This window comes from Plecotus auritus, assembly GCF_963455305.1.
Source record: "Plecotus auritus genome assembly, chromosome: 8".
Classification (NCBI taxonomy): domain Eukaryota; kingdom Metazoa; phylum Chordata; class Mammalia; order Chiroptera; family Vespertilionidae; genus Plecotus; species Plecotus auritus.
Genome location: NC_137782.1, coordinates 110409382 through 110697739, shown reverse-complemented (window position 1 = coordinate 110697739; position 288358 = coordinate 110409382). Strand labels below are relative to the sequence as shown.

The window sequence follows — 288358 nt, the reverse complement described above, 5'->3', positions numbered from 1 at the left end:
GTTCTCTCTGCCAAGCCTGGCATGAGTTCCCTAAATGAGGAATCAGGAATTGGCCCTTTTGTGCGGACCCTGTAACAGCAGACAGGCTAAAAGTAGACATCCCAGCACACACACACACACACACACACACACACACATACACACACACATACACACACACATACACACACACACACCTGGGCAGTGTTTTCCAGAAAGTGAACTCTATTTTCTCTAAATGTCATCACTTCAATTTCTGTTATTTTAAACACAAGTTAAATTTGGTATTTTAAGTCTGGCATTTTATAACCACTTAACATGGCTGGTAAAAATGTCTTCATGACCACGAATTAACAAATCTTTGACTTGTTCTTGAGATTATCATCTTAAGCGAAGTACATTAGGCAGAAAAGTCAAGAACCATATGATTTTACTCATGTGGGATATAAAACTGAAATCAACAAATGAATAAGCAAGATAAACAAACAAAAACACATACACACAGACAACAGTCTGCTGGTCACCAGAGGGAAGGAGGGTAAAGGGGGTAAAGAGGGTAAAAAATATAGCGGCAGAAGATTTGACTTTGGATGGTGGGCACACAATGCAATATACAAATGCTATATTACAGAATTGTACATTTGAAACCTACATAATTTTATTAACCAATGTCACCCCAATAAATTCATTTAAATAGAACTTTAAAAAATGAAAAGAAAGTCATTGAAGAAATAGTCTATGCAAGTTTTCAAGGGTAACATTCATGCTTCAGAGTTAACCTACATCATGGTTAGCATCTGTGTTCCATCCCAAAGATTTGGTGCTTTGAACCCCTTTGCTAATACACAGGCCAGGAATAGTTATAGCAGAGTCCTTGATATTTATAAAATATGTCTGCACATGATGGAAAATATAATTACAAATAAAGGAACTATTCTTTTTGTAGGAGAAAAGATTTTTTTGACAATGTGATTTTACTCGTAACTTCAAACCAAATATTCACAGGATTTTAGAACAAGGAGTTGACCTTAAATATAGCATCCCCGCTACTTCCAGCACTGTGGGCAAATTTCTCAGCATCTCCACAGTTTCATGTTTTAAAAAATGGCAGAAATGACTACTGAAAGCTCATTGTAAGGACTGAATAAATTAAGTTTCATGGAACTACCTGGCACATGGCAGAGGCTTAGTAATGCCACTGTTGCAATAATGATTATCATTACAGAAAAGGAAACTGAGGCCCATTAATGAAGGGACCTGTGCAAGATCTCGGCAGGGCAGAGGCATGACTCCCCAGGCCAGAGTTTCAGTTTTTGTTTCATCGTTAGGTCCATTTAACTTAATATCTTTATATGTCTACAGTGTTTTATTTGACAGAGTGCTCTTATAATTATTGTATTAATCTTATGATAATGTCAAGGCTAAAGAATGAAAACACCACCACTCCACCTAAATGACAGTACAGATCAATTCAATGACATTGTAAGAGGTGAATCAAGTGATTGTTTAAAAGGGTTTCACTAAAATGATATTAGCCATAGCCTGAACTTTCCTGGTCATGTGCTCAAGCATAAGCACTTTACATGAGTCAAGGTAAACCAGGTTACCTCTAGTATTTTTCTTGTTCTAATAACATTTTTCTTTGTGATAACAAACAACTTCAAAATATAATGACTTAATGATTTGGGTCTGTCTTCCAATACATGTTCATCTGAGCCCCTGGCTGATGGGGTAACCTGGGTCACTGTAGCAAAGTTAAAAGAGGGTTCTGGGTGTGTGGGGTCTATAAAGGCCATTGAATTATCTGATGGGAACTGACATTTCATCATTTCCACTCACAACTCATTGGTCAGAACCAGTCATATGACCACACCCAACTTACAGGGACTGGGGCAGTATAACTCTCCTGCGTCTGGAAGAAGAGAGGCAGGTGGGACTATTTAATGACCACCGCAGGCTTTAACTTACTTTCTTTTCTTCTTGGGAAATAAGAAACAGCAACTTGGGAAAAGATGATGGAAACTGGTTTTAGTTTCTCATGAATATTAGTTGTAAAGAACAAATTTAAATTTTTAATCATGCATATTTTCTTTCTTTTTTAAATTTTTTAAAATATATTTTATTGATGTTTTACAAAGAGGAAGGGAGAGGGATAGAGAGCTAGAAACACTGATCAGCTGCCTCCTGCACACCTCCCACTGGGGACGTGCCCGCAACCAAGGCACATGCCCTTGACCGGAATCGAACCCGGGACCCTTGAGTCCACAGGCCGACGCTCTATCCACTGAGCCAAACCGGTTTCGGCTATCATGCATATTTTCTTATTTATTTAATACAGGGGTCCTCAAACTTTTTAAACAGGGGGCCAGTTCACTGTCCCTCAGACCGTTGGAGGGCCGGACTATAGTTTTAAAAAAAAACTATGAACAAATTCCTATGCACACTGCACATATCTTATTTTGAAGTAAAAAAAAACCAAAACGGGAACAAATACAATATTTAAAATGAAGAACAAGTAAAGTTAAATCAACAAAGTTACCAGTATTTCAATGGGAACTATGGGCCTGCTTTTGGCTAATGAGATGGTCAATGTCCGGTTCCATATTTGTCACTGCTAGTCGTAACAAGTGATGCAAGTGTGCATCAGTTAGTCTAGATCTGGTTGGAGATTTCAGATATTTCATTCTGGAAAAAGTCTGTTCACAGACATAAGTGCTGCCAAAGATGGTTGCCATTTTGAGTGCATGGTTCCTGAGATTAGGATATGTCTCAGAGGGGAGAGATACATAGAAATTAGAAAGGCTGCTTGACTTGAATGCGTCTTTCAGAGAGTCACAATTCTGCAGTTCAGCCAGTTCCATTTGGTAAATTGTATCCACATTTTCATTGTCAATAGAAAATGGGTTACGGAAAAGCTGTATGTCCTATTCATGGAGATGAAGCTCTTTAAATCTAAATTGGAACTCCTTTTGCAACTTTTCCGGTGAATCCACGCATGTTTTGTTTGGGAATGCAACCAATGGTTTTTCCGCTAACAGATTTTGAGTTGTGGGGAGATGGCAGAAATTTTCCTCCTTCACTTGTTTGATGAGGAGGCCTAATTTTACTTCAAATGCTTTCACATGTGATTGCATATCACAGATGAGCTTCCCCTTTCCTTGAAGTTGCACATTGAAACTGTTGAGTAGCTCTGTTAATCTGTCAGAAAGGCAAGGTGCCATTTCCATTCTGCATCATTGAGCTCTGGTACTTCTTTGTTTTTTGAAAGCAGAAAAGCTATAATCTGTGGAAGTAAGTCATAGAAATGTTTCAAAACTCTCCCTCGACTCAGCCAACCGACTTCTGTGTGGTACAGAACATCTTCATAGGCAACATTTAGCTCAGACAGAAATTCCTGAAATTGTCTGTGGTTTAGTGCATTAGCTCTAATGAAGTTAACACAAGATACCACAATTTTCATAACAGAGTCCCACTTCAGTGATTTACTACACAGCGCTTGGTGGTGGATGGGGCAGTGTATGGCTATTGGATGAGAATGGTTATGTTTGTCCATCTCTTGGTTAATGTGAGCAGTTACTCCTTTCTTAGACCCCACCATGCTAGGAGCACCATCAGTTGTCACACTCGCTAGTTTAGCCCAGTCCAGCTCCAAACCATTCACAGTTTGGCAAACTTTTTCATAGATATCCTCTCCTGTAGTTGTTCCTTTGATGCTTTGCAGTTCAGCAAGCTCTTCCGTGACTTCGAAATAGTCATTCGTCCCACGAATAAAAATTAGAAGTTGTGCAGAATCACGAACATCATTGCTTTCATCGAGTGCCAAGGAAAAATAGGAAAGTTTTTTTTGCGGAGTTTTGCAAATGCTGATGCAAATTGTCTCCCATTTCTTCAATCCTTCGTGTAATTGTAGGTCAAGGAAAAATAGGAAAGTTTTTTTTGCGGAGTTTTGCAAATGCTGATGCAAATTGTCTCCCATTTCTTCAATCCTTCGTGTAATTGTAGGTCCTGAAAGACTCACTGTACTAAATAAATCGGCCTTCTCTGGACACATCTCTTTGGCAACAGAAAGAAGGCATTCTTTAACAAATTCTCCCTCCAGAATGGTCTGCCAGTGCACGCTATTAGCTTGGCAACTTGAAAACTTGCTCGCAGTGATGAAATATTTAGCTGCTTCTGCTTCACAAAAGTATTTTGCTGAGTTGTCAATGTATTTTTCAATTTTAATATTTTATCTTTTCTCACTTCTCCGACCAAACAATCACATTTATCTTTATGTTGAGTTTGATAGTGTCGACGCAAATTGCATTCTTTGAACACAGACACTATATTCTGGCATATCAAACACACAGCTCTTTCCTTGTACTGCATGAAAAAGTAATCATAAGTCCACTGTTCTTTGAATATCCTACACTCCGAGTCAGTTTTTCTCTTTCTTGATATCATTGTTTCCTAGGGATTCCAAATTGCTATTAGTAAAATACCAATATATTTATACAGCGCTACAAAAACAATATACCAGCAATAACTTTGCCCACACAGAGACATATAGACTGCACTGCCCATCAATGCAGTCTGATCAGTGTCCATCAATGCAGCCTTGCCAGTCCACATCATTTCAGTCTCACCAGTGCCCATATTGGTAGAACTCCACTTTTACCTCAGGCTCACACTGGTGGGGTGCGGGAACGGCACGATTACAGAGCCGGTTCCTCCACCACCTTTCCAGTTCACACTACCCTGTGCAAACTGCACTGCGGTCTGTGAACTTGCATAGGAATCTGATCACATGGGTGAGAAGACCCATACAATCAGATTCCACTGCCGGAAAAAAGAATCTAATGCGAGTTCAGCCATACAAGCATATGGCTGAACTCGCACTGCTCAGAGATCGCAACAGTGTGAACCGGGGCTTACACAGCACACAACATACAACATCATACACAACTGAATAGCAATCAAAATATAAATGCACTTACTGTCAATTAAATTGGGTTTCCTACTCCTCAGCTGTCTGCAGAGCAGGATTAAGTTCCCATGGGGCCCTAGGCAGATTACCAGTTTGGGGCCCCCATGCGATAACACTGAGCACTGACCATTTGCATTAACACTGACCGCTGACCATTTGCGATAACACTGACCGCTGACAATTTGCATTAATACTGAGCGCTGACCATTTGCATTAACACTGAGCACTTACAAATAGTCAGTGCTCATTACCACTGAGCACTGACTATTTGTATTACCTCTGAGCGCTGACCATTTGCATTACCTCTGAGCACTGACAATTTGCATTAGCACTGAGCGCTGACTATTTGCGTTATCACTGTGATGCAACCCCCCTAGAAACCACCCCCAACCAACTAACCAACTTTAAAAAAAAAGGCTCTCCTAACTTAAAAAAAAGGCTCTCCTAACTTCAAAAAAAGGCGCCCCCTATCTGCAAAAAAAAAAAGACCTCCCAACTTCAGGAAAAAAAGCCCCCCTTAACCGCAAAAAAAAAAAAAGGCCCTACTAACTGCTAAATAAAAAAAAATAGTCATCCTAACTTCAAAAAAAAAAAAAAATCCTAACTTGTTCTTACCTCAGTCCTCAGGCAGCAGCAGGCTCTGGACAGGCAAGCTCGTGACTCGTCCAATCACACCCGAGACTGAGAGGAGGAGTCAAGAGACAGAGAGAAGGAGGTGAGTCAGAGAGTGCGGTGCACATTCCACACAAGCGCACTGCGGGCCTGGGGCTAGTCGGCTGCTAAGCAGGACAGGCAGCGGCGGCAAAAACACCCGGCGGGCTGGATAAATGTCCTCGGCGGGCCACATGTGGCCCGCGGGCCGTAGTTTGAGGACCCCTGATTTAATATATTTTTATGGTGAATATAGTCATCAATGAAATATGAATGCTCTTAAAAGCAGTTGGGGGGCTCAAATTTTAACGTTTAGAGTTTGTACATTGAAAGAGCAGTAACAGGGAATATTTAAATACTAGCTTGATTTTTTATGAGAAATTGTTAATTATCATATGTGTAATAATGATTACTATAGATTTTTAAAATGAAACTTTATCTTTTAGAAATACATACTGAAATATCTAAATATATAAAAGCCTAAGTGACCGGAACGACAGGTTGCTATGATGCACACTGACCACCAGGGTGCAGATGCTCAATGCAGGAGCTGCCCCCTGGTGGTCAGTGTGCTCCCACAGCCAACCTCCCCCAGCTGGCCAACCTCCCGCACTCCCTTCCCCTGGTCCCCAGGCTGGGACGGGGAACCAGGGGTGGGTGGTGGTGGATGCAGTCCTTTTCCCAGGGGGGCAAAGGGCCGGCTCCCTCTTGGGGCCAGCGGCCAATCTCCCATGCCCCGTCCCTCCCTGCAGCCAGCAGGCCCCTATCAGCCCACTGTGGTGACGATGGCAGTGTCAGCATCCGTTTCTTCCACGCCCGGCCCAGCGGCTGTTGCCTCCTCTCTGGCCCGGCCCTGATCAGCCTGGCCCTGATCGGCCCTGACCACCAGCCAGGCCTAGGGACCCCATCCGTGCATGAATTTCATGTACCAGGCCTCTAGTTTATGAATAAAATGTGATGGGATTTGCTTCAAAATAATGTACAGGGTAAGTGGGGGCAGTGGGTAAGGTTATAGATGAAAGATTAGCCATCAATTGATCATTGTTGAAGCTGGATGATTGGTGCATAGAGGTTTATTATTCCAGTCTCTCTATTTTTAGGTATGCTTGGAATTTTCCATAATAAAATTTTAAATGCAATAATAGGCCTCTAGCTGCTTCAGCCCCAGATCTAGTTTCTCTAGACAAAGCTAACAAAGGGTCCTAGGCCATCACTTTGACCAGGGACGCCTGGCAAATCATTGAGTCCCAGGAAATTTTTGCGCTTGGCAAATACTGGAAACAACCAAACTAGCCCAAGGTGGCAGCGGATAATGCCTATACCTCAGAACCACCCATTCTTGCTTCCTATAGAGGCTGAGTGCTCAGAGCCTCCAGTGGCCACAGCTGCTTGTAAGTCCAACATGTGAGACTTGTGTCCAACGCTGAGCTAAACTCCTCTTCCCGGGCTACTCAGTGACCCTGCAGGGCACTAAAGTTCTCTTGGTAGTTAACACGGTTCACAGTGTCTTTTGAAATATGCAAAAATGTGTGGGACATGAGCCTGGGCCACAACCAGACCTGGGATGTGACACAAGAGTGACTGCAGATGCTTCTCCCTGCCTTTTAAGGCCCTGGTCCTCATTGCATGCTTCACCCCTGAGCCAGCCCACTCTCTGTTCCAATCACTCCAGTCTGTTCATAGCAGGGGTGCTGGTTGTGAGTATCACCGGGTGACACCTGGGGCAGAACCTATCCTCCTCTGTGAGCACTGTTCCCTTGCCCATGGGGTGGACCTCTGGCACCTGGGTTTATTCTTCATGATCTGCTTTCCCGGCCATAGTTGATTGGCAATGGATGCCTGTTGGTTGTTTGAATGACCATTCTTCTGGCTTCCTGCTTCACTCACTTTTTCTTTCATTCTGGAGATCATCTTGACTATTAGACGTGATGCTCAGCTCTGTCCTCGTGACTAAGAGCTCAGCTTTAAATATCTTGTATCTGCTCTAGTTTATACTGGAGGAAGTTTATTAGAAAGATCACAATGTCCTTAAAAGGGCTGAAGGGATATATTAGGCTCAACCCCTTTTCAGAATCAGGCTGGTAAGAAGCATTGACCCCGAACCATGCTGCCTCTCCCGCACCGCACCAGCACCATGGCTCCCTGGGCTCTTGCAGGGAGTGTCCACACCATGTCTCACACTGATTTCATCTGACAGGTGGAACCCAAGTCAAATGTTTGGATTGTGGCAAGAAGGAAGGTTGGGAAAGGTGGGATCTGGCTTATATAGTTGAAGGTGAATTCACAATCCAGGAAATCATCAAATAGACTTTAGAATAAGCATGTCCAACTTGCAGCCCACCACTAATATTTTTGCAACCCAGACAATATAACGGTATGTAAGAAACATTTGAATAAAAATTTTGTAACTTAATATTTACAATATCCTGTTATAATAATTATTAATAATGAACTTCAATGTTCGCTAATGACTGATCACTACAATCACGTTGCATTCATTTCCCTCACACACCTTACATGCAGACGCACGGTTTCTCTCCACTAATACTAACAGTGAATATTTTAGCAGCCGATGGCCATGTCATTAGTCTTGGACTGACTTGTTTGGTGTGCGCAACAGGAAATATTTGGCTTTCAGAGATAATGAAAAATAGGTTTATTTGCATTATGATTATTAATTTGTGCAGTTATTCAGTGTCTGGTAAGTAAATATTCAAGAAAAAATATTAATTTTTACTAAAATGTTCTATTATTTTATGTTAACGATGACTCATTTATTTCAGCCCTTTGTATTCAGCGTGTCTCTCGAAATAAACCTACGTTTCTAAGAAAATTGAAGCTTTTGTTTATTTGCAGCCCACATAAACTTCAACCTTGTTTATTTGGCCCATGTTAGCCTTTGAGTTTGACATGCTTGGTTTAGAAGATTTTGGATAGGCACAAATGACAGATGAATGCCTTAACTCTCAATTTCTAACACATTAGGCTTCTGCTCTACGATGCTTTTTTAGCTTTTAATTTTGAAGTGTATTTTACACATGCAGTTGTAAAAAATAAAAACAGGAAGCAATCTTGGGTGCCCTTCACTCAGTTTCCTCCAATGGCAACATCTCACAGAAATATAGTCTACAGTACTGTCAAAACTAGGAAATTAAACATTAAAACAATGCATAAAGCTTTTTCAGATTCCACCAGTTTTAATGCATTCGTGTGTGTGTGTGTGTGTGTGTGTGTGTTTAGTTCCATTCCATTTTATCACATGCAAATTTGTGTAAATGCCGTCAGAATCAAGATACAGAGCTGGTCCATTACCACCAGGCTCTCTCATGCTACTCTCACAGCTATCACCTCCCTCCCTAACCTTTGGTAGGCACTAATCTGCTCTCCATCTCTGTAATTTTGTTACTTGAAGACTAGAATCAGGCCATATATAACTGGTTTGAGATTGGCTTTTTGCTCCCCTGAGCACAATTCCCTTGAGATCTGGCTTTGCGTCTTACTGGCTGTGTGATCTTAGGCAAGTTACATAACTTCTCTGTCTCTGTTTCCATTCAAACCAAGGGCCACCTGATTTCCAAGCTTCGTTGTCTCCACTTCACTGTCTTGTCTCTCACTTGCAGTTGAGAGAGGCTTCTGTTGGCTTTATTCTTGGTTTCTCTGTGGAACCTTGGAGCATAGCTGGGACCAAACTCCCAACCTCTCATCATTTTCAGATCAGTACAGTGTAAGGAAAAACACTAATTGGAAATGCTAATTGATCAGTTCGGATATTTAAATTTTGTCATACTCTTAGTCTTTTGCTAAGTGCTTTTATATATGGTTAAAGGAACGTTGTTTTAAGTGGAAGCCCGTTTCTGTTGCTACCAGATTTTACTTTTGGTCTGTTTCTCTCTTCGGTAAAGATGTGCATGCAGGTGGCATTTAACTATCTTTTAGAAGTCATTTGATTTAGTCTTAGATTGTGGCATGGCTCTGGGTACACTGCCAAGGGAACTGTCGCCCTACTGTGCCAGTTGGCTGGTTATCTGTAGTTATCATTTGTCTAAAGCTTTTGTATAACTTCACAGAGCTCTCTGCACAACAGTCAGCTCAACAGAGAGGCCCCCTGACTATCTCTAAAATAACATCTATGCCTTCTGTCTCTCTTCATTTCTTTACCCTACTCTATTTATCTGCAGAGGAGTGTCACTATATTATATGTCTGCGATATATATTTATTTCTTTACTGTCTGTCTCTCATCTTCGGGATACAATCTTCAGGTGAGGAGGAACTTATCTATTCCCTGCTGTATTTCCCTTGCCTCAAGTGGTCTCTGACACATGACATTTTTAGAATGAACGAATGAAACGAAGGAATGAATGAATGCATTTTCCCACTTTTAATGGTGGGGTGAAAGGGACACTCTGGACCTGGGTGAATGGAAGGAGAGATTGTGTCTTGTAGCAGGAAAGACTCAGTATGTCTGTGACCTCCATTTGAGCCCCAGAGTAGAGGTGCAAGGGCTCCCAGAATGAAGGGATAGTGATGACAAAAGTCTTGACAACAGCAATCCTGTGGCAGGGATGGAGCCCAGTCCGCAAACTTGGGTGTGACAGAAAAACTACTTCATTTTTATGTAACTTAACCCAATTCCTATTCTGAGGCTAGCTTTTGACTTGACGGAGCACTAGCAGCGGTAGAGGTGCTGTCCTGCCCCACTTTGCTCAGCAGTGTGGGTTCTGTATCTGTTCCCTGGGTGGGCGGAGCATTGGCTTCACTCACGGCTGGCTGAGACCATGCTCCTGCCTCCTGTCTTGCCCAGCAAGAATCCGAGTCCATCCACCAGGATTTCTTCTTCATCAGCTCTTTCTGACTCACCCACTGGGCTCTGTTACAGAAGGCGATTTCCCTATAATGTTCTTCTGCTTTTTAGCCTTGCAAGTCACTTCTGTTCTCAATTCCATGGTAAGTTTCAGTTCTCTATTCTCATCCCTGATATAAGAACTTTGCTCTGATTCTCAGGACTAAAGGTTCAGTGATGAAATGAGGTTTTTCCTGGAAACGCCTACACTGCCCTTTTTTATCATGAATATTATAGAATGTTTCCTAATAAAGATACCTCCTTTAGTGTGGTAGCATTCTTCCTAAATCAAGTACTTAAGTTTCATTCAAATGATGGGTATATAGCCCTAGCCAGTTTGGCTCAGTGAATAGAGCATCGGCCCACAGACTGAAGGGTCAGGTTCCATTCAGGTCAAGGGCACATACCTCAGTTGCAGGCTCGATCCAGGGCATGCGTGGGAGGCAACCAATTGATGTGTGATGTTTCTCTCTCTCTGTCTCTCCCCCTTTTTTCCACTTTCTGAGTTTTAATCCTGAGTTTTAATCTAAAAATAAGTGGAAAAATATCCTTGGGTGAGGATTAACAATAAATAAATAAATAAATAAACAAACAAATAAATAAATAGTATATTTATTCGAGCCATAGAGATTAATAAGACATTAGTACTTGGGTTTCTTTTATTATAAATAAATTATTCATTGAATAAAGTGTATTTTGGAAAAAAAACCAACAGCCCTAACTGGTTTGGCTTAGTGGATAGAGCGTCAGCCTGGGGACTGAAAGGTCCCAGGTTCAGTTCCGGTCAAGGGCATGTACCTTGGTTGTGGGCACATTCCCCGTGGGGGGTGTGCAGGAGGCGGCTGATTGATGTTTCTCTCTCATCGATGTTTCTAACTCTCTATCCCTCTCCCTTCCTCTCTGTAAAAAAAAAAAAAAAAAAAAAAAAATCAATAAAAATGCATATTTAAAAAAAAAAAAGAAAATCCCTTAAAGAGATTTCATTAAAAAACAAACAAACAAACAAACAAACAAACAGAAAACAAAAACAAAAAAGAAAGAAAAAACAGTTTAAATGCAATTAGAGCACCAAAATGTCATGAGAGAAATTTTAGTATTATTGTTGGGCAGGTTTTACTTTAAGTGAACTGGGAATGTTAATATAAATTTAGGAATTAAAAAATTCTAAGCTCATAACCAGCAGTGCATGTCAGAATCATCTGTAGAGGCTTCTTAGAATACATTGATCTGGGTCCAACCCCCTGAGTCAGAGGGTCATCTGTGAGGTCTGAACATGTGTGAATCCTTGTTGCAACCCAAAGTCCAATCCAGCCCCTTCATTCATTTCATTGAGAAAGAAACTGAGCTCTAAAATACTAAGTGATTTGTGCAAACTCCCACGCATGAAAGATGCCTTTTCATCAATCATATTCCAAAGGGCTGTGACTCTACAGCCAGGAGTGAAGCTTTTCTGGGTGACGATAGTTAAAACTCATAAAACTCCACTTTTGTCATCACCTTGTAATTATGAAAGTCAAAATTATGCAGAAATTCTTAGTTCTTATTGGAATCAACCTTCAAGTGTTCAGGTTAGGTTAGCAGTTGTCAGAAGTCATATTTACATTTTGCCAGAAAATTGTCTGAAAAGAGGTCTTATAATCTTATGCAAGTTGGGGCTGAGATTACTATAGAGAGAGGGATGTGCAGTGGACGCACCATAGTTAGAGGAAAACTGAGAGAGTGGGGAACCAGCCACTTTGTCGTAGATGGTTGAACCTAATAGAACCTGACACTTGGCGCATCCTCATGGTACCCTGGCTGCGTTCCTGCAGGTCATGGAAGAGAAGAAAAGAAGTCCTGATGTCATACTTACCTACATCATTGATGTCGCTCTCCAGATAGCTTAAGACAAAAAAATCTCCTCTGACCCTGCAGAGTCTGTCCAAGCAGTTATATTGGTATATATCTCCTTTCCCATCAATTTTCTCAAATGAATAATGCAAATTTAGCATCTTAACCTCCTCAACACCAATTAGTCATCCAGGCGGACCTTGTCCCACTTTCTGTTTCTGCAAAGTAACACAGTTTGTTCATTTATCTAATTAATATTTATAAAGTGCTGAACTTTTTTTGCCAGGCACAGACATAGGCTCAGGTGAGCATAAAAAACATAGACCTTGTCTCCTAGACCTTACTTTCCAGTGGGGGGGGGGGGGCACAATGAATCACCCAGCTACAAACTCTGGTGGCACAATGAAGGAAGCAGAGAGTGTTAGGAGAGAGTGTAATGGGGGACTCATTTAGATTGGGTGGAAAGTGGTTATCAAGGAAGAACTCTTTGAGCCAGTGGAGGTTAATCTGACATTTGAAGCAGTAGAAGGAATTGGCCTGCAGAAATGTAAGAGAAGGTGTTCCAGGCAGAGGAACAAGAATAAAGGACAAAAGACAGAGAATTCATAAAACTAAAAGAAGGTGTGCTAGTGGGTTGAGAGATGAAGAGCTCGTGGGTAAGCAGTGTCAAGTGGGTCTAGGGAGACAGCGAGGGTGAGGTCATAGAATCTCATAGGCCAGGCTGAGATTGTTGGTCTTGATTCCAAATGCAAAGGGAGTCATCAAAGGGATTTAAACAGGAAATTGCTGTCTGTTGGCTAGAGACTGGATTATAATGGAACCAGGACGGCCATTAGAAGGCCATGGCAGTACTCTAGGTGAGAGGTGATGGTGACCTGGAGTAGGATGGTGTCTTTGGGGTGGAGGGAAATGGAAAGACTCAGAATGTACCCTGCAGGTTGATAAACCTGTTACATTAAATGTCTGGGAGGTGTCACGTATGACCTCTAGGTTTCTGGCTTAAGCAACTGCTAGATTGGTGGTACCATTCACTGAGGTTTAAAAAGTTGGCAGAAACCTCATAATCAGCCCAACACTGTCCAAGGAACAGCAGCTATATGAGCAGCTTCCCCCACCAGCCAGAGGAGGCACCACTGCTGCGAACAGCACCCACCAGAGGAGCCGCTGCCAACTGAGAAGCAGCTGCTACCATAACCGCCTGAGGAACAACCGCAGCCAGAGAAGCCACTGTCACCCAAGGAGCAGCCCCTGCACAGCTCGACATCTAGATCAGTCGGTGAGACCAAAAACGGGTAGACAAAGATACCCCCAAAGGAAAGAAAAGGAGGAATCGCCAGAAAAGCAGATAAGTGAAACAGAGGCATGCAATATGTCAGAAAAAGAAGTCAGAATAAGGGTCATAAAGTTCATAAACCGGATGGAAGAAAAAATCAACAATTTATGTAAGAATCAAGAAGAAATGGATGAAAAAAATCAATAATTTATGTAAGAATCAAGAAGAAATGAAGAGTTATATAGCTGCAATAAAAAAACACCATGGAAAGTTTCAACAGTAGACTAGAAGAAGCGGAGGACTGAATTAGTGAACTAGAAGACAGGGAAGCAAAACACAGCCAAAGTGAATTGCAACTGGAGAAAAAAATTAAAAGACAGGAGAGCCTAAGGGAGCTATGGGACAACATGAAATGAAGCAACATACGAATAATAAGGGTGCCAGAACAACAGGAAGAGGAACAAGGGTTAGAAGAACTATTTGAAGAAATAATGTCAGAAAACTTCCCTGATGTGGCAAAGAAAAAAGTCACATTCGCACAGAGAGTCCCAAACAGGATGAACCCAAAAAGACCCACACCAAGACACATCACAATTACGATGGCAAATATTCAGGACAAAGAGAGAATCTTAAAGGTAGCAAGAGAGAGACAGAAAGTTACATACAAGGGAGCTCCCATTAGATTATCAAATGATTTCTCAACAGAAACACATCAGGCCAGAAAAGAATGGAAGGAAATTTACAAAGTGATGTAAACCAAGGGACTAAATCCAAGAATACTCTATCCAGCAAGGTTATCATTCAAAATTGAAGGGGAAATAAGGATCTTCACAGACAAAAAAATGCTAAGGGAGTTTATCACTACCAAGCCAGCAATGCAAGAAATGCTAAAGGGACTAGTGTGAAAAGAAGAAATAAAAAGGTAAGAAGAAACACAGACACAAAAAATAAAAATGGCTACAAATAAGTACCTTTCAATAATAACTTTAAACGTAAACGGACTAAATGCTCCAATCAAAAGACATTGAGTGGCTGAATGGATAAAAAAACATGACCCATATATATGTTGTCTACATGAGACCCACCTCAGAAAAAGGGACTCATACAGACTGAAAGTGAAGGGATGGAAAAACATCTTTCAGGCAAACGGAAATGAAAAGAAAGCTGGGGTAGCAGTACTTATTTCTGAAAAAATAGACCTCAAAGTAAAGGCCATAACAAGAGATAAGGAAGGCCACTTCATAATACTAAAGGGATCGATACAACAAGAGGATATAACCCTGATAAATATATATGTACCCAATGCAGGAGCACCCAAATACATAAAAAAAACTCCTGGAAGATATCAAGGGAGAGATTGACAACAATACAATCATAGTAGGGGATTTTAATACACCACTGACATCACTGGATATATCCTCTGGACAAAAAATCAGCAAAGAAACAGCAATTCTAAATGACTCACTAGATCAGATGGACCTAATTGACATCTTCAGAGCATTTCACCCCAAAGCCACGGAATATATGTTATTCTCAAGTTTACATGGGACATTTTCAAAAATAGATCACATATTGGGTCACAAAGTCTCCCCAAATTCAAAAAGATTGAAATCATATCAAGCATTTTCTCAGACCACAATGGCACAATATTAGAAATAAACTACGATAAAAACATTGCAAAAAATTCAAACACTTGGAAGCTGAAGAGCATGCTATTAAACAATGATTGGGTTATCAATGAGATCAAAGAAGAAATTAAAAACATCTTGGAGACTAATGATAATAAAAACACAACAATGCAAATACTATGGGACACAATGAAAGCAGTTCTGAGAAGGAAGTTTATAGCTCTACAGGCCTACCTTTAAAAACAAGAAAAAATAGCCGAAACCGGTTTGGCTCAGTGGATAGAGCGTCGGCCTGCGGACTGAAGGGTCCCGGGTTCGATTCCGGTCAAGGGCATGTACCTTGGTTGCGGGCACATCCCCAGTGGGAGGTGTGCAGGAGGCAGCTGATCAATGTTTCTCTCTCATCGATGTTTCTAACTCTCTATCCCTCTCCCTTCCTCTCTGTGAAATATCAATAAAATATATTTAAAAAAAAAAAAAAAGAAAAGCAGATTTTTATAAAAAAAAAAAAAATAAAAAATAAAAACAAGAAAAAATGGTAATAAATCATCTAACTCAACAACTCAAAGATTTAGAAAGAGAGCAACAAAAAAGCCCACAATGAGCAGAAGGAAGGAAATAATAAAGATCAGTGCAGAAATGAATGACATAGAGACCAAAAAAATAATACAAAAGATCAATGAAACCAAGAGCTGGTTCTTTGAAAGGATAAACAAGATTGATGAACCTCTAGCCAGGCTCACCAAGAAGCAAAGAGAGAGGACCCAAATAAACAAAATCAGAAATGAAAGAGGAGAAATAACAACAGACCCCACAGAAATACAAAGGATTGTTAAAAAATACTATGAACAACTCTATTCTAACAAACTAGACAACCTGGAGGAAATGGACACAGTCCTAGAAAAATACAACCTTCCAAAACTTACTCAGGAAGATACTAAAAATCTCAATAGGCTGATAACTATGGAAGAAATTGAAGCAGTCATTAAAAAGCTTCCAGCAAACAAAAGCCCGGGGCCAGATTGCTTCACAGGGGAGTGTTACCAAACATTTAAGAAAGAACTAAAACCTATCCTCCTCAGACTATTCCAGAAAATTCAAGAGGAAGGAACACTTCCAAGCTCCTTCTATGAAGCCAGCATCACCCTAATACCAAAACCAAATAAAGATAACACAATGAAAGATAATTACAGGCCAATATCCCTCATGAACATAGATGCCAAAATCCTCAACAAAATTCTAGCAAATCAAATCCAGCAGTACATCAGAAAGGTTATACACCATGACCAAGTAGGATTTACCCCGGGGATGCAAGGATGGTACAATATGCACAATAAATGTGATACATCACATAAACAAATTGAGAGATAAAAATCACATAGTCAGAGAGGATCCAAGATGGCGGCGTAGGTAAACACCTAAACTGCTGCCTCACACAACAATTTCAAAACTACAATTAAAAGACAAAACGTCTATCACCCAGAACCACGGGAAAGCTGGCTGAGTGGAAGTTCTACAACTAGAAGGAAAGAGAAAAGAGCATTGAGACGTGCACAAGCGCTGAAAAGCTGAGGTATGGAGGTGCGCGATCCGGGCTGGCGGCAGGCATTGCTTTTTTCAACCCCAAAGTAGACAAGCCCCTGATTACTCTGAAATCCAGTTTCTGGGGAGACGTGGGGGACCCAAACTCCTATCGGGAGAAGCTGGACTGTCTGCCATCGGGTCAGAAAGTGAGGGTGGCTTGCTTGCAGAGCTGCGTGCAGGAATAATTGTTTACTGCACTGGGGCACGGGACCCGGGGACGCGGTGGGAGATGCAGAGCTGGCTAGCTGGCAGCCATCACTGTTTGCCACGCCCTAGCCTAGTGACGTCCTGAGACCCCGCCCCGCAAAACCTACACACCCACCCAAGCTCCAAGCAGTGGCTTTAGCATATGAATGGCCTGCCCTATCACAGCTTAACCTAGCAAACTTGCAGCCTTGGTCAGACAGCTCCAAAACCTCCAAACCCCAAGCAAAGAGGAGAAAACTGTAGTTCTAGCTGTAGCTCCTGCTGGGTGACCTCAGACAGTTGACTTGCACCCCATTGGAGATCCAGAAGCCAGTGTACCTAGTGGTCAGTGTGAGACACCAGATTTCAACTCCTCACATCCATAAGTGACACATTCAAGAGGCAGACTCAGTGAGCACCAAAGCCCCACTGAAACAAGGCCTGCACCATAAGCGTGTCTCCAGCGCAGCAGTTTTTCCATTATAGACACAGCGGGTCCTCACAGCCAACTGGCCTGGAGGTCAATTCCTCCCAGTGTACCAACAGCAATCAAGGCTTAACTATACCAAGACTTTGCACTCAGCCCACAAAGGGGTGTACCAAGAGTGTCCACCTCAGGTGATTGGGGAGGCTGAGCTACTGGCCCCTATAGGTCACCTACCACACAAAGCCTCTCCATCAACACAGGGAAGCAGCCAAAATGTGGAGACAAAGAAACAGGTCACAAATGAAAGAAATGGAGGAAAGCAAACTACTGGACAACATAGAGTTCAGAACCACATTTATAAGGTTACTCAAGAATCTTCTAAAAACCTCTGAGGAACTTAGTGAGACCTTTAAGGATCTTAATGAGAATGCCAAAAAAAAAAAAAAAAAATGGAAAAGGACCAGTCAGAAATTAAGCATACACTGTCTAAAATAAAGAATATACAGAAACTCAACTGTAGATCAAAGGACCCCAAGAATCAAACCAAAGATCTGAAATATGAGGAAACAAAAAACACCCAACCAGAAAAACAAAAAGAAAAAAGAATCCAAAAATATGAAGATAGTGTAAGGAGCCTCTGGGACTACCTCAAGCGTACCAACATCCGAATTTTTGGGGTGCCAGAAGAAGAGAGAGAGCAAAATATTGAAAACCTATTAGAAGAAATAATGACAGAAAACTTTCCCTACCTGGTGAAAGAAATAGACTTACAAGTTCAGGAAGCGCACAGAACCCCAAACAAGAGGAATCCAAAGAGGACCACACCAAGACACATCATAATTAAAATGCCAAGGGCAAAAGACAAAGAGAGGATCTTGAAAGCAGCAAGAGAAAAACGGTTAGTTACCTACAAGGGAGCACCCATACGACTGTCAGCTGATTTCTCGGCAGAAACTATGCAGGCCAGCAGGGAGTGGCAAGAAATATTCAAAGTGATGAACAGCAAGAACCTACAACCAAGATTATTCTACCCAGCAAAGCTATCATTCAGAGTTGAAGGTCAGATAAAGAGCTTCACAAACAAGAAAAAGCTAAAGGAGTTCATCACCACCAAACCAGGATTACATGAAATGCTGAAAGGTATTCTTTAAGAAGAGGAAGAAGAAGAAAAAGGTAAAGATAAAAATTATGAACAACAAAATGACATCAAATACATACCTACCAACAAGTGAATCTAAAAATCAAGTGAATAAAAAATCTGAAGACCAGAATGGACTGGTGAATATAATAGAATCAGGGACATAGAAAGGAAGTGGACTGACAATTCTCAGGGGGAAGGGGGTATGAGGGGGGCGGGAAGAGATTGAACAAAAATCTTACACCTGTGTATGAAGACAGTGGCGGGGTGTAAGAGCATGGGGTGGGGTGGGGAATCAGGTGAAGGGGAGCTATGGGGGGAAAAAAAGAGGAACACCTGTAATAATCTGAACAATAAAGATTTATTTAAAAAAAAGAATTCATGTTCATAGAACTCAGTTAACTGTATCAAAGTGCTTAAAACTCACAAAACTCACAATGATATACCAGGAAAATTTATTGGAATGTGTTTGAATCCCTTGGAATACATGTTTGTAGAACCTTAATATCTGTGGGACAGTGTTCAATGAGTTGTTAACAGATTAGGATCGTGTTTACATCATTTATAATTCAGTCCCAACACTTGGAATAAATGTTTGTAGAACCTTAATATCATTGGGGCAATGTTGAAGCAGTGAGAATTCGTGTTCAAAGAGGCATTTATAAGTCTGTCTGCATGAGTTGGCGTTTTTCAAAGAAAGTTGTTTACTAAATTACGAATTCATGTTCCTAGAACTCAGTTAACTATATGAAAGTGCTTAAAGTTCTCAGACTTCACAATAATTTATAAGGGAAATTTTTTAGAATGTTTTGAAACACTTGAAATACCTGTTTGTAGAAGCTTAATATCTGTGGGGCTGTGTTGAAGCAGTGGGAATTAGTGTTCAAAGAGGTATTTATAACACAGTCTCAATGAGTTGGTATTTTTCTAAGAAAGTTGTTTACTAACTTAAGAATTCATGTTCATAGAACTCAGTTAACTGTAGGAAAGTACTTAAAACTCTCAAAACTCACAATGATATACCAGAAAAATTTATTAAAATGTGTTTGAATCCCTTGGAATACATGTTTGTACAACCTTAATATCTGTGGGAGAGTGTTCAAAGAGCTGTTAACTGACTAGGATCCTGTTTACAACATTTATAATTCAGTCTCAACACTTGGAATACATGTTTGCAGAATTTTAATACCTGTGGGGAAGTGTTGAAACACTGAGAATTCGAGTTCAAAGAGGCATTTCTAAGTCAGATTGCATGTGTTGGCGTTTTTCGAAGAAAGTTGTTTACTAACTTAAGAATTCATGTTCCTAGAACTCAGTTGACTGTATGAAAGTGCTTAAACTGCAAGAACTCACAATGATAGACCACGGAAATTTTATGGAATGTGTTAGAAACACTTGGAATTTATGTTTGTAGAACATTAATATCTGTGTGACTGTGTTCAAAGAGCTGTTAACTGATTAGGTTTGTGTTTACAACATTTATAATTCACTCCCAACACTTGGAATACATTTTTGTAGAACCCCCCCAAAAAAATCACATAGTTATATCAATTGATGCAGAAAAAGCATTTGACAAAATCCAACACCCTTTCTTCATAAAAACTCTCAGCAAGGTGGGAATAGAAGGATCATACCTCAATATAATAAAAGCCATATATGACAAACCCACAGCTAACAGCATACTCAATGGGCAAAAACTAAAACCATTTCCCCTAAGAACAGGAACAAGACAGGGATGCTCACTCTCACCACTCCTGTTTAACATAGTGCTTGAAGTACTAGCCATTGCAATCAGACAAGAAGAAGAAATAAAAGGCATTCAAATTGGAAAAGAAGAAGTAAAACTATCCTTATTTGCAGATGACATGATACTGTACATAGAAAACCCTAAAGACTCCATCAAAAATTATTAGATTTAATAAATGAATTTGGCAATGTAGCAGGATACAAAATTAATGCCAAGAAATCTATGGCATTTCTATACACCAATAATGAACTTACAGAAAGAGAAACTAAAAAAGCAATCCCATTTACCATCGCACCAAAAAAATAAGATACCTAGGAATAAACTTAACTAAGGAGGTAAAAGACCTATACTAGGAAAACTACACGACATCGAAAAAAGAGATAGATGAAGACATAAACAGATGGAATAACATACCATGTTCATGGATTGGTAGCATCAACATCATCAAAATGTCCATACTACCCAAATCAATCTATAAATTCAATGCACTTCCCATTAAAATACCAACGGCATATTTCACAGACCTAGAACGAACTTTCCAAAAATTCATCTGGAATAAAAAAAGACCCCGAATAGCTACAGCAATCCTGAGAAAGAAGAACAAAGTAGGTGGGATCTCAATACCAGATTTCAAGCTGTATTACAAAGCCACTGTTCTCAAAACTGCCTGGTATTGGCACAAGAACAGACATATAGATCAATGGGATAGAATAGAGAATCCAGAAATCGACCCAAATCACTATGCTCAATTAATATTTGACAAAGGAGGCATGAACATACAATGGAGTCAAGACAGTCTCTTCAATAAATGGTGTTGGGAAAATTGGACAGATACATGCAAAAAAAATGTAACTAGACCACCAACTTACACCATACACAAAAATAAACTCAAAATGGATCAAAGACTTAAACATACGATGGGGAACCATAAAAATACTAGAGCAGCCGTGGGCAAACTACGGCCCGCAGGCCGGATCCGGCCCATTCGGCTGTTCTATCAGGCCCGCAGAGACGAAAGAGCAGAGGGTTCTCTTGCTCTCCCCTCCACTCCTTCACCAGCAGCAGAGTTAACATGGCAATGTCGGGAAACACGGCCGCAGCTCCTTCTTCTGAGTGGGCGGATTTATATCCGCCCATTCAGTAGAAGGAACAACCTCTCAATCTTCCAGAGGCTCCTTGTAATGCCTGCGGATGCGTCCCCTGACATCACCCTGGGAATGCGTAGACACGTTATCATGGTGATGTAGGGAGACATGCCCCTGGAGAGCACAGTATCAGAGCCTTTCTGAGGTAAGATTAAGAGCTCTACTCAAACACAATTTTTTCCTGTTCCCACATTCTGTACATCACAATGACTTGTTAATAAAACAACAAAGACTTTCAGCTTTTAGTCACTTCAACTGGTGGCCTGTCCTTTGTCACAAAACCCTGAAACAGCACCAGAAGAGGTGCAACTGGAACTCATCGATCTTCAGTCTGACTTTGTCCTAAAGGAGAAATTGAGCTCTCTTGAACTAAGAGACTTTTATGATTCACTTAATGAAGCCACTTTTTCAAACATCCGGAGGATGGCACAGAAGATACTGGTGCTGTTTGGGTCAACCTATGTTTGTGAGCAGACATTTAGGGTCATGAACATCAACAAAGCCCCTCACAGATCCAGCTTAACTGACGAACACCTCAGATCTTTCCTGAGAATAGCCACAACAAAACTAACTACAGACTTTGATACATTAGCTAAAAAAGGAGACCAACAACACTGTTCCCACTCAAGTTGATGTTTTAAAGACCAAAAACCTTTCAACCCAGTCTACATTGCCATCTACATCTACATCCCGGGCATAATTTGGAAGTTGCACTAAAGAAAATGTTTAATTTACTGTTTACACATTTTGTTCTTTTCTATTTGTTTTAGTTTTAAATTATTTTATTATATTTAAGCTTAATTTGAAAGGCTTTTGTACCTTTCCTTTGTTAGGCAATTTTATTTTGCCTTTGCCATCTTCAATATAAGGTATGTTATTGTGCTATGATTCCTCCATTTTTGTGTTTACATTCTTCTTGTTAAAATGTTTGAAATGAATAAAACTATTGACATAAAAAAAAAAGACCGTACCCTTTTATATAATGATGTTTACTTTGAATTTATATTAGTTCACACAAACACTCCATCCATGCTTTTGTTCCGGCCCTCCGGTCCAGTTTAAGAACCCATTGTGGCCCTCGAGTCAAAAAGTTTGCCCACCTCTGTACTAGAGGAATCCATAGGCAGAAAAATCTCTGACATATGCCAAAGCAATTTCTTCACTGATACTGCTCCTAGGGCAATGGCAGCTAAAGAGAAAATGAACAAATGGGACTACATCAAAATAAAAAGCTTTTGCACAGCAAAGGAAACCATCAATAAAACAACAAGAAAGCCCACTGCATGGGAGAACATATTTGCCAATGATGTCCACGATAAGGGTTTAATAGCCAACATTTACAGGGAACTCATGCAGCTTAACAAAAGGAAGGTAAACAACCCAATCAAAAAATGGGCAACTGATCTAAATAGACACTTTTCGAAAGAAGACAGAAGGAAGGCCAAGAGACATATGAAAACCTGCTCAAAGTCACTAATCATCAGAGAGATGCAAATCAAAACAATGTGGTACCATCTCACACCTGTCAGAATGGCTATTATCAACAAATCAACAAATGACAAGTGCTGGCGAGGATGCAGAGAAAAAGGAACCCTCGTGCACTGCTGTAGGGAATGCAGACTGGTGCAGCCACTGTGGAGAACAGTATGGAGTTTCCTCAAAAAACTAAAAATGGAGCTCCCATTTGACCCAGTGATCCCACTTCTAGGAATATATCCCAAGAAACTAGAAACAAGAATCAGAAAGGATATATGCACCCCTATGTTCATAGCAGCACAATTCACAATAGCTAAGATTTGGAAACAGCCTAAGTGCCCATCAGCAGATGAGTGGATTAAAAAGCTGTGGTACATCTACACAATGGAATACTATGCTGTGGTAAAAAAGGAGTTCTTACCATTTGAAACAACATGGATGGAGATGGAGAGCATTATGCTAAGTGAAATAATCCAGGCAGCCCTAGCTGGTTTGGCTCTGGATAGAGCGTCGGCCTGCAGACTGAAGGGTCCAAGGTTCAATTCTGGCCAAGGGCACATGCCTGGTTTGTGGGCTTGATCCCCAGTAGGGGGCGTCCAGGAGGCAGCCAATCAATGATTCTCTCTTATCATTGATGTTTCTATCTCTCTCTCCCTCTTCCTCCCTCTCTAAAATCAATAAAATATATTTAAAAAAAAAAAAAAAGAAAGAAAGAAGCCAGGCAGAGAAAGATAAATATCACATGATCTCACTCATTTGTGGAATATAATGAACAACATAAACTGATGAACAAAAATAGATCCAGAGACAGAGAAACATCAATCAGAGCATCAAACCTCAGGGAAGATAGGGGAGGGTGGGGATAAGGGGGAGAGATCAACCAAAGGACTTGTATGCATGCATATAAGCCTAATCAATGGACACAGACAACAGGGGGGTGGGGGCATGAATGGGAATTGGGAGGGTAATGGGGGAATAAGGACACATATGTAATACCTTAATGAATAAAGAAATTAAAAAACAAAAACAAAAACACAACAACAACCAAAAAAAACAAAGGCAATGACACAGCAGTTCTTTTGTACACACTGTGCAGGTGCACCTTTATCTTATAGTGATACTGATGTCACTATTTGGCAAGAAGCCTCTTTTGTCTAAGTTAGTATAAAATGTGCTACTGACCAGCCAGTGGGTGGCTGCTGTATTTGCAATGGCTGCTTGGTCTGCAATAAAGCTTGTCCCATATAAAAAAAAAAAAAAAAGTTGGCAGAATAAAAGGTTTGGAGAAAGGTTTGGAGGAAGGACAAGAAATCATTGTTTTAAATGTCTGTGAAACATCAAAGGGAGATGTTAGGAAGGCAGTTGGATCTGTGGGTCTCAAGCTCAGAAAAGAGGTCTGGGGAGAACATAAATTTGAGGATCTTTGACATATATTTGGTATTGGAAGCCATAGGAATATGGAAGATCTGGGGGGAAAAGAAAGGTTTAAGATAGACCTCTATGAAACTTCACAATATAGATATCAGACAATGAAGTGAGGATAAACAAGCCAAAACAGGGCAAAGGAAAACCAGGGGGTATGATGTCATGGTAGCAAAGAAAGAAACTATCTTGGAAAAAAGTGTGGTCAGCTCTGTGTAGTGAAAGCTCAGGTACCCTGAGGACTGCAAAGGAACTATTGGATGAGGAAGCCATTTATGATCTTCACCATGAACAGTTTCTATAAAATCATGAGGCAAAAATCAGATTGGATTGGCTTAAAAGTGACCAGAAGTTTAATAAGTCACAATGAGCATTAAATAAAGACAAAAATAGAAAAGAATGGAAAAGACCAGAAAGCCAGAGTACATTGCTTGTATTAAAGATAAGAAATATATTCTAAGACTTTTGTTTCAGGTACATGAGTGTGTCCACCTAAGGGTCATAGTCAATGGACTCTCTGAAGCAATGGGAGATTGGAGACATTTTTTACTCTCATGACTGTGGGCAGGGTTCCCATTGACATCTACTGAGTAGAGGCCATGGATGCTACTAAACATCCCACAATGCAAAGGACACCCTAAAATGCAAAGGACACCCTACAACAAAGAACTATCCACTCCCAAATATCAAAAGTGCTGAAGTTGAGAAACTCTAAGATAATGGACTTCAACTATAGCTGCACATCAGAATCCCTAGGAAGCTTATAAAAGCATCCATGTGTCAGGACCACCTGGGAGTTAGTATGTTTAAAAATTTCCCCAGCTGGTTCTCAGGTGTAGCCGGAATTAAAAACCCTTGCTCTGGCCCTAGCTGGTTTGGCTCAGTGGACAGAGTGTCAACCTGTGGACTAAAGGGTCCCAAGTTCGATTCCAGTCAAGGGCACATGCCCAGGTTGCGGGCTGTGCAGGAGGCAGCCAATCAATGATTCTCTCTCATCATTGATGTTTCTATCTCTCTCTCCCTTTTCCTTCCTCTCTGAAATTAATTTAAAAAAATTATATATATATATATTTAAAAACCACAAAAAACAAAACCTTGCTCAGGGAGGACAATTCCACAGTCCTTTTATGCATGTGTACTAAAAAGGAGGAGATGGATTACAGAAAATTTATGATTCCTGACACCAACCCCAACACACACACACACACACACACACACACACACACAATTAATGGGTGAAAGCCCAGCTAATCTTATCTAATAAAGAGGGAATGTGCTAATTGACCCTCATGCTGTCGCAAAGATGGAGGCGCCCACAGCCACAAGATGGCGGTGCTCAGTTCCCTTTGCCCGCCCCCCCCCCCCCCCCCGCCCCCGGGGTGTCAGGCATGCCTGCTTCCGGAGTCTCCCAGTCCCCTCAGCTCCCCAGCTGCCCAGGGCCGGCCCGAGGCACAGGCAAGCCTTGGATGGCGGCTGCTCAGCCGCCCAGGGCCGCCCAAGGCTCAGGTAACCAGGGCCGGGTGAAATTTTAACAGGGGGTAAAAAGAAAGAATAGGGAAAAGCTAAAGCAGGAAAAGGGTAAGAGAAACAGGACAACAAAAGGGGAAAAGTTAGGAAGAGAGTGATGGCATAAAGGTAAAGCTGAGATAGAGTAAAATGATGCTAAAGGAAAGATGAAAATCGAATGTAGAACACTAATCCCAAAGTAAAGAGAAAATAAAATGACACTTTAAAAAAAAAGGTAAAATAGTAGTAGTAATAATACTGATTGAAAATAAAAATGTAATAATTAAAAAGGTAAAATCAAGTGAGGAAAAAAGAAAAAAATTAGTTTCTTAAGTAAAAGATGAACAAAAAATAAATTTAAAAAAGTGCAGTAGTGAAGGTCATTCACTTCCTCTATTGTTCTGTTTGTCACGCCTGTTTCCCAGTCAGGACAGTATTGCAGTTCCCTGCGTTCCACTGCTCTTCAGTGTTGTAAGCCAGTCCTGATTTTTAAACAGGCAGTGTGTCTTATTTTCTTGTATTCCTTTATTTGTGATTACACAAGAGTCAATTTGTGATTCAACCCCTGGGTGGCAGTGTTTCTGGATTGACCTCTGGGTCTATAGATCCTCTCTAGCCTGTGCTTAGATCCTGCTTTCCCTGTGGCACTCAATACCGGTTTGTGGGAGTGGGCTGCCTCAGAGCTGGCTCTCCGATGGTCACTCCCTGCTCTGATCCCCAGGTTCCAGTAAAACAACTTTCCCCTTCAGTCTCCCAGGGTGTCCCCAACTGGGTGATCCTATGTATTGGGCTTAGCAATCAGAAACAGGGATTTAAAGAGGAAATCACAAGTGCACGAACTCGAGGGCTGCGCGCAAGTCTGCGCAGTCCTTTTTTTCCCCCTTGTGACCAAGCAGCCGGCACACTTTTAAAATTTCTAGGCTGTCCTACGCCAGATCAAAATGGGTTGCCTTTTAGAGATCCCCCTGTCAGCACCTCTGCAGACCCCCTTCCACATTCACGGATCATGCCAGCCCCAACAGTCATGGATTTTTCTAGGTGCAGACTTCCCCTGGTCCTCCAGCTCCCGCAGTGCGTGTGCTTGTCTGTCCTGCCGGGACCAAAGACCTCACCTTATCCCAGGCAAAATCTGACCCCTCCGTGATGGAGTGTAGAGCTCCTCTGAATCTGCATGTTTGTGCCAATTGGGGACTGGTGTTCTGGGGTTCGCAGCTGTTCGGTTGGTGCTGTAGTTGCAGATTTTCAGGCTTCCGATAACATCCACTTTCTCCTTCAAGATGGCGTGGTCTCCGCATCAGAGCCAGTGGCTCTGGGAGGGGACCCAGCAGCAGTGGGGGCTGCCCAGTCAGGGGAGCCCCGTCCAGCAGTCCCCCACCTTCTCCTGAAGTATAGCTGTCCCTTAACTCTCCAACAAACACTCCCCTTGCGACCCTCAGCTGCTCTTTCTATCTGCTCCGGGACAAGGCTTGGGATACATCTGTCTATTCCGCTGTCATTTTTTTTCCTTCACCAGTGAGAGATTTCTGTCCACACGGACCTGAACGATGAAGTCAGAACCATTCCCGATGCTTTCTAACAACTGAAAAGGTGTGCCTGTGCAATGCCTCGAATAGAAAAGCCGAACATTCTTTTTAAAAAAATATATTTTATTAATTTTTTACAGAGAGAAAGGGAGAGGCGTAGAGAGTTAGAAACATCAATGAGAGAGAAACGTCAATCAGCTGCCTCGTGCACACTCCCTACTGGGTATGTGCCTGCAACCAAGGTACATGCCCTTGACCGGAATTGATCCTGGGACCCTTGAGTCCACAGGCCAATGTTCTATCCACTGAGCCAAACTGGTTAGGGCCCTCGAACATTCTTATAACCATTTTTTGAATCTGTATCTGGTAGCTTGTTTGCTTCCATCTCATTTAATTTTTTGTGTGGAGAGTTCTCCTGTTCTTTCATTTGGGGCATGTTTCTTTGTTTCCCCATTTTGGCAGCCTTTCTGTGTTTGTTTCTATGTATTAGGTAGGTCTTCTACATCTCCCAGTCTTGGCAGAATGTCCTTGTGTAGTATGTGTCCTGTGGAGCCCAGAGGCACAGTCTCCCTGGTCACCTCAGGTGGGTACTCCAGGGGTGTTTTTTGTGTGGATGGTGTGTGACATTCTATTGTTGTTGAGCCTAGATTGCTGTTGACACATCAATTTGTGGATCTGACCCTCAAGTTGACTGGCTGTGGGGACTGGCTATGACTACAGCAGACAAGCTGTTGTGTACAAACTGATTCCATGGAGTGGGGTTTGTGGTAGCAGGGCTCTAATGCCTGCTGAGTTCACCCTAGGGTTGTATCATTTGTGGAGCTGCTAATTGGGTGGTGCTCTGGTGTGGTCTGAAGCCAGTCACTGGGTGTGTTGGTTCTGGGGCCTCTTGGGAAGAGCTTTGGTGCAGGCCCAGTTCAGTTGCTGCTTTGCTTGGCTTTGGGCAACCTAGTAGGAGTTACAAAGTGATCTGCAGTTGGCCTAGGAGGCACATGGGAGAGGCTATGCTGTGAACCAAGTCTGGGTGCCATTAGTGTTGGGCTTGGGGCCACTTAGCAAGAGGTACGGGGCATGCCAAGGCCAGCCACTGCTTGTTTGGGGTTTGCCAACCTTTCAGAGATTTCAGGGAAGTCTACAGCATGGGCCAAGGCCAACCTTATAAGTGATAGATACTGAAAGAGGTCCCAGTTTGTGCATTAGTTGGGTGGGGTGAGTGCTCAGGGAATCACCAGGATAGGATGTGTTTGATGGAGACTCAGATTCCCCACCCCCCTACCCCCGCCAATCTGAACAACAAAAGAAAATACACTGGCTCAGTAGTTTTGTGTTGACCTATGAACTGGGAAGTCACCCTTCAATTCCCATCAGGCACATGCCCAGGTTGTGGGCTAGATTCCCAGTAGGGGGTGTGCAGGAGGCAGCCGATCAATGATTTTTTCTCATCATTGATGTTTACATCTCCTTCTCCCTCTCCCTTCACTTCTGAAATCAATAAAATATTTTTTTTAAAGAAAATACACTGAAAGAAAAAGAACAGTCTCATGACCTGTGGGACAATAATAAAAAGAATCCAACATTCATGTTAGTGGAGTCCATATTCAAGAATTTGAGTGAACCACAAACAGAATAAACCCAAAGAAATTTACAGCAAGACACATTATAGTCAAACTTACGGACAAATAAAAAAATCTTGAAGCATCCAGAGAGAAATGACACTTTACTTAGATAGAAAACACAATTTGAATGACAGCAGATATCGCATGAGGATGCCAGAGGAAGTGATGTTTTTATCCCTCTCTTCCTCTCTGAAATCAATAAAAATATATAAAAAACAAACAAAAACAGAATTCTAAATTATCCCTGACTACAGATGAAGTCTCAAAGGAAAAAAAAATAGATGTAACTGGATGAAAATAAAATACAATATATTGATAATTGGGGGATGCATTTAAAACAGTACTGAGAAAATAAATAATCAAAATAAGACCAGAAATCAATGAAATTAATAACATCAATAACAATGGCAGAGTAAGGATTGGCAAACTCCATAAAAACAATAAGAAAAATGGCAAACTTTTCAGAATTTTGGAAACTAACCAACAGCTTTTGGCAACCCAAGAGCAGGGTTCATTCAATAGACAAATTAGAGTAAGATCAGTGATTTTTCTGGCATTTTAAGTTGTTCTCTACTTATTCTTCTTTCCGCCTTTCTCTCCAACCCAGCTCTGTTGCAGCATTGAAAACCAACTACCCAGAATCATGGTAATAATGATTCTAAATCAGCTATTTTAAACATGTTAAAAGAACTAAAGAAAACCATGTATAAAGTATAAAGAAAAGTATGACAATGATGTCTCACCAAATAAAGAATATTAATAAAGAGAAATTATAAAAAGGACACATAAAAAAGTACAATAACTTAAATAAAAATTCACTAGAAGGCTCAACAGATTCCAGCATTCTGAAGAAAGACTAAGTGAACTTAAAGACAGATCAAATGAGATAATCTAGATTCAAGTATAGAGGGGAAAAAGAATGAAGGAAAATGAACAGACTCTCAGAATCTTTTTAAGTCGCAGAAGAGACAGGGGGCACAAATAATATTTTAAGAAATCACAGCTCAAAATTTCCCAAATTTGATGAAAAACATTAATTTATACATCAAAAAATCTCAGCCTGCTTCAAAGGATAAAATTGATGGCCAAAGACAAATGTGAATCTTGAAAGCAGCAAGAAAAAAAGCAAATCATTATACACATAAAATCCTCAATGAGATTAGGTGATTATTTCTGATTAGAAACCTTGATCCAAAAGGCAGTGGAATAAAATATTCAAAGTTCTGAATGAAAAATACTGACCAAGATTTCTAAGTATCTTTTAAAAAGAAGGCAAAATTAAGATATTACCAAATTGAAAAAAGAAAAACAGAAAATTCATCACTAGCAAACCTGCTTTATCAACAATTCTAAAGGAAATCTTTCAGACAGAAGTAAAAGAACACTAGATGGTAATTTGGATCCCACTGAAAGAATAAAGAGTTCCAGTAAATGTTGCTATATAGGTAAATATAAAAGAAAATATAAATGCATTTTTTTCTTCTTATTTTTCCCCTACTTGATTTAAGAGACAATTGCATAAATCAATAATTTCAAATCTATATTGATAGATACACAATGTATAAAGATAGAATTCTTATGGAATGTTGAAAAGGAAGAACACAGTTGAAGGACTTACACTTCTTATTTTCAAAATTTACCATAAAGCTACAATAATCAAGACAGTGTAGTACTGGCATAAGGATAAATATATAGTTCAATGAAACAGAATAGAAAGTCCAGAAATGAACCCATACATCTATTACCCATTGATTTTTGACAAAAATGCAAAGACCATTCAAAGGAAGAAAGAAGAGTCTTTTCACCAACTGATGCAGAAACAACTGGATAATCACATTAAAAAAGAATAAAACTGGATCCTTTCCTCACCCTACATACAAAAATCAACTAAAAAAACACACCAAAGTCCTATATCTAAGACCTAAAACTATGAAACTCTTAGAAGAAAACATAAGCATATGTATCTGTGACTTTGGTTAGACACTGTTTTAAGCTATAATTCTAAAAACACAAACAACCAAAGAACAAACAAATAAATTGGACTTAAAAGAAAAAAAAAAACTGTTGTGCTTCAAAGGACACTATCAGGTGAATGGATAAAGAAAATGTGGTACATATGTACAACTGAATACTATTCAGCCATAAAAAAGGAGGATATCCTGCTATTTGGGACAATATGGATGTACGTTGAGGGTATTATGCTAAGTGAAATAAGTCAGACAGAAGATAAATACTGTATGATCTCACTTATATGTGTAATCTAACCCTCCACCTGCCAGAAACCAAAGTCATAGAAAAAGAGATAAGATTTGTGATTACCAGAAGCAGGTAGTGATGGTGGGCAATTGGATAAAGGTGGTCAAAAGGTAAAAACTTCCAGTTGTAAAATAAACTAGAGGTCCGGTGCATGAAAATTCGTGCACTGGGTGGGGGAGTCCCTCAGCCCGACCTGCCCAGTCTCACAGTCTGGGAGCCCTCAGGGGATGTCCTTCTGATGGCTTAGGCTTAAGCCGCAGTCTGGCCTCTCTCTGCGGGAGGCGACTGGACCGATCAGGGGAAGGTGTCACCCCCATCACCCCACTGCTGCTGCCACTGCTGGTGGCCGCGGCTGCCGGCCCTTGGCCCTCGCTTCTTAGCACTGGCCCCTCCCCCTGCCCACTGGTGGGAGGGGGCAATCTGGGGCAAGGCCAGCTAGGGGAGGGGCTGTGGGAGGTTGAGGCACTGTGGTCGCATCCTGTCCAGCCTCTGCGGAAGCTCTAGGACCGAGGTGCCGCGGCTTCTCCCGCCACCACCTCTGCGGAACGAGGGGCCGTGGCATGGGTGGTTGGACCAGACTGAGGCCCTCAGCTGCCACCTCTCCTGCTGCCGCCTCTGCGGAACGAGGGGCTGTGCCCATGGAATGGCTCACGCCACCAGCCCTCGGCCCTCTCAGCTGCGGCTTTGTTGGCTTTGTGGACGTCTGGTCTAATTAGCATATTACCTTTTTATTAGTATAGATAAGCCTTGGGGATGTAATGTACAACATAATAATTGTACTTAATGCTGCTGAATGGTATATTTTAAAGTTGGTAGGAGAGTGTATCCTAAAAGTTCTCATCAAAAGGGAAAATACATTTTTTGGTAACTATATGAGGAGATGGACGTTAACTAAACTTCTTGTGGTAATCATTTTGCAATATATGTAAGTCAAGTCATTATGCAGTACACCTTAAACTTATACAGAGCTGTATGTTAATTATATATCAATAAAAAAAGAAAGTAAAAAGACAACCCAGTAAATGGGAAAATTTTTTTTTTTTTAAATATATTTTATTGATATTTTACAGAGAGGAAGGGAGAGGGATAGAGAGCTAGAAACAGCAATGAGAGAGAAACATCGATCAGCTGCCTCCTGCACACCTCCCACTGGGGATATGCCCGCAACCAAGGTACATGCCCTTGACCGGAATCGAACCTGGGACCCTTCAGTCTGCAGGCCGACGCTCTATCCACTGAGCCAAACCGGTTTTGGCAGGGAAAAAATTTTTGAAAAAGATCTAGTATGCAGAAGTTAACTACTGAATTATAAATAACTATTACAATTCAACAATGAAAGGCAAGTAACTAAATTTTAAAGTGGGCAAATGACCTGAAGAGACATTTACTCAAAGAATATATACAAACTAGAGGCCCAGAGCACGAAATGCACCCTCTCCAATCTGGGACCCCTCGAGGGATGTCCGACTGCCCGTTTAGGCCCGATTCCAGTAGGGTTGGGCCTAAACGGGCAGTCGGACATCCCTCTCACAATCCAGGACTGCTGGCTCCCAACTACTTGCCTGCCTGCCTTCCTGATTGCCCCTAACCACTTCTGCCAGCCAGCCTGATCATCCCCTAACCACTCCCCTGCCAGCCTGATCGACATCTAACTGCTCCCCTGCCAGCCTGTTTGCCCCTAACCGCACTCCCCTGCAGGCCTGGTCATCCCTAACTGCCCTCCGCTGCAGGCCTGGTCACCCCTAACTGCCTTCCCCTGCAGGCCTGGTCACCCCCAACTGCTCTCCCCTGCAGGCCTGGGTTCCCCCCAACTGCCCTTCCCTGCAGGCCCGGTCGCCCCCAACTTCCCTTCTCTGCTGGGCTGGTCACCCCTAACTGCCCTCCCCTGCAGGCTTGATTGCCCCCAACTGCCCTCCCCTGCTGGCCTGATTGCCCACAACTGCCCTCCCTTGCAGGCCTGGTCCCTCCCAACTGCCCTCCCCTGCTGGCCATCTTGTGGTGGCCATCTTGTGTCCACATGGGGCAGCCATCTTTGACAACATGGGGGCAGCCATCTTGTGTGTTGGAGTGATGGTCAATTTGCATATTAATCTTTTATTAGATAGGTTAGAGGCCTGGTGCACAGATGGGGGCCTGCTGGTTTGCCCTGAAGGGTGTCCTGGATCAGGGTGGGGGTTCCCTTAAGGCGTGGGGTGGCCTGGGAGAGGGGCCTGTGGTGGTTTGCAGGCCAGTCAGGCCCCCCGGCAACCCAAGCGGAGGCCCTGGTATCTGGGATTTATTTATCTTCTATAATTGAAACTTTGTAGCCTTGAGCGGAGCCAAGCCTCCTGCTTGCTCCCTGGCCGCAGCCATTTTCATTGGGATTTATTTATCTTCTATAATTGAAACTTTGTAGCCTTGAGTGGAGGCTGGCCAGGGTGTGCGGAAAGCTTGGCTTCCTCCATTGCCGGGGGCAACCCAAGCCTCCTGTTCGCAGTCATCTTGGTTGGGTTAATTTGCATACTTGCTCCTGATTGGTTGGTGGGTGTGGCTTGTGAGTGTAGCAGAGTGATGGTTAATTTGCATATTACTCTTTTATTAGATAGGATGGTCAATAAAGACATGAAAAGGTGCTCAACACCATTGGTCATAGGGAAAATGAAAGTTAAAACCACAATGAAATAACGGTTTATACCTACTAGAATGGCTGAAATAGAAAAAGACAAACAATAACACATGTTAGAGAGGCTGTAGAGAAATTGGAACTCTCAGAAATTGCTCGTGGGAATGTAAAATGATGCAGCCACTTTGAAAACAGTTTAGCAGTTTCTTTAATACTTAAATATAGAGTTATCATATGACCAAGCAATTCAACTTCTAAGAATATATCTAAGAGAATTGAAAGCAAACATTTTTATATGTCCACACAAAATGTGCACATATGTTCATAGTAATATTATTCATAATAACCCAAAGTGAGAAGAATCAAAATTTTCATCAGCCAATGAATGGATAAATAAAACAGGGCATATCCATACAAGCGAATATAATTCCACCATAAAAGAATGAAGCACTGATGCATGCTACAATATGGATGAACCTTGAAATTGTTATATGACTAAATTAAATAAACCAGATTCAGGGGGCACACATTGTATAATTCTATTTATATAAAATGTTCAGAATAGGCAAATCCACAGAAACAAAAGTAGGTCAGTGGTTGCCAAGGACTGGGGGAGAAGTGGGTGGAAAGTAATTACTAATGTGTAGGGGCATCTTTATTAGGTGATGAAAATGTTCTGGAATTAGATAGTAGTGATATATGCTTGCTTTGTGAATATACTAAAAAAGAATGAATTTTACAATTTATAAGGGTGAATTAGTATATATGTGACTCATCCTATATAATAAAAGCATAATATGCAAATTGACCGAATGGCCGAACAGCAGGACAACCATCCAGGACCACGCTATGACACCCATTGGCGCCAGGCCAGCCAAGGCAGGTGTGATGCGATTGGTCAGGGGCTTGGCCCTGCAGAGGGAGGCCCAAGCCACTGTTTGGCGGGGCAATCAATCCAGGGGCTCCATGATTGCCCCAAAGAGGGAGGCCCAGGCCACCAACCAGCAGGCTGCAGTGGGTGGGCGGGGCCTCCCTCTGCAGGGGAAGCCTGGGTCCTGGGTGCTGGAGAGAAGCCAGTGCTCACAGCCAGGGGAAGGAAGGCCTACTCTTACACGAATTTCATGCACTGGGCCTCTAGTATCTTAATAAGTGAGCTCAGCAAAGTCGCAGGATGCAAGATCAACAACACAAATTCAGTTATGTTTCTGTACACTAACAAAAGCAGATGGAATCCAAAAATTTTTTTAAGTTGCTAACATGTAATTATTTAAAAGAAAATCAAATATTTAGGTATAAATCTAATAAACATGTACAGGATCTGTATGATGAAAATTACAAAATACTGATTAAATAAATAAATGAAGAGATAGTCCTTATTCATGGATTGTCATACTCAATATAGTAAAGATATCAATTCTCTCCAATGATCTATAGACTTAATGTAATTCCTATCAAAATCACAGAATGATTTTTTTCTAGATATAGACAAACTATTCTAAAATTTATATGAAAAAGTAAAGGAACTAGAATAGATAAATCAATTTTGAAAAAGAAGAGTAAAGTGGAAAAAAAAACAGTCTACTTGATATTAAGCCTTACTTACATTAGTCAAAGCATATGGTATCAATGGAAAGATATATGCATCAATGGAATAGAATAGAGAACCTAGAAATAAATCCACACAAATATGCCCAACTGATTTTTGACAAAAGTTGCAGGGGAAATTCAGTGGAGAAAGGACAGCCTTTTCTACAAGTGGCAGTGGAGCAATTGGACATCCATGGGCGAAAAAATAAACCTTGACCTAAACCTTATACTTTAAACAAAAATCAACTCAAAAGGGATTACAAACTTAAAGCCACAGAATTCATAGAATAAAACACAAGGGTCCTTAAACCTGGTGAAAAGTTTTTAGGCTTAGCATCCAAAGCACAATCCATAAAAGGAAGAATGGATACATTTGGGCCTCATCAAAATTTAAAATATTTGCTCTATAAAAGGATAAAAAGTATAGAAAGAAGATAAAAATCTGGGAAGAATATTTTCAAATCATAGTTTGGCTGGTGTGGCTCAGTGATTGAGCATTGACTTATGAACCAGGAGATCATGATTCCATTCTCGGTCAGGTCACATGTCTGGGTTGCAGGCTTGTTCCCCAGTCATATCCTATCTAATAAAGATGGAATATGCGAATTGACTGTAACTCTGCAACAAAGATGGTGGCGCCCACAGCCAATAAGGAGGGAATATGCAAAGTGACGCAACAAGGCAAGAGGCAGAAGGCAGCTCTGGCTGGAGCGAAGGCGGAAAGGAGTCTCTGGCCTAAGCGAAGGCAGTGCTGGCAGCCAGGGGAAGGAAGGCCTATTCTTGTACGAATCTTCATGCATCTGGCCTCTAGTATCTAATAAAGCCTGTGTATCTATAAGGTGTCCTGAAAATGTATACATACTTTGAAGAATTATTAATTCCAATGGGTTAAATCTGAAAAGAAAGAAACATCAATTGAGCTATCAGAAAAAAAATGTATACATTTTTGGGGACACCTTGCATATATAAAGTACTCTCAAAACTCATCATTTAAAAAAAAATCCAGCCCTAGCTGGTTTGGCTCAGTAGATAGAGTGTCAGCCTGCGAACTGAAAGGTGCCTGGTTTGATTCCAGTCAAGGGCACGTGCCCGGATTGTGGGCTTGATCCCCAGGGGGGGACTTGCAGGAGGCAGCCGATCCATGATCCTCTCTCATCATGGATGTTTCTATCTTTCTCTCACTCTTCCTTCCTCTCTGAAATCAATAAAAAAAATATTTTTTAAAAATCCAACTAAAATATGGACAAAAGACATGAAAAGACCAAAAAGGATACACAAATGGCAACTAACCATATGAAATGGTATTCAGTATCATTAGCCACTATGGAAATAAAAATTAAAACCACAGTGCTATACCACCACCTACCTATCAGAATGGCTAAAATGAGAAATAGTGGCAGCATCAAATGCAGGCAAGTATTCCCAGAATATGTTGCTGGTGGGAATGTAAAATGGTACTGTGACCTGGAAAATAGTTGGGCAATTTCTTGTAAAACTAAACATGCAGCTACTACACACCCAGCAATTGCACTTATGGACATATATCCTAGAGAAATAAAAACTTATGTTTACACAAAAACCTGTGCATAGCAGCTTAAGTCTTAATTGTCCCCCACTAGAATCAACCCAGGTGTCCTTCACAGTTGAGTGGCTAAACAAGCGGTGGAACTTCCATACCATGAAATACCACTCAACAATGAAAAGGAAGGAACTATTCTTACTCATAACAACTTGAATGGTTCTCAAGGACATCATGCTGAGTGAGAAAAGCCAGCCTCAAAAGGTTCCATAGTATGTAATTCTATTTATACAATATTCTTGAAATTACAAAATTCTAGTGATGAGCAGATTAGTGATTGTCTTGGGTTACGAAGGAAGTGAGAAGATAGTGGGTGCTTGTTACTATAAAAGGGTAGCATGTGGAGATCTCTGTGGTGATACAGCAATTCTGATTGTGGTAGTCTTCACATGATTTGACACATCTCCCCCAATGGTAACACTTGCTTAACTGCAGCATATTATCAAAGCCAGGAAACTGACATTGGCAAACCCATAGAACTTAGTCAGATTTCACCAGTTTTACATACACTCATGTGTGTGTGCGTGTGTGTGTGTGTGTGTGTGTGTGTGTGTGCGCGCGAGCGCGCGTGCACATGTGTGTCCACTAGGTAAAGTTAAAAAGAAATATTTTTTAAAAGTTCAATAGTTGTAGTCAACAAACTTCAAATTTGGGGCATTTAGGCTGTTACAATCATCACTGGTAAAAATATTTGCCTGTATACATCTTTGTGTACAAATCTTGCCCAAGATTTTAACCTATTTCTTAATTTTGAATTTCTAGTTAGTGGAATTTCATAGTCTTAAGAGTAAGGAAGAACATTTTAAAAATATGTTTTTATTGATTTATAGAGAAATGTAATTATTCTAAATAATCTAGAGGCCAAAGAAGAAATCACAATGAAAAATAGAAAATATTTCAAGTTAAATGATAACAAAAACAAAAATCTGACATTCAGCTAAAGCCATGCTTAGAGGGAAATTTATAGCTTTAAATGAATATATTACGAGAGAAAAAAAAGCTGAAAGTCAATTTTGTAAGCATCCATTTTGTTAAATTGATTAAATAAAGAAGCCATTACACTGAGGTAGGTCTAAGGCCTTAGCCAGCCTTTGTAAACAAACTAAACCTAAGCCTGGAAATGCCTCAAGGTTAAGACTCTAAACCTACTGACAACCAATAACAAACAGCAAGCTAGGCTTTTCCAAATAAGGCAAATGCTTGCACTATAGCTAAGCAGATAATTGCCTTGCTTTGCCTCCAAATTCCCTCTGTGACAGTCTTTCTAGTAGCTCCTGCCAGTGGCATTCTTCTAACCACTTCAGGTTTGGCACTGCTCTATGATCAATTTTTACTCAAATCAATTCTTAACATTCTTAATGACTCAGCTTATCTTTTAACCATTTCAAGAAAACTAGAGAAAGATCATCCAAATAAAACCAAAGGAACTAAAAGAAGAAACTAATAAAGAGCAAAAACCAATGTAAGGGGCCATTAGCTCATGATTCTAACAGAGGGATGTTTGGTTTACCTTATGTCTTCTGTTCCCAGGGCTAAAGCTAGTTGGCATAGCTCAGAGGGGCTAGGAGAGCAATGGACAGACACCAAGAGTGTCTTTAGGGGCCCCAGTTGTGGGATGCTCTTAGACTAGCTCTGTCCAGTAAAAATGTCTGTGATGATGAAATGTTCCATAGCTGTGTTGTTCCATGTGGTAATTTCTAACCATATGTGGCTTATTAAGCACTCGAAATGTGACTAGTGGGACTGAGGAACTGGACTTTTAATTTTAGTTTATTTAAATAGGCACATCTGGTGACATGTGATGGCAGCTGCTGAAATAGACCTTCAAAAATTGTGCATGCTGGTTTTCCAGCTCCTGCTGTGGCAACTCCCTGAAGGCAAAGTTCAAATTAGATACTCAAGGGAATGAATGAACGATGCAGAAGGTGTGATCCCTGTCCTTGAGAGGCACACCGACTGATGAGAGACACAGAACTACACAGGCAACTGGATCACAGCATCCCAATGTAAGATGGTCTTGGATTTTTTTGAACACTTTTCTGTGCTTCAGTTTCCATTATCTGCCAAATAGCAATAGTATTAACACAGCCTCACAGATTGTGGGCTTCACAGTTAATTGGCAACTGTGGCTGGCACATGGTTAGGCGCCAGGGTGTTAGGTTTGAAAGGTCTTCCAGGCCCTACCTGCCCACAAGGAGCTTCCAGTGAACTTTGGGATACCAGCAAGTGTGATACTCAGCTCCTCCCCCAACTCCTTCCTTGACCTGGAAGAAAGTCTTTCCTAGAAGGTTAAAAAAGACAGAGACTGTGATAGCAAATAAGACGGAGTAACATCTTTGACACTTCTTAGCTTGTCTTAGTGGCAGTGTATAGAGCAGCAGAGGTTGGGCAGAGAGCTATAGGGCTAAAAGACAGGCCAGGTGAGGCATGGCACCCAGGAGGGAGAAGAGCACAGACGTGGGAGATGTTTTGGAGCAACAATTCCAAGGATGTGGTGACTACTTGCCAGGGCTGACCAGCAGACCCTGAGCAATGGATGATTACTCTGACACAGGATTGCTGTGAAAGAGAGGGCTAAGGGACTGCCTGGCTAAAGGAACCAGACAGGGGAGAAACCAAGATGGCGGCACAGGTAAACACCTAAACTGCTGCCTCGCACAACAATTTCAAAACTACAACTAAAAGACAGAACGGACACCATCCAGAACCACAGGAAAGCTGGCTGAGTGAAAATTCTACAACTAGAAGGAAAGAGAAAACCTCACAGAGAATTGGAGGTACGGCAAAGGGGCTTTGTGCGCGCAGAGAGGAAGGGCGGCTGAGAGCCTGGCTGACTTTCTCTGGCGGAAGGGGGAAGGAAGCCTCCGACCGCACTGAACCCCAGTTCTGACTGCACTGAACCCCAGTTCCGGGCGAACCCCTGGGGACCCACGCTCTTACGGGGGGAGTCTGGACTCTCGGGCGGAGACTCGAGCTGGGAAAGGCAGAAGTCTGAAGGCGCACGCGGGCCAGTGTGCACAAAGGCTGCGGAGGTTGCCACAGGCTTTCCCTAGTGGAAGGGAGTCAGAGAATCCTGAATGCACTGAGCCCCAGTTCTGACTGCAGTGAACCCCAGTTCCAGGCGAGCCCCTGGGGACCCACGCTCTTGTGGGGGGAGTCTGGACTCTCGGGCGGAGACTCGGGAGCCGGGGAAGGCGGAGGACTGAAAGTGCGCACGCGCGCGCGTGCCAGTGCGCACAAAGGCTGCGGAAGTTGCCACAGGCTTTCCCTAGTGGAAGGGAGTCAGAGGATTCTGACTGCACTGAGCCCCAGTTCTGACTGCAGTGAACCCCAGTTCCAGGCGAGCCCCTGGGGACCCACGCTCTTGTGGGGGGAGTCTGGACTCTCGGGCGGAGACTCGGGAGCCGGGGAAGGCGGAGGACTAAAAGCGCACATGCGCGCAAGGGCAAGGCTGACTGGAAGCCAAGACTGAGACTCCACCCCATCCAAGCTGAGCACAGAGGCTATTGCAATTTGGCAAGTCTAATCCTATAAGGCTGTCTCCAGCACCGAACTTCTCCCAGCATAGACACAGCTGATCCTTACAGCCAACTGGCCCGGAGGTCAATTCTTCCCAGTGATACCAACAACAATAAAGACTTAATTACAACAAGGCTGTACACACAGTCCACAAAGGGGTGCACCAAGAGTGTCCACCTCAGGTTAACTGGGGAAGCAGACCCACTGGACCATATTGGAAACCTAGCACAAATATCTACCTTACCAACTCAGGGAATCAGTGAAAATGCGGGGTCAAAGAATCAGATCACAAACGAAAGAAATGGAGGAAAACAAACGACTGGATATAGAATTCAAAACCACGGTTATAAGACTTTTTAAGAATATCCTAGAAAAGGCCAATAAATATAACGAGACCCTCGAAGATATGAAAAAGGACCAACTAGAAATTAAACATACACTGACTGAAATAAAAAATATTATACAGAGACCCAGAAACAGAATAGAGGAACACAAGAATCAAGTCAAAGAATTGAAATACAAAGAAGCAAAAAACACTCAACCGAAAAAGCAAAAAGCAAAAAAAAAAATCCAAAAAGTTGAAGATAATGTAAGAAGACTCTGGGACAACTTCAAGCGTACCAACATCAGAATTATGGGGTGCCAGAAGAAGAGAGAGAGCAAGATACTGAAAACCTATTTGAAGAAATAATGACCGAAAACTTCCCCCACCTGGTGAAAGAAATAGACTTACAAGTCCAGGAAGCCCACAGAACCCCAAACAAAAGGAATCCAAAGAGGACCACACCAAGACACATCATAATTAAAATGCCAAGAGCAAAAGACAAAGAAAGAATATTAAAAGCAGCAAGAGAAAAACAGTTAATTACCTACAAGGGAGCACCCATATGACTGTCAGCTGACTTCTCAACAGAAACTATGCAGGCCAGATGGGAGTGGCAAGAAATTTTCAATGTGATGAATAGCAAGAACCTACAACCAAGATTACTCTACCCAGCAAAGCTATCATTCAGAATTGAAGGGCAGATAAAGAGCTTCACAGATAAGAAAAAGCTGAAGGAGTTCATCACCACCAAACCAGTATTATATGAAATGCTGAAAGGTATTTTTAAAGAAGAGCAAGAAGAAAAAAGTAAAGAGAAAAATTATGAACAACAAATACATATCTATCAACAAGCGAACCTAAAAATCAAGTGAATTAAAAATCTGAGGAACAGAATAATCTGGTGAATATAATAGAATCAGGGGCATAGAAAGGGAGTGGACTGATAATTCTCAGGGGGAAAAGGGCATGGGGGGTTCATGAAGAGAATGGACAAAAATCATACACCTATGGATGAGGACAGTGGGGGGGAGGTAAGGACAGAAGGTGGGGTGGGAAATGGGTGGAGGAGAGCTATGGGGGGAAAAAGGAGAAATAATTGTAATAATCTGAATAAAGATTTATTTTTTTAAAAAAAAATAAAAAAAATAAATCAAAAAAAAAAAAAAAAAGGAACCAGACAGCCTCGATCACCTGCCTCTTTAGGCTTTTATTGTAACAGCAGTTTGAGATAAAGTTTACCTTTTAGATACAATCAGTAGGGTAAGTAATCTTGGGAGGACACATGTGTTTGCAGTGTCCTTTAAGCAAGGACACCTAAAGATTAAGCATAAAGATTCTGGTAAACACCTGAGGGTCCGCATGTACCAGACTTGCTTGGAAAGGTCAAGGAACAATTAGGGGCAGCCGCATTTGACCACACTCCCCTAAGTTGGAATTCCAATAAACAGGTTAGGCCGCCTTCAGCCCACTTTCCTCCTTACAGACTTTCCAACCAAGTCTCTTGTGCTCCCTGACAACTACTGGGGACAGGAAGGAGATAAATGAATGAGCAGTGTGTAAGGTGACTCCCAGTGAGCAGTGAGGCAGTGATATCATCTGCTGAGGCAAAGAATCTAGGCGGAGGTCAGATTTTGGAGAAGGGTGATGAATTTAGTTTCATTCTCATTGCACAGAGCAGCTTGTAATATATTACATCCTGGAACTCTGAGTTGTACATGGACCTCAGAGGCCACCTGGTCCAACTAACATGGGCATCTCTTCTATAGTCTTCCTAACTGGTGACCTTCACCAAGGACAATACCCTTACTAGCTCCCTGGACAGCCCATCCCATTTTAAACAGCTTACATGTTAAAATGTTCTTCCTGCTGGGCTGGTGTGGCTCAGTGGTTGAGCATCAACTCAGCAATCAAGAGGTCATGGTTTGATTGAGCCTGGGTGGTGGGCTCAATCCTCAGTAGGAGGTGTGAAGAAGGCAGCCAATCGATGATGTTTCTCTCTCATCGATGTTTCTTTCTCTATATCCCTTCCCCTTCCTCTGTGTGTCTCTGTGTCCAAATTTCCACAGTTAGATTAGATTGGGGCCCATCCTAATGACCTCATTATAACTTGATTACATTTGCAAGAACCCTTTTTCCAAATAAGGTCACATTCTGAATACTGGGGTTAGGACTTCACCATAGCTTTTGGGGGGATTCAATTCAACCCATTGCAGGGTGTTAGGTAACAGGTGTAGGTTATATGTGCTTGATCCCTGCACTTATAGAACTGTGAAGGCTCTGTGGTGCTGCCTTCCTCAAAATCACCCTCATCCTTGGGCAATTGTTTGGCTGGGTACTACCTGGGGATGCTGGCCCAGGACCCTATTACTATGCTATTAAGTGCCTTGGATCCCTGATGTCACAGCAGGCAGGGTTTCCTTGGTGACTAATCTCTGATGGTTTGCCGAGGATGGAGACAAGCTGGAGGCTCTGGGTTCATCTCCTAGTTGTTCTTCCTTTCCATTCATCCTAAGGGTTTCTATTTTTATCCTGTTGTGCTGTATGCTTGTGCTTACAACCCTCCTTAACTCCTTTTGGGATGAAATAAAGTATAAAAATAAGTTAAGTGAATGGCAATTTTCTGCCACAGTTTGGTGACTTAATTAAATAGCAGCACAAGGGCAGGCTGTGATTTCCAGGGCCTCAGTGGTTTCCATGACAACCACAGGGCACTGCCTCCTTCCCTTGGCCCTTCCCCAACCTCCTATACCAGTGGTCGGCAAACTCATTAGTCAACAGAGCCAAATATCAACAGTACAACGATTGAAATTTCTTTTGAGAGCCAAATTTTTTAAACTTAAACTATATAGGTAGGTACGTTGTTATTAACTTAATTAGGGTACTCCTTCAATCGCACTGTATGTGCGCGTCTGCACGTGGTATTTTGTGGAAGAGCCACACTCAAGGGGCCAAAGAGCTGCATGTGGCTCGCGAGCTGCTGTTTGCCGACCACTGTCCTATACTAAGGCCAGCTCATTCTGGTACCTCAGCCCTGCCTCCACCCTTCTGGGAAGACCTCTCTGAGCAACACATAGGACCATGGGGTTTTCCACGTGCACCCACAGAACTGCTCTCCCTCTGTCGCTGCACTACTTGAGCCAATTAAGCAGAGACAGGGTTGAATCAAATATGAGCGTTTATTCCAATACTGCTGGCAGTATGGGAGAACAGCAGGTCATCCACAAAAATCTGCTCTGCAGCCCCCCATAAGCCAGCTGTTTATATAGGGTAGAACAAGGATTACATGGGGAAGTAGGCAAGGGGAAGTAAGAGTGTGGGGTGGGATTCCATTGTTTGGGCAACAAGGCCATTAATTTTTCATGATAATAGGCAGTTCTTGAATGAGAATGGTTCCAAGGTTGACTGCCAGGTCCTGGGGGTGTAAAACTCCCAGCAAGGTCAGAATGTCCTTTCTTTAATCAACACAAGGCAATCATGGCTATTAGAGCATGATTAATATTTCCCATAACTATAGCTAGTTTCCAATACTCTATTTTTGCCCCTAACAATATTAGTATAGCTACTACAGCCTATTTTTAGTTATTGTTTATATCATATATTTTTCTATTCTTTTAATTCAATCTTTCTGAGTCCCTATATTTAAAATAGAATTTGACTCATTTCAATGAAGCCTGGGAGTCTTTTTGTCTTTAATTAATTTGTCCCTTAACCTTTAATATAATTACTGATATATTGGGTTTAAATTAACTTACTATTTATTTTTCTATTTGTCCTATATTTACTTTGTTTCCTTATCTTTCTCCTTTCTTCACTTTTTGATTAACAGGGTGTTTTGGTTTGTTTTTTTTAATACTTTTATGTCATTCCATGTCTCTCCCTTTATTGTTAGTTACACATTTTCTTATTATTTATTTTCCTTAGAGATTGTGACATGCTTCTTTCACCTTTTAGAGTCTCCCTTAAATGTTTTCACCACTTCCTAAACAGTGCAAAGACCTTTGAACACTTTCATTCCTTACCTTCTTTCTACCTTTGTCCTATTGTCATGTATTTTAATTGAATATATATTTTAAACTCCTCAAGAAAAAGTACTATTTTAAACTCTATATTGATTTAGATTTACCCTCATTTTTACTTTTCTGGTTTTCTTCATTCCCTCCCGCACCTCCAGCTAAGGTCATGTGACTTTAAAATAGTAGAAGGAAGAAATTTTAGTTCTCAGGTAGTCTACTGATAATAGTCTCTTAGGTTTTTATTTTATGTTTTTGTTTTGAAAATGATTTTATTTCTCTTTATTTTTAGATGCTATTTTCCTTGGATAGAGAATTCCAGTTATATTCTTTTAGTACCTAAAGATGACAATGCATTTCTTTGAGCTTTCAAAATTTCTATTGAAAGTCAGCTAGAAGTGTTGTTTCTTTGAATGTAAAGTAATTTTATTCTCAATTTCTAATTAAAATTGATTCTAAAATGTGTCCTTTATCTTTGGCCTGCAGCCTTTTAATGATGTCTCTAGGTATGGTTTTCTTTGTATTTATGGTACTAGAATTCCTGAATATGTGACTTGATATTGAGGAGGAAACTGTTCTTGCAAGGCGTGTCAGTCCATAAAAACTGTGAACAATGCACTGCCCTGGTGGGGGGGAGGGTTGTTTTTGCTGGCCTCAGGACAGATCATCGGATATGGCCTGGGGACCCCCAACACCTGGGGGCCTTCCTGTAAGCCCACGAAAGGGGGCGGAACCATATCTGCAAGACAAAGACCCCAGAAGGTTATAAAAAGTGAAGCCCTCTTCATGTTTCTTCACTCTGATTTAGAAATTATTCTGGGAGTCCACTAGTGTTAATAAATGGGGTCCCTCCCTTTCTCTAGGAAGTGTGCTTGGTATTTCTTTGGTCTTTTCTAACAATATCTTGCACCACTTTTGGAAAATTATAAGCCAGACTTTCTGCAGCCGTATTCCCTATATTTTTCTCTTTCTGGGACTTGAATTCTATGTATATTAGACTCTTTCACTGTGTCCCATATGTCTCTTATGCTCTTTTCTGTATTTGCTGTCCTTTATTTTTCCTTTCAGGATTTTAATTTAGATATTCTGACTGGCCTATTTTGCAACTTCCTAATTCCCTCTTCTGTGTCTAATCTGTTGTTCTTTGGGAGGAGTATGGGGAAGATGGGGAAGGTTGATCTGATATAAACTACTCAATCATAGTTGGAGATATTGCCAAATTATTTAAAATTCTTTGGTCATTTTAATTTAATTTGCTCACTTTTTTTAATTCTCTATTTTTTAAAAATATATTTTTATTGATTTCAGAGAGGAAGGGAGAGGGAGGGATAGAAACATCAATGATGAGAGAGAATCACTGATCGGCTGCCACCTACCTGCTTCCTACTGGGGATCAAGCCCACAGCCCTGGCATGTGCCCTTGACCAGAATCGAACATGGGACCCTTTAGTCCACAGGTCAACGCTCTATACACTGAGCCAAACCAGCTAGGGCTCTGTCTTCATTTTATCTTATTGTATTATCAGCTAAGTCTTTTCTCTCTACACCTATTTTAATCTTTGTTTCTGTAATAGTTTTCTTTTTTTATCTGACTGCTTCCCTATGCTGGGTTAACTCATTTATTTCTTCTTCCTCTGGGCTTATCTTTCCTGGGCTCCTCAATTGCTGCATTATGCTCTCTCTCGCCCTCTTTTTTTTTTTTTTTTTTTTTTCATGAACAAATACTTCATTCATTTCTTTGTAAAATTTCTGGTACTATGCTTAGTCAACCTTTCTCCTGTTCTGTGGCAACAGTCTTTTCAGTGAATGTTCATCTGCCACTCCCACTGTTACTTTCATCTTTTTATTAATGTGGTACCTTTGTTTAGATTCTGTGACAAAAAAAACACACACACACACAAAAACCCCTCTTCCTGGAGGTTTAGATTGAAGAGGGGCAGAGCCGTTTTCCAGGCTAAAGGTGGTTGTATGTGTGAGAGTTCTTTTATCCTTTACTTCTCCGCAGTCAGATGAGATAAGCCGGGCAGGAGCTCACACCATCCTGCCTGGCCACCACCTTGCAATCAGGGCTTGTCTGTCTTCCTCTTTCAGCCCTGCCTTGTTCTTTGTCCAGCCTTTGGATTTAAGTGTTCAACCCTGTACATTGTTCCTGTTGTTTAAAAAAGAGATTTCTGGTTTTGTCACTTAGGGTGTGTCACTCACTTTAAGGAATTAGGTTTTCCTGGATTTGCTTGATGTTTCCCACTGTGATATTCTCCTCGTTATTGTTCCAGTGCCTACTTGACCTTCGCTGAACTTGGGAGCCCTTCCTTATCTATTTTGGTTTAGGATTGCAGATGTCTCTCGATTTCTTTCAAGAGGTTTGTTCCTCTTTCTTATTCTTCTTCCTTTTGGGTGATTTCTCTGAGAAGAGGGAAAATGCCCTCTTTATGCTGCATTTTAGAACCTGAAGGCTCAGAGTCTTTTGCATACAAAATTATTTTTAGTTTCAGTTCTGCAACTGAACTGATTATATAATCTTTTAAGAGTCATGTTAAGTGGTGAGTAGGAAATTGTGTTCAGGTTTAAATTCAATCTTGCCTGGTGCTACTGAAAAGGAAAATGGGGAGGCTTGCAACCTAGTTCAGTATCTCGTTAAAACTGTAGTCTTACTTCCCCATTCTGACTGACTTGGGCGGAGCTGCAGAGCCTAACCCCAGGGCCCTCGCCACAAGAGGAGATATATAGGTCAGAGCTTCCCCATGAGTTGAGTTCAGGCTTTGGATCCGGAATTCCCCTGGACTAGCAGATCTGTGAAATAAAGGTTGAACTTTCCTCCCTCCCAGTGCTGGCTGATTGTTCTCCTGTGCATTCTGCTACAACACTACCAATGCCAATAACTCAATTGAAGTGACAATCAAATCATCAAACTGTCACACACGGTTAAACTTGCATATGTGTGGGCAATGACAAGACCATCACAGTACATTCCTCGGTCTAGAAGCTTATAAAAATGTAAAAAATGTGAAAAGTAGTCTATGGCATTTCAGCTTAGTGTGAATCCAACAGGCTGGTAAGGCAGGTGAATTTCTTCCATGGAGCAGTACCAACTTTTGCAAAGACCAACATTTTACAATAGGTTTACCATTCAAATAGAAAATAGTCCAAACAGGAGGGGAAATAGAGCTCTAGAGCACGTGGCACTTCTTTTTCTACTAAATTGAATGCCAGTTCTCTAACTTAGAAATGAAGCCCACCCCCAGCTTTTCAACAAACCCATTGTCTTCCCAATGCCCACAGAACAATGGGTAAATGCTGCAGCCTGGCATTCAGAGCCCCCCACCCATGAAGACAAAACTAAATTGAAGAATTGGGTTAAATAACCAGTCAAATGCCTTTTCTTCTATAATTTGATACCATTCTTCCCGCTTTCCCTACTGGTATGTGACTGCTGTGTGATGTCCATCAAGCGTGCCTTGCACTTTCCCATAACCGATTCCTCCAACTGTGCTGCTAAAAATGCTGCCTATTCTTCAGAGTCCTACAGCCTCTCCCGGTTCCATAACCAGATGTGAACTTGCTTTCTACCTCCTGGACTGCAGTCTTCACAGTATTTTCAGTCCAGTTACCACTCTCTAGGGAGGCAAGGACTATTACTCTGATACCTCAAGTCATACCTCTGCTCTTGGCAAAGTATCTCCAAAACCAGCCTTCAAACTTCCTTTCCTGGTTCCCTCTATCCAACCAGAATTTTCATGCTCAACTGGACTCTCAGCGTTGTTCCTATACATTTCTTCTTTTGATCTGGAGCTTTCAGACCTTTATCCCCAAGTGTGTCTTGGTTTTGCTGGTGAAAAAAAAATATATAATATCCCTTGATACTACTGTACTGAAAAACCTGTCCACAAGCTCCCAATTGCCAGAGCCTCTCACTACAGTGACCATCAACATGCCCAGGCCACAATCCCCAACTGCCTCTGAGCATCACTGGCCAGGATTTAGCTTGTGAGTTATGTCATCAACCTCATGGACCCAGAATATTATTCTTGGGTTTTAATTCTCTGAGTGCTTATCTCACACTCTTGGTTTCTTGAAGATGGATACTGCAATGCCAAGCACGGTGCCTTGCATGCAGAAGAGCTCAGAAGATATTTAGTCAGTGCTGTTTAAATATGGGCACTTTCAGGTGACTTGGGTACCTCCCAGTGAACCCCAGCAATGGCCACACCTAGGGCTGCTGCCCACTTGCATTTGGGCTGAGGTTCCCACTTTCTGAAAAAGGATAACAGCTTGACACTTCGAGAATGTCAGCCAGGGCTACAGTCATCTGAAGGCTTGACTGGGGCTGGAGGGATCACCCACATGGCTATTGACAGAAAGCTTCAGTTCCTTGCCGTGTGAGACTCCTCATAGACTGTGCGAGTGTCTTCATGACATGGCAGTAAGTTCTCCAAGAGTGAGCTATCCCAGAGAGAAGGCAGCAGTCACAGGTCCTCTAGGACTGAGGTTTGGAAGCAACATACCATCATTTTTGTCATATTCGCTAGGGCCCACAGGCCTGTCTTTATTCTATGGGCAGGCTGGGACTACATAAGAGTGTGATAGCAGGAAGCAGGGCTCATGGTGACACAGGCCAAGCCTCTCTTAAGTGGATGGGAATGCTCTTCAGATCATTTTAAGCCTCTCCTAGATAAGTTTAAAGTTTCTCTTCAGGTGCGCCCCAAAGAGCTCCACTCTGCCTGCACTAGTCCACACCAGATGTCTACTCTGCGCCTGCCTGAAGAACCCAGCCTGTGTGCGCCACCCCACGGTTCAAGGAGCCAGGCTCTCCATCAGTGCGCGCTGTGATGCATCAAGGTTGCTCCCTTTCTCCTCTCCCTCCACCTTGTTTTCAGCAACCCTCTTTTTAAAAATCTGTTTCACCGCCTCTCTTGTTTTCTATCTTGGGGTGGGGGCAAGATCTCTCACCGGTGACAGCGGGAGGCCATGGTGGAGGCTGGCTACTTGCACCTACCTACCTGGGGTGTGTCTTTGTGCAACTTACTCTAAGCCTCTGTTCCCTCATCCTATATAATAAAAATGTAATATGCAAATCGACTGAGTGGCTGAACGACCAGTGGGGGCTGCAGGGCCAGCAAGCAGGTGACGCCAGGCCAGCCAAGGCACGTGCCAGCAGGCAGAGGGAGGGAACGGTGATGGGGGGGGCGGTGACCAGCAGTGGCGGAGGGGCGATGGGGGGTAGCAGCACTGTCCTCGATCGACTGTCCGATTGCCTCCCACAGAGGGAGGCCAGACTGCGGCCTAAGCCATCAGTAGGACATCCCCTGAGGATTCCCAGACTGTGAGAGGGCACAGGCCGGGCTGAGGGGACCCCCCCCCCCCCCGCCAGTGCAAGAATTTTCGTGCACCGGGCCTCTAGTTTATAAATAATAAAAACAGGTTTACAGTTGTTGGTATGGAAAAGAATACAATAAATAATAAGTAATAATACAAGAATAAATTCTGTTCTGTGTATTCACAACTATAAACCTACTTCGGCCCACCCTGTGCTTACCTTGTAGGGATCTATTAAGGATTAAATGCTGGTAAAGTGCTTCCAACTGTTCCCGAGCCGCCCCAACCCCACATTACCCAGCTCTTCTAGGGAAACCAGTTGCAGTCTCTTTCCCTGAAACCCTGCAGTCCTAAACCCGCATCTCTTCCCTCTACACCTGGCATACTTTCTAACCTGGCAGGGATGGAAGTGAGCCCCATTCTTTAAACTTCATTTCTCCCAAATATCATGTCTGTGCTTCAGTCCTCCACATTCCCCTAGGACAGTGGTTCTCAACCTTTCTAATGCTGTGACCCTTTAATACAGTTCCTCATGTTGTGGTGACCCCCAACCATAAAATTATTTTCGTTGCTACTTCATAACTGTAATTTTGCTACGGTTATGAATCATAATGTAAATATCTGTGTTTTCCGATGGTCTTAGGTTCTCTTCCCACAGGTTAAGAACCTCTAGCAGGGTCACACTAGGTGGCTTTCAAAAAGTGGAAATGTATTACTTCACAGTTCTAGAGGCTAGAAGTCCAAAATCAAGGTGTCAGTAGGGTCCCTCTGAAGCCTCCAGGGCAGTCAGTCCTTCCTTGCCTCTTCCTATCTTCTGCTAGTTTGCTGGCATTCTTTGGTGTTTGTTGGTTTGTAGTGCATAGCTCCAATCTCCGCCTTCATTATCACACTAGACGCCTGATGCCTGAAATTCGAGCATGGGTAGGGTCCCTAAGCCTGGCTGACGATCAGAGCCAATCTGTGGGGTGACTGGCTGGGCGATCGGTGGGGGTTGGGGGGAACCTCGCTGGCACCTACCTTGGCTGGCCTGGGGCCTGCAGGCTGGGGGCAGCTCCTGCGTTGAGCATCTGCCTCCTGGTGGTCAGTGTGCATCATAGCGACTGGTTGTTCTACCAGTTGTTCTCCTGTTTGGTCGATTAGCATATTAGGCTTTTATTATATGGGATGGCATTCTACCTGTGTGTCTGTGTCTTCACATGGCTGTCTTGTTATTAAGGACACCAGTCATATTGGACTAGAGGTCCATCTAGTATGACCTCATCTCTTTCACGCCTCCTACCAGTCTCTATGCCGGCTCCACCTTCGGTCCTTGGGTATCAGGGTTCTCTCCTGTGAGTTTTCCGTTGATTATTCAGGAAACCTTTCTGTATTTCAGTTGTAATTCCAGCTTGTTCCTGGGAGCATGTCCGTGCAGCATCCTCCTACTCTGCCACCATTTTTAATTTCTCAAGGCGTTTCCACATTGGAGAGACCACCAACACAAGTTTGTTTTATTTTTAAAGAAGGACGTAGGATGAATCTCAAAAATATGTCTGGCAAAAGAAGCCAGACACAAAAGAGTGCATTTTTATGAAATTCAAGAAGAGTCAAAACTAACCTACAGTGACAAAAAGCAGATCAGCAGAGGCCTGGGCCTGCGGTGCGGGGGAGACCGGACTCAGAGAGCCCCGAGGAGACATGCGGGGAGAATGGGAATGTTTCATATCACTACGTGACAGTGGTTACACAGACATACACACTTGTCAAAGCTCATCAGACTATATTTATTTATATGTAAATTATACCTCCACACAATTGACTTAAAAACAAATACATAAATTCAACGTGGCGTGAGCATTTGAATGGAAAGGAATTATCAAGGGAATACACACACACACACACACACACACACACACACACACACATTCTTTTTGTTTCCTCTTTTTCCTTATAAAGCGTTATCAAGGTATAATTTATGTACCATAAAAAATACCCGTTTTAAGTGTATAACTATAAATTTTAGTAAATGTGCAGAGTTGTGAACCCCTCCCCCCACATACAGTTTTAGAACATTTCCATCACAAGAGTAAAATCTGTCACACCCATTTGTAGTCAGACCCCAGTGGAGCTTATATTTTATGGTGACTTCCGGCGAAGGGGCTCAGTGAGGACCTGAAATGGCTGAGCTCATTTGCCAGGGAACCATGGAAGACTCGAGCCGTGGCGGGCTTGCTTTGGCACAGCCCTCAGGGGCCCCTGCAGAGGCAGGTCCTTTCTTTCTGCTTTATTATTTTTGAGTCACAGGCATGTTCTCTAATGCTCCTCCATGGACCCCGCATGGACGGGCATAGGAAAGCCTATGTTGTCCCTTGGGTGCATCCTGCTCCCTCTGTGCCCGAGTCACTGGGCCGCAGAGCCCCCTACTGCAGCTGCCCCTGCCTGGCCACCTCTTCCCTCCTGTGCCCAAGTGCGTTGCTTCCGTTCCTGCCAGCTGCTGGGGAGCAGGCCCAGGAGGAGCCCATCTTGCCGGTCAGCTGGTGTTGGAAGCAGTGATAAATAGCAGCGTGAACGTCCCCAGAGAAACACAATTAAGAGGAGAGAACACAGGAATGATCATGGTGGACCGGAGCAATAAGCCCCATCTGGACAGCAATTCTGTTTGCTCTGAAGGGCTGGCACACACCCAGAAACACGTGATAACACTGCAATCTTAGTCTGAGAAATCAAGGGTGAAATGCTGGCAGGAAGGTGGAGGACAACCTGAGTCTCTCCTCCGTGTTCCCATAGAGCAGGGGTGGGGAGTGTCTGGCCCGAGGGCCGTATAAGGCCGGCGAAATCATTTGCTCTGGCCCTGCCAAGGCATAAGGGGTGAGTTAATTAAATGTTTGACCAAATACAGCAGGCTAATTTTTAAGTTGATAATTTTCTATGGCCGTGAATGATGTTATAAATATCCAATGGCCCTTGGCAGAAAAAGGTTCCCCACCCCTGCCTTAGAAGCTCAGAATCAAGGGAAGGCTCAGGATTCACTTTTTATGGGCCTCGTCAGGACTCTATTGGCGAAACTTAGCAATAAACGAAGTAAACATAATTTCGTTGTACATAGGCTACCACACATCTAAGGGTCCATGGTACAGCTCCTTCTCGGAGCAGGTGAGCTGAGGCTGTGTGTGAGGGAGGCCAGAGCTGGTGTGCGCAGTTCTGAGCTGTTAGGAGCAGTGTGCCGGGGTGGTCCTCCCTGCTGTGCTACTGTTACCATTACAGATGTCTTTAACATTTTAGGGTGTCCGGGCTGTTTTAAATGTATCAACAAGTTGCCCATGGGCTCCTCAGCTCAGTGAGTGGCTTATATACTAGTGCACCGTATCCTGGGTCATTGCTATCAAGGCTACACCATTGGCAAGGCCTGGTGCGAGATGAAAATGTGGGTCCCTTTATTTATAAGAAGAAACAGCTTTTTCTTTTCATTTGTGGTCTCTATCTTTCTCTTGGCCTGAAAAACTGTTTTTTTAAACTTGTTACTTAATGTTGTGCTCCTTTGGACATGGGGATTCTCACATGGTAAGTGCAGGCCCTTACAGATGTCCAGGGCCCCAACCCACAATTCCTCCTGGCCCCAGAAGGGCTCTGCCCTTACCCCTTAGGTCCTTTGCCAATTTTTTGCATGCTGGCTGGGTGTGCTGTCACTTCCAACCACCAGTGCTTGGTGTATTGCTTTCCCAAGGGCTGTCGTAAGGTGGGCAGCTTGAAGCAATAGAAATGTATTCTCTCAGAGCCAAAAGTCTGAAGTCTGAAATCAAAAAGTCAGCAGGGTTGGTTCCTTTTGGAGCAATAAGCCCCATTTGGACAGCAATTCTGAGAAGAAACTGTTCCATGCCTCTTCTAGCTGCCAGTGGGCTACTGGCCACCCTTGGTGTTCTTTGGCTTGTGTGCGCTTCACTCCAACCTCTGCCTATCTTCACTTGGCATTCTGGTGTGTGTGTGTGTGTGTGTGTGTGTGTGTGTGTGTGTGTGTGTGTGTCTTCTCTTCTTATAAGGACCTCATTTTAACTGGTTATATCTGCAAAGACCATATTTCCAAATAAAGCCATGAAGTTCCAGCGGACATGAATTTTAGGGAGACACTCCACAACCCAGGTACCTGAGCTAAAGAAGAACCCAGAATGCTTAGGAATTTAAGTCTCTCTAACTTCTTTGCAGGAAAGGTGTTCCCCCACCTGGCTACATAATTTGTACGACCTAGTACAAAACGAATACTTGATTAAAAATTATTAAGAACTTCAAGATGAGGAAAGCAGAGCATTAAATGAGGCATGGGGCCTTCTGAGTATGGAGCCCCATATGACTGGATTCCCACGAGGCTGGCCCTGCTCTTGGCTCTGATCAGGACAACTCAGAGAGGACACAAGCACTGTCTCCACTGATCCTTGAGGGCTCAAGCCAAAGTTACCCTCTGTGACAAAGCACCTTGGTTTGGCCTCCCTCACTTCCCAAACCCACTTCCCCACACCCTTACTATTCATTTCCTCATTTATACCTTCCACCCAAATTCCCATCTCAGGTCTACTTCTGGGAACTGAACGTCAGACAGGCAGGGACAACTCGGTTCTAACTGGATAACCATTGAAAAGGTCACTGCTGAGGCAACATGGTCTTATGTGGCACAGCTAGCTTCTCTACTCCTTTTCTTTTTATAAGAAAAACTTCCAAAATGAATCTTAAAGAAGCACCAGGGCACTTCTGGGAAAATAGAGTCGATGTACTTTACCTATTCCTCCACTAAACACCATTGACATTATATAGAAAACAACATAAGGAGACTGAAAGGTGGAGAGGAGAAGGCAGGCTAGCTTGGCCTTCAGGATCCAAGGAATGGCGTGCTGGTGAGTTCCCTGGATGATGATGATGATGATGATGATGATGAAGATGATGATGATTATTTTGCCTCTTATATTTAGACTCAGAAAGAAGCTTGAAACCTGGAAATGACAATGATGCAGACAAGAAACAACAAACAATCAGTCAAACAAACAAAAATACCTCCACAAAGCCCACTTTTTCTAGTGAAAGGACCAGGGAAGGTAGAGCCTACAAGGCAGGAAATGTTTAGACAATAACTGCTCTCTTCCAGCTAAATACTACAGAAAAAGCCTGTGGCCCCATTCCCACCTACCCCAGCAAAGGCAGAGCGAGAGGCCTACTGGTGGAAAGAAGCGCTCTGACCCCCTGGAGCAGTGGTGTCACAGAAGCCTGGTGGACTCGGGATGTCCATGCCCAGCAATAGGAAGGCTGCTCCCAGGTGGTGTCAGTGAGGCCACGTGGGGAGCAGTAAATGACAAACTCCTACTTTTCCTGACCACGAACATACACAGTGGGGAGAAATGAATTTCCACCCCCACTCCGCATTAATGAGGAGCCTGATCACCCTTGAGTGTCAAAGGAGGCCAGGTGGGGGTCTGGAATGTACCCTTCTCTGACAGTAACAAGGTTGCAACTTCACCTCTGCCGGAGTAGTGTCAACAAAGCCTACTAGAAGAGTAGGTTTAAACAAGATCCAGAGTCTCATAACAAATTACCCAAACCATCTAGGACTCAATTTTTAAAATCACTCATTATATAAAGAACCAGAAATATTTCAAACTGAATAAAAAAAAGATGATAGACACCAACACCAAGATGACAGAAGTGTCAGAATTATCTGATAAAAATTTTAAAACAGCCATGATAAAAATACTTCAATGAGCAATTATGAACATGCTTAAGCAAATGCAAAAGCAGGAATTCTTAGCAAAGAAACAGTCGGGCAAAGAAATAGATGATTAAAGAAGAACAAAATGGAAAATTTACAACTGAAAACTACAATAACCAAAAATGTAATAGATAAGCTTGACGTCAAAATGGATGAAATGGAGAAAAGGATAAGTGAATGGGAAGATAGAACAATAGAAATTACTCAGTCTGAGCAACAGACAACAAATAGACTTAAAAAAAAATCAAGGATCCTTAGAACCTGTGGGACTGTCACAAACAATTTAATAGTAATCATTGGATTTCCAGAATAAGAGGAGAAAGAGGGCAGGATTTTAAAAGTCCTGAAAGAAATAACGGCTGAAAACTTTCCAAATTTAACAAGAGATCTAAACTTACAGATTGAAGAAGTTGAGCAAACCCCAATAGAATACACACACACACACACATTCACACACACACACACACACACACTCACACACACACACTCACACACACACATACACTCCACCCCAAGATGCATTTGGTCAAAGTCTAAAAACTAAGGAGAAAGAAGAAAAGTTTTTGAAAACAGCCAGGAAGAAACATCCTATCTAAAGGGAAGAAACAATTTGAATGACAGCAGAATCCTATATCCAATGAAAATGTTCTTTAAAAATAAAGAAAAAAATCAAGATATCTTCAAATGAAGGAAAACTAAATAATTTGTTCCCAGCAGACCTAACCTAAAGTAATGAATAAAGGAAATCTCTAAATAGAAAGGAAATGATAAAAGAAGGAACCTTGAGAAATACAGGAAAGAACATAGTAAGCAAAAATACAGTATTTTCTCTTCCTTCTCTTCATTTTCCTAAATTATGTTTGATAATAAAAGCAAACATTGTAATACTATTTGATGTGGTTCTAAATGTATATAGAGGAAATAATAAGAAAATTATATTATTAGTGGGACACAGTAGAGGGCCATAAAGGGAAATACATTTTTATGCTTCACTCAACTGGTAAAATGAGGACAAGACACTGTGATAATTTATGTATATATAATACTTAGAGTAAACCCTAAAGTGCTCTAAAAAGAGATACACTAAAAGAAACCACTATAGGTAAATCAAAACAGAATTCCAAAAAATATATACAAGTAGCCTAAAGGAATTCAGAAAAAAAATCTACAGAGTAATGAAAAACAAAGAAAAAAAATCAGAAAATAAAAAATAAATGGCATACTTAAGCCCTAAGATATGTCATACTAACACTAATTAAAAGAAACCTGGAAGAATTAATTTGCTAGGGCTGTTGTAACAAAATACCATAAGGTAGGTGGCTTAAGCAACAGGAATTTGTCTTAAATTCTGGAGGCCAGAAGTCCAAGATTAAGGTGTCAGCAAGGCCATATTCCCTCTGAAGGCGGTAGAAAAAGATTTTAGTCCAGGATTCTCTCCTAGCTTCTGATAGGTCCTTGGCTTGTGGCTACACAACTCCAGCCTTCACATGGTGGTCTCCCTGTGTATGTCTGTCTCTAAATTTCCCTTTTCTTTTTTTTTTTTTTAAATATATTTTTATTGATATTTTACAGAGAGGAAGGGAGAGGGATAGAGAGCTAGAAACATCGATGAGAGAGAAACATCGATCAGCTGCCTCCTGCACACCCCCTACTGGGGATATGCCCGCAACCAAGGTACGTGACCTTGACCGGAATCGAACCCGGGACCCTTCAGTCCGCAGGCCGACGCTCTATCCACTGAGCCAAACCGGTTTCGGCGAAATTTCCCTTTTCTATAAGGACATCTCTTACATTGGATTAAAGTCTCATCCTACTCCTGTGTGACCTCATTTTAACTTAATTACATGCAACAACCCCCTTTCCAAATAAGGTCACATTCTAAGATAGTAGGGATTAGGATTTTAACATCTTCTTGGGGAAACACAATTCAACCTGTAACACTGGAGTAGCCATATTAATTAATTTCAGATAAAACAGACTTCAGAGCAAGGAAAATTATTAGTGATAAAGAGAAGCTTTACATAATGATAAAAGGATCAGTTCTCTCAGAAGACATAACAATCCTTAGCATGCATGCACCTAACAACAGAGCAACAAAACACATGAGGTAACCCGAGCCGCTTTGTGGGGTGGATAGAGCATCCGCTTGCAGACTGAAGGGTCTTGGGTTCCATTCTGGTCAAGGGCACATGCTGTGGGTTGTGGGCTCAATCCACAGGAGGCAGCCAATTAATGATTCTCTCTCATCGTTGTGTTTCCATCTCTTTCCCTCTCCCTTCCTCCCTGAAATCAATGAAAATATTTAAGGAGAAACCAAGATGGTGGCATAGGTAAACACCTGAATTGCTGCCTTGCACAACGATTTCAAAACTACAACTAAAGGACAAAACGGACATCATCCAGAACCACAGGAAGGCTGGCTGAGTGGAAATTCTACAACTGGAAGGAAAGAGAAAAGCACACTCAGACTCAGAGGAGCTGCAGGAGGCAGAGGTACTGAGACACACGCGCGGAGAGGACTGGCAACTGAGTGCGCAGCTGGCTTTCTCAAGCTGGGTGAGGGGGTGACAAAAGCTCCAGACTGTGCTGAACTCCAGTTCCGGGTGAGACTCTGGGGACCCAGACTCATACAGGGTGAAACTGGACTGTCAGGAAAGAGAAAAGCACACTGAGACTCAGAGGAGCTCAAGAGGCAGAGGTACCGAGGCGTGCGCGGAGAGGGAGGGCAACTGAGTATGCAGCTGGCTTTCTCAAGTGGGAGGGAGACAAAAGCTCCTGACTGCACTGAACTTCAGTTCCCGGCGAGACTCTGGGACCCAGACTCATTTGGGGAGAAACTGGACTGTCTGGCAGCAGGCGGAACTCGAGGGTGGCTTTCTTTCAGAGGTGCTTGCAGTGATTACCACGGGACACTGAGACACAGGGGTCTATTAGGGCAGGGCTGACAGGAAACCAATGCTATCTACTCCGCCCTGAGACTCCGCCACATCCAAGCTGAGCACAGAGGCTTTTGCAAGCCTTGTCTCATAAGGGTTTCTCCAGCACAGAAGTTGTCCCAGCATAGAAACAGCTGATCCTCACAGCCAGTGGGCCTGGAGGTCAATTCTTCCCAGTGATACCAACAACAATCAAGGCTTAACTAAAACAAGACTGTGCACACAGCCCACAAAGGGGTGCACCAAGAGTGTCCACCTCAGGTAACTGGGGGAGGCTGAGCCACTGGGCCCTATAGGACACCTAGTACACAAAGCCACTCTATCAACTCAGGGAAGCAGCCAAAATGCGGAGACAAAGAAACAGGTCATGAATGACAGAAATGGAGGAAAGCAAACTACTGGATATAGAGTTCAAAACCACGGTTATAAGGTTTTTCAAGAATTTTCTAGAAAAGACCGATAAATTTAGCGAGACCCTCGAGGATATAAAAAAGGACCAACTAGAAATTAAGCATACACTGACTGAAATAAAAACTATTATACAGAGATCTAACAGCAGACTAGAGGATCGCAAGAATCAAGTCAAAGATTTGAAATACAAAGAAGCAAAAAACACTCAACCGGAAAAGCAAAAAGGAAAAAGAATCCAAAAATATGAAGATAGTGTAAGGAGCCTCTGGGACAACTTCAAGTGTACCAATGAAAGGGCGGGGAGACTCCATGTTCCTTTTGTTCTATGTCCTCCACCTCGTGGAGTCAGGTTCCTGCCCTAGAACCTCTTCAAGAGCCCAACCCACCCTTTTGGATTAGCCAATAGAAATGCAAGGGGAAGGTAAGCCGCACCCTGCCCCATGTGCAACCTGATCCCGACCAATCAGCAGAGACCACACTACCTCACCCCTCCTACCTCTCCCAGGCCCCCTATAAATCAGCGCGTTTGGGGGCTGACTCTCTCTCTCTCTCCACCTCGCCGCTGCGCCGGTGTGTGTGTGTGTGGGACTGAGCTCGAGCTAGCTCGATTAAAAGGCTCTTTGCTTTTGCATCGGACTCGGCTCCCTCGTGGTCTTTGGGAATCACGAAATCTGGGCATAACATTTGGGGGCTCGCCCGGGATCCCCAAGAACCTCAAGGGACCCCCGATCCGGAGAGTCTGACTGGCCACGGTAGGTGTCTGTCTGTTCCTTGTCTCTTTTTTTGTGTGAGCTCATTTCTGAATCTCTGGTAGTGCCCGAAGTGGTCTAGGTGGACGCACCAGAGGACCACGGGCGGGAGGAATCGGGAGACGTCCCGATCCTCCTTCAGGAGGGACGAGTATTCCCCTCAAACCTCTGGGATGAGGTGGGTCGCTCCCACCGATCAGTGTGAGGCTGTCGTCCACACTTTCGGTTTTGTCAGTTTTGTTCCAACAGACTTGCGTTGGAAAGATTGTCTAAAGGGCCCTTTGTTTGTCTGTGTCTGTGTTTTTCTGTTTTGTTTTGTGGACACTGTTGACGGACATCATGGGACAGACTCAAACCACTCCTTTAAGCATTATGGTTGATCATTTCAAAGAGGTTAAGGGAAGAGCTAGCAACCTCAGTGTAGAGGTCCAGAAGGGCCGGTGGCAAACTTTTTGTTCTAGGGAATGGCCGACTTTTAGTGTCGGGTGGCCGCCGGAGGGGACCTTCGACCTCCCCACCATCCACCGGGTGAGGGACATCATCTCTCAGCCCAAGAAGGGACATCCTGATCAACTCCCTTACATTATTACTTGGCAGGACCTCGTGGAAGATCCACCCTCCTGGCTTAAGCCCTTTCTGTCCCCGCGCTCCCTGGAGCTGAAACCCATACTTGCTTTGCAGGAAACGGAGAAGGTGAAGAAGAAGGACCTCATCCCGCCTTCAGCTCCCCTCTACCCTGTCTTTCAGGGGGGAACTGAAGAGGAACTAATCTTTCCTCCCTCATATCAGCCCCCTAGAAGTTCACAGGGGGGGCGATGCTCCCAAGCAAAGGGGAGCGTCTGGGGGCGGAGTTCCGGGAGCGTCTGGGGGCGGAGTTCCGGAAGCAGCTGCGGTTCCAGTGGGAAGCCCGCCTCTTACTAGACAAAGGGCTCAGAGGGAACTGTCTGTCACAGCCCCTGACTCCACTATTAAAGCCCTACCTTTACGAGCCGCGGGGCCCCCAGATGCGGATGGCAATCAACTCCATCACTATTGGCCTTTTGCCACTAGTGACCTTTACAACTGGAAGGCTCAGAATCCTAAGTTCTCTGAGAAGCCAGCAGGGCTTATTGATCTGTTAGATTCTGTCCTTTTCACCCACCAGCCCACGTGGGATGACTGCCAACAGCTTTTACAGGTCCTGTTCACAACTGAGGAGAGGGAAAGAATCCTCAATGAGGCCCGGAAAGTGGTTCCAGGCGTGGACGGGAACCCAACAACCAACCTGGTCCAGATAGATGTCTCTTTTCCCTTAACTAGGCCTGAATGGGATTTCAACACGGCAGAAGGTAAGGAGAGGCTCCGGGTCTACCGCCAGACTCTAATGGGGGGTCTCCGAATGGCTGCTAGAAAGCCAACTAATTTGGCCAAGGTAGGGAGTGTTCAGCAGGAAAGGGATGAGTCTCCAGCTGTCTTTTTAGAACGGATCATGGAGGCATACCGCACCTACACCCCCATGAATCCAGAAGCTCCTGAAAACAAGGCAGCTGTGATCATAAGCTTTGTAAACCAATCGGCTGCGGATATTAAAAAGAAACTGCAAAAAGTAGATAGGCTGGGGGAGAAGAGTTTAAAGGACCTACTGGAGGTAGCCGAGAAGGTGTATAATAACAGGGAGCCCCCGGAAGAAAGGCAGGCTCACGCTGCGGTGGCTGCGAGCAGCAAACAAACCCGAGACCTAGCTAAGATCCTGCTCGCCACCACCGCGGACTCTTCCGAGGAACGGAACCGCTGTCTCCGCCAACTCGCCGGCAACCAGGAAGACGGTAAGGGGACCGCCAGGGGCGGGAGGCGGAAGCTGCAGAAAGATCAGTGTGCTTACTGTAGGGAGATAGGGCACTGGAAACAAGAGTGCCCGAGAAGGGCCAGCAAAAAGGGAGGCGAAGCAGATCGAGTGAAGGTCCTGGAGCTAGATGAACTGAGTGACTAGGGGAGTCGGGGTTCGGATCCCCTCCCCGAGCCCAGGGTAACTCTTAAAGTGGAGGGGACCCCCATTGACTTCCTTGTTGACACCGGAGCGCAACACTCGGTCCTCTGTACGCCTCAAGGAAAATTAACAAATAAGAAGTCTTGGGTACAAGGGGCAACTGGTATGAGCCAGTATTCATGGACTACCCGAAGAACGGTGGATTTAGGGACAGGCTGGGTATCCCACTCTTTTATGGTAATTCCAGAATGTCCCTACCCACTGTTAGGACGAGACTTGCTCACTAAGATTGGAGCTCAGATAACTTTCAGACAAGGGGGGCCTCAGGTTACTGATGGCAAGGGCCACCCCATTCAGGTCCTGACCATAAGGCTGGAGGATGAGTACCGGCTTCACCAAAAAGCCTCTCCAATAGAGGGCAGCACAGACGAATGGCTGCAGGAGTTCCCCACGGCTTGGGCGGAGACAGGGGGAGTGGGGCTCGCCGCCCACAGGGCCCCAATCCTGGTAGAGTTAAAACCAGGGGAAGGCCCTGTGAGAATCAAACAGTACCCCATGCCTCAGGAAGCCCGGAAGGGAATTCAGCCACACATTCGGAGACTGAGGGGCCTAGGGGTGCTGGTCCCCTGCCAGTCTGCCTGGAACACCCCCCTCCTGCCAGTCAAGAAGCCCCACACGAATGACTACCGGCCGGTACAGGACCTCCGAGAAGTAAATAAAAGAGTTATGGACATACATCCAACGGTCCCCAACCCATACACTCTCTTAAGCTCTCTGGCACCCTCCCGTGTCTGGTATACTGTGTTAGATTTGAAGGATGCCTTTTTCAGTTTGCCGCTCGCTCCCCGTAGTCAATTCCTGTTTGCTTTCGAATGGCATGACCCGGAAGAGGGTTACAGTGGACAACTGATGTGGACTCGGTTGCCTCAGGGGTTCAAGAACTCGCCCACCATCTTCGATGAGGCCCTGCATGAGGACCTGGGTGAGTACCGGAGAGCACACCCCAACCTCACTCTCCTTCAGTATGTGGACGATATCCTGATTGCAGCAGACACAGCTGAGGACTGCAAGGAGGGGACAAGAGACCTGCTGGCCTCCTTGGGGGCCCTTGGATACCGGGCTTCTGCAAAGAAGGCTCAGATATGCAAAGAAAGGGTGAGTTACCTGGGATACATCCTGGAGGGTGGACAGCGGCGGCTGTCGGATGCCAGAAAAGAGACTGTTTTGAAAATCCCATCCCCCACCTCCCGAAGGGAAGTAAGGGAATTCCTAGGATCGGCTGGCTACTGCCGCCTCTGGATACCGGGTTTCGCAGAGATTGCCAGGCCCCTATACGAGGCAACCAAGGAGGGAAAGGCCTTTGAATGGACTGAAAGAGAGAAGGCAGCCTTTAAGCAGTTAAAGAAAGCCCTCCTAAGTGCTCCGGCCCTGGGCCTGCCAGACATCACGAAGCCCTTCCATCTCTTTGTAGATGAACACAAAGGAATAGCGAAAGGGGTCCTAACTCAGACCCTAGGCCCCTGGAGCCGCCCGGTGGCTTATTTGTCCAAGAAGTTAGACCCTGTAGCTGCCGGCTGGCCACCGTGCCTAAGGATTATTGCGGCAACGGCGCTTTTAGTCAAAGACGCTGACAAACTGACCCTGGGGCAGGAAGTCTGGATCACCACCCCACATGCCATTGAGGGAGTCCTGAAGCAGCCTCCTGATAGATGGATGAGCAATGCACGTATAACCCACTATCAGAGTCTCCTTCTCAACCCTCCCAGAGTACGGTTTCATCCCAGTGCGGCCCTCAACCCTGCCACCTTGCTGCCCGACCCAGACCTAGATGCTCCCCTACATGATTGTGCAGGAATCCTAGAGCAAGTGCATGGGCTCCGGAAGGACCTGACTGACCAGCCCCTTCCAGATGCAGACGTCACCTGGTTCACCGATGGAAGCAGCTTCGTACGGGACGGGAGCAGGTATGCGGGTGCGGCTGTAGTCACTGAAACGGACACTGTATGGGCAGAGGCTCTACCCCCCGGGACGTCAGCCCAGAGAGCAGAGCTTGTGGCCCTCACCAAGGCCCTGACACTGGGAGCTGGAAAGCGGCTCAACATCTACACAGACAGCCGGTATGCATTCGCCACTGCTCATGTTCATGGGGCAATCTACCAAGAGAGAGGGCTACTAACAGCAGAGGGGCGGACTATAAAGAATAAACAGGAGATACTCGACTTACTCTCAGCCTTATGGCTCCCTGCCAAACTGGCCATCATACACTGCCAAGGACACCAGAAGGCTGACAACCCAGTGGCAAGAGGAAACCGCAGGGCTGACCAGGAGGCCAAGGCAGTAGCCATTTCTCCGATCCCTACCATGGCCTTACAGCTCCCAGACCCAGGAGACCCAGTTCTGCCAGTTCATCCAGGATATTCCCTGGAGGAGTTACAGAGTATTAGGAAGCTTCCCCAAGCAAAGGAGGAGAAGGGGTGGTGGTATACACCACAAGGGGAGCTCATACTGCCAGACCAGCTTGGAGTCTCCATGATAAAACACATGCACCGGTCCACTCACCTGGGGGCACGTAAATTAAAGGACTTAATCTGACACGCCAGAATTAAGATCCACCAGCAGGACGTTAAAATAGAGCAGGTTGTATCTGCTTGCAAGACCTGTCAACTCACAAATGCGAGAATCCGGCTGAGTGAAAAAGGAACCAGGGTTCGAGGAACCAAGCCTGGGGCACAATGGGAGGTCGACTTCACTGAGGTTAAACCAGGAAAGTATGGCTATAAATATCTTTTAGTATTTGTAGATACCTTCTCCGGATGGGTAGAAGCATATCCAACTAAGCATGAAACAGCTCAGACGGTAGCTAAGAAGCTGCTAGAAGACATCTTGCCCAGGTATGGTTTTCCCGCTGAGATAGGGTCAGACAATGGACCAGCTTTTGTCTCGCAGGTAACGCAGGCAGTGGCCAAGGCCATTGGGGCAAATTGGAAATTGCATTGTGCTTATAGGCCCCAAAGCTCAGGGCAAGTAGAAAGGATGAATAGAACTCTAAAAGAGACCCTTACCAAATTGACCATGGAGACTGGCGGGGACTGGGTGGCTCTCCTTCCATATGCCCTTTACCGGGTTAGGAACTCTCCCTACACCCTGGGTTTTACTCCTTATGAGATCATGTTTGGTCGGCCACCCCCTATTATCCCTAACCTTAAAGCCGAATTTCTTACAGAATTTGAAAGTCAAGAACTGTTTCTTTCCTTGAGAGGGCTCCAGAGGGCGCACGAAGACATTTGGCCACGCCTCCGCGCTATCTACGAGACCGGCCCAGCCCCGACTCCTCATCAGCATAAGCCCGGGGACTGGGTCTATGTCAAGAGACACCGCCGGGAGACCCTTGAGCCACGATGGAAGGGTCCCTATGTCGTGGTGCTGACGACCCCCACCGCTCTCAAGGTAGACGGCGTCGCAACCTGGGTCCATCACACTCACGTCCGGTCAGCGGACCCATCTGTGATCCAGGAAGACTTCGTCACCAAATGGAGCATCGATCGAGATCAATGCAACCCGCTCAAGCTCAAGCTACAGCGTGCTCGACCTGCCTGATGCTGGAGGGGGAAGGAAGACTTGGGGACTCCGATTTTATCAGTACAGGGAATTTGGGGTGGTGTACCCTCGTGACCCAGGAATGTTGTCCAGTAGAAATACAAACCGACCCATGATTGGGCCTGTAAGTTTCAAGACAAGGGGGGAATGAAAGGGCGGGGAGACTCCATGTTCCTTTTGTTCTATGTCCTCCACCTCGTGGAGTCAGGTTCCTGCCCTAGAACCTCTTCAAGAGCCCAACCCACCCTTTTGGATTAGCCAATAGAAATGCAAGGGGAAGGTAAGCCGCACCCTGCCCCATGTGCAACCTGATCCCGACCAATCAGCAGAGACCACACTACCTCACCCCTCCTACCTCTCCCAGGCCCCCTATAAATCAGCGCGTTTGGGGGCTGACTCTCTCTCTCTCTCCACCTCGCCGCTGCGCCGGTGTGTGTGTGTGTGGGACTGAGCTCGAGCTAGCTCGATTAAAAGGCTCTTTGCTTTTGCATCGGACTCGGCTCCCTCGTGGTCTTTGGGAATCACGAAATCTGGGCATAACACCAACATCCAAATTATGGGGGTGCCAGAAGAAGAGAGAGAGCAAGATACTGAAAACCTATTTGAAGAAATAATGACCGAAAACTTCCCCCACCTGGTGAAAGAAATAGACTTACAAGTCCAGGAAGCGCACAGAACCCCAAACAAAAGGAATCCAAAGAGGACCACACCAAGACACATCATAATTAAAATGCCAAGAGCAAAAGACAAAGAGAGAATATTAAAAGCAGCAAGAGAAAAACAGTTAGTTACCTACAAGGAAGCACCCATACGACTGTCAGCTGATTTCTCAACAGAAACTATGCAGGCCAGATGGGAGTGGCAAGAAATATTCAAAGTGATGATTAGCAAGAACCTACAACCAAGATTACTCTACCCAGCAAAGCTATCATTCAGAATTGAAGGGCAGATAAAGAGCTTCACAGATAAGAAAAAGCTAAAGGAGTTCATCACCACCAAACCAGTATTATATGAAATGCTGAAAGGTATTCTTTAAGAAGAGGAAGAAGAAGAAAAAAGTAAAGATAAAAATTATGAACAATGAATTCATATCTATCAACAAGTGAATCTAAAAATCAAGTGAATAAAAAAATCTGATGAACAGAATAAACTGGTGAATATAATGGAATCAAGTGCATAGAAAGGGAGTGGACTGACAATTCTCGGGGGGAAAGTGGTGTGGGGGGTTTGGGAAGAGACTGGACAAAAATTATACACCTATGGATGAGGACAGTGGGGGCGGTAAGGGCAGAGGTGGGGTGGGAACCAGGTGGAGGGGAGCTATGGGGGAAAAAAGAGGAACAATTGTAATAATCTGAACAATAAAGATTTATTAAATTAAAAAAAAAAAGAAAGTTGCTCTCTCTTTTTGTGTTACACTCAGCTAACCCTGCCCATCTCACGGACACATCAAGGGAAACCATTTCCTTACATTTTTACTCATCCCCTTTCTTTCCCAGGGGCAAGTCCAGGGAAGGTCGGGTGGGGCCCACACTCACTAGTTCACATGGCACCGTCCCCCTCTTCCTTGGCATGTATGTGTTCCTGCCCAGGGAGAGCTCAGGGATTTACACAGTGACACAGGCAAGTCTACCCATGACTGTGCTAGACCTCCACTTCACTTCCTTGCCAGACCTACTCCCCAGGAATGGGCAGCGTGTACCAAGTTAGGACCCTCTTCTCTGTCAACACAGTAGCCTATTTACCCAAGATGTCAGACTGGATTAGGTAGCAGTTCAGACACCCTTTTAGAAGACCCTTTGAGCCATCAGGCAGAAGTGGTCTAGGGCCTTGAACTTACCTCCCTGGTTTAAACCCTCGAGGAAGGGATGGTGTCAGACTGGGAATCAGTAGGGACAGGGACACCTCATTGCCTGGAGCTCCCGCTCTTTCCCTCCTGAGTCCCTGATTTCCTTCATGTTTGGCTCTGAATCTTCCTGCATCCAAGATAGTCCTTCTTTCCACTGAGACTTCTGCCTTTTGCTCTTGTCCAGCAGTGTATCCTAAGTTCTGCCCCAGCTCCCAATACATCCTTTAAAATACACTAGACTAGAGCATTCATAAGAGCTACCAATCTTTCAATAAGTAGTTTCTCCCAGATCAAATTCAAATATTAACCTGCATGAATTTGTACTTATGTAATCTAATCTTCAAATGTCAGAAATATAGCTGTCAACCTTCTCCTCCATTCCCAAGAGAGAATGCAGGACCTTTGGCCTCATACAAAACCATCTTCAAAATGTCTAGTCCAGCCCCTCAAATCAAGTTTTCAGTTGAGAAAATAAAAACTGTTGCTCAACATGCCTGTGAACTAGCCATTCATGTTACTAAACCACCCCGCCACCTCTGCTGTTGTTGGCCAGTGAAATAACTCCCACTTATTGATCAATTGAGATAGAACTCATCTATACTAATAAAAGGGTAATATGCTAATTAGACCTGATAGACCGGATATCTTCCAGACGTCATTTTGGACGTCCTTCCTGACAAAGCCGGGGGCGTGGCTGGCCTGCAAACTGCCAGCGGCCCCTCGCCCAGGCCAGCACTGCCTCCCAGCAGGGACCCCCCCACCCCGACCTGGGGCCCCCTTCAGGGAGGCCAGCTGGCCCCCACCTATGCACCAGGCCTCTATCCTATATAATAAAAGGGTAATATGCAAATTAATCCTAATGGCAAAACGACTGCTGTACCAGTCACTATGAGGCGCATTGACCACCTCTTGGTTTCTTTCCCGGCCAGCAGGCTCCAATCGCCTGATGGCAAATGGGGAACTGGGGGTGGGCGGCGTCAGGGGGCGGGGCCTGCTGCAGGCAGCTGGGGAAGATGGCCCTGATCGTAGGCCAGGCCTAGGGACTGGGTGTGTAGTATATCATAAAATCCAGACATTTAAAGTGTACAACTGAGTGGTCTTTAGTACATTCACAGAATTGTACAACCATCACCACTATCTCATTTCAGAAATTTTTCATCACCCGCATAAGAACCTCTGTGCCTATTAGCAGTCTCTTCTCATTCTCCTCTCCCCCAGACCCTGGCAACCACTAATTTAATTTCTGTACCTGTGGATTTACCCGCTCCTTTATATTTTTCAACCCTTTTCCAACCCCAAGAATCCAATCCAGCTCTACCAAATTAACATTTATTTAGTGAAGGCCTATTGGGTGGGAAGGAGGCTCTGGGCTTTGACTTTGAAAGGCCAACCTTCCAAGTTCTCTTTATTCATAATGTAAAAAAAGAGTGGCAGGTGGCCACACAGATCCCAGGAAAGGCTGGGTGTGGGAGTTAAGGGAGGTGTGGTAGCAGTGACCTTGAGGAAAACCCAAGGCTCTGGCTCTGTAAACTGAAGCCACACCACATGCTTCCTTAGCAATGAGGCTTCATAACCATGGAGAATGTGTGCCAAAGGCAGGGACCTTTGTTTCTAACTGCCTGAGAGTTGCTGTGGGTGTTGCTAACTTTCAATGCAAACAGAAGCAAACTTAAATGTCCACTGAATGACCTGGAAGTTGATTCTTTGGGGGCAGCCCCTTTGCCCTTACAGCAACCATTTGTTGGTTCTGGCATTGCACAGTTGACAAAGACTATTGTCATATCACCAGCTAACCAAAGTCCTACAAGGGGGAAATAGTTCTAAAGACACCTTAGACTACAATTTAGCCTTACAATATATAAAAATAGGCATATTTATTTTGCTAGGATTTTTTTCTAAACTAAGCTACAGTAATTCTAAATATACTTTTAATTTTGAAAATGTAATATGCATCTTCCAATCTTTATATATAAAAGCCTAAGTGACTGTTACGACCAGGCGAGTGGTCACTATGATGTGCACTGACCACTAGGGGGCAGACGCTCAATGCAGGAGCTGCCCCCTGGTGGTCAGTGTGCTCCCACAGCCAACCTCCCACGGCTGGCCAACCTCCCACAGTCCCTCCCCCTGGCCGGCCGGCCCCATTGGCCCTGATTGCCCTGATCACCAGCCAAGCCAAGGGACCCCACCCATGCTCGAATTTGTGCACTGGGCCTCTAGTAATAATATAAAAGGGCATTTGTTTGTTGTTTTTAAATGAAGTTCTGAACAATTTTCAGCAGTGTTTTTGTCTTTTTATAGTACCTACTACTCTATGTAAATGGTTTTAGCTTGGTATTTCTTCTTTTTCTTTTAAATATATTTTCATTGATAATATAATTTCAGAGAGGAAGGGAGAGGGAGAAAAAGAAACATCAATGATGAGAGAGAATCATTGATTGGCTGCCTTCTGCATGACCCACAATGGGGATCAAGCCCACAACCTGGGCATGTGCCCTGACCGGGGATGGAACTGTGACCTCCTGGTTCATAGGTCAATGTCCAACCACTGAGCCATACTGGCAGGGTGGTATTTCTTTGAGTTTCATTTCATTTTCTTTACATACTTGCATATCATAGTCTTATCTATAATCTCTTCTACCTATAACAATTTATGCATTTCATATTTATTGATATTTACCATAATTGAAAGTTAAAACTAAAAACTTTAAAATATATTTAATTCATTTAAAAATAACAATTAACAATATATGTTAACATAAACATAAAATTTTAAAAATATATATTTTCCAAAATAAAAATTTCATTGAGAAGAGTGGCACTGTTTTACATTGTACAAATCCTGTTAATGACTGCCTCAATAAAAAATACTAGTAGCTAGATTCTTACATCTACTTTTTAAAGTAATAGCTTTTAAAAAATGTAATACACATCATATCATTCACCTATTTAAAGTGTACAATTCAATGGTTTTTATTATATTCACAGACTTGTGCAACCATCACCACAATTAATTTTAAAACATTTTTATCATTTCAAAAAGAAGCATTGTACCTGAGTATTCACTCCTTATTTCCCCTTACCCTCCACCCACCAAGCTACATTCTGTCTTTGGGAATTTGACTTTTCTGGATATTTCATATACTGTAAATAGAATTATACAATATATGCTCTTTTGTGACTGGCTTTTTTCACCTAGTACAATGTTTTCAATGTTCATTTATTTTATAGTGTGTTTCAGTAATTCTTTTCTTTTTATTGCTGAATAATATCCCATTGTATGCAAATACCACGTTTTGTTTATTCATTCATCAGTTGATGGACATTTGGCCATATTTCCACTCTGGCTATTATGGCTAATGCTGCTGTAAACATTCTTGTACACGTTTTTGTATAGATATATATTTTCGTTTCTCTTCAATACATGCTTCGGGAAATGTTTTGGGACATTGGGACATATGTCTTAGGAAATTGCTGGGCCATATGGTAACTCTGTTTAACATTTTAAGGAAGTGCCAGATTGTTTGCCACAGTCCACTTTACATTCCGCCGGCAATTTATGAGGGTTCCAATTTCTCCACATCCTCGCCAATGTTTGCAATTATCTGTCCTTTTTATGTTTGCCATTCAGTGAGTGTGAAGGCCTCTCTCACTGTGGTTTTGATTTGTATTTCCCCAGGACTAAGGATGTTAAGCACCTTTGGATGTGCTTGTTGTCTATTTTATATCTTCTTAGGGTAATGTTTACTCAGATCCTTTGTCTATTTTTAAACTGGGTTACTTATTTTATTAAATTGTAAGAATCTTTTGTAGTCTAGATACAAGACCCTTCTCAGATATATGATTTCATTCTATGGGTTGTCATTTTACTTTCTTGATTGTATCCTTTAAAAAAAATTTTTTTTTAATATCGATGATGACATATTTATTTATTTTTTCTTTTATTACTTGTGTATTTGGTGTTATAGCTAAGAAACCATTGCCTCATACAAGGTCATGAAGTTTAAGCCTTTTTTTTTCCCCTGAGAGTTTTGTATTTTTAGCACTTACATTTAAGTCTTTAATCCATTTTGAGTTAATTTTTGTGATGTAGGAGTCCAACTTCATTCTTTTGCTTGATGAAATCCAATAACATTCTTTCCTATTGGGTGGTCTTGGCACCCTTTTGAAAATAAATGTGAGAATTTATTTCTGGACTCCAAATTCTATTTTATTGGCCTACACAGCGATCCTTATGCTAGTATCATACTGTGTTGATTATTGTAGCTTTGTAGTTAAGTTTTGAAATCAGTAAGCATCTTCCAACTTTATTCTCCTTATTTGAAGATTGTTTTGGCTATTTTGGGACCCTTGCATTTCTAAGTGAATTTTAGGATCAGTTTGTTAATTTCTGGAAAGGCCAGCTGGGATTTTGATAGGGACTATATTGACTCTGTAGGTCAATCTGGGGAGTATTGCAATCTTAACAATATTTAGTCTTCCAATCATTGTACATAAGATGTCTTTGCATTTCATTGGGTGTTTTTAAATGTCTCTCAACATTGTTGTATAGTTTTCAGAGTATAAATAAGGTTTACATTTATTTTCTTAATTTTATTTCTAAATATTATTTTTGATGCTATTGTAAATGGAATTTTTTCTTAATTTCAATTTGTTCATTGTTAGTCTATAGAAATACAATTGATTTAAAAAATATTTTTATTGATGTCAGAGAGGAAGGGAGAGGGAGAGAGAGATAGAAACATCAATGATGAGAGGCAAATCATTGACCTGTTGCCTCTCACACATCCCCTACTGGGTATCAAGCCACAACCCTAGCATGTCTGACCACCTGAAATGGGGCAGAAATACAATTGATTTTTGTATATTAACTGTGTATCCTACAACTTTGTTGAATTTATTGGTGCAACTAGCCTTTCAGTGGATTCTCCAGGAATTTCTATATACATGACCAAGTCATCTGAAAATTTAGTTTTACTTTTTCATTTTCAAGCTGAATGCCCTTTCTTTCATTTTCTTGCTGATCAACCTGGCTAGAACTGCCAGTACAATCCTATATAATAAAAGCCTAATATGCTAAGTGTCCAGTCATCTGGTCATCTGTTCAACCAATCAAAGCGTAATATGCTAATGATATGCTAAGGCTGCTCAACCACTCGCTATGATGTGCACTGACCACCAGGGGGCAGACGCTCTGACCAGTAGGTTAGCTTGCTGCTGGAGTCTGACCGATCAGGACTGAGTGAGATGGACCAGACATGCCCTGGAGCCCTCTTGTGGTCCCTCCCCAGTGGCCAACCTCCTGTGTCACTCCCCGACCCCAATCGTGCACTGGTGGGGCCCCTCGGCCTGGCCTGCACCCTCTCGCAATCCGGGACCCCTCAGGGGATGTCAGAGAGCCGGTTTCGGCCCGATCCCACAGGCCAGGCCAAGGGACCCCACTGGTGCACAGTGTTGGATATAAGTGTCAAAGCAGATATCTGTGTCTTGTTCCTGATGTTAGGGGGAAGGCAGCCAGTCTTTTACTATTAAGTTTGACGTGAACTGTGGGTATTTTAAATAAATGGCCTTGATCTGGTTGAGAAAATTCCTTAGTTTGTTCATCATGAAAGGGTATTGGATTTTGTTAAATGCTTCTCTGCATCTATTGAGAAAATCATGGGGTTTTGTCTTTTATTCTATAAACTAGAGGCCTGGTGTCCCTCACCCCGGCCTGCACCCTCTCCAATCTGGGACTCCTACCTAGATCGGGCCTAAATGGGCAGTCGGACATCCCTCTCACAATCCAGGATGGCTGGCTCCCAACTGCTCGCCTGCCTGCCTTCCTGATTGTCCCTAACCGCTTTTGCCTGCCAGCCTGATCACCCCCTAACCACTCCCCTGCCAGCCTGATTGATGCCTAACTGCTCCCCTGCCAGCCTGTTTGTCCCTAACTGCCCTCCCCTGCAGACCTGGTCCCCCCTAACTGTTCTCCCCTGCAGGCCTGGGTCCCCCCCAATTGCCCTTCCCTGCAGGCCCGGTCGCCCCTAACTTCCCTCCTCTGCTGGCCTGGTCACCCCCAACTGCCCTCCCCTGCTGGCCTGATTGCCCATAACTGCCCTCCCTTGCAGGCCTGGTCCCTCCCAACTGCCCTCCCCTGCTGGCCATCTTGTGGTGGCCATCTTGTGTGTTGGAGTGATGGTCAATTTGCATATTACTCTTTAATTAGATAGGATAGAGGCCTGGTGCATGGGTGGGGCCTGCTGGTTTGCCCTGAAGGGTGTCCCGGATCAGGGTGGGGGTTCCCTTAGGGGGTGGGCGGCCTGGGCGAGGGGCCTGTGATGTTTTGCAGGCTGGCCATGCCCCCCGGCGACCCAAGCAGAGGCCCTGGTACTGGGATTTATTTATCTTCTATAATTGAAACTTTGTAGCCTTGAGCAGAGCCAAGCCTCCTGCTGGCTCTGTGGCCGGAGCCATTTTTTTTTGGATTTATTTACCTTCTCTATTTGAAACTTTGTAGCCTTAAGCAGAGGCCTGGGTTTGCCAGGGTCTGCAGAAAGCTTGGCTTCCTCCATCGCCAGGGAAACCCAAGCCTCCTGTTCTCTCCGTGGCCACAGACATCTTGGTTCGGTTAATTTGCATACTCGCTCCTGATTGGCTGGTGGGTGTGGCTTGTGGGTGTAGTGGAGGTACAGTCAATTTGCATATTACTCTTTTATTAGATAGGATAAGGTATAGTACATTGAACCAATCCTGCATTCCTGAGATAAATGTCCCCTGATTTTCGTGTATAATCCTTTTTATATATTGCTGAATTTAATTTGCTAATATTTTCTTGAAGGTTTTTATTCTATATTCATAAGAGATATTGGTCTAGAGTTGTTGTTTTTTCCTTGAGATGTCATTGTTTACTTTAGATATCAGAATAGTACTTGCCTCAGAAAAAGTTGTGAAATAGCCACTACTTATCAATTTTTTGGAAAAATTTGTGAAGAATTGGTATTAGTTTTCTTTAAACATTTGGATTCACTAGTGAAGCAATCTGGATCTGAATTTTTCTTTGTCAATAGTTTTTAATTATTAATTTAATATTTTAATTGTTATAGGGTCTATTCAGATCTTCTAGTTCTTCTTGAGTCAGCTTCAAATTCTAGAAATTTTTGTTATTTATCTAAGTTATCTAATTTGTTGACCTACTGCTGTTTATAGTATATCTCTATAATCCTTATTTCTGTAAGGTTGGTAGTAATGTCCTTTCTTTCATTTCTAATTATAGTTTTCTCTCTTTTTCCTTGTTAGTCTAGTTAAAGGCTTGTCCATTTTATTGATGTTTTCAAAGCACTGACTTTTGGTTTTATTATTGTCTCTATTTCTCTACTATTTTTGCCATTAATTTCCATTCTTATATCCATTATTTTCTTCTTTCTATTTGCTTTGGTGTTGAGTTTGCTCTTTCCTTCCCCAGTGCTTTAAGGTAAAAAGTTAGGTTATTGATATTAGATGTATGTGTGTGTGTGTGTGTGTGTGTGTTTTAGTATAGGTGTTTAGAGCTATAAGTTTCCCTCTAAATACTGCTTTTACAGCATCTTATAAGTATTGTTATGAAACATAATGCATTTGGTATCTCTCCTCAGAGAGAGGATACTTGGGCAAACACACAGCCACTCTGGGATGTTAATGGCTTGAGCAGTGCTTTTTTTTTTGTCTATTTCTGTTATCTCTCAGCTTCATTTGCCTCATGCCCAGCTGTTTGAGTCCACTAATTTCCAATTACTGCATTGTTTCTGGCAGTTCCCTGGAATACATAAGAATAATTTTTTGAGGCCAACTTTTGATTTTTTTCTAACTTCAGGAGGACTTTTTAACTGTTGCTTGGGAGAACTAGCTGGCCTATGATGTAGTTTGTTGTACTTAATTAAAATAAGTTACTAGTTAACTCTTATTTGCTGACCACCAAAATCTCCACTGTTTTTTAGGGCCCCCTTAAGCTTAACTTCCTCACACTCTGTTCAAACAAAGTTAGTTCCTTTAGGGAGATCTTTGGAGTGCTCTGTTCTTATGGGCTGCCTTTATCTCTGGGAAAAACGGAAGTATATTTTACATAAAATAAAATGCACACATTTTAAGTGCATAGTTTGAGGAGCTATGATATGTATATACACTGTGTAATCACCACACCAATCAATCATAAATATGGAATATTTCCATTACCCCCAAAAGTTTCCTTATGCCTATTTGCAGTCAATTTTCCCTGTCCTTTGCCCCAGACAGCCACCAATGTAATTTCCATTAATAAAGGTTAGTTTTGCTTGTTCCAGGACTTCATATAAATGCAATTGCAGTACACACTCTTTTGTATCTGGCTTCTTTTGCTCAAAAGCTATGGATTTTTTATGATTGAAAATAGGCAAAATTGCTGGAGGCTAATTCCAGCATTTCATAATAAATTCAAGAAGTCCTCAAAAAGTTGAATGGACTCTTTCAGCAGGGCTGAAAATCTGCATATATTATTGCCTGCTGCTGGAACAGCCAAAGACAGTTCCCCCAACCTGATAATCTTTTTATTGTTTACCAGACTTTACCTTTGATATGTATATCTGCTTTGCTAGAGGGCAAGATGTGTGAATAGAAAGCCCTGTGTGAGGAGATTTGGGGAACTTAGTCGCTAGAACTAAGCTTCCTTCTGGCTCCCCAAAATGCCTTCCAAATTTATATTTCATGTCTAGTCTCTTTATTAATTTACTCACAGCCCTTCTCCAGATTTCTGAACCCTTCTAGATGCTGAGAACGACCCCAGCACAAAATATCAAAGATTACTGAATTTAATGGCATTCTGTTGATGGACATTAATACAGGGTGGTTTACAGTTGTATGTGAAACAAGAGTTTATTCTCTCCTTTTTTTTTTTTTTTTTTTTACTTTAAAAAAAATTAAATTTATTGGGGTGACATTGGTTCACATTTTCCCTCCCTGGAGGTAACCAATATTGTAGTCTTGAGTCTCCTTCCAGATATAGCTTATGCATAGAAAACAATTGCATATTTTCAAAGAAAAGAATTGATTAGAGTCAGATTTGCATACCATAAATAACACTAAGGATGTATTTTCTTTCAATAATGGGAAAAATGGTTATTTTTCAAATTATAAAATAAATGGACATTTATTATATTACCTAGAAACTACAAAAAGGCAAAATAAGAAAAGGAAAACTGCCTACTATCTTATCATTTGGAAATAACCTACAATTATTTATATTTCCTTCTAGGACTTTTATACTAGTACATAATATGTTACGTCTTTTGTTTTCACTTATTTTCAACTTTTTCAAGTCATTAAATGTGTCTATATATTCATTTTTAATGGCTTGTTTGTATATACCACAATTTATTTAACTGAGTCCTTTCATTTGAAACTCAATTTGATTTCAATTTTACACCATTATAAATCTTGATTTGATATATATATTTATTTTTTATTTATTGATGACTTTGTAATTTAGGTGCAAGTTTCTTAAGGGAAAAGACTGTGTTTGACTTGATTACTTCTATCCCTATAGCACAGTGCCTAGTTATATGAATTTAACTATTAGACCACATATGCAACAACAAAATGCACATTTTAAGTGAAATTAAACCTCAAAAAGGATTAAGTGAAATGAAATCTCAGAAGGAGTTGGGTTTCTGATTTTTCATATAAGTTGATTTTGGAAGATAGGACAGTATTATTTCACATACTAGAGGCCCCGTGCACAAAATTCATGCATGGGTACGGTCCCTAGGCCTGGCCTGCGATCAGGGCCATCTTCTCTGGATGCCCACAGCTGGCCTCGCCCCCCGCTGCCAACCAACCCTGGTTCCCTGTTCACCATTGGGTGATCAGAGCCTGACGGCCGGGGGAAGGGACCGAGAGGTCGGCCATTCTTGCCCGCTCACTGGCCCCGCCCCCACCGCAGGTCACCCTCTGTGTTTGGGATGACTGGCAGGGTGGGGACCTTGCCCTGGAGCTGCCTGCATCCCCCACCACCCACCCCTGGTTCCCTGTTTGCCATTGGGTGATCGGAGCCTACCGGCCAGGGGGGAGGGATCGAGAGGTCAGCCATCTGCCCGCTCGCCAGACCTGCCCCCCACCGCCACCCATCCCAGTTCCCTGTTTGCCATCAGGCGATTGGAGCCTGATGGCAGGGGGAAGGGACAGAGAGGTCGGCCATTCCCACTCACTTGTTGGCCCCACCCCCACCTTGGGTTGTCCTCTGTGTGTGGGGCGACTGGCAGGGTGGGGGCCTTGGTCTGGCACTACCCATGTCCCTCACCACCCATCCCTTGTTCTCCATTCTCCATTGGGTCATTGGAGCCTGCTGGCCAGGGAAAGGGACCGAGAGGTGGTCAGTGCGCCTCATAGTGACTGGTCGAGCAGTCATTCTGGTCATTCCGCCATTAGGGTCAATTTGCATATTACCCTTTTATTATTTAGGATTATATAGGATAGCTACAAATCTTGGAGGATAAAGGGTTTGTTTATTCTCTTTCAAAAAGGAAGAATTGTGACTTGGGGCTCAAATGCAAAAGCAAGGTCACAAAAAGGGCATCCATTTCTAGTAAGCTGCACCCCATGCGAGTCCCACTGCAGTCGGACAAAAGAGCACACGTGGTACCACTGGAGTAAACAAGCTGTAGGACACCAGACCAGCTGAAAAGCATCAGATAAAACACACTTCACAAGTGACTGTCAGACAATGCCATCTAACACATTACAAAAAGCCACTGTCTCAAAACAATCCTGTTCCTCAGGAGAGGTCTATTTTAAAAGACAATGCTCACTAGACAATTGCAGTCTTGTTTATAATTCTAAATGAGGCAACAGAACAGCCACTTGTTCAGTCTGCAAAAAAATCTTTCCCCCACCCCTAACTGTGAGTCTTCACAGGGAACAAAGAAGGATGCTTCCATTGCAAGGGACAGTCAGGCAAGGAAGGAGGGCAGATGGAGCAGATTTTGTGGGAGTTCAACTTGTGACTCAGAAGGTAACATTTCAAGTCCAAATGAATGTTTAGAGATTGCCCTTGTGTTGACAAAGCTGCATACCTGGCTATAAAAATGTCCATGGAGACCAGGAACACTGAGTGCCCAGTGATAGCAATAGTATCTGGGGACCATCACATTCTCGGGCACCCCATACATTGTATTTTTCACAGTCAGGCCCTGGTCTAGGTTTAGGCTTACACATGTGTAAATAAGTTTCCGGCAAATCTGACTTTGAAACCCTTTGCAGAGAAAACAGAAACAATCACAGGCTCTTTCTTCACTGGAAAGTAGATTTTTGACTATGATATGCAGAAGGAAACTATTTCTTGGGTCTGTCTTTCCCTGAAGGTATAAAAAGCACTTCTTGTTAAATATTTTATGATGATCCTTGTTACAGTGATGGGGAAAGTTTTGATACTTTAAAGATGATACTTTAACATTAACTTGCCCAACATTTACCCCAAATGCATTTGTCTTCACAATGGATCCAACACCCCAGATAAATTACCGTTCTTCTGTCAAGAGTAAGATATAATGAGCAAAAGTTTACAAAGTCAACTATATAAACTTTGAAACATATTCCTTATTTTTTAACTTTAATTTAATTTAATTAATTAATATTTAAAATTCTCACCCAAGGATAAGTTTTTATTGATTTTAGAGAGAAAAATAAAGGGAGAGGGAGAGAGAGAAACATTGATGTAAGAGAGAAACATCAATTGGTTGCCTACTGTATGCACCCCAACTAGGGATCGAACCTGCAACCTGGGTATGTGCTGTGACAGGGAACTGAGCCTGCGACCTTTTGGTTTACAAAACAATGCTCCAACCAACTGAGCCACACTGGTCAGGGCTTTAATTTTATTTTTAAATAATTATAGACACAGGAAGTGGTAAAAAATAGTACAGAGAATTCCTTGTACTATTTCCCCATCCTCCAATGGTAATATTTCACATAACTGTATATAGCACATAATCAGACCCTGGAAATGGACATTGACATAGATGCTACTGCCACTATTTGTTTTGAAGTCTGACAGTATGATATCTGACAGTATAAAATTAAAAGACGAGTCTTACAATCCAAGAAAAAGAATGAGTTCCATCTCCTGCTAAGATTTACTACTACCAGTTCGTGTTCTCTATATTCTTCCTTCCTCAGGCTACAGTATTATGGTTTTGTAACACCTCTGCCTCCTTTGGGCACAGAAATGCTGTTTCCTCTAAAACTTGCTAATTTCTCATCTTGAATGCAGAGCAGGCCTCCCCTGTCCCTCACTCCTTGTGTTTAGCAGACAACTTTCTGTGGTTCTACCAGAAAGAGAAAGTGGAAACTTTTGGGGAGTCTCTCCTAGCGCTGCACTTTAACATTCTGTATTTTTTTTTTGTTACTTTTCATTTAAAAATAATTATAAATTCACAAAAATAGAAAAAATAGTAGAGAAATTCTTGGTATTCTTCATCCAGTGTCTTCCAGTGGCTATTTTAACTCACTTATCAGGTTACTTACATTTGGAAAATATAATAAATTCTTGTGGGATTTTTTTTTTTTTTTAACTAGGGAACATCAAACCTTTTCTTTAACTACTTCTTTGGTCCAGTGAAACAAAATTTATTATAGCTGAGTCTCTTTTATTCAAGATATTAGGGCTAATTGTTAACCAGTTAATTGGAAATGTAGGAACCATTAATAAAAAGAACAGATCTCACATATCTCATTTTAATTTGTCTCATGTAAAGGTGTTCATTCTTCAAATTTTTTGATACAGGGTGTGTCAACTGAAGGTCTTCGCCAACAATTTAGTGCCACCAGGAATCCTTAAGTTGGGGTGTGGTGAAGGGAGGAGATTTGTGAGACACCTCAGAGGAGAGGCTGCTTGGGCGTTATGTCTGAAGCTCCAGTTCTGGTGTTGCAGCTTCAGCTTCCCAGCCCTGGAAATGAAAGTGTGCTCCATTGATACTGGCTTATATAGAGATGTGACCAACCCTGTTCCCTGATTGGTCCATTAATATGCAAATGAGGACTCCAAATGCTCATTGGTCCAAATAGCACCATTCTGATTGGTTGGAATGGAGCCACTCTGATTGGTTGATAAAGAGGCAAATGAGGATATAACTGTTCAGCTTTGATTGGACAGGGGAAGTCTCAGTCCTAATGGTCCAATTTCTATCCTAAAAGCTCTCTTATAAGGATTGAATCAGATGGCAGGAACACAGTGCAGAGACTAGACAGCCCAGTCTGTGGTTTCACCTTGAAATGCGGCATGCATGAGAGGCCTCTGTAAACAATGGCTGCTAGGCTCTGCTTATGAATTTGAGCCAATTAACCATGAGAAGTCCTATTTGGCAGGTACATTCTTCTCTGGGTCAACAGGTTGTAGAAAAAAACATGTCTGTACTTCAGTGGAGAATGATACATTATCTATAGTGCATCCTTTTGCTTTATAGACTGATTCTGTGGAAGCTATTTTATAAATCTGTACAGCGTGGGTAAATGATCGACATGAAAATTATGGTCTGTCTGGTAGTGATGGGCTTCCTTCTCCCCTGTGGAAATGCCAGTCTGTGTCCATTTGCACATTCAACATTATTCCATTTTTTTTCTGATTTTCCTTTGAAGCAGTTCTAACATCTGCCTGGTTCTTTCCTTTAATTAGTTTAATAAGATCTTAACATGAGTCCATTTTTATGTCTGAATGAGAGTCATAATTTTATTTTTTTCTGAAACTTATCTTTTAACAGGGTCAAGGCTTTTTTCTTTGAATATTTGTCCACTGTTGAGAGTTGCTTCTCTTTCTTTCAAAACTTGCACTCATGTCAAGGACAGCAATGATTTCCAGTTTCACTCTCCATAGAGTGGATGCAAAGTGTAAAGATACATGCATTATAGAGCTAAATACTTCTAGATTTGTATACCTGTTTGTCCCGCCCCGTAGTCATTTTACTGGGGTTTCACCTACCTGTAATTCAGTAGCAATGTTATTTAAAGATGCACATCCATCTAGTATTTCCAAGGCATTCATCCTAATGAACAACATAAACTGATGAACAAAATAGAACCAGAGATGTAGAAGCATGGAACAGACTGTGGCATCTCAGAGGGAAGGCAGAGGTGGGTCGGTGGGAAGAGATCAACCCAAAGACCTTGCATGCATATACGTATAAACCATGGACAGAGACAATAGGGTGGTGAAGGCCTGGGGCTGGAATGGGGGCAGGTTAGGAGGGGTTAAAGGGGGACATATGTAATACTTTCAACAATAAAGAGTTAATTTTAAAAAGAAATAAGGACATTTCTCTTCTAACACCATATTTCACTAATTTCTAACATTTAATTAAATTATGTAATAGAGTCTAACCAGCATAAGTATATTTGAACACAAACATGATAAGCACACAGCGCCATTGGTTGTAGAAGAGCCTGGAATCTCTGCCTTCCTCGTCCTGGGAGCTGCGGCTATAGTCGGGCAGTATGCCACACACCACTTAATCTCTCCAATATGCTAAGGGGAGGCTGGTGAAGAGTGTGAGGCAGAGATTGGCTGGTGTTCCTCCAAATTTCTTTCTCCTTTCTGGGCTCACAGGTAGACCTCATATTCTAGCCTCCATTGTAGTTAGTGTGGTAACGGGACTGAATTCTAGCCAGTGGAATTTAAGTGAAAGAGATAAATGCTTCTAGGTCTGGCCCTAGGAAAGCCCCCCTCGCCCTCCCCGCCCCCTCCCCACCCTTCAGCTTTCTTTCCCCTTCTGCTGACTTGAAAAGATAAGCAACTTGAAAGTCAGTGATAAAGATGGTGGAGTCAGAAGACATAAGGAGTCTGGGTCCCTAGATCACTGCTTCGAGGACCTGCTGATCAGGAATATCACTTTTGGACTTTATGTGAGCAAGGTATTAACTTCCACTGTGCTTGGCCTAGTGTATATTCCTGGGTTTGCTTGTTGTAGCAGCTAGCATCACTGTAGCTGATCTCAGCTTCCACTGGATGGCCGCAGTTGATCCTCTGCTTCTACTTATCAAGAGGAAAATAAATCTTTCAATGTGGATTATTTAGTAAAGGTAATTAATTAGCTTAATTAGTCTGATGAAGTGGTTGCCTTACTGAAATAGGCTTTAAAAATAAAGCACCTGGATTTAAGTTCCTCACATCTTTATTCATCCCACAAAAATGCATGGAGGAGCTATTACATGCCAGGAACTGTATAGGCCCGGCAAATATGCAGTGAGTAGACAAAGATCTCTACTCTCCAAGAGCTCACATCCTACAGAGAGACAAATAATATGCAAAATTACTGTCACAGAAGTTAGGTAGCCATGTGCGCTATGGAAGAAGTCAAGCAGAGAAGGTGGGCAGAGAGTTAGGAGGACAAGGGGGTTGTCTGCAGGTCTCAGTGCCCTGGACAAGGATGTCTCAGTGAGACTGTAACATTGGAGCAAAGACTTAAAGGTGATGAGAGTATGAGTTGCATGGCTATCTGGGAGGAAGAACATTCCAGGAGGAGTAAATACAAAGGCCTCTTTCCACTCAAGTTTAAATTTCACTCTCATTACCCAGTTTTAATAGTCACATCTTGCCCTGGCCGGTGTGGCTCAGTAGGTTGGAGTATCCTCCTGTGCACCGAAGGGTCATTGGTTCCATTCCCAGCCAGGGCACATACCCAGGTTGTGGGTTTCATCCCCATTCAGGAGAAACATCAATGTTTCTCTCTTTCTCCCTCTCCTTTCCCCTCTCTCTAAAATCAATAAAAACATATTCTCAGGTGAATATTATAAAGAAGTCAGATCTGGCTGAGGTGGGGGAGGATTTCTGCAGTGACTGGGCCCCAGAATGTGACTGCCAGTGGTGCTCAGTTCTCCGCTAGCCCTCTAGCCAACCAGCATCTTGGGGAGGTCCGAGGGCACTGGATCTCAAAGACGAAGGCTTGCAGCTCTGCAAGGGATGAGAGGTGGCATTCATCATGACATTGGAAAAGTTCTCCAGGGAGGGGAGAAACCTGCTGTACGCTTTTAAAACCATCCTTCTATTTGAAGAGGACTTCAAAAGACAAAAAATGGCATTGAGAGAATGACTTTCTAGGAGTTTTGTTCAAACTTTTACTGCAGTAAAAAATCAACAATTCGCAGGCACCGCCAGATCTGAGGACCACCTGAAGCTTCATTTCCCCCACAAGCCCGGCTCTTGGGGAAGTGCGTGCTGGTCAAAAGTCCAATCTAGGGTGCTGGCTGGTGTGAGGAGTAAAGGGGAAGCCATGCAGAAATCGGAGTGCCATGGAGCTGCACAGCGGAGAAACAGAGTGACAGCTAATTATGATCAAAGAACATCATCAAGTGCACAAATAAAACATAGGACTACAGATCAAGGAAGCAAATCCTCATTGTCAACCAGAGTCTGCAGGAGAAGTTCATCCTCGACCAAGTGATAGACTTAATCCTAAAACAATTAAACTGTTTGGTGAGCAGTCACGAGCTCCTTCTGCATTTGCAGCTCTTTAAAGGAGGTATTCCTTGTAGATTGGTCCATGGTTCAGTAAGACAGATTACAGTGGGAATGACCTGAAAATCTTCCATTTGATCCTCTTTTTAATACTTTAGCTGAGGGTCTGAGAGAAACTAAACACCCATATACTTTTTTTTTTTTTTTTAACACCCATATACTTTTGGGTCAAATGAGGCTTTTAGAGAATTACTTTTAGGTGCTCCTGAAAAAGCGGTGCCTCAGAGGTAAGGTGGGGGTTTAGGTGGGTGGGGAAGAGATTAACCAAAGTACTTATATGCACAACCCATGGACACAACAATAAGGTGGTGAAAACCTGGGTGGCGGGAGAGGGCGGGCTAAAAGGGGTTAATGGGGGGGGGGGGTGCGGGAAGGGTACATCTGTATCACTTTCAACAATAAATATACATTTTTTGTTTTTAAAAAAGCTGTGCCTTTGCTTCCTTGCCTGAGTCCTGGCAGCTCTGGTCCATTCCGGTGATGAGGTGTTGGAAAGTGGATTGAATGCTCTGGTACAATTAAGTGTTGCTGTTGGTCCTTTTCTAAATAACCTTCTGAAACATCTACTTCCAAGTGGAAACCTTATCACCATCAAAACTAAAATTCCAACATACTGCTCTATATGTTGATGAAGAAGGGAACTGACAAAAATCTTCTAACTACATGGTGACAGGTGTTAAATGCTCACCATGGATAACTATGGAACTTAGTTTATTTAGAGTATTCACTTCAGTTTATTCTTTTGTAAATTATAGCTGCCACTCGTTAATTTACTAGTTTAAGATGAATATACACAATTCTGCTGAATCATAGTAAAAGTTAATCACCAACAAAAAAGAATGGTTAATGATGGAAAGCTATTTAAAACTTTTTTTATTGACTTTTAGGGGGGGAGAGAGAGAGAGAGAGGGAGAGAGAGAGAGAAAGAAATTGGTGTGAGGGTGAAACATTGATTGGCTTCCTCCTGCATGCCCCCTATTGGGGATCGAGCCCAAAATCTAGGCTTGTGCCCTGACTGGAATTGAACGGGCAACCTTTGGGGTACAGGACAATGTCCAATCAACTGAGCCACACCTGCTGGAGCTGGAAAGCTATATTTTTAAAGTTCTATAATTGTACAATTTTGTGGGGGTTATTTTTAAAATTTCTATGGTTTGTGTGAACAACTGTTATTGGGTTTAAATAGATGTGTTTGTATTTATTTTCTAGGGCCTTTTATTTATAACACTTCTTTTGCAATCAGTTTGTAGCTCTATACTTATTCTAGATATTTTGCCATTTCTTGATTTTATATTTATTGAGGCTATGGAAAGTTAAAATAGGGACATTTGTGAGTTACTATTAATTATTATTTGTAAGTATGTACTTTTTAATGTACAACGCTTGGGAAAATTTCTTTACAGAGTATTCTAGTTTAAGAAAAAATTTAAATGTATAATTCTCTTATAAGCATGTTTATTACAACTCATTAAAACTACCTAAACTTTAGGTGTTAATTGTATTTAAGTAAATGTTATTTTTTCATTTCATAGTCTGAATTCAGTACATGAAGAGATTCAGAAATTAAAATCTTAAAACTCCTTTAAAAATCAACAATTCTCATTCTACTGTTGTTTAATGACTCAAGAACCTGGTTAATTCTTTGATCAGAAGATAATCTTCAAATAATTATTATTATACTAGAGGCCTGGTGTATGAATTTGTGCATGGGTGGGGTCTGGCCGGCCCGCTCCAATTGGGGCTGATGGGGGCGGGCTGGCTGGGGAGAGGGTCTGGGTGTGGTTGGCTGCCTGGGTCCACCCCCTGGTTGAACACCTGGTCGAACTCCCAGTTGGACTCCCAATCGAGCAGACAATTTGCATATTAGCCTTTTATTATATAGGATTAACATTTTACAAAAGCCATTGACATATCCTATCTAATAAAAGAGTAATATGCAAATTGACCACACCTCTGCTACACCCACAAACCATGCCCACCAGCCACGCCCACCAGCCAATCAGGAGGGAATATGCAAATAAACCCAACCAAGATCACTGCAGCCACAGAGAGCAGGAGGGAGGCTTGAGTTTCCCTGGCAATGGAGGAAGCCAAGCTTTCCCCCTGCCCTTGCCAGCCCAGGCCTCCACTCAATGCTACAAAGTTTCAATTATATAAGATAAATAAAGCCCAACAGAAATGGCAGCAGCCACGGAGCTGGAGAGAGCAGGAGGCTAGCGTTGCCTCCGGCGATGGAGGAAGCCAAGCTTCTGCAGCCCTGGCCTGCTTTGGCCTCCGATTAAGGCTACAAAGTTTCAATTATAGAAGATACATAAATCCCAAGAGAAATGGCTGCCGCCACAGAGCGAGCAGAAGGCTTGGCTCCACTCCAGGCTACAAAGTTTCAATTGTAGAAGATAAATAAGTCCCAGATCCCAGGGCCTCTGCTTGGGTCGCCGGGGGCATGGCCGGCCTGCAAACCACCACAGGCCCCTCGCTCAGGCTGCCCCACACCCCAAGGGAACACCTACCCTGATCCCGGACACCCTTCAGGGCAAACCAGCTGGCCCCACCCATGCACCAGGCCTCTATCCTATCTAATAAAAGAGCAATATGCAGATTGACCATCACTCCAACACACAAGATGGCTGCCCCCATGTGGACACAAGATGGCCACCACAAGATGGCCAGTAGGGGAGGGCAGTTGGGAGGGACCAGGCCTGCAAGGGAGGGCAGTTGGGGGCAATCAAGCCTGCAGGGGAGGGCACTTAGGGGTGACCAGGCCTGCAGGGGAGGGCAGTTAGGGGTGACCAGGCCTTCAGGGGAAGGCAGTTAAGGGCAAACAGGCTGGCAGGGGAGCAGTTAGATGTCGATCAGGCTGGCAGGGGAGTGGTTAGGGGGTGATCAGGCTGGCGGCAGAAGCGGTTAGGGGCAATCAGGAAGGCAAGCAGGCGAGCAATTGGGAGCCAGCAGTTCTGGATTGTGAGAGGGATGTCCGACGGCCCATTTAGGCCCGATCCCAGTGGGGTCCCAGATTGGAGAGGGTGCAGGCTGGGCTGAGGGACACCGCCCCCTCCCCATGCACGAATTTCGTGTACCGGGCCTCTAGTAATATTATAAATCCTATCTTTGTGACAGCATTTCTAGTTGAGTAAGAACATCTTAGTATGTAGTTTCAGATGAAGCTGAACTCTGTGTGTGTGTTTGTGTGTGTGTGTGTGTGTGTGTGTGTTTCTAGTTTTCTGTAGATTTCACATGCCCTTGCCACAACATTCTACCAGGCAACCTGTCCTCCACTCCATTTTCTCAGGTAACGTATATAGCACGCGGGAAGCACAGCATGCGTGCAACTCTTTCTCCAAAAGCTTAAGTTGGCGCATACGGCTGAGAGAAATGCCCACTGCCCAGGGATTATTCTGTGCTCTCCATATTTCCCCATCTCCTAGTCATTAGGTGGGATCATATTGGCTCTGGCCAATACGCTGTCAGTAGAAGCAAACATGAATGCATCAATATAATTTATGTATGTTAACATAAAATGCACTGTATTTCATGTATTTGTTCTACAACTTGATTTTGAAACACTCAACAATATATCTTGGAGATCTTCCTAGAATATAACAAATAAACTATTCTTTTAAACAGCTATCGTATCCCAATAATACCATATTTTCAACGACTCCCTTATGAATTGATAGTTAGATAGGTTCCATTATTTTGCAATTACAGAAACACTCTTGTTTATGCTCAAGGTAACCTGGAATTGCTTGGCAAAATGTTATGTGCTTTGATGATTTTAAAATAATGCTTTAAAATATAGTCTATTAAATTCAATAAGATCTTTCTCTCCTCTCTCTTCTTCACTCCTTAAGAAGTGGGAATACTGATCTAGTTGGGTCAGATTCCAGGATGTTGATGGTGATGAGTTTAGGAGCGTGAAGACATCCACCTGGGTGTGGTTCTCCCTGTGGTGCTTAGGTCTTTCTCAAAGAGGAATAGCGCAGCCAAACCAGGGTGTACCTCTTCTGGGGGTAGAGCCTCTTCTCTCTCTCCCTTCCACATGAGCAGCGCCACACCTGTGCCCCTTCAGGTTTGGCAAGGAGTTGATAGAAATTCCTGAGTTCAGCCTTGTGCCTAAGCCCTGTGCCCCAGCCCTGTGTCCCTACAGGGTTACCAGATCACCCTGCACTATGGTTAGAAGAACCTAAAGTAAGGGGATGCCTATTGCCCACAGCCATCGTCAGAGGTGCGTACTCCTCTCTCCAGGAACCACAGGAAGAGGATGACCAGGCCAAGACAAGATCCAGGCCCATTCCTGAATATCATTTCCATGCGACCAAATCTCATCCAAGGAGTATTGTTTTTGGCAGCTTTTAGTATAAGTATCTATATTGAAGATTAATTTTAATTTTTCAAGTGTTTAGGACTTTTTGTTAAAATAAAATATTTTTGTTCAATTCTTCTTCATTTAGCTATTTGGATATAATAGTAGACAAGTAAGGCATCCAAATTATCTGTAAACTGTAGAAGCAAGGCCGCATTGCAAAGGTGTTGGTTAACAGGAAGTGAGGGAGAAGGGTAATTAGAAAATGCTTTATGCTATTTAAAATTGAAGTGTGAGGTTTCAAATCCAGCAAGGTTTTCATTGTGGCATTAATATCCAGTTCTAAATAAACACTGTATAACTGAGATGGCAAAAAATTTCTTTTGCAGAAAACTAAAGCCAACTATTGACCAACACAGCATATAATTAAGAGGGCAGGGTGTTCAGGCAGGCTGCCTGGACTCAAATTCTGGAGTCAGCATTTAGTAGCTGAGTTGCCTTGGAGAAGTTGCTTACTCTTGTGTTTCAGTTTATCTATAAAACTAGAGGCCCAGTGCACGAAATTCATGCATTGTGGGGCAGGGGGGATGTCCCTCAGCCCAGCCTGCACCCTCTCCAATCTGGGACCCCTCAGGGGATGTCCGACTGCTGGTTTCGGACATCCCTCTCACAATCCGGGACTGCTAGCTCCTAACCACTCGCATGCCTGCCTGCCTGATTGCCCCTAATCACTCTGCCTGCCAGCCTGATAGCCCCCTAACTGCTCCCCTGCCGGCCTAATTGACACCTAACTGCTCCCCTGCTGGCATAATTGTCCCCAACTGCCCTCCCCTTCAAGCCTGATCGCCCCCAACTGCTAAGGGACTGGGGGACTCCGGCTGGATGAGGCGGGGCTGAGGGGACTGGGCACCACCATCTTGTGCGGGTGTGGTAGTCAATTAGCACATTCCCTCTTTATTGGCTGTGGGCACCGCCATCTTGTGAGGGCGTGATGATCAATTAGCATATTCCCTCTTTATTAGATAGGATGGGGATAATGATAGTATTTCCCTCAAGGAGCTTTAAAAAGGATTGAATGAAGTGAGATGTTTAAAGTGCTTAGAACATTGTCTAGCATTGAATAAATTTTAGCTATTACTTTTAAGTATTGATCATTACTGAATTGTCAAGGGTAGAACAGTTATACCTAACAGCTCCATTCTTCACAAAAGGTGTTAGATTGAGAACCATAGGCCTGCACTCCCAAATAGTAAATACTGAACTGAAGAACCTGACAATATATACAAGTGTCTGTTAGACTTTGCCTCCCCCCACTCTCACTCCCCTCTCTCAGGCAGCCCCTGGCAGCCAAACACCCTGGACCAACAGTGCCAACCAAGGTTCACCCGTGGCTGCTGCCTGATTTCATTGCTCTATTTCTCCTCTTTCCTTGTTCTCTTCTTCTTCAGAAGGAGGTGAATTCCATCTCAGACTCTTTTTCACACATACACAGCCTTGAATGAATTTTCTACTGTTCTCTGGTTCCAGTTTTTGTGGTGGGAAATTGCTTTTCTTCCTTTTATTTCATTTATCACTCTTCCTGTCCTCCAACCCCCAAAATTCTAATCATGCACATAAGGCCAAGTAGTGCCAGTGATAGACTTGTTGAAAGAAAAAGAAAAAGCATTCAACCTGAAAAGTAAACAGCATAAAGGTCAAATAACAATGTAAGAGTTCTCATAAGACAGTTCAAGATGTGGTACTGACAACTGATGTGGAGTCTGGATGAGGGGAGAGAAATTATTGAGGCTAGAGTGTCATGGAAGGCTTTGTGAAGAGAGAAGAGCTTGAGCTGACCCTGAAAGACCTGGGGGCTGTGGCTTCCAAGTTTTGCTAATCCAGGTGAAGGGGTGGTCTGAGTAAAGGCATCTGTGGTTAGAGGCATGGACCAGGTTAGTCTCTCTGCTGGAGGGTTTGAGTTGTGGGCAGTGGGCAAAGAGACTGAAATTATAATCTGGTCCTGAGTGGTAAATAGGTTAGACCAGCCGTGGGCAAACTAAGGCCCGCGGGCCGGATCCGGCCCATTCGGCTGTTCTATCCGGCCCGCGGAGCCGAAAGAGCAGAGGGTTCTCTTGCTCTCCCCTCCACTCCTTCACCAGCAGCAGTGTTAACATGGCAACATCAGGAAACACGGCCGCAGCTCCTTCTTCTGAGTGGGCGGATAATCCGCCCATTCAGTAGAAGGAACAACCTCTTAATCTTCCAGAGGCTCCTTGTAATGCCCGTGGACGCGTCCCCTGGCATCACCCTGGGAATGCGTAGACACGTTATCGTGGTGATGTAGGGAGACACGCCCCTGGAGAGCACAGTATCAGAGCATTAGCTAAAAAGGAGACCAACAACACTGTTCCCACTCAAGTTGATGTTTTAAAGACCAAAAACCTTTCAACCCAGTCTACATTGCCATCTACATCTACGTCCCGGGCATAATTTGGAAGTTGCAATAAAGAAAATGTTTAATTTACTGTTTACACATTTTGTTCTTTTCTATTTGTTTTAGTTTTAAATTATTTTATTATATTTAAGCTTAATTTGAAAGGCTTTTGTACCTTTCCTTTGTTAGGCAATTTTATTTTGCCTTTGCCATCTTCAATATAAGGTATGTTATTGTGCTATGATTCCTCCATTTTTTGAAGTTTCAAATTATAATAATTAGTGTTTACATTCTTCTTGTTAAAATGTTTGAAATGAATAAAACTATTGAAATAAAAATAAAAAAAGACCGTACCCTTTTATGTAATGATGTTTACTTTGAATTTATATTAGTTCACACAAACACTCCATCCATGCTTTTGTTCCGGCCCTCCGGTCCAGTTTAAGAACCCATTGTGGCCCTCGAGTCAAAAAGTTTGCCCACCCCTGGGTTAGACATTACTTTAAGGATGGGTCTGATATGATAAATACCAATTACTGAGGTTGAGGGTAGGGATACAAATTATCTGTAAACTGTAAATTAAAAAAAAATGGTTAAAGTTCAGTACAGTGGTTATATAACTATGTTAAAAGTATTCTTATTCCAAAATATTCTTAATCTGGTCAACAAACAAAAATGAGGTGAGCCATCCTGTAGCTAGCTGAATTCATTTGTATCAGCTCTGCAATACTTCAAAATGACCTAGACTTCTGCTGTTTTATCTGTCTACAATTCAAGTAGTGTTTGACATTTTGATAGGAACTTATGCTTATAGGCACGTAAACATAACTGACCGAAACATAAAATCTTGTGTAGTTACTTGCATGTAAGTGGCAAGTGTCCCAGGGAAGGGAGAATGCATGGGGTTAAGGCGGGGACAGGAGTGCCCGGTGTGACTGTGGAGGCCGTGCGTTTGGCTATGTGGATGCTGTGTGCTCTATGCCACCCATGTGACACAGGAATATTAGTCTAGCAAGGTGTGGACAGCAGGGAGTAATGAGGCCTTGGCAAATATGGTCATAGCCGCTGTATTTTCTCCTTTCTGAACAGAATCTTTAGCACTATTGAGTTTTTATTTGTTTGGGGGGGGGTGGTTTTTTGGTGATAAGGTTGACAGGTGTCATTTGCAGATCCAATGGTACATAGTCAAATAACTTCATGGAATGATTTGTGATCTGAGATAATAGCTTTCAGTACTTTTTAGTTATAAAGGTGTTAAAAAGAACGCAGGAATAATTAACCCCTATTGGGGATATAATTATTTAGTTCTTAAATTAACTATACTTTCTTAGATTTTTGACTCAAAACCGAAGAAATAATAGGTTATATTAAACTTCTTGAGTTTTAAAAACGTAAAATACAACTTAATATCCCAATATACTAAAAACAATACTTGCCTGTGGGATCTTTTTTGAAAGAAGCTTTTCGTATGTACAATTTTGTTTCTGAGTGACTGAAAAATCACAGGCATATATTTTGAGCTCTTTGCTTATTTGATAAGGAAAAACTGAAATGATTATATATAAAGTTGAATGAAGAAAGTAATGCCTATAGGAATTCTCATATCTAATAGATAAGAGTATTTTTGGTAACTGCAGCCCCTGCCTCCAACATTGCAAGTCTGCAAAACTGCAGCTCAAGGTGCCCCTGTCCCAGCTCTACCCTCCTGCAGGCTGAGTAACCCACAACTTCCCCAGCTCTTTAGGCTTCTTTCCTCAACTGTAAAATGAAGAAAATCTGTCTTTACAGCATTGACATGAAAATTAAAAAGTAAGTCCTCTGCACGCTGAAAAGTGTTTACAGAAGTTAATGGCAACGTTTCCGACAATGTGCTGGCCTCCCCGCGTTTATTTTTTTAAATTTATTTTTATTGTTGACGCTATTACAGATGTCCCCATCCCCGTCTAGACCACCTCCACCAGCGCCCGCCTCCCTTTCTCTCTGGCCATCATTACACTGTTGTCTGTGAATATGAGTTATGCATATATGCTCTTTGGCTAATCTCTTCACCTTCTTTCATCCAGTTCCCGCCCCCCGACATCCATCATTCTGTTCCATGTATCCAAGCCAGGGTGTCTATTTTGCTCCTCAGTTTATTTTGTTCTTTAGAGTCCACATATAAGTGAGTGAGATCATATGGTATTTTAGTTTCTCTGACTGGCTTATTTCCCGCCTTCCTCCACGATAGGCTTTCGCCAGGTCCCTTACCCTGCCTGGTCTATATATTCGTTTGTTTATGATATTATTTATTAATGTTCGCCACCGTTGTTGACTTCCCCGGTGACAGCAAACGCAGATGCACAGTCCCATTCTCCCAGTCCGCTGGTGTGGGAACTCCCGCCCAGGTGGAAGTACCCCGCCCCCACATGGCTCCCTCCCTGCCCCGCCCGTACCCACCTGGAAGCCCCGCCCCTCTCCCTCACGGCCCCGCCCCTGAGCCCCGGCTCCTGGCCCCGCCCCCAGTCCGGAGCCGCGCGGTGATTGGCGCTGTCCTAGCAACCGCCACGCCGTGGTCATCCTCTGGCCACGCGGCTACTCGGTCACAAGGGACATCGAAAGACTGGAGTCCTAGGCGAGGAGCATGGACCCTTCGCGCGCGGGAGGCGCCGCTTATCACCTAGACCTAGAGGGAGGCGTCCCTCCCCCGCCCTCTCGGGTCTGAGGCCCGCGGAGGATGGGAGGGCGGCTGTCGAACCGGAACCGCCTGCCTGTCACCTGACCGAAGCCTAGTAAGTGTGGGACGCGGTCACTCCATGTCAGACCCTCCGCGGGGCTCAGGGAAGCCTGGGAAATTCAGTTTCGGAGCTAGACTGTCCCTACTTACCGATGCCGAAACCGGCCCGGAAAGGCTGGCGACTTGGCCTCCTCACTTGCCTGTTTGCTACCTGGGTCCGGGCGGGAAAGCTGGTCGCCGGCCCGGCCCACTCCAGAGCCCTTCCCTCCTCCTGGGCCGCAGCCGCAGGGACCGCCATCCCCGAGCTCCTCTCTGTATCAGGGCCCAAGTAGGATGGCCACGGTAGTTTGGGCTTTGGAGGTAATGCGAGAACCTGAAATTTATTTATCATAATAGGAGTAGCCTAAAACCGGGGCCATCTGTTTGCATTGACGCTTTCTACAACTCTCCGTCCTGGAACGGCTGCCGGCTCCCTCCGTGCTTCCGCATCTGCATGGTTTTCACAATCACACCACCAAGATGAGCCCCATTCTTTTGCTCTGTTATATGGGCATAAAATTTATACTTAGTTTCCACTTGGTAGTTTACCTTTAATATTCTTCTTTTTGTTTTGTTTTTCCTCAGCAATGACCTTCCCCCTAAAGTACCCCAGTTATCTTCACATTTTCTTTTCTTGGCCCAGTTTTCTCAGCCGTGGGATAGCCCATGTCAGTCTCCCTTGCCTCTGCCTAGCCCTGCCCCTCAAGGGCAGAGAATGGGGTAGGGGTTGGGGGAGTGTTACAGCAGGGCACCCACGGGGCCTCATCCCAGCTTTATTTTTGGAACAATCAAAAATCAAAACTCACATAAATCACAAGATATATCCATTTAGCCCAGACTTCTTTTTCAGAAACTAACAAGGATATAGGAAGTTTTGGGTGTTGATAATAAAGCAAAAGTATAGGAAATAATATTTTTATTGATTTCAGAGAGGGAGAGAGAGAAACATCTCTGATGAGAATCATGATGGGCTGCCTCCTGCACGACCAGTACTGGAGATTGAGCCCACAACCCAGGCATGTGCCCTTGATTAGAATCGAACCTGGGACCATTCAGTCCACAGTCCGACGCTCTATCCACTGAGCCAAACCAGCTAGGGCAGGAAATATTAATAGAATTAATAGAATCTAAGTTGTGCATTGTGCCTCAACCTCAGGACCTATTGTCAGAAATCGTGAGGACGTCCGCAGGTGCTCACCTCAACAGCCATGGCCACCTCTTGGCTGCCCAGCATGGCAGACCCCAGCAACACGGGCTGTACACGAGGCCCTGTCCTAGTTCCTTTGGTTGGAGCCTTTGGATTGTGCCAGATTAATCTTTCTATTTCCCCCCAAATTCTGCGTTCCCATCCCTGGACTTCTTTTTTCTCTCCCCCCCGCCCCACCCCGGCCACTTCTTTCTATTTAGGAAATCCTTTCCTGTTTCGCCAAGCTTTGGCCCTTGGTATAGCACTTAGGGCAGTGCTCAAATGGAATTTGTTATTTCTTACTTCTGGGTTCCTCTTTCCCCAATTTGTAATAACCTCAGATGAAGAAATCCTGAATAATAATAGTAATAATAACAACAACATACTAATATCCAAAAAATAATGTCTCTGTTTAAACAGATGTCTATTTCCTGATCTTAGCCTTGTTTGAAAAAAATCAGGATTCTCAGCAATTCTGAGTGATCAGTTTAATTAAACTTTTAATACCCTTGCAGAGTGCCTGCTGTATATGAGGTACTGTGCTGAGGACATTCATATAGTTTGTCCCTGTAGTCATGGAACCTTCTTTCAGTCTAGAGAGGACAAATCTGAAGTGTTCAGGGCCACATTGGTGACGCGTCCAAGCAAAGGCTGCGGCTTTCCTAGGGAGAACCACAGAAGCCCACCTGGGAGGTGGGAAAGCAGGTGGGCATGTACAGGAGGGTTGCTTGCAGGTCCTTTGGCAGCATTGCTGTGGCAGGCGTCCTTGCCCTGACACAGTAACTCTTATCCCTTTTGAGTAGGTGGATCCCTTCTGTTGGAGATGCCCTTTCTTTCCTTTCTGTTTTTTTCTGGATAAGTTCCATTTTCCAGTTGTTTTCACTTCCCACAATGTGGGCATTCTCAGGCTAAAAAACCCCAAGGCAAGATCTGAATCAATGATTTCTACAGGTTCTCTGATCCAATAGTACTAACCAGATTTTTTTTTTTTAATTTTAGATTTCTTAAGTCATGTGTGTGCAGAAGGGACTGGGGCACACACCTTAAGGATTCAGTTGCCTTTTTGTTTGGAATCAAGAACATATCCCTTTGGCTCAGAAGCCTTTTTTAAATTTCCAAAATTCAGTTTAGGAGTCTTAGGATAGTTTATGTAGCTGTGTTCCTTTTTACTCTAGGGCGTGTAGCTCCCTCTAGTAAGAATATAGGAGGTGGGAGAGTATGTTTCAGGGAAGAGAAAGGTGAATTGGAAATGATGAAATAAATAATAAAAAACCTTTATACCAAGCTTCCTTTTGTTCTGTAAGAACTATTGGCCAAATGTAAATACCAGTCTTTGTTGGACAGATCCCAAAAAGAAAGTTGAAGCATATAGTCTGTGCTTTTGTTGTTTTCATGTTCTGTGGTTCTAGAGTGGAAGGAGGAGGAAACAAAACTTCATAGCTCAATATGACTGGGGTGTGAGGTAAAAAGACGCTTGGAATGAAAGTGGGTATATGAGACAAATCACATTTACCAAAGGACAATGATTTTTTTTTATTAAGGTATTATATGTGTACATATCTTACCATTGCCCCCCCCACCCCACCCCACTCTCATACATGCCCTCACCCCTCAATGTTTTGCATCCGTTGGTTACTCTTATATGCATGCAGGACAATGATTTAAGTAATTTATTTGTACATAGCTCTTTCCAATATGTCAAGTGCTTATCCATGCAGAAGGCCTGTATTGCTACATTTGCCCCTTGCAGTAGCCTGGGAGTTAGGGACCATGGGTGGTGCTACCACTGTGGAGAAGGGAAGTCACCTAATGTGATGGAATGGATGTACACAGAATTTTCATTCTCAGTTTTCCCACTCCTATACGATGTCCAAATGTTTTTGTAATATTCTCATCAAATTGAGCCCTCGTGGGAAGAAGGCAATATCTTCACCAATAATATGATTTTGTAACTTTGGAATTCAACATATCTGGACAGTACAAATTCACATAAACCTTAAAATGGATATCATTATCTTTAAAAACTTGAAAATGACAAATCAGGAAGCTTGTTGATCCTGAGCTCTCAAAATAAAGGTTACTGCTCTCTCTTCAGTGAGGACCCAGAGCCCTAAGAGAAAGCAGTCCTCCTGGAATGCACTCTGTTGGTAGGCTTGTGCCATAGCAGATGGTTAAGAAATGGCTTTGACTCCTGCTTCTGCCACTTACTGGCTGTGGGTCCTGAATAACTTCTTTAAATTCTCGAAGCTTCTGATTCCTCAAATGTAAATGGGGTGTTAACAGTATCTGACAAATATGGTTATGAAGAATTTATGATATAGCACATATAAAAAGCTCATCTCAGGGCCTGGCCAACAAATGGAAGTTACTGCAGTTTTTTTTTTTTTTTTTAATTATAATAAAGGCCACAGAACATTCTGTGTTCTAGACCCTAGAGCCAAATGATGGGTTTGAAATCTCAATTATGCATCTACTTGCTGTGAGACGATGAAGACCTTAGTTAAGCCCTTTCAGTCTTGGTTTCCTCATCTGTAAAATGGGAATAATAGTAGGGCTACCTACTTCATTAGGTTATTACAAGGATAAAATATATACTACCCAGAATATACATAAAATTGCTAATAATGACACTTCTAACCCTAGCTTGGGTCCAACTGATTTCTGTGTTTGAAATTCATGTGAGACTTTTAGGAAATACAGTTTTAAAGATGGGATAAAGTACTGTTTCCATTGTTAAAAAGTATTATAGTCCAGGGGACTCATTTATATGCATTGCACACTCTGACTGCAGAAGTAAGCAGAGCTTTCGACTCTTTCCCCCAGTTGTCAGGCCCTTCCTGAAGTTGTGGTGAGTGGGTTAAGATTGCATTACAGTTTGGTGACTCCTTTCCTCCTGTGTACATTGGCTATATTTAGGCAGGTCTATATAAGTTTAATATGTTGCATATTGCCTTGAGTCCAGTTGGTCCCAGAACAGCTGGCTGTGTGAGCCAGAATGTGTCAATTCAACTTTACAGTTTTAGAGAAGAAAACATTCAGAAGGTGAGGCCATGTATTCTGGCTGGGCTGAGCCTCGGTCTGGTTCCCACTCTCTCACTAGCTCGCAGTTGGCCGCTCCACATGCAGAGCAGTGTGTTTCCTCTCAGCATTTCATCCTCTTTACTTTCTTTGGATGCATCTATATATATAAAAGGCTAAGTGACCATTGCATCTGAAATAACCGAACGGACAACTGAACAGGCTGTGTGGGGCGACCAAACGACTGAGCAGCAGGCTGCGTGGGGTGACCAGGCCCTCAGGGAGGGCAGTTGAGGGGAACCAGACCGGCTGGGGGTGGGGGGGAGCGCAGTGAGGGGCAACCAGGTCGGCAGAGGGGGGCAGTTGGGGGTGACCATGCCGGCAAGGGGTGCAGTAAGGGGCGACCAGGCTGGTGGTGGTTGGGGGGAGTTGGGGTCGACTACACCTGCAGGGGAGGCAGTTGGGGGTGACCAGGCCAGCAGGGGGGGGGGGCAGTTAGGTGTGATCAGGCAGGCAGGCAGGTGAGCAGTTAGGAGCCAGTGGTTCTGGATTGTGAGAGGGCAGTCGGACATCCTCCGAGGGGTCCCGGATTGGAGAGGGTGCAGGCTGGGCTGAGGGTACCCCCTCCACCCTGTGCACGAATTTCGTGCACTGGTCCTCTAGTATGATTATAATTGGAATACTGATGTGTAATGAAGTTTCAGGAGTGATTATTTATTTTCCAAAATGGAAGACCTTTGTATTTTTTCTGATTATAAAAATAAATCTTGTTTTAGAAATCTTTAAATAATGCAAAAATTCAAGCAACATAGAAAAGGCAAAAGTCCCACACACTCTCACCACATAGAAAACTACTATAAGCCTTTTAACATATATCTTTCTAAATGTTTTTCTGTGTGTATATGAGTATCTACCTATGGATGTGGAATTTTATGAATATCCTTTAGCAATATATATAGATATCTTCTTTGCCAACAAATATACATCTGTATTATAATTTGTTTAAAGGTTGGAGAAGCACTAACACAGCGTTTTGTTTGTTTCTTTGTTTTTAAGAATAGTTTATTGATTTTTAGAGAGAGAGGAAGGGAGCAGAGAGGAGCATCCACGTGAGAGCATAACATCAATTGGCTGCTTCCTGCATGCCCCCCACTGGGGATCGAGCCTGAAACCTGGGCATGTGCCCTAATGAGGAATCAAACCAGCCACCTCTCAGTGCATGGGGCAATGCCCCATCAACTGAGCCACACCGTACAGGGCTGTATTATACTAGTAATTTCTAACTGGCAGATAGAATTCCACTTCATGGATGTACTGTAATTTATTTCAAACTAATCCTCTGTTGATATTAGATTGTTTCCAAGTTTTCAGGAAGTCTGAGTTTGACAATTGCCTTTACAGGAGGCCCCTGTGACTTAGATCCTAACACTGAGATGGAGATATCAAGCTCATCATCTACCATCTCTGAGCAGCAGCTTCGGAGGCAAGAGAGACTGAGCAACACCAAAACAGACGTGGCCAAGCAGAGTCTCATCTCATCCAAGGAATGGCTCCAACTGCATGGGCTAAAGAGCAACAAATTGAACTTGAAACAGATTTTGTCACAAATTGGATTTCCACACTGTGAAGGTAGAGTACTCACAGAGCAATGCTGGCTGGAAAACCCAATTAGCATGCTGCCTGAAAAACCACGGGTCTCTCAGCTTGTTTTGATCTCACTTCCTTGTGGGTAAAAAAAGCCTTGGCACCCCCAATATATGAGTATTCTGTAGATGTACATTTGTTAATCTGCATGTTAAATATTGGTAATGCTTAATTTCCTTCTTTTTTCTTTGAAAGGTGAAATATAATTTTTTTTTATATTTTATATATATTTTTTTATTTATCCCCTGGGATGTGCAAACCCCTTTCGGAGGGAGGTCAGTAGTGATGTGTAGTTTTAGGGAGAGTGTGCTGTTTTTCTGTGGTGGCCTTCCTTGTGTTGTAGTCCAATTTTTTTTCTAAATGCATTGGCTTGAATGTTGGTTATTAACTCCTGTGAGTACTGCCCTTCAGCAGTGAGTATGGCAATGTGTGAGGATAGTGGATTACATTAGCCTTATAAAATTATTTGGAAATATTTACTCCTCTGTGTTCTGATGTTGTTTGTATGTATATGATAGGCACTATTTCTTCTTTAACTGTTTGATAGAACTCAGCAGTGAAACTTATCTGAGCCTAGAGTTTTGTTTGTAGGAAAAGTTATTAAGGAATTCAATTTCTGTAGTAGACATAGAGCTATTCAGATTTTTTTGTTTCATCATGGTAATTTGGGAAGGTGTGTTTTTCAAGGAGTTTGTTCATTTTACCAGTGTGTTTTAAAAAATATATTGGCAAAACACTGTTCAAATTAACCCCTTAACATTTTTTAATGCCTGTGGAATCTGTAGTAATGTCCCCTCTTTCACTACTGATATTGATAATTTGTGTTTATCTCACTTTTTCAGGACAAGTTTTGTTAGTGGTATATCACAACGCTTTTCAAAGAACCAAATATGGGCTCTGTTGACTTTTTTTCTACTTTTTGTTTTCTATTTCATTGATATCGGCTTTGATCTTTATTATTTATTTTCTTCTACTTACTTTGAGTTGAACTTAAGGTAGAAACTTAGATAATTAATTGTAAACCTTTTTTTCTCTTCTAATGTAGTCATTGAGAGTTATAAGTATTTCCTCAAGCATTGCTTTAGTGGAATCCCACAAATCTTGATAGGTAGTGCTTTCATTATGAGTGAGTTAAAAATATTTTCTTTTTTTTTTCGTACTGTTTAATTTCCAAATGTTTTAGGACTTTTAAAGATACCTTATTTTTGTTGGATTTCTAATTTAATTGTGTTGAGTTAGAGAACATAAGATTTTAATCTTTGGAAATTTACTGAGATTTATTTTATGGCCCATCATATGTCTTGATGAATAGTTCATACACACTTGGAAAGAATGTGTATTCTGCAGTTTCTACATAATATTTATAAATTTTAATTGAGCCAAGATTGTTAATAGAATGATAGAAGTATTCTATCTTTAGTGATTTTTTTTTGGTCTAGTATATGTGTTCTTTTCCCCTTTTAGTTCTGTCAGTTTAGTTTGAAGCTCTAAATGCATATACATTGGGATTGTCATATCTTTCTGATGACATTTACTTTATTTGATGTTAATGTAATTACTACAGCTTTGTCATGCTTAGTTTTCACATGGCATGCATGTTTATAGTCTTTTACTCTCCAACTATCTGTAATCTCTATCTGTGCTTCTTTAACCTAGTCTCATGATCTCTGTCTTGTAATTATAGTGTTTGTTTTGTTGTTTTACTTTAATGTAATAATTTACATAGTTAAATTTAGGTTTCCCATTTTACTTTTTGTTTTCTGTTTGTCCCATCTTTTTTACCCATTGTTTCTCCTTTTCTGCCTTCTTTTGGGTAAACTAAATATTTTTTAGTATTTCATTTAATTCAATTTAAACTTCAATACCTTTTTGCACTATACTTTCAGTGGTTTGCGTGATTGATTGAAGCTCTTCCAGTGCTACCCCTTTATAGTCATACAGACCTCTATCTCCTAACATCCTTAACTCCTAGTGACCACCAGTCTAAAAATCAATGGAGAAATACCCTTGAGTGAGAATTTTTTTTTAAAAAAATATATTTTATTGATTTTTTACAGAGAGGAAGGGAGAGGGATAGAGAATTAGAAACATCGATGGGAGAGAAACATCGATCAGCTGCCTCCTCCACACCTCCTACTGGGGATGTGCCCGCAACCAAGGTACATGCCCTTGACGGGAGTTGAACCTGGGGCCCTTCAGTCCGCAGGCCCTTGCTCTGTCCACCAAGCCAAACTGGTTAGGGCTCGAGTGAGGATTAAAAAAAAAAAAATGTTTATATAGCCCTAACCGGTTTGGCTCAGTGGATAGAGCGTCGGCCTGCGGACTGAAGGGTCCCAGGTTTGATTCCAGTCAAGGGCATGTACCTTGGTTGTGGGCATATCCCCAGTAGGGGGTGTGCAGGAGGCAGCTGATCGATGTTTCTTTCTCATTGAGGCAGCTGATCGATATTTCTCTCTCATCAATGCTTCTAACTCTCTATCCCTCTCCCTTCCTCTCTGTAAAAAATCAATAAAATATATTTTAAAAAATGTTTATATAAATGCTATGATATCATATGTGAGCTTTTGAGATTGGCATTTTTTTCACTTAATATTATTTCTTTGAAGTCCATCCAAGTTATTGCATCTATCAGTAGTGTGTTTCTTTTTAAAAATATGTTTTTAATGATTTTAGAGAGAGAGGAAGGAAGAGGGAGAGGGAGAGAGAAACATAGTTGTGAGAGAAAAACACTGATTGGCTGCCTCGCAAGGCATCCCTACCAGGGACTGAACCTGCAATCTGGGCATGTGCCCTGACCTTGAATCGAACCAGTGACCTTTTGATACTCAGCCAAGTGAGCCACACTGGCCACAATGATAGTTTGTTTCTTTTTATTGCGGAATAGTGTTCCATGGTATGGATATACCATCATTTAACTATTCACCCATTAAAAGACATTTGAGTAGTTTCCAGTTTGGGGCTATTACAAATAAAGCTATGAACAATTGTTTACAGGTTTTTGTATAGAACATAAGCTTTCATTTTACTGGGATAAATGCCCAGGAATGCATGGGCATTAGGTTAAGTATATTGTTGTCTCAATGTTTTGTTAAGAAATGCCAAACTATTTTCCAAAATGGCTATATTACTCACATTAGTAATTATGAAAGATAGCTTTTCCTCTTTATAACAGCATTTAGTGTCAGCATCTAAAAATTTTAGCTATTCCAATAGTTGTATAGTAATATTTCGTTGTGGTTTTATTCTATAATGCCCTAATGCCTGGGTTAGTTGAACATCTTTTCATGTGCTTATTTGCTCTATATCATCTTTGGTAAAATAAATGTTTATGTCTTTTCATCATTTTCTAATTAGATTGTTTTTTAAATGTTGAATTTTGAGAGTCTATTATATATTTTAGAAATGAATCCTTTGTCACATATGTGGTCTGTAGATATATTCTCTTAGTCTTTAGCTTGTCTTTTTATCCAGAACTTCTGTTTCTCAGAACAAAAGTTTTAAATTTTGATGAAATCCCATTTGTTGACTATTTTCTTATATGGATCTTATTGAGTCTCAAAGAATTTCTACTACTTTTCCCCCTAAAAGTTTTATAGTGAACATCTTACATTTAGTTCATGATCAATTTGAGTTCATTTCTGTTTAAGATTCATTTTTTTGACCGTGGATATCTAGTTGCTCCAGGATCATTTTTAAAAAAGACTATTCTTCCTCTTTTGAATTGCTTTTGCATATTTGTTAACAATTTGTTGGTTGTACTTGTATGGGGCTATTTCTGGGTTTTCTATTTTGTTCTACACATCTGTATGTCTTTCTCTCCACTAATACCAAACAGTCTTAATTATTATAACTACATTATTACTATACTAGAGGCCCGGTGCACGAAATTCGTGCATGGTGGGATGTATGTGCCTCAGCCCAGCCTGCACCCTCTCCAATCTGGGACCCCTCAAGGGATGTCCGACTGCCCATTTAGGCCCAATTCTAGGGATCAGGCCTAAACAGGCAGTCGGACATCCCTCTCACAATCCAGGACTGCTGGCTCCCAAACGCTCGCCTGCCTGCCTGCCTGATTGCCCCTAATTGCTTCTGCCTGCCAGCCTGATCACCCCCTAACCACTCCCCTGCCAGCCTGATTGATGCCTAACTGCTTGCCTGCCGGCCCGATTGACCCTAACTGCCTCCTCTGCCTGCCCCGTCAGCCCTGACTGCCCTCCCCTGCTGGCCTGGTTTCCCCCAACTGCCCTCCCCTGCCAGCCTGGTCGCCCCTAACTGTCCTCCTTGCAGGCCTGGTCATCCCCAATTGCCCTCCCCTGCTGGCCCAGTCACCCCTAACTTCCCTCCCTTGCCAGCCTGGTTGCCCCTAACTGCTCTCCCCTGCTGGCCTGATTGTCCCTAACTGCCCTCCCTTGCCAGCCTGGTTGCTCCTAACTGCCCTCCCCTGCCGGCCTTGTCACCCCCAACTGCCCTCCCCTGCAAGCCTGGTCCCTCCCAACTGCCCTCCCCTGCTGGCCTGATCACCCACAACTGCCCTCCCCTGCCGGCCATCTTGTGGCGGCCATGTTGCATCTTGTGTGTTGGAATGATGGTCAATTTGCATATTATCTCTTTATTATATAGGATATAATGTCTTGAAATTGGATAGACTGATTCCTTCTACTTTATTCTTTTTCAAATTGTTCCTTTATCTTTTCATATAAATTTTAGATAACCATGTCTATGTCTACAAAAAGATTGCTGGGATTTTGATAGGAATTGGATTAAATCTGTATTTTAACTTAAGGAGAATTGATATCTTAGACCCGAATATCTTTCCATTTATGTATGTCTTTTGATTTCCTTCATTCAGGTGTTTTGTATTTTTGGTATATGTCCTACACATGTTTTGTTAGATTTGTACTAAATATTTCATTTTCTGAGCAATTATAAGTGATACTGTATTTAAAATTTTTATTTCCATATGCTTATTGCTAGTATATACAGAAATATTCTTGATATTTTTGTATGTTCCTCTTCTATCCTGTGAGCTTACCTAACTTATTAATACTAAGAGGGTATTTTTGTTTTGTTTTGTTTTTTGCTGCTGTAGTTGACTCCTTCAGATTTCTATGTAGACCATGATGTCATCTCCAAATAGGAAAAGTTTCATTCTTCATTTCCGATCTCTATGTCTTGCATTTTCTTCTCTTGCCTTGTGCTGGCTAGAGCTTCTAGAACTGTGTTGAATAGCAGTAGTGAAGGCGGACATCCTTACCTCACTTCAGATCTTAGGGGAAAGCTTTCAGTCTTTCACCATTAGCTATTTGTTAGCAGTAGGTTTAAAAAAAATAAAGTTGAGGAAGGTCCCCTACATTCCTAGTTTTCTGAGAGTTTTTATCATGAATGCTTGCTGAATTTTGTCAATTGAAAGGATCTTTTGATTTTTCTCCCCTGGGCTGTTAATATGGTTGGTTATATTGACTGGTTTTTGAATATTGAATCAGCCTTGTATCTTGGGATAAACACCACTTGGTCATGTTGCATAATTGTTTATATTGCTGAATTCTATTTGCTGGTATTGTGTTAAGGGTTTTTACACCTGTATTCATGGCAGATATTGGTCTTGAGTTTTCTCTTCTTATACTGCCTTTGGGTGGTTTTGGTATCAGGGTGATACTGGCTTCATAGAATGGGTTGGGAAGTGTTTCCTTGTCTTTTATTTTCTGGAAAATATTGTGTAGAATGTTAATTCTTCTTTATATGCTCAGTAGAATTCTTGAGGGAACCTACTCAAACCTGGGGATTTCTTCTGGAGAAGTTTTGAATTACAAGTTCATTTCCTTAATGGATATGGGGCTATTCATATGATGTATTTCATATTGAGTGAGTTATAGTAGTTTTTGTTTTGAGGCATTGATTCATTTCATCTAAGTTGTTTAATTTATGTGTGTCAAATTGTTTGTGGTATTGCATTATTCTTTTCATGTTTGCAGGGTCATTAGTAATATTCCTTGTTTCATACCTGATATCAGTAATTCATGTTCTCTCTCTCTCTCCTCTCTCTCTCTCTCTCTCTCTCTCTCTCTCTCTCTCTCTCTCTCTCTCTCTCTCCCATCTCTTCTCTGTCTTCTCTCTCTTATTAATCCTTGTTTGAGGATATTTCCCCACTGATTTTTAGAGAGAGTGGAAGGGGGGGGAGAGACACAGAGACACATAGATCGGTTGCCTCCCGCACGCTCTCTGACCAGGGCCGTGGGGGATTGAGCCTGCAAATGAAATATGTGCTCTTGACCATATCAAACCCAGGAACCTTCAGTCCTCTGGCCGATACCCTATCCACTTAGCCAAACCAGCCAGGGCCATGTATCTTTGTCCATCTTGCTAGAGGTTTGCCAATTTTTTTGATTGTATTAAAATACCAGGTTTTTTTCTTTGATTTTTCTCTCTTGTTTTTATGTTCAATTTCATTGATTTCTGCCTTGATCTTGATTACTTCCTTCTGTTTTCTTTGGATTTATTTTTCTCTTCTTTTTGTAGGTGGGAGTTTAGATTATTGATTTGAGACTTTTCATCTCATTTTATGTGTTAGAAATAAAGTGAGTCCCCCAAGTCAGGGGTCCTTGTAGAACACAAAACACACTCAGGAGCCAGGCAGCAAGGCAGACATCTTTACTTCTACGTAGAAGGGTGTGTACACATGGTCTGGAAGCACGTGCACACTGAACAGGTGTGCTGTTCAGGTTTATAATCCCTGATGCACATGACCTGTCCTTTACTCTTGACTGGAGCTCAGGCGCACAGTCTTTCGTGATTGGCTAATTCAAAGGGCCGGACTATAGTTTAAAAAAAAAACTATGAACATATTCCTATGCGCACTGTGGGCCCGGGACAAGTCGGCTGCTAAGCAGGACAGGCAGCGGCACCTGGTGGGCCAGATAAATGTCCTCGGCGGGCCGCATGTGGCCCACGGGCCGTAGTTTGAGGACCTCTGAATTAAACTGTTCTTTGACAGAAAAGATGACTTGTTTATTCTCACATTATGTAAGCATTTATTTTTAATATATTTTTATTGACTTTTTACAGAGAGGAAGGGAGAGGGATAGAGCGTTAGAAACATCAATGAGAGAGAAACATCGATCAGCTGCCTCCTGCACGCCCCCTACTGGGGATTGAGCCTGCAACCAAGGTACATGCCCTTGACCGGAACCCGGGACCTTTTAGTCCACACCTGACGCTCTATCCACTGAGCCAAACCAGTCAGGGCTATGTGAGGATTTAGTGCTATAAATTTTCCTTTTGGCATGCTTGAGTTGTACCCCTCAAAATTTATATGTTGTATTATCATTTTTACTCAGTTTAAAGTATTTTTACTTCTGCTGAGACTTCCTCTCTGACCCATGGATTTTTTTTAAGCATGTTATTTAGTTTCCAAAAGCTTGGAGAGTTTCCTGTTACCTTCTTGATTTCTAGTTTATTTCCATTGTGGACAGAGCACTTAAGTGTTTGGTTTTAGTTATTTTAAATTTTTTGAAGTTTTTTTAATAGCCATGGATATGATTTATCCTGGTATATATTCTGTAGGTACTTGAAAATAATATATATTCTTCTGCTGTTGTATAGTTTTCTACAAATGTCGATTAGATCCTGCTTATTGATGGTGTTGTTGAGTATCCTTCTTAATTTTCTGTGTAGTTCTATCAATTGAAATATCCAACTATTGTGGATTTGTCTATTTCTCCTCAGTTTAATCAGTTTTTGCTTTATATATTTTACAGTTTGTTGTTTGGAGTATATATACTTAGGATTGCTGTGTCTTCCTGGTGGATTGACACTTTGATCATTATATAATGTCTTGCTCTGTCCCTAGTAATATTTTTTGCTCTGTAGTTTACTTTTCTGATATTAATATAGCCACTGCTTTCTTTTTATTAATACTTATATGATTTGTATTTTTACTTTGTATATACATCATATTTGAAGCAAGTTTCTTAAAGATAGCCTATTGTTGGGTCATTTAAAAAATCCTCTTTGCCAGTCTCTTTTAATTGTTGTATTTAGACAATTTACATTGAATGTAATTTTTGCTGTTAGGCCTTGTGTACTATTTTTTTTAATGTTTTCCATTTATTTTCTTTTTCCTACCTTTGGCTTACTTAAACATTTTTTAGAATTTCCTGTGTTTATTTATTTATAGTATTTTTAAAGTATATCTCTTCCTACAGCATTTTTAGTGGTTGTGCTTGGTATTACCTTATAAATACATAAATTATCAAAATCTACTGGTGTCAACATTTTACTAGTTTGATTGAAGAATATAAACTATATTTCCCTTTATGTATCTTTACTCTCCCCATTTATAATATAATTTATTATTTTCTTTTCATACTTTGGGAATAACATTAGACTCTGCTATAATTTTTGATTCAACAATCAAACAATTTAGAAAACTTGAGAAGGGCTATTGTATTTATCTATATTTATGCTTACTATATTCATCCTGATGTTTCAAGTTCCTTTTTTTATTATTTCCTTTCTGTTTATAGAATTTCCTATATTCTCTTTTTAAAAGTAGTTCTGTTAGTAACAAACCTTTTTAGTTTCTTGTCTGATAATGTCTTTACTTCTCCATCATTCCTGAAGAATAATCTCTCCATATGTAAGGTTTAGGGTTGACAGTTCTATTATTTTAGCACTTAGAAAACATTGTGCCACTTCCTTCTGGCCTCCATGATTTCCATGAGAAAGCCATTTTCATTAGAATAGGTTACCTACTGCTAGTATGTAAATGTTTTTTCTGATATTTCTTTATTCAATTCATCACATTTCCTTTATATACTTTCATATTATACCCTTCTTTTTAATGTAAGAATTTTGTATATTTTATATCTATTGATAATTACCATATTGGAAGTTAAGACTAAAAACTTTTAAAAATATTTATTAATTAATTTAAAAGTAACAAACCCAACATAACATTTTTAAGAAAAATAAGTATATTTTCTAAACAAAAATTTTAGTAAGGGTGGCATTGTTTTACATTTAAAAAAATCTTTTTAATGTCTGTCCCAGTAGAAAATACTTAAATTCTCATTTCTACTTTTTAAAATAACAACTTTATCGAGATGTAATTCACATACTATACCATTCACCCATTTAAAGTGTACAATTCAGCATTAAATTTTAAAATATTTTTATTTTCTTTATTGATTAAGATATTACATATGTGTCCTTATCCCCCCATTGCGTCCCCTCCCCCCCCACACCCTCGCTCATGCCGTCACCCCCCTGGTGTCTGTGTCCATTGGTTATGTTCATATGCATGCATACAAGTCCTTTGATTGATCTCTCCCCCTTACCTCCACCCTCCCCTGCATTGCCTCTGAGGTTTGATGATCTGATCCATGCTTCTCTGTCTCTGGATCTGTTTTTGTTCATCAGTTTATGTTGTTCATTATATTCCACAAATGAGTGAGATCATGTGATATTTATCTTGCTCCACCTGACTTATTTCGCTTAGCATAATGCTCTCCAGGTCCATCCATGCTGTTGCAAATGGTAGGACTTCCTTCCTTTTTACAGCAGCGTATTATTCCATTGTGTAGATGTACCACAGTTTTTTAATCCACTCATCTACAGATGGGCACTTAGGCTGTTTCCAAATCTTAGCTATGGTGAATTGTGCTACTATGAACGTAGGGATGCCTATATCCTTTCTGATTGGTGTTTCTAGTTTTTTGGGATATATTCTTTTGAAGTGGGATCACTGGGTCAAATGGGAGTTCCATTTTTAGTTTTTGAGGAAACTCCATGCTGTTCTCCACAGTGGCTGCACCAGTCTGCATTCCCACCAGCAGTGCACGAGGGTTCCTTTTTCTCCACATCCTCGCCAGCACTTGTCATTTGTTGATTTGTTGATGATAGCCATTCTGACAGGTGTGAGATGGTATCTCATTGTCGTTTTGATTTGCATCTCTCGGATGATTAGTGACTTTGAGCATGTTTTCATATGTCTCTTGGCCTTCTGTATGTCCTCTTTCAAAAAGTATCTATTTAAGTTCATTGCCCATTTTTTGATTGAGTTATTTATCTTCCTTTTGTTAAGTTGTATGAGTTCCCTGTAAATGTTGGAGATTAAACCCTTATCAGAGATAACATTGGCGAATATGTTCTCTCATGCTTTCTTGTTGTTTTGTTGATGGTTTCTTTTGCTGTGCAGAAGCTTTTTATTTTTATGTAGTCCCATTTGTTTATTTTCTCTTTAGTTTCCATTGCCCTAGGAGCCGTATCAGTGAAGATATTGCTTTGGTATATTCATCATTTTTAATATATTCATAGGTATGGGCCACTATAACAACAGTCAACTTTAGAAAATTTTCATCATCTTAGAAAGAAACCCAGTACTCCTTATCTACCCAACCTATCCCTCAACTGCCAACCCGAAGCAATCTACTTTATGTCTATAGATTTGCTTGTTCTGGATAGTTCATATAAATGGAATCATATAATGTGGTCTTTTGTGATTGGCTTCTTTCACTTAACATAATGTTTTTAAGACTTATCAATGTTATAGCATGAATTGGTACTTTCTTCCTTTTTATGGCCAAATAATATAAGGAGATGAATGGTATGGATATATCACAGTTGATCCATTCATCAGTTGATGCATGGAGAGCTGATTCTTATTTTAGCAGGTCGTTAACTTGGTTGGACTCAAACTACAAACTCTGTCCTCCCTGTGAAAAGCTCACCAATTGTCTTCTTCCAAGGATTATGCCAATCTAGTTTCTGCCTGTTCTTGATTGCTCTCTAGTACCTTCAAGTATCTATTTTTACATTTTTTTCTCTGTGAGGATTTGCCTATAAAATTCATCATTGCTAGATGCAGAATTCACAATGCCTCACATTTTAATTAGCAATTGCAGTTTATACAGTCTCCCATAGGCTCATCTCCTTCAATCCCCCCAAAACAGTACTCTTTCTTCATCCCAGGTATATGTCTTAAGTAAAGAGAGAATATTGCAGGTGATTTGAAGTTGCTCTATCTGTGTCAGTTAAGAAATTGAACTCTTGAAAACAGAGATTTTAGAGTTTGAGAGGTTTGAGTGTTGACAATGTAAGAAATGTCAAACCTGTAGAGAATATTTATGAGTTTATTAGCCAAATTGATGACAATTTCTTGGCAGCAAAATCTCAACGGATTGAGAAAATGCTACAGATAATAGCCACTTTACAGCGTATTTTATTTATTACTAGAGGCCTGGTGCACGAATTCATGCATGGATGGGGTCCCTCCCAGCCTATCAGGGCCGGCCAGATGAGGGGAGGGACTGCGGGATGTTGGCCGGCTGCAGGAGGTTGGCTGTGGGAGCGCACTGACCACCTGGTGGTCAGTGTGTATCGTAGCTACTGGCTGGTCATCCAGTCGTGCTGTCGTAACGATAGCTGAGGCTTTTATATATAGAGATTATTATTATTATTATTATTTCCTTTTTTACAAATTCCTTTAATAACTACGTTCTTTCGTTTTTATTTTTAAAATTCTCACTAAAGGTATTTTTCCATAGATTTTTAGAGAGAGTGGAAGAGAGAGGGAAAGACTGAGAGAAACATCGATGTTAGAGAAACACATTGATTGGTTGCCTCCTGCATGTGTTCCAACCAGGGCCTAGGCCAGGGAGGAGCCTGCAACTGAGGTACATACCCTTGACTGGAATCGAACCTGGGACCCTTCGGTCCATAGGCTGACACTCTATCCACTCAGCCAAACTGGCTAGCTACAGCTTATTTTATATATTACAATCAAAGAAGGAGATGTAAGTACATTGTTGGTACATTAAGGAGGCAGGAGAAAGCAATGTGGGAAATCTCTGAGATGGATAAAAAGTAAAATGGAGAGATGCATACTTTTTTTGCATGGTGGGTATAGGATAGTTAACATTAATAGCACATGGAGATGGTATTTAGGCAGCAAGGTAACAATAAGAAATTCCGTGGTCCCTTCTCTAGTTGGAGATTGTACCCTGAGGGGTTTGGAAAAAAGGGGATTACTCTGACATTCTAAAGGTATGCTATTATAGATGTAAAAAGACAGTAGACAGTCTCAGTTAAGGTAAAGATTGACATTTGTCAAGGAAAATACTAACCTAGGACGTGACTACTCACCACCACTCGCTTTTAGTTAGAAACTTTTAATTTCAGAGCATCCTATGTGGTTACTTTCGGTCTCTGAGTTTGTAGGCCCTCTATGCAGGCCTTCCCTGAGCTTGTCAGGTTTAATATGTGGTCCCTTTTTTGTCCACATGATTGAAATTATTGCTGATGGAATTGAATACTTAATTCTTTACTCTTTACTATTATGAACATTGAGCTGCAAGTCTTGTAAATTTTATCACCCCTGATGATTTGGGACCAAGCCTGGCCAGGGAGGCTGTAAAATTCAGCCTTGCCCTTTCTGCCTTTCCAAAGTAGGCTGATATCCTGCCTCCCTAGAAAGGCAGAGAATAGGACATACTAGGCCTAAGAGTACCACCATTCTTCTTCTATCATTGGAACTTAACAACGACAATAAAATAATCATCACAATAAAAGAACATCTCTGGGAAGCCTTGCCTCATCTTCTGTCCTGCCAACTGAGTCCTTGAATCCTTTCTGTAGCCTTCTGTTCCATGAAGGATAAAATGTTTTAGGCAGCATTGTATTCCCATTCCGTGAGCACCGTGTGTATCACGTGGTGGGTGCTCAATATGTGTTTGTGCAACAGATAGTGAACAGTTGAGCACATAATCTGAGAAAATCTTGTGGTTTTGAATTCTGTGTGAGTATTCTGAATCTATTACCTGCTTGCTTCATTCACTCATCTATTCATGAACCGCCACTTGAGAGAACAATAGACAATAACTGAGTTTTAACTTTTAAAATTCTGAAAACAAGTCCAAGTCCTGAATAAAAGTTTTGAAAAATTAAACATAATTTCTGTTTTCTTGTTGACCTCTGACTTAATCATACTGGACAAACAAACCAGGAAACCAAGAAGCAAATCCTGTTTTCCTCCTCATTCGTTCATGCATTAAAGTATTCCCATGTCATAAGCAGTTACATTTTAGCACCTAGAAGTACTTCAGAATGCAAAGCATCAGAGAGTGTTGCTGTCATTGGGGATCTGAATGGTGTCAGAGAAAAGTATTTTGGAATAAAAATAAGGGTTGTTAATGTACCATTTTGATGGTTGTTTTTTATAAAAATGCAGATTATGTGACTTCTCTGGGGAGATTTGTGGCTTCCCGGTATGCCGACGGGCTATTTCCACGGGTCTACAGAGCAGAAGATGGCACAGCATACAATGTAAGTGGGAATTCCCTCAAGGGACAGGCCCTGTGATCCCTGCTGAGGTCTGGAGTGGCCCATGCAGAGTGGCTTACTGCTTCCAGTGATGCTGGAGCTAGAGGAATAAGTTTGAGGGACAAGGGGATGGGGAAGGAAAGGAGTTTAAGTCAGACGGGACAGTGTAAGCCAAGGCATGAAAATGTGGGATTACATGGTATGTTCAAAAGACAATGTAGGTATTTGGGAGTGTTCTGAGGGTTGTTGAAGTTTTTAATGGTACCAGATCTTTATAATTTTGATTCTTAACAGAATAAGTATAATTCTTTCTTATTTCTTTCCCATGTCTCCTACCACCTTACACCCTGAAAGGCTTTGCACGACTGTGCCTGGTCTCTGTGGATGATGGTTTATTTGTGTGTGCAAGAAGTGGCCCACAAGCCTCTGTCACCTTTCAATGACAGCCCATCAGGTGTGGTGGCAGCTGTAGGTGACCAAATGATCCAGATGCAGGGGAGCTTGGACTGATAGAGGATGCAGGACAGAGGTCTGAGCAGGAGGGTAGTCACTGGCGCAGCATCCTTGGAGGAAGCCGGCAGGTGTGCTCGCGTGGTTAGAAGCATTTTCAGAAATATTTTTGGCATGTTGTCGTTAGGAAAACTTTTTAGTGAGGCTTATAAAAATAAGCTTATCTCTTTTTTTCCTCCTTAATTTCTTAAAAGTTTCCCTGGAAATTTTCTGATAATGATTATTCTGTAACTGTAAAGATAAAACATGATCTAGAAATAGATTTTTTAAAAGAATAATAACACATGATCATCTTTTCTCCTGTGGGGAATCAGCCACAGGTTTTTAGCTGCCAGACTAGAACACTTCCTTTTGGATTATGTGGGGTTTGGAGGTCATCTACAAAATTGTTATTAATGCAGTTCTTGACAGTAGAGGCCTTGACTCAGTGGGCCTGGTTATTCCTGGCTGCACTGTGGTTCAGGTGACTTATTTTGGTATCCTATTTATTTATTTATTTAATAATTTATTATTTTATTAATAATTTATTTAATTTCATTAAGCTAACAGCTAAATCAGAACTGATCTATCAATTTGTGGAACATTTAAAACAAGCGGTGGAGAGCTATGAGCAGCGGATAAACTGGCTCACCAGCAAAAGCCGGCAGATTTTTGGTGTCATCTTGGAACAGAGCATCACCATAGTGCTGGATTTTGGTGACATGCGGGAGGAGGAGCTCAGTCTGTGCCAAGACGCTCTAATAATGGTCCTCGAGGATCAGGTGGCTCACATAGCCAAGTTCAATATCATATGGTGAGTTTCCCAAGGGCACAGGATACTTCAGTGAAACTTCATAGGCAATTTTCATTTATTTGGAGTTAAGTAGCATAACTAACACAGTTAGCTCTATTGGGGGTGGGGGTGGGGGAGGATGTAATTTTGTAATTTCCTAGAACAGTGGTTGGCAAACTGCGGCTCGCGAGCCACGGTTTGCCGCTCTGTTGACTAATGAGTTTGCCGACCACTGTCCTAGAATATAGAATTCCAGCAGAAAACGCACAGTGAATATCTCAGAAAACTTTTATCTGCTTTGCACTTGGTATTTTAGTTTTCAAATTAGGAGAGATTTAGAAACACACTTTTCTTCAATGCATGGCAAGATGAAAAAATATAAGAATATGGATTATATTGAGTAAAAATCCCTTCACTCATTTTAGATTTTAGCTTGGATAGTGGATTTAAACCCATCACAAATTTCACTGGTTTTCAGACTGAGCTTGCAACTCAAGTTGACCTCTCCATAAGTTCCCCCCCCCGAATCAGAACAACAGGTGGTTGGCTTTATAGAATCTCCCATATTTCAGGGTTTTTTCAATCAATCATTCATGGACTCTTGGATTTGAGAGGATTTGGACAGTGGGCCAACTTCCCATGTGAAACAGTGGCTGCACCTCCCTGACAAGAAGCACCTGGAAGGAGGCCATCTACCTGAGTTTTTCTTTTCTTTTTTAATTGAACTTATTGGGACAACATTGGTTAATAAACTGAGTTTTTCTTTTTTAAAAATAAAATATTTTTAGCTAAATAGATGACATCTTTGGGGATGCTGCCAAATTGTATCCTATCCAATGTTCCTGTTCCTGTCTCAGATATATTGAAGGAAATAAGTGCTTAAGTCTACCACACTTTAGCTTTCTTGGAAATGTTCTAGCATATGTGCCACGCGGCCAGATTCTCTACTGGGAAGGCCGCACAAGTGGCACACGTGTGCGGCAGCCTCTGTCTCTGGAGGTGGGCTCCGAGAAACAACTCAGGATGGTTCATTGAGGCCATGTTTCACATCATTCTTATAATCATAAACTCATATGATTCATATAGTTCGCTGAACTATAAACATGGAGATAAATACATTCAAATGGCTGTTTTTGAAATCAAAATTATTTAATAAATTTAAAAGACTTATGCTCTGTTGAACTCAGAACAATACTATCTTTTTTTTATAAAGTATGTTTTTATTGTTTTGTTGTTTTTAGAGAGAGAAGGAAAGGGAGAGATAGAAACATCAATGAGAGAGAAACATTAACATCGATTGGCTTTCTCCTGTACGCCCCCTACTGGGGATTGAGCCCTAACTGGGAATTGAACCGGTGACTTCCTGATGCATATAGGTCAATGCTCAACCACCGAGCAACCAGTCAGGCAGAACAAAACTATTTTTAATCCAAAAATACCACTAATGGGATTCTTTCAGAACAATGAAAACAATGTAATAAAAGAACCAGAATTTTATAGTAATACAATTGTTGTTTATTTGCAAGTCTTAATGCTGTGAATCCTTATAAATTTACTAGCAATAGAAAACAGTTCATATAAATCTGCCTGTTTATGAAAATAACTTCCTCAGTAATTTTTTAAAATATATTTTTATTGATTTCAGAGAGGAAGGGAGAGGGAGAGAGAGATAGAAACATCAATGATGAGAATCATTGATTGGCTGCCTCCTGCACACCCCCTCCTGGGGATCGAGCCTGCAACCTGGGCATGTGCCCTTGACCAGAATCGAACCCGGGACCCTTCAGTCCATAGGCCGACGCTCTATCCACTGAGCCAAACCGGCTAGGGCACTTCCTCAATAATTCAAATGTACTTTATAATGTTTGAAATTCTCTGTTCTCCATAAACATTATTTTTCCAAGTCATTGCAGCTGATGGAAGGTAATGGGCTTTGGAAACCGGTCTCAGAACCACCGGTTTTGTTGGTATCTTTCAGAAGGCTGGGAGCTGCTTTTCTTTCTCTCAGTGCTAATGTGAAGTGGCTTATTGCTCAGGACTGTGAGAGTGAGGGCTGACAGCTGTTGTTGTTGACCACTGCCGGTGACAGCCCCATGTGATTCCTTTCAGGGCGTCTCGAGAGCCTGTGAAATGGCAGGAGAATGCTGCTCCTGTGACGGAACAATCCATAGCTGCCGCCATCAGTTGGCTTGAGAAACTGACCTTCGAGCAGGCTCTGAGCCAGGCTAGCCTCCTGGATGCTCTGCAGGAAGCTGGGAAAGACAGAACTGTAAGTGTGTATCCAGGGCTGGCCCCAGGTCACAAAGGTGGCTTCAAGCTTATGTCTCACACTCAGTATCCTCCTACTGCCATTCAGCCGATCTGGGTCCCTTCCCAGGGGCATCTCACAGGGGTTGCCTCATTGGCATTGAAGAGCCCCATAAGCCTTAATCCTATTCTCCTCTGAACTTGGAACCAAGTGAGACAGAGTGACAAGCCCCAGACAGGGATCAGAATCACAACTTTGGTGATGGCAGAGCTGGACCAACCAAAATGAGACTCCCTAACACCTATCCTCTTGGATCCCCTGGTGGGGTGATTGGGGTCGACCCTCATTTAGCCACTGCCAGGAGTGCCACATGCTGCTCAGAGCCACTGAGCATCGGGGAAGGACAGGGTGTTGGGCCCTGGTTCTGCATCTCTAACACTTTAATTCCACTCTTGTTCTCCTGACAATTAGATGAATCAGGCAATTCTTATGGGAGGAGAGGTTGGAAGAGTCCTCATAGCACCCTTTGGATGAGGAAGTAGGGCTTCCCCCACGTCCATGTTCTGAAGCTTTCCCACTTCCCCTTCTCACAAATGGGTCTGTCATGTGCTTTCCAAGGTGATGTACATCCATGCCAATGATTCATCCATTTTCAAATGTGAATGTATTCACATATATACATTTTGATAGTGACCTTTGGAAATAAAGATTTATCTGGAAGAAGTGATTAATGGTGGTGTTTTATGTGTCTTTTAGCCACAAGGATTGTGTGTTTTTGTGAGTGACTCTAATGGTGGGACTGTCAAGGGTTGTGGCAAGCCAGAGAGGAAGTCCTCTGGGCAGGTGGGTCCTTTGACCTGCCTTAACTCCCTGCGTGGGGGTGGGTCCCCATTCCTTTGAGATACAGCTACTTAATTAATACATATTAATTAATATTAATATTTAATTGCTTTCCCAATCCTGGAAGCTGGGGAATTCTATAGATTTCAAGCTTTATTCTGCTGCATTAAGAAGTCCTTTCTTGGGCAAGAAGGCCATGTGCTGGCACCTTGAAAGGGTAGTCCTCAATGGTCACCAGGCTGTGTTTATTGATACTGAGGAGGATGGTTTGACATTGGAAACACATTGTTTATCCTTACGAAGCCAGAAGAGCAAATGCTTCCCATTAAAGAAGAACAAAATACAACCTACTTTGTTCTTTGGCCTTTCAAGTTTGTCTTAACATCTGTAAAATTTCAAGTGTCTGGACATTGTAATTAGCATTCAAGAAATGGAACATTTCACAGGCTCGTGTGTGTGTGTGTGTGTGTGTGTGTGTGTTGTGTGTGTGTGGGCGTGCCCACGCGCGCGCCCTCATGGTGTTTTCTTTCTTTGTTCACCTGGCTACCCTTATCACAGCTGACTGACAACTTGACTGCAAGATTTCCCAGTGACCTTGATTTTCTATTTTACTTACCTCTGGTTTGTGCCTCTCCTTTCTCTGGGCTTCATCCCAGCGCAGGAAATATGGAACATTTCAGTGAGTTCCAGGGAAGTCCAGAAGAGGAAGAACCCAGAAAGAAGCTTACACGTATGATGGTCAAATGCCACCCGAAAACTCTTGAGGAGAGACTGTGGAGTATGGCAAATGCAAAGTGCACTTAGACAGGTGGTCCCTCCACCTAGAGCTTTGCTTGGTTGTGGTCCTAAGGGAAATTCTATAAATGCAACTGCCTCGTGGATAAAACTGCCATGCCTTATGCTTTATGAGGAGTAAAGCAAAGCTCGCATGTGTGTGTAGGGTGGGGTGGAGAGGGGAGGGAATGGGTCCTCTGCTCTGTGAAACTCAGTCCACCCCAGTGAGTTTCAAACTCATCCATGTTGCTGCCGTTTGCTATGACTAGAAAAGATTAGGGCTTAAGAAACTTGAACAATAAAGCTAAACACCCAGATTTTTCCTATTGATGATAACCTGCTTTGGGTTAGTATCTCCCATAAGTGAGTCCTGAGAGGAACCAAGAAAGTGAGTATTGTCTTGTGTCCAGAGACTTACTCGGAAGTTGGGTTTTTGTATCAGGTCCACATGAGAAGGGAGGGCTGTCCCATGTGCTTGGTTACAGGGAAGGAGATTGTTCAGAGGCCACTGGCCTCCTCTAGACTGGGCTCTGTTGTCACAGATAGGCCAGGAAGATTGAACAGAGGGATGAGCATGAGCCTTCAAGTCCAGAGGAGCTGGGCAGAGGGTGGGAGTCTGCTTACATCTCTAATGATGGCATGTGAAGAGCACTGTACATGGGTGAAGTACTGAAGTATCCTGGTTCATGGGGAGGGCAGCCTGGGGTACTGGAGGTATTCCGCAGTTTAGAGGGGCTGGCATCACCCTCAGGGCCCAGGTGTGCTGTCCAGCTCAGGGCTCTGGCCTGCAGTATACTGCAGTCCCTGCACACGTCTTTTGGAAGTTGGTAAATCCTCGGTCTTTATGAGGAGGAGGAGGTGCAGGAGGTCCCAGAAGGCCTGCTGGCCCAGGACATGAAGGGTTTTGTTAGGAAGGAAGGACTGGTGATCTTGGCTGCCTGAGAAGCTAACCAGGGGCTCTGCCTCTGCTTTCACAGCAGCCACCTCCCCAGAGGGCTCCTGTTTCTCTCTGTATTCTCTCAGCCTCTCTTCCATCTACTGATAGGCACAAATTTGTTTACCCTTTTACTGGAAGACTAAGTGGGTGAATTTGGAGACAGACCCACGTGATTCCATAGGAGCTCCCCCACTGGACAGTAGAGAAGGAGGGGCCACAGCAGTCGCTCGCCTGGTGTTCCATTTACTTCCTTCACTGATGCAGACAGGCATCCGATCTCACCTGTGTCCCTAGCAATGGCAGTGCCTAGCAAGGGCTTGCTAAGTCTCTGATGAACATTGAAGGAATAGGAAGGAAATAATGTTGATATTCTTTTTTTTAATTTTTTTTTATTGACTTTTAGAGAGAGAGGAAGGGAGAGGGAGAGGAAAACATCGATGTGAGAGAGAAACATGGATTGGTTGCCTCCCACGGGTACCCCTTCTGGGACCAAGTCCACACCTGGGCATGGGCCCTTAGCGGGAATCAAACTGGCCACCTTTCAGTGCACGGGATGGTGCTCCACCAACTGAGTCACATCGCCAGGGCAGTGCTGACATTCCTGGGCTTGTGGGCTAGAAGTGAGTCTAAGAGAGTCCCCTCCCCAACCTAGGGTGCATATTTGAGTTGTTTGAAGTGAAGGGAGGTGGTCTGCATGGGACCAGGCAGGTGAAATTGCTGCCCCTCTGTGGCTTTGGTAGGGATGGTGGGTGGACACAGGGACCCTGAAGCCCGGGAGTCCCGAAAGTTGGTGGTGGTCAAGGGTGTAGGGCAGATCTGCGACGTGAGCTGATTAATACCACGGGGGTAGTTTCTGCCATTAGGAGACTCAGAAAACCAAAATTGCTGTGCCAGGAAAGGGCTGCCACTGACCAGGGAGGATCTGGAAGTTCCATTCAAGGTCTGGGTTGGTCAGAACTGTTGCAGTGGCCAAAGTTGTATGACGAACGAAGTGTTGCCAGACCTCACCATGCTGATCGGGTTGACTTTCACTGTTGTTTCCTTGCGGAGCGGGGATTTTCAGACCTAGAGGCCTCAGGCTCTGACCGCTGAGAGCTGCGGGCAGTCAGGAAGCAGCCTCTTGGGACTGTGCTCCCCCCCAAGCCTGTGGCTGGGAGGCTGCCGAGGACTCCTTGGCCGGGCAGATGCAGTTACCGTGGGAAGCTGCTGGACCTTGGCCCAGGCAGAAGAAGACATTTTAAGTGAAACAGAAAAGCTCCACCCTATTTTATGCAGTATAAAGTGGCAAGAGTTTGTGACGCAGGAAATAACTGAATGTAACCCACATATTTTCCATGCCTTGTGTTATCAGAGTCAATGAAATTGGCACGGAGGGAAGTGCAGGTCAGTGAGGAAGCTGCCCCTGGTCCTGGCTGCCCCTGCCCCAGCCGGGCCTGCCCCGGGGAGGTGCTGGGGGTGAGAGAGAGGGAAGGTTCCTGGGGAGATAAATCCCTGAACCTGACTACCTCCTGGACTCAACTTTGGTCAGTTGACAGCTGGTGGTCGGAGCCTCGGATGGTGTGGGAGCTAAGGAAGTGAAAATGGTGCCTGGCCTCTGGCCGCTTGGTGCCCATTATCTTGCTTTCACAATGCTGGGGGTTCACATTCATCTCCAATAGGTGACCAGCCTTGCCATGAAGAAGCGACAGAGTGAAGTGGTTGAAAGCAAGGACAGCAGCTCATGGGGTCAGGTAGTCTGGGTTTACTAGCTGCAAGACCAGGTCAGTTAACCTGTCCAGGCCTCAGTTTCTTCATCTGTAAACTGGGCATGAAGATAATTCATATTCCACAGGACTGTTGTGTAAAATAATTCATGTTAGCTTATCCCAAATAGCAGATGATCCCAGAGCCATTTCACTTTCAAAGGCATTTTTGCCAGTTTGGGGAGGGGCTGGTGGTAGGCAGCATATTATCTTCCTCCGTTTTTCTCAGTGTCGTTATGAGAGCGGACAGGGGAGGCAGAAAGGCAGAAAGGGTGCAGGAGGAGGGTGGGACAGGCGGCCTCGTGGGAAGCATGTAGCTTGGATGCCTGAGAGCCGGCTGGAAACAGGCAGTTAAGGAGCTGAGGACTGAACTTCACGAGCAACCCTATCGCCTTCGCGAGGGAAGGCGATCCCCATTCACTGCTGGCTACAGCAGTTTTCAGTTTGATGAAATCTCGAGGGGAAGCATCTGGACGGGGATTTCAGACTCCTGGTTACTGCTGGAGCAAAGCAGCCGAGTCCACCGCCCGCCCGCCTGCCCGCAGGGCCGCTGCGGGGTGTCAGCGGGCAGACCACCTAGAGATGTTTACCCTCACTGACCTCCCTGCTGAGCTAGCAAACCCAGAAGGTGCCCCCGTCTGTTCCCCGTCTCAAGCCATGTGCGAATTTAGATCCTCTGAGAGGTGCACCATCCATGCAACACTTGGCACCAACACAGCTGAATCACTCATTACTAGGAGTAGCTCAGTGGTGTCCACACTGCATCTTACACAAGGGAATGAATGACAGCAGGAGGAAGTGCACTTAGAAGAACAATCTTAGGAATAAGGAGGAATCCGGACAACACTGCTCCTCCTGCTACTTGGGTGACTAGCTGAAAGCAGGTGCCACTTCCCTCAGTCTTTACGCCCATTCCACCCTTTTTAAAGTCGGAGCAGGAGTTGAAAGGCCTGAGAGGAAGTGGGGGTGGGAGGTAGGGCAGGCATAGGGGGCTTTTTCGTGTTGGAGGAGGGTTATTGCTGCATAGGCTGGTCTCCGCTCCCACTGTGGTCTCCTAGTTCCCGGCCTGCGTCCTCCGTCGCCCTGCCCCCTCCTGGCTCCGGGGCACAGAGCCTGCCCTGGCCACTGCCCACAGGGTGTCCTAACCAGTTGGGGAGCTGATCATAAGCCTATCTCTGTGCCAGGTGGGTGTAAGTCCCAGGCTGGAAGTCTAGGGGAGATCATTGATGGTTTACCTTCAGCCTGTGATTAGAGCAGAGAGAGGCTCGTAAGTCTTAAAGAGATAGGGCATCTCCTTATCCCTTAAAGATGGGGTTCCCCCCAGGCATGTTGAGACATTCCATCCAGGTGTTGGTAGGCAGGTATAGTTGCTATGCAGTGTGGGCTGTCCCTGGGGTCTTTTAGGTACATAAGTGTAGGTCAACTTGTTTAAACCCACTCGCGAGGTAAACTGCACTCTCACTCTTATCTTCATTAGAATTACTTGCCCCAAGTTACAGAGCTCATGGGAGTGGGGGAGGTGGATGGATGTGCCATGGAATGCAAATCCTGGGAAGGAGCAAGGGCATGTGGTCTCTGTAGGACCGTTGTCACGGGGCCCTCAGTGGGATTGACATCACTCTAAACTAAGCAGGCAGCTTTTGGGGATTGCCTCCTCTCTGGTGAGGTATGCATCTCGCAGATCCCTGATTGAAGGTGTGTGTGTGTGTGTGTGTGTGTGTGTGTGTGTGTGTGTCTGTGTGTCTGTCTGTGTGTGTGTCTGTGTCCTGACACAGGGGCTGTTCAGTCTCCCATTGTTGTCATGGTGACAAGAGGCAAGGCCCTGTGGGTGGACCTGGCTCTTCGCCTCTTGTGTGAAGTCTGGACAGCCTCACCCCCCTCCAGGCATGCGCTTCCGTGTGAGATGAGACCAGAGGATGAACCAGACGGGAATGTGTCTTCCTGCCACAGTCTGCCTCAGACCAAGGATGAAGGAGTTGGATTGTACGGTTCTGGCTCCGCCATGGAAATGGCTGATAAGCTTCCTGCCCGCAGTGACTGTGTGTCTTCATGTTGAAACAGCTGCTCCTGCTCCTGCCCTGTATGCTGTACTCATGGGCCAGAGGAAGCTCCTCTCCAGCCTGCCTGCCATTTCCTCCCATGTGGTACCCGAGGCTGTGGCCATTCCCCACAGACCTTCTCGGCACCAGGCCTTGGATCTCTCACTTCCTGACTTTGGTCCCCAAATGTCCTCACAAAGCATTGAGCAGTGCTGCTACCTTTGTGCGCTCCCTTCTCCCCCCACCTATACCCCCTTTAAAAAAAATGCCGTTTTGTAGAAAGTACATTGCCCATGAGTCCTGTCAAGGCTGGGGCGTGCAGGAGGTGCATTGCTGGGACTAGGAGGTGAGTTGCTGGTACTGCTTTCTTGCAGATTGAATCCGTGTACTACTTTGTGGTGGGGGACATTCCTGAGGAGTCCAAGCAGCTGCTCCTCCAGAAGGTGTTGGAGATGCCATATCCTGTCTGCACCGTGTCCTTCAACGCCAGGGGAGAAGGCACCGTGGCTTTCTTAAAGGACCTGAGTGCCAAGGCCCACAGTAGGTAGGCAGAAATGGGCCCTGGAGGGACTGCAGGGACGTGGGCCTAACCAGTCTGCTCTGTGCTCTTCCCATCTCTCCAGCCATCTGAGTCTCTGCGCACCTTTTCTTCTCCATCCTGTACTAGTCTTGCCTTTTTTTTTTTTTTTTAAATCCTCACTCTAGGATAGTTTTCCATTGATTTTTAGATAGAGGGGAAGAGAGAGGGAAAGACAGAGAGAAACATTGATGTTAAAGAAACACATTGATTGGTTGCCTCCTACATGAGCCCCGACTAGGGCCCGGGCCAGGAGCCTGCAACCGAGGTATGTGCCCTTGACTGGAATCTCAGGCCGATGCTCTATCCACTGAGCCAAACCGGCTAGGGCAGTCTTGTCTTGTTTTTTCTGTACTTTGGATGCTTGGACATTGTGGGACCTTGCTGACCAAAGACTGCCTCTCCCAGGGCTGGCTGGTCCTGGAGCTAGTGAGTGACCCCTGTGCAAGCTGCCTAGTGCAGACCCCTATTCCCTGCTCACCCCAGAGCCAGATACCAGAAAACTCCTCTGCCTAAGAACTCACTGAAATTATGCAAACATAGCCAATCCCAAGCCTGCTTACTCGGCCTTGCCCATTCCTTCCTGTAGAATCTCAATACAGACTCTTGCCCATTTTTCTTCTGCCTCCTCTGCCTCCTGACTGGCCCTAGTGCTTTCCTGTGTGGCCCTGTGTGGGCGGGGTGCCCCTCCTCTTGGGCACTGTGTTCTGCCTGCCATAGCAAAGTAGCACAGGCTGGGGCTTAAACAATAGACATTTATGTCTCACTGTGCTGGATGCTGAAGTCCAAGATCAAGGTGCCTGATGATTCAGTTTCTGGAGAGAGCTCTCTTTCTGGCTTGCAGACAACTGCCTTCTTGCTGTGTCCTTTATGGTAGGGAGAGAGAGGGACGGAAAGAGAGAGAAGGGGGTGGGGAATCCATAGCATGTGAGCTCCCTGGTGTGTCTTTCCAAAAGGATGCTGATCCTATTGGATCAGGACTCCACCCTGAGGACCCCCTTTACCTTCATCATAGGTTAAACTTTATAGGCTTCAACGTATGAATGGAAGGGTGGGCACAATGCACTTCATAGCGGCAACTGTGAGTAATGGACTGTCTTTCAGAGGCAGTTGAAGTGATCTGTTGGCCTCATCATATCTGGGGCCTGTCTGTGTGTGAGTTGAAGGCCTTGGGGAGCAAGGCCAGCTGCTTGAGTGGGTACCAGGAGAGGATAGGGCCTGGACCTTTTGAAAGTTAGCCTGTCTGAGACGAGTGCAGTGCCGCTCGAAGGGTTTCTTTTCCAATTGAGTTGCTCATCGTGTTTGTGTGGGGAGCATGTTCGTCATCGGAGGCCTGGGCTTTACCTTGCAGGCTGATGCCACACAACGCAGGGGAGCCTGGTAACATGCAGTTAGCCCTGCCTTTTGCTTAAGAACTATTGAGGGAGCTTGCTTAAAACGCAGATGTCATGGCTGCAGCCCCAGAGATGCTGTCAGGAGGGAGGGAGAGCCAGGGACTCCTGGAGGTTCTGAGGGACACTGCTCTGGCTGCTCTTAAAGCACTTGGGAGAAATTGGCTTCCATTCTGGGTGCTTGAGCCCCTCCCCCACCTAAAAACATCAAGGGCTCACTGCCCCATTTTGCTATTGGAGATAGAAAAAGGCAATTGGCACGGCCACCTTGTTTGTCCTCTTAGCTCAGGTGGGCATCTCCTCTGGGCAGGTGAGTGGCCAGGGAGTAATTTAACAGGGAGTTCACTCTGACCTCTAGCACTTCAAAGTTTAACAATCTACCCATGCATTTCAGCTCCTGACTTGTAGGCCATGCACCGGGGACTGCGAGTTTTGAGGAAGAGGGCAGGTGTAGACAGCCCTCCCGTCCCTGTTCTGGCCCTCGAAAGTGAGCCCAACCCATAGCCAGCAGTGCTCCTGCACCTCACGGCGCCAGAGCCCTGGGTCCCACTTGGTCTCCCTGCACTTTTGGCTCTTGAGCCCCATCTAAAGTGCAGTAATTGTCCAACTGTAAGGGCATGTCCTGAGCATCTCAGCTTGCAGGGACCCAGACTCTGGGTGCCTCTGTGCCCTAGGGCAGAGCCCCCAGCTCTCAGGTGTGTGCTGTACTCTGTGGGCTCTTAATGGTGATTTGCTTTCTGCACAGCGAGGCTTATTAGCCAGAGGGAATGTCTGCCTTGCTTTCTTTTCTAATCTGGAGACCACATCAGAGAGTAGAAAGTCTTAGGTACCAAAGGCCTTGGCATTCAGGGGGTGAGCCTGCCAGGAATAGCTTGGCATCTCTTCTCTACTCTGCCAGGATGCTGGCCACTTCTGCTCGCAGAGAGGTCCCAGCGGGAGGCAGGCACAGCCAGGTTGAGTCCATTGGCCTCATGAGGAGCCACTGGACAAGGCTGGCTGTTAACTGCCATCAAGCCATCGTCCTAGTGTCACTTGAAACCCTTTAGAAATAGATGGGACTGCCCAGCTGGTGTGGCTCAGTGGTTGATCGTCGACCTGTGAACCCAGAGGTCATGGTTTGATTCCCAGTCAGGGCACATGCCTGGGTTGTGGGCTCAATCCCCAGTCGAGGACATGCAAAATCAATGATTCTCTCTCATCATTGATGTTTCTATCTCTCTCTCCCTCTCCCTTCCTTTCTGAAATCAATAAAAATAAAATAATAAAAAAGAAGTAGGAGGGACGGAGGCTTTCCGTGGCCCAGGCGAGGCCACATCTACCCACCCATGCTCACTTGTGCTCAGGGTTCTCTTTGGGATGGGTGAGCAGCCACAGGCCCCCGCCTGAGAGGCTGGAGGAACATTCCTCAGAGATCTCCTCCGCCAACCTGGAAGAATTTCCTGGGACTACTGATTTTAGATTCCAGATAAGTGGCTTCAGCCGTGGCTTAGCCCACGACCTGCACACCACACCAGCGCTCCTTGAGCTTTAAGGAGCACGAGTCCCTGGGGCAGAAGCTTGTTCAAGTGCCGCTTGCACTCAGCATCGGGGTGGCTGCGGGAACATGCGTTCTCAGCAGCTCCCAGGCACTGCTCTCCTGGGCCACGCTTGGAGGAGTCAGTCCCTAAACCGTCCACACAAGAAATCTTCCCATTCGGACTCCGTGTGGGTCCCGGGGAACTATATTTGCTGAGCTCAAGCTGACTGCAGCCTGGCGGCCATTGGCAGGTGAGCCAGTGCCCCTTGTCGCCTGAGCTCTGACTACAGGGCTGTGGGCACTGTGGGACCATGATAGACTTGGCTTGTCAAGACTGGCTGCCTTGACTGAACCTGGGAACAAAAAATCAACATAAGTACAGGGTGTCATTCCTCCAGGCTCAAGAAATACCATTTGGCTGAGCAATGACTCTATAATGAAGAGAAGAGAGACCAGTTAAAATCCCAACACATCCACAATTCCGTTTTCTCCCACCTCCCTGTGTGCCACCTGGGGGAACAGGCAAGGTGCAGGGAAGCGTGGGAAAGCAAGTTCACAGTCTCGGGAGACAGAATGGACATGCGCAAGCACCACTTTCCCACCTAACGTTGCATATCTCTTCACGTTTCAGGTTCCATGCGTTTGCAGAGAGAACAGAGTATGCGGAATTTCCTGCATCCTCCCTAAAGGATGGTGACAGCGTAGTGACCAGGAATTCAAGGAAACTGAAAGGAAAACCCCCTCCAGGTACCTGGAATAGAAAATAAACAGTGTGCATTGTGCCTTAATGATTTCAGGTGATCGTGTGTCCTTAGGAAATAAAGCACTAGGTGGGGACTGACTGACTGGGTCTTGGCTTATTTATGTGGTATAAGGCAGAGCTCATGATGCTAATGGTGAATTTGTCAGTGTAGCAACTGGTCCGAAGTTTATCGCCCGGGGAAGCGGCCTACATGGTAAGTGTTCACAAACTTGGGAACCTTCTGGAGACGTGGCCCCGGGGCATGTCAGTGCAGGACTTAGTTCTTGGCAGGCAGAGCCCTTCCTCCCAGGTTAGCCTGGTGCCGTGGCCAGGACGCCTACGGTTCTCGTTTCTGGGGCCCTTCGCGCAGGAACAGTGGAGCTTGTAGGTGCATGTGAGGGATTGACCTGCCCCGTGTTGGGGGCCAAGGCCACACAGGAGCCTCTGCGGGGGCTGAACGAACCTCCCCTCTCATCCAAGGAATGTGATCAGAGAGTTTAGCAGGCATAGAAATGAGGTCACGGAATCAGCGAGAAGTAGTGTGGTGGTTCGGACACTACTAGACAGTTACTCAGAAAGCCAGGAGTTGCGGCGTTTCCTTGGGACTGTAAGGTGCCGGACACCAGGCACACACTGCCGGGAGGAGGTCCTGTCCTTTGTGAGGTGACATGGCGCGGGGCAGTCAGACCTATCCATCTCCACCCTCCTGCCATCAGGAGGTGTCTATCTTCAGTGTAAGGCAAGCAGGCCTCTGGGGACAGGGAGAAGCTGCAGTTACGGCTGCTACACTCCTGTTTCTGTAACACGTTGCAGAGGACCCCAGGGGAAGGGCACTGAGACTTCGCTGGAGGCAGTGTGTTGGGTGGGGAAGGGGGGGCAGCCAGGGGTCAGGTGGAGAATAAGGCAGGGGGTGGGGCCACAAAGTGTGTGTCAGAGACAGGCTTTGTGAATTCGCATTCTTAGTGCCCAAGCAGAGCAGGAGTGGTCCCTGTGACACTCAGGGTGGGCACTGCTTGAGGTCATAGCCTACACCTTTGTCCTGATGGTGAAGTAGACAACTCCAAGAAATCGAAAAAATAACTATTGATAAGCAAGGTTGATGCTAATCTAAGAAAACATTAATTCGTAATGTATGCCATGCCTATTGAAAATAACTGACAAGGTGAGGCCTTGTGGGCTGTGAATCAGTCAGGGTGAAGACTGTGGATGTCTTGGCTCCCCAAGGCAGGCCAGTTACTGTCGACGGGTTTAATTTTGGCCTCTGTACTCCTTGGAAGTCCGTGTAAAAGGGAAGCATATCTGGCTGCATAGCTTACATTTTCTGCAAGTTCTCATGTTCTCAACCCTGTGACGCATACAAATTAAATTAGATAAAAACATTTCTCTTAGAATAAAATGCTTAGAGCATGGCCTGCCACTCGAATGCCATTTCAGTGACCACATGTTCTGAATTTGGAGAGAGTCCCAGACCCTACATATGGATCTTGTCTCCTCTGTCCATCACAGTGTCCCAGAAAAGCCAACATTTCAAGTCCACCTCTCCCACTCAAAAACGGCCCCCAAATCCTTGACTCTTTTGTTTGGAAATTTTGTGGCTTCCACCCTCAGTGAACTGCCTCAGAGACAGTTCTTCAGTCTTCTCCTGATCCGTTCCCTCTCCCCGTGCTCCCACTAGCTGTTGCAAGCATTCATCAGTGCCAGTTTCCTCAGGTTCCCCTCCAGTGTGGGGAGGGAGGGTACCCTCAGGAGGTAATTTGCCAACTATTGCATAGAAAAGCGAAACTATCAAGTGAGGGGCCGGGGAATGGTTGCTCAGAGAAATCACCTGGCCATTTAAAGAAGTTTAATGCTGAAATTGACTTTCAAAGGATAACTTACCATCACCCCATGCTGTACACCAGTGCAAAAAGAAACTGTAGATAAGATAAATATTTTTAGAAGTTGTAGTAAAAGATGCATAACATAAAATTAACCATCTTAATCATTTTTAAGTGTACATTTCATTAGTGTTAAATACATTAACACATTGCGGATGGATACGAGAATTCTCGTTTCTAAGGCTGTGACCAATCACGAGAATTCTTTAAAAAGATATTAGCTTGTAAGAACATGAAATAAATAACTTCAAAATGCAATGGGTATTTAATTTTAAAGCATGCCTTTAACATTTATGTAAAACGTTTTTGTACTTGTCCAATAGAAACTTATCTGGCCACTGGGTAAAGCTAGCAATAAAACTACTGGTCCGCAATTTAACATTGTTGTACAACCAATATTCAGAACTCTTTTCATCTTGCGAAACTGAAACTCTATACCTATTAACAACAAATCCCCATTCTTCCCTGCCCCAGCCCCTGGCACCCACCATTCCCCTTTCTGTTTCTGTGCCATTGCTTTATTATTATTATTATTATTATTATTATTATTATTATTATTATTTTAAAACTAGAGGCCCGATGCACAAAGATTCGTGCAAGAATGGGCCTTCCTTCCCCTGGCTGCCAGCACTGCCTTTGCTCCAGCCAGAGCCGCCTTCCCGCCTTCCCATGCTGCCCAGAGACCCGGAGCAGCTGTGGTGGTGTGGAACGCCTGCGTCATAGTCATGGTGACGACGCAAGCATCCCGCCCCACCCCTGGTCGCTCAGCACCTGCGTATGCAAATTAACCCACCATCTTTGTTGGGTTAATGTGCATACTCACTCCTGATTGGCTGGTGGGTGTCATGAAGGTATGGTCAATTTGCATCTTACTCTTTTATTAGTGTAGATGTAACAAACACGTAGACATTGCTGGGTATATTCCAGGCATGGCTCCAGCCTCTTGTCAAATTTAACTCACTTAATCTTCATCACAGCCCTATGGAGTAGGGGCTATTAGTACCCTCATTTTAGTGAGGGGGACACCAAGTGGTTAAGAAACTTATTTGAATTCACTGAGCTCTTGACAGCCCTTCTCTGGATGTTACTTTTGTCTCCTACTTTAGTAGAAGAAGGCATTTCTGTTTTCTTTTTCATTCTCATTTCCCCCATAATTTCTAGGAAAAAGGGAAAGAGATATTGACTTACATAGTTGCATATATCCTGGAAGTAAAGGCTACATCTTAAATGTTTAAAAATGTGTTAAAGTGAGCTCTAAGATCAAATGTGAAACCTGGTATCTATATCTACTATGTGGGATGGACCCAATCTTTCACTTTTTCTTGTTATACATTTACTAGAGGCCTGGTGCATGAATTCGCGCACCAGTGGGGTCCCTCAGCCTGGCCTGTGGGATCGGGCCAAAACTGGCTCTCTGACATCCCCTGAGGGCTCCTGGATTGCAAGAGGGTGCAGGCCAGGCACAATCGGGGCTGGGGGGAGATGTTGGAGGTTGGCTAGCCGGGGAGGGACCGCAGGAGGGCTCCAGGGCATGTCCAGCCCGTCTCACTCAGTCCCAATCAGCCGGACCCCAGCAGCAACTGTCTTCCCCCTGGTGGTCAGTGCACGTCATAGTGAGTGATTGAGCAGCCTTATCATATCACTAGCATATTACACTTTGATTGGCTGAAGAGCCAACCAGTCGACTGGACACTTAGCATATTAGGCTTTTATTATATAGGATATGTTGTGCATAATGTTGCCACTCACTGTATTTATCTCAAAAATGTATCATTTGAACACAGCCCATCTATGATCAATTTCTCAAATTCCAAAATAACATTTGATAGGTTGGTATAAAATTCTGGTGTTTTAAGAGAGAGTATATTTTGTAAACCTTAAAAAATAACTATCATCTGTTTTTTCTCTATTACATCAGTTATTTCCTAGAAACCATGGTATCACTTCTGATTATTGAATGAGAGTGACCAAGTGTACTAGCCCTCTAAATATTTAACTTTGTCATTTCACAGGATTTTTTCTAAGATGGTTAAAGCTGGGTGTGTGTTGCTAGGTGCATCACATACATTAACTCGTTTAATCTTCACAACAACCATGTGAGGTGAATCATTTTATTATCCCAATTTTTCAGAAGAGAAATAGCCTTGAGTTATTTTCTGAGGTTACACAGCTGGTAAGAGGCAGAGCTTGAGGTCTGAGCCCAGGCTCATGAAAACTAGGCTGCCTTGTACTCTGCAGGCATAGTAGAGACAAGATGGGAAATACAGGGAAGGAAGGAAAAGAAATATTGTTGTCACTAAAGATTTTCCTTCCAATCTTCTCATTGCTTATACTCTTTTAAACAATTAAAGCATAAATGTCATATCATGTATCCACTTGAATATTACATTTTCTACTTAATAGTATAGTGTATTTTTACATGTTCCTGGAAAACTTTTGTAAGTGACATTTAAAAATACACAATACTTCATGAATGCTGAGGTATAGTATAATTTTATTAATCAATTCTTGTCAGACAGTTGAGTACTTTCTAATTGTTTTGCTATTAGAGATGATAACAGCACTTATCTTTTTGTGTGTGGTGTATTTCCTCCTGTATTTTAGATCTTGGGGGATTGATTTCTAGTAGTGAAAATACTGGATCAATATATTTGTATATTTTGGGGTAATCTCTCACATTGAATTGCTTTCCAAAAAAATGTTTCAAGACAAGTTAACTCACATCAAAAGTGTGTGGGGAAGACCCATTTCACTGAACCTGAATTAGCATAAAAATAGTATCTCATTATTTCCATCTGCATTTCTTTAATGAAGAAATTAATCTCAATTTGTAGTGAAAAAGAGTAAACATTTTTGTATTTAACTTCTTTTGTGAATTGTCTCTTTGTCTTTTGCTCATCTATCTGCTGGGGTCTTGTGTTTCTTACATTGTGTGAACTCTGTATATTAATGACATTAACTCTTTGGTGCTATTACTTATGGATAAATTATCCTAGTGATTATTTTCCTTTTGATTTTGGCTATATTTTATATGCAACCTTAAAATCTGCACTGTAAGTTAATCTGAAAATCCTATAACTTAAGTGATTCTGTCTCTTTCCCATTGATTCTTTATGGCCTGAGTTTAAAACAAAAACAAAAAGCTTTTTGGTCCACCTAGACTTCTTTTGAGGTATGCATAATGTACAGATATAAATGGATGTTTTCTTTAGTAGCTCATAGCTGTATTCACCATTCACTTCCTAACCTCTGTCTCTCTGGCTGCCTTTGTAACATATTACATTCCTTTACCTTCTAGTCTTCCCTTTCTAGGGAAGATGCAGCAAGTACAATCATTTATTTATTCTGTGCCACCTTTGGATTCTTATATGGACATTAATTCCTCGGAAGAATGTCCCTCAGGTGAAATCTTTCCTATTTGTTTTTCCAGGCTGTTCTTTCCAGGTGTCTCGACAAGGGCAGTGTGTGCTCTTTAGGTTGGTACATTAAATAGTGCAATCCATTTTAAGTTTTTCTTGCATTTCCTTCTAAGAGTTCATGATCCATCTCCTCTGTCAACAATACTTAGAGAGACGATAGGAAGGGAATTAAGGTTCATGGCACCTATTGTGTCAGCTCCACTGAGCACTCGTCTAGATGGTGGTGCCTGTCCACCTCAGGGATCAAGAGAAAAGTGCCTCGCCCGGCCCCTGTGGCTCAGTGGTTGAGTGTCGACCTATGAACCAGGAGGTCATGGTTCGATTCCCAGTCAGGCCATATGCCTGGGTTGTGGGCTCAATCCCTGATCAGGCAGGAGGCAGCCAATCAACGATTCTCTCTCATCATTGATGTTTCTCTCTCTCTCTCTCCCTTCCTCTCTGAAATCAATAAAAATATATTTTTTAAAAAGAGAGAGAAAACTGCCTCTGACCCATGATTATGTGGTCAGGTGCTATCTGAAGATCTTCCCTGGATTTCTTTAAAAAAAAAAAATACACACACACACACACACACACACACACACATATATGATTTCAGAGACAGAGAGGGAGAGAGAGAGATAGAAACATCAATGATGAGAGAGAATCAGTGATTGGCTGTCGCCTGCATGCCCTCCACTGGGGATCGAGCCCACAACCTGGGCATGTCCCCTGACCAGGAATTGAACTGTGACCTCCTGGTTCATAGGTCAATGCTCAACCACTGGACAACACTGGCCGGGTTCCCCAGGATTTCTGAAAACCTACAGCAAACCCTTTTTTTGTCCTTGACCTCTGGTGTCCTCTGTTTGCCTGCACTGTGTCTGGTTTCCCCATGTTAGCCTGGATGAAAATTCATGTCCTCTGTTCCCTCCCACCACTCTCTTCTCACACTCTTCATTAGGTGTTATTTCAGTAGATGATACTGACCCTCTGAAGGTTGAGGAAAGACTAACCTACATCCTCCCTGGCCTTCCCTTCTGTTTCTCCTTTTGCCTTTGAAGCCTCTTACTATTTCTTTTTAAGAGCAAACCATGCCATTGAGCCTCCCCTCCACTCCTAATGACAATATTGTCCTTGGGGTTTGTTAAGCTTCTTGGACCTGTTGGTTTATAGTTTTCATCAAATTTTGAAAAATGTCAGCCATTCTTTCTTGATCACAGGTCTACAGATCAACTGCAGTTTGATTACTCTAGGGTGGACTCATCTTTCTTTAGCTGGTGTTATCCCAGGTATATTTTTATTGTAGCAAATGCTACGAGCACACAAGCTAAGCCAAACCCTGCAGCCATGTGTAAGGTCCCTGTTCATGTAACATCCACTAATACTCCATTGGCCAAAGCAAATCACATGACCAAGTTCAACAGTAGTGGGATGGGAGATCTCCACTCACACTGAGATGGAAAGGGAAGTAAATATTTGCTGAACAGTAATGTGAGCTTGTCACAATCTTTTGTTTTTGTGTGATTCTATTTTTTATTTTATTTTTATTTTTTAGCTCTGGTAAAGTGTTTGCTGGATTGAATCAACTTTGGAGTCAGACCTGGATTCATACCTTAGTTTTGCCACTAATTACTGTGTGACTTAGACAAGTTACTTAACCTTTCTGACCTATGTTCTCTCAGTTGTAAAAATGGGAATAATAGCACTTACCTCATGTGGTTGTGGGGAGAATAAAAGCATATGGCACACACAGAAATGTTTAGTACAAGATTGGCATTCAATTAATGTTAGTTTCCTTTTGGGATTCCAAGTGGCCTTCCGTTGGTTCTAGAAAGTAAGATAATCCAACAAGATATGGCAGCCTTTGTCATATAGAGCATTTGCAGAATAGTCATGATGCTGACCAGCTTATCTGCATGCATAACGATGGATGGGCACTGGAATTTGGAGCTAGGAAGTGGATACTAAATTGTTAAATTGTGTCCAGATGGGAGGAAGACCCATGTTTCAGGTTGATACTAGGAGTGGGCTGCTGGGACCTCTCTAGAGCTGGGACCAGGAGCACCTGCTCTTCCAGGTGAGGAGTAGTCTACGGCAGGCCCTTTCTGGAAGGACTTTCCCCCGCTTCCCTATTGTCAGAGTGGGCTCAGGGAGAGGCTTGAAGTGCTGGAATATTTATAAGTTGGGCATGCTTCAGAAACTGTCAGGTTGGGTGGATTGTCCTGGTCAGGGCTGGGTCATTACTGTGTTGGGAAGGCCCTTTAACTGCCGGTGCTTCCCAGGGACTGTTTCTGTAAGAGGTATAGTCCCATCCTTTGGGGAGCTGCTCCTGAGGTTGTGAAGCCCTGTGGGCCTGGAGTGAGGAGTCTGTTGAGTGGTTTGGGGACTTTCTCCAGGGAAGGAGAAAGGCTTTTGATCTTTTGGGTTTAAGGCAAATCTCATCTTTTAGTTTGGTTCTTTCTTCCTTTTTTAGAAAATTTAATTAAACCGAAATAATAAAATTTTCAATGAGGGCCTTGCATCCGGCTATAAAAAGAGATAATTTTAGCATTGATGTAGCCAGCCCAGGATCTGGACCACTGAGAAAGCTAACATGGACTTATTTTAGATGGCCTACCGTGTCAGGCTCTTCACAATTAAAATTCAGGGACTCCGTGGTAGGATGAGCACCCAGGCTGATGACCGCCGTCAGAGCTCTGAGCTCCCATTTCAGGCCAGAGCTTTATACTTTACTAGAGGTCCGGTGCACGAAATTCGTGCACGGGTAAGGTTCCTAGGCCTGGCCTGTGATCAGGGACGATCTTCTCCGGCTGCTTGCAGCCGGCCCTGTCCCCTGCCGCCGATGCTGGTGGCCCTCTGTGTGTGGGGCGACCAGTGGGGTGATTGGAACCCCACTCGCTCGCACCCGCCTTGGCCTGGTGCCACTTGCGTCCGCCACCACTCACCCTGGGTTTCCCGTTCCCCATCTGGCGATCGGAGCCTGCCAGCTCGGGGGAGGGACCAAGAAGTTGGCTGGCAGAACCCAATCAGGCGATCGGGGCCTGCGGGTTGAGGGCAGCTCCTGCATTGAGTGTCTGCCCCCTGGTGGTCAGTGCACATCATAGCGACCAGTCGTTTTGCCATCCGGTCAATTTGCATATTACACTTTTATATACATAGATACTGAGGAGGAGGAACAGAAGGAGGAGACAAACTGCAGACAACTGGGGCACAGCTTTAACTTCAGCGCGTTTACATATTTTTCATAGGTTCAACCAATAAAACCAGTAGCTTAGAACCCTCTCCTAGTTCCAGGAGATCGGGTTGGGCAGCACAGCACTTTCATGTCTAGGCCCACCCCACTCATTCAGCCATCATTCATTGATCCATCATCCCCTTCCCACCGAGCCTGTGCTGGCCTCAGCCCCTCCCAGCACCGCATGCTGGCCAGCCCCTGCTAACGGAGCAAAACCGGCAGGTAGGGTTCCGTGTGCTCACGAGAAAGACCTAGCAATGAATAAATGAAAGGAAGATCAGGTAATAGGAAAAAGGCAGTTTTTCTGAGAGTATCTCCTGGCAAAACAATAGCAGAAAAGCTGCCCTTTTCCACTAGTAGTATTAAGTCCAAAAGTGGTGTAGCTATAAAAATGTGGTTGATTCTATCTTTGAAAGCTGCACTTCTTTTGTGATGGTGGAGAAAAATGCATGAACTAAAACTGAATATTGTGAAGCCTGATTTTATTCTCTGTAACATATGCTCAGGCTGTTATGCTTGAAGAGGAAAAGTGACCAAGTTGTGTTGCTGGTAGACACTGGCGACCTTTAGTCAGCTAAAGTTTCTTGGCTCATCACTGGCCGTGGCATTGCTGCTCGCTCCTCGTCTCTAATTTAATTTAGAAGCACGGGTGGTGCCTGTTTACAGCTTTCTGACGCAGAAGGCTCTCTTGGAAGGCAGGCGCCTCCTTCTCCCAGGACTCTATTTAATTCGGTGGGTGGAGCTGGAACAGCTACACTTCCAAAGCTGCTGCCACATCACAATCGACATGGCCCAGGAGGTTACTGACCTCTAGGTCCTGCTCCTTCTAACCGTGGGTGCTCTGAATATTTTCACTTTCATTTTTCTCTGCTATGAGACAAGCATTTATTAAACTCCATTTGTGTGCTTTACAGTCTCACTCAGGTTAAGGAGATTCAAAAGGAATAAAAGACATGGTTCCTGTTGAGGGAACCCCACACTCTTGGAATGCACATTATGCTTCTGCTTGCTGATTGAAAAGTGGTGCCTTCTCTCTGTAGCACCAGGATCCCAGTTTAGAACTTAAGAACTGTTCCCCTGTACCTCTTTTCCCCTCAGCGCTCACCTTCACCGGATGCATGTGCAGGTCTAGTTTTCCCAACAGGAGAGTGAGCCCGATGAGGGTGGGGAACCTTATATTCCTCCTCCAACAGTGTGTGTGCATCCTGGGATCCTGGTTTTATTCTCAGCTCCTGGCTGCAGGCCAGCCTGCCCCCAGGATGCCCACTGCTCACTGTACCTCTCCTGGCCTGGGCAGTGGTAGACAGGTTCGTCCCAGTTCTTCCATCACCAATATAATCTCCTGGGCCCTAACTGGTTTGGCTCAGTGGATAGAGCATCTGCCTGTGGACTGAAAGGTCTCAGGTTCGATTCCGGTCAAGGGTACATGCCCAGATTGCAGGCTTTCTCCCCAGTGGGGGCGTGCAGGAGGCATCCAATCAATGACTCTCATTATTGATGTTTCTATCTCTCTCTCCCTCTCCTTTCCTCTCTGGTTAAAAAATAATAATAATTAAAAATTAAAAAAAAAAATCTCCTGGAATCATGCTGAAGTGACTGAGTGACACAGCCTGCGTCACCTAACAAGTCATGAGCATAGAGAAGTCCCTCCAAATCTTTTAACAGTTAAATCGAGCTACTAGGAAAAAGAAATAGTGAGGCTTTCTGGTAACATTTGAAAAACTTGCTCTGATTTCAAGGTGAGAGATCCACTCCCGTTTGTTATTTGAGAGCCAAGCAGTGTGCTGAGCTCTGGGGAGCAGTGATGAAAGTGTTAGAGAGTGGGGATTTTTGAGCACTCCGGAGAGGCCGTGGACTATGCCCCAGATAGTGTTGTCAGTGCTGACACCAGGCCAGGCCTTGAGATATGGTCTCATGGCCCCTTTCCCCTTGCACCTCACAAAATAGCCTTGCAAAATCCAACACTGTCAGCTTTCTAAAGAACAGGATAACCCTGTAAATAACATGGTCGTCAATAGCATGGCCCTGACATTATTTGGGAAAAACTGTTTTGTCTTGGGTTACTTACTCTGCAAAAACAGGATGTGGTAAATGTGCTTAAAAGTGGTCTTGCACAAAGGGTCGGGGCTGCTCTCTGACCTCCCTGCGTGGAGAGAGAGCAGTCGCCGGCTGGCAATAAAGGCTCCCTAAATTTTAATTTGGTCTGGACTCCAGTGGTCTTTACTCGTGTTTGCTCCACAACAAAAAGAGGCGGTGGTTGGCGACCACTGTTCTGGAGCAGCCTATTTAGAAGGAGCTGCCAGGAGTCAGGGCGTGCCAGGGAGAGTGGTCACCAAAACCAATAGACACAGTTCCGGGTCCAAGGAAGTCACAGTTCGACAAGGGAGAGAAGCTGCAGGTGGCAGGAGCCCGACACTTGCGAGCTCTCTGAGTTGCTCACCAGAAGGCCTGGCCTGTGGAGGCTGCGTCCCAGGGCTGGCCAAGTCCAGCCCCGCTGGCAGGTGTGTGTTGTTACTCACCAGAACGTCACATTAGGCCCTGCCTTGGGGGGCAACCACTGTCACCTGTGTCTCAGAATTAGCCTGGATGGTTTCCATCCCAGGAGATGATGGGTCTATAAGCCCCTCGAAGGAAACTAAAAACAGCCATAGCTCGATTTAACTGTTAAAAGATTTGGAGGGATTTCTCTATGCTCATGTCTTGTTAGGTGATGCAGGCTGCATCACTCAGTCACTTCAGCATGATTCCAGGAGATTTAAAATTTTTTTAAAATTATTATTATTTTTTAATCAGCGAGGAAAGGAGAGGGAGAGATAGAAACATCAATGATGAGAGTCATTGATTGGATGCCTCCTGCACGCCCCCCACTGGGGAGAGAGCCTGCAACCTGGGCATGTACCCTTGACTGGAATCGATGATCAGGGTGGGAAGTGTATCGAGGCTTCGGACACACAGACCTGAGGCTGAGTCCTGACTTTACTTAGCAATTGTGTGGCCTTGGGCAAGTTCCTAATTTCCCTGAACCACAGTTTGCTTATCTGTAAATGGGGTGATAACCCTAGTTGTGTGATTGTTGTGAGAGTGAATGAGTTAATATATTTCAATGCCCAACATGTTGGCTGGTACGTGGTAAATTTTAGTTTCCCCCTCTTTCTCCTTTATGTATCAGCAAGTAGCAGCCATTATAAAATGCATCTAAAGTAAACAGTACTCTAAGTAGTAGGATGCTATGAACCAGATCAATGAGGGCCGGCATGGTATCCAGAAGGTTGGATGTCAGGGCAGAAATAGGGACATCAGGATATTGTTTCTGGAAATCATCGAACTTTATTCCCCTCCCCCCCCCCACAAAGAATGTTTTTGATAGGAATAACTTGTTTACATGCCTTTCTCATCTATTAGACTAAAATGCCCCAAACTTTTGTTGCAAAAGAATCACTGGGATGCTTTTAATTTCCTGTTGCCCCACCCTCAGAATGTACCTGGTGCGGGGTTTAGGACTCTGCACTTCGTTAAGCAGATTGGGGGTTCTGACAGGGGTGCTGAGGACCACACTCTGGAGTGAGAACCTCTTAACACTGGAGCTATTTTCTGTTCACTCTATTTCCAGAGACCAGATGTTATTGATCAAGGCATTGATTGAGTTTTGGGGAATTAATGAGTGAATGATGATGCTTCAAGAAGGTGTCCTGTTGAGAAGAGGATATTTTAAAATAATTGGTCCTAGTTTCCAGGTCAGTCTCCTGTGAGTTTGAAGACAATAACTAGTCTCCTGAAACTTGCTCTTTCCTGAATGTCCTTGCAGAGCCGGGAGTAGACCCCACCGTGTGAGTGAGACTGAGTCTCCACATGACCCATTTTCACAAACGGGTTCTGTCGAGGACGGAGGCTGGCTGGGTGCTGGTGTGTGCTTGCTGTCCCAGACACTGATCCTGGCCTCACGCTTTCCTGAGGGTCAGAGCTGGCTGATGGGGATGCAGGGGCAGCTCGGTCATCTTGCATTTGCTTTGTAGGTCCCTCACTGTAGGTCCCTTAGAACCGAAAGAAGCCCAGGCCATCTTGTGATGGAAAAGATGAAAAACAATTGTAATCAATTTGCTCTAAGGAAACTCATAACATTCTCCTGAATTTACCATTTCATTAAAATGCTGCCCCTTTGAGTTGGTATCTTTTAAGTGGTATTACCTATTCTACATGGAATAGATTTATTCAAGTAACGCATGTTCATGGGAACTTTCGGCATTTTTTTCTTTAGGGGTTGCTTCTCTGCCCCCATGGCTGTGTTGTACCGGCTGCTTGCCCAGTAACACCGCAGCGGGGGCATGCTTCCTGTGAGTTTGGTGGAGCACTTGCTCTTTACCTTGAAGACATGATGGCTTGTATGCCGGGGCTCTGTGGGATGCTGGACTATTGGATGGCATTACATTTGCACATCACAGTGCTCTCCTTAGAAGAGAGGCCCCAGGAGCTAGTACCACACCCACCTACCGAGAGCCGCCCACACGTGGTATTTGAAATTGCTTTTAGAGGCATCATGCCCTTGTGAAACATATGTATTCATTGTCCCCAAGAAGATGGCGAAGTGACTCTACTTGCTTCAATTGGTGGTTGATTCCATCGGGCGAGACTGAGGCAGTTGCACACTCACCTCAGAGGTTGGGGTGGTCATCAGATTAGTGACCTCTTGACAACAAAACACCTTAATATATACATTGTTTTGTTACTCCTCACCTGAGGATATTTTTTTGAGTTGACTTTTAGAGAAAGTGGAAGGGAAAGAGGTAGGTGGGGAGAGAGAGAGAGAAACATCAATATGAGAGAGACACATTGATCAATTGCCTCCCACATGCCCTCCCCCCAACCCCCAAGGCTGGGGATCAAACCTGCAACCCAGGTATGTGCCCTTGGTGGGGAATTGAACCCATGACCCTTTAGTGCGCAGGCTGACGATGTTAACCACTGGCCAGGACTCAACACCTTAATATATACTTTAACCAGTACCTGGGGATTTCCCCATTACAACAAAAACTACTGGTTTCACCACTTTCAATCTCTTTGTGGATGTAGTAAGTCCCCTTTCACCAGACACATCAAAGTACACTGAGTGGCCAGATTATTATGATCTCTGAACGCATAATAATCTGGCCACTTAGTGTGTGTGTGTGTGTGTGTGTGTGTGTGTGTGTGTGTGTGTGTGTATTAGAGGCCCGGTGCACAAAATTCATGCATGGGGAGGGAGTGTATGTGTCCCTCAGCCCAGCCTGCACCCTCTCCAATCTGGGACCCCTCGAGGGATATCCGACTGCCTGTTTAGGCCCAATCCCACTGGTGGGATCAGGCCTAAACGGGCAGTCGGACATCCCTCTCACAATCCAGGACTGCTGGCTCCCAACTGCTCGCCTGCCTGCCTGCCTGATTGCCCCTAACTGCTTCTGCCTGCCAGCCTGATCACCCCCTAACCACTCCCCTGCCAGCCTGATCAACATCTAACTGCTCCCCTGCTGGCCTGGTCACCCCTAGCTGCCCTCCCCTGCAGGCCTGGTCACCCCCAACTGTCCTCCCCTGCAGGCCTGGTTCCCCCCAACTGCCCTCCCCTACTGGCCCAGTAACTCCTAACTGCCCTCCCTTGCCAGCCTGGTCACCCCCAACTGCCCTCCCCTGCAGGCCTGGTCCCCCCCCCCCAACTGTACTCCCCTGCAGGCCTGGTTCCCCCCAACTGCCCTCCCCTGCAGGCCTGGGTCCCCCCGCAACTGTCCTCCCCTGCAGGCCTGATTGCCCACAACTGCCCTCCCCTGCTTGCCATCTTGTGGTGGCCATCTTGTGTCCACATGGGGGCAGCCATCTTGTGTGTTGGAGTGACGGTCAATTTGCATATTACTCTTTTATTAGATAGGATATTTATTAGAGGCCCGGTGCATGAATTTGTGTATGGGTGGTGTCCGGCCAGCCTGGCCAGGGGGAGGGAACATGGGCGGTTGGCTGGCCTGCCTGCTGGTCGAACTCATGGTCGAGGGGACAATTTGCATATTAGCCTTTTATTATATAGGATATACACTGAGTGGCCAGATTGTTATGCATTCAGAGATCATAATAATTTGGCCACTCAGTGTATATCTGACCTGGTCTTATTTCATTTAAACCAGCCAGTCTGAGAAATCAGTTCTGGGAGCAAATGAAGAGCAGCAGCTTAATGCAGCATCTCTCTCAGCTGATGTCAGTGTGCGGCAAGCTTTCAGGCATGTGGAGGTGTTGGGGGTGCAGGAAGGGTCACTGGGTTGGAGGGTCTCTCAGGCCACCCAGATGTCTCTATAAGGAACCATGTCCTGCCTGTGAACACTGCAGGCCTGGCTGGTCGATGCCCTGACGGCCAGATCCTGAGGGCTCCATTGTTGTTTTGTCCTTCTCTGTGTGAGCCTCTGACACTGAACCTGCCTGTGCCTTGTCCTCCTTCCTCTCTGTTCCCAGTGGGCTGTCTCCCTGGGCTGCAGCTGCCCTATATCCCAGCCAAGGCCCGCAGAAGGGCCACGGGAAAATGCAGCCCTTCGGCACTGCTGTGAAGGGACTGGAAGCAGAACCCCTAACACGGAGTCATGCCTTTTACTAGCTTGGGCTTTCCTTGTTCATTAGCTGGTTTGTTTTTGTTTTTAAACAAAACTAGTTAAATGGATGGTTTTGAGTTCTGTTTCCCGATCCCCAGTGTAAGAACCGATAGCTGCCTAATTACATGGCTACACCAATGTGGTGATAATGCCAACCACGGCTCTCACAAGGCGCGTGTCCAGGTCACTGCTGCCCCTGAGGCACACTCTCCTGTCCCTGCATCAGGAGCCGGTAGGATCTCCTCGGATGCTGACCTGTGGTCACTCTCTTTTAAGATATCAATGGGAAGCCTTGACTCGTTTGAAACATTTTAAGAGAGAACCCTGCTACTTAACACGCCCATGCTGGTGCGAGCGGCTGAAAGGCAGGCTGACTCTCCCAGCATCAGAAAGGCCTGTAGCTGCAGGTTGCATTTGGCCACAGTTTGTGATATTTTTGGAATTCCAGCATGGAGCTGGGTGCACATCACCTTTCACTCCTTAGACCAGCCGTGGGCAAACTATGGCCCGCGGGCCGGATCCGGCTGTTCTATCCGGTTCTCTTGCTCTCTCCTCCGCTCCTTTACTTTGAATTTATATTAGTTCACACAAACACTCCATCCATGCTTTTGTTCCGGCCCTCCGGTCCAGTTTAAGAACCCGTTGTGGCCCTCGAGTCAAAAAGTTTGCCCACCCCTGCCTTAGACTGTAGATGGTTGCAAAGCCATGGTGGCCCCCATCTCCACCAGGGCTTGTCACCCGCTTCTTTACAGGCACAGTTGCGAATGCTCCATCAGGCAATCTGGCCAACTTCGGGAGGGCTGAACTATGGAGTCCCTTTGGTTCTTATTCACTGCTGGAAAGTATTAGAATGAAGATTACAAATTTAATAATGTAACGTGGCAGGAATTGGCCCGGCCCCGTCTCTAGGATGAGGGATGCTCTGAACTTCTGCCTGCCCTTCCTGACTACTTTTCACCTCAGAGACATTGACTCTGGTCTGCCCCATCTGTCTTGGCGGCTTACGGTCAGCCTTGTGGCCTGGTGTATGAGTCTCCTGGGGTGGCCTGTAGACCTGTGTTCTCCTCCTCTGTGGCTGTGGCTCTCAGTGTCCGGGGACTGTTACCCGACAGGCTTGGCAAGGGGGTCCCTCAATCTCTGTGGCTGTGGATCTCAGTGTCTGGAGACTGTTAGTAGAAAAGCTTGGGAGGTGGGGTCTCATCGCAGCTGGAGTAGGGGCTGCAGGGCCCCTTGTTAACCACTCACCACTTTATCAGCGCAACTAGTCCTAGTGGCTGAGTTGGTGTAGTCACACCAAACTGGATTTGACTCTGCTCTGCCACTCATTGATAGTGTGACCTTGGACAACTCATTCTGCCTCAGTTTACGCTTACACAGCTGTAAGTGGGGACAAGAATAGAATTTGCTTGCAGAGTTGTGGTGAAAAGAAACAAGAAAATGTCTAGGAAGGCCCAAACATATGTCAGGCACATAGCAAGCACCCCAAAAAAAGTACTGATCATTATAGAATTTGGACCCAGCTTACTTCCATGATAACATCATCAGTGTTCTCTGAGCCAACTGTATACAGTCTGTGAAGTAGAGTAGTTGTTTGTTTGTTTGTTTTAAATAACATTTTCAGCCCTGGCCAGGTGGGTCAGTTGGTTGGAGCATTGTCCCATACACCAAAAGGTTGTGGGTTCAACTCCTGGTCAGGACACATACCTAATTTGTAGGTTCTGTCCCAAGTTGGGGAACATACAGGAAGCAACCAATCAATGTTTCTCTCTATCCTTTCCTCTTTCTAAAAATCAATAGAAGACATATCCTTGAGTGAGGATTAAACAGACCCACACAAATTTTTTATTGGAATGGAATTTTTAAAATTAGCAATACAACAGCTAAATTCTTGTCTCTACAACTATTTAAAGCAGCACAGGGTCAGGGACTCCCCTGTAGCCCACAGTGCCTTGAGTAGTGCTAGGTTGGTGGTTGGGCCCACAGATACCACTGAAAGTGGGTGGGTGGCATCTTCCACTCATGGTAGTCTTTTGTAGTCACCACTGGCCATGTGCACACAGAGGAGAGGTGTGGAGATCATTGTAGGTTCATGTACAGTTGTAGGAAGTAATACAGAGATCCATGTGCCCTTTACTCAGATCCTTCTTGTAAAACTATAGGACAATATCACAACTGGGATACTGATATTGGTACAGTCAAGTTACCCCACAGGATCCCTCCTGTTGCACTTTAGTCATACCTATATCCTTCCTGCTCTTACACCTCCTTAACCTCCAGAAACTACTGATGTGTTAGAGCAGAACCTATGTGAGGGCAGAGCCTTTGTCCCAGCCTTGGACATCTTACCATAGACGCACTTTGATTATTGTGAGAGTGACATAAATGAGCCATGCCATGAAAAATAAAGTCATACCTTCTAACCTAGCCCTAAACTGAGACAGCAGAGGTCCAGAAGAGGAGGCCAAAGACTCAGTAACTTCAGGGGAAAGAAAGACTTGTGAAGGTGCTTTCAAACAAGGCAGTCTCAGCGAAATCAAGAAAGGATAAGGGTCGTCACTTTCCTAAACCAGTACATTTCCCTTCCTCGCCACATTCACCTGGCATTTATTAGGTGCCTTTGAATATTTTTATTCTTTATCATATTTGAGTATTATCAATAATTCACCTTAAAATATTTGGGCTGCTACAAATATTTACTTTATAAATATTTATTACAGTCCCAGATGGGCAGCTGTAGTTTCTTGATGTGACAGCACTTCTGTAGGGATTTCAGTTCTGCTTCCCAGAGGTTATTGGGGAACATGGAAATTTTTTAAAAATAACTTCTTAATTTTTCAATTACATTTGATGTACAATATTATTTTAGTTTCGATGTACAGCACAATGATTGGACATTTATATAACTTATGTAGTGATCATGCTGGTAAATCTAGTACCCATCTGATACCATACGTAGTTGTTACAATATTATTGACTATATTTCCTATGCTTACTTTACTAGTACATACCCGTGACTATCCTATAACTACCAGTTAGTACTTCTTTTTTAAAAATTTTATTTGTATTTTTTTTCACATGAAAAATCCTTTATGATGCATAAATATTTTGTTACACAGGGTACAAAAATACTTTCACTTTTTGGTTGGTTTGGTAGTTTGGAAAGAATGAGGAGCAGTGGCAGGGGTGGGGTGTGCTGTGGAGAGGTGAGCAAAATGGGCAGAGAAGGGATGCTCTGAACAGCTGCTGGCCCATCTGAGGAGGAAGTGGAGGACCCCGATTTGAAATGAAAAAGGAAACACTCTGTCGGGTGGTCTGGTTGTTGCTGTTCAGCTGGGAAGTGTGTGGGGCAGTGGAACTGGCGACAGGGCGTGGGCCTCACCGAAGCAGGGTGGGTGTAGGGGAGGGGTGTGAAGAGAGGGACCAGGAATGATGAACCATTAAAGGCCAGGACCTGTTGCTATGGTGACACAGTGTGAGAACAAACTGTACACTCACATATACACAAGTGTAAGTGTCTTAATTCATGCCAGAAAACATGCAAAATCAAACACCTTGTTTCTCCGAGGTGAAGCTACAAAAGCAAGTTTGGACGGGAGGTCGGGCCTCGCTCGGTCCCAGTGAGGCCTTGGAACTGGATCTGGGTGTCCCAGAACCCTCCCCTGAGGCCTTGGAGAAGGGCTCTGGGCAGGACAGGTCCGAGGGAGAGGAGAGAGAGGAACAGGAAGCAGTCCACTGAGTCAAGCTTAAAATTCACAGTCGTTGGAGGAAAGCAGCAGCTCTCCACAGGCCACCTGGGGACAGTGGAAGCTGCGGGCAAGCAGGCAGCTTCCTCCCCAGCGGGGGGCAGGAGCGTCAAGCTGTGGTAACAAGACTGAGAAACTAACAGAACTGATGGTATTTCCATCCTTGCTGGGTGGTATCAGAGGAAGGGTACCAGCCACCTGAGCATGCAGGGCGGCGGCGGCAGCAGCAGTGGCAGCTGGGTAGGTGAACGCAGCGTGTGAGATAGCTGGGGGTCAGCTCCGTGGTGTACAGAGGGTAGGGGGCCCAGGCCTCTGGGGATGTGGGGATCAGAGCAGTCCCCATCAGGTCATAGGGGTTCTGTGCGATGAAGTGTGCTCCTAGGGCGGGGTGAGCGCTGGTGGGATTTGGTGTAGCCATTAGCTTGTTCTTGGCCATCTCGGTATTGGCTTTGGCAAACTCTAGCCTCAGGGTCTGCGGGTTCTCGGGATCAAAGCAAATACCATTCAACGCATTCTTGGCTGCTTCTGCTCCTGCCTGGCTGTCAAAGATCGCAAACCAACAGGCTGTCTCGATGTGAGCTTGATCAGGGACCCTTCGTACCCCTTGAACAGCCTGAAGAGTAGGTAGAGTTCTCTGGGTTTAATGTCCACAGGGAGGCCACTGACGAACAGTGTCCGGACCTCCTCCTCCAAGGTGCCGCCGGAGCCCGTGCCGGTGCTGGTGCTGTGCTCGTCGTCCTGCTTCAGGTTGCTCATGGTGTGTGTTGGGGGGAGGCGGGGAGGAGGGGGGGTGACAAGAGGAAGGGAACGCTTAGTTGTATTTTTTTCAATTACAGTTTATATTCAGTATTACTTTGTATTAGTTTCAGGTGTATGGCATATTGGTTACCAGTGGTTGGCAAACTGCAGCTCGCGAGCCGCAGTTTGCCGCTCTGTTGACTAATGAGTTTGCCGACCACTGTGTAAGGCATTACCCTTACCCAGAAGTTTTGACTTCAGGTTAAAGACATTAGTACATTACTAAAATGTTTTTTAAGTGTTTTCCCCTAAGGCAGTGTTCGGCAAACTCATTAGTCAACAGGGCGGCAAACGGCGGCTTGCGAGCCTCGCATGTGGCTTGCGAGCCGCTGTTTGCCAACCATTGGGTTAGACCAGGGGTGGGCAAACTTTTTGACTCGAGGGCCACAATGGGTTCTTAAACTGGACCGGAGGGCCGGAACAAAAGCATGGATGGAGTGTTTGTGTGAACTAATATAAATTCAAAGTAAAGGAGCAGAGGGGAGAGCAAGAGAACTGGATAGAACAGCCGGATCCGGCCCGCAGGCCGTAGTTTGCCCAAGGCTGGGTTAGACAGTCATATACTTTACAAAGTGTTCCCTCAGTACCCACATGCCACCATACGTAATTATTACAATATTATTGACTGTATTTTGTATGCTGTACTTTACATCCCCATGACTATTTTCTAAGTACCAACCTGTACTTCTCAATCCCTTCACCTTTTTCACCCAGCCCCCAACCGCTCTCCCCTCTGACAACCATCAGTCTGTTCTTTGTATCTATGAGTCTGTTTATGTTCTGCTTGACACATGGAATTTGATGCTCAAAATGTTCCAGAAAACTGGCCAGGGTGTGCCAGGCCTGCTTGGACTGCCAGCCACGGCCACCCACTCACACTGTGTTTCCCTCCCAGGAGCCGGGGTCCGAGAGGACGTGTTTCTCATTTGGAGGGAGATGAAGGAAGCCTACAGCACGCTGGCCCAGATCCAGAGGCTGGTGGCCGAGCCCTCTAAGTTTGATGTAGCCGCAACGGAGAACGGTGGGTACTGCTCATGGTCCCTCCTGTGAAAGAGTCAGAGCTGCTGCTGTTTGGGGTGGAGCTGCTTCCAAGTTCTTTCCCAAGGAGCACTCCTAAGCCCAACCTGTGGGGAGCATCTGGAGCCATGGGGCATGTGTTCATGTGCGTGTGTACACATGTGTGCATGCATGTTTTATGTGTGGTGCACATGTGTGTACATGTGCGTGTGTGTTTTGTGCATATGAAGATTACTAAATAAAAACGAGAGCTGGACAGTAGTTAAAGCAATAAAAACAGATTCTATTGAGGAACTATTGCAATAGGGAACAAGGTGATACAAATTTATTCTTCTTTGATAATGCTGCAGTTCAAAACATTTCAGGAGCTCCCCAGAGGCCTGGGCCCCCTACCCTCTGTACTCAGTTATGAACATGGAAAATCGAGATTTATAGCCATGGAGCAGTGTTGGGGGTGGGTCAGTAGACAGAAAACTACTGAGAGGAAAGATCAGGAATCAGCGGGGATGGGGTGATTTCTGGCTAAACCGACCTGCCGGGGTTCCTGCTGTGGGCAGGCCACAGTGATCAGAGGTCACCTGGGGGTATCGAGGGGATTCTGGCTAAACTGACTTAGCAGGATTTTTGCTGAAATGGGGCAATGCAAAGACAAACAGGAAGTCCCAAGATCACAGGAGCAGAAGAGGATTCAGAGGGGCCTGGGTTTTGGAGTGAGAAAAAAGTCCTTTGTACAAAGGAGCAGAGATAAGCATGACAGCAGATTTCTTGCTGGGAGTGAAAGGACAGTGGGGCCACATCTTTCATTCAGTCCTCTAAATTTTCAATTTCAAATTCTATGTCCCATGAAAATGTACATCAAAAACAAAAAAAAAAAGCCGAAACCGGTTTGGCTCAGTGGATAGAGCGTCGGCCTGCGGACTGCAGGGTCCCAGGTTCGATTCCGGTCAAGGGCATGTACCTGGGTTGCGGGCACATCCCCAGTAGGGGGCGTGCAGGAGGCAGCTGATCGATGTCTCTCTCTCATCGATGTTTCTAACTTTCTATCCCTCTCTCTTCCTCTCTGTAAAAAATCAATAAAATATATTTAAAAAAAAAAAGAAAAAAAGAAAAGAAAAAATAAAGACTTTTTAAGACATACAAAAGCTGAAGGACTTATTATCCGCACATCTGCACTGCACTGCAGGAATGTTGGCAGCAATTTCAGGCAGGAGGAGAGAAAAATAAATGGAAATGTGGAGCTATGCCAAGTAATAAAGAAACACCAGCAAGAGCTATGTGGATAAATATGTGGTATTTTTCTATTTAGTTATCTTTAAGACAATTTCCTATAGAAACAAAAATAGTGTGTCTATAACAAATGTATAAGTAAAATGTATGACAATAATAGCATAAAAGCTAGGAGAAGAATAGCAGCATTATCCATAAGTTCCAAAGATAAACAACCCATATGTCCACTGACAGACAACTGGATAAACAAAATGTGTATATACTCACAACAGAATATTAGTCTGCTTTATAAAGGAAGGAAATTCTGACACATACTACAACATGGATAGACCTTGAAGATATTATGCTAAGTGAAATAAGCCAGACTCAAAAATGGCAAATATTATGTGGTTCCTCTTATATGAGGTAAATTTATAATCAAATTTTTAGAGACTGAAAGTAGAATAGTGGTTACCAGGGACTGGGGGCATGCGGAATGAGTTATTATTTAATGGCTGCAGATTTCCATTTGGGACACTGGAAGAGTTCTGGAGTTTGATAGTGGTGATAGTTGCACAACAATGTGAATGTACTTAATGCCACTGAATTGCACACCTAAAAATGGTTAAGTTTAGGTTGTATATATTTTACCACAATTAAAAACAACAACAAACCACTGAATTTCAAAATTTCAAAATTTCTCCCAGGAGGGGAGAAATGGAAATATGCTATTAGAAGGCTCATGTACCTTTCAGTAAGTGGTCTAATAGCAATTGAAATTAGACCATAAAACATTAAAGATATATACCATAAACTTAAAATAACCACTGACTGACGAAACAAGCCAACAAAGGAGGTAAAATGGAATTAAAAATACTCAATGCAAAAGCTATCAGAAAAAAAAAAAGAGAACAAGGACAGGTCAGACTAATAGAAAACAAGTAGCAAGATTATAGGCATAAACCTTACCATATATATGTCAAAAATGGTCATTTTGTACATTTTGAATGTGTATGGTTTATTGCATTTTGTATACCTTCACACAGCTGTTAATAACATGAAGGAGGAGGTCACTCCTGAGGTGCTGAGCTGTTCGGACACATTAGTGTTGGTACATCTGACCATTCTATGCATGTGTATCTGTGTGTATGCCAGTTGCCACTCTCAAATGAGAAGAGAACTTTTCTCAAAATGTTTAAGAATCTGTCCAAAGTTAGGGAAACTTTATTCTTCTTTGATAATGCTGCAGTTCAAAACATTTCAGGAGCTCCTACATTTGGGATAACCATCATAGCCATTTTATGACCCACTAGAGATCATTAGTCTAATCATGTTGTGTAGTCATGCCAAGTCTGGGTTCTGAGTACTTAGTTGTTCAAAATAATCAAACTCAGTGTCAGAAGACAAGGAAGGGGCTAGAGGCTCATTCAAGCTCCACGGGCAGTTCTACAGGAGTTTGGGGCACTTTTTTAACTAACAGAGAGAGGGACAATTCTCATTTTATTGGCATTGACTTAAATAATCAGCCAAATTTCTCTATAGTCATGGGTAATGGTGAAGTACACAGGTTTTGGAGTTAGGAAGATATTAATCCTGCTCTGCCCACTCTTGTGTGACCCCCTCCCCCCATAAAAGACATTTATTATCTGTGCCTCAATTTCCTTATTTGCAAAATTGGGATGATAATGATAATGCCTACCCCACAAGGCTGAGAATCAAATGAGAAAATACAGGTAAAACACTGAAAACTGTGCTGGCCTATAGTTAGAATATAATGATAGCTTAATAAAAGATTAATCAGTTTATTTATTTTTTTATTTATTGAGTGGTTCCTATATGTAGCTCTGTGTTAGACGATGAGTAGAATGGGGAGTAAATTAGACATGGAATGGGCCCTTATAAAACAGGACCTTGTACCACTTCTTGCTGAGTGAGGGTAGAAAATCAGATTCACAGAGAAACCAAGATGGTGGCATAGGTAAACACCTAAACTGCTGCCTCGCACAACAATATCAAAACTACAACTAAAAGACAAAATGGACACTATCCAGAACCACAGGAAAGCTGACTGAGTGGAAATTCTACAACTAGAAGGAAAGAGGAAAGCACATTGAGACTCAGAGGAGCTGCAAAAGGCTGAGGTACAGAAACGCGTGTGCGCGGAGAGGACGAGTGGCTGAGTGCACGGGAAGCTGAGTGTGCAGCTGGTTTTCTAAAGTGGGAGGGAGACGGAAGCTCCTGACTGCGCTGAACTCCAGTTCTGGGCGAGTTTCTGGGAACCCAGACTCATTCGGGGAGAAACTGGACTGTCTGGCAGCGGGTGGAACTCAAGGGCGGCTTTCTCTCAGAGGTGCTTGCAGCGATTACCGAGGGACACTGAGACCCAGGGGCTTCATAGGGCAGGGCTGACGGGAAACCAATGCTGTCTGCTCCACCCTGAGACTCCGCCCCATCCAAGCTGAGCACAGAGGCTTTTGAAATTTTGCAAGTCTTGTCTCATAAGGGTGTCTCCAGCACAGAAGTTCTCCCAGCATAGACACAGCTGATCCTCACAGCCAATTGGTCTGGAGGTCAATTCCTCCCAGTGATACCAACAACAATCAAGACTTAACTACAACAAGGCTGTGCACACAGTCCACAAAGGGGTGCCACCAAGAGTGTCCACCTCAGGTAACTGGGGAGGCTGAGCCACTGGGCCCTATAGGACACCTACCACACAAAGCTACTCTACCAACTCAGGGAAGCAGTGAAAATGTGGAGACAAAGAAACAGATCACAAATGAAAGAAATGGAGGAAAGCAAACAACTGGATATAGAGCTCAAAACCACAGTTATAAAGTTTTTCAAGAATTTCCTTGAAAAGGCCGATAAATTTAGTGAGACCCTCAAGGATATGAAAAAGGACCAACTAGAAATTAAGCATACACTGACTGAAATAAAAAATATTATACAGAGACCTAACAGCAGACTAGAGGACCACAAGAATCAAGTCAAAGAATTGAAATACAAAGAAGCAAAAAACACTCAACTGGAAAAGCAAAAAGAAAAAAGAATCCAAAAATATGAAGATAGTGTAAGGAGCCTCTTGGACAACTTCAAGCGTACCAACATCCGAATTATGGGGGTGCCAGAAGAAGAGAGAGAGCAAGATACAGAAAACCTATTTGAAGAAATAATGACCGAAAACTTCCCCCACCTGGTGAAAGAAATAGACTTACAAGTCCAGGAAATGCAGAGAACCCCAAACAAGAGGAATCCAAAGAGTACCACACCAAGACACATCATAATTAAAATGCCAAGAGCAAAAGACAAAGAGAGAATATGAAAAGCAGCAAGAGAAAAACAGTTAGTTACCTACAAGGAAGCACCCATACGACTGTCAGCTGATTTCTCAACAGAAACTATGCAGGCCAGATGGGAGTGGCAAGAAATATTCAAAGTGATGATTAGCAAGAACCTACAACCAAGATTACTCTGCCCAGCAAAGCTATCATTCAGAATTGAAGGGCAGATAAAGAGCTTCACAGATAAGAAAAAGCTAAAGGAGTTCATCACCACCAAACCAGTATTATATGAAATGCTGAAAGGTATTCTTTAAGAAGAGGAAGAAGAAGAAAAAAGTAAAGATAAAAATTATGAACAACAAATACATGTCTATCAACAAGTGAATCTAAAAATCAAGTGAATAAAAAATCTGATGAACAGAATAAACTGGTGAATATAATAGAATCAGGGGCATAGGAAGGGAGTGGACTGACAATATTGGGGGTAAGGGGTGTGGGGGGTGCGGGAAGAGAGTGGACAAAAATCATACACCTATGGATGAGGACAGTGCGGGGGAGGTAAGGGCAGAGGGTGGGGTGGGAACCGGATGGAGGGGAGCTATGGGGGGGTGGGAGAGGAACAACTGTAATAATCTGAACAATAAAGATTTATTAAATTTTTTAAAAAAGAAAATCAGATTCACATGGAAATATAATTAATAGCTGGGGCAGAATGACCAAGGAAAAGTGTGAGCTTCTGAGCTATTCTCAGATCAAGGAAAGCTTTACTGAGGCAATGACATTGGAGCTGGTGTCTGAGGATTGAGGAGGCAAGTTAATGAGGTGAAGGGGTGGGAGTAATGGGAGAGTATATGTGAGGCAGAAGAACAGCACAGCAGAGGTCCCGGGGCAGGAAGGAGCATGACACTTTAGAAGTATTTTGAAAAGATTACTGTGGCTGAAGCTCAGAGTTCAAGTTAGCAATTGGTCTGTGATGAATCTGGAGAGGTAGGCAAGAACCAGATCATTCTGGCTATAGAGGCCATGGTATGAGAGTCAGTCCTTAATCTCAGTCCAACGGGAAGCCTTTGGAAGATTTTAAACAAGGGGATAATAATACTGATTTACACTTAGAAAAAAAATTACTTTGGCTACTTAATAGGAAGGGCCAAGCAAGGGTGAGGAAAGAGCCAAGCAAGGGTGAGGAAAGAGAATTAAGATATTACTATAGATAAGAGATGATGACATCTGGGGCTAGGGTTATCATATGAAGGTGCAAAGCTTTTATATACTATTAAAATTAATTTAACACTAATCCAGACTAGATTGTGATAAATTAAGATGTTAATGTAATCCTGAGGGCAGCCACTAAGAAAACAACTAAAAAATATGTAGTTAAAGAAATGCCAAGGGAATTAAAATGGTATGCTAGAGGATCTTTTTAATGTAGAAGAAGGTAGTAATAAAATAAAAAATATTTAAGACATATAGAACACCTATAGCAAAATGGCAGATGTAAATCCTATTTATATTATATTATATAAAATGGATCAAACACTTCAATTAAACAGCAGAGATAAACAGGATGTATTAAAAAAACATGATCCAACAGTATACTATCAACAATAGACACATTTTAGATTGAAAGCCACAAATAGGATGAAAGGAAAGGGTGGAAAATATATCATACAAACAGTGACAATCAAAGGGCTGGGGTAGCTATATTAATTTTGAACAAAATAGAGTTTAAGACAAAAATTTTTATAAAGAGGGATATTTTTGATAATAAAAGGGTCAGCTTTCCAAGAAGGTATAACAATTATAAACATAAATGCACCTAACAACATATCCCTCAAATATATGAAGCAAAAACTGATGAATTGAAAGGAGAAATAGTTCAGTAATAATAGTTGAAGGCCTTAATATTCCATTTTCAAAAATGAGTGGAATAAATAGGCAGAAAAATCAATAAGGAAATGGAAAACTTTAACAACACAATAAACTACACCTACTAGATATCATAGAATACACATTTAACAGCAGTAGAATACACGTTCTTCTCAAATGCACACAGATTAGTCTTCAAAAGAGAAGACTAATGTTAGGCCATACAATAAATTTAAAATGATTGAAATAATACAAAACATGTTCTCTGACCACAATGGATGAAATGAAAATAAAAAACAGATGGAAATTTTGGAAACTGATAAATATTTGTATATTAACAACATACTCTTGAATAACAAATGGGTGAAAGAGATCAAAGGGAGATTAGAAAATACTTTAAAGTGAATGAAAATGAAAAACTTTATCAAAATTTGTGGATGCAGCTAAAGTAGTACTTACAAGGTAACTTATAGCTTTAAACACATATATTAAAAAATGATTAAAAGGATAGAGTAGAGGAGGCAAGATGGCGACCGGCAAGAAGGTAGGGAGGGGGAGTGTGTGAGAGAGTGAGGGAGCGATAGAGGTGTGTGTGGACGTGTGTGGGTGTGTGTGTGAGTGAAATAGGGACAGTTAGACCCTGCAGTTCTTCCAGGGGGCTTCCAATCCGGGCAGTCTTAGACGGCAAAACCCCGCGGCTGCCGCAAACACTCTGGGGAGGACACCAGCGGCACAGAGACCACGCCATCCTGAAGAACACAACTGCTTGAGACTGGGATCCTAGCCTCGCCACCACCCAGTCTGGTCTCAGAAGCAAACCAGGACCCTACAGCCGCTCTGGTAGAAGACCTGCCACCACAGCTGCAGACCTAGGGACACCAGCAGATTTCTGTAAGTCACAAAGCCAATCCCCCTCCCCCGCTGCCCCCACAGCAGCGACATAGAAATTACCAGACCCCAGCCACACAATAAGGCTTTCTGCACACACAAAGCAGTGGCGACTCTGCCTGACTTTGAGCCTTGGTGTCAGACACAGGAAGTTTGTTTCCCTCAACTAGTCTTCGCACCCAGGCAGGGAGACTGAGCGGAATTCAAGCCTAGCCACTCACCCCTAGGGAGGTGGTCTTCTGCAACCAGATCCCGTGCTCACACAGGGCAGGGAGACAGCGCTGAACTTGAGCCTGGACTTGTGAACTTGGGGAATTTGTTTCCCGTGACTCGTCTCCATGCCCAGGCAGGAAGGCAGTCCTGAATTTGAGCATAGGTGCACGACCTTGGGGAGATTGTTTTCTGTGACCAGATCCTACGCCCATGCAGGGAAACAGCACTGAATTTGAGCCTGGGGGTGCAAACCCGGGGAGTTTGTTTCCCATGACCAGACCCTGTACCTTAGCAGAGAGGCTGCGGTGAATTTGAACCTGGATGTGCGGTCTCGGGGAGTTTATTCCCCATGACCAGACCCTGTGCCCACACAGGAAGGCAGTGCTGAATTTGAGCCTGGGTACATGGATACAGGGAGTTTGTTTTCTACAGTGCACACCCCCATGACCAGACCGCACACCCACACTAAGGGGCAGAGCCACCTGACTTTGATTCAGGGCAAGTGCACACAGAAGGCTGTTTACCGCAGGGCAGAAGTGGACCTCCTGCCAACATAGTGCGACTGAGCAACCCGGTCTTCTGGGCAGATCGGAGACCCTGAATCTCCAAACAAGAGGCAGCATTGACCACCAGTGACTAGACTCCGTTCCTCGTTACGTACGCCTGAGATCCCTGATTCCCAGTACATTCACACTAAGAGCCAGTGACTCCAATTCTTGACGCATGTGCACACAGGGACCTGATTCTCAGTGTGAGGTAGCACCAAGAAACAGAGATGCTGATACTCAATTCTCAGCATGGACACACGGAGCCTCTGACTCCTGACATGCAATAGGGGACTTTGATTTTTGGCACACACCAGTGCGTTCTCTGTTTCAATGTGGCACAGGCAGGGTCCCTGATTCTAGGTGCACACACGAGGCCACACTAAGCTCCTGTGACTCTGACCCAGGGCGAGTGTGGTTCCCACCAACACCGCACGTCTTGTTATCAGAGCTTTTCAGTGACACTTGGGGGGTGCAAAACTCCCACTGCACATGGTCCAGCTCCTGCAACTCGACATCTGAACCTTCTGGTGATAGTCAGAATGGGAAGACAACGAAGCAATCCCCAGAGGAAAGAAAAGGAGGAATTGCCATGTAAGGAAATAGGTGAAACGGAAGCATGCAACATGACAGAAAAGAATTTAGAGTAATGGTCACACAGTTCATACACGGGATGGATGAGAAAATCAACAACCTATGCAAAAATCAGGAAGAAATGAAAAATGATATAGCTACAATAAAAAACACCATGGAAGGCTTCAACAGTAGACTAGAAGAAGCAGAGGACCGAATCAGCGAGTTAGAAGATCAGGTACAGAAACAAGCCCAATCTGAACAGCAACTAGAGAAAAAAATTAAAAAGCAGGAGGAGAGCCTAAGGGAGCTTTGGGACAATGCAAAACGAAATAACATACGTATAATAGGGCTGCCAGAAGGACAAGAAGAACAGCAAGGATTAGAAAATTTATTTGAAGAAATAATGACAGAAAACTTCCCTGATATGGGGAAGAAAAAAGTTACTCAAGTACAAAGAGTCCCAAGCATGATGAATCCCAAAAGACCCACACCAAGACACACCATAATTACAATGGCAAATGTTATCAACAAAGAGAGAATGTTAAAGTCTGTAAGAGAGAGACAGAGAGTTACCTACAAAGGGTCCCCCATCAGATTATCAAATGAATTCTCAACAGAAACACATCAAGCTAGAAGGGAATGGAAGGAGATATACAAAGTGATACAAAGTAAGGGACTCAATCCAAGAATACTCTATCCAGCAAGACTATCAATCAAAATTGAAGGGGAAATCAGGAGCTTCACAGACAAAAAAAAAGGCTAAGGGAGTTTATCACTACCAAACCAGCAATGCAAGAAATGCTAAAGGGAATGCTGTAAAAAGAAGAAATAAAAAGGTAAGAAGGAACACAGCCTCAAAAAATAAAAATGGCTACAAACAAGTACCTTTCAATAATAACTTTAAACGTAAATGGACTAAATGCTCCAATCAAAAGACATCGAGTGGCTGAATGGATAAAAAAACATGACCCATATATATGCTGTCTACAAGAGACCCACCTCAGAACAAGTGACTCACACAGACTGAAAGTGAAGGGATGGAAAAATATCTTTCAGGCAAATGGAAATGAAAAAAAAGCTGGGGTAGCAATACTTATATCTGACAAAATAGACCTCAAAGTGAAGGCCATAACAAGAGATAAGGAAGGCCACTTCATAATACTAAAGGGATCGATACAACAAGAGGATATAATCCTGGTAAACATATATGCACCCAAATGCAGGAGCACCCAAATACATTAAAAAAATCTCCTGGAAGATATCAAGAGAGAGAGAGAGACAACAATACAATCATAGTAGGGAACTTTAATACACCACTGACATCACTGGATAAATCCTCTAGACAAAAAATCAGCAAAGAAACAACAATCTTAAATGACTCACTAGATCAGATGGACTTAATTGACATCTTCAGAACATTTCACGCCAAAGCTGCGGAATATACGTTCTTCTCAAGTGCACATGGGACATTTTCAAAGATAGACCACATACTGGGTCACAAGCAAAGTCTCCCCAAATTCAAGAAGATTGAAATCATACCAAGCATCTTTTCAGACCACAATGGCATAATATTAGAAATAAACTACGATAAAAACAATCCAAAACACTCAAACACTTGGAAGCTGAATAGCATGTTATTAAATATTGATTGGGTTACCAATAAGATCAAAGAAGAAATTAAAAACATTCTGGAAACTAATGACAATAAAAACACAACAATCCAAAACCTATGGGACACAATGAAAGCAGTCCTGAGAGGGAAGTTTATAGCTCTACAGGCCTACCTCAAAAAACAAGAAAAAAATGGTAGTAAATCATCTAATACTACAACTCAAAGAATTAGAAAGAGAGCAGCAAGAAGAGCCCAGAGTGAGCAGAAGGAAGGAGATAATAAAGATTAGAGCAGAAATAAATGACATAGAGACAAAACACACACACACACACACACACACACACACACACACACACACAAAACAAAAAACAATACAAAAGATCAATGAAACCAAGAGCTGGTTCTTTGAAAGGATAAACAAGATTGATGAACCTCTAGCCAGGCTAACCAAGAAGCAAAGAGAGAGGACCCAAATAAACAAAATCAGAAATGATAGAGGTGAAATAGCAACAGACCCCAGAGAAATACAAAGGATTGTTTAAAAATACTATGAACAACTCTATTCCAACAAACTAGACAACCTGGAGGAAATGGACATATTCCTAGAAAAATACAACCTTCCAAAACTCAATCAGGAAGATTCTAAAAATATCAATAGGCCAGTAACCATGGAAGAAATTGAAGCAGTCATCAAAAAGCTTCTGGCAAACAAAAGCCCAGGCCCAGACAGCTTCACAGGAGAGTTATACCAAACATTCAAGGAAGAACTAAAACCTATCCTCTTCAGACTATTCCAAAAAATTCAAGAGGAAAGAACACTTCCAAGCTCCTTCTATGAAGCCAGCATCACTCTAATACCAAAACCAGATAAAGACAACACAATGAAAGAGAATTACAGGCCAATATCCCTCATGAACATAGATGCCAAAATCCTCAACAAAATCCTAGCAAATTGGATCCAGCAGTACATCAGAAAGATCATACACCATGACCAAGCAGGATTTATACCAGGAATGCAAGGATGGTACAATATCCACAAATCAATAAACATGATACATCACATAAACAAATGGAGGGGGAAAAATCACATAGTCATATCAATTGACGCGGAAAAAGCATTTGACAAAATCCAACACCCTTTCTTGATAAAAACTCAGCAAGGTGGGAATAGAAGGATCATACCTCAACATAATAAAAGCCATATATTATAAACCCACATCCAGCATCACACTCAATGGACAAAAACTAAAACCATTTCCCCTAAGAACAGGAACAAGACAGGGATGCCCTTTCTCACCACTCCTGTTCGACATAGTACTGGAAGTATTAGCCATTGCTATCAGACAAGAAGAAGGAATAAAAGGCATCCAAATTGGAAAAGAAGAAGTAAAACTATCCTTATTTGCAGATGTCATGATATTGTACATAGAAAACCCAAAAGATTCCATAAAAAAACTAATAGACTTAATAAATGAATTCGTGAAATGTAGCAGGATACAAAATTAACGCCAAGAAATCTATGGCATTTCTATACACCAATATTGAATGTACAGAAAGAGAGACTAAAAAAGCAATCCCATTTACCATCGTACCAAAAAAATTAAGATACCTAGGAATAAACTTAACTAAGGAGGTAAAAGACTTATACGCGAAAAACTACAGGACACTGAAAAAAGAGATAGAGGAAGATGTAAACAGATGGAAGAACATACCATGTTCATGGATTGGTAGAATCAACATCATCAAAATGTCCATTCTACCCAAAGCAATCTATAGATTCAATGCACTCCCCATTAAAATACCAACGGCATATTTCACAGACCTAGAACAAACTTTCCAAAAATTCATCTGGAATAAAAAAAGACCCCGAATAGCTACAGCAATCCTGAGAAAGAAGAACAAAGTAGGTGGCATCTCAATACCAGATAACAAGCTGTATTACAAAGCCACTGTTCTCAAAACAGCCTGGTACTGGCACAAGAACAAACATATAGATCAATGGAATAGAATAGAGAACCCAGAAATCGACCCAAATCACTATGCCCAATTAATATTTGACAAAGGAGGCATGAACATAAAATAGAGTCAAGACAGTCTCTTCAATAAATGGTGTTGGGAAAATTGGACAGATACATGCAAAAAAATGAAACTAGACCACCAACTTACTCCATACACAAAAATAAACTCAAAATGGATCAAGGACTTAAATATAAGACGGGAAACCATAAAAATACTAGAGGAATCCATAGGCAGAAAAATCTCAGACATATGCCAATGCAATTTCTTCACTGATACTGCTCCTAGGGCAATGAAAACTAAAGAGAAAATAAACAAATGGGACTCCATCAAAATAAAAAGCTTTTGCACAGCAAAGGAAACCATCAATAAAACAACAAGAAAGCCCACTGCATGGGAGAACATATTTGCCAATGATGTCCACGATAAAGGTTTAATCTCCAACATTTACAGGGAACTCATGCAGCTTAACAAAAAGAAGATAAACAACCCAATCAAAAAATGGGCAACTGATCTAAATAGACACTTTTCGAAAGAAGACAGAAGGAAGGCCAAGAGACATATGAAAACCTGCTCAAAGTCACTAATCATCAGAGAGATGCAAATCAAAACGACAATGTGGTACCATCTCACACCTGTCAGAATGGCTATCATCAACAAATCAATAAATGACAAATGTTGGTGAGGATGAGGAGAAAAAGGAACCCTCGTGCACTGCTGGTGGGAATGCAGATTGGTGCAGCCACTGTGGAGAACAGTATGGAGTTTCCTCAAAAAACTAAAAATGGAACTCCCATTTGACCCAGTAATACCACTTCTAGGAATATATCCCAAGATGCTAGAAATATCAATCAGAAAGGATGTATGCACCCCTATATTCATAGCAGCACAATTTACCATAGCTAAGATTTGGAAACAGCCTAAGTGCCCATCAGCAGATGAGTGGATTAAAAACTGTGGTACATCTACACAATGGAATACTACACTGCGCTAAAAAAGAAGGAATTCCTACCATTTGCAACAACATGGATGGAACTGGAGAGTATTATGCTAAGTGAAATAAGCCAGTCAGAGAAAGATAAGTATCACATGATCTCACTCATTTGTGGAATATAATGAACAACATAAACTGATGAACAAAAACAGTTCCAGAGACAGAGAAACATTGATCAGACCATCAAACCTTGGAGGGAAGGTAGGGGAAGGGGTGGGAAGGGGGAGAGATCAACCAAAGGACTTGTATGCATGCATATGGGCCTAACCAATGGACACAGACAACAGGGGGTGAGGGCATGAGTGGGAGGGATGGGCGGGTAATGGGGGAAGAAGGACACATATGTAACACCTTAATCAATAAAGAATTTTTAAAAAAAGATCAAAAGAGGAGAAAATAAATAAAAATTAAAAAAAAGATAAATGATCTCTAATAAACTAACCTTCTAACTTAAGAAATTAGAATAAGAAGGGCAAACTAAACTGAAAACATGTGGAAGAAAGTAGGTAATATTAGAGAAAAAGGAATGAAATAGAGAATAGAAAAACAACAGAGAAAAATCAAAGAAACCAAACATTGGTTCTTTTAAAAGATCATCAAAATTGAAAAGTGCTTACATAAACTAACCAAGGATAGAAGAGTGAGAGAAGATTGATATTACTTAAATGAAAAGGAGAGCATCGCTACTGGACTTGCAGAAATAAAAATGATTATAAGGGAATACTATGAACAACTGTATGCCTACAATTTAGATAAACTAGATAAAATGGACATATTCATAGAAATATATAAATAACCAAAAACTGACTTAAGAAGAAATTGAAAATCTGAATAGACCTATCATAAACAGAATTAGTAAGCAACTCCCTTCTCTCTCCAAACAAAGAGAAACCCAGGACTGAATTGCTTCACTGGTGAATTCTATCAAGTGTTTAAAGAAGAGTTAACACCATTTCTTCACAAACTCTTCTAAAATACAGAGAAAGAAACACTTCCCAACTCATTCTAAGAGGCTAGTATTGCACTGACACCAAAACCAGACAAAGATGTAACAAGTAAAATCCAAGAAACAACAACGACAACAAAAACCCAGAAATATCTCATGTAAAATCCTCAACAAAATATTAACAAACTGAATCCAGCAACATAGAAAAGGAATTATAAAACTTGATCAAGTAGAATTTATCTTAGAATGCAAGGTTGGTTCAACACACAAAAATCAATGTAGCCCAGGCCAGTTTGGCTCAGTGGATAGAGCGTCGGCCTGCGGACTGAAGGGTCCCAGGTTCGATTCCGGTCAAGGGCATGTACCTGGGTTGCAGGCACATCCCCAGTAGGGGGCGTGCGGGAGGCAGCTGATCGATGTCTCTCTCTCATCGATGTTTCTGACTCTCTGTCCCTCTCCCTTCCTCTCTGTAAAAAATCAATAAAATATATATAAAAAAAATCAATGTAATATACCATATGAATAGACTAAAGGACAAAAGTCACATGATTATCTCAGTAGATGTGGAAGAAGCATTTGATGAAATCCCATTCCCTATTATGATGAAAACACTCAACAAAATAGGAATTGAAGGGAATTTCTTCAAGTGGGTAAAGAGCATCTATGAAAAACTCATGGCTAACTTCATGCTTGTGGTGAAAGACTGAAAACTTCTTGCTAAAATCAGGTCTAAGACAAGGATATCTCTTCTTATCACTGCTTTTCAACATTGTACTGAAGATTTAGCCAACACAAATGGTCAAGAAAAAGAAATAAAGGTATCCAGATTGGGAAGGAAGAAGTAAAATTATCTTTAATAATAAGTATTTAATTTGGTACTGATACATGCTACAATGTGGGTTAACTTTGAAAACATTATCCTAAATGAAAGAAGCCAGACACAAAAGGCCACAATTTGTATGATTTCATTTACGCGAATGTGAATGAAATAGGCAAATCCATACAGTGAATTAGTAGGGGTTTGGGGAGAAGAGAAGGGAAATGGAGAGTGACTTTTAATGAGTATAAGGTTTCTTTTTGTGGTGATGAAAATGTGCTGAAATTAAATGGTGATTGTTGCACAACTTTATAAACAAACTAAAACCCACTGAATTATATACTTGAAAAGGATGAATTCTGTAGTATATAAGTTATATCTCAACAAACTCTTAAAAATGATATCTATAATAATAAAAGCATAATATGCTAATTAGACCTGACAACCTTCCGGACGAAGCCAGGACTGCGAGGGAAGCCCGGGTCCTGGGTGCCAGAGGGAAGCCAGTGCCAGCAGCCTACTCTTGCAAGAATTTTGTGCATTGGGCCTCTAGTATGAAATAAATATGTTGACTAAAAGTGAAAAAAAAAAATGCCTTGGCAATGGTGATGCAAGATCAACAATTTTAATTTCCCAAGGCTAGCAGATTCAGATTTCTGTCCGGTTTAATTCCAGTAGCCCCAGTCGGTTTCAGAGTTCAGTTCTCACTACTACATGAATTTCAGGTTCTGAATCTCAAATTCCCAAACTCCATTAATACTTTTCCCAATTCTCAATCTTGATTTTTCTTCTTTATACCAAACATCTTGAATTGGCTTGTGTGTATCTTGCAGGTCATACTATTTTGTAAAGATAGAATTTGTTGTCCACAATACTGATCCTCAACTATTTTCAGTTTGTTTTAAATGCCATTTTAGAAATAGGCAAATTAAAATGCGTCTTTCAAAACTCTTCACTTGGAATTGTGCTCCACAGTGATTTCCTCTCAGCCTTGCGGGGTTCAAACATTCTTCCTGGCTACTGGGAATGTCTTTCTTTCTTTCTGCTGGACATTGCCTCTAGGTTCTCTGAACCTTTAAAACCATTTGTTAAAATTGATATGATGCGTTTTTATGTAATTCTTTTATGGTAAGCAGGTTTTATCATTAGTAAAGGGCTCTTGTTGTTTTAAAAGAAGTCAACTTTAAAATAAAACAGAGCAGAAGGATATGATATGGAAATAACTGAATGAAAAGTTTATTTCCTGCTGCACCTATTGATTAGAAAGAAGGAAGGTGAATAATGAAGCAGGAATAACAGAGACAAAGGCTTAGGGTAGAATTAACAAGTATATTCTAAGTGGAGGAAAAATAGCCACCGGAAGGGTTTTCCAAGGAAGCTGACCCTACTGAGCCAACAGTTCTGTTCTCTTTGTGCTGTGTCCCTGTGATGCAGGTGAGCACGCGGGGAACCTGGGGTCAGAGGCCCCGAAGCCTCTGGCTGGAGCTGCCTGGGTGAGCCCAGCGCAGCGTCTGATGCCAGGATGGTTTAAAGTGCAAAAGCCAAAAGCAGGGTTCTTTGCGATGTCCCAGCTCCAGAAGATTTCAGTTATTTAAAAAGTCTCTATGAAAATCTGAGGACATGGCTCATATGTAAGACGGGTAGACAGATCCTTTAGGTGTTATTGAGAAACAACTGGCTCTGAAGTGTTTTATGTCCTCAAATCTTATTCTAATTACATAACCCCTTAAATAGAGGAATGGGTAAGAATGGGTAATATTTTTGTGTCCCTAATAGTGAGTGCTACCTTTAAGTTAAAAGTATAATCTGCCTTGGATCTGTGTCTGCTGAAGCATGGTGGATGGGATCTCCAGATCACAGTTTAGAAAGCTTTTTCCACCTTAGGCCAGGCGCGAAGCTAGGCTGCACAGTGCAGTCACTGGGGAGCTTGAAAAATCCCAGTGTTAGACCAGGGGTGGGCAAACTTTTTGACTTGAGGGCCACAATGGGTTCTTAAACTGGACCGGAGGGCCGGAACAAAAGCATGGATGGAGTGTTTGTGTGAACTAATATAAATTCAAAGTAAACATCATTACATAAAAGGGTACGGTCTTTTTTTTATTATTATTTCAATAGTTTTATTCATTTCAAACATTTTAACAAGAAGAATGTAAACACTAATTATTATAATTTGAAACTTCAAAAAATGGAGGAATCATAGCACAATAACATACCTTATATTGAAGATGGCAAAGGCAAAATAAAATTGCCTAACAAAGGAAAGGTACAAAAGCCTTTCAAATTAAGCTTAAATATAATAAAATAATTTAAAACTAAAACAAATAGAAAAGAACAAAATGTATAAACAGTAAATTAAACATTTTCTTTAGTGCAACTTCCAAATTATGCCCGGGACGTAGATGTAGATGGCAATGTAGACTGGGTTGAAAGGTTTTTGGTCTTTAAAACATCAACTTGAGTGGGAACAGTGTTGTTGGTCTCCTTTTTAGCTAATGCTCTGATACTGTGCTCTCCAGGGGCGTGTCTCACTACATCACCATGATAACGTGTCTCCGCATTCCCAGGGTGATGTCGGGGGACGCGTCCGCGGGCATTACAAGGAGCCTCTGGAAAATTGAGAGGTTGTTCCTTCTACTGAATGGGCGGCTATAAATCCGCCCACTCAGAAGAAGGAGCTGCGGCCCTGTTTCCTGACGTTGCCATGTTAACACTGCTGCTGGTGAAGGAGCGGAGGGGAGAGCAAGAGAACCCTCCGCTCTTTCGCTCCGAGGGCCGGATAGAACAGCCCAACGGGCCGGATCTGGCCCGCGGGCCGTAGTTTGCCCACGGCTGGTTTAGACCAATTAGAACAGCATCTGATGCTTCTGCCTGGGTGGATCCCGGGATTATTTTTAGAACTCCTCAGAGGATTCCAGTGTTCAGGGCTAGAATCACTGATCTAAGTGGAAATGGACTCTGTAGGCCTGGAAACCCACCTCTGCCCACCCCCTCTTGGTCCTCCCAGGGCTCTGCTGGTCCCAGTGGAGCTAAAATCTCAGTCCTTTCTGCCTGCCTTCTGGTGGCATGCAGGTACATGTTTACCATCCGCACTTCAGAATAAAAAAAGCCCCGATTTGTACCTACTGCTGATCTCCAGGTTTTGTAAATTCTCCCCGCATGGTCAGTTTCACCCCAGCAATGTGCTCCCACTGAGCCCAGCTGGAAGGAGAGGCGTAGGGTCAGCTCTCACAGGCCAGCGCCAGCCAGCTCCAGATCCCATGCCTCCTCAGCTTCAGACTTGTTCCTCTCTCCTCTGTGCCTGCTCCAAGGTACCCCAGTCTCCCTTAGGTGGCAGTAGGGAGTTTTGTGCCACCAGATAAATACTTTTCTGCTTGTATGACAGCTGGCTGTCATGGTTTTTCTGCTCAGGTAGTGTTATCAGTGGAAGTGGGGTGTCCCTTTTCCCACTGAGTCTTTATGATATCTTGAGAAAAAGAATTTTCTGAGACTCGCAGGGAGCATGAGTGATTTTTATTTCTGTGGAATAACATTCCTGGGTTTCTAAAGTCCCCTTGCCCTTAATCCAGTCCTGGAAGAAGTGCAGCTGGGGACCCAGAAGAGCTAGAAGCAAAGCCAGTGTCCCAAGCTTCCTTTCCAGGTGGAGCTGTGTCCGGCACAGCATCAGGCTGGTTGCAGTCCATCAGTCCATGGTGTGGGGTCCGCATGGCTGCGGGCCATGTGGGCGAATGCAGGAGCGCAGGTGCATGAGAGCGACCAAGAGAGCCAGGGGCCAAGAAGCCACCAAGAGCGCAAGAGAGCAAACTCCTTTGTTTAGGGGATTAAATATCTCCAATCTTCATGTGCTTGCAGTGGCCACGCCTACTCTGGCCAATGACCCATTCCCAGGTGTGACTGACAATCAAGTACCTTCCCTATTTCACCCAGACTTACTGGGCATTCATCTGTTCTGTCCAGTGGGTAATGGACTGGTGGCTCCCTGGGGAGTATTAGATTGTAGCTTCCTGGCAGAGCTGCACAAATGGCATGCCTATATTTACCTTTCCCTTTGTCCTTTCCTATTATTAATAACTAGGTTAATTATAATGGTATCAGCAGCATAATACCTCCCCCCCCCCCCCTTAAAGAGTATAGGAAACCTTTGGAAAACACCAAGGTCATGTGCCTAAGGCTGGGGATATTTAGGCAATTGACCTTCTGGATTATGCTTTATCCTGTGAATCTGACTAAAGTTAGTTGTCATAGATCAGCTCCAGGTGCTGACACATAAGTTGCTGAGCCTGCAGAATTGAGGGCCAGACTTTGAATCAGCATAAACCCACCAAGTCAACGGGAGCTCCTGGAAGGCAGCCCACCCGTCTTCTGGGGTTGACTGACTTCTGCCTCAATGCAGGTTACATGCTCCTCCTTTCCCCCCTCATTACAAAGCACTTCCACACGCCTTGTCTCCTTGAGTCACTTCAGCACACCTAGGAAGGTGAGGTGGATGCTGTCTTCCACTTGCAGGGGAAGGGTTCTGCTGAAGCTCAGAGAGATTAAGTGGGGCAATTTGCCCAAGTGTGGGTACTTGCCCAAGCTAGAAAGCGATGGAGGCAGGACTTGAACCCAGAGCTTCTGACCCCAATTTTAATGCTCCCCCAAACACACTGCCTTGGTCTGTTGACCATCTCCACCTATGCATGGGGCCAATCAACTTAGGTAGAGAGGAAGTAAGATGAAGAGTAGCAGGTCCCTGCCTTCTAGTCTTGTGAATGGATTCTTTGCCATCCCTGCTTTGAAAGCATGCTTCCTGAAGTGAGTGGGGTCTCACAAAGAACATGTTTGAGTGTGGTGAATGTTACGGTGGGGGTGAAATATAAATGGCTTGTGTAATCTGAATGGCTAATGAACTGTGATTCCAAAAATAGAGTCAGGAACAACCTCTGTTGGAAGTGAACCTAATCCAGAAGACATGTGGGACTCTAAGAAGTGGCTGCAGAAATATGGCTTAAACGCCCAAAAGCTGTCATTTTATGATGTCCTTGCTGACTGTTCCTTTCGCCATGCTGATGGAGTCGTTGATATAAAAGCCAAACCCGAGAACGAGTCCATACAGACCAGTGCGGTAAGTGCGCTCCCGCGGGGCCGTGCCTTCTCTTGGTGCCCTGAGTAGGTAGGCGAGGCATCCCTCAGGCCAGAGCCCAGGGCAGCACCAGGTTAAAGGCGGCGTGGAGGGAAGCTGCCTGGGGTGTCCACGCAGAAGGACTGTACACTGCTTCTCACCATACACTCCACCTGTGGGGGTGGAGACCAGCTCTGGGAATGTTTTCTAGAGATAAATGAACTATACAGTAATTATACATAAGCCAGGAGCTGGGCTTGTTGTAATTCAGGCATTATATGTCTCAGAAATATGCAGTGTTATTTCTAAGGAGACGCCCTTTGCTCCTCCATATTGAGTGGAAGAAGGAAACTACTTGTGAATATGCCCAAAGCAGGCATCCCTCGGTCCATCTTAAAGATGCACCAGTCCTAGTGACTGTCAGCCAGCACTTAGTGCATCCCTAGTGAACACAAATCAGTTCTGTAAGGGGCTAGCCACTGGAAGGGTGTGTGCATGTTGAGAACCTTTGAAAGCTGTAGTTCCATTGTGCCAATGGGTCGGGAAGGAGCGTAGCTTCTCTAAGTGCCCGACTCTGGCTCCCAGGGAAGGATAAGGATCTATAGTAACAGCTCCTAAACACTAACACACGTGAGTCAGAGGGTCTGGGGTTTGAGCCAAGAATGTGCATTTAGATCAAAGCCTCAGATGATGTGGAAGCGTCTGGTCCAGGGTCCACACTTTGAGAAATGCTAGATGTAAATAGAACCCAAACTGTCAAAAGTTCAGAATTATGGAAAGACTAAAAAGTCTCACAATATGAAACAGGACATGAGGATAAAATGAATATTCTAAATGTATCTAAACTGAAGAAAAGCTCTAAGAGGAGGTAGGAAAGGCCCAGGTACCCACTGGGAAGTGAAAGCCAAAATGCCAGCAACGGAGCAGACATGACTGGGAGAGGAAGTCGGGGTCCCTCTCAAAGGCAGGCCACTCTGTGTATCTTTAATCTCCAGTTCAAGGCCAAGATCGTCACTGAGAAGGCTGTCAAGTCGGAAGTGAAACCCCAGGCTCTCCACCACATAGGCTGGCTGGCCAAGGCTCCTCGAGGAAGGGCCTTTCTCTCAGGACTGAAGACCGCTCGATGCATGTTTGCTCTTTTACTGCTGTGTCCTGACAATGAACTGCAAGGAGGAGAATAGAAAAACGGAATTAGGAGGAAAATGCAGAATTGACGCAGACTTGTTTCCTGGAATATATGCTGGCTGTAGAGCAATTCTGCGCTGGGGGGACATCTCGCCTGTTGCCTCCCCCAGACAGTTTCCTGATTTTGTAGACATCATTCAGTAATGTCATTAGTTCAGTAAATAAGCATAACTAAATGTTCATTTTAAAAGGTACACTAGGCCCTGGCTATTTAAGAATATGAATCGTCAGAGAGAAGGCGGGAGAGGGGGTGGTGGTGATAAGAAATCAACCAAAGGACTTGTATGCATGCATATTAGCATAACCAATGGACACGGATACTGGGACGGTGGGGGCTGGTCCTGGGGGAGAGCGTGGCGGGGGGGTGGGGTCAATCAGGGAAAAAGGAGACATATGTAATATTTTAAAGAATAATAATAATAATAAAAAAAGAATACGAATCCTTGCCCATTTGGACCTAGCTTACTGCCTCTTCCTGGCCGTGCGGAGGTGCACTCAGGCCTCTCCAACACAGATTTCTCCTTCTTCCCTCGACAGTTTTATATGAAATTTTATAGGGAAAGTTTGAATAATTTGGCTTATAAATGAGGAATATTTTGCCTCAATTTTCTTGTGCTAATAAATAATAATATGGTAAAAGTTGAGAAGTATACAATATCTTTCAAAAATATTGATGAAAAAAAGGGACAGTTTTATTTTTAGTATTTGGGGCTACATATCTGAAACCAGATTTATGCCTAAAATTGTGATGTGTATAAGGTAGGGAGAAACTGAGGCTGTGAAAAAGGTAGATTATTTAGGGTTCTCCCAGACTACCATTGGCAGGGCCTCATAATCTCTTAACTATAAAAACCAGTTTGTAGGTACTGATCTAGGAATAAATGACTAAAAAGGCCTCGCTGTGTAGCATTTCCAAGATAATGAGCTGGTGGGAGGAGGAGACAGAATTCATTTCTAATTAGGACATTTCAGGCAAGGTCTAGTAACGTGAAATTTCGGGGCACCCCTGAAATCACATCACAGGCACGGTTGCCTATGCTGCTCGCGTACAAAGCCAGGCCTGATGTTCCCAAACCTACTCTGGTCTCACCGTCTGTTCCTCTAACAAATGTTTATTGAGCCCTTGCTCTATACCCGGCAGTCTGGTTTGGGAGAAAGTGCACCAGATTTGGAGTAAGGAGACCTGGGTATGAACAGTTTCTACCAGTTACTAATTATGAGATGTTGAGCAATAATTTAGCCTTGTTTAGTCTCACTCTCCACATCTGTAGTAGGTGGTGTAAAGTCCAAATGAAAAGAAATGCATGTCTGAGCACAGAGCCTCGCGCCCAGGAGATGCCCAGCAGACATTGCCTGCCTTCTTTACTAAGCGCATGAGGACTCAGCATTGAGCACTTATGGAATGCCCATGTGCTTTACACAGAAGTTGCATATTTGTGCTCTCACATCACACACGACAAAGCAAAGTCACAGGGCCTCCGAAAGGTGAGGCAACTCACCTGATACCTCATGGCAGGTGGAGGCCGAGTTTGCACTCAGATCTGCGTGGCTCTCACACGGTGCTTTCCCCATTCTGAAACTCTGCTGCCTGACCCTGGATTCACGCACCATATGGTTTGGTGTGTTTCTACTTGGGAGTGTGTAAGGCACAGTGGGCAGAGGCTGCATGTTGGGATTGAGTAGACAGACTCTTGTGGGTGCCATCCCAGGAACATGGTGAGAATGAGAGGGCATCCTTCGCCTGGGGCTGCGGGGAGATGTGCTTCCCCTCTGCCCGCCTTGGCAGCATCAGGGCTGATTTTATCAACGCCCTCAACCCTGTTCGCATCAGTCACCACAGGGCCCCTGAATCTCACTCATGTGTGGCTCTGACCGCCCTTTCCCGAGCCTCCTCCCTTTCTCTCTGACTCCCCGAACCCGCCCACTGTGCCCTCTGGACATAGAAGTCATCCGCAAACCCCTGGAGCCGCAGGTGATCTGAGAACCCTTCTGCTCCTCTGGGTTCTCTCTTGTGGACCCTGGTTTCACTCTCCTTCTCCTGTGGGCTGGGGGTGGGCAGGGGTGGGCAGTAGCCTCTTTGCTCCTCTTTGCTGCTTCTTGATCATTCTCCTGCCTTCTTCCCATGTCATCAGAATGTACCACGCACTACACCTTCTGTGGCTGTCACCTACTGTGCCCCAGGCCTCCTCTGTCAGTCCTTGACGATTAAGCTTGTGGCTTGCTGTCACTGGCCCTGTTTTAATTCCTAGTGATGTCAATACCATGTAGATGGCCTGACCTTTCACTTCTCTGACCTTTCACTTCTCTGACCTACTCTTCTCCAATGACGTTCTCCTCTACTCCCTACATACCACTTCTGTCATAGGCTACCACTGACATTGTCATTACAAATAGCTGTGTAATCATAACCCATATAATCAATTCCAAAGGTCCACTGTTTGATCACTTTTTTTAGGTCATTTCCTCTGCTGTCCTAATTGCATCAACCTTTCAACCCCACTGGGATGTCTGATTTGTTGTTTCTGCCATCTTCTCTCTGTTCTCTCTATCCTTTAGTCCCCCTCACATCCTCAACTACTTTTTCTCTCTTACATTCTTGCACTCCCTGGCAAAACCCCACCCCTGGTTAAATCCACTTCTGCCATTTCTGCCGTATACCTGTGCAGATGACTCCAGTGGGTGAAGGAGGAGAAAAACACAGCCATGTGTCTGGCTTCACTTTCAATCCCTGACCTGTAACTTCAGGCGGGTCTTTTGTGCTGCACCACAGTCCCATGTCCTCTCCCAGTGCATGCAGACTCTCATCCTGCCAGATGTCTACTTCCTTCTTCCTCTTCCAACTTCAGCATCTTCTCTGTGCTCGCTCTCAGCAGGCAACCTTGTTCCCGTTGCACTGAACTTTGAAGTGAACATCCATGAACACCTACAAACTGCTACAAATCTCCTAGCATCTGTGTCTGGATGTTCTCTTATTTCTTCTAGGATGGCTGACCGCCCTTGCTTCTGTCTAAGCCCAACCCCTCCATGTGTGCACTGATTCCAATTTCCTCATTCATTCATTCTCCCCCTTTCTAATTCATATAGTCAGTATTGCCCTCCTTTCTAGATCTTTTCCATCAGCATATAAACATGGTGCTATTTGTTCCATCTTAAATATAGCCTGTTCATCCTCTACTGGCCTCCAGCTCTGCCTCCTTAACCTCATTCCTTAGCTCCTCTCTAGAATTCAATCCCCTAAGAGTTTTATACATTCCCGCTCTCCAATTCTGCACTTCTCACACATTCTTGAATGCACTCCAGTCAGGCAAAGGCCCCCTCTCCACCAAAACCCACTTTGAAGGGACACCTGAGTTGCTGAATCCAGGGATCAATTCTCAGTCTCTTTCTGTTATCAACATTTGATGTAGTTTGGTTACTTCCTTGAATTCTCTTACTTACAAAAAATGCACTATCCTGTTTTTCCTTCTATCTCACTTCCACTCTTTCTCAGCATTCTTTGTTAGTTCTTTCCCAGCTAAATGCTGAAGGCTTCAAGGCGCCGTCCTCAGACCTCTTCCTGTCTGCACAGTGTTCCCCTGCTGGAAACATTAGCTTCTCTGGGGCACAGATGGGGTTGCACACATCGTTCTGACATCATTCATGATATCTAGCAGAGGCCTCCATATAGAGCAGACCCCAGTGCATGCTTGGTTGAACCAACAGTGGAATGATTTTACGTGGGAATGAGAGTTATGAGCTGTATGACTGAGGCAGAGATGGAGGTGCCATCTGGAGACTTTTCGTGGTGGAATGGTTTCTGAGTGGCTTCTGTCCTTTGTTGTTTCCTTAGGAGACCAACAGGAAGACAGTCCATGCGAAATACTGTAGCAGATTTGTCCATGCTCCCTGGAAGGATGGGAGGTTGGTCCACGTCTGCATTACCAAGGAGAAGTGCACGTGGTATACCGAGAGAATCCATGTGGTCCTGGCCCAGATCCAGCGCAGGTTGGTGTGTTTGCAGGAGGGTACAAGAGGTCTGGTCTCTCTGAATTCAAATCTGCTTGACCTCTTTCTAAAAGCGTAACAAAGAGAAATGGCCAGTAAACATGTTAAGTCAAGTTTGCTTTGCTGGTGGCCTTGTTGTTAATACCAAAGGGTGATGTTTGGATTCAGATTCTTAAAAACAGCAAAGGTGTAGTTAACATGCTGGTTGTTCATTACTGTAAGCAGCTAAGGAATGCTTCTCCTCAGAGTTGTGGGTGAAGGTATATTGAGACTATATTCCATCTGTCTTCTTGAATATTACATTTCAGGGTGACTGTTACAATGTTAAACATTTTATTATAGTGGGAAAATTTATATGGATACTAGAGGCCCAGTGCACGAATTTGTGCACCAGTGGGATCCCTTGGCCTGGCTGGCAATCAGGCCAATCTCACCCAGTCCCAATTGGGGCTGGCCAGGGGGAAGAATCGGGGGAAGTTGGCTGGCTGTGGGAGGTTGGCTGTGGGAGCGCACTGACGACCAAAGGGCAGCTCCTGCATTGAGCATCTGCCCCCTGGTGGTCAGTGCATGTCATAGCGACCAGTCAACCGGTCATTCAGTCAACCAGTCCTAACGGTCACTTAGGCTTTTATATACACTGAGTGGCCAGATTATTATGATCTCTGAACGCATAATAATCTGGCCACTCAGTATATATCCTATCCTATATAATAAAAGGCTAATATGCAAATTGTCCCCTCAACCAGGAGTTCGACCAGTAGGCAGTCCAGCCAACCACCCATGTCCCCTCCCCCTGGCCAGGCTGGCCGGACCCCACCCATGCACGAATTCATGCACCGGGCCTCTAATACACACACACACACACACACACACACACACACACACACACACACACACAGGTTATTAGTGGCATAATAATCTGGTTGAGTGGCCAGATTATTATGCCACTCAGTGTGTACAGATATGCCTTTTAGAAATCAGCTAGAAATACCATCATGTGATTCCTCTCCACCCTGCTATTAATATTTGCTGTGGCCTCAACCTCAGACCCCTGGGGATGATCCACCTCATGCTTTCACCTCCCAAGGCTTAGACCCTGGGACAGCTTAGACCCTGAGGACCAGATCCATTCAGGTGCATGGGCTCCGGGGTCAGAGAGAGCTGGATTCTAATCCCCGCTCTGCACTTGCTGTGTGACCCTGGGCAAGTTCGTTGATGATTTTGGGCATCGGTTTCCTCGTTTATAAAGTGGGAATAGTAATGCCATTTAGAAATGTGTTCTATGGATTAGATTAGATACTAAATGTAACAAGTATAGGCGAGTACCTGCCTGCAGTAGCCGCTTGGAAGTGAGAGTTCCCTACTTCCTTCTGTGTTTTCAGACAGGTATAGGCTGCAGACACCTGTCTCCATATTAATTCTTTGGAGCCCCAACTTCTCAAAACCCAGTTGGTGACGGCTTATTGGTGAAGGGTTACTCAGAAAAACTAATCCTTATGTCTGGAGCCATCTCTGCCTATAGTTTCAAGGTTGACTTTTGGAGAGAATTGTTTGGATTTCAGGTCTGGGCAAAAGGATGCTGCTTAGAAGACATTCTGCCTGGCAGCTGCCAGGTCTTTTGTCCCTCTGTTTCCCATGGAGAATTGGTATTATCTCTCCCTTAAATGCTTGTGGAAGTCACCACTGAAGCCATCTGGGCCTGGAGTTTTTCTTTGTGGGAAGGTTTTTAATTAGGTATTCAATTTCTGTAAATGCTCATAGAGCTGATATTGGTAACTTGTCATCTTTATTTTCTAAGCAGTCTGGCTAGAGGTATCCATTTTATTCATCTTTTCTTTTGGTTTTGTTGTGTGTGTGTGTTTTTTTTCTTTGTAGGGTCTTCTCCTTTTTATGCCAAATTGTTACTCTCACTCTTTTTATTTCTTTTCACTTACTTTATGTTTAAGTAAGGATGGATATCACTGATTTGAGACCTTTCTTTCTAGTATAAAACATTTATTTTTCTTTGTTTATTTTGTTTTTTGTTTTGCTTTTATTTTATTATTTTTTTTTATTTTTATTGATTTCAGAGAGGAAGGGAGAGGGAGAGAGAGATAAAAACATCAATGATGAGAGAGAATCATTGATCGGCTGCCTCCTACATGCCCCCTACTAGGCATCGAGCCTGCAACGTGGGCATGTGCCCTTGACCGGAATCAAATCCAGGACCCTTCAGTACACAGGCCAACACTCTATCCACTGAGCCAAACTGGCTAAGGCATAAACATTTATTTTATAAACTTTCCTCTGAGTAGCTCTTTAGCTGTCTCTCACAAATTCTATTATGTTGTATTTCATTTCATTCGATACTCTCCAGAGTCTGTCCTACCAGTTCTAGTTGCCTAGGCCTTGCTGAACTCTGAACTCAGTTTCAGGTGTTTTTCCATTCGCTGCTCCCTCACCCAGGCTTTGCCTGCAGCCATGAATGTAAGTTTGCATCCTGTGATGGGAGCCCAGCCCATCCCGAAGCAGCCCTGCACACACAGCGGCCTGGTGCTTGGTCACTGCAGGGACCTGGGGTGCCTGGCATTGTGCATGAGGTCCATCGAGGCTTCAGGAATGCGCTGGTGTTACCAGCGGACTGTGGTCAGCAGGGTTAGAAGGAAAATGGTCTGAAGCCATAGCTGAGGGCTTCAAACTTTCAGATGACTGCAAATAATTTACTTTTGACTTTTGGAACCCAGTATTGGATTTATTTTCTGTCACGTTAATTTTCCTGGTTCTGTTTTACTTGGAATGACGATGGTTCGGGGAGAGGGAGTCAATGAGGGAACCAGCCCCAATGTAGGATTGTCCTCAAAAAGCCTTCAACGTGAGAAATCCATCCTCAGGAGATTGTATGTAACAACGCAGCCCGGCTCCGCCTCCGTCTCGTGAAGCTCTTAGGAAGGTGCTCTTGCACCACAGGCCCTAACCATTCATGTTCAAACTATTTCCTGCCTAGGATTGAATGGCTACAGGCTGGGAGTCGAATCCTCTTTGGGAAAGTGTATAAGGACTGCGTCTACATCCTCATTGATACGTCTCACTCAATGAAGGGCAAACTGGACTTGGTGAAGGACAAGATCATCCGGTTTATGCAGGTTAGATGAGCTAGCAGCCCATGCACTGGGGCCTGTGTATCGTGAAAACATCTCCGCTGGGCATCACTGCTGTGGGAACAGAGGTACACCGGGGAGGTCTGCACTAAAAAAGTCCACAGGAAAGCCAGTCATTTCAGAAAAGGCTCCTTTCCCCGGGAGAACCCCAGTTCTCAATGGCAAGCAGACCTTCCTTTGGCGGGTCCTTTCTGTAACACGTGGGCTACCAAGGGAGCTTCTGTGTCCACTGCTCCAACTTTCTCTGTCCTGAGGTCTGTGGCATGCACACATCTCCATGGTTTCGTCTGTAGGTCACACTGAAATTTTAATTCCCAGGGGGTAAGGGTGCTGTGTGCGTGCGCAGCCTGGCGGTCAGGAGCTTCCCGTGCTCGCTCCGCCTGGCTGCCTCTGGCTTGTAGGCCTAAAGCAGACACCGTGCATCCTAACCCCAAGTTCCCACACCTGGAAATGGGCACCACAGCACTGTCATGGGCCAGCAGCAGTGAAGTATTAAGCACAGAAAATACCTGGGGGGCGTGGACTACTACAAAGTGCAGCTTTTCATTGGGAAAACCTGTTGGAGAAATAGAGGCTGATGGGAGGCAAGGGAGCAGATGTGTTATGGGGTCATAGCCCAGCCAGAAAGATGGCCAACGTGGAACTCTGCTTCGGATTTCTTTTCTGAAGCATATTGCATTTAGTGGCAGTACTTGGTGTATCATCAATATCAGTATTAGAGACAACATTTAATGTCACACTACATATAAACTTATATATATGATACATAATATATATTCATGCTTATATACATTTGTAAAGGTTTACTATCTAACCAGGGGTGGGCAAACTTTTTGACTCGAGGGCCACAATGGGTTCTTAAACTGGACCGGAGGGCCGGAACAAAAGCATGGATGGAGTGTTTGTGTGAACTAATATAAATTCAAAGTAAAGGAGTGGAGGGGAGAGCAAGAGAACCCTCCGCTCTTTCGGCTCTGTGGGCAGGATAGAACAGCCGAATGGGCCGGATCCGGCCTGTGGGCCGTAGTTTGCCCACGGCTGAAAACTGTGTATAACTTACCTAAAAGCCTCTTGTACTAGAAAAGATTTTCTCTGTTGAATGTAATTTTTACCTTCTAGAACTGAAAATAGATATCATGGTGATTAAAACTTATCAAACCATGACCTGTTCTAATATGTTTGAGTGGTTTGATGGTTATATAATAATTGTCTCTTACAGGAACAGCTGAAATTTAAAAGGAAATTCAATTTTGTGCAGTTTGATGCCCAAGCAGTTGCTTGGCGGGAAAAACTTGTTGAAATCAATGAAGATAATTTGCAAAGGGCTCAGTCCTGGGTTAGAGACATGAAGGTGAGAAGGAGGCTGGGCTGGGAGAAGTGGCCACCCTGGATCACTGCTGAGCTGATCCTGGGGAAATGCCGGAGGAAGTGCTCTGAGCTCCAAGGATGGCAGTGGCTTCACACACATGCTCATCTGGTTTCCTCAGGTCACATGAACCCAGTCTCAGTGGTCTGTGTCTTCTGAGGGTGTGGTCCTCTCAGCAGCTCGGAGCCCAGCCCCAGCCTGTTCCTCCGCAGGTGTCAGGGCTTGTTGCTCCCTCTTTCCTTCCTCCGCTGTCCTGGTTTCCACCAGGGCCCAAGGGTGGCAGGTGCCCTCCCCACTTCCACCACGTGCAGACTGAGGCTTTGGTTCTGTAGGGAGGCAGACGGGAGGGGCTCTGGAGAAACAGGTCGCTGCGCCTCTCCCCGTCCTGCACCATGAAGGAGGCGTTCTCGGGACTCTTCCAGGCTCTTCCGTGAGCACCGGGGTTTGTGGTGAAAAAGCCAAGAGAGCAGATTGCCCTGTAGCTGTGGCATCCAGGCCGAGTACACCTGGGCAGCACTACCCATTTGCAGGCGTCCCAGAAAAACTCTTCCTGCCAGTGCCTGGCTACATCCTGGCCGGGAAAGCCGCTGTGTCCCTCCTGACGGCAGGTGCCGTCTTGCCCCCTATTTTGGCCAGTGGCCACCCTGTGCCCTCTGGTGGGTGTGACAGCCGCCCGTGCCGGCCACTTGTCTGGCTTTTTTTCACTGTGAGTTTTGGAGTGGCACTCGTGCCAGTGCTATGCATCCCTGGACAGAAACCACAGGACTTTTTAAAACTTACAGTTTCTTCGTTGTACCTCCAGATCGCTAATGATGGCTCACTCGTGTTTGTGAATACTGGTGTCCGGAATGAGTCCTGGTTTGAAACAAACATATCCCCGCCGAGAGTGCTCAGGCTGCAGGTCTAAGCCATGCTGACAGCAGAATGAGCAGTGGCTGCGTTAGCACCTCACACAGACATAGGACTCAGAGCTCTGCAGTCAGGACAGGGAGTCCCGGCCCTGGCTTCCCCCAGCTCTGGGACCGCAGGGAGAGGCCTGACAGCACACCCAGGGGCTGGTTTCTTGGAACGCCTGGGCTTAAATTATTATCTCAATATCATTTTCACATATCTTTTATTTCACAAGTACTTTCCTTTCTTTCTGGAAGCAGAACATAACATTTGTTTGAGATCTTTTTGAGATTCAAGTTGTGTGCTGGCTATCTCTCCCTCTTTTCTGTAGGTCGGGAGTTCCACAAACACTCTGCATGCCCTGCAAATTGCTTTTGCTGATGAAGAAACACAAGCAATCTACCTTTTGACAGATGGGAGACCTGACCAGGTACTTATAAGAGCTGGGGACAAAGAGGGACTCACTAATGCCCTGAAACTCGATGCCGAGAAGGGATTGGGGGCCTTTTAAACTGCCATCTAAAAGCTGTCGGAAGGTGTCTCCTTGGCTGAGGGTCCCAGAACTGAGGTGAGAAGATACTGGAGCAATTCCTTTGTCTAAGGAAGCATTGAGGACATTTATGTGGCCTTGAGTGCTGTCTGGTACATGGTCACACACCCACAGGCCTGGAGACAAAGCCATATTAGGAGCTCTCCGCCTCCCATTGAACTCTGGTTTACATTTTATTATAAACGAAGAGGGAGAAGGTTCTTTTTCTTTTTTCTTTTGGGGACTCTGAATCTAAACATGTAACTGCACAACGCCCTTGGTTTTACCCCTAATGTTAACTCAGTGATCATTTAAATGAAAGCCTGCCTTTATAGTGGAATGTTCTTTCTTTTGTTTAGCCTGACTGGAAATATTTGAAAGTTTTAGCGGAGTCTGGTCATCTTCTTCTGAGCGTTGTGAATGAGAGACTAATGCTCTGGGCATTAAGTAAATACACAAATTTGCAGGCCAGTGCCCTGTAAATGAACCACTAGAGTGAACTGGCACCCACTTGTCTCCTTCATTGTGAGCTGTGTGCATGTGAAGACAGCTAGGCAAATAGTGTACCATACCCTGTGTCCAGTGGCCCAGGGATGAAATAGTAGAGCAACTGGGCGCACTGCGGCGTTGGACTTACTGAGTCAGAGGCAGTGTATGTAAAGTTGTACTTGACATGGTTTTCCCATACGCGTCACTGCGCTTTCTCTCAGAAGCAGGGTGTTGTGCCCTGTTATGTTCTACATGTGGCGCCAGGTGTGAGGCTGCAAAGGTGACTAGATCGCTGCTTAGGGAAGCTGGCACTGTAAGGGACACGCAGCACGCATCCAGTTAACCCCACACAATGGGCATGCTTGTGCTCTGCGATGTCTGAGTAAAGAGAAGCCAGGCAAGTTTCCACCGAGGAGGGGGCATTCCGCTGCATCTGGCAAGAGGAGAAGGAATTTTGTAAACAGAGGAGGTGACTGGTATCCTGGGCAGAAGGAACAGAGGGGCTGTTCAGAGAAACAATGTGAGAACAAGGCAATGAGAGAAGAGTGTCAGGCAGAGCCTTGAAAGTTAGGTTGGGGAGACTGTGAAGGTCCTTGAAGGCCACATGGAAAGGGTGGGTTTCACCACAGCCAGGGAGGGGTGCTCAGAGGAGCATATGGTTCTGTCCACTGGTGTGTTACAAATATGCCTGTCAGTGCCAGGGAAAAACGAGACCTTGATCGACTGGTCAGGGCCTACCTGGGATAGAGCATCAGAAAGGGGGACATGGAGACTCTCTTCTGAGATGAGATAATGGAAGTGGCCTCAAAGGACTCTGTGACCAATTTGGGAGGGGGTTGTGGGGCTGGCCGAGTGAGGGGAAGTGGGAGCAAGGGAGAAGAGGTCAAGCTGACTGATTTCTGGTTATAATGATTATGTTGTTAACTGACTTAATTTAATGAAGGTTTGGAGGTTGCTGGTGGAGGAAGCCGAGTGTGAGCACTTGTAGTTCCTGGATGCCAAGAAGCCCCTAGAAACAGGGGCTGGAGGGTCTGATTTGAAAGTCATCTGGACAAGAGGTCCTTTTGTTCTTAGCAAACTCCCACTGATTTTATTGCAATTTAGAAAATATGGACAAGCACAAGCATAAGAAAGAACAAAAGTTAAATCATTCATAAGTTAATTTTGCTTTTAAAAAATCTAATATGTGCAAATTTTTCAAGTCATGCGAAATTCTTAAGAAACATCATTCTCAATGACTGCATCATATTCCATTATAGATTTAATAAAAAATCCACCTTCAAAATTACTTTGTTTATTTAATTTTTGAATAGTAATACACTGATATGGTGTAAATTACAAAGGTACAAAAGAACATACAGAGAAAATTCTTCTACTTCCTGTTCACCAGGTAAGAGGCAATGGATGTGACCAGTGTCTCCTCTCTTCTTTCAGAGATAGTTTGTTTGCAAGCAGATATGTACTTGTACATACATTTTCTTTAAAATATGCAAGTGGTAGTATGTTACACCACAGCTCTGAGGACCTTTATTAATAAAACAATATAAAGAGTTTCCTCATTGTCTTATAGCTGCCTACTCTTCTATCACGTGGCTACTTTGCCATGTCCCCTGAAGATGGACATTTAGGTTGTTTTCGATCTTTCTGTTATGAACAAGGTTGCAAAAGTAGCTGTGCCTATATATCGTTGTGCACATGTATGAGATGTGTGTAGGGTAAATTCTGAGAGGTGGACTCAGGCAAAAGGTATATATTTTGATAGATACTACCAAATAGCACCCCCCTCCTCCAAGAAGATGTACCAGATAACACCCCTGCTAGCAGGATATTGAGAAGGCACAGTCTTTCCAAAGCTACTTCACAAGATGGTGTGAGGGTTAACTGGGACACTGTGCCCCGATAGAGTGCCCAGCACACAGAAGGACACTTAATGGCTCTTGATTTTCTCTCGTGGGAGACACTGACCATGGCTTGTCTGGAGCTGGAAATTGCTATATTGGTGGAGATCGTTGGAAGCCATGTGAATATCCAGTGTCCCCACTCTGTGGCATCCCTATTGTCAGGAAGTTCTACTCATGGCCTCTGACTGCTGTACTTTAGGGGGTCTCATGCATTGCCCAACACCTTAAAGGCATGGATTCTAAGTTTAGGCGCACCTAAAGCTGAGGGTCTCGGTTAGCTAAGTTTTCCTCCCACATTCTTTTCCCACCCACAGAGGGTGAGGGCCATGTCATTGGTCTTTGTGCTCTCACTATCTGGCAGTGCTTGTTTCCTCACTGAACTGAATTGATACCTTGCTAAGAAGCCACTCACTGCCTGCTAATAGGTAATTACTAGTTGAGCTTTCACTATCTTTGAGCAAATGCTAAGGGATTTTACATCTTATTTTTTTTCTTTCTCTTTTTCTTTCTTTCCATCTCCTCTTTGCCTCTCTCTCTCTCAAAACTTATCATTTCAGCCACCTGAAATGGTTATAGACCAAGTCAAATTTTTTCAGAAAATTCCTATTTATACCATTTCCTTCAATTACAATGATAAGATGGCGAATGACTTTTTGAAAGAACTTGCTTCTTTAACTGGAGGAGAGTTCCATTCTTACAAAGTGGGCTGCAAGGATCCCTGTCCTCCGGAGGCTGTTCAGGTAAGAGCTTGATGAGCTGAGAAGAGTGTTCGCTTAACTGAACATTACAGTCTGGAGGCCCAGGGACCACACCTTACCTGGGAAAACAGCAACCATAAGCCAGTGAAGTCGCGCAAATGGATCCCTTAATGGTGAGTACACCAGTGTCTCTCTAGGACCAGCTGGGCTAGGGCACAGATGAACATGCAGATTCCTGGGTCCCCCTGTGGAGCCACTAAGTCAGGCTCTAGACATAGAACCCCAAGGCCTTGCTATATTTGGTTTTCTTCTAAGCTTTTTATTGTGGAAAGTTTCAAACTTAACAAAAGTGGAAGAGTACCCATTCCCCCATGTACCCTTCAGTCAAATTAAATAATTATAAACATTTTGCTAAACTTCAGGAATCTGTATTTTTAACAAGCAACCCAAGGGATCTATATGTGAAATCTGTTAGACACTGCTGTTTATGGACATGTGGGATACTTTCAAAAAATTCAGGTACTAGTTAGTTGTATTCTGACTTCTTTGAATTATATAACCATGTGACCATCTGATGAAGCAATTCATTCTAATGGGCTAATGGGAGAAAGTAAATAAAATTCTATTTTTAAATTTTCCAGTCTTGACCTGAGGATATATATTTCAAGAATGCCCTTTTAGAGAATGTGTTTTTCATCTCATTGTCTGTCCTGAGGAGTGAGCCAGAATACTGATTAGTACTTGGATGTGATGAAACCACTGGGTTCTGGGGAATAAATCATCCAAGAGGACTGTAGGTAACAGAACTCAGAGTCCACACAGAGATGGAAACAGTGACTATTCCCATAAACTAGACTGGAAAACCTTATAACTCTATGGGCAATGGGTGGAATATAGAAAAGGGTCTTGCCTCAGTATTGGGAGCAACCAAACACTGATCCAGCTCTGCCTAGAAAATCTTAAATGCAAGGACCAAAAGGATCAAACTGTTTCCAAAGATCTTTACTGAATCCCTGAACAAACCTCAAGAATAAGTATAGGAAAGCAAAAATATCCACCACTCAACAAAGTAAAATTGAAAATTTCTGATATCCAATCAAGTAGTACAGGTATGCAAGAAGCAGGAAAATATAGGTGAATAATGAGAAAATGTAAGCAGAAAAATAAAAACACACCCATAACTGGCTCAGATGTTAGTGTACTAAAACAGTTAATGTTATTGTATTAGATACCTTTGCAAAGTTAGGGAGAAACATGGATGATACAAGTAAGGTACAAATAGAACTTGTAAAGATTAGAAATAGAAAACTACAGTGTATGAGATGAAAAATACATGGAATGGGATGAACAGATCATATATTGCAGAACAAAAGATTGAAACTATCCAAATGTAATACAGAGAAGAAAAAGAATCAAAACAACAACAAAAGAACAAAAACAAAAAAAGAGGTATCAGTGAGCTAAGGGAAAGTTCAAGTAGTCTACTAGATGTGTAATTGAAGAAATAGTGGCCATAAAATTTCCAACTTGGATTAAAACTATAAACCCACAGATCCAAGAAACGTACTGAATCCCAAACACAAGGAATATAAATAAAACCACACCAAGTCACATCAGAATCAAACTTCTCAGAAACAATGGCAAAGAGAAAACAATAGGGAGCAAGAAGACATGTTATGCACAGAGGAATGGTATACATAAAGATGACAATAGGCTCCCCAACACAAATGATGCAAGTGGAAATACAGTGGAGTAATATTTTTTTTTAAAGTACTGAAAGAAAAACCTGTCACTGTGTAATCTATATGTTGTGAATAATCTATATGTTCTTTCAAAAAGGTAGGAGAAATAAAACTCTTAAAAATATACAAAAAACACCCTGGTCATTGTGGCTCAGTTGGAGCATTGTCCTGTACACCAAAAAGATTTCAGGTTAGATTCCCAGTCAGGGCACATACCCAAGTTACAGGTTCCATGGGTGGGAGGCAACCAATCAATGTGATGTTTCTCTCTCATATCCTTTACATGGAGGTCTCTCTCTCTCTCTCTCTCTCTCTCTCTCTCTCTCTCTCTCCCCCCTCCCTTCTTCTCTCCCTTCCTCCCTCCCTCTAAAACCAAACTTGCTGAATAGGTTCAATAGTAGAATGGAGATGACAGAATTATATCAGTGAACTTGAGGTCAAACAATAGAATTCTGCCAATCTGAACAACAGAGAGAAAATAGGCTAAACAAAGAAAAGAAAAGAACCACAGGGACCAGTGGGACAATAACAAAAGATCCAATATAGTATCATAAGAATTCCCCAAGGAGAGGAGGAAGTGAAAGACTATGTGAAGAAATAGTAGCTGAAAACTTCCAAAATTTGATGAAAAATACAAATACACAGGTTTGAGAAGCTAAGTAAACTCCAAACAGGATAATCCCAAAGAAACTCATGTCAAGGCACATCATAGTTAAACATTTAAAAATCAAAGACCAAAGAAAAAAATCTTGAAAATAGCCTGGAAGAAATGACACCAAATTGACAGTAGATTTGACAGAAGATTTCTCATCTGTAACCAAGAAGGCCAGTAAAAAAAAGTGGCACAGTATTTTTTATGTGTGACAAGTAAAGAGCCATCAACCACAAATTTTGTAGCTGATAAACATATCCTTCAGAAATGCAAAGGAAATGAAAATATTCTCAGACAAATAAAATTTAAAAGAATTTGTTGCTAGAAGACCTGCTCTTATATTGGCTATAATAAGTTCTTCAAGCAAAAGGAAATCATTAAAGAAGAAATCTTGGGACATCAGGAAGGAAGGAAAAAAGAGCAAAAGTACCCTATCTTATAAAAGAGTAATATGCAAATTGACCGTTACTCCAACACACAAGATGGCTGCCCCCATGTGGTCAAAGATGGCTGCCCCCATGTGCACACAAGATGGCCGCCACAAGATGGCTGGCAGGGGAGGGCAGTTGTGGGTGATCAGGCCAGCAGGGGAGGGCAGTTGGGAGGGACCAGGCCTGCAAGGGAGGGCAGTTGGAGGCGACCAGGCCTGCAGGGGAGGGCAGTTGGGGGCAACCAGACCTGCAGTGGAGGGCAGTTGGAGGGGGCAGGCCTATAGGGGAGGGCAGTTGGGGGAACCAAGCCTTCAAGGGAGGGCAGTTGGGGGAGACCAGGCCTGCAAGGGAGGGCAGTTAGGGGCGACAGGCCTGCAGGGGAGGGCAGTTGGGGGCAACCAGGCCAGCAGGGAAGGGCAGTTAGGGGCAACCAGGCTGGCAAGGGAGGGCAGTTAGGGATGACCAGGCCGGCAGGGGAGGGCAGTTAGGGGCAATCAGGCTGGCAGGGGAGCAGTTAGGCATCAATCAGGCTGGCAGACAGAAGCGGTTAGGGGCAATCAGGCAGGCAGGCAGGCGAGTGGTTAGGAGCCAGCAGTCCTGGATTGTGAGAGGGATGTCTGACTGCCCATTTAGGCCCGATCCTAATGGAATCGGGCCTAAATGGGCAGCCGGACATCCCTTGAGGGGTCCCAGATTGGAGAGGGTGCAGGCTGGGCTGAGGGACACACACACCCCCTTCCCCCCCATGCACGAATTTTGTGCACCAGGCCTCTAGTGAGTAGATATAACAGACTATCCTTTCCTCATACAATTTATTAATCATGTTTGATAATTGAAATAAAAATATAGTACTGTTGGTTACTCAAGACAATAATATTTAAAAGGGAGGAAGGTGAAGGGATCTAAATAGAATTGCAGTTTCTCTCAAAATAGAAAATATTGATTGCTAGTACACTTTTATAAATAACATACATATGTTGTGATATGCAGAGCAACCATTACCAAACCGTACAAAAAGATACACTCAAAAGCACAACAAATGAACCAGGATATAATTATATTTAAAAGTTAAAATAACCTGGAGAAAGGCAAGAAGAGAGAAGCAGAGGAACAAGACCAATGAAAACATACAGAAAACAATAAAATAATAGAAGTAAGTGCTAACATCAATAATAACTTTAAATTTAAATGTTCTAATTACATAAAAAATACATACTGGTAGAGTGGATAGAAGAACGTGACTCAGTTTTATGCTGCTTACAATAAACTCACTTCATGTACAGTGACAGAGGTGGGTTCAAATAAAAGGATATAAAAGACATACCATATAAATATTAAAAAGCTGTGCTGGCTAGGTTAATAACTAGTAAAGTAGACTTCAGAGCAAAGAAAATTTACATAATAATAAGAGAATCAATCCACCAGGAAAATATAAAGGTTCTAAGTATGTGTGCACAAACCAATACAGCCTTAAAAGACACGAAGCAAAAACTGATAGAATCAAAAAAACAAATGGATCAACATTATAAACTGATGAACAAAAAGATAGATACAGAGGCAGTAAAGCATCAAACAGACTGTCAAATTACAGCAATAAGGTTAGGGAGAGGTGGGGGAAATAAGAGATCAACTGAAGGACTTATATGCATGTATATAAGAGTAACCAACGGATGCAAAACATTGGGGGGTGAGGGCATGTATGGGAGTGAGGTGGGGGGGGCAATGGTAAGATATGTACACATATAATACCTTAATAAAAAAAAAAAGAAAAAAAAATTTAGTTGGGGACCTCAACATTTCCCTCTCAGCAACTGATAAAATTACTAGACATAAAATCAGCAAAAACAGAGAAGGTCTGAAAAACACAATCAACCATCAGGATCTAATTGATGTAGATATAACACTCTCCACCACAACAGTAGAATACACATTTTTCCAGTGCTCACAAAATATTCATCAAGATAGGCCATAAAATAGGTGATAAATCTCAACTAATCTAAAATCAACTAATTGAAATCACAGAGAGTTTGTCTTCTGACTGCTGTGAAATCAAACTAGAAATTAATAAAAGAACGATAGCAGGAATATGTCTTAACACATGGAATTTAAACAGCACAGTCCTAAATAATCCAGAAGTCAAAGAAGAAGTCTCAAAGGAAATAAAAAGTACTTAAAACTGAATGAAAACAAAAACACTACATATCAAACTATGTGAGATGAAGCTAAAACAGTGTTGGGAGTAAAATTTATAGTACTAAATGCTTATGTTGGAAACAAGGAAAGGTATTCAATCAACAATCTTAGTTCTTGCCCCAAGAAACTAGAACAAGAAGCAAAATAAATCCAAAGCAAAGGAAACAATTAAGAAAAGAGCATAAATCAATGAAATTGAAAATAGAAAAAAAACAAAAAACATAGGAAGCCAATGAGACAAAAAGCTCTTTTGGGGCAGGGGAAGGGAGGGGTGCTCAAGAATTGATAAAACCTCTTGGAAGGCTGATGAAGGCAAAAATAGCATTCACAAAGGAAAAAACAACCTTAATTTTCTATCAGAAATTAAATTAGATCTTGTAGTCATTAAAAAGATAAGAAAGGAATACAGTGGACAACTTACACTCATAAATTTGACAACTTAGAAAAAATGGATAATTTGCACAAAAACTACAAGCTACCAAAACTCAGGCAAGATAAAATAGACATTGTGAATAAATTGAATTAATAATTTCACAACTTCTGAAAAAGAAATACCCAGGCCCAGATTGCTCCATGGAGAATTTTACTAAACATTCAAAGAATAACTAAACCAATTTATTTAAACAAATAAAAGAGGAGGTATCATTTTCTAATTCATTTTATGAAGTCAGTAGTATCTCAAAAACCAAAACACCAAAACCAAAAGACAGTATAAAAATCTACATATCATGAACAAAAATGCAAAAATCCTCAATAAAACATTAGTACTCTGAATCTAGCAATGTATTAAAGAGTTATTCATTATGGTCAGAGGGGATTTATTCTAGGTATACAAGTCTGGCTCAACATTAGAAAATCAATGTAAGCAGTAAAATCCAAATCATTTAGTGTAATCCAGCATATCAACAGGTAAAGAAGTGAAATCATATGGTCATATTAATTGTGCATAAAAGGCCTTGACCAAAGCCAACATCTGCTCATGGTAAAAAAAAAAAAAAAAAACTCTCAGCAAAATAGGAATAAAAGGGAACTTCACAACTTACATCATTATAACACCTACTGCCCCGGCCCGCTGGGCAGCAACGAGGGCACGCAGGAACCACCTAAGAGAATGAAACAAACAAGGAACGCGAAGAACGGAGGCAAGACAGGGTTCTGATCAAGCCTCGTTTTTTATTCGAGCATTGCGGTATATAAGCACTCAGGAGGGGAGGGGTAGGATAAGGAGTTGCCATGGGATGATTGGTTGGGGACTGGGTATCTGTCCTAGCTGATTGGTTTTTCTGATGTGGGAGGTTCTTCTGGCCCTTGGCGCGCGCGCGCGTGCGGGCTTCTTGCGCGCGGGCTTTCTTTGTTCTTGCTTAATCAGGAAGTAGGCCTGATCAGGAAGTAAGACCGAATTCTGCTTTTATGGCTCCCGGCAACCTACAGCTAAAATCATACTTAATAGTGAAAGGTTGATTAATTTCCTCCTACGATCAAGAAAGAGACAAGGACATCCATTCTAACCACTCTTTACCCATGGCAACAAGACAATGAAGGAAATAAAAGGCATACAAGTTGGAAAGGAAGAAATAGAACTGTCCTTTTTTGTAGGTAACATATTGTCTACATAGAAACCCCCAAGAGATCTACAAAAAAACTTCTAGAACTATTGCTCAGCAATATCACTGGTTACATTCTAAGAGTGTCAAGCTCATTCTAAAATTTGTATGTCAAGACACAGGCCTTAGAAGAGCTAAAACAATCTTGAAAAAGTTTAAGTGGGAATAGAGCTTACTCTGTAGCTGCATTAATCAAGACAGTATGGCTTTGGTGGAGGAATAGACATATAGGCCAATGGAATAGAATGTGGAACTCAGAAATGTACTCATACAATATACCAAACTGATTTTTAACAGAAGTGCAAAAATAATAGAGGAAGTAGAGTCCTTTCAACAAATGGTTGGAGCAACTGGACATTCATAGGCAAAATAATGAACCTCAACCTACATCTCACCCATGCAGATAATAACTCAAAATGGAGCATCAACTTAAAGGTAAAACATAAAACTTTTAGAAAGAAATACAGGAAAAGAAACTGTGAGACCTCAGGCTATGCAAAGAATTTTTAGTCTTCACACCAAAAGCATGATCTGTGAAAGAAAATATTAATAAATTAGACCTCATCAAAGTTAAAACCTTTTGTGAAAGACCCTGTTAAGAGAATGAAAAGATTTGGAGAAAGTAACTGCAAACAACATAACTGACAGAAGCCTAGAATCTAGAATATATGAAGAGCTCTAAAACTCAGCAGTAAAGTCCAAATCATTCAATCAGAAAATAGGCAAAACACATACACAGACATTTCTCTGAAGAGCATATACGGATGGCAAATAAGCATATGAAGAGATATTCAATATCACTGGCCATTAGGGGCATGCAAATTGAATTGCCATGAGATATCACTACCTGCCCAGCAGAATTGCTAAAATAAAAAAATCTTGACAAAAGTTAGTGCTGGCAAGGATGAGGAGACACTGAATTGTTAATCAGTTGTATGTAATTGCTGGTGGGATGTAAAATGTTGCAGCCACTATAGGAAAGTTGGACAGTTTCCTTAAAAACTAATATTTAATTACTGTATGACCCAATACTTGCTCTCTTAGTCATACATTGCATAGAATAAAAACATATTCACCAAAAACCTGTACTTGAATGTTGATAGCAACTTATTTGTATTAGACAGACACACACAAGAACCCATATGTCCTTCAACAGATGAATGGTTAAATCAACTGTGGTATGTCCATATCCTAGAATGCTACTCAGTAATGAAAGGAATGAATTATTGATTCATGCCACAACTTGGATGAATTTTTGGAGAATTTTATTGACGGGAAAAAGCCAATCTTAGAAAGTTATATACTGTGTGTGCCGGGGTGTTTCTCAGCATCTAGAAGGGTTCAAGAATCTGGAGAAGGGCTGTGTGTAAATTAATAAAGAGACTAGACATGAAATATAAATTTGGAACACATGGGGGAGCCAGAGGAGACCTAGCTTCAGTAACCAAGTTCTCTCTATCTCCGGACCCAGGGCCTTTTAGTCCCACATTTTGGCCTATAGCAAAGCAGATATACATATCAAAGGCAAGGTTTGGTATACTGTAGGCATTGTCAGGTTGGAGGAACTGCCTTTGGCTGTTCCAGTAGCAGGCAATAATATATGCAGATTTTCAGGTTTGGGGAAATGCTTTCAGCCATTCCAGCAGGCAACAGTATGATTCAGCCCTGCTGAATATAGAAGCCCTTCAACCTTTTGAGGACTTCTTGCATTTATTATGACATGCTGGAATTAGCTTCCAGCAGTATGAATCCATTTGTATAACATTTTTGAAATGACAAAACTTGGTAAATGAAGGTCAGTTTAGTGGTTTCTAAGGTTTAGGAATGATGTCAGAGGGAGAGAGGGGGCAGGCGTGGTTACAGAAGAGAAACACGAGGCCTCCTTATCATGATGGAACTATTCTGTTCTTCACTGCAGGGGCAAATATACAAGCCACACAGATGAGAACATAGTATATAGCTAAACACACACATATACACACACAGAGGAGGACAAGTAAAACGGGAAATCTGAATATGATTGGTGGATTGTATCGATTTCATATCCTTGTTGTGATATTATATTATTGATTTTCAAGATGTTACCATTGGAGGAAGCTGGGTGAAGAACATATGAGATCTCTCTTTATTATTGACTAGTGTCCTGGTGCACAGATTTGTGCACATTCAAAGAAAATTAATTAGAAGGTGGCCGGCGAGGTGGGACTGGGTGAGATGGGCTGGACACACCCTGGAGCCAACCTCCCGTGGTCATTTCCTGGCCAGCCACACCTGGGGTGCTGCTGTAGCTCAAAAGTCGTCTGCGGAGTGAGCGGGGTCCCTCCAGCAGTTGGGGTCCCTCAGCCTGGCCTTTGGGGGGATCAGGCCAAGACCAGCCCTCCGACATCCCCCGAGGGGTCCCGGATTGTGAGAGGGCGGTTCTTGGGTGGCGCACGGCAGAATCGGGCTCCCTCCTCTGGTTCCAGGTGCGTCACCTGAGAACCACCGCTGCCAAATCACTGCAGCTCGGCAGCTCCTGCATTGAGCGTCTGCCCCGTGGTGGTCAATGCATGCCATAGCTACCAGTCGGACAGTTGGACAGTCTCTTAGCCTTTTATATATATAGACTAAAGGCCCAGTACATGAATTCATGCACGGGTGGGGTCCCTCGGCCTGGCCAGCAATTGGGGCTTATCGGACCGTCTCCCCCAGTCCAGGGGGAGGGACCACAGGAAGTTGGCTGTGGGAGTGCACTGACCACCAGGGGGCAGCTCCTGCGTTGAGCATCTGCCCTCTGGTGATCAGTGCGCATCATAGCTACCAGCCGGTCATCTGGTTGTAACAGTCACTTAGGCTTTTGTATATATAGGTTACACATGCATGTGAACCTACAATTATCTGAAAAGGAAAGGTTTAATTTTTAAAAAACAAAGACAATTTATTGGTGATGCAAAAATAATGATATATCATATCTAAGATTAAATGATAAATTGCTCAAAAGACAAATTACCAAAACTCTCTCAAGAATAGATAACCTGAACAGCCCTGCATCTATTTAAGAAATTGAATTTGTAGTTAAAAACCTTTTGTAAAGAAGACCCCAGGACCAGATGACTTTGCTGCTGATTTGTATAAAATATATAAAGGAGAAAGTAATATGAATTCTACACAAACTCTCTCAGGAAATTGAATGAAGAGAATGCTTCCCAACTCATCCTATGAGGTTAACATTAGCCTGACATCAAAACTTCACAAATACATTATAAAAAATTTATAGGCTAATATTCCTCATGCATATAAACACAAAAATTCTAAACAGAACTTGGCAAGTTGAAGGCAAAATATACAGGGTGACCCCGAAAATGTATACACACTTTGAATGATTATAAGTCAGTGTTTATTAACAGACAGTTCATTTTCAAAATTTAAAAGAATCTACAGAAATGAATAATTTTTTTATCAATGGCTGTTTTCAAACTGATAACTGTTCAGATGCAGTTACTGCTGGAAATGCAAAGCAATGCAAAGCATCAAGAATCATTTTGTTCAGTATTTGTGTGCCCTCAATTTGTTGACTTGCTGGTTTTTACCGTACAGTTCATCTTTCATGTATGTCCATAAAAAAAAGTCTAGTGGCACTTTAGGATAAATTTTCTTTGTTCAAAACTTACTTAGTCTGGCTTTACCCATTATTTCAAACCAGTTAAACCTGAAAAGGAGTAAAAATTAAGTGAGTTATCAGCTGTTAAAGTGTGTATACATTTTTTGGGGGATACCCTATATATAAAAAGTCTAATGTATAATGACCAAGTTAAGTTTATTCCAGAAATGCATGGTTGGTGCAATTAACCATATTAACATACTTTTAAAAACCAACTTTACAATCATCACAATTTTTGCAGAAAAAGCTTTGACAAAATCCAACATGCATTTCTAATAAAAGCTGCCAGTGAAGCATGAATAGAATGGACTTCCTCAGTCTGACAAGTAGTTTCTGTGAAAAACCTGCAGCTAACAACATACTTTAATGGTAAAAGAGTGTGTGCTTTTCCTCAAAAGCAAGAAAATGTCAAGGATGTCTGCTTTTACCATGCCTATTCAACCCAGTGTAATGGAGGTTCTAGTTAGGGCAATAAAACAGGGTGGAGGAGACATACAGATTGGAAAGAATAAAGTGAAACTGTCTTTATTTTCATTCAATATAGTTATCAGTGTAGAACATTCAATGGAATATACAAAAAGCTATTGGAACTAAAGTTAATTAGCAAGACTGTAGGATGCAAAGTTAATATAAAAAATGAATTTTGTGCCTGGCTGGTGTGGTTGAGCGTCAATCTATGAACCAGGAGGTCACAGTTTGATTCCTGGTCAGGGCACATGCCCAGGTTTCGGGCTCGATCCCCAGTAGGGGGCATGCAGGAGGCAGCCGATCAATGATTCCCTCTCATCATTGATGTTTCTATCTCTCTCTCCATCTCCCTTCCTCTCTGAAATCAATAAAAATATATTTTTAAAAAAAGAAAAAGTCTTTGTCATCTTAGAAAAAAATTTTTAATAGCATTTCAAAAGCATGATCTATATAAGAACAAATTGATAAATTGGATAATGAAAAGACAAATTGTAGACTGGGAGAAATTATTTTCAAATTGTATATCTAATAAAGGACTTCCATCTAAAATATATAAATATCTCTAAAAACTCAATGATAAGGAAACAAAAAATGGGGCAAAAGAATTTAAACAGATACTTCACTAAAGAAAATATATGTATGGCAAATAAGAATATGTAAAGATGCTTAACATTATTCATCATTAGGGGAAATACAAATTAAAACCATGAGGAGATAACACTGCCCAGCTGTTAGAATAGGTAAAATTAAAATGATTGACCATACCAAGTGTTTGCAAGAATGTGGAGAATGTGGGAATGTAAACTCTTACAACCATTCTGGAAAAGAGTTAGGTAGTTTCTTTAAAATTTAACATCTCTGACCATATGATCCAACCATTCCAACTCATAGATATTTTCTCAAGAGAAATGACAGCAGATGTTCATACAGAGACTTGTACACACATGTTCATAGCTTTATTTATAAAAGCCCAAACCTGAAAACAACTCAGATGCTCATCAACAGGTGATTAAATGTTGGTATTCAGTATACAATATAATACTGAGCAATAAAAATGAATGAATTATTGATTCATGTTACAACATGAGGGAAGCTCAAAATAATTATACAAGTGAAGGAAGCTATATAAAAAAGGGTACATACTCTATGATTCTATTTATATAAAATTCTGGAAAATTAAACTAATGTATAGTGACCAAAAGCACATGAATAGTTGCTTGGGAATAGAGGGAACCTTGAGGTGGGGGAGAGCAGATTTACTAGTACAATGGGCATGAGGAAACTTTTGGGGGTGATGGATATGTTTATTGTCTTGATTACAATGATGGTTTCACAGGTTTGAATGTCAAAACTATTCAAATGGTTCACTTTCCATACATTTAGCTTACTGTATGTAAATTATACCTCAATAAAGCTGTTTAAAAATGGAATAATGCAAGAACTACATGAAATTTTTTAGATTCTTCTTTTCCTGGTACACTTGGTCTTGTGTTAGACGTGTTTGCAGAGTGAACTCTTATGCGATCTCATAGTGTATTTACTTCTCATTTGGGCAGAATGAAGATCTCACTCTTTTAATTAAGGAAATGGAACAGGGACGCAGTGATTTGGAGAAGATGCAAAACCTGTATTCCGAGTCCTTGATCATGGACTGGTGGTACAATGCCGAAAAGGAAGGCGACAAGTGAGCTGCCAAACCGCCTGTCTCCCTGCCCCGGGCCTCGCCGATGCTCTGCACTCCTTGACACTTCTTACTTCTGTGATGCTTTGTGATGTCTCTTGAAAAGAATCTCACAGTATGACTACGTTAGGATTTTTCTAAGCAAAGAGAATTTATCATCCTATAATTTAGTAATGATTGGCTTAAGGAGGCCACATGTTCACTTGATAAGGAAGTTCTGAAGCCCTTGCATGTACCTCAGAAGCAGTGCCAGCTTCATCTGCACCCGGTATGAACAGGCCCAGCCCGCGAGGCAGAGTAGGGCACCAGCGTGCAGAGAAGGAGGCCTGACACCAGTGTGAACAGGCCCATCCCACGAGGCAGAGTAGGGCACCAGTGTGTAGAGAAGGAGGCCTGACACCGGTATGAACAGGCCCAGCCCATGAGGCAGAGTAGGGCACCAGTGTGCAGAGAAGGAGGCCTGACACCAGTGTGAACAGGCCCAGCCCGCAAGGCAGAGTAGGGCACCAGTGTGCAGAGAAGGAGGCCTGACACCGGTATGAACAGGCCCAGCCCATGAGGCAGAGTAGGGCACCAGTGTGCAGGGAAGGAGGCCTGACACTGGTATGAACAGGCCCAACCCGAACACCAGTGTGCAGGGAAGGAGGCCTGACACCGGTGTGAACAGGCCCAACCCGAACACCAGTGTGCAGGGAAGGAGGCATGACACCAGTGTGAACAGGCCCAGCCCGCGAGGCAGAGTAGGGCACCAGCGTGCAGGGAAGGAGGCCTGACACCGGTATGAACAGACCCAACCCGGACACCAGTGTGCAGGGAAGGAGGCCTGACACCGGTATGAACAGGCCCAGCCCGCGAGGCAGAGTAGGGCACCAGTGTGCAGGGAACCCAAGTCCAACTTCGCTCTGCATGTTGGCAAGTTCTGTCTTCCCTCCACACCTATCCATTGCTGTGAGTCTCGGTTCTTTATCTTTGAAATGGTGGGTGTGGTGGTAGGATTTGGGATAGATGATTTCTTGGGTCTTTTCCCATTCTATATTCTAATGTGTTTCTAATTAGTAGTTTTTAAACACAAAATCAAAACCAACCCCAACATTCAGAAAATGTGTCAAATCTTATTAAAATGATTTAGCATTGTACAGATATTCAGGTACCACAGCTTCATATAAATACTCTATCAGGAGGATTTTTTTATTTAAAAGAGTGATAGCAGCCCTGGCTGGTGTGGTTCAGTGGGTAGAGCTCCGATCAGCCTGCACACCAAAGGGTCGTACCTGGGTTGCAGGTTTGAACCCTAGCCTGGTGGGGGCACAAGTGGGAGATAACCAATTGATGTTTCTCTCTCACATCGATGTTTGTTTTTTATTTCTCCTCCCTCCTTTCCACTCTCTCTAAAAAAATCAAAGGAAAAAATATCCTTGGGTGAGGATTAACAACAAAAAAAAGAAAGAAAGAAAGAAAGAAAGAAAGAAAGAAAGAAATGATAGAAAAATGGAAAGAAGTTAGAAAATACATTTATTAACCATCATTTCCTCTTCATCAAAATTCACTATCTTTCTATTAGTAAATTAAACATTAATATGGGCTGGGGGCAGGATATGAACATGGCATCAGTAAAACAAGATAACTGTTGTACTAGGTATCCTATATAATAAAAGAGAAATATGCAAATTAACCATCACTCCACTATACCCTCAAGCCACTCCCTCAAGCCACACCCACCAGCCAATCAGGAGCAAATATGCAAATAAACCCAACCAAGATGGCTACAGCCACAGAGAGCAGGAGGGAGGCTTGGGTTTCCCTGGCAATGGAGGAAGCCAAGCTTTCCACCTGTCCTTGCCAGCCTAGGCCTCCACTCAAGGCTACAAAGTTTCAATGATAGAAGATACATAAGTACAAACAGAAATGGCGGCAGCCACAGAGCTGGAAAGAGCAGGAGGCTAGGGTTGCCCCTGGTGATGGAGGAAGCTAAGATTTCCGCACACCCTGGCCGGCCCAGGCCTCCCCTTAAGGCTACAAAGTTTCAATTATAGAAGATACATAAATCCCCCCAAAAATGGCTGCCGCCACGGAGCAAGCAGAAGGCTTGGCTCCGCTCCAGGCTACAAAGTTTCAATTGTAGAAGATAGATAAACCCCAGATACCAGGGCCTCCGCTTGGTTCGCTGGGGGGTGTGGCCAGCCTGCAAACCACCACAGGCCCCTCGCCCAGGCCGCCTCACACCCCAAGGGAACCCCCATCCTGATCCAGGACACCCTTCAGGGCAAACCACCTGGCCCCACCTGTGCACCAGGCCTCTATCCTATCTAATAAAAGAGTAATATGCAGATTGACCATCACTCCAACACATAAGATGGCTGCCCCCATGTGTTCAAAGATCCTGCCCCAATGTGGACACAAGATGGCCACTACAAGATGGCCAGCAGGGGAGGGCAGTTGGGAGGGACCAGGCCTGCAAGGGAGGGCAGTTGGGGGCAATCAAGCCTGCAGAAGAGGCAAGTTAGGGGTGACCAAGCCGGCAGAGGAGGGAAGTTGGGGGGGGACCAGGCCTGCAGGGAAAGGCAGTTGGGAGGGACCCAGGCCTGCAGGGGAGAGCAGTTGGGGGGGACCAGGCCTGCAGGGAAGGGCAGTTAGGGGTGACCAGGCCTGCAGGGGAGAGCAGTTGGGGGGAACCAGGCCTGCAGAGGAGGGCAGTTAGGGGTGACCAGGCCGGCAGGGGAGGGCAGTTAGGGGCAAACAGGCTGGCAGGGGAGCAGTTAGTTATCAATCAGGCTGGCAGGGGAGTGGTTAGGGGGTGATCAGGCTGGCAGGCAGAAGTGGTTAGGAGCAATCAGGAAGGCAGGCAGGTGAGCAGTTGGGAGCCAGCAGTCCTGGATTGTGAGAGGGATTTCCAACTGCCCATTTAGGCCCGATCCTACCAGGATCGGGCCTAAACGGGCAGTCGGACATCCCTCGAGGGGTCCCAGATTGGAGAGGGTGCAGGCTGGGCTGAGGGACACCCCCCTCCCCCGTGCATGAATTTCATGCACCGGGCCTCTAGTCTCTTATAATGAGACTTTACAGCATCATTTTTTAAGTGTTTGGGAAATCTCAGGTATATCTTCTAAATTGAGAGGATTTGAACAAATAAATTCAGAATCAAGTTAATTGGTAGGATTCTCTGTGCTTCAGCCAGTACCTCAACTGCCCTTGCCTCCTTGTTTAATCAAACGAAAACCTCAGGAAGTTGGCTTGGTCAGTTGACTATACTTGCATTCTAATTCTTTTATATTCCTTTTTTTAGGGGCTGGAAGGGGCCATGGGTTCCAGAGCACCAGTGTGACCTCTTATGTAATCTGGAAAAGTGTTTTAATCCAGGCTTCCTCCCATTGCATGTTAGGGTCCTCATCTATAACATGGGAGTAACAGTAGTCATGGCAGAATTGGGTGGACTAAACAAGAGCATGCTTGCACGTAATAGGAGCTCTGAATTAATATAGAGGAAAGTAAATGCAGTGCCTCCTGTTTCTATATCATTCTAACTTCACATTAGAAGTCATTCACCAATTTAGCTCCATTCAAAAACAAATTGCCGTGTTCTAGTTTTCTACCAGCGGAAAAAATAGCCCCCAAATATCTTCTCTTCCTTCTTTTTTCAAAGATTTATTGAGTACAAGTGAGGAACCACGAGAACTGGGACGCACAGAGGAATGTGGCCCCTCTGTCATGGATGCACAGTGGGGTGGGGTACACAGAACTGTGCGCATCGGGTGGGTGCTCCATGGAGCAGGCACAGTGTGGGGGTGGATGGAGTGAAGAGGGAGAGCATGCTGGACTTGCTGGAGCAGGAGATTGTTCTGGAAACTTTCTGTGGCTGCTGTGTTCAGAGCTTCAGAGAAGGTGTGACTGGGAAAACACTGGGGCATTTCAGGGTTCCTTTTGGCCCCAGATCTGTACCAGAATGTTTTGCTGTGACTGGTGTTGTTACGGGGGTTCCAAGGCTTTTATGAGTTGGTTGTTCAACCCTTTGGTCAGAGACGTGGGTTCCTGTAGTGCTTCCTGGTTTATAGCCAGCTCCTCGTGTTGGTCCTCACATGGGCCCCTGCAGTCAGAGCACAGCTGGTTACCAGTTTGTAGATGAGGACAGTGAGAAAGTTCAGAGAGGGTTGAGCGACCTCCCTGAGTCACAGGAAGGACGAGAGCTGCAATGTGAGCCATATCTAGTGGCCCCAGATCTGGGTCCCTGTCCATTCTTCTGGTGGGGCAGCGATCAAGGGCTGTTCTTACACGTTACCTACTAGTAAGTGGGGAGGGGAGCTCACTTCTTTAAGTTTGCAACTTTCAACATGACTATTGATCTAACTCTGCCTTCTTGATGAAAATTTTATGTTTCCCCCCTCCTTTTTCTTTTTGTTCTTCCTTTTTCTCTGTCTATTTTTTTTTTTAAATCTAAATCAAAACAGGCATCAAAAAGAAATCTGTTCCTTGGTTTCAACCACAGAAAAATGTGCCAATCCTCACTCTGATGTTGAGGCAACCTGGGTGTCCTCCCCAAATATGTCAAAAGTACCAGAAGACCTTTCACATCAACAGATTCAGAAAAAGAAACTCCTCCACGCAGGTATCAGTGAACAAAATGGCTTGAATGTCATTGATGGTTGTTCTTCAAAGCAAGGAGTAGAATAAAATGAAATCCACACAATATTATAAAAGAAGCCTAACCTTGTGGTTTTTAATTGAAATTTTTATTGAGATACTTGTACATTCACATACAGTTATAAGAAATACTACAGAGAAATCCTGTATGCCTACTCTTCCCCCAGGTCCGCCAACGATGGCATCTTGCAAAAAATCCTATGTAATAAAAGGGTAATATGCAAATTGACCCTACTGGTGGACCGACCAGGAACGACCAGTTGCTATGATGCGCACTGACCACCAGGGGGTAGACGCTCAATGCAGGAGCTGTGGTTAGTGCGCTCCCACAGGAGGAGCTCCGCTCAGCCACAAGCTAGGCTGATGGCTGCGAGCGCAGTGGCAGTGGCGGGAATCTCTCCCACCTCCTCAGCAGTGCTAAGGATGTCTGACTGCAGCTTAGGCCTGCTCCTCACGAGGACTGGGCCTAAGCTGGCAGTCAGACATCCACCGAGGGCTCCTGAGCTGCCAGAGGGATGTCTGACTGCCAGCTTAGGCCCAGTCCCCCGGGGAGCAGGCCTAAGCCAGCAGGTGGACATCTCCCAAGGGGTCCAAGACTGCAAGAGGGCGTAGGCTAGTCTGAGGGACCCCTGAGTGCATGAATTTTTATGCTCTGGGCCTCTAGTAATAGTACAATATTCCAAGTAGGATATTTACATGATCTTATTCAGTTTACCCAGTTTTACTGTGTTCATGTGTGTGTGTGTGTGTGTGTGTGTGTGTGTGTGTGTGTGTGTCTGTGGTTCTATACGAATTTATCACACGAGTAGTTTTGTGTTTCCACCATCACAGTCAAGATACAGAACAGTCATCACCACAAGGATCCCGGGCATTGCTCTTCTGCAACCACACCTACCTTTCCTAAGCCCTGGACGCATTGAATTCTCCATTTCTAAAAAGTTACCATTTCAAAAATGTTATATAAATGGAATCATGCAGTACATAACCTTTGGGGGTTGGCTTTTCTTACTCAGCATATTTTCCTGAAGATTCATCCTAGTTTTTACATGTATCAATAGCTTGTTCCTTTTCATTGCTGCATAGTATTCCATGATATGGATATATCAGAGTTGGTTTAACCATTCATCTGTTGAACATTTGGGTTGTTTCCAGTTTGGGAATATTACATAAAGCAGTTATAAGCATTCATGTACAAGGTTTATGTGAAAGTAAGTTTCATTTCTTCAAGATAATTTGTTATTTTATTTTTCAGTTTTATAATTTCCACTTGGAAATTTTTTATAAGTTATATGTATTTTCTGAGATTTTTCTATTTGTGCATTTGTCTCAAGAGAACTTATAATTACCTAGAGACCTGGTGCACAGATTCATGCACCGGTGGGGTCCCTTGGCCTGGTCTGTGAGGATCGGTCTGAAACTGGCAGACCGACATCCCCCGAGGGGTCCCTGAGTGCAAGAGAGCACTCTGCAAAGTTGCTGTTGCTTGGCAGCTCCTGTGTTGAGCGTCTGCCCCCTGGTGGTCAGTGTGTATCATAGCTACTGGCCAGTGGGCCCGTCAGCCAGTCGCTTAGTCTTTTATATAGACAGATTAATGAAGCATCTGTAAGATAGTTTCTTTGGCTCAGTGGTTGAGCTTTGACCTATGAACCAGGAGGTCACAGTTCGATTTCTGGACAGGGCACATTCCCAGGTTGCAAGCTTGGTTCCCAGTGTGGGGCATTCAGGAGGCAGCCGATCAATGAGTCTCTTCCATCATTGATGTTTCTATTTCCCTCTCCCTCTCCCTTTCTCTCTAAAATCAATAAAAAGGTATTTTTTTAAAAAAGGTGAGGGAAAAAAAATAGCTTCTTTGAATTTCTTGTCAGATAATTCCATCTTCTGATTCATGTTGGTGTTGGAGTCATTTGATTGTGTTTTTCATTCAAGGTGTGATTTTCTTGGTTCTTGATATGCTGGGTAATTTTGTTTATAGGATCCTGAACATTTATTTGGGGTATGATGTTAGGGACTCTGGATCCTATTGAAATCTTTTCTTTTAGTAAGTAGATGCCCTCGTCAGGGTTCACATATAGACCTCAGCCTGGTTTTGTGGTTCCAATCGCATTTTAACTTTCACAGCCTTTGTGGTATGGTTTTGGTGCTTGGTTTTCTGGTGTCACTGGGGCTGCTTCTGGTCCCTGCTGGGCTGCCTGAGCTTCCTCAGGCCAGGACTACAGATGCCTCTCAGTGCAGGAGGGTTGAGGGGGCTTCTCCACCATTGTCGCAGGGGTGTCCTCTCGTCCAGAGAGATGGAGAGGCTTCCTAGGATGGGCCACTTGCATGTCTTGGTCCCTCTTGAATTATCGGTCCACTTGTCCTGGGGTCTTTGTGCAAGGGAGGAATGTGTCAAGCCCCTGGGGACAAAGAGGCTCCCATACTGGACCACTTGTGTGGCTGCATCCCTTTTGCCAGTCCTGCCTGCCATTCCCAAGAAATCTGCTACTTGCTATGCATCCTTAACAGTCTAATGGCTTTTTTGTCACTTCTGTCATTTCACTTAGATGTGGGATCATTGCCAATGATAGGCAACCCTGTGTTGAGTTTTTATTCTGTTTTAGTTTTTAATAGAGAGTGAAGAACGTGGGGATGGACTATACAGAGCTTGAGGAGGAGTTAAATGCTTGGATCCACTGCCAGATAAATATGTTTTATTTGCAGAGTTTGTGAATAGTGCAGTTTTTATGCTTCGGAGACTGTTATTTTTAATTAATTTTTTGTTAATCCTCACCTGAGGATATTTTTCCATTGGTCCTTTTTCTTTTTAGAGAGAGAGTGGGAGAGGGAAAGTGCTTGGAGACTTTTAGAGGAAAATTTTATTTTAGTTTTGGCACACCTGTGTGGTGGTTATTTTTGCCTAGTAACTTTGGTCAAGGTGGGCTGTCATTGTGGTCAGGGGCAGGAGTTCAGTTCTCCTGTGTGGATCATTTATCTGCTTTTCACAGACATAGCTCCCAAAAAGACGCATCCTTCTTAATTCCTGGTTACAGAGGCAACCAAGACAGGACTCACCCTTTGTTGCCTAGAAAAACTATGACTAACATATAGCACACTCCTATCTCCATGCATGGAGGCCAGCCCCGGTATTCCCTTTCTGTGCAAAAGACAGACAATTTGCAGATTGCTAACTATTATTCACTTTATCTAATTTCTTATGGGAGATGGTAAATCCCTTCTTGTTGAAAATAAGAACACATTGCATTCATGAATACTACATAAAGCCTTGGTACTTGTGCCTCTAAATTGTGAAGTACAGACACATTTACAATTAGTGTAGTTTAAGAAATCACATGTGAAAACTCAAGGTATCTTGGTATAGGCTCATTATCCTCTAATGCACACAGATTAAATATCAATATTTGATGTGTCCATGTGGTAAAGTTGAAGGGACCCAACAGAAGGTAGAAAATAATATAAAGGTGTGGACAGCAACTGTGGGAGACAGAGCTTCTAAAGCAGCCTCCCAAAGATGTCCCCTCTGACCCTTGTAACCTGTGACTCTGAGTCATCACTCCCATGATCACGTCATGTCGACCTGGAGACAGGGTCTAGTGGGGGTACTTACACAGCCCTTAGAAGCAGAGGCATTTTCCAGCTGGTGGCGGAATGGAAAACCAGAGACGAAGCATGAGGGGAACCCAGTGTGCCGTGGCAGCTTGGAGATGGAGGGGCCACCGGAGTAGAAATGCGGTGCCTTCCTAGTGAGGAGCAGAACGAGGCCTCTGGCTGACAGCCAGCGAGGAAGCAGGGTCCTCAGTTCTGCAACCGCAAGGAAGTAAATCTGCCAACAACTGAATGAATGACCTTGGAAGCAGAGTTCTCTTCAAAAGGGTCAGAGCTTGAATTAAGATGAGTGGAGCAAGCCAATACCACAGCATTCAGTTGCTTGCAGAGCCATGCTCTGAGGTTGGGAAACTGAGGCTGCATTCTGTTGTTTTTTAAAAAATATATTTTATTGATTTTTTACAGAGAGGAAGGGAGAGGGATAGAGAGTTAGAAACATTGATGAGAGAGAAACATCGATCAGCTGCCTCCTGCACACCCCCTACTGGGGATGTGCCCGCAACCAAGGTACATGCCCTTGACCGGAATCGAACCTGGGACCCTTCAGTCTGCAGGCCGACGCTCTATCCACTGAGCCAAACCGGTTAGGGCTGCATTCTGTTTTTAAGGATCCAAGGAAATAGTTGCATCTAATGAAGTATCTCTTTCCATCCCACACTCCTTTAACCTCTCTCCCTGTCATACCTGCAGAATCGACCAAAACCAGCCTGCTCAGAAGCCAGATGTGCACCCTCAAAAGCTCAGCTTGCAGCAAGAAGACGGATGGCCTTCCCACTCCCAGCAGCTGGAAGCCTCCCGGTGACAGAGGCAAGGCAGAGAGGGTCTCTGTCAGCAAGCCAGGTGGCTCCCTTTGCCCAGGGTCGGCTCCTGCGAGCTGGGCATGTAGATACTTAGGAGGGAGGCACATACTTTCTAAGTGAGTCCAGATTGCTTTCTATTCAGAGGACTCTCTTGTAAATCAGGTCTTCCTGCTTTTGTGAACTGGGTTTTCTTAGGGTGAGACTTGCTTACTGTGCCTGGGTATTTAGTACACACGGGCCTGTGCGGCTACGGTGCCAGTGGCCACACTTCTGCCACCGCAGGGTTTGAATCTGAGCGTCTAATACTTCACAGTTTGTTTGTTTGTTTGTTTGTTTGTTTGTTTGTTTGTTTATTTATTTATTTATTTATTTATTTATTTTTGATATCACTCTAATATTTTATTGGTTGACTGATTTTTAGAGAGAGACATTGATTTGTTGTTCCATTTATTTATGCGAAACATTGATTTGCTGTTTCACTTATTTATGCACTAGAGGCCTGATGCACGAAATTAATGCATGGGGGTGGGGCAGTTCCTCAGCCTAGTCTGCACCCTCTCTAATCCAGAACCCCTCGGGGGATGTTTGATTGCTGGGATGGGGCCTAAACCGGCAGTCGGACATCTCTCTCGCAATCTGGGACCGCTGGCTCCTAACTGCTCACCTGCCTGCTTGCCTGATTGCTCCTAATCGCCTCTGCCTGCCTGCCTGGTAGCCCCTAACCACCTCTGCCTGCTGGCCTGATCACCCCTAACTGCTCCCCTGCCTTCCTGATCACCCCTAACTGCCTCTGCCTGCCAGCCTGATCACCCCTAATTACCCTCTCCTGCCAGCCTGGTTGTCCCTAACTGCCCCCCCCCCCTGCTAGCCTGGTTGTCCCTAACTGCCCTCCCCTGCTGGCCTGGTCGCTCCTAACCACCTCTGCCTCAGTCCCCACCACTGTGGCTTTGTGCGGAAGGACGTCCAGATGGATGTCCAGTCTAATTAGCACATTACCCTTTTATTAGTATAGATAGAGGCCTGGAGCACAGGTGAGGACCAACTGGCCTGTCCTGATAGTGGCCCCCGATTGGGGTGGGGGGGTCCCCTCTTGGGGGCGGGGCCCTCCTGGGCGAGGGGCTGCGGTCGTTCTGGTTGTTCCGGTCATTCCGCTGTTTCAGTCACTGGGCTTTTATTATATAGGATTTATTGGTTGATTCTTGCATATGCCCTGACTGGGGATTGAACAACCTTGGTATATAGGGATGACGCTCTAGCCAACTGAGCTACCCAGCCAGGTCCACGGGTGGTTTATTTTCTTCCCTTCTGTCACAGGTGGCACCATCCAATAAACTCCTCTCTGGTCTAAACATGAGGAAAATATAGCTTTTAAACTCAGTTTTTATTATTATTGATAAAGTCATTATTGTTAAAATAGTAGATTTCTAAAAGTTTAATTACTATAGTACTTTTCCCTATATTTCAAATAGTTGATAAATAATAAATCCTAGGTACACACACACACAATCCAGAATTCCCTGGGTAGTAGGTTGCACCTGGGTGACATTCATGCCTGTTGGTGCTGGGTCACAGCTTAAGGGAACCTTGTGCTCCTCAGGCTGATGGAGGCGATGTCTTTTCCCTCGTTTCAGCTCACCTGGCATATCTCCTCAGTCTGCTCTAGGCACCATCCTTACAGGGCTCATCCTTTGATTAGAATATGATACGTTAGGCTTTTAACTAGCTCACTCCCAAATTCCTCTTTGTCTAAATGCTACTGATTTGATGAGCTAATATTCCTTTTCATAAATAAATCCAAGTTTATGTAAAGGAGTACATTAAAACCCCGAATACCAATGTGAGCAATTGACCCTACAACTAAGCAGGACCTAATAAGGATTTGGTTTCCCTACATAGAGCTGAGGAACCACAAAACAAACTGTTACCGACTAAAATGTCCATCAAAGCTCCCCTGTGTTCTTTGGGAGGAGCCTAAAGAGGGCCGCATTAAACCACCAGTGGTGAGTGGTATTCTTATTCGACATTGTAAAAATGTGTTCTCTAGAGAGTGAGAGCATGTGTATGTCTCAGTTTTCCTGGAGGGACATCTCTGTGGCCCGGGGGTGAGGTGGGTAAAACAATGACAGCGCGGTACTCACCTGGGCATTGGGCTTCAGTGTCAACCGCAGGTGAGTGTTGCCTGAGAACCATTCTGAGGGACAGTGTTCTCTGAAGCGAGGTCCATTTCTCAGCCCTCAGTCACAGCTGAACTCAGATATGTGTGCCCCCTTTGCATTTTGCTGTAAACCCAGTGTGTGAGGACATTGTCCAGCCACCATTTCCCTGTCCACAGAACTGAGCATCCTGCTGACAAATGAGTATCTAGACGACATATCATTAGAAAGACCGACTCCAGAAGGAAGCTACGTTTATGACCAAGAGTGAGTTTTAATTTTACGGGGGCAGTTTTGTTCTGTTTTTGTTGTAAGTTTTAAAATGTCACAGACAAGTATTCTCAGTTTTTCAGGTTTGGCTTCAGAAAACTGGCTCAAGACCCACGGCTTGGTTGCCAGGAAACTCACCATCATGGACGCCTTATCGGTGACAGCCGTCCCACACAGCCCCACCTACATTCCCATCCTGGGCAAGCATGTGACTTCCAAGGTCTTTGATGAGGTAAACTGATTTCCTGTGTCTCTGCTCAACATCGTTTTCATTTCATGCTTAAATGAAAAGCCGCCCACATCAATGTCTTGTACAGTTGTAACAAAAGTGCATTTTACCCACTGAAAAGGAGTTCTTTATACAGGCGGTGAGAAGCATGTTTGCTGTTAAGCTAAGAAAGAACTGGCCTTTGTTATTTGGCAGTTCAGGGTTCTCCGCTTGTGAGAGACGAGGTTCTTCTGTTGCTCACCTTTTCTTCCTGCGTGCATCATCAAAGTCTCCGAAGGAAAATGAGAGAAAGGGGGAGGGAGGGAGGAAGACAGAGAGACAGATGGAGAGTTAGCCAGAACAAAAGAGCCCTAAGAGAGTGATGAGTGACAGTCATTCATGTCCCAGAAGAAGAGAAAGAGCTAAGAGCTTCCAGTAAGAAGGTATGTGGTGGGGTTACATGTGGAGGAAGCCAAATAAATGTGAAGAGTTCCCACTGCCTTGTGTGGTGAGAAGTCCTTGCCCTTAGCAAGAACAGACCCAGTGGAGCAGCCAGAGTGCACAGGGATGGGGAACACAAAAGACAAGAGAACATAAGGCTTGAACTCAAGGTTTCAATGTAACAGCAACTAATGATTTAAATAGGAACATGCCAGGCCTTACAATTGCTAAATGAAAAGAATATCCTTAAAACCTTATCTCACACTGAAATATTTACAGAGGAATAGAAGGGGTTTGGGATTAGCTTCAGAATAATCTGTATGGTGGGAACAGTGTGGGGAGGGGAGGAGTAGGTAAAGCAACACATTGGCCATAAGTAGATAATTGTTATATTTGGACTAGAGGCCCGGTGTATGAAAATTCATGCACTGGAGGGGAGGTCCCTCAGCCTGGCCTGCCTCCCTCTCACAATCCGGGAGCCCTCAGGAGCGGGAGGCGACCCAGTGATCAGGAAAGGCGATGCCCCATCACACCTCTGCTGCTGCCACTGCCAGCAGCACAAGCCTCAGCCAGCCCTGGTTACCTGAGCCTCGGGCAGCCCTGGGCAGCTGGGCAGCCGCCATCTGAGGCTTGCCTGCACCTTGGGCATTGGCTGGGCAGCCGCTGTCTGAGGCTTGCCTGCACCTCGGGCTGGCCCTGGGTGGCTGGGAGGCTGAGGGGACTGGGGGATTCTGGAGGCAGGTGCACAGAGTGGTCGGGCCTGCCTAGGGGTAGGCCTGGCCTTGCTGCATGCCTGCTGCCCTGGCGGGGCTGAGAGGACTGGGCGCCGCCATCTTGTGGCTGTGGGCACCACCATCTTTGAGGGCTTGGCAGTCAATTAGCATATTCCCTCCTTATTGGCTATGGGCGCTTCCATCTTTGAGGACGGGGCAGTAATTAGCATATTCCCTCCTTATTGGCTGTGAGCACCGCCATCTTTGCGATGGTGTGAGGGTCAATTAGCATATTACCTCTTTATTAGATAGGATTATAAGACTATTGAATGGTGGGGGCCTCATTCTACTGTTCTGTCTTCTTTTTTACATATTTGAAATTTTCCATAATAAAAAGTTGAAAAAGAAATCAAAGGCAGGAAAGCTTCTTTTAAAAAGAGCTTTATCTAATTGTTCTTGCAATGGCTGAGATTTGGTGTATCTGGAAGAAGTGGATGAATTGGTGAGTTTTTCTATTAGTCACATTTTAGAAATTATGCCCATGGACTTCCTCATCAGCCTGGGTGACGTGACCAGTGGCTCTTGCTGCAGAGGTTGTGTGTGTGATCACTTAGGCTGGGTTCCTGATGGCTTTGCTTAAGTGAGTGGTCCTGTGCCTGTCAGCTTGTGACTGGCAGATTCTATTTATATCTGCAGTGAATGCTACCTGATTCGTCAGGTATCAACTTACCACGTGAAGCTTTCTTCTAGCAAGTTTGGTGACAACTTCTCATATGCTATGGATTTATTTTATTAAATTCTTGAGTTTTATTTGGAGTAGAGTATATTTAGTGAACTCCCCCTGGAAGTAGAATTTTCTTATGCTTATCATGTCTTCTTCTAAGCCTCTCAATAAGCTGAAATACATCAAAAGTAAGTTTCTCTAAAAACAAACATGATAAGGTAGGAAAACATGAGAATAAAATAAAAGAAAAAACCATGAAGGGCATGTTTATGGATTGAATAAATAAAAATGTTATTTTATATAAAACCATATAAATAAAATTAAGGCAGGTCTCAGAAAAATATTGGTAACATATACGACACACAGTTGAGGAAATAGCAACTAAAATAAGAAGTTCCAGTTCTTGTGACCTCTGGGAAGATCCAGGAGGGTCCCCTCACCAGTTTCAGGTGTCAGAGAAATGCTCCGTCATGGCCTGAGAGTTCAGACCTGGGGCATTTGCTCAGCCCTAGTCTGGGCCTGGGGGAAAGGAGTTATGAAGGTGCAGAGGTGAGGAGCAGTGTCTCAGTGGGGAGCACACAGGGAAGTTGAAGGGTCAGAGAAAGTTCTCACTTCAAAGGAAGCTTAGTGTCGCTGCAGGAAGGTGCTAAAGCTGGGAAGGAAGGTCTTGACGGAGTTAAGGACTTTGAATGTCATTCTGAGGGGAACTGAAGGTTCTTTACAGAGGAGAGAAAAGACCAAGTTTGGGCTCTGACTGCCATCTGGACAAGAGTTGGAAGGGTGCAAGGCTGGGAAGGTGAGGGGCAGTGAGAAGGCAAGGTGGCTGTGACTCAGGTGGTAACACAGGGGACAGGACCAAACCACATGGAGCTGAGAGAGGGAAAAATGTCAAGAGTGAAATTTAAGAGGGAAAAGTTCGGAGGAAGAGTAGTGAAGGTCCTGGTCCTCAGGAGAACATTCGAGTCTTCTGATGCTAGAAAGCAAAGCCACGGAGAGAGGACCAAGCTTTTCAAGTGCATCTTCCAGGGAACTTGTGCTTGGTGCTTTTGGTGGCATTGCACGTCCTCATCACAAACCTGGGGTAGGTAACACACTGCCCAGCGTGCTTACTGTCCTTTGTTATTGACGGTAAGAGCAAGAGTCATGATGATGGTGGAGATGTACTGTAATGAATTCCAATTTCACCCTTAAAGCACACTTACATCTTTTATTCCTTAATATTTCCTCTGACTGTAAGAGACCCTGGCTGTCAATGGGAAAATAGAAAAACTATAATCTAAAATTATTCCCTCTTAGTGGGATATATAGCTTTTTGAGACTTGGACATAACATTTTGTGAAAAAGTAGACAAAAACTAGAATGGAGCCAAAAAGAAAACATGAACCTTAACCCACTTCCTTGAGAATTTTAATTGACTCTTACTCCTGTGTTCGATGCACTGCCACATCCATCTGGGTGGAATTGTAAAGCAGTGTTTGGCTTTGTCCCCTACTCTTTGTTTCATTCATGACTTGTGTGGGGGCTCTTTCTTCTTCTGGAACACAATGCTGTTTTGGTTTTCAGTGTTTCCTAGACCAGCATCAAATCTGTCACCTTGGAGATAAAATATTGAGCAGAGAGGTTGCCCTAGCAACTCTCCATTTCAAAATGCTAACTGGCAGTTGAAGTCTGCAATGGACCAGATAATTTTATCTTACCTCTTTCAAAAAGAATCATTCATTGTCAAGCCATATATAGAATAAAACTGTTTTAGTTATTTGATGTATCTAGAATTTGAAGCTCTTTATTGCCAATTGCTTTGAAAATAATAAAACCAAAATAATTTGGAAACATTAGTCTGTATCATTGGAAAGTCTAAATCTTCATCATCGTCGTCATCATCATCATGATGTCTTTAATAGCATCCCATCAAGCCTTCTTGCTTTACCCTAATCTGAGTCCAACAGAGAGCCTTGTGGTCAGATAGCCCTGGCTGGCACCCCAGCTCATTTACTCCTGATGGCCATGGCAGGTCTCTGATCTAGTATGAGAGGAGTCTTCACACTAGGTTCTGAGTGAAACACTTGATATCATCAAAGTGCTTCATTTAAAACTTAGAGAGCAACGTAGTGAGGTGGCCATGCCTTGCAGCATTTAGCTGATGAAGAATGTTAGGTGCAAAGAGGCTGGGGATGTGTGACAGACCTGGCATTTTGTTACTTTCAAATATAGTAGCATTCAACAGAACCTTCTATTGACAGAAAAGCTTCTTTAATTAAAAATTCAAAAGCACAGTTATTGCAAACGCTATATATATTCATTGTGTAAAAAAAAAATAGAAAATATAGTTAAATGAAAAAGAAACAATAGTTACAATTCCACCACAGGTGAATCATTGGTGGTTAGCTGGCTATACCTTTTCACTGTTGTAAATCCTTTGTTCTTTGTTTTTGTTTTACCAAAATGAAGTCAAACTAAATATACTGTTTTGTACCCTCATTTTTACTCAATAGTCTATTGTGAACATTGTTCCAGGCCAATAAATGTGTATCTCCTACACCATTTTATTTATTTATTTTTAAATTAAAATTTAAATAGAAAATACAGTTTTTTATATTCTAAAAGTTTAGATTTAAAAATGTAAGATGTGCCTGGTCAAGTGGCTAGTTGGTTGGAGCGCCATACCGTATACCAAAAGGTTTCAGGTTCAATCCCTGGTCAGGATGAAGTGTCTGGGAGACAACCAGTCGATCCACATTTCTTTCTCACATCCATGTCTCTCTCTCTCTCTCTCTCTCTCTCTCTCTCTCTCTCTCTCTCTCTCTCTCCCCTCATCTTCCTCTCTCTAAAAATAATTAAACATATCCTTTGGTAAAGATAAAAAAGTAATATGTCATCTATACTGTAATCTACACTGAAGTAAATAGCATATTTTCAGGGTTTATGAATGATTTTATTGGCACACTGCTTTGCCAGTTAATTTTGTGGCCCTGCCTTCATTTTGCTCTTTGGAGACTAGAGATGATGCAGTTCGAAAGCAAACCTAGGCTTCAGCACTCGACAGTTTGTACAACTGAAGTATCTATTTGTACTCGGAGTTACCCATCAGGATATGCACAGCTTTTGCATTTTCATTGCACATGTCCAGTCAGACCTTTCTTGGCCAAGCTGGCAGCAAGGAGTGGATACTTATTGGAAGAGCTGATTTTATTGAAAAAAAAAAGTAGTTGGTGAATTCAGTCAGGGTTGAACAATAAATATTTAAATACCAGTTTCATGCTATTTTCTCATTTCAAAAGGGGGATTGTGGGATTGCTTATAAACACAGAATGTTGTCAGGTAAAATTCTGTCTGCACTACTTTAGCAACTAATAGCTGTGTGCACAGTTCTGCATTCTACTTTTTGTTGTTGTTAATCCTCACTCAAGGATATTTTCCCATTGATTTTTAGAGAGAGTGAAAGGAGGGAGGGAGGGAGGGAGAAAAAGAGAGAGAAAGAGAGAAAGAGAAAGAGAGAGAGAGAGAGAGAGAAAGGCACATTGATTGCCTCCCCACTCACCCCAACCAGGGCCAGGGATCGAACCTGCAACCCAGGTACATGCCCTTGATCGGCAATTGTACCCACAACCCTTCAGTGTGCAGGCCAATAGTATAACCACTTAGTAACACCAGCCAGGGCTGTATTCTGCTTTCTTTATTTAGCATATGTTATGAATGTATTTCCTTGTAATGACCATTTTGGGATGATTTTAATGGTTGCACTAATATTCAATAATATGAGTTACTACAATTTATTTAACTATTATCCCAATTATTGAGCCATTTACTTGGAATTTTAAGAATGCCTCTTTTCCTATATCTCTGCTATCATGTAGAACACTAACATTTAAGAACTTTTCCAATTGCTACATGAAATTGTATTTCATTTTAATTTTCTATTATTTATTATTCAATAATAGTTTTCTTATGTAAGCTAAATACCTTTCTTAAAACCTTGTTCACCTATGCTTAGCAAACACCTCTTTAAAAATAGCAAAGTTATACTCATCTCTTACCTCAGTTACCAAGGATTCAAATTTGTTGGGATCCAAACTTAATTATGTTTTACAATATAGATGAACTTTAAAATTTTTGAGCCTTGGCCAATATTTTAATTTATACAAAATTTTATTCTTTCATATGTTCAACAAATGGTTAGTACTAGAAATTAGCATGTTTAAAAGGAATAAAGAATTAGAGTTTATTGGAGAGGCAGGCCATATAACAAGAGCTGCATGTATGAATATATTGATACAGGGCTTGAGTAAGAAAATATGCAGAGTGCCTATCGCTTGGCAGAGAGTAAAGAATAAACTATTATCATTATTGATAAAACTATGCTCAAGTACAGTGGTTCCTTTAAGGTATCTGTGGTCCAACAGTGAGAAAAGTTCTAACAGAATCAGCCCAGATTGGCTATCCATGAATTCTAGAAATTTCTTCTGCCTTTATGGTCAGTGTCTGTCTCCTTCCTTCACTTCCTCCCCCTAGTTAAAACCTTCTCAGACAAAGTGTGATTTATTAATATCAATGTGGTGAGGTTTATAGACTAACCTCAGAGAATTGAGTAGGTTATACCATGAGGCTCCCTTTGGTTATTGAATATTGTCTAGAAGGGTCTCTCATAAGTTGGTTATGCTTATTTGCATTATAAGAGGTAAGAAGTGCACCATTTCAAAGGAGGTGTGAGCAGGGTTTATTCCCTTTCAAGTGGAGCTGGCAGGCTCTTCACTGACCGCCTCCCCTGCCCGTGGCTTCCTGGCAGGAGCCGGCAGCCACGAGCTGACCTCCCAGTCCCTGTGACCTCATAGTCACACTAAATTTGACATCATAAAGAGAATATCCCATGGGACCTTCACGTGACCACCATGTTGTAAAAACTAAGACCACAGATTGAAGGTGTGGAGTATGACTTTGTCTTTCCCTCAGTCTGCATGTGCACGAGCCAGACCCGCACAAACCTGAGCTGCTTCCACACTGAAGCACACTATGGCCATGCCAGGCATGCGGCCCAAGTCCACAAAAGAGGGAAGTAGAACCTGACTGACGGCTTTCTTCAGTGCGTGGAGGGGCCACGCTGAAAATGGTGAATGGGGTGGCGTTGCTATGCATTTTGTGGTGTTGATTTGTGACTAAGCCATATAAGTTGGCGAACTTGGAGGGCTATTCAGAGACTTGTAAAAGTGTTGTATCCCCAGAGGTGATTGAAATGTAAGGGTCTTTTGTTGAGATTGTCTCCGCTCCCCTCCTCACCGCTCCCCCCCCCCCCCCCCCCGGGAAATTTATGTGATATGTAGCTCTATTTTGAAAGATTTTTTTCCTCTAAGTTTCATTTAGTTCCCAAAGGCCAGTTGACCCACTGTTCTGGCTCCTGCCTTTGACAGAGACTGTTAGAAGCCACACGCTGAATTCATGTTTCTGACAAGTAGCGAGCCTTGACTATGGGGCCTCATAACTTTATGATTTTCTCGTCAGTTTTCTGAATTTTTGTCTATTTTCTTGTTGGTTTTGGTCTTGATGTTTTAACAAGATTAGAATATTTAGTTTTCAATTTCAATACTGTTTTTTCCAAGAGAGATTCCTTTTATTATTGTTGTTTTTCCCATTCATTTCTTTTTATGGTACTCTGTATGTTTTTGTACTTTTATATGACTTTTACATTTTTGAACAATCTAATCATAATTCATTTAAATCATAATTAATATAAAGTCATTGTTAGATGGCTCATAAGTTAGTTTCTTAAGTGAATTGACATTCTGATGATTTGCTCAGCTATCAGTTGTGGTGTGTGTGTCTGTGTGTGTGTGTGTGTGTGTGTGTGTGTATTTTGGAATTACGCTGGCTCATTTTAACAAGAGTTTTTAACTCTTTCTCCTCCTGTTTTGCACTTGCCTCAGTCCATCCCTTGAGCCGCCTCATTGCCGTTTAGCGCTCTAGCTCCATGGTGACCCTGGAATATAGAACCAGAGGGTGGGTTAGAGATTCAGTGCCCTCTTCCTAGCCTGGCTTTCTTTCAGGGGTGGGAGATCCTGAGACCAGTGCTGGCTTCAGGCACTGAGCCCACTCGGGCCCTGTCCTTCACAGAGCACTCATCACCCACCTGCTGTCCGGGAGCTCCCACTGCCTGCCTCTCTAGGGGGAGCCAGCAAGCAAGCCTGCGGCTTCAGCCCTGCTCATCTGCTCACAGCTCTGTCCAATTTCATCTCTAGAAAAATGTCCACCCTGCATCTATTCCTTCTCCTTTCTATGTATTTTATTTTAAACTATAACAACAGTACTATTTTTGTGTAATTTTGGAGGCAAGGGGGTACATAAAAGCATGATCTATATTGTCTTGATTGATTGAAAGTAAAAATTGCTTTTTAAAAACAATTCCTCACATTTCCAAGATGCCTATATGCTCCTTGTGGTTGGAAGCAGATACAATTTTGAAACGATATTGCTTAATATTATCCTGTTAGTTAGACTTTCTTTTTCTTTTTTGTTTAAATATTAAAATATGGAATATGCCTTTTTGTGAACATATATTTATCGATCAATAAATATTTGTTGAGGGCACAGTATGTGCCAGGCACTGTGCTAGGTGATAGGAATACAGTCGTGACTAAAACACAGTCCCTGCTCTGGGGGAGCTTACACTGCTAGGAAGAGCTAAGTGTGTAATATACAGGTACTGAGATGCAGGTAGAGGCATCCAGCCCAGAGGGTAGCAGCAGGTGCAGACAGACAGAGCCCCGAGTGGAGCCTGGGGCTCTGGGCTCTCACAGAACGCAGTTCCATCTGACATGTACACTGAGTGGCCAGATTATTATGATCTCTGAATGCATAATAATCTGGCCACTCAGTGTGTGTGTGTATGTGTGTGTGTGTGTGTGTGTGTGTGTGTGTGTGTGTGTGTATATATATATATATATATATATATATATATATATATATATATATATATTAGAGGCCCGGTGCATGAATTCGTGCATGGGTGGGGTTCGGCCAGCCTGGCCAGGGGGTGGGGACATGGGTGGTTGGCCGGCCTGCCTGTTGGTCGAAATCCTGGTTGAGGGGACAATTTGCATATTAGCCTTTTATTATATAGGATATACACTGAGTGGCCAGATTATTATGCATTCAGAGATCATAATAATCTGGCCACTCAGTGTATAAGAACCTCTTATAGCCCTGGCTGGTTTGGCTCAGTGGATAGAGCGTCAGCCTGTGGACTGAAGAGTCCCAGGTTCGAATCCGGTCATGGCACATGCCCGGGTTGCAGGCACATCCCCAGTGTGGGGTGTGCAGGAGGCAGCCAGTCAATGATTCTCTCTCATCATTGATGTTTCTCTGTCTCTCTCTCCCTCTCCCTTCTTCTCTGAAGTCAATTAAAAAAAAAAGAACCCCATAAACTGGTAAGGAAAGTGGTCAAAAGATATTAACTATCATCGATATTCTCAAAAGAAAATTAAATTAAATATATGAAAAAGATGTATAACCCGAATAGTAATTTACAAGTAGCAACAATGAGATCCAGTTTCTCACTGTGCATCGATTGGACAGAGTTCATAAAGATAACACTGGTTCTAACAACAGTTCCCCAAATAGTTTTGTTGCCTTTTTATGTGGTGGTTATTTTATAAAGATATAGTTTTTGGAAGAAAAAAGGTTAGCAACGATATCTGATTTTTTTCTTAACGACTTTCTATATATATTATAACTTGCTACAATTACATTGACCTTAGAGTCAGGAAAACATGCTGTGTAGCCATGTGGCGCCACCTTTGAAAGAACATGTCAGCCTATCCAATGACGCTTTCCTGTGTGTTGCTGTGTAGGTGTTCCCTCTGGCACACGTGTGCAGCGACACGAACAAGATGACATTAATTAACCCCCAAGGAGTCAAGCTCAACATCTACAAGCAAAAGGTGGAGCAGGCAATTAAGTCCTATGAAAAGTGAGTGTTCCTCGGCTCTCGTGCACGGCTGTGGGATTTTTCTGTTTTGGCTTTTTTCTCCTGTTTTAGCTTAGATTTCTCATCTGGAGCAGCTGTTTAAAACTCGCCCCGAGGAATATCCAATTCAGCAGCAACGGCAGCAAACACAGATAACCCTGGGTGTGGCACCCCAAAATAGTATTTCTAAGGTGTTTCCCACCACAAGTAAGCCAGACATCACTTCCCATAAGCAGGCACATGGGAGGCTCACAGCCCTTCAGCCAATATGGTGGCATAAACTAGCTGTTTTGGTCACACTTAGTGCCTGTGTGTGGGAGCACTTCTGTTTCAATATTTTAAGAATGGAAGCAGCAATGTTGGCTTCGTGTGTCTGAGTACTAGCTCTGCATGGAGATTGCCAAGACCACCTGGATTCTGGGGTGATTACTCTGCCAATTTTTTTAGTCTAAGGTCAAAGTTGCAGTACTCAGATCGATGGGAGAAACACCAGTTGTAAGCTGGCCTGGGACCATGTTAGTAACCTCTACTTACAATCTCCAAAATAATCGGCTGCCGCCTAAACTTCTGAAATGTTATTAGGACAGGTTGCTTTGTAAATGAGCCGCTCTTGTTATAAGTGGTTTGTGGAGCAGAGATATGGAAAGCGAGTAAAAGTCGCTCCCCAGGCGGATTTCACTCTTCCCATACAACAGAAGAGGAAAACTGGGCAGTAGCATCCCTGAGTCAAGGTGCTGGACCAGCGCAGACACGCCCTGTGTCCAGTGCCCTCAGGCATCCCATAGGGACCACCTGCATCCCACATGCGAAGGGACTTCCCAGGGTCTCCGTCCCCTCCCCGTCCGTGGAGCTGGGATCCGCACTCTCAGTTGTCCTCAGCTCACACCCACCCACTTTCAGCCGTGTGGTTTACACTATTTAGTGAAGATGGAAAATAGGGGAATAACAGAGGTGATGAACATGTGCTCTTGTAAACAGTTTTTCTGAAGGATGGAATTAGAATGAGTCGTGCTAAGTAATTGGACACACATTCACTAAGCCAATGGTTTCTCAGCTTGCCAAGTGTGGCTTGCCCCTCTCCAGAACCTGGAGGCCATGAGCATGGGGTTATTCCTGGTCGCAGGCAGGCATGGGCAGAAGTAAGTGCATGGTCCCATTGTGACCACCTTTTGAGTGGACGAAACTACCGTAATAATCGCAACCTGCGTGTCCTTTTCCATTTCGGACAACTGGAACCTACATTTGTCCACCCCTGACATACATCCCAGTTCTCTCAGCGCAAGGTGGGTGCTATTATCCTTGTTTCATCGATAAGAAAATAGAGTTTCAAAAAGTCACATCACACAGGCTCACACAGCAACCAGTGGAGACCTGAGATCTGAACCCAAACCTGTGTAGCTCTGAGCCCTGGTCCACACACCCAGCCTCCCTAGTACATTGCCTTCGCTGTCAAGGTTTAGATTTAGGAGGATTTTTAAGTAAGTGTTTTTTTTTTATAGAACCGCTGCTCTACAGCAGCGGTTCTCAACTTGTGGGTCGCGACCCACAGGTTGAGAACCGCTAGCAGGGTCGCCTAAGACCATCGGAAAACACAGATATTTACATTACGATTCATAACAGTAGCAAAATTACAGTTATGAAGTAGCAATGAAAATAATTTTATGGTTGGGGGTCACCACAACATGAGGAACTTTATTAAAAGGTCGCGGCATTAAAAAGGTTGAGAACCACTGGTAAAGTCTTACATATGTCTCCTTTTTCTCTGATTGATCCCCCCCGCCAGCCATTCCCACCCGAGAGCAAGCCCCTCCCCCCCGCCCCAGTGTCTATGTCCATTGGTCATGCTAACATGCATGCATACAAGTCCTTTGGTTGACCTATGAATCATTTTTAAGTCTCAGAAGCCCTGATCCTTGTTACATAAACCACATGGTTAAAGAAACCCAATTTTCAAATAGACCCCAAAGAACCAAAACCTTCAAGTGATACAGGAGCACCAAGCTGGCTTACTTCCCACCCCCTGACTCTTTCTGTCGCTTACTGAGCATCTACGCATGTCAGACATACATGACCCTGCTGAGTCCTCGCAGTAACACGAGGAGGGCATTTTCAGGCTCCCCATTCCACGGAACAGCTTCTCCCCAAGTCCAAGAAGAGAAGCTGCCTGAGTCTGGCCCAGGTGGTCTGGCTCTGGGTCTGTGCACTCCACGCCAACCCCCTTTCTGTGACAGGAGAGCAGGGCAGGATAAAACCCCCAAATTTGTTCTTAGAGCCCTGGTGACTGATGCTGGGCCAGGGGTTAGAAGAATGCCTTGTGGAGAGTGACAGTGTTCTCCCACCTCATTTACTGAAGCAGTTTTTTCACAGATACCCGCTCACACCCTTGGGCCAGTGCTCTGTGCCCTGCCCTGCAGGAAGCCTGGTGGGTAACGATGTAGCATCGGCACAGGCCTGGCAGGAGCCCTGCAAGAAGCATCGCTGGTTAGTGATGAGAAGGAGCCCCGCCCACCTACAGAAACCATCAGGCTCCAACTTCCTCCTTTCTTCTTGGGTTGACAAGCATCTCTGCAAACTGTTCAGTGATGAGGTTTTGTCTCAGCATCGCCAACTAGCAGTGGGGGCGAGCAAGGCCCTCGTTAGTGTGCCCTCCCAGAGGCTTCCTTTGTAAAATGAGGTTTCTACAGTGTGACCTGCTCCTGATCTGGGTGACCCTAGTAACCTCCTTTGCTCGGAGAATCGAGGCAGAAGAAAGTCTAAAGAAGCAAATTAACGCCATACTTATATGTTTACTTTGGAAGAAAAACAGCGTGTCTTCATGCAGAGATCATGAGGCCCAGCTTGTTGCTGCCTCTCCTGGCCTGGTCTTCCCTGACTGAGCTGGGAGCTGGCCCTCCTTGCTGCAGGGCTTCTGAGCAGTGCCGAGGGAGGAGCATGGGCCAGCGGTGATGGAAACTGGCCTGCGCTCTCCCTGCGCTGCCCTTCAGAACCTGGGCTAGCCTTTTGCTATGAAATGAGGCATTGGTGCTAATTGTTTTCAATTTTTTTTAAACAGGCGCTTGAACAAAATTGTTTGGCGAGCATTATCTCAAGAGGAAAAAGAAAAGTAAGCCAGTTCCTCACTTTAAAAAAAAATTTTTTTGGTGTCATTTACATAACCTACAACTAACTTTTTTAAGTGAACAATTCAATGGTATTTAAATTATTCAAAATGTTGTACAAACTACTGCCTCCCTCTAGTTTCAAAACTGTCCTATCACCTCAGAAAAATTCCTTGTACCCATTAAGTAATCCTTCCCCTCCCCCTCTATCTCTAAACTTGCCTATTCTGGATATATCATATGAAAGAAATCATACATTGTGTGATTTTCTGTGTCTGGCTTCCTTAATGTAAAAACTTAATATTTTCAAGGTTCATCCAAGTTGTAGCATATACAATACTTTATTCCTGTTTATTGCAGAGTAATGATCCATTGTGTATATCTACCAGTTTGCGTACCCACTGATGGGTGTTTAAGTTGTTTCCACCATGAACAATGCTGCAATGTACATTCACGCAGAAGCCTCAGTGTGGACATGGGTTTTCATTTCTCTTGAGAGCGTGACTAAGAGTGGTTTGCTGGGTCACAGGGCAATTCTATGTTTAACTTTTGAGGAGCCACCAAATGTTTGCCACAGCAACTACACCATTTTACATTCCCCCCAGCAATATGTGAGGTTCTTGTTCTCCCACAATCCTTGCTTATTTTCCTTCTTTTCTTTAAACGGAAGCCATCCTAATGAGTGTGAAGTGATATCACTGTAGTTTTCATTTCCACTTCCTTAAGGACCAATAATGTTGAGCATCTTTCATATGGCCATATGTGTATCTTCAGTGGCATATCTATTCAAGTCCTTCAGCCATTTTTAAACTGAGTTGTTTGTCCTCTTGTTGATTGGAAGAGTTCTGGATGTTCAACCTTTATCAGGTCAATATTTTAACATTCTTGATAATTTCCCTTTTCTCCCCAGAAGTTTTTAATATTTACGATACTGATTTATCTACTATTTCTTATACTTGTGGTGTCAAACCTAAGAATTCAATCCATTGCCAAATATAAGGTCATGAATATTTACCCCTGTAATCTCTTCTAATACTTTTCTGGCTTTAGCTCTTACACTGAGGTCATTGATGAGTGAATTTTTATATATGGAGTGAGGTTGTCTCCATCTGAAATATAGTTTTACTTCTTTCCAATTTGTAGGCCTTTTGTTTTTCTTCTTGTCTAGCTATCTGGAAACGACTCCCTGTACCTGGTTGAATGAATGCCAGTGGTGAAGGGGGCATCTTGTCTTGTTCCTGATCACAGGGGAATGCTTTCAATCTCTCACCACTGAGTGGGGTGTTGCGAGTTTTTCATAAATGCCCTTTACCATATAAGGAAGTTCCCTTCTATTCCTAGTTTGCTCGTTGTTTTTATCATAAGGGGTATTTGTTGGATTTTGTAAAATGCTTTTCCTACATCTATTGAGGTGATTGTGTGGGTTTTCCCCTTGTTCTGTTGATGGGCTGTGGTGCATTAAATCAATTGATTGCCTCAGGTTGAACCACCTTGTGTACTTGGGTTAAATCCCACTTGGGTCATGGTGTATAGTGTTTTTAATGCTCTGTCTGATTTTGTCTGCTACCATTGTATTGAGGCTATTTACCCCTATATTCCTAAAGGGAAATGTCTTGTAGCTTTCTTTTCTTTAGTTTCTTTGTCTGGTGTTGGCACTGAGATAATGCTGGCCATTTTAAAGTGGTTCCTTTGATGGGGCCATCTTTCTCCATTGCTTTGTATGCCTTAGCATCTTTAGCTGAGTTTAGAGCATTTGAAAGGAACAGATGCCTCTCCCAGTCATTATACCAGTAAACTGTCTTCTTATAGGGAAGACCTTGAGCAGCCATCCAGGCTGGAGATCCCAGGAACCTCTCAACTCTTTCCTGGGGATGTGTCTTCTCCAGGCTTGTGTGCGTCATTTCCCAGGGGGTTGCCCCCGTTTCTTTTCAGGAGCCACGATCTCGCCCTCCCCTCATGTCTGGGGTTGGTGCTGCAGGATCTCTGGAGCTGTGACAGCCATGGACATGCCTTTGTTCTCAGCTGCCCCTAACCCGGAATCCAAGTGAACAGCCCTTCCCGTCAGCACTGTGAGTCAGACGAGGCAGAAACCAGTCCCTCTGGCAGACCCCAACAAGCCAGAATGTTGGGTGCATATTCCCCATTTCTCTTTCCCTCCCAAGGAGAAGTTTTTCTCTCAATTGTGTTGCACTGTGCCTGGGGAGAGGTAGGGCTAGGCCAGGCAAAATGCAATAAACTTTCCTACCCACTTCAGTGCCTGCTCTTCTTGGGTTTGTGGCGTGCTGAAGCTCTAAGTGGTTTCTGGATTTCTCTCGAAGGCGATTTGGTCCATATATTGTTGATAAGTCAGTATCGCTGTGGGGAAATGAAGGCCTGGGGTTTCTTATTCCACCATCTCCAAGTTAGATTTTTAACAGGAATTTTTGCTGTCATCTGGAAACAAGTTTGTTTGTGGATTGAGTCCTGTGGTTGTGCTGGGTTTGCCCTCTTCCTGCAACACCCTGCATCTAAGGAGGCGACACTCTCAGCAGTTAGAGGATGACAGCAATGAAGTGAGCTCTCTCCCCACCCCACTCACTCTCTCTCCTTCCGCCGTGTGTGACTCCCTAGTAGTGGACTCCAGGACCTGGGCCATCCCACCACCTGTTCATCAGCTCATAGAAAGTCCAGCTTCTGTTCCCTGTGCACCCAAACCCCAAACCAGGGAAGTTGAGGCATGTTTAGGCTTCCACGGAGGAGAGCAATATTGCTAAAATGAGCAAGTAGACGAATTACCGCACTGAGGCAGACAGTGGGTTTTGTTTAGTTTTTTTCTCCTTTGTTTTCCAGAGTCACTGCTAAGGGACAGTTGTGTGAATTTTCTTTGAAGCACATTTTTGGTTCTGCCAAATGTTAGGCCTAGGGAGGAAGAAATGGGTTCTAAATATGCCAAAAGGAAATTGTTGAAAAAAAGTCATGTGTGTAAACCTTCTTTAAAATCAGATAATCAAATTAGGTCATGAGGAAGAGTGCCTACCATAACTTACAGAGATGGTTATGTTTAACTTGAGCAAGCTACCAAAAAGGTGTGGCTGTGATTCTGTTAACTGATACCCAACACCGGCTTTGACGGATGTTACTCAGGAGAGAGTTTACTAAAAACCATCTTTCCATATTTTTCCTATTATGGTCACTTTCTTTGTTCTTTTGTTTCTTCTTCCTTTTTCTTTCTTAGGCTAGATGCAAACAAACCAATGCGATACTTGGAAAACAAGGCAGCTTTAAATGAGGCGTTAGAACGGCTGAATTGGCCCATTTCACTGAAGGAGCTGTCGATGCTGGAGAATGAAATCCTAGCTGGGAAGATGTACATCCAGCAGGCCATGGAGCTGCAGGAGGCCGCCATGAAGGAGGACAGTGTGAGCAGGGCACCTGCCGAGGTGGGTACTGTGGAGGTGTCTGTGTGGCTTCCCTCCCTCCCGGCCAGTCACTGCCATCCCTGTGCTGGCCTGCCTTCTCTCTCCCACCCACCACACTGATTGCTGAAAGATTTAGGGCCAACCCAGTGAAGGTCCAAGGACTTCTTTCAACAGGAATTAAATGCTATTTGATTTTACTGTGGCCTTATTTTTAAAACAGTACATCTTTTAACTGCAAAATAAAACTAAGCAGAAGTATAATGTCATGATTAAATGCCTGGATTTGCTATAAGTCAGAGCAAGGTCCAAATTCAGATCTGCCACTAATCCCAGTGTGATCTTGGCCAATTACTCTGTCACTCTAAATTTTAGTTTTTGTTTGTTTATTTGTTTAATCTTTTGTTTTTATTGTTGACACTATTACAGATGCCCCTGTGTCCACCTCTATCCAGACCCCACCCTCTCCTCCCTCTGGCCCTCACCACATTGCTGTCTGTGTCCATGAGCTATGCATATACGTTCTTTGGCTATTCTCTTCACCTTCTTTCATCCCATCCATCCAACCATCCTCCTCTGACATCTGTCAGTCTGTTCCATGTATACATGCCTCTGGTTCTATTTTGTTCATCAGTTTATTTTGTTCATTAGATTCCACAAATAAGTGAGATCATATGGTATTTGTCTTTCTCTGACTGGCTTGTTTCGCTTAATGTAATAATCTCCAGGTCCATACAGGCTGTTACAAAACATAAGAAAGAGTTCCTTGTTTTTTATTGCCACGTAGTATTTCCATTGTGTAAATGTGCCACAGCTTTTTTATCCACTCATCTATCAATGCAACTTGGGCTGTTTCCAGATCTTGGCTATTGTAAACAACGCTGCTATAAACGTAGGGGTGCATATATTCTTTTTGACTGGTGTTTCAGGATTCTTAAGATATATTCCCATTAGTAGGATTTCAGGGTCAAGTGGTAGTTCCATTTTTAATTTTTTTTTGAGGAAATTCCACACTGTTTCTCACAGTGGCTGCACCAGTCTGCATTCCCACCAGCAGTGCACAAGGGTTCCCTTTTCTCCACATCCTCACCAAAACTATTTTATTGATTTTTTTCTTTGTTTTTATTTTTTAATTTAAAAAAATTACTGTTGAAAGTATTACAAATGACCCCCTTTCCCCCCTATTGACCCCTTGTAGCCCACCCCTACCCCCCACCCCAATCCTTCACCACCCTATTGTCTGTGTCCATGGGTTATGCATATATGCATACAAGTTTGGGTTTATCTCTTCCCACACACCCAACCTCCCACGCCTTCCCTCTGAGATTCCACAGTCTGTTCTATGCTTATATGTCTCTGTATCTATTTTGTTCATCAGTTTATTTTGTTCATTAGATTCCACATATGAGTGAGATTGTGTGATACTTGTCTTTCTCTGACTGGCTTATTTCATTTATCGTGATACTCTCCAGGTCCCTCCATGCTGTCTCAAAGGGTAAGAAATCCTTCTTTTTTACTGCTGCATAGTATCCCATGGTGTAAATGTACTACAACTTCTTTATCCACTCATTTACTGATGGGCACTTGGGCTGTTTCCAGATCTTAGCTATTATAAATTGCCCTTCTATGAATATAGGGGTGCATACATTCCTTCCGATTTGTGTTTCGGATTTCTTGGGATATATTTCTAGAAGTGAGATCATTGGGTCAAATAGCAGTTCCATATTTAATTTTTTTAGGAACCTCCATACTGTTTTTCATAAGGCTGCACTAGTCTGTATTCCCACCAGCAGTGTACTAGGGTTCCCTTTTCTCCACATCCTCACCAGTACTTGTCATTTGTTGATTTGTTGATGGTAGCCATTCTGACAGGTGTGAGGTGATATCTCATGGTCATTTTAATCTGCATCTCTCTGATGATCAGATACTGACATTTTTTCGTCTCTTGGCCATCTGTATGTCCACTTTGGAGAAATGTCTATTTAGGTCCTTTGCCCATTTTTAAATTGTCTTCCTTGTTGTTGTATAAGTTTCTTATATATTTTGGATGTTAACTCTCTATCAGATGTATCTTTGCCAAATATGTTCTCCCATACAGTGGGCTCCCTTTTCATTTTGTTGATGGTTTCTTTTGCTGAGTAGAAGCTTTTTATTTTGATGTAGCTCCATTTGTTTATTTTCTCCTTAGTTTCTCTTTCCCTAGGAGATATATCTGCAAACATATTGCAACAACAGGTGTCTGAGATTTTGCTGCCTATGGTTTCTTCTAGAATTTTTATGGTTTCATGACTTTTATCCATTTATTTAAGTCTTTTATCCATTTTGAGTTTATTCTTGTGTATGGTATAAGTTGGTGGTCTAGCTTCATTTTTTTGCATGTATCTGTCCAGTTTTCCCAGCATCATTTATTGAAGAGATTGTCTTGACCCCATTGTATGTTCTTGCCTCCTTTGTCAAATATTAATTGAGCATAATGGCTTGGATCAATTTCTGGAATCTCTGTTATGTTCCACTGATCTATATGTCTGGTCTTGTGCCGGTACCAGGCTGTTTTGAGCACAGTGGCTTTGTAGTATAATTTGATATCTGGTATTGTGATCCCTCCAACTTTGTTGTTCTTCATCAAGATTACTGTGGCTATTCTGTATCTTTTTTTTATTCCATATAAATGTTTGGAATATTTGTTCTAGATCTGTAAAATATGCTATTGGTATTTTAATAGGGGTTGCATTGAATCTATAGATTGCTTTGGATAGTATGGACACTTTAATGATGTTAATTCTACCAATCCATGAACACAGTATATTCTTTCATTTGTTTATATCTTCCACTATCTCTTCTTTCAACATCCTTTAGTTTTCCAAGTACAAGTCTTTTACCTCCTCAGTTAAATTTATTCCTAAGTATTTTAATTTTTTGTTGCAATGGTAAATGGGATTGTTTGTTTAGTTTATCTTTCTGAGAATTCACTATTGGTGTATAAAAATGTATAGATTTGTGGGTGTTAATTTTCTATTCTGTTACATTTCCAAATTCATTTATTAAATCTAGTAGTTTTTTTATAGAGTCTTCAGGGTTTTCTATGTATAGTATCATGTCATCTACAAATAATGATAGTTTTACTTACTCTTTTCCAGTTTGGATGTCTTTTATTTCTTCTTCTTGTCTGATCACTATGGTATAACCAAGACTTCCAGCACTATGTTGAACAAGAAAGAGGGCATCCCTGTCTTGTTCCTGTTCTTAGGGGAAATGGTTTTAGGTTTTGCCCATTGAGTATGATGTTGGCTGTAGGTTTGTCATATATGGCCTTTATTATGTTGCGGTATGATCCCTCTATTCTCACTTTTTTAAAATTTCTTTATTGATTAAGGTATTACATATGTGTCCTTCTCCCCCCATTGTCCCCCCACTCATGCCCTCACCCCCCTGTTGTCTGTGTCCATTGGTTAAGCTTATATGCATGCATACAAGTCCTTTGGTTGATCTCTCCCTCTTACCCCCACCCTCCCCTACCTTCCCTCTGAGGTTTGACAGTCTGATCGATGCTTCTCTGTCTCTGGATCTGTTTTTGTTAATCAGTTTTATGTTTTTCATTATATTCCATAAATGAGTGAGATCATGTGATATTTATCTTTCTCTGACTGGCTTATTTCACTTAGCATAATGCTCTCCAGTTCCGTCCATGCTGTTGTAAATGGTAAGAATTCCTTCTTTCTTACTTTGCTGAGTTTTTATCAAAACTGGGTCTTGGATTTTGTTGAATGCTTCTTCTGTGTCTATTGATATGGTCATGTGATTTTTGTCTTGCAGTCTGTTTATGTGCTATATCACATTTATTGATTTGCAAATATTGAACCAGCCTTGCATCCCTGGAATAAATCCCACTTGGTCATAATGTATGATCTTTTTAATGTATTGCTGGATCCAATTTGCTAATATTTTGTTGGGGATTTTAGCATCTAGTTTATCAGGGATATTGGCCTGTAATTCTCTTTCTTTGTCGTGTCTTTATCTGGTTTTGGAATTAGGGTAATGCTGGTCTCATAGAAAGAATTTGGAAGTGTTCCTTCCTCTTGAATTTTTTGGAATAGTTTGAGGAGAATAAGGGTTAGTTCTTCTTTGAATATTTGGTAAAACTCCCCTGTGAAACCATCCAGACCAGGGCTTTAGTTTGCTGGAAGTATTTTTTGTTTGTTTGTTTTTTATTACTGCTTCAATTTCATCGGTAGTTATTGGCCTATTCAGGTTTTCTGATTCTTCCTGATTGAGTTTTGGAAGGTTGGATTTTTCTAGGAATATTTCTATTTTGTCCAGGTTGTTTCATTTGTTGAAATAAAGTTGTTCATAGTATTTTTTTTTATAATCCTTTGTATTTCTGTGGTGTCAGTTATTATTTCACCTCTTTCATTTCTGATTTTGTTTCTTTGGGTCCTCTCTCTGTTTCTTGGTGAGCCTGGCTAGAGGTTCATCAATCTTGTTTATCCTTTCAAAGAACCAGCTGTTGGTTTTATTGATCTTTTGTATATATATATTTTTTGTCTCTATGTCACTTATTTCTGATCTGAACTTTTATTATTTCCTTCCTTTTACTTACTCTGGGCTTTTCTTCTTGTCCTCTTTCTAATTCTTTAAGTTGTAGTAGTGTTAGATAACTTATTACCAGTGTTTCTTGTTTGTTTGTTTTTGTTTTGTTTTGTTTTTTGTTTTTGAGGTAGGCCTGTAGTGCTATGAACTTCTCTCTCAGGACTGCTTTCACTATGTCCCATAGATTTTTGGATTGCTATATGCTCATTTGCATTTGTTTCCAGAATGTTTTTTGTTTGTTTGCTTGTTTGTTTTAATCCTCACTGGAGGATATTTTTCTATTGACTTTTAGAGAGAGAGGAATAGAGAGGGAAAGACAGAGAGAAATATCGATGTGAGAGAACCACATCGATTGGTATCCTCTTGCACGCGCCCTAACCAGGGCCTGGGCTGGGGAGGATCCTGCAACCAAGGTATGTGCCCTTGACCAGAATCGACGCCGGGACTATCTGTTCTGCAGGCCAATGCTCTATCCACTGAGCCAAACCAGATAGGGCAAGGATGTTTTCTATTTCTTCTTTGATCTATTTGGTAACCATTCATTTTTTAATAGCATGTTATTTAGCCTCCATGTATTTGGTTGTTTTTGAGTGTGTTTATTGTAGCTGATTTATAATTTCATGCCATTGTGGTCTGAGAAGATGCTTGATATGATTTCAATCTTCTTGAACTTGTTAAGACTTATTTTGTGTCCTAACATGTGGTCTATCTTGTGAATGACCCGTGTGCACTTGAGAAGAATATATATTCCGCTGCTTTGGATGAAATGCTCTGAAGATATCCATCTGATCCAGTGTGTCATTTAAGGTTACTGTTGCCTTGTTGATTTTTTTGTCTGGAAGATCTATCATTGATGACAGTGGGGTGTTAAATTCCCCTACTATGACTGTATTGCTGTTGATCTCTCCCTTAAAGTTCACCAAGATTTTCAGTATATATTTGGGTGCATATATGTTTACCAGGGTTATTTCCTCTTGTTGGATCGATCCCTTTAGTATTATGTAGTGACCTTCTTTGTCTCTTTTATGGCTTTATTTTCAGGTCTGTTTTGTCAGATATGGGTATTGGTACCCCAGATTTGTTTTTTTCATTTCCATTTGCATGGAATATTTTTTTCCATCCCTTCACTTTCATCCTGTGTGAATCTTCTGTTCTGAGGTGGGTCTCTTGTAGATAGCATATAATTGGGAAATACTTTTGTATTCATTCAGCTACCCTATGACTTTTGATTGGAGCATTTGATCATTTATATTTAAGATTATTATTGATAGGTACTTATTTATTGCCATTTTTTCTTTATGCCTATGTTCCTCTATTTCTCTGTTTCTTCTTCTTAATGCAATCCCTTTAACATTTTTTGCAGTGCTAGTTTAGTGGTACTGAACTCCTTTAGCCTTCTCTTGTCTTTAAAGTTTCGTTTTTTTACTTATAAAATAGGAGTATTAGTAGTATCTGCCTCAGAGGATTATTATGAAAGTCAAATGAGCATTAAAGAACTTAGTATTGAAAGCCCACTTTAAGTGCTAGCAATTATTATTAATAAAACAAAGCTTGTAAAAAAAAGAATTATTTATTATAGGAGTGCTTTATTATTTATTACCCCCTTTGAATCTTTTGCTTCTAGTTTTTTCCCTCTTGAATATATTTTTTACATAGATGAAGTCAGAGTGTCCATAATCATTTTATATTCTGCTTTTTAATTTAGCATTATCTCATATACTTTCTCTTTGTTTTTGCTGAGTCATGAGATTGGTATTTTTGTGGTTATATAACATTTCATGGTGTGTATATATACACTGATTTATTTAACTCTTCACGGAATGTTGGACATTTAGCTTATTTTCCAGTTTCCTTCCCTTTCACATCCTGTTTTAATGATTTCTATGGTGCACATAGTTTAACTATTTTATTAGGATAAATTTTTAGGAGTGGGATCCTTAGATCAGAAGACATGCACATTTTGGGGCTCTAAATACTGTTGCAAGTATAACACCCCTTTTCTGGCTGCATGTGGCTATGATAGACCTGGAATAGTTCATCTGAAACCTTACTGAGTTCTATTTAATTTTCACTATATGACAGTCATAAAATTACACCCAAAGCACTGACCTTTGAGGTCCATCATATTTGGTTTCAGTCTTTGCTGAGTGATATGGTTTTGCCTGATTTGAAATTCTGTAGTTGCTGCTCTAGATTCCTGTGTGTTTGTTTTTATTTAATTTTATCCCCCCACCCCTGCAAATGACATTTCCCCCTTAGTGTAGAAAGCTATTTCTTTTGTTCAGAATGCAAACTTTTTATCTTGTATTTATTGTTCATATATATTTTCATTTTTATTTTTAAAAAAATTTTATATAGTTTTTCGTTTTTATTTTTTAAAATTTACTTCCTCAAGTGTCGTTTAGTGTTTCATTGGGAGGCACCATCTGCTGCCTCCAAATGTGTGGCTGTCTGTTGGGGTGCCTCACCTAGATGTCCTGCAGGTACCCAAGAATCAAGAAGACGGAAGGTGAATTAGCTCCTTCTCCCTGAAAAGGTACTCTTTTTCATCATGCGGCTTCCTCTCTGTTTGTTCTTTCTTTTATTCGTTGAGATATTGTTTAGTCCCTATGAGGTACAAAGCACTATTCTAGGTATTAGAAGTACCTAAACACACAGACCGAATTCTCCCTTCCTCTAGCTGGGAGACAGACCATTGCAGGTCCTAAATGACGGGCCTTCCTATGTTGAACTGTAGAGACACCGCTGCCTAACAACAGGATTCGGCAGCACTCTTCATAGCTATACTTCACATTAAATTTAAAAATAGGAAGTGTTGCTAATGCAGTGAAAGGAAGACTCTTGTGGTTCAGCATAAAGACTGTGTTCTGATGAATTTATCTAGAATCGTGGGAATCAAAAGCTCATTATTTATGGGATATAAGTTAATAGTTCAATTTCTTTATTTTCCTTAGCCACAGCGTGGGGATAAATATAATTTCCATAATTTCTTCATCTAAAAATATTTGTTCACTCCCTAACCTAGATTAGATTCCGTGCTTGACGCAGTTGGTCTGGCTGTTCTCTCTCTCTCCTTGGGGCCTTGCAAGGTGCTTCTCTACATTGGTGCATGGTGGGGGTTGTTAACTGCACTGAAGACTTGGGCCCATCCTAGTGGAGGAGACATGTTGGAATAGAACATCAGCTCCCTGAGCGCCGAGACCTTGTGGGCCTTCTTTATAGCTGCATCCGTAGCACTGAGAATGGTGTCTGGCACACGGCGAGCACTCAGCAAATATTTATTGAATGAATGAAACCCAGATCCTTATATACGATTATTATAAATGTGACAACAGAAGCATACCCATAGAGCAACTAGCAGATGGGAAAAAGTGGACAGTTCTGACTGGAAGTTGGGGAAAGTTTCATGGAGGGGTAATTAAGTTTGGTCTGGAAGAATGTGTAGTAATATAAGGGTTGTGGTGTGAGAAATGCTCTGGGGGAAAGAAATAGCCTGTGAAAAGGCAGGGAGGTGGGGATAACATGGTGGGCTCCCTGGGGGTGGGCTCCCCGGGGGCGGGCGACAAGACGAAAAGGGAAGATGGCACTAGAGGAACCTGGAATTCTCTCCTAGGACCAAGGCCTGGTGCCTATAGGAAATGAATTCCCAGGGACGGGTTTTCAGCAAGTGGAAGATGTGAGAAAATCTGTGTCTTGGAGAGATTCTTTTGGCAGCAAGATGAGAACCAATGTAGAGGGGAAATACCAAAACCAGGTGCAGCACTCTCCTGAGAGGCGTGAGTCCTTGAGCCAAGCCTGAGAGTGAGGAGGGAATAGGGAACAGGGACATGAGTTGTGGAAAGTGCATGTGTGCAGCAAGCCAGGGGTAAAGGTGAGGGTGCCCACAGATTCCTGTCTTAGACAACTGGGGCGACAGAGATACTGTCAACCACTTCCATACTGCCCCTGCTTCTCAGGGCCACAAGTGTTCCCCAGATAGCCATCTAAACCCCTACCATTCTCTAACTCCTCACCACATTGTTTTCTTCAGTTCATTTTACTGCCTGACATCATATATTTCTTTATGATCTGTCTCTCCTAATAGAATAAGGGTGGGCTTTTGTCCATTGTGTTCTAGATATTCCCAGTGCCATGAGTACCTTGTAGGAAAGCACAAATATTTGAATTAATAAATGAAAAAAATAGGTAAAATATATTTTCAGGGAAAGGTAAGTCACTTTCGGTCCTCTTGATTCTCAGATGTCCATGGGGTGCCCAAGTGAGAGGCCAACACACAGCACATGTTTGGAGCTTAGCAGAGAAATCTACTTTAAAGAGGTATATCTGGAGATCATTTGAGTGTTGAGAGGAAGAGCAGACAGTGGAGGACAGAAGCAGGGAAGTTAGAGGAGCAGGCAGCCCAGGGTAGGGAGCTATGATGCAAGAGCCTGGACCTGGAGTGGGACAGACCTGAACACAGGTCTCAGCGCTGCCGTGTTGTAGCTGCGTGACTTAGCCAGGCCCTCCAAGCCTAGTTTCTTCATCTTTGAGATAGAAAAATCACAGTACCCACCTGCAAAGACGGTTGTGAGACCACACACCTGATGCGCTTGGTACACAATCCAGCTCCCATTTCCCACCCTCACACTCGGGCAGCTATGTGCCACTGGAGAACAGTGCCAGTCCCTCTGAGTTAGTCTCCCCCCCAGACCAAGCATCAGCCCCATAGACTAAACTTTCACCGATGGCAGGACAAAGGTGTGATGCCTCCCTTCTCCCTGTACGGAGGGAACACTGATCATTGTAAAAGGATGGATGACAATGCAAGATTATTGGAAACAAAGATAACAAACTCTACTTATTCTGACTTCATTTTAAACAACTCCAAGAAATTTCCCTCTACGTCTCCCCAACTAATTTTCTCCTGTAGGGTGTAAAAGTCACAGCCCAATGTGATGTTTTCAAATTCAAAGTCTCTCTTCTTTCCTTGTGCAGCACAGGGTGCGCCCGCCACAGGACACGCCCTCCACCTCAGTGTCCAGATTGCTCTTTCCATGAGTAAGGCCATCACTGAGGAGTCGTGAAAAGTCACACAGAAGGATGTCTGAAAGCCATTTTATTTGGCAGGAGGGAGGTCACTAATGACCTTGGCCAGAATAATTTCATGGAAGTGTGGGGGCAGAAGCTAGTTTACAGTGGGTACAGGTATGAGTAGAAGTCAAGCAAGTAAATATAGGAAGTGAAGAATAGTGCTTCAAGATCTTGTAGGGGAAGGAAAGGAGAAAGCGATGGTGGGAACTTGAGCATGAACCAGAGTGAGAAGAAACATTTAGTGTGTGTAATGGTATCAATGGGTCTACTCTTGCCCCCTTCTTGGTCAGGGGCTAAGGCTCTCCCTTTATTGCCCTGTCCCCACATAGGGTGTCCAAAGCCCCCACTGTCTGTCCAAGGGGGTATCCATGTGTCCAGGACTGTTGTCTATAGGTAATGAATGAGGGGGTCATATTTGGCAGCTTATCTTCAGAGCTCTTTCCATTCTTTGCATGGCCCTCTGCAATGGAAGATTTTGTATATTATTTTCTTAAAATGATACTTCTCTTTACCATGTGTGATGTATTCTGAGATATTTTTCATTCCATTTTTGTCATACCCCACTGATCAGTTTCACAACCCACTAATAGGTCTTGAGCAGTGAAAAACGTCTCAGCCAGAGAAAACGTTGGTTGGGACTGGAGCTCAAGATTGTAAGGCCTTGTGGGGTCCTTGAGTAAAATTCATCACAGACGCAAGTCCTGTTTACTGATTTGTATATAAATAGAGCCTCATTTTAAATCCTTTTAGGAAAGGTCAAGAATTTTGATTAATGATTATAAGTTGGAGAAGATGAAACCTTCTCTTACTTATTAAGACCCCCTGGAGTGTATTGAAAATGTGTAGCAAATGGTGATCCAAGTTGGCTTGAGTGTGACCACATAATGAAAGGGGGGTCATGAGGCTGAAACTTTAAATTCCCCTGAAAACGCCCTCACTAGCACTTCCTGTTGCCATGGTTGCAGACTTTACCTCAGTTGCCAATCCTGAGTTTTCAGAGGTGGGAACAGGAGAAGGCATCTGAGTCACAGTTAACCTTCCAGTCTAGGGAGCCCCAGCCACATTTCCTACAGCATTTCCTTGGTAAACAAGGTGTGCTCCAGGGCAAACCCCACAGCTTCCAGACCCAGGAGGACCCAGTGGGCTCTCTGCACCCGGAAACCTGACCTCCTTGGAAAATTCAGAGGCAGAAAGTCTTGTTGAGTTGTAAGCAGCCCAAGAGAGGCCTCGGAGATGTCCTGATACTGCTGGGTGCACGTACTTCTCAGGGCTGTGACTGGCAAGGAAGCTGGAGTCTGTGGCTTCCTGAAAAAGAGCCCAGGAGAAAAAGAGTGGTAGGAAAATGCACAGGAGGGAGGATATGGGTGAGACTGGGTGAGGTGAGACTGAGAGGATGAAGGAAAGAGAGACTTTGAATTTGAAAACATCACGTTGGGCTGTGACTTTTACACCCTACAGGAGAAAATTAGTTGGGGAGACGTAGAGGGAAATTTCTTGGAGTTGTTTAAAATGAAGTCAGAATAAGTAGAGTTTGTTATCTTTGTTTCCAATAATAATCAGGCCAGTTGTCATTCTTGCGTTGTCATCCATCCTTTTACAATGATCAGTGTCCCCTCTGTACAGGGAGAAGGGAGGCATCACACCTTTGTCCTGCCACTAGTGAAAATTTAGACTATGGGGCTGATGCTTGGTCTGTGGGGGAGACTAACTCAGCAGGGACTGGCACTGTTCTCCAGTGGCACATAGATGCCTGGGTGTGAGGGTGGGAAATGGGAGCTGGATTGTGCATCAGTGCTGTTGTCATCACAGGAAGAATGGCAGCTGCACACCCAGGCCACACCTCGGTGATAAGTTAACATCTGGAAACGGGACCCAGCAGGCTCCTGAGGAGTGATGTGAGGACACGTGGCCAGGGTGGGACTCAGAGGAGCGTGAGGCTCCTGATGGGACAGAGAGGGAGCCAAAGAGAAGATGCTCACCACATGATTGAGCCACCATTTAGCTGGGGGTTAAAGAGAAAATCCTACTCAGGGACACTAGCCACTGAAGGGAATCAAAAGAAAGGAAGGAAAACTCCCACAAACAATAGTATCTACAAAGTTGCGGTCTAGTATCTGATGTTCAGGAATAGAAAGGTGGGATCAGCTCTAGGGATCCCTAAGGGGACAAAAGTCCCAGCCAGGTTGTCTCTTCATGCTGATGCCTGGGGCACCCCTGCTGGAGATGTGCTGCTGGCCCTCAGCTCTCTCCTGTCCCTGGGGTCTCTCTTCCACAGTCGTGGCTCTACCTTGAACAGGTGTGGGCTGGCCACTGACCTCTGCTGCCGAGAACCAATTCCAGCATGTAATAATTACAAGAGTTCCATCAAAAGGTTGATAGGACTTGGGCGCCTCAACAAGGCTGAGCCACATGTGTAGTTTACCTGTTGGAAATGGCTAAAAGGCACTTCCCCCAAACCTGAATAGGATTGTTAGCTGCCAGACAGCTCAGGGCATTTTATTGCCTCCTGTTGGCCAAATGCCTAAACAGCTGTAGGCTATTCCCCAAACTGATAATGCTTCTGTATTCTACCCTTTGATACTTTACCCTTTGAAGTGTATATTTCCACTGGGATAAATCATGTAAATAAAGGCAGGGTCCTGAGGGAAGGAAGGAGTCTTCAGTTTCTTTTAGCTGAAGCTCCTCTGACCACCAATGCCTTTCAAAAATATCTTTCATCTTTCTTTACACCAAGCAACCTACAGAGCTGTTCCTTAATCCTGGCAGATATTGCCAGGCCATGTCACATGAAACAACTTCTCTTAAGGTTATGGTGACCACTAGTATGGATCAGATTTAATATTTTAATAATGATCTTTAGTTTACCCTGTAAATATTAGTGGAAGAGATTTCAGAATTTTCAAATTTTTCCTTTTTATTAAATTTAGAATATTATTTTTAAAGAGTATCCCCTTAGGCTAATTTGCATATACAGAGGGATCATGGGAGGTCTCAGTAACTTTCTTAGAAGACTTAATCAAATTGCTTACAAAGACATTGGCTTATTCAAAGGGAGGGATTGGCCTTTGCTATTTCAAGATGGCGGCCCCCAGGGGAGTGGCAAGCCATGCGGCCAACATGGCGGCTGTCTAAATTGTTCTTTGACAGAAAAGGTGGTTTGTTTATTCTCACAACAAACAAGGGAAGAGCAAACCAAAATTCCTAAAAGATACAGTCAAATTATATTGCAGACAAACAGAAATCTCACTAGCTGTTTCTGGTGGCTTTATTAGAATTAAGACAAAACAAATTTAGTAAATGTTTATGTCTGATTCATAAGACACAAACTCTTGCCCCACCTCCATCCTAATTAAAAATGCAGGCAGCTATGGGCTTTTTGTCTTTCAAATTCTGCTGTTGTATTTTAAGAAATATTTTGCCCTCCTTAGAGGCCAAAACCTTCATAACATTTATAAGTAAAATATAGTTATTAATTTTTATTTGATAAAGTTTTCCATGCAATTTCAAGTATATTAGATCGGTTAAATTTAAAATTTCCTTTAAGAAGAGAGTACAAATTTCTTTAAAACATTTCAGGGCCTGTGAAAATATCTTAAATTATTATCCCTCAGTTATAGCCTTGAAATTTTAATTTGGAAAAAAAACAAATATATATATATATATATATATGTGTGTGTGTGTGTGTGTGTGTGTGTGTGTATGTGTGTGATTTAAAGATTATAATACTTTTTATAATTTCCTCAAGATACCAATTAAATTTAAACTGGTTATTGCATAAAAAATTTTGGTTGGGATCAGAATTAATCCTCTTTCTTAATTAGACCAATAAACAACATTTTGAATTCCTAGTTATCAGAGAAAACACAACATTTTTTCAACAATATATTTTTATACTTTAGGCATTTAATTACCACAACTATATAATTTCTCCCAATTTAATTTGAATCTTGAACTTTTAGAGCTGGTAAGTCAAATATTTAGCAGTTCTTAGATTAATAACACTTTACATTTTTAAGAATAAATTTCAAAAATACAAGACATGATCAATTAATAGATTTAATACTGCCCTCTAGGTTTTTTCCTAAGGAAGCAAACTTCCAAAATTTTAAGCCTCCAAACCTACTTTTCTTAAAGATGGCAAAACAGGTTCGGTCTATTCAAATGTAAATTACCACATTCCTCCTTAAAGATGGCTGCTGGCAGGAAATGATTTACCTGTCTGCTGGGGGAAGGGCGACTAGCCTTCTCCTCCATTAACAAAGGGCATAGCCAGTTTTTACCTGGGCTACTTTAGATCTTTATAAATATTTTTCAACAATTATTGAGTTTCAAATCCAATTCCAATTATTTTAAGGCATTTACTTTGGATAAATTCTATGACAGAGACAATTTACTGATTTTCTTGAAGGCCTTAAAGTTAAATTTTTAACACCCTTCATTAGCATTTTAAAAACCACTCTTTATTATAGAAATGCAAATCTGCTGCTGGAACTAGCCTGTGTTCTTTCCTTTTGGTCAAATCTGCCATTTTTCTTTCTTTTTTTTTTTTTTTAAATAAATCTTTATTCAGATTATTACAATTGTTTCTCCTTTTTACCCCCATAGCTCCCCTCCACCCGGTTCCCACCCCACCTTCTGCCCTTACCTGCCCCCCACTGTCCTCATCCATGGGTGTATGATTTTTGTCCAGTCTCTTCCTGAACCCCCTCATATCCCTTTTCCCCTAAGAATTATCATTCCACTCCCTTTCTATGCCCCTGATTCTATTATATTCACCAGATTATTCTGTTCCTCAGGTTTTTAATTCACTTGATTTTTAGGTTCACTTGTTGATAGATATGTATTTGTTGTTCATAATTTTTATCTTTACTTTTTCCTTCTTTTCTTTAAGAATTCCTTTCAGCATTTCATATAATACTGGTTTGGTGGTGATGAACTCCTTTAGCTTTTTCTTATCTGTGAAGCTCTTTATCTGCCCTTCAATTCTGAATTTCTGAATGATAGCTTTGCTGGGTAGAGTAATCTTGGTTGTAGGTTCTTGCTATTCATCACTTAGAATATTTCTTGCCACTCCCGTCTGGCCTGCATAGTTTCTGTTGAGAAATCAGCTGACAATTGTATGGGTGCTCCCTTGTAGGTAATTAACTGTTTTTCTCTTGCTGCTTTTAATATTCTCTCTTTGTCTTTTGCTCTTGGCATTTTAATTATGATGTGTCTTGGTGTGGTCCTCTTTGGATTCCTTTTGTTTGGGGTTCTGTGCGCTTCCTGGACTTGTAAGTCTATTTCTTTCACCAGGTGGGGGAAGTTTTCAGTCATTATTTCTTCAAATAGGTTTTCAGTATCTTGCTCTCTCTCTTCTTCTGGCATCCCCATAATTCTGATGTTGGTACGCTTGAAGTTGTCCCAGAGGCTTCTTACACTATCTTCAACTTTTTGGATTTTTTTTTCTTTTTGCTTTTTCGGTTGAGTGTTTTTTGCTTCTTTGTATTTCAATTCTTTGACTTTATTCTTGTGTTCCTCTAGTCTGTTGTTGGGTCTCTGTATAATATTTTTTATTTCAGTCAGTGTATGTTTAATTTCTAGTTGGTCCTTTTTCATATCTTCGAGGGTCTCGTTATATTTACCAGCCTTTTCTAGGATATTCTTGAAAAGCCTTATAACCTTGGTTTTGAATTCTATATCCAGTCGTTTGTTTTCCTCCATTTCTTTCGTTTGTGATCTGTTTCTCTGACGCCGCATTTTCACTACTTCCCTGAGTTGGTAGGGTAGATTTGTGTGCTAGGTTTCCTATATGGCCCAGTGGGTCGGCCTCCCCAGTTAACCTGAGGTGGACACTCTTGGTGCACCCCTTTGTGGACTGTGTGTACAGCCTTGTTGTAGTTAAGTCTTGATTGTTGTTGGTATCACTGGGAGGAATTGACCTCCAGGCCAGTTGGCTGTAAGGATCAGCTGTGTCTACGCTGGGAGAAGTTCGGTGCTGGAGACAGCCTTATAGGATTAGACTTGCCAAATTGCAATAGCCTCTGTGCTCAGCTTGGATGGGGTGGAGTCTCAGGGCAGAGCAGACAGACTTGGCTTCCAGTCAGCCTTGCCCTTGTGCGCGTGCGCGCCTTCAGACCTCTGCCTTCCCCAGCTCCCGAGTCTCCACCCGAGAGTCCAGATTCCCCCCACAAGTGCGTGGGTCCCCAGGGGCTCACCTGGAACTGGGGTTCAGTGCAGTCAGAACTGGGGCTCAGTGCAGTCAGGAGCTTCTGACTCCATTCCAGTAGGGAAAGCCTGTGGCAACCTCCGCAGCCTTTGTGCGCACTGGCATGCACGCGCCTGCAGACCTCTGCCTTCCCCGGCTCCCAAGTCTCTGCCTGAGAGTCCAGATTCCCCCCCGTAAGAGCGCGGGTCCCCAGGGGCTCGCCTGGAACTGGGGTTCAGTGCAGTCAGAATTGGGGTTCAGTGCAGTCAGGAGTTTCGGACTCCCTTCTGCTAGGGAAAGCCTGTGGCAACCTCCGCAGCCTTTGTGCACACTGGCGCGTGCCTCCAGAACCCTGCCTGCCGGGGCTTCCCCGGGTCTCCCCCGGGTCTCCCCCGGGTCTCCAAGTCTCCGGGTGCCTTTCTCTCTACCTGACAGTCCAGACTCCCCCTGTATGAGCCTGGGTCCCGGGGTTTCGCCTGGGACTGGGGTTCAGTGCAGTCAGAACTGTGGTTCAGTGTGGTCGGGGGCTTCCTTCCCCCTTCCGCCAGAGAAAGTCAGCCAGGCTCTCAGCCACCCTTCCTCTCTGCGCGCACAAAGACCCTTTGCCGTACCTCCAATTCTCTGTGAGCTTTTCTCTTTCCTTCTAGTTGTAGAATTTTCACTCAGCCAGCTTTCCTGTGGTTCTGGATAGTGTTGGTTCTGTCTTTTAGTTGTAGTTTGAAATTGTTGTGCGAGGCAGCAGTTTAGGTGCTTACCTATGTCGCCATCTTGGTTTCTCAAATCTGCCATTTTTCTTAGGAAAAAACTAGTCTTGGATTTTTCCTTTCTGTAGCCCTTGTAAAGAGGCAAGTCCAGTTTAAGACCTATCTAATATCCGAAATCGGACCGGGCGCACATTTTGTCCCAAACTAGCTTTTCTCTTTACACGTGCACAGATATCCCAGATGCATTTCTAAATTTTGTAAAAGTTTTCATGGTGAAAAGGATACTTTAAATCAGCATACTGGGAGAGTGGGCTTCCATATTGGATCGCCATGTGTCTCCCTTCCCCCACAAAACTTGCTTTGGGGGAAGTTTTTAGTAACAGATCTGGCTGCATATCTTTTCATGCTTAATAGAAAAAGACAGATCTTAAATTTTTTCCTTTTTTGCTTTCTGAAGTAATTACTAGCACCCAAGGTGAACTTTGCCAAATTTTGCATTTCCCTGTGAGTTCTTCTAAAATTTTTAAACAAAACATTGAGTAATCTTCTGGGGAGAGAGCTGACAGCTTTAACCTCACAAGCTGCCCAATCTCGCCTCTCCAGGGGCAGAGGATCTGGTGGCTTTTTAGAAATTAAAGATTTTTGATCCTCAAAAAAAATTCGGTTTTTCATGATTTGAATAAGAAACCATATTAAAGATGACCACAGTACTCTTTTTTCAGCCTGATTTAAAAAAGTACCTTTAGATATTCCAATTTCTTTATAATTTTGCCTTTTGACCAAATTTTTCCCTATAATAATCTGACTTAAACACAAAAAATCACTCACACACTTGCGGATCTGCGGGGTTCTGAAGCTGACATGGGCTCTACGCACAGTGAATCTTCCACCACCAGGTCTGCTGATATTTTCCACTCAGGTGAATTCTTCTTTCTCCAGAAGCGCTCCATTAGTGTTTCCAGGGTTGAAGTCCAGCCCCAGGTCAGGTCACCATAATTGTTGGTGTCCCTCATTTGGGACACCATAATGCCGGGGTTCTTTTCCCAGCCTTACAAAGGTTCAGCATTCTGGAGAAAGGGGCTGCGTGTAGATAATTAAAAAGGAGTCCAATGATGAAAGATATTTTTGAAAGGCATTGGGGGTCAGAGGAGCTTTAGCTAAAAGGAACTGAAGACTCCTTCCTTCACTCAGGACCCTGCCTTTATTGACACAATTTATCCCAAGGCAAGGTGGAAATATACACTTCAAAGGGTAAGGTATCAAAGGGTAGAATACAGAAGCATTATCAGTTTGGGGAATAGCCTACAGCTGTTCAGGCATTTGGCCAACAGGAGGCAATAAAATGCCCTGAGCTGTCTGGCAGCTAACAATCCTATTCAGGTTTGGGGGAAGTGCCTTTTAGCCATTTCCAACAGGTAAACTACACATGTGGCTCAGCCTTGTTGAGGCGCCCAAGTCCTATCAACCTTTTGATGGAACTCTTGTAATTATTACATGATGGAATTGGTTCTCGGCACTCTGCATTGGAGAGCCACATGGAGGCCTTATCATTGGGGTGCAGGCAGGAAACAGATTCCCATTCAGTTGGTCCAAGTGAAGAAATGTTAGTGAAGGGACTTCCTGCAGAGGTGGAGGTAGGTCTAGCAGCCCCGGGGGTCTGAGGCCCCCAGCAATGGCAAGAGCAAGGAGTTGAAGGGGTGGCAGGAAGTAGTGCTGCTGGGGTCCCGTCAGCACTGGTCCCGAGCAGGGAGTAGAGCTGGAGAGACAGGGTGGGAGGCGTGCAGAGCCAGTGCCCAGCCTGTCCTCCCCACACCCTCTGACCTGCCTCCCATGGCCTCACCCCTCTGGAAGCAGCCGGCAAGGGAGCAGGGTGGGTCATCCCTGGGGTCAGCCTCCTGAGGCAAGGAGGAGGGCAGGGCAGAGAATGGGTTTGTGGGCAGATGGGTGGAGTGGAGTAACCAGCTCAGAGATCTCTTAAAAAGTTTTCTTAAAGGCCCAGCATTTGTTTTTGGTCTGTAGCCTGTGTGAGGTATTGTACAGCCGTAGCAGATAGCTGGTGTGGGCCACGCTCCAGGCAGGGACACCAAAGTGGCTCCAATGTGTGGTTGTGTTCATCTCTGGAGTAGCAGCAGGCACAGGGATAACTGTATCAGTGCCATCACACCGCAGACCCCAAAGGTGTGGTGATTTTCAGATTTAAATATTTAAAACATCTCAAACTTTTTTCATTTTGATTTTTTCCTAAAAGAGCAAGGAGGGAGTATTCCCTGAGATGTTACAAGTTTGCTCTTCAAGCTGGGGAAATAATTTTATCAACATCTAATGTATATTGATTAGGTCTTTGCTGCTACCAAACACGTACACGTGCACACACACACACACACACACACACGGGCACACACATACCACACATAGTTCATCCTTTCACAGGAGGTGCTGCTGATTCATGTTTGATTAGAGCTGTGGTTAACGGCATAGCCAGGCTGCGCGGTGGAGAGGACAGCTGAGCGTTGGCTTCCAGGCCAGGCTCCCTGCTGCTACTGTGTCCTGTGCTTCCGATGGCCACTCACTCAGCCAGGGAGCCACCGCCTGAGAGAGGCGGCACCACCTGGCAGCCGCTCTGCTCGGGAAGCACCCTGAGAGCAAGCAGAAGCTGCATAGAATCTGGGGGACGAGTTTCTCACTCTGTGTTTTCTAAAGTGCCATTGCTCCCTGAGGAGGAGAAGGGGAAAACAACTCCCCAGCAGCACTCCCCTCCACCCCCTTGGACCTTAAAGCAAGGCTACGTACCCAAGACTTCAGAAAGGAGATGGGAACTCTCCCCGCACGGCCTCCTGCCTGCAGCTCTCCCTTGAGCCCTGGGCTCACATGCCTTACCCTGAATGTCCCCGTGAGCCCCAGTGTCAACCTGCTGTCTCTGTGAGGTTTCGAAAGGAGACTTAGCTCCCTCTTCAGAAGGACAGAAATGTCTCCTCAGAGCATCACTCACTTGGCACAGTAGCTTGCCTCCTGTTAAAAGGCAAACGCTCTGGGAAGGAAAGCACACCGAAGCCTTCCAACTCTACAGTGAGTCCACACTCCAGGGCCTGGAGGGCTGGCAGAAGATTGCCACTCCTGGCTCATACTTTCCCGTAAGGTCTTTTTCTCATTCTCTGTCCAGAACCCATTTTAAAGGGCTGCAGGCCCTGGATATGCTGGGGGTCAGGGGTGAGGAAACCGCTCTCAATCTGAAGAAGAGGAAGAATGAGGTCAGAAAGCGTTCCAGGCTGGCCCATCCTCCTCACCCAGGTGTTAAAGGGAGTTGAATTAACAACAGAGACATGTGCTAATGCTCTGGTCTTAGAAGCAGGTGTCCTAGTGAGAGGAGATGTCAAAGCGCCTGCCCTTCATGTGAGTCTTGATTGCAGCAGCCACAGGCTGTCCATGGGCCCAGCAGCACACTGGAGCTGCAGTGTGGCAGCAGTCTGGTGATTTGGGGCAGGAAAAACTCATTCGTGATGGTTTTATAGCAAGGTTTTGAGCCCCAAACCAATTCTAGTTAGATCCTAGAAATGCATTCTGTCCCTGATGTGGAAGCATATTGTTTGTTAAATGGAAAATGTTAAGCCTTAAACATTTAGTAGGCACACTGTCTTCTCCGATACAAACTGGAGAGCATGAGTTTGAAGTGAAGTAATGAAGTGAAAGAAGCATGGCATCATTTTGCCTCCTGCTCTATATCGCCTGGTAACTGAATCTGGCAAAGAAGTGAATTAGGATTCTCTGGGGTTTGGAGGCAAGGCAAAATCAAATACCCAGTGGACAGCATCCTTGCTGCCAGCATCCTTGCCCACCCCACTCACCGAAGCCGGGCACGCTGCTCTCAGGCACCTAAGCGTGAGCTGTGCGGGCTTATTGAGTTAGTGTTGGCACTTCCTGTTCTCTCCATTCCATCTGACTTTCACTCCATGGATTTCTTTTTATAACTCAACTACAGGCCTGATGTACGAAATTCGTGCAAGGGGTTTGGCCCTTGCAGCCTCGGCAGCTTGACTCAGCCCTCGCAACCCTGGCTTTATCCGGAAGGTCATCCAGCTGTCCGGTCTAATTAGCATATTATGCTTTTATTATTATAGACTAGGAGCCCATTGCACAAAGAGATTCGTGCAATAGGCCTTCCTTCCCTTGGCTTCCAGCATCGGTTTTCCTCTGGCACCTGGGACCCAGGCCTTCACTCCAGCCAGAGTCTGCCTTCTTTGTCTTTGCTGCAGGCTCTGGCCAGAGTCTGCAGTCTTTGTCTTTGCTGCAGCCCAAGTGCTGCTCCTGTAGATCCCTTCGCTCCCCCCACCCCCGCTCCCTCTCATAGCAGGTGTCCTGCCCTGCCCTGCCACTCAGAGCCTGGAGCAGCTGGGCAGCCGCCATCTTTGTCCTTCTAATTTGCATATTCCCTCCTGATTGGCTGGTGGGCATAGCAGAGTGATGGTCAATTTGCATGTTTCTCTTTTATTAGTGTAGATGACATGCATATATTTTGTGTGTGCATAGGGGAGATGTGGCAGGAAAGGGTCAGGGCTGTACAGTATCTCTACAGTCTCGGGTACGATATCATCTTTCTGAAGTGCTGCTGTCTACAGTGTGGCTGGAGGGGGGCACATCTGCTGCCCTGATTGTGCCTTCCATCCAGGAGACCAGTGCTCTGGGCCTGGAATGAGCCCTTGCATTGAAGCTGGCCCATCGGTTGGTTTCGTGTGGCTCCGCTCCCAGATCCATGCAGCAGCTGAACCGAGAGCAGCCAGGACGAATCTCTGAGTGTAACTGAATGGTCCTTCCATGAGGCGATGTGTTGTGAAAACAACCGCAAGTGGATTGTTGCCAATAGCAATAAGAGTTGTAAACAAAAGCAGAGTAAATGTAAGTTACATGTGAGAAGCCCTTTAGTAACTGCAATGGTCCTTTTGGGGAACTCACAGGAATATGAATGATTTGAAGGGCGGGGTGATACTTTTCAACCATTTGGAAGGTGCTTTCTTAGGTGGCATGCTCCGTGTGTGACAATGAACACGAATCCCTCTGCATGGCTACCACCCATTCTTGTTGCCCAGGCAGGGGGTCTTCACAAGGTGCGTAGTTGTCCTGTATCCTACTCAGTGACACTATAGGGAAAAAGCTCTGATGATGGGCAACTTACTTCACAGAGACTGTGCCTGTGACAATGTAGAAAGCAATCTCACTGGTCAGCTTCGGGCTAGGATATTGACAGAACCAAATCAATATTTGGAATCTGGAGGAAAAAAGGGGTTAGGTAAGTAAGTTTATGTGATTACACTCATTTAGGATTTTGAATGCATCTAGGCATAGGTCCTAATAAATGGCATCCCTGTTGTACTGATGAAATCTAAATGGGAAAAGACCTTTCTGGGTCGATGTGGACACCTGTCTGGAAGAAATCTGTCTGAGGCAGAGAGGCTGTCTGGTGGCTCTGTGGCCACCAGCAGGTGCCTCCTGGGTCGATTGGTCTTTGCTGTGAATACTGGTGGCATGAAGCAGGTGGCTATAGAAGTTAGCTTTATGTAAAGGTAACCTTCATGGAAGTTTACCTTTATGTAAAGGTTTTTAAGTAACAATGATTTAATTCATCTTGTTCCTGATTCTCAAGATTCTAAATTCTATCAGTAATTAGAAGCTTTACGTGGGTCTGTGGGAAACTTTATGTGGATCCTACATGACTATGGTATGGGCATCTCTGTGGGTATGATGACAAAAAATTTCCCTCAAATTGTGAAAACTGCAGACAGTTTACACAAGGGCTGACAGTGGACCTTGCAGTACAGGAAGGCCTAGTAAGGCCTGGAACCTCCTGGACAAAGGTGTGGAGCTACGGGTGTCAGAGAGCACTTAGGTTATGCCCTCATTTTGCATTTGCAGAAACTGACTCTCAGGAAGGGTAAAAAGTTGCCCCAAGTCCCCCAGCCAGCAGGGAGCACGTGGTCCAGCCCCTCCTGCCACCTGGCCCAGGCTCCTCCCTTTGAGGCCATTTCCGACTGCTGGTCGTTCTGAACCTCCCATGGAAGGTCTGACAGCCCAGGAACAGGCAGCTAACATTCACCATATGCCAGTGATGTCGACTGTCCTCTTTGACATACTGATTGCATTAGTAAAGATAGAATGGAGGTACCCAAGCAAAATCCGGCTAAATAGGAACATCATAAACAAAAGGGTAGTGCTCATCTGACATTTCATCCGTGTCTGCATAGGCCAACATTTGATCATATCCCACAGTTCCTTCAAGAGCCACCCCTTGGTTCCTTACTTCTTCACTTCTGAGGACCTGGCTCCAAGTGTTCATCTCCCAGGAAATCGGCCAGGCTCCCACTTGTTCTAATGAACCTGTACAGCATGTCCAAACAGGCCCAAATGATTGATGCTGCGCCAGTCATAGCAGGCGCCCTGGAAGTGGGCCCACTCATATCCTAACTATATTGAAATGGATAATGGCTCAAGAGCAAATGGTGTTGAGACCACCTGAAGTTATTTAAATTTTATAGTCAATCGCCTCATAAATTAGAGCCTTGCTTAAGTGGAGTCCAGTAGATGAACTCGTAAAATATGCATTTAACACTTTATTTATGGTATAACTGTAGCATTGCAAAAAAGTAACCTCAAAATGCATGTGAAAACACCTGCTATTGGCTTCCTTTCATGGAGAAGAGGGACACTTGACTGTCTGCAAAGAGAAGCTGGAGAATGATGTTGCTGGGCAGTCAGATTGAGGAGGACTAATTTCTTTAAGAAACCCAAGAATTAATAAATTAATGGTCAAGACAGGGAAAAAAAATTAAAAAAAAAATCTAGTAGGGAAAATCTCCAGTTTCTGCAATGTAGTGATTTGAAGAAAAAGGCCTATTTGGTTTATCTTTTTCTTCCTATTTCTTTTTTCTAAAATTTTTATTGAACTTATTGGGGTGACATTGGCTAATAAAATTATATAGGCTTCAGGTGAACAATTCTATTATACATCATCTGTCTATTGTATTGTGTGTTCACCACCACAAGCCAAGTCTCTTTCCATCACCATTTATCCCCCCTTTACCTGCTTCTACCCCCCCCCCCCCCCCCGCCAACTCTTTTCCCTCTGGTAATCACCATACTGGTATCAGTGTCTATGAGGTGTTGTTTTTCTTTGCTTAATCCCTTCATCTTTTTCACCCAGCCCCACCCCCTCCCCTCTGATAGCTGTCAGTCTGTTCTCTATGAGGCTGTTTCTATTTTGTTAGCTTATTGAAGCTTCTGTACTCATTCGCTCCATAGCCCACTGTATGTAAAATAATGTGAGCGTTTTCTAGGAGCAAACCATAAATAAATGGCTGTCTATTTTTACTTCCTTTTTAAAAAAACAACAACACAGATTTATAGAAATATTATTTTGACAACATAAAACTCACCTGTTTCAATTCAGTGATTTTTAGTAAAACTGAATGAGCTGTCAACCATCACTACAATCCAGTTTTAGCACATTCTCATCAACCCAAAGAGACACTTCATGCCTAATTGCAGTCCATCTGTTTGCACCCCCACCTTGGATAACCACTAATCGGTACATATCTCTATATATAGAAGCCAAAGTGACCGTTTGACTGTTTTACCGTTCAACCATTCGACTGGTCAGTAGCTATGCCGCGCACTGACCACCACGGGGCAGACGCTCAACTCACAGGCATGGAAACATGGAACAGACTGATGAATCTCAGAGGGAAGGGAGGAGGGGGGAGGGGGGGAAGAGATTAACCAAAGATCTTATATACATACTAGAGGCCCGGTGCACCAATTCATGCACCAGTGGGGTCCCTCAGCCTGGCCTGAGGGGATCAGGCCAAAACCGGCAGTCCGACATCCCCGGAGTGGTCCTGGATTGAGAGAGGGTGCAGGCCATGCCGAAGGACCCCACCGGTGCACAAATCCATGCACCTGGCCTCTAGTCATACATAGATGGCTGGATAATACTCGTTGTAAGGATACACCTCTGCTTTTTCTGAATCTGCCTGGTAAGTTTGCCCAGCGAGATATAACTGGGCTGGGCTTTGAAGGGGCATCTGGAATAGGAAGAACCTTGCTCATTTTTAAAACACCTTTTTTTCGTCTGTGTTCTTCAGATTGAATAATTTCTGTTGATTTGTCTCTTCTGTCACATCAATTCTACTATTAAGCCCTTCCAGATATTATTTTTTTACTTAAAAATTTTTCATTTTGTTATTTTTATAGTTTTTATAGTTTCTATTTCTCTGCTGAAAACATTTTGCCATTCATTTCAAAGGTATTTGCTTTACGTCATGGACTATAATTGCTGGTTTAAGTCTTTATCTGATCATTGCAACACCTGGGTCATCTCAGTATTGTGATCTATCAATCACCTCATACCTTGAGAACTGGTCATATTGGCTTGCTTTTTTTGTCTGTTTCATTTTGGATTATATAATGATGTGTTGAATATTATGTTTTAAGACTCTGGATCCTATTTCAATTCTCTGGAAAAGGTTGGCTTTTCTGCTTTTGTTTGGTTTTTAACAAAATCTGATTATGTTTAGAAAGCAAGGCTCTCAGGTCAGTCAGGTTGAAAGCCTGTTCCCAGCAGCAGAGAACAGGCAGTTCCCAGAGTGAGTGCACAGCGCACGCATGTCCTGCACTTCCATCTGAGTCCCCAGACACCTGGGCCTGAGACCTTCACTGTCTGCATTGACTTTCCTTTCAATTACTAATCTTTTATCTTTTTAGCCACAGAAATTTCAAGGAAATTCAACAAAGAAAATCAAATCCAAAAAATTGCATCATCTCAAAGGCCAGAGGGTTATTGCAAGATGTGACGCAAATGGCTTTTATTTCCCAGGTAGATATACTATTTTGTAAGATTGCTTTGTTAAAGAATATGCTATTGGGGAGGGGGACCAGCGGTTCTCAAACTGTGCTTTCCCTAGAACATTGAGATTTCATAGCTGTACTAAGATACTCCACTTCTGAAATGAAATAGTGATGGGTTTCTCCCCATAATTTGTGGGGAGGGAGGGATAGCCAGAAAATACATTTACTTTATTTTTTTATTTTTTATTTTTTTAGAAAATACATTTACTTTAATCCCTCATTTGTTTAGTAAACAAATCTTTACTGCACATCTACTGTGTTCCATGTATGTAATATTCCTAAAGTGCTGTTCAATCTAGTGTGGTAAGCAAACGGATGGAAATTCTTATCTTCATGGAGATTACATTCCAGTGAGGGAGACAGACAAGAAACCAAATACATATGCAATGTGTCAGATGCAGTGCTATAGAGAGAGAAATCAAGCATGAAGGGGTCGAGGTAGCAATTCTAAATATGGTGGCCCATGAAGAGCTGCCCGGGAAGGTGACAAGTGAGTGAGGGCCTGAAGGAGCAGGGGCAGGCCATGAGGTTATCTGGAAGAAGAGAGTTCTAAGCAGAAGGGACAGCAGTGCAAGGTCCTGAGGCCGAATGCACGTGGCACATTGGAGGAAGAGGCCGTGTGGCTGGGCCTGAGTGGTTTGCCCAAGAGTTCCTGGAGCAGGTGATCCTAAAGGCATCAGCCAGGTACGTTCACATGAGAGCTTCATGGATAGTGAAGGTAACATGAATGAAGATCTAGAGGTGAAGAAAACATTTCATGTCTGGAGAAATAAAACAGATCATGGCTGGAACTAGAATGCAAAGGAAGGGTATGAAATAATGAGGTGCTTCAGAGAGGTAAACACGGGGCTGTTTATTAAGGGTCATGTTAAGAAATGGCGATTTTGCCCTGGCTGGGTGGCTCACTTGGTTGGAATATGGTTTGGCACACTAAAACATGTGGGTTCCATTCCCGGTCAGGGCACGTACCCAAGTTGCAGGTTTGATCCCTGATCAGGGTGCATTCAGGAGGCAACTAATCGACTTCTCTCTCCCTCCCTCCCTCTCTCTCTAAAATCAATAAGTATGCCCTTGGGCAAAGATTTTTTAAAAGTGTGGATTTTATTGGGGAGCCACACTTAAAGCAGGGAGACACAGTCACATTTGGATGACTCTCCCACTGCGGTGTCAAGAATGGCTGAGGATGGTTAAGATGTCACTCAGGTCCCTGGCTTGGGCCATAAGTATTGACACCTCCCAGCCATAGTAGCATGGACAGGAAGATAATGAGGCGTGTCAGGGACATAATGAATTGGAGGCACACTACTTTTGTGTGATGTCTCAAGATCTCTATCTCTAGACAGATTTTCTCTTCAGACTCAGAGTTAAAGGAATAATTCTTTGTAATGTTTAATTAAAATCTTATTTTTAAGTAAAAAAGCGGGGGTGGGGGGGTGCTTCAGCAGGAGTTTGGTTTCCAGCAGGCATCTGTGTAGAACCAACAACTAAGACATTTTCTCTGAAATTTGGTAACTGTGCTTTGGAGTGGGTTGGATGAGTGCGACTATGATCTGAGCAGCTGAGATGAGCTCATAGGCTAGGACATGCAACTGCTTTGCAGGAGCAGGGCCTGGAAACCTGCCATTCCTCTGGGGCTCATGTGTGCTGGGAGGTGGTTATCGGAGCCACCCTGTTTGATCCTATGATTTGAGCCGGGAGAGGGGTCCAAAGCCCATTTGGCAGTTGAATGAAAATGCTGACAAGGACTGGATTCCAAATGGCTGGATTAAGGGCATGGGATCAGTTTCCTGGCCAGGGTCCCAGAGCAAAGTGGATTGGCTCCAACATTTCCTCAGCACCATCCCCCTGTGATGAGAACATGCTGAGCACTGTTGCTGCCTGTCTGGGAAGTAGAGGAAACAGGTGACACCATGACCACCTGCAATGCTGAGGCCATGCCAGCAATGGTTACTGCCCTGGCGGTTTGTTTTAATGTGCAATTAGAGGCAGAGAGCACACACTCCTCCTGGCTGCGTGGGATTGGGCTAGTTGAGAAGTTTCAATTTGTGACTGTGATTAAACTCAAACAAGCCGGTTCAGAGGAAATAAACATTTGAATTTAATCATAAAATCCATGACTTTGCTTAGTGGTCAGTTAGGAAATGTTGCCTCAGCCAGCTGAAATGGTGATGTGTGGTTACTCGAGGTGCTTAGCTTTTGCTCCTCTCCCCACTAAAGTCTATGAATCTTTTCTTTAATTGAGAATTTCAATTCTACTGTGATAGTTATTTTTATAAAAAATAATTTCAAACTTACAGAAAAGTTTCAAGAATAGTACAGAGAACTCCTATATACTCTTTACCCAGATTTATCAATTTTTAACATTTTGTCACATTTATTTTACTACATATATTCCTCTCTCCCCACCTTTCTCTCTCTCCCTGCTTCCAAACTTTAATTTTTTTACTATTTGAGATTAGATAAAATCATCATAATCCTTTACCCCTTCATATATCAATTTGTATTTCTCAAGAAGAAGGGTAATCTCTTAATATAACCACTATAAGGTTATACAATTTAGTAAACTTAACATTAGTATACTACTTTTTATCTGTACATTTCCATTTGGTTATTGTCCCAATAATGGCTTTTCTAGCATTTTTTTCTCTAGCACAGGTCCCTGTCCAGAATCATGTACTGAATTTACTTAGCATGCCTCTTTAGTCTAGAATCATTCTCCAGCATTTCCTGCTTCATGATATTGACATTATTTGAGAGTAAGGTCAATTATTACATGGAATGTTCCTCAGTTTGGGTTAGATTAGATTCAGATTATGCATTTCTGGACAGAAAGCTAACTAAGTGATATCATGATGTCATGTGATATTTAGACCACCTGGTGTCTACACGTTTTTATTTTCCCCTTGCAAAAAAAAAAAAAGGCCAAAATTGTGTGGAGCACAGGCATGATATTGACTGGTGCCTTCTGTTCAGTAATTCTTGTTCAAAACCCCCCAAACATTTCTAATGAACAGTAGCTGGCTTTACAATGCCCCTGGGCAGAAGGCGGCTTTGGGGTAATTGGATCAGGGTGTCTATTGCTCAAGGCCAGGTGTCCACCTGGAGCAGAGCTGGCTGCACTCACTGCCCCCCTGGGAATCGGGGCCGGAATCTCCATCCAGCTGACTATTCCAGGTCAGCTGCATATCTAGTGAAGGAGCATAACTGCATGTGCATAATGCACCTGGCTTATCGAGATGCTGAAGGGCAAGGAGGGAGACACATTCCAAAACCTTATTTTAAGTCCTTATGTGTGGGAATGAGGTCATCCTTCCTGCTATTCAGTGAGGAGCAGCATTTTCCCTCAGGAGTCACAGTGGTGAGGAGTCTGGGTTGCAAGATTTCCACACGTGGCAATGGGAGAAAAGGCCTTGAGTACTGTCTCAGGCGTAGTGACTGAGGGTCAGAACACCCTGTTTGTGTGTGTGAAGTCTGCCTCTCTACCAGCCATGGGAAGTTCTCTGAGCCTCAGATGCCTTATCTTCCCAAATGGGGTTCAAACAGTTAAAAAACCCCATAAGACTGTTGTGTAGATTAAATGCGATAATGTATAGCATGTTGTAAACTGGGAAATGTTAATTACCAGCCTATCATCCAACCTGAGAGCTCCTCTTAGGAATATGAACACCCCTCACCTTCTCCGGGGAAGAGGGAGTGCGTGCAGTTTTAAAACTTTCACAACACGGCACATACCTGGGTCTCCGGTTCAGTCCTTGGTCGGGACACCAACCGATCCACTTTCTTCTCTCCACACTGCCCCCCCTTCCTCATTAAAAAACACATGTTAACAACAACTCAAAAAGGCAAAAATCAGCACAGTTAGCTGGAAGGGAACCCTCTAAAATTGAAGATAAGAATATGGTGAATGGCCATGTAGGGTGACACGCAGTGCATTGGGGCAGGTGGTGGGAAGGCTACTGGTGGGCAAAGCGATTGACTTTTGCAGGAGATGGAATTCACTGGACTGTGAATATGAGAAGGTTCTTACAGCCAGAGATTAAAAAAAAAATCCAGTCTCCAGCCTGCGCAATTCCCGTTTGGAGCAAAGATTAAGAACTATTCCTGCATCTCTCGCCAAATGAACTGGGCTATGCTGTATGCTTAGACTATTTCTCCAATCCTCTAACTGCTGAGCATGGCCACAGTTTTGCTGAGGGCCTCAATAGAGGTGTGTCCGTTTCCTAGCCTGAATGCAGGAGAGCCCTCTGGCCCAGGTGGGGAGCCCTCTCGTACCCAGGACGATCACCAAGCCTCCTTCAGGAGAAGAGACCCACAAAACAAAGACCACAAAAGGTTCTTGGTGACATTTCAGAGCCAGGGGCCGAGGACAGGAAAGCAGCAGTGTCAGGAAGCCAAAGTTTGGAAGCTGGTCTTGGATCAGGACGTGGAAATGCTGGCAACTCCTTAATAGATGGAGAAAGGAGCAAGGGCAGAGGTTGAACCCTAGCTCGACAGGCTGCGAGGGGTCCTGCAGGACATAGCCAGAGGGTGTCAGCGGCGAGGCTGGTTCTACAGTTAGGCCATAGAAAGCACTCTCATTTCAGGAGGTGGGCAAAGGCCATATCTGCAGAGAATGTACACAGAGGAAAAGAGAGCGAAGGAACTAAAAGAGATTATAGTAACATACTGAAAAGTTTGGGTCCAACCACCTAGGGCAGGTCGGGCATACTGTTCTGTAAAAGGCGGAGAATGAATGGTTTAGACTGTGGACCATGCAGCCTCAGTCCCAGCTGCTCACTGGAGGCAAGAAACTGGAAAACTGCCTGCCGCTTTCAGACCAGATCCTGCTAAAGCCCCCAAGGCCGGGGCATGAGGAGCTTCCCAGGGCTGAGCCCACACCTGAGCCAAGGAGAGAGGGTGGGATTGGGGGGTCCTCTTCAACCAGGAGTGGTCCACTGTTTTTGTAACAGAAATTCCTTCAAAAAGTGGTGCTTGCTTCTCTAATGAAAAGAGTAGTCACTTGATGGTAGGCAACATGTGAGCAATGTGTAAAGAATAGTCAACACCCAGGTGAACATTTAGTTTGATAAGAAAGCACACACTGTGGAAAGCTGGTTTTCGTGTGTGTGTGTGTGTGTGTGTGTGTGTGTGTGTGTGTGTGTGTGTGGTTTTAAAAAGGTTTCCATTTCTTTGGTTATATCATACAAAAGACATGGACTCAGGATGAAACTAGGCAGTCTCCTGGCCACGTCCAGGGCCTGGGGCTTGGCCAAGGCGGCCTGTGAGCGGACGGGGCCCAACGGGATGTACACTTTCTGTCTCAGAGCAGAGGTCCCGGCAGCTGCCACTGCCCGGGAGTGTTCTGTCCAGACCGGCCCCCCACACCCCCGATATGTATAACCCACGCATAATGGGAACATGCATTCATCTCGGCTAAATGACAACACATGTGCACCAAGCACGGCATTTTCCTTTCTGGTTATAACAAGCTCTTTGAGGAGAAGGAAAAGGCAAGGAAATGTGTGGGTTCTTGTTTTCTCCGTTTTGGTTGTAGATTTTAGGGAAGCTGTGGGATGTGCTCAACCTCGCGGTCTTTTCATTGATCTAACATTAATGAAAAGCTGGTGATGGGAGTTCGCATTTCCTTTCACTCACAACTGAACAACATTGGTTTTCAATATCTCAGCTCTATAGAAGGGAGTGTGGCTAACACAAATACATAAGGAAACCGCCGGTAGGGTGTCCAGGAAGAGGGTGTCTGTTTCTGAGATGGCTGCTGGTGACACTGGGTGAGTGAGCTGCGCATGCTCTGGCCCCCAGACCAGAGCATGCCCTTCCCCGCCTGCAGTCTGCACCCCAGGCCTCCCAGGAGGCGCCCCTCACTCGCTATCGGGTGAGTCGTCAAAGAGGCACACTGATGTAAACAGGCAAAGTGTGACCATTAGCACAGTCCACACGAGGGGCAGCCCAAGGTGACAGACATTCCTTGTCCTCCTAGCGTATTTTAACTTTGATTCCTTCCAGGGGTCGTGAAGAAGTGCATAAGCCCCACCCATGCACTGGTGAACTTCAGGTACGGAGACACCAAGGTTGTGCCTACCTCCTTCATCACGCCTGTGGGGGGCGCCATGCCCTGCCCGCTGCTCCAGGTACCTGCTCCAGCACCTGTTCCCAGTCCCTTTCACATTCCCAGCGCTCTGAGGACAGGCGGCCGTGGCTAGGCCCTTCGCTGCGCTCTGGTTGGGCTGGAGGAGGAATGGCCCCTTTTCTGTGACCACTTGCCTGGAGATTTCTTTGTTCATGATCCTGATCTGCTGACGGCCTGGTATATAGCTCAGGACTGCACTTGCCACTTTACAGGCCATAGGAGGTCAGGGAAGGGAGTTGCTGAGGCTGTTGGTGCTCTTGAAACTATAACTGCAAACTATATTAAATAGTTTTTCTTAAAAAATATGTTTTTATTGACTTCAGAGAGAAAGAGAGAGATAGAAACATCAATGATGAGAATCATTGATTGGCTGCCTCCTGCATGTCACCCTACTGGTGATCAAGGCCAAAACCCGGTCATGTGCCCTGACCGGGAATCAAACCATGACCTCCTGGTTCATAGGTCAACACTCAACCACTGACCCACACCGGCCGGGCTAAATAAATTTTAAAGCAAGGACAGAGGTCATGCTCTCCTTGACAGCCAGGCCAGAGAGTAGCGAGAAGGCCCCAGAACTGCAGTGCCGTGGGTTTTTGGAGAAAGTGGAGGAAAAGCACCGAGGGAGCACACTTGCAGGGTCACCTGGTTGTGTGGCCACCTCCCCTGCCAGACCCAGGCGCATGTCAGCGTATTTCCTCCCAGGATCCTGTCCATCTGACAAGTGCCCTGCGGCTGTGTCCCTGCCCAGGACTTCCTTTCCGCTGGAAGCTATCTCCATGTACCTTTACCCACGGAGTCTACTGTGTGCTCCGAGCACTATGAGCAAGCCTGTGTTCTTCTCCCTGGGTCTTCATGTGAGGCCCTGCAGGCCCTTCCCACCAGTCCTGGGAGGATGTTTCTAGACCCCTCCCAGGCTCTGCTGCAGTGGGGCTTCCTCGAGCCGATCACTGAATTCCAGGGTGGCCACTGAGTACAAGAATTGTGGAACTATTGACTCTTTCTGAGAAAAAATTAATGTATTTGAAATTTAGAATCCTGGGTGTTTTAAAACATGCTTATATGAATACTCTCTAGAAGACTATAAGCAAAATGTTTACTATGAAGCATGTTCTCATCTACAGGTTGGAGATTATGTATTTGCCAAGATTGTGACACCCAATGGATTTGACTTCTATGTCCCTGCCATTGTCATAGCACTTCCGAATCAGGATGTGGCCGAAGATAAACTCTACACGGTTTTGAAGTGTAACAATCGGAGAGTAAGTATCTGGAAAAGGGCTGAGTCACCAGCAGGAGCCACTCCCTCACCCCTCTCTGCGGGCCGCACCTAGCTCTTTCTTGGCCCTGCCAGGAGTCCTGAAGAAATGATTTCCCCACTGCATCCACTCCCCCTGCAGGTTGGATTCTGCCCACTCAAGACATAAAAGCGCTGCTGTGGGATGTCTCCCAGCCAGGAAAGGAGAAAGCAAATGATCCAGGCCATGGCCTCCCTGCTCCTCCATGGGACGGCCTTTTGGGCTCCTGCTCTGCCTCCTGGCTGGGAACTCCCTTGGCCTCATCAGGGTCCTTCCTGTCCTTATAGCTCTCACTCTCGCTCTCACTCTCTCTCTCGCTCCTGCTGATGCTGATGCTGATGCTGATGCTCAGGAAGCTCCTGCCTGATGCTCCCCTGCCGGTCCTCTCAATGGATCTTTTCTAAAAATTTCAGAAAACATCTTTATCAGTTATGAATCTGATGATGTCATTTGCCTGCCTGATGTCTCTCACCTCCTCCCCACCCCCACCCCCACGCCCACACACACACACTTCTCAGCAACTTCAAGAAAAAGTGCAGCTTTGGGTATGTGAAGTACAGCACAGGGAACATAGTAATATTGTAGTAACTCTGTACGGTGCCAGGTGGGGACTGGAAATATCGGGGTCACTCTGTCAAGTGTAGGATTGTATGACCACTATGCTGTACATCTGAAACTATTACAAAATAATATTAAATGTAAATAGTAACTGATGGTTTTAAAAAGAAGAAGAAAAGAAAGGAAGAAAGCAAAGGAAAGGAAAGGGAAGAAAAGGGAAGGAAAGAAAAGAAAAAGAAGAGAAAAAAGCGGAGCTTGACCGGCACGGTTCTGGCTGCCATGTGAGCTGGAACACAGCGGCCTTTCCTGCCCCTAGGCTTCTGCTCCTCCTCGACGGCCTTCCATCTTCTTTCCATGAACCCCCTGTCACTCGGCAGCTCCTGCCTAGTTGTGCCTCCCTGCCCAGGCCCTCAGGGTCCCGCCCACTGTCCTGCCTCTTCCCACACCAGCTTCCTTGCCAGCCAGCTCCCACCTCCAGTGCAGGAGCTGTGGCCTGGGCACCTTTGCACATGACAGACCCTGGAGAAGAGAAGGTTCTCACAATTTCTTTTCAAATTGTTTGATGAAATGATGTTTCTAGTAGGAATAACTTTGCTTGGATGGACTACTTACTATGATTAGAAAATAGACTGGTGAGCAAAAAGAAGCAAATAGAATCACAGACGCTAACTTTATTAGGCCTTAGTATGGTTCTGCTCCAAGTGCGTGGCCCGCAGCGGACCACTGAGAGCTCAGAACACTGTGAAGTGGGACCAGTCACCCTGTCTTTGGACAGCAGAGAGGTCATCACACATGTTGTGCCGTAGAACAGGCAGGAACCAGTAGGTCTGGCTCACAGGCCGCACACTCGCCCTCTGCGTCTGCCTGCTGCTATGCAGAATGAAATATCCAGTCAATTCTTGATTGAAGGCCAAGAGTGAAGAGCAACTGAGCCAGTGGGCCCAGAGGCACTGAATCCAGCCTGACAGACAAGGGAGAGAAAGGGTCCCTTCTCATCAACCCAGAAAAGCCTGAAAGAAATGGGCGTTCCTGGGGCTGTTTGACAACAGCACAGGGGGCTGCCTGGAAGGGCACTGGCTGGTGCTGCTGTGGGAAGTCTCCCAGGCAGGAAAGGAGAAAGCAAATCCAGGAATGACTGCAGAGACATCCCGGCATGTCCCCAGGGTGTGGCATGGTCAGGGCATGGATGCTGAAAACAGTTCTGATGGAGATGCTGGGAGACTCATGGGGCTGAAGGTCGGTGCTCATTAAGGGGTGATGGTGACAGTTTATAAGCCCAGGAAAGAGATGGCCAAGGCCGAAATAAAGATAGGACGGTGATTATGTGAGAGGATGTGTGAGTGTGTGTGCACCCACTGCATCTTATGTGGCTGGACTTGGCAAATGATCCAGGACATGGAGAATGACAGAGAGGACTCAACAATGACTTTTATTCAGCATGTAATTATCAAGTGAGGCTGTGTATCAACACTGCACTCTTAAGTATCACTCTAATAGGATAATGGCTAGTCGCTATTATAAGGGGTTGAGCTGGAATATATAAAATTACATCTGAACTGTGGGCATCTCTCAGTTACTCTTTTGTGTTATTACAGGAATTTTGTCCACGAAATGCACTTATAAAGATCAGCCAGAACAAGTATGCTCTCTCTTGCTCTCATATAAAGTCACCCCCAATTCAGGAGGATCCCAAAGTGTAAGTGGACCCCACTTTTTACTTCCTGAATTTTATTCATATCTTTGCACCTTTCATCCGTTTCTAGGTTGAGATTCATGATCTCTAAGTACGTGGGCAACTTCTGCTTAAAATGTGGTTCCATGGTTATTCTTTATTCAGTGTCACACCTTTTACCTCCAGGTTATTCGTCTATCTCAGGCGTCCTCAAACTGCGGCCTGTGGGCCACATGCAGCCCGCCAAGGACATTTATCCGGCCCGCCAGGTGCCGCTGCCTGTCCTGCTTAGCAGCCGACTCATCCCGGGCCCACAGTGCGCGTAGGAATTTGTTCATAGTTTTTTTTTTTTAAACTATAGTCCGGCCCTCCAACAGTCTGAGGGACAGTGAACTGACCCCCTGTTTAAAAAGTTTGAGGACCCCTGGACTCTATCTGGTTCTAGTCTCAAATCTAACACTATTTTGCTGACCTTTCAGAAAAGCATTCTGACTTCTGTCATGAATATGAAGGAATTATTCTCCTTTTATTGTAAGGATTCAAGGCATTCCTTCTCCCCAGCCCTTGGCAACCACCGTCCTACTTTCTGTCTCCATGATTTTGACTACTGTGGGAACCTCACATAAGTGGAATCATACAGTAGTTGTCCTTTTGTGACTAGCTCATTTCACTTAGCACAATGCCCTCATGGTTCATCCATATTGTAGCAAATGCTAGACTTCCTTTCCTTTTTAAGGCTGAACAATGTTCCATTGCATGTATATACCATATTTTGTTTATCTCTCTCTGTGTCTCTGAGCACTTGGGTTGCTTTCACCACTTGGCTATTGTGAGTAAAGCCGCTATGAACATGGGAGGCCCTGCTTCATTCTGTGGGTATATAACCAGAAGTGGAATTGCTGGTCACATGGTAGTCCTACTTTTAACATTTTGAGGGACTGCCTACTGCTTTCCACAACAGCTGCTCCATTTTACATTCCCACCAGCCGTGCACAGGGTTCCAGTTTCTCTACATCCTGGCCAGGACTTGTTATTTCTTAGTTTTGTTTATTTTCTTTTTGATAATAACTATCCTAACAGGTATGAAATAGTCAAGCCATTTTTTTCATTTTTCTTGGAAATTACCTCCAGAGTTTTTGAGCTGATCTTTGGAAAGTATCACATGTGGTAAATCTTGATCCTTTGAAGAGGGATTTGATCGATGGAATTTTCTGTTTAGATATAACTAAAATTTTTCCCACCCTATTAACTTTTTCTTGACAATTTCCAAAAGGATCTGAAAGCAGCCATTGTCAAAGTTATTCAGAATGAAGACTGGTGGTCAAGGTGGCAGGTGCTGATTATGGGAACAAAATATGGTTTAACAAATACCAGACAGCTGGTGTCTTAACTTCCCCTGAAGGCTCTGAAAAAGCCAGTTCTCAAATGGTGTGCCATGCTGGCATGGCTGAATGAAGTCAAGGTATTTGTTTCCAAGACACCTTCTTTGAAAGACAATATTTCTGGATAAATAAATTGGCCAGTATATTTTCTCTGTTTTTTTGGCACCTTTTGACCAACAAACACCTCTCCCCCACTTGCATCCCAGCCCCTGGCAACCCCCACTGTACTCTGACTATGAATTTGGCTTATTTTAGTTTTCACATATGAGAGAGATCATGCAGTATTTGTCTTTTTCTGACACATTTCACTTAACAAAATACCCTCAAGTTTCATTCAAGTGGTTGCAAATTGCAAGATTTCTTTCTTTTTTACTGCTGAATAATATATATTCCCATTCATTCATCAATGGACACTTAGGTTGCTCCCATGTCTTGGCTATTGTAAATAATTCTGCTATGAACATAAGAGTGCAGATATCTCTTCAAGATAGTGATTTCATTTTCCTTGGATAAATACCCAAGTGGAATTGTTGGGTCATAAGGCAGTTCCACTTTTTTAAATACTAACATTTACTATTTATTTATTTATTTATTTATTTATTTATTTATTTATTTATTTAAATTCTCTCCCAAGAATATTTTTCCATTAATTTTTAGAGAGTGTGGAAGAGAGAGAGAAAGAGAGAGAGAAATATTGATGTGAGAGAAACACATTGACTGGTTGCCTCCTACATGCCTCAACCAGGGCCCAGGCCAGAGAGGAGCTTGCAACCGAGGTATGTGCCCTTGATGGGAATCGAACCTGGAATCCTTTGGTTCGAAGTCTGATGCTCTATCCACTGAGCCAAACTACTAGGGCAAGGCAGTTCCATTTTTAATTTTGGGGGGTCCTCCATACTGTTTTCCACAGTGGCTGCACCAATTTACATTCCCACCAACATTGCACTAGGTTTCCCTTTCTCCACATCCTTGCCCACACCTGTTATCTCTTGGCTTGGGTCTCTCGGTAGACACAGCAGCTGTCGAGACCATGGTGACCCTGATTCTGTCTCTCTAGGGAAGATGTGGGCATGAAGAACTCAAGTTTACTTACATGGCCAGTCAGAGAAGCTGGCACCACCGACCTCCGGGAGCTGAGACAGGAGAACCCTAGAAGAAAGAAAAAGAAGCCTGCCAAGAGGCTGCCCCTGCAGGAGGTGGTGTCCTCGGATTCAGACGACCCTTCCCATGGCAACAGGTCCCAAGAGTCCTACCCCTGGAGACACCCCAAGCCCAAGGAGGGAGGGGGGCGACATCGTTTATCTCCAGAACACCCTGAAATCTCTCTCAAGAGTAGTGCATGTGAGATCACCCCCCAGTTTCTGGGCCAGTTTAGGTCTCAGTACACTAAAAACCCTAATACCTTAAGTAATGCTGACATCACTTCCCCAGAGAAGGGTCGAGGCGCAGGGTTTAGGAGTCAGCCAGCGGAGTCATCGCTGCCTCACCTCCACCTGAGCAGCCCCGCCCTGCACTCATAGAGCCTCCCACAGCAGCAAAGGGCTGAGGATTGTCGCCAGGAGATCTTAAAGCAGTCTAGTAGCAGCTATGGTTAAGAGAGCCAGCGTTCCTCCAGGGCCGCCCAGACCTCAGCCCTGACACTGTGGACCTAGCCCCTCTGCTGAGGTAAGGCCGCCTTCTTCATCCCACCCTGCTGTCCCTGTTGATAACAAGGTAGATTTCTCTGCCTCCCACACCGGGATCTCCGACCTATTGGAGCTTACTGGTTTGGGCTTTTCCATTTCTTTGTCCTAGTCCTTCCCCTGTCCTCACAAAAATACGCTCAATCTTCTGAAAGGCTCTCCACAGAAGTTTAATCTGATAGATTGCTGTTGTAGGATTTTCAAAAATTTTTAGTTATAATCCAAGCCTGAAGTCTTGTTTTAAACTGAGTATCTCATATGAATTAGGGATTTTATCATTTAATATTAGGACTGAAATTAAGACTTAATAACTTGTATGAGAGCTACAAGACTGAACATTTCCTATTTTCTTGTTTTTATTGAGCCCTCCCTAATTGTTTTTGTCTGTAGTCTGTTGTAGGTACCCTCTAATTGAGCGTGGACCCAGAATAAAAACTCTTACATTGGAAACGTTTCAAAGTTATTTGATTTTGTGATATTGCTTTCTTTGAACACATTTTAGCAATAACATATAAAAGTATTCACCCCTATTCATTAATTTCTTCATAAAATTAGCTTTAATAATTTAAAAAAATGAAAAAGCTCATTCAAGTCACTTCTTTTAGTCAATAATAGCTTTGGGGCTAGATAATCATAGGATACAGATTATTAATAAGAAAAATATTGGATGCTTTTTGCAAAAGCTAAGGCAGCATTCCAATACTCTAAAAATTCACAACATAATTAAAAGTGATGCTCACATTCCAGAAAGCTAATGAATCACCAAGGTTATGGCAAAGAAATTAAAAGAGGAATCCACTTCCAAAAATGTATAAGAAAAGGGACATGAGCTCAGCATCAGGAATGCAGTGAGGAGGGAATTGAGGAGTGAGGAAATGGTCCAGAACAAGGCAGGGAGTTGTGGGAGGCATACTGCCACCCAGAGCCTGGAGTTTCTCCCTGGCAGGAAGGCTGTGGAGCCCAGTGGAGAACGGGTCAGGCAGAGAAGAAGCCATTCATTCAGTTGCTGTAATTCATTATGCCGCCTGCGGGCCTGCATGCACTCATGTAGGCCAGCATGCATCCATGTGGGCCATTGTGCATCCATGTGGGCCTGCATGCATCCATGTGAGCCAGCATGCACTCAAGTGAGCTGGTATACATCCATTTGGGCCTGCATGCATCTATGTGGGCCAGCATACATCTACTAGTATGTGGGCTAGCATGCATCCATGTGGGCCTATGTGCATCCATGTAAACCTGCATGTACTCGTGTGGCCAGTGTGCATCCATGTGGGCTGGTGTGCATCCATGTGGGCCTGCATGCACTTGTGTGGGCTGGCATGCATCCATGTGGGCCTGCATGCATGCTTGTGGGCTAGCATGCGTCCCTATGGACCAGTGTGCATCCATGTGGGCCGGTGTGTACTCCTGTGAACCAGCATGCATCCATGTGGGCCTGCATGCATCCATGTGGGCCGGTGTGCATCCATGTGGGCCTGCCTGTACTCATGTGGCCAGCGTGCATCCATCTGGGCCAGTGTACACTCATGTGGGCCAGCATGCATCCATGTGGGCCAGCATGCATCCATGTGGGCCTGCATGCATCCTTGTGGGCCTGAGTGCACTCATGTGGGCCAGCATGCATCCATGTGGGCCAGCGTGCATCCATGTGGGCCTGCATGCATCCATGTTGGCCAGTGTACACTCATGTGGACCTGCATGCATCCATGTGGGCCAGTGTGCACTCATGTAGGCCTGCATGCATCCATGTGGGCCTGAGTGTACTCATGTGGGCCAGCATGCATCCATGTGGGCCGGTGTGCACTCATGTGAGCCAGCATGCATCCATGTGGGCCGACGTGCATTCATTTAATTATTCAACAAGCAACTGAGTGCTTGTGTCAGGCTCCAGGGAGACCTCTGACTTCTGAAAGGTGGGCACCTTCTGTCTATTCTACCTTTCTTCATCTCCACAGAACTACAGGGATGAAGGACAATGGGACAAAGACACATGATAATAGTTTGTTAGTATTACATTACAGAGCATGGTGTACTCAGTGACATTAAGTGATATGCTCAATGTGCTGTCCTTCATTGATAATGCCCAGCCAATGTGTTGGGGGAAATTGCAATAACAACAGTGTATTTGCACTTCCAGCCAATATTTTTTAAAATATATTTTTATTGATTTTAAAGAAGAAGGGAGAGAGAGGTAAAAACATCAATTATGAGAGAGAATCATTGATTGGCAGCCTCCTGCACATCCCCTACTGGGGATCAAGCCTGCAACCCAGGCATGTGCCCTTGACTGGAATCAAACCTGGGACCCTTCAGTCCGCAGTCCGATGCTCTATCCACTGAGCAAAACCAGCTAGGGCAACTTCCAGCCAATCCTGAATAACAAATTGAATTCCCCTCCCCCACCAGAAAGAAATGAGAACCTGAAAAATGTATTTAACAGCTGTTTCCAAAACATTGGGCACAGGCAAAGATCTCCGAGAAACAAAGAAGGCAAGAGAGCTTCTAGGCTGTGGCTTGTGCATCTGTATGCACTGCCTCAGGTAACTCCTGTTTGATTGTCACTGAACAAATGTGCATCTTTAGCACATACCAGAAATAACAAAAGGGGTTCAATCAGTAAAAATAACCGTAATCGCTATGTGTCCAGATTTGATGGCCACCTTGTATAATAGGCATGAAGTGATCCACAGCCGCACAGAACTATGTGGCATGGGTATAGGGTTACTCCCTGAAAGAGAGAAGGCACTCTTATCAGAAGCAAAGGAACAGATATTCAAGAAGAGACTGGATGACCACTCGAGTGGCGTATAAAGATCCATGCATCAAGTGACCAAGTCACCAACATTGCCTTTTAAGTTCCTTTTCAACTCCAGGAGTCAATGGATCAATGACACAGTCCATTATCAACTCAGAGCATTTCCACATAGATGTACAGAGGTCCTTATAAAAGGGGAAGGGAGGGAGGAGTTATGGCCAACACAATTAAACAAATGAAATTAATTAGGGAAATGAAATTGAAAAAGAAGTAAAATTATGTTTGCATGTGATAAAAATATACCTCAAAAAACCTGAAAGAATCTATGATAGTGCTAATTCAAACAATAAAAATAACTCAGAAGTTGGCAGGATAGAAATTTAATATACAGTAATCAATAGCTTTCATGCATACAAATAATGATAGAGAAAACCTCATGTATAATAGCCTCAAAGAAAATATAGTCAATTCTCATTATTCATGGCAGTTCTGTTCTATCAAGTCCTCTCTAACACTGAATTCAGCAAATATTGGATCGTGGTCCTCAGGAGAACAGGGTTATACTCCTGAAGGCCTCTGGTCACATCATTTCCACCAACAGATCACTATGTGACCTTTGTTGTGTGTTTCTGTTTAAAGGCACCTCATTTAATCTATTAAATATACATGTTAATATATATTGTTGACTCATTAACATAGCACTCATGGCCAACAGCACTGTGACTCATGCCTGAATGAAGCTCATCGAACACATCACTTCTTTGTGGCACCTCACAGCCTCTTGGCACAGAACACTAGGTGGCACCTCAACACAACACGTGAGGCCAGTGAAACAGTGATGTCAACACGAAGCACTAAGTATGCCACTAAAGAAAAGGACAGTTTTTGACACAAAGAGCTGAAAGAAGAAGGCAGAAAGGCGAGCCAATTTTCAACAGTCTGAGCATATGCGTATCTGCAAAACGCCTTGACTAGTTAAATTTTTTTCTTTTAATATTTATTGTTGAAATTATTACATAGGTCCTCCTCTTCCTCCCATTAACCTCTTTCAGCCTGCTCCCATCTTCGCCCCCCACCCCAGACCCTCATCACCCCATTGTTTGTGTCCACGGGTTATGCATACATGTATACAAGTTCATTGGTTGATCTCTTCCCATCCTCCTTCCCCTGCCTTCCCTCTGAGGTTCAACAGTCTGCTCATGCTTCTATGACTGGGTCTATTTTTGATCATCAGTTTATTTGGTTCATTAGATTCCACATATGAGTAAGATCATGTGATAATTGTCTTTCTCTGACTGGCTTATCTCATTCAGCATAATACTCTCCAGATCCATCCATGCTGTTGAAAATGGTAAGAATCCTTTCTTTTTTTATTGCCGTGTAGTATTCCATTGTGTAATTGTACCATAGTTTTTTTATCTACTCATCTGCTGATGGGCACTTAGACTGTTTCCAAATCTTAGCTATTGTAAATTGTGCTGCTATGAACATAGGGGTGCATGTATCCTTTCTGATTATTTTTTTCTGATTTCTTGGGATATATTCCTAGAAGTGGGATGACTGGATTAAATGAGAGTTTTATTTTTAATTTTTTTAGGAAACTCCATACTGTTTTCCACAGTGGCTGCACCAGTCCGCATTCCCACCAGCAGTGCACGAGGGTTCCTTTTTCCCCACAACCTAGCCAACACTTGTCATTGGTTGATTTGTTGATGGTGGCCATTCTGACAGGTGTGAGGTGATATCTCATTAACATTTTGATTTGCATCTCTCGGATGATTAGTGATTTTGAGCATTTTTTCATATGTCTCTTGGCCTTCTTTATGTCCACTTTGGAGAAGTGTGTATTTAGGTCCTTTGCCCATTTTTTAATTGGATTATTTGTCTTAATTTTGTTAACTTGTATGAGTTCCCTATATATTTTGGAGATTAAGCCCTATCAGATGTATCATTGCTAACTATGTTCTCCCATGTAGTGGACTCTCTTGTTATTTTGTTGATGGTTTCTTTTGCTGTGCAGAAGCTTTTTATTTTCATGTAGTTCCATTTGTTTATTTTCTCTTTAGTTTTCATTGTCCTAGGAGATGTATCGTTAAACATATTGCTATGAGAGATATCTGAAATTTTGGTGCCTATGGTTTCTTCGAGGACTTTTATGGTTTCATATCTTAGATTTAAGTCTTATCCATTTTGAGCTTATTCTTGTGGATGGTGTAAGTTGGTGGTCTAGTTTCATTTTCAGCATGTACCTGTCAAATTTTCCCAACACCATTTATTGAAGAGACTGTCTCTGCTCCAATGTATGTTCTTGCCTCCTTTGTCGAATATTAATTGAGTATAGTGGCTTGGGTAGATTTCTGGGTTCTCTTTTCTGTTCCATTGATCTATATGCCAAATGCTTTGACTATTGATTTTGGAGTTACAAATAAGTTTTAGGTGAATTCACAAACATGAAATCCATGAAAAATGAGGAGTAACTTGTCTTAGAATAAACTTAACAAGAAATGTGCAAAGAGCTGAAACCGGTTTGGCTCAGTGGATAGAGCATCGGCCTGCGGACTGAAGAGTCCCAGGTTCGATTCCGGTCAAGGGCATGTACCTTGGTTGCGGGCACATCCCCAGTGGGAGGTGTGCAGGAGGCAGCTGATCGATGTTTCTCTCTCATCGATGTTTCTAGCTCTCTATCCCTCTCCCTTCCTCTCTCTGTAAAATATCAATAAAATATATTTAAAAAAAAAAAGAAATGTGCAAATATGAAAAAATACTTTAAAATATTCCTGAAAGACACAAAAGTAGACTTAAATATTCCTTATTTTTAGATAGGATAGTGTCCTAACTTCCTGAGTTAATTTATAAATGCAAACAACCCCATAAAAATAACAGCAAATACTTTATGAGGTTTGAAAAGTCAATAGTAAAGTTCATATGAAAAAATGTGAAAATAACTAGGAAATGCTGAGAAGGAAAAGCCATAAAAAGTGACTTATAAAATAAGCTGACATATAAAACACTTTATTGTCATACTGCCTGAAACTGTGGTGCTAACACAAAAAAAGACAGACTGATGAAATGGAATAGGGTCCAGAAACAGGCCCGAATATATATGGGAATTTCATAGGAAGGTGGCATAAATGGCTGATGTCCCTAAAATATACAGAACTCTTTTTTTTTTATTAAGGTATTATATGTGTACATATCTTACCATTGCCCCCCCCCACTCCCATATATGCCTCACCCCCCAATGTTTTGCATCCGTTGGTTACTCTTATATACATGCATATAAGTCCTTCAGTTGATCTCTTATTATTCTTCCCTAACCTTACTGCTGTAATTTGACAGTCTGTTTGATGCTTTACTGCCTCTGTATCTATCTTTTTGTTCATCAGTTTATAATGTTTTTCATTATCCCCAAATGAGTGAGATCATGTGGTATTTTTCTTTCATTGACTGGCTTATTTCACTTAGCATAATGTTCTCTAATTCCATCCAGGTGCCTACAAATGGTAGTAATTCCTTCTTTTTTATGGCAGCATAGTATTCCATTGTGTAGATGTACCATAGTTTTCTGATCCAGTCATCTGCTGACGGGCACTTAGGCTGTTTCCAAATCTTAGCTATGGTAAATTGTGCTGCTATGAACATAGGGGTGCATATATCCTTTCTGATTGGTGTTTCTAGTTTCTCAGGATATATTCCCAGGAGTGGGATTACTGGGTCAAATGGGAGTTCCATTTTCAGTTTTTTGAGGAAACTCCATACTGTTCTCCACAGTGGCTGCACCAGTCTGCATTCCCACCAGCAGTGCACGAGGGTTCCTTTTTCTCCTCATCCTCGCCAGCACTTGTCGTTTGTTGATTTGTTGATGATAGCCATTCTGACAGGTGTGAGATGGTATTGCATTGTCGTTTTGATTTGCATCTCTCGGATAATTAGTGACTTTGAGCATGTTTTCATGTGTCTCTTGGCCTTCCTTCTGTCTTCTTTCGAAAAGATTCTATTTAGGTCTGTTGCCCATTTTTTTTATTGGATCATTTATCTTCCTTTTATTAAGTTGTATAAGCTGCCTGTAGATGTTGGAGATTAAACCTTTATCAGTGATAACATTTGCAAATATGTTCTCCCATACAGTGGGGTTTCTTGTTGTTTTGTTGATGGTTTCTTTTGCTGTGAAAAAGCTTTTTATTTTGATGTAGTCCCATTTGTTTATTTGCCCTTTGGCTTCCATTGCCCTAGGGGCAGTATCAGTGAAAAAGTTCTTTTGGCATATGTCTGAGATTTTGCTGCCTGTGGATTCCTCCAGTATTTTTATGGTTTCCCGTCTTATATTTAAGTCCTGTACACATTTTGAGTTTATTTTTGTGTATGGTGTAAGTTGGTGATCTAGTTTCATTTTTTTGCATGTATCTGTCCAATTTTCCCAACACCATTTATTAAAGAGACTGTCTTGACTCCATTGTATGCTCATGCCTCCTTTGTCAAATATTAAATGCGCATATTGGTTTGGGTCGATATCTGGATTCTCTATTCTGTTCCATTGATCTATATGTCTGTTCTTGTGCCAGTACCAGGCTGTTTTGAGGACAGTGGCTTTGTAATACAGCTTGAAATCTGGTATTGAGATCCCTCCTACTTTATTCTTCTTTCTCAGGATTGCTGTGGCTATTCGGGGTCTTTTTTTATTCCAGATGAATTTTTGGAGAGTTCTTTCTAGGTCTGTGAAATACGCTGTTGGTATTTTAATGGGGAGTGCATTGAATCTATAGATTGCTTTGGGTAGTATGGACATTTTAATGATGTTGATTCTACCAATCCATGAACATGGTATGTTCTTCCATCTGTTTACATCTTCCTCTATCTCTTTTTTCAGTGTCCTGTAGTTTTCCGCATATAGGTCTTTTACCTCCTTGGTTAGGTTTATTCCTAAGTATCTTAATTTTTTTGGTGCGATGAAAAATGGGATTGCTTTTTTAGTCTCTCTTTCTGTAAGTTCACTGTTGGTGTATAGAAATGCCATAGATTTCTTGGTGTTAATTTTGTATCCTGCTACATTGCCGAATTCATTTATTAAGTCTATTAGTTTTTTGATGGAGTCTTTCGGGTTTTTTATGTACAATATCATGTCATCTGCAAATAGGGACAGCTTTACTTCTTCTTTTCCAATTTGGATGCCTTTTATTTCTTCTTCTTGTCTAATTGCAGTGGCTAATACTTCCAGTACTATGTCAAACAGGAGTGGTGAGAGTGGGCATCCCTGTCTTGTTCCTGTTCTTAGGGGAAATGGTTTTAGTTTTTGCCCATTGAGTATGATGTTAGCTGTGGGTTTATCATATATAGCTTTTATTATGTTGAGGTATGATCCTTCTATTCCCACCTTGTTGAGAGTTTTTATCAAGAAAAGGTGTTGGATTTTGTCAAATGCTTTTTCTGCATCAATTGATATGACTATGTGATTTTTATCTCTCAATTTGTTTATGTGATGTATCACATTTATTGATTTGCGGATATTGAACCATCCTTGCATTCCTGGGATAAACCCTACTTGGTCATGGTGTATGATCTTTCTGATGTACTGCTGGATCCTATTTGCTAGAATTTTGTTCAGGATTTTGGCATCTACATTCATAAGGGATATTGGCCTGTAATTCTCCTTCATTGTGTTGTCTTTATCTGGTTTTGGTATTAGGGTGATGCTGGCTTCATAGAAGGAGCTTGGAAGTGTTCCTTCCTCTTGAATTTTTTGGAATAGTCTGAGGAGGATAGGTTTTAGTTCTTCCTTGAATGTTTGGTATAACTCTCCTGTGAAGCCGTCTGGCCCCGGGCTTTTGTTTGCTGGAAGCTCTTTGATGACTGCTTCAATTTCTTCCAAAGTTACTGGCATGTTGAGCTGTTTAGATTCTTCCTGATTGAGTTTTGGAAGGTTATATTTTTCTAGGAATATGTCCATTTCCTCCAGGTTGTCCAGTTTGTTGGAATAGAGTTGTTCATAGTATTTTTTAACAATCCTTTGTATTTCGGCGGGATCTGTTGTTATTTCACCTCTTTCATTTCTGATTTTGTTTATTTGGGTCCTCTCTCTTTGCTTCTTGGTGAGCCTGGCTAGAGGTTCATCAATCTTGTTTATCCTTTCAAAGAACCAGCTCTTGGTTTTGTTGATCTTTTGTATTGTTTCTTTGGTCTCTATGTCGTTTATCTGTGCTCTGATCTTTATTATTTCCTTCCTTCTGCTTACACTGGGCTTTTCTTCTTGCTCTTTTTCTAACTCTTTGAGTTGTTGGGTTAGGTAATTTATTACCCCTGTTTCTTGTTTTTTGCAGTAGGCTTGTAGAGCTATGAACTTCCCTCTCAAGACTGCTTTCGCTGTGTCCCATAGATTTTGGATTGTAGTGTTTTCATTGTCATTTGTTGTCATGATGTTTTTTATTTCTTCTTTGATCTCTCTGGTAACCCAGTCATAGTTTAATAGCATGCTGTCTCCCAACCAGCCAACAAACACTCCTTGTGCGACCCTCAGCTGTTCTTTCTTTCTGCTCCGGGACAAGGCTCGGAACACGTCTGTCTATTCCGCCGCCATTATGTCTCTCCTCTAAAATATACAGAACTCTTTAAAATTCAGTGGGGAAATGACCAAAAACCTGGCAGAAAAAAATAGGCAAAGACATTCATTTTATGAATGGTTCATTTTATAAACCAATCATAAAATATAAGAATAAATTTAAAATATGAAAAGATGTTTAAGCTCACTCATTCTTTAAAAAATTTTTTTTTCTTTATTGAGTAAGGTATTACATATGTGTCCTTAACCCCCCCATTATCCCCTACCCCCCCATTCATGCCCTCACTAAGCTCACTCATTCTAAAAGAAATACAAATTAAACCACATTTAGAGAACATCCAGTAGTATTGCAATGTGAAGTGGAATGCAAATCCTCTCACAAATAACAATTTTAAGACCTGGGCTAAATGTTTTTTAAATCAATAAGCACTTAAAAATGCAATAAGAAGTTCAAAAACATATAGAGTTTATTCTGTAAAACTGCAACTGGAAGGAGTAAGAATTGATGAGTTGTAACACTAGCCTGAGGGTACCCAGGAAACAGAAAAATGCAGCTCAAGGTGCCAGAGATAAGAAGAGTTTAAGGCTGGAAAAGAAGTGACAATTTAAAGAAGAAATCCTGTCCGCAAGAAACCACAGTAAGACAGAGTTATAAAATCAGAGTACAAACTCTGTTCTAATTTCTGCCTGATCACTAAATTGCACTTGTATAGCAGAGAACCCAGGGGTCCTGTTTAAAATTAAAGAGTAGGGAGGAAACAGAGGACTCTCCTTAGAGATAGAGCTGCATGGAGCTAAATCTCTGCATTTTATGCTTGTGAACCAAAATGCATTTGCGAATCATGTACAGCCTGGGCAGCAGTAACCTAGTCCTATGGGGTGACAGTGTCAAGGGACAGAGCCTGAAGCTGGCAGAGCAGCTGAAAATTTAAGCAAGGAAATCACTGAAAGAATGAATGCCAGCCCGGCCCATGTGGCTCAGTGGTTGAGCGTCAACCCACACACCGGTTTGATTCCCAGGCATATTGCCAACTCGATCCCCGGTAGAGGGAGTGCAGGAGGCAACCAATCGATGTTAATGTTCTCATCAATGTTTCTATCTCTCTCTCTCCCTTCCTCTCTCTCTAAAATAAATTTAAAAAAAATTTTTTTTTCAAAAAAAGAATGAACTCCAAAATCTTCCCCAATCCTTGGCTGACCACCAAATGATATAGGCGTAGGGGAAATACCCAAGGTGCCAGCAGTGAAAAGCCACAGGAGCAGAATGGAGATGTGAACTGCTTCATACAAGAGAAAAACATTTGCATTTTGAGTGTAGGCAAGTTAACTTCCTACTAGAATAAAAAAACAACAAGCAGACAAACAAAATCCCTTGAAGAACACAATAGAATACATCACTAGAACATATTGCATAAAGTGTGCCATTTTCCCATTTTGAATTAAAAAACTTAGTAGACTATGCAAAGAAATAGGAAAATGTGTTCTATTCTAATGGATAAAAAACAGTTAATAGAAACTGTGATTGAGTCCAGACTTCAAAACAACTATCCTATATAATAAAGATGTAATATGCAAATGGTCGTTACACCGTGAAGCGTAACTGCCAACCGTGAAACAACCGGATCACGGATCAGCAGGAGGGTGAGGCAACGAGCTACAAGTGGGCGGTGGAGAGCTACAGGACGGGGCAGGGCAGCAAGCTATGAGGGGAGGGGCAGGGGGCAGAGGGAGCTACAGGAGGGGGGCAGCGGGCGGAGAGCTACTGGAGGGCAGCAGCAAGTTACTGACGAGCTACTGGTGCACGGATTCATGCGGAGGGTTACTAGTTATATATAAAGAATTAAAGGAAAATACAGTATTCATGAAGAAATTGAGAGGGAATTCAAATAGAAAAGTGAAGGTAAAATGCAAAAGAAAATGCACTGAAATGTACAGCAAAACATATACTAAATGGACTGAACAACAGGAGGGGCGAGTGCAGAAGAATCTCTGAACTTGAAGATAAACTAATAAAAATTACCCAATTCAAAGAAAAGAAATGTGAAAGGAATGATACACTATAGAAAATCAGATCTTAAGGATGGAATGAACAGCATCTGAGATGGTAAGTACCTAGGAAGTATTTTTAATCTGTTTTTCTTTTAATTTCCTTGATACACACATGGGTACATATGGCAACCATGGCATGAAAGCCAACTAGTAGAGGAGTAAATGGATCTATATGGTTGCGAGGTTTCTTCATTTTACACAGGTGTGCACTTTAACTTCTTTTGCTCATCATCTAAGTAGACAAAAAAACAAACAAACAAACAAAACCACAAGCAATAAAGACATACATTATCGCCACCACTTTGTACTCCAAGTCCTGGAAAACAGTCTTTTCCAGCCTGCTTGCTACTTTTATCAAGGTAGCCTGCATGCTTGCTCATAAATTACATCTCAAAATCTAAAAGAACTGATATCATACAGAGTATATCTTTGACGCACAAGGAAAACACCTTGTGCACCACCCTCCTGCCCTGTGCGAGCTCACTTTCTCTGTGTGTTGTGTAAGCCCCTGGTTTCCACCCTCCACCACTCGGAGCAGCCAGGAGCCACGTGGGGCAGTAACAAGCACGCCCGCAGTGTGAGCACTGGGTTCTGCATCTAGGACTTCCCTAGGCACCTGCCCTCTGCAGAAGCAGCCCACATGTCCCCACCCAACAGCAAACTCTCCTCCACGGACGAGCTAGCATCTCGTTGCCCTCTCCATGACTGTGCGCCACTGGAATCCCCAAGTCCCCCTCTGTCATCCCAGACATGGGTGGTGGTCTTACTCTGGTCCAGCTCCTTCATCCCTGGAATTGAATGGCAGGTGGGTGTTCCCAAAAGCAGACCTTCAGAAACTCGCCAACCTTTGTTCCAGGGAGCTCATGGCTGTGTCTTGCATGATCTTGAGGTGTGTCCAGCCCCTTTCACATAGAGTAGGAAGTCTTTCTCAATTTGATGAAGTGAGCCAGGCGCATAGTAGGTGCTCAACACATATTTGTGGAATGGATGGGCCTTGGTTTAAGCAACATTGCTCCTGACCGCATGTGTACACTAGAGAAAGCACTCACTCTGGGCCCAGCAGTGGCCAGCTGCTGCCTCCTGGGCAGCCCAGAGCGTGTGGGGGGAGGATCTCTACAGGATTGGGAGCCTGCAGGAAGGTTCCCCCCACGCCCATCCCTTCTGATTTTGCCTCTGTAAAGAGCATGTGGAGTACCAGGGAACACTTTATCAGCATGCCTACCAGTAGGCACAATTACCAAAAAGGGAGATGTCTACAATCCACAGCTGATCGCAGTATCAGGCAACCAATAAGAGAAGGCAGGGCCCCTCGACCTCTTTCATAATGAGAAGATGAGTGTCTGTCAGTTCTATCTAAAAGCTGACCATTCAGGTTAGAGTGATCACACCTTACTTCTCCCAGCCTGTTAACCTTCCCTGTGACTCTGAAGATGGGTTTGGACAGACTGAGGACTTCACAGAGATGGGTTTGGACAGACTGAGGACTTCACAGTCCCATCAACAAGCAGTTGTGTGGCCTGAGAGTTCACACCCTCTCCTGGGTGTCTGGGGGGGAAATGCTGAGTCCTTAAAAGGCCTGGGGCCCAGCTTCCTGCTGTAACAGACACCACAGGAGCATAGTTGAGATGTGTGCTTAAGAACCAACTCTGGGACCAGCCTAGCTCTATGGTGGTGGTCTCCTCTCCTGTACCCCCCACCCCCACTTTGTTGTGGAAATTAAATGAATTGACAAGTGCTTTGCACAGTGTGTGGCAGAGTAAGTGCTGCTAACCTGTTGACTCATTACCTCCAGGGCTCAGGTTTTCCCAGCCTCTCTCTCTAACAAGCAGGGTTCACCCCAGTAGGATTGAAACCTTCTATGAAAAGAGGAAGCCTTAACTCTCCAAAATCACACAGCTATTGGTCTGATAGTGATAAAAAATTCTGTGCAATCTTTTTAATAGGCTGGAGGCATAACCCAAACCTGTTGAGCCCACTGGGGGAACTCAGGGAACATTGCAGGATAGATCTGGCTAGAAAGATAGTAGGGACCTGACCACAAAAGGTGGTCATTGGTGAATAGCAATCTGGCCAGTTAGTCTTGAGCTAGCTACTCCCCACTCTAGGCCTCAATTTTCTTATCTCTTCAGTGGGCAGGTTTGAAGAGTGGGTCAGGTCCATGAGAGGGGATCTGCTGCATTCAGTGACTCCTGAGAACCTCCCAGGTTGTCCTCCTAAATCTCTCCCCCATTCTTCCTCCACCACCAGAACTAGCATCAGAGTAACCAGGGGCTTACACAACACACAGAGAAAGTGAGCTCGCACAGGGCAGGAGATGGTGGAGATACCATCATCGAAGAGTAGGGAGAAGCTGGTGTGGGAGTGGGTGGAAGAGAAGTGAAAAGGAGGGAGAGAAATGAGGAAGAAAAGATAAAAGACTGAAATTCAAAAATGGAAGGAATGAAAGAAAAGGAGGAAGAGGCAGAAGAAAAAAGATAAATTCCTTTTGTCAACTGATGGTCGATGATCGTTGGCACCAACAGGAATCCACAGTTTGGGGTGCGGTGAGGAAGGAAACTCTATATTCTGTGCAAAACAGCTCAATTGTGATCCAGCACAGCTGTGAAAACAGCAGGCTGTGCAACAACTCAATTGTGAGAAAGCACAGCTGTGAAAACAGCAGGGGATGTGAAAACAACAGGCTGTGGAATAGCTCAATTGTGAGAATACAACAAAAACAGCAAGGCTGTGAGGAAGTCCTGAGGCCAGGCCCCTCTGGCTAGACAGCTCTGCTCTGGCCTGCACTGGCCCATTCCACCTTGGTCAGTCTGCACTGGTCTGCCCCATTCTGCTCTGGTGAGACATTAGTTTTCAACTCAGCCAGGGAAGTGCAGTCACCTAAAGAAAGGTACAGTGTCCTCTTAGAGCCAGAGGGGAGCTGGCTTATCTATCTAAGAAAAGAGTATTATGCAAATTAACCATCACTCTGCTACACCCACAAGCCACGCCCACCAGCCAATCAGGAGTGGGTATGCAAATTAACCCAACCAAGATGGCTACAGCCACTGAGAGAGCAGGAGGGAGGCTTGGGTTTCCTCGGTGACGGAGGAAGCCAAGCTTTCCGCACACCCTGGTGGGCCCAGGCCTCCACTCAAGGCTACAAAGTTTCAATTATAAAAGATAAATAAATCCCAACAAAAATGGCAGCAGCCACAGAGCTGGAGAGAGCAGGAAGCTTGAGTTGCCCCCAGCGATGGAGGAAGCCAAGCTCCCACAGCCCTGGCCTGCCTTGGCCTCCTCCACTCAAGGCTACAAAGTTTCAATTATAAATCCCAGATACCAGGGCCTCCGCTTGGGTCGTGGGGGGGTGTGACCAGCCTGCACACCACCACAGGCCCCTCGCCCAGGCTGCCCCACGCCCCAAGGGAATCTCCATCCTGATCTGGGACACCCTTCAGGGCAAACCAGCTGGCCCCCACCCGTGCACCAGGCCTCTATCCTATCTAATAAAAGAGTAATATGCAAATTGACCATCACTCCAACACACAAGATGGCTGCCCCCATGTGGACACAAGATGGCCACCACAAGATGGCCAGCAGGGGAGGGCAGTTGGGAGGGACCAGGCCTGCAAGGGAGGCCAGTGTGGGTGATCAGGCCAGCAGGGGAGGGCAGTTAGGGGTGACCAGGCTGGCAGAGGTGGGAAGTTGGGGGCAACCAGGCCTGCAGGGGAGAGCAGTTAGGGGTGACCAGGCCTGCAGGGGAGGGCAGTTAGGGGCAAACAGGCTGGCAGGAGAGCAGTTAGGCATCAATCAGTCTGGCAGGGGAATGGTTAGGGGGTGATCAGGCTGGCAGGCAGAAGTGGTTAGGGGCAAGCAGGAAGGCAGGCAGGTGAGCAGTTGGGAGCCAGCAGTCCTGGATTGTGAGAGAGATGTCCGACTGCCCATTTAGGCCCGATTCAGGTAGGATCAGGCCTAAACGGGCAGTCAGACATTCCTCGAGGGGTCTCAGATTAGAGAGGGTTCAGGCTGGGCTGAGGGACACCCCCTCCCTGCGTGCACAAATTTCACGCACCAGGCCTCTAGTCTATATATATAAAAGCCTAAGCAACTGGCTGACTGGCCAACTGGCAGGTAGCTATGACGTACAATGACTACCAGGGAGCAGATGCTCAACGCAGGAGCTGCCGAGCTGCAGTCACTTGGCAGCAGCGGTTCTTGGGTGACGCACCAGGAACCAGAGAGAAGGGAGCCTGATTCCGGGATGTGTCACCTGAGAATCGCCCTCTCACAATCCGGGACCCGTCGTGGGATGTCGGAGAGTCAGTTTTGGCCCAAGCTTCGCAGGCCAGGCTGAGGGACCCCACCGGTGCACGAATCCGTGAACCAGGCCTCTAGTCTATATATATAAAAGGCTAAGTGACCATCCAACCATCCGACTGGCCAGTAGGTATGATGCGCACTGACCACCAAGGGGTAGATGCCCAATGCAGGAGCTGCTGAGCTGCAGTGACTTGGCAGCAGCAGTTGTCGGGTGATGGAACCCAGAACCAGAGAGGAGGGAGCCCGATCCCCGCAGGCCAGGCTTAGGGACCCCACCTGCCGAGAGACCCTGCTCACTCCAAAGATGCCCTTCGAGCCGAGGTGCTGCCCCAGGTGTGGGCGGCCGGGGAGGGACCGTGCGAGGTTGGCTCCAGGTTGTGTCCAGCCTGTCTCACCCAGTCCCGCCTGGCCAGCCACCACCTAAATAATTTCCTTTCAATGTGCACAAATCCGTGCCCCGAGCCCCTAGTATAGACACAAGTCCCACTCCTGGTCCCTGATTGGTTCATCCTCATGCAAATGAGGACTCCAAATCCTCGCAGTTTATTGGTCCAAAGGCATTGTCCTCATTGGACAGAATAGAGATGCTCTTGTTGGTCAAAACTGTATAGCTCTGATTGGATGGGGAAAGCCTCAGTTCTATTGGTTGGAATAGGATTCCAGGAACTTCTTTATAAGGGCTGGCTCAGATGACAGGAACACAGTGCAGGCACGCAGTTCAGTGCAGGCTTCCCCCTAAAGTGCAGTTTGTGTGAGAGGCCCCTGTGTAGAAATGGCTGTTAGGCTCTGGGTTTGTTTTGTTTTGTTTATTTGAGCTCAGTTAGCCACTGGGAACCCTTCTTATTAAATATCTTCTTTCTCAGGGTCCACACTTTTTATAGCCACTTGGAAAAAAAATCAGAATTAAATAGAAAAGAAAAATTCAAAAGCTACAGTCCACAAAGGGTCAAATGGAAATAGAAAATATCCTTATCTCCTCTAAAATATATTATTCATTGCTCTGTGTCACTGCGGATGTGAGTGCTGTGTCCACTCACAGGTAAGTGGGATACCCTTGCATGATTTAAACGTCAGATCTTGTGAAGAATGAGCTGGGTGACACCATTCCAGAGGATCTGAATCACTTCCCCTGGAAAGCCTTCCTCTGCAGCGACTTCTTGTTGTGACATCAGGGTCAAAACAAACCCTATTGCCTTCATCAGCAGCTCTCAAACACCCTAGTGCACGGGGCTGTATCTAAGTTAGACCTGGTCCCCGTGGCCCCGAGAATTTTCATGTCCAGCATTGAGAGAGGCATGATAACCAACATCTGAGGGATGAGAAACAGGTGCTATTGATGAGTAGGGAGAAATGATGGCCTTCCTCACTGAAACCGGAGCATTGCTTTTTCAAGGCACTTTAGCATGCACTGTCCCCATTATCTATGTTGTGGAGAGAATCCCCCCTCCTCCCCAGTTGCATCCCTGGAGCTTGGTACCCAAAGCTAGGACTCACACATTTAGCAGGTACATGCTGAGCTGCTATTATGCACCAGGCTTTATTCTGGGCACTCAGAGGTATAGCAATAAACAAAGGAGACAAAGACCCCCTGTCCTCATGGTGCTTACAGACTATGGAGGTGATAGAAAGCAAATAAATAAAATATACAGTATGTCAGATAAAAATAAGTCCTGTGGAGAAAAATAAAGTAGGAAAGGGAGACAGAGTGTATGGGTGGGATGGGATAAAGTCTTAAAATTTTGAATAGGGGATTCAGGAAATGCCTTCTTGAGAAAGTACTATATGAGCAAAGACATGAAGGGGGTGGGGGAGGGAGCCACATGGATAACTATGTCAGACAGAGGGAAGGTCAGGTGCAAAGGCCTTCATTGCTGACCAACAGTGCAGCCACCAGAAATAGCCTGGAGTCCTTTCCTGCTTCAGTGTCATTGCAGCATCCTCTGTGTCTCTGAACACCCTGCTCACTGTAAGGAAGAAATGCTTAAAGTAATTACGAAGAGCAGGTATTAAAATGTGGAGCCGAGAGGAGATGAACTGATAACTGACATGGCGTGGTTGAAGAATGGGGCATCGTAGGCAATCCAGTATTCTATTAGCGGACCTCAGGATAAAAACGAAATGGCTACCTTTTTCTTTTTGTTTTCTTTTTTTTAACAGATGAGGCACTTGTGTCCCACATTAAATTGCTCAAAGTTACAGAGATTTTAAGTGAAATTATCTAGACTTTATATCAAAATAAGCCCAATTGTATTAAAAAGTTAATTTTAAGAAAAAACATACACACCATCAAAAAAAAAAAAAAAAAAAGAGAGAGTAGACATCATACATGTAGTGGAATCATGCATTCTAGGCTTTCAATGAATCGAATGAATCTCAGTGGGAAATGTTTGCAAGTCTCTAGAACAGGGGTCCTCAAACTACGGCCCACGGGCCACATGCGGCCCGCCGAGGACATTTAACCAGCCCGCCGGGTGCCGCTGCCTTCCTGCTTAGCAGCCGACTCGTCCCGGGCCCGCAGTGCGCATAGGAATTTGTTCATAGTTTTTTTTTTTAAACTATAGTCCGGCCCTCCAACCGTCTGAGGGACAGTGAACTGGCCCCCTATTTAAAAAGTTTGAGGACCCCTGCTCTAGAATAAATATTACCATAACTCAAATAAAAAGGCAGACAGACTGGGGGAAATACTTTCATCAAATATATTAGGGAAAAATCTCTATCTGTATTGCACAGAAAGCTCATGAAAACTGAAGGGGAAAACCATCAACTTTAATATAAATGGGCAAAGAATATGAATAGATGATGCACAAAGAGGAAACACAAGTAATAAACAGACATAAGAAAATGTCTGACAGATGCAAATTAAAACTGTAATGGGGTGGAGTTTATGCATGAAATTTTAAAAATAAAATAAAATGTAGCTGGTGAAAAAGCCATGGTAGAACTAGTAAATTGATGACAATATAAATTGCTAAAACTTCTCTTGAATTCAGATGTCATATTTCTGGAGTAATCCTACTTCTGGGAATATAACCCAAGGAAATAGTTACAGAAAACAGAAAAAGGTTCTATGCATGTGTTGAGGGCAGTAATTTAAAGGATTGAAAAGTGGGAGGTAATTTAAATGTACATTAAAAGGTCAGCAATAGTGTAAATCATTCTATTAATTATGTAATTCATTTGGTCATGGCCAGTAAATAAATGACTTGGCTGCGACCAAAAATTATTAGAAACTAATGAAGCAAGATGGGTTACTTCTTAAGATACAACACTTCATTAAAAGCAGAATAGAAAACTGTATTTATGTGTGAAATAAAATAATATGGGCTTGTGAAGAAAAATTAAAAAGGAACATATCATGTAGAATTGATTTATTAAATTGATTTTAAAGTTTATTATTAATACTAGAGGCCCGGTGCACAAAATTCGTGCACGGGGGGGTGGGGGTGTCCCTCAGCCCAGCCTGCACCCTCTCCAATCTGGGACATCCCTCTCACAATCCAGGACTGCTGGCTCCCAACTGCTCGCCTGCCTGCCTTCCTGATTGCCCCTAACTGCTTCTGCCTGCCAGCCTGATCACCCCCTAACCACAACCCTGCCAGCCTGATTGATGCCTACCTGCTCCCCTGCCAGCCTGATTGCCCCTAACTGCCCTCCCCTGCAGGCCTGGGTCCCCCCCAACTGCCCTTCCCTGAAGGCTTGATCACTCCCAACTGCCCTCCCTTGCAGGCCTGGTTCCTCCCAACTGCCCTCCCCTGCTGGCCATCTTGTGGTGGCCATCTTGTGTCCACATGGGGGCAGCCATCTTTGACCACATGGAGGCAGTCATCTTGTGTGGTGGTTTGCAGGCCGGCCACGCCCCTCGGTGACCCAAGCGGAGGCCCTGGTATCTGGGATTTATTTATCTTCTATAATTGAAACTTTGTAGCCTTGAGTGGAGGCCTGGGCTGGCCAGAGTGGGCAGGAAGCTTGGCTTCCTCCATTGCCGGGGAAACCCAAGCCTCCTGCTCACTTTGTGGCCACAGCCATCTTGGTTGGGTTAATTTGCATACTCGCTCATGATTGGCTGGTGGGCATGGCTTGTGGGCGTAGTGGAGGTACAGTCAATTTGCATGTTTCTCGTTTATTAGTGTAGATAATATTGCTTATGCAATACTTTTTAAAATGTGGCATTTAAAATGGAAATAATCCAGGCATGTTGACAAGAGCTGAGCTGAGTGAGGCTCACCTCTTTTCTACATGGTACATTTCTATTAAGTCAGCATTTTTTCTCATTGGCTTTTCGCTTGTTTTTGTGGTGACACATCCGCCTGAAGCTTCCGTCCTATTGAATGAGGCCTGCTAAGCCCGGTCTCCTCTTCCTGTGCCTGGGCAGCTGAATTAAAGGACCCTTGTGTAGAATTTTACATTTGTTCTGTTACAGTTTTCTTGGTGTATACATTGATCCCACCATGAAAGGCTCTCTTGATTTTTTTGGCTCCTGACCTACATCCTTTTTTGCCATGTTTCCTGAGTGGATGCTAGTTGTCCATTCTATGCACAGTGAAATATATAGGAGAGTCCACCCTTACCCAAAACCCTGATGGAAATGTTGGCCTGAGCAGTACTGAGCCCTGGGACACGTCACATCTATCCAGGAGCCCCTTTGATGACATCATGTTACAATCCACTAAAATGGTCCAGCAAGCAGCACACACAGTCTGGCTTTAACGATGAGCACATGTTCTTTTGTAGGTAAAACGAGCTTTAGGCTCAGAGAGGAACTCAGGTGACCTTCCTGGACCAGGCTCTGGCTCGAGTCTGTTGTGACAGGAAGCACATCTGCCCTCAGTGTTCAGTGCCGGTCCCCTGGGCCCCTCCGATGCCACCTGCCTTGGCGTCTGCAGCATCCACCCTCCTGGTCTCCAGATCATCAGATGTTCTCAGTCTTCCTTACAGACTTTTCATTCAGTTCGTATCTGTACGCTGTATCCTGAAGTCATCTGCATTTTAAAAGAAATCAAAGATTGAAAGTGGAGGGAGGTGGGATTCCAAGCATGGCAGTCAGGTACAAGAGGTTGGATGGAGTGGGAAGGCCGTGCTAAGAGGGGTGCTCCTGGGAGACAAGGTAGATTAGGTCCCATGGCACCAAGCTCAAGCTCTTAATGATGTTCGGATAGAATTTATAACTCTTAAAATCTCATTAATTTAATTTTCCTTATATTCTTTCAACTGCCAGGTAGGTGAGGGAAATGGAGGCCGTTGTCTCCAGGGCCTAGGAATGAAGCAGCAAAGTGGGCCTGGAAAACTAGGAACAACAGCTTCTCCGCATCCCTGCCGCATTCCCTCCCTCCCCCCCCCGCACCGCCCCCCAATGCCTTTGCGAGGACAGAGAATTCCTGCTGGGAATCTGACACGGCCTTGCTGCTCACGTGAACCTTACCTACCTCTGCATAAATGTTTTATTTCTCAAAGGCTATTCCAACAAATTGCCTTATCATTTGCCAAGGATCTAGACCCCCTGCGGGAGAGGCCCAACCCTCCCCCTTCCTGATAACTGGGCTTATCTGTTCGCATTTCTGCTTCTCATCTGCTAGTCTGGTTTATCGCCTTACAGCTTACCTGCTCTTTAATACACTGCACACCATCTGGTCCCAGTAGAAGGGCTAGCTCGCTGGCCACCCACAGCAGTGTATGTGCCTTTTAACCCTAACCCATAAATGCCAGGCCGGGCACATCTGAAATTTGTTTGGGCTGGGCAAATTTTACATCATTAGAAAAGCAAGCATTTGGCTCCTCACCCCAATTTTTTTAAATCAAAAAGTATATTTTGCACCAAGAATAAATAACAAATTATATATTTACACTAAAAGAACTATAGCTACAATCAACATCAGTGAATCTTAATTTTGATTGGGGAAAAGCCAGTCCCAGAAGACTTATATAGACCATAATCCCATTTTCTAAACTTTAAAAACAAAACTACATACCACTGGGGAGTCAGTCCCCTAAGCCACAGCTGTGCATGCTCACGCTGGGATGCAGTCCCTCTGGGATTGGCTAGTGTTCACCCTTTTATTTCTCCAGCACTGGAACTACAGTGGGTGGAACTGGACTCACCAGGCCCCGTGGTTCCAGCTTCCTCCACTCCTGATGGCTAGATGACACCCTTTCCCCCCACAGGCCCCTCTTCGTTTCCTTAGCAAGTCCCCACTAAGGCTGAAGCAACCTGGGACTCACTCAGTCCTCCCCACTCCTCCCAGTCTCACCTGCCCCTCAGAGTGAGAAAGTGGTGTCTTCTCCATAGCTCCCTTCTCTCTGTGGTCTCCCTATTCTGGCACAGGTTCTGGGTTTCGGCAGGTCCCTTTGCTGGGTCTCTTGATGCCATGGACCTGTTAGGACATCCCACTGACTCATTTGGGGTTTCCAGCGATTCTTGTGTCCTGCGTCTTGACGAAGGATTGCTGTGCCTTCCCACACTGTACCATATACACCTGGTTGTATGAAGCCTGAGCAGCAGGTCTGCTGAGGCCACCCCTCAGTGAGTCTTTTGCCAAATCTGGACCCTCATCCTGGCAGCCCAGAGTCTTGCTGCTGGATGCCTTTTGCAGGCAAATTCACAGATATATCCCCTCCAGGACTTGCTGCTGATTTCTAGCCTAAGTTTCTCTGTTTCTGCGTTTCAGGAACCAAAATTCTTCAGTGATAGCTACTGCCACACACATCATTTCCTAAGGGCCAGCAATGTGCCTGATCCCAAACTGGGAGCTCTACCTCATTCACCAGCCTCAGTGCATGTCAGCATTTCATAGTCAATTTTGTAGTGTCTTGTTCCTCCACCCACACCGCAGATCTTAGGAACGGTCTGTATCTCAAAAACAAAAATCCAAAGGGATTTCTTATTTTTTAGGGTTATGCCTTACATTGTCTCATATTAACTACTGCTTTCTCCAGAATCAGCTCTGAAATGTTTCTGGGCAACAGATAATAACCATCTGCTCCCAGTCTTCCCCGAGGACAAGCCGACAGGAGACAGCTTTCATTTGTGTCATAAATTACAGGGGCGGCAGGAAACAGCACTTCCTGACGGTGAGGCTGTAAACAATGGCGGGTAAGTGCTGCAGGTCGGAGGCTTTCTGGATTAGGGAACCGAAGGGTCTCCATGAAGCATGGTCACAGGAGTTATCTCTTCTCTTGAGTTACATGCATCTCAGGTTTCTCCCAGGAACCAAAAGGTAGAGCAGGAACTTTCCCCTCCTCCAGCCTCCGGGCTTCAGCTTGGTCTTGTTGATCCCTCGCCTCCCTTCCTGTGCTCTCCCTGGAGCAGAGCCGCTGACTCTGAATGATTAAGCCTCGCTTGACTTTGGGGACCGGTTTTCTAGGTTTTGCTTCTCTTCTTTAAGACATGTGTGTTATTCTAAGTTTTTATTTCTCCATTGAGTAGTATACATGTATCTCTTCCTTCAAAGGCTGCAGGAACTTGAAAACTTAACCAAGCAGACAATTTAATAGATGTGTTCTGGAAATGCCACGGGAACCTGGAGCAAGAGGCTTCCAGATCTTGTCCCAGACAAGAACGCTGGACTCTTCCTGGGACCCACCCCTCCATCCAGAATCAGGGGTGGGGGATGCGTGCCCTTGGACACACACCTTCTGTAAGGCAAGTGAGAAACGTGAAGCCTTTGTCCAATAAAGTTACCTTCTCCAAATAAGTCTCTTTGGCTTCCACTGAGGGCGGTGACTGCTATCCGGTTGGTGGGTTCTGATTTTTCGTTCAGGGAATCTGGTATTGTGTTACAATAAAAGGAAAAAAAAAAAAAAAGAACCCTGCAAGGAGAACACACCAAATCCCGCACAGAGATTTGTGTCCACTCTCCCCACGACAGTAACAAGTTGAAGGGGATAGATATCCTCACCTTTAAACTCCAAACTCCCCGATCTGCATTGTATCCTCCTCCCTCATCCCCTGTGGATGACGCCGCCGGTGAAACATCCCAGGGCTAGGCTAAGGCTTGCAGTTAGGAGAGAGTCCAGAGTTGCAGGCGGACTTTCCGGCCTCACCCCCTCTTCTCTCTCCCCTGGGAGGGGATGGCGACGTGACCCAGCAACTCCTGCCTCTTCCGGGACCGCCTTAGAGGCTGCAGAGCCTCTCCTGACCTTCCTAGAGGGAGGCCACAAGCTCCCTGCGCGGAGCAGGGTCCTGACCCAGCGGGAGGAGTGAGGCGAGGCTGCTGCCCAGACGCGGAGGGAGCCAGGAGGAGACGCTGCGCCAGGTAGGCGCGCCGCGGGAGCTCAAACTTTGGTGGGTAAGGATTTGGGGGTTCTTGAGCTGGGAGTGCTGGAGCGCTGGAATGCAGATTTGGCCAGCAAAGGGGTTTAAAATATAAAATCCGCGCGGGAGCAGGGTGCGGAGCGGGAGGGCGGCGCTGTCCTCAGTCCCTGGTGCTGAAAAAGGGGGCAGAAAGCAATGGCCAGATCAGGCTTCAGCGTTCTCTCTCTCTCTCTCTCTCTCTCTCTCTCTCTCTCTCTCTCTCTCTCTCTCTCTCTCTCTCTCTCTCTCTCTCTCTCTCCTTCCCTCCCCCCCTACCTTCTGGTACACCTGTAGCTGGAGTACCGAGTACCAGGACAAGAAGCCGTCCTGCACCCAAATGTTTCGCACCCCTTTTTATCCACCTCCCGCAGCGGGGCTGAGCCATTGGGCAGGAGGCAGGAGCTGGGTGGCTCCCACTGTTGACAGGATAGGGATCCAGTCACGACGCCTTCCCCAGGACATGTCCCCAAGACACCCTACACGGAAGGCGAGGGGGGAAGAGGGTCTCGTCCTGGCTTCCCCACTCTCAGTTGGTTGGGGACCTTCCCAGCTTCTCCCAAAGTCCATGTGGCCCGGAGGAAGCGGGAGCCTGGGGAACCAGCAGACCCGGTGGGGGACTGCCTCCGCTGGCCCTTACCCAGCCTCGGGGATCCAAAGAGACAGGTGGGCTGAGGAGGAGGCGAGGAACTGAAAATCAGTGGGGGCCCTCACTTTTTCTTAATGATGAAATCATAATGAGATCTGGCTTAGTACTCAGCGAGGAGCTGGCCGGGACCCTCCAAACCCTGCAATCCCCTGAGGGTGATCCCTGTCCTTGGCTTTTCTCCCAGCTCAGATTCATCCCCACTCCTCCAGGGAACAGAGCCCACAGGCCCGTGTGCTTGGCCATTCTGATTGGGGGCCCTCTCACCCTCACAGCCCACAGCTCCACGGGTGCAAACTTTGGCCTAAACCCGACAGCCAGAGGGTGCACGCCCCTCACCAAATCTTCCAGAGGGGAAAGGGGGACAGCGGCGGCGGCCCCTGCCACTTTGGCACCTGCCACCCCAAATCCGTGCACAGTACCCCCATCTGAGTTTGGGCTTGCATCCCAGGGCAGGCAACCCAGCCCCTAACTTTCTCCAAGGACCGTCTGCCAGCTCCTCCCACTTGCTCCCCTTTATTAATTTTTTAAAAAAGATATTGTTGCTCATTCATAAAAACACGCAACAATGTCGCTGTCTGGACATGGGTCGTACACTCCTTAAGTGAGAAATCATTGGCATGGGCCACGGAAACCTGGGCAGGGAGAGGAGAGGTGACGGCTCTCTTGACCAGGTCTCCGCCCAAGTCCAGTGTTCTGAGAGTTCAGCCCAGGCGGGGGTGTCACTGAGCTATGGGGAGCTCTGTGGGCAGGATAGGGAGGGAAGACATGCAGTCCCGTCACAGGGATGCCCAGCACACACTTGCCCTCTTCAGCCTCTGTTCAGAAATGGGGTTCCCCTCCAGCATTGATTCCAGTGCTGATTCTGGAAGAAGGTAAAAGGTCGCTCTCTGGTTTCCCTCCTGGGTACTGAGTACGCTGCACATTGCGTACTCCTGAGTACAAATCACCAGGTTAACCCTGTGGAAGAAACAGAATTAAGCAGGCACAGTCCACTGTGGACATGGTGGGACAGTATGGCCACAGGATCTCAGTCTCTTTGGCCAGGACTGCCTGTGCCCCTTGCCATAATGCACCTCCTTTTGTGCCTTTTCTGTTCTCATTCACTGTCTGTCAGCGGTCCTGCCTCTGGTTAATAATGGGGTTGCCAGAGCGACCAGTATCCCATCGCCATGGTACCCAGGAGGTAAACAGTTGGAAGCTGCAGAGTCTCCTTGCTAGCTCCCTCAGACCCTGCCAGCTTTGGGCTTCTTTAGGTTTCCTGGTGGACTGGGAAGGAATGGCCATGTCCAAGGCTCTCCCACCCCCACTCTCTAACCTCCCCAGCCACCCACTCACCTCAAACTCTCTCCAATCCCTACCAACCACTGGGGCCTCTGATTGAAATGGATCAAGGTTTTTCCTTATCCCCCAATTGCGTAAATGGAAACCAGGGGGCAAATGGTTTTCCCTCTGACCTAATTCATGTCCGCTGCACATTGAGTACTCCTGAGTACAAAAAGCCGGCCTCTAGGTGGAGTGCAGAGGTTAACCCTGTGGAAGAAACAGAACTGAACAGGCACAGTCCACTCTGGACATGGTGGGGTAGTGTGGGAAACCAGCCCTCAGCCAGGGTAAGCCCGCCTGTGCTCTGGGCTGAAGCAGAGGTGATTACAGTGCCCTGGGAATAGAGAGAGTGGGAGAGACTGGCTCCTGATTGGGAGGGTGGGAGGTGGGTGGGCAGGGGGTGGGTGCCTCCCCGGGGAGATGATATTGGAGTTGAACTTGAAGGATAAAAGGAATTTCAACTAACTGGGAGCAAGAAGGGAAAACCTATCTCTAGGCAGAGAAACTAGCAGGAGCAAAGACTTATGGATTAGTCAGGAGCAGGTAGGACTAAGATTCCTATCCAATTGGAGCCACGCAGCTATATCCTCATTAGCATTTTTACCTACTAATCAGAGCAGCTCCACTCTGACCAATCAGGACAGTACTTATTAAGCCAATCAAATTGTGTAGATTTGGCACCCTTATTTGCATAGGATGGACCAATCAGGGACCAGGGTGGGGACTTCTCTCTGTATAAGTTAGTTCCCCTCTGACTGGGGGCACACTTTCCCTTTCCAGGGAAGCCTGGCGTCCCCAGCTGGAAGCTGAGTGGTCCTGTCTCAGCACACCTGAGTGGGAGGGCAGCCTCGCAGCCTGTCGGTAGCCATGCTGCATCACAGCTGAGCTGTTTGCACTGAATCAAGTCTCCTTCACCACACCTTAAGTTGGCATGGAATTGGCACAGACGACCCTGGGTTAACATGAGGCACTAGGGGAGCCTGCATCATAGGAGGGGTACTGGCCAGAACCTGTCCCTTGACTCTCACCTGTCCTGGGAGGGAGACTGAAATGCAGGAAGCACATGGTAAGCTTGAGTGAGCAGTCGCTGCCAATTGGTGAGACAAGAACGTTCATGACACACTTAAAGAAAGGGTGGGCAATTTGGTTTAAATGGAGCATCCTACTTAGGCTGATATGGTCCTGGTTATGAAAAGTCCTGAATGTCACACTAAGACTCTATGATGCAGAAAATAGGCAACCTCTGAGAGTACCTGGGTGACATGATTAAAACTACCTTTCAGAGAGGCCCTGTGTCAGCGAGAAGACCGCACTGCTGAGCACCTCCTGAGAGCCGGCCTCTAGGTGGAGTGCAGAGGTGAGACTGAGATGGGAGGTGAGCAATGGGAATTGTTTCGACAATCCCAGGGAGGGGCAAGGGCCTGAACAAAGATGGGAGCAGAACTCAGGAGGCCTCTTTCGTCCTTCTTTGCAGAACTCTCTACATTACCAGTTCTGCTACTGGGTGACTTTAAGTACGTTGTTCAGCCATTCTGAGTCTCAGTTTCTCCATGTAAATTACAAGTGATAGCTATAATACCTGCCTGGTTGGATTGTTGGGAGGAGTAAATGAAGTGATTAATTGGAGTGAATTCCTTTCTTCCAACAGTGCCTGACATAGCAAGTGCTCAAAGTTAGAGATGACAATCTTATTATTTTCTATAATGATTGTGGATTCCTTTCATAATCACATCCCAAAAGTTAATTAAGGGGAAAAAACACACTTTACCTCCTGTGCCTACAGCTAGGCTTGGTGAAACAGGTCCTTGGGGAAGAAAGGGAGGGTGTGAGTGTGTGTGTGTGTGTGTGTGTGTAGAGTGTGGAGTGGCTGTGTGGAGCAGATGGACTTCTGGGGAGAGCATCTGTAGGTCTGGCTACAGAGATCTGGGTTCTCCAGCTCTAGCAACATCTGGAAAGCAGTTGCATCTTCTTGGAAACTGGCCCTGAGCAGCTGAATCTTATTGCAAAGTTCTGAAACTGAGCACACGGAGAGCTGAGGAAGCCAGAGTCCCATTTGTCCTGTGTTACCTCTAGGAGACCAAGACACTTTCCAGGCATGAGACGGTCCTCTGTCTGGTGGTTGGGTAACATAATTGATAACCTTGCTACAATTTCAGTGCATCCTCTTTCACTTCAAATCTCTTCCTGTACATGGGAACAATGTTAACTTTTATTTTCAGGCAGGAATGGAAAACCTGCATCTGGCACATGCAAGCTTCCCTTTGCCCCTGTTATAAAAACGCAGAGTTCAGGAGGGAGAGCTCCAGCTCACAGGTTTCCTTGGCTCAGCTTTTCTAACTCAGACTCCTCTCTGTCTTGGTGTGGGGCATTCCTGGGGTTGCCTATATGTATACATT

The 288358-nt window shown here is 43.8% G+C and overlaps 1 protein-coding gene and 2 pseudogenes across 5 annotated transcripts; 2 read left to right on the top strand and 1 right to left on the bottom strand.

The window, feature by feature from the left end:
- The first annotated feature begins 83612 nt into the window (after window positions 1-83612).
- On the top strand, window positions 83613-84486 carry LOC308256754 (PACRG-like protein; annotated as a pseudogene). The gene is made up of 2 exons: window positions 83613-84073; window positions 84288-84486. The product of its transcript is annotated as a PACRG-like protein (transcript).
- Window positions 84487-93163: 8677 nt separating this feature from the next.
- Window positions 93164-260501, top strand: VWA3B (von Willebrand factor A domain containing 3B). Of its 3 annotated transcripts, XM_080684535.1 has the most exons (27): window positions 93164-93341; window positions 98931-99158; window positions 112399-112493; window positions 113543-113793; window positions 115882-116041; window positions 122727-122896; window positions 126468-126583; window positions 147127-147252; window positions 167116-167312; window positions 172324-172478; window positions 175462-175600; window positions 176835-176966; window positions 178204-178302; window positions 181349-181531; window positions 193776-193903; window positions 198343-198500; window positions 202826-202975; window positions 205268-205355; window positions 205434-205590; window positions 215283-215401; window positions 218451-218501; window positions 221711-221915; window positions 247188-247299; window positions 253335-253459; window positions 254580-254717; window positions 256907-257007; window positions 259423-260501. In XM_080684535.1, exons 2-27 carry the CDS (start codon window positions 98963-98965, stop codon window positions 259883-259885), a joined length of 4014 nt encoding a protein of 1337 aa, XP_080540661.1. In that variant the 5' UTR covers window positions 93164-93341; window positions 98931-98962; the 3' UTR covers window positions 259886-260501. The 3 variants fall into 3 exon arrangements, with proteins under 3 accessions (XP_080540661.1, XP_080540662.1, XP_080540663.1); XM_080684536.1 differs by lacking the exon at window positions 176835-176966; XM_080684537.1 differs by lacking the exons at window positions 93164-93341; window positions 98931-99158 and having other exon boundaries at window positions 112470-112493; window positions 113550-113793.
- Window positions 145570-146189, bottom strand: LOC308256298 (RNA binding protein, mRNA processing factor 2-like; annotated as a pseudogene). Its single transcript has one exon. The product of its transcript is annotated as an RNA binding protein, mRNA processing factor 2-like (transcript).
- Window positions 260502-288358: the final 27857 nt, after the last annotated feature.

Bases quoted from the DNA above. Each gene is read 5' to 3' on its own strand.
- VWA3B (XM_080684535.1), top strand. From the start codon at position 98,963: ATGGAGATATCAAGCTCATCATCTACCATCTCTGAGCAGCAGCTTCGG. The intron at 99,159-112,398 runs GTAGAGTACTCA...ATAAAAATGCAG, and splicing joins TGGATTTCCACACTGTGAAG to ATTATGTGACTTCTCTGGGG. The intron at 215,402-218,450 runs GTGAGTGTTCCT...TTTTTTAAACAG, and splicing joins GCAATTAAGTCCTATGAAAA to GCGCTTGAACAAAATTGTTT.